Here is a 247,262-nt window from a genome sequence, read left to right as displayed (position 1 = left end):
CACAGCCGTGCTCCAGCATCCAGGAGACAGGAGAGGCAACTGGGCCTTTATGGCTGTAATACACCTTTCTGACAGTGAATTTTAAATGGCCTCGTAAACCCCCCTGTCGCCCACCCCCAGCAGAAGGCAGTGGTTTATTAGGGCTGTAATTCTTCTGGCATTTCATCAGTGTCCTTTTAATCTGCACTCAGAGTTTTTCTTTCTGCTTAATTCTGGCAGCTGTAAATGCTGTTAGGGATGGTCTTGTGCAGGGACCCTCCAGAGGAGGGCTGGGCACTGAGGTAGGGATGCGATGGAGCAGAGAGAGACTGGTCCCCACCAAGGGGTCACACTGGTGAAGAAAAGCCAAATTTTGCTGCTTCAAGCACATCCCTCTGCCGAGCAGGCCCAGGCAGGATGCAGTCATGGTTCAAGGAAAGCCTTCCCAAGGAACCTTGGGATTTCGGCAGCAGAGCCGGCCAGGAGCTAATCCTTTGTGCCAGGCTTTCCACTTTCATCTCATTAACTCCCGCTCTCTGTGCCGCTGCCCCCTCGGTTTTTCTGGCGGGGAGATAAGTCTCCATGCTCGGCGCAGCGAATCCTCCGTGCCTGCTCGCCCAATGCTCCCGGTCGCGCTGACGCTGGCAGGCAGCTTCCATCCAATTACAGCGGGGTGAAGCTCATTTTAATTGCATAGAGCAACTGGGATTACGCAGACTTTATCTCCTAATTCCCTCTTTATCTCTTAACTTCACACTCGCCGCTTGCATTGAAGGCAGGACAGCTTGTGCCAGCATCTGCAATTTCTGAAGTAGCCTTTCCCCATGCACCACCCCCTTGCCCAGATGAGGTTGGCCCCAAAATGCCCCAAAATACCCAAAATGCTGGCACTGGGGAACCCTCCATGTCCCATGGAGCTGGGACGAGCTACTGGCCTCAGCCCTGGGGACATCCCTACAGGACTGGGGGGTCAAGACCACCCACCGGGGGATGGCACCCTTTGCATCAGCTGCTTTGGGAGGGGGGCTCACCGTTGAGCTGCTGTCCCCAGTAAAGGCCACGTGTCACCGGGAGGCAGAGGCTCTCCACGAGTGGCTGGGATGGGCACAGTGCAGCGAAAGAGCTTTTCCCCTGAACACTTTACAACCCCCCAGGCAGCCCAGTGAGCATTCAGCACCACTGCTGGGCCTGCTGCAGGGCTTGCGGGGTCCCTTTGAGGGAGGGATGGGCTGTTTGCCTCCCAAAACACACTCTGGAGACAGCAAGTGTCTCAGCCATTTCCTTGGGGACTCTCAAGGACCCTTTATCTGCCCTGTGCACTTAACTGGGAGGGATGCTGCCACGGGGCTCTAGGGCTTGTTGATGGAGCCAAAAGGTGTTTTGTAGTCTCTTCAGGTATGAATAGCACCCATGGGTGCATGCCTCCCCCTTTGAACGGCTGCCCCATCATCCCTCCCCACAGCAGGAGCCGCACAGAGCCCAGCGCTCTGTCCTTCCCATCTTTATTTATTCACCCCCCTGAGACACCCCTCAATGCCCAGGGCAGGGTGGCTTGGGCATCCAGCAACACCCACTTCTGCGTGTGGACATGTCCACCCCGACCCAGAACAAGCTCTTGAGATAATGAGATAGCCAGAGGCTGCCCCAGCCAGGGGCACTTGGCAGGGCCAGACCTGATAACAAGTCAGCAGCTGGTCCCCTCTCCCTGCGATGATATTTCCTCCTTGGTTTGCTGTCCCTTGGCATCACAGAGAGCTTGGTGCCAGGCTCACCCATGCTGCAGGTGGGTAAACTGAGGCAGCAGGGCAGGGGACAGGTGCCCAACTTTGCAAGCTCTGCATCAGCATGGCTGGGTGCTAATTAGCTTCCATTAGCACATGCTAATTAATCTAATTCCAATGACCCACAATTCTGGAGCAGGAGAGCTGCTCCTCACCCTCTACCATAGCTGTGCACAGCTCTGCACATGCCATGGCTGGTGGCAGCAGGGAGGGGACAGACCAGGGAGCCACCGATGCCAGTGCCGGTGCCACACTGCAGGTGTGCCCTCCCTGGGCTCAGCCCTGCACGGTGGCACTCCTGGCACCCCCTTCCTGGGCACTGCCGACACACGCCAGGTGCAGCAGATCAGGCATTTTGGGTGCTGGGAAAGCCACACTGAACCTGTCAGCTTTTACTGTGGGAGTTCCCCAAGCAACTATCCCCTTCCCCTCCTGCCGGCTGCCGCCCCCCCCTCACCCCAAGCACCATGCTTGGGGGGCCGGGTGCTTTGGTGCGGGGGCTATGGCAGCGAAAGGGTGTCTCTTAATCCGGCGGCAGCTGCGGAGCCCAGGCTTGCTTGTTCAAGGGATATGGCAGCTCGGTCAACAATCCCCTGGCCCGTTTCGGTGGGATTAGCAGCCCCCCGGGGTGGGAAGGGGCCCACATGAATATTGGGCTGGTGGGAACACGGCCCTATGGAAACAAAGCTGGCTGGGGAGGTAGTGGGGAGCAGGCAGCCGCTGTCCCAGGGCGTCCCCGAGGCGGAGGACAGGGCCTTGGGGACCGTCCCTATCCCCATCCCACTCTCACACCCCACGGTGCCGACAGGAGGGAGCTCTGGTTATCATCCTGTGCCACCCCAGTGTGATAACCCCCACCAGCACCGGGGCAGACGGCAGCCTCTGGCCACCCCCTTGACCCCCGCATCTGTCCCTGTGTCCCACCACCCTGGGCCCTGGAGGGACATGGCATGGGAAGCACTCAAACACTGACACCTGGGTGCTCCCAGCAAACAAGGGCAAGTGTGTAATTAGTCCTCGTTTGCCATAGAGTGGCCAGCTGGGGTGAAATCCAGGCTGAAGGAGGTTGTGGGGTGTAAGGTCAGCCAGACCAGGAGGGGAGTGGGACTGCACGGGGACCCCCTGCAAGGGGCTGCAGGACTCCTGTGCAGGGGCAGCCTGGCCCCCTGAAACATCCGTCAGCTCAAACAGCAAGGCTCCGGCTTCTGTCCAGGCAGCAGGTAGGACCCAGTGGGAGAGGAGGTGGAGGAGGGTTTGCCTTGGCAACAGATCCCACATTTCCCACGTGCCCAGCATCCCTCCATTCCCTCTGTGTCCTGCTGTGCCCCATGCTGGGTCACTGTGTGGGGACTCCAGCCTGCCGTTGTGCGATATTTGGGGTTACCGGTATGCAAGCTCTCCGTGAGCAGCCCCGCAGCCCTTGCTGTTTGCAGGGTAGCTTAGAGCCAAGCCCCAGGGCCTTGTCTGTCCTGGGCTTATTTCCCCAGGAAGAAAAAACCTTTCCTGGGGCAGCTCCCTTGGGTGCTGAGGGGGTCCCCAGAGGTGGGTGCGGATCTCTTGGGGCATAAGGGATAAGAAACGAGGCTGTGCGCCCAGGAAAAGATCCCCAATGTTGGTGGTACTTGGAGAACAAGCGCCCACTTGGGCACACGTGTATTAAGTGCATGTGTGGGTGCATGCATGTGTGTAGTTGGGTGCTCCCATGGGCTCCCCCCAGGGCCTCCTCAGCCCGTTCATCCTGGGTGCTGAGCAGGGGCTGCTTTTCTGCTCCGTTAGCCACGGCTGTGCCGGCACATAATGACATGGTAATTGCGAGCTGAGGTCTGGCCACACGCACTGCCCGGCTTGTCGGCCAGCCCTTGCCGCACCCGGGTTAGCCACTGCCAGGGGGGTCCCACCACCCGCTCCCCTCACCTGCCCGGGGGACCCCCGCATCTGGCTCCATCGGGGGTCTGCTCCGGTGGCAACGTGGAGGGGAAGCCCCCTGGCAGGCTGCGGTCACCTCCTCGCCTGGGAGCTGGGAAACCTGTCCTTCCCTGTAGTGTTTACACGGGTAAGAGGGGTCCTCCGCCACTGCACATCGCATTTTCTGCTTGGTCACTTCCATCTGTGTCCCTGCATAATGATTTTTTCTGCTACATTAATTTAACACACTGCGGCGAAGCGAGGCGCTGGGACCCCGAGCTGCTTAATTGTGTCAAAGGAAAGGCTCCCGCTCCCGCTTTCATCAGCAGCCGGGGCGGCTGCAGGGTGGGTGTCCCTGCAGGGGGGTGGGAAAGGGTCTCGGGGTGGTCGTGGTGTCTGGAGGGAGGTGGTGGTGGAAGGGTGTGGGGTGACACGGGGGCTGGTGTGAGCCCCCGGTCCTGGGGCAGGCAGTGAGTCCCCAGCTCAGGGCATCCACTGGGGGCTGTGGGGTGAGGGTGGGAGGTCCTGGGGACCCTAAACCACCCCTTCCAGAGAGCCTGGTACCACGGGGCATCTCACCTTATCCCTGCAGATGGTGTGGCAGGATAGCAGTGGCACATCCCCATGCCTGGTGGCCGACATCGCCTGGGCCCCCACCCCGGGCCGGCAGAGCCGGAGGGTTAAGTGCTGCGTTTGTGTTGCCTGAATGCGGTGGGAGCTGAACAAGGCCCCCACAAATGGAGGCGAAGGGCTGCCCAGACGGGATGTGACAGCCCAATTTCAGGGCTGTCAGCCCCTGTGTGGTGGGCATTGAGCAGGGACATTCCTCCCCACCGCTCACCGCTCCCCTGGCTCCGGCACCAGGGCCGTCAACAAAGGCAATGGGCAGCCCCTGCCCACCTTCAGCCCCCCCAGCTGGGCTTCCATGGGGCATCTGTGGGGCACTGCCAGGCCCGGGGCTGGGCTCTGCGGCTGGCTCTGACCCCCAGCACAGCAGTGCTCAGGGAGCTCCCGGCTGGGGGCGGATGCTGGCAGCCCCCCTTGTCCTCCCTGCCGGCGGCCCCACCATAAGTGGCCTCCGGTATTTGCAAACATTGTGGTGAGGGGCTGGGAAGGTCTCGGCCCACCCCAGCAGGCTCCTTTGTGCCGCGTGGACCCCCGGGGGCTCATTTCCATTCTGCCCTGCGATGATGGCCCTGCTCCTTTCTCCTTGCTCCCCGCTCCGCGAGCCGGAGCCCAGCAGAAGCAGTGCCAAGCACACAGCTGGGCGCCAGCCTGGCATGTTCCCATCCCAGGCGCTCACACCTGCACCGCCAGCGTGCCCCGTTGCTCCATGCGCCGTCACCCCACGCAGTAGTTGCAGAGCTGATCTGTCCTGGTCCCTCCACAGCCCACCACAGGTCCCCGTGTCTGTGCACACTTGCATAGGTGTGTCTGCATGCTCCCGCACGGGCTACCATGCTCTGAGGTACACGCCTGGCTGCATGAACCTCCCACACGCCCAGCTGCGTGGATGCACCCACTCACGTACACCCACCCACCGCCAACTCCAGCCATGCATACCCCCTCTGCCCCTGCACACCCCACCTCTTTTTGCACCCCCATGCACACTCCCTGCCCTCAGGCCCCCCCAAATGCCCCCCACCCCAGGCTGAGCAGGGTGCCCCAGGCTGACACAGCCAGCCCCTCAGCACGGGGGTACGGTGGGCAACTCTGGGCTCCCCGCAGCTCCCAGCACCCTCCCTCTGCACCCAGCTGCGGGGCCACCCCAGCCCCTTTGACACATTTTGGGAGGCCACCACAGCCACATCCCCCATCAAACTGCAGGGACCCGGCACGGCACAGCCGGATCTCAGGCAGTGCCTGTCGGCTACTGCCGGTGTTTTATGGCCCGGCTCAATGCCCGCAGATCAATGCCGAGCCTCATTTTATTTGCTTTTGGAGTTATAAAGGTGAATTAACCCAGCTGCGCCTTTGCAACCGCTCTCACCTGCTGCCAGGTGCAGGGTGGAGGGGACTGGCAGGGGACAGCAGGACCCTGGGACACGGTGCCCATTCCTTGCCCTGCCGGGGAGTGCCCAAGGGAGCCGGGTTGCTCTTTTCTCGCATTTTTTGTGGCCCGTAAATCTCCTCGGGGGCCTCCAGCAGTGACCTCTTCCTGGGTGCAGCCGCTAAGCCCTTTGTAATGGGATTTTGTGGCAGAACCGGCAAATTAGGGGCGAAGTGAATGTGTTAAGCTGCTGGTTTCTTTCTGGCAGGTTCCCCCTCCCCGGCCCACGCCGGCCAGAGCCCGAACAAAGGCAAAGAGCTCCGCTTTTATCTCCAGCCCTTAGAAGTCAGAGCTGTGCAGGGCTGTATCCCCCCCTCCAAACGGGCAGGCTGGGACAGGGATGGGAACCCGGACTGGCAGAGCCCGGGGCTGCGGGAAAGGAGCGTGGGAGGAACCAGCTGCAAGCGAGTTGCATCAACACATTGGCCATGGGGGCAAATCTGGGGAAGGGGGGCAAGAGAGCCCATCTCCAAGCCAGGAAGATGTAGCACCGAGAGGACCCTTGGCATGGGACCCCACAGCATCCAAGCCAGGACATGGCATTGGGAGGGCAACTAGGATGGGGCAATGGCTGGGGCTGTCCTGGCATGGGGACAGTCCCCAGGTGATGCTGGGGGGACACAGTGGGAGGACCCACCTCTGCTTCCGTGCAATATTGTTCCGGTGCAAACACTTCATTAACACTGGCAAATACAAGCCATAAATACTCATTAATTCCCCACATCACTGATGGGCTTGGGAGCTGGTGTGCCCTCACCTCATGTCCCCCACCTACCTGGGGACCCTTTTGTCATCCCCATCCCTAGGGAGGGTGGGGGGTGCTGGCTGCCCCTTGGCAAAGAGCAGGCAGCCCCCAGCCTGGGGTATCTCCCCCTGGCATGGCCGTACCCCCTGGGAGGTGTCCTTTCAGGGGTGCCCCCCAGTCCCCCAGCTTGGGGTGAGGGCTAAGCCACTGGGACCAGCCCCTTGGCTCTCAGCATCCAAAGGCAGGAAACAAACATCCCGGGACTGGGCAAGGAGGGTGCTACTTTGGCACCCCAAAAAACCCCAAATGCAGGCAGGGAGCAGTCAGAGGACAGCATGCTGCCCCCAGGGCCCCCGTAAGGGCCTGATTTATTGCTGTCTCCTGAAGGATGCCATTAAGGGAGCGGCCCGAGTGGGGAGCGCAGCTGCTGGAGCAGATCAGTGCCTGATTAATGTTGGGCAACTTGTTATATTGTCAGATAATTATCCCCAAACTGTATGACTTTTCTGCTAAGTGGCAGCGCTTAATTGCGTTTTTAATTACACCGCCATCATTGCAGCCCCTCTGCACAGGAGGCAGGGATGCCACGAGCTGGGCAGAAGTGTGGTGGGGGGCCTGGGACCCTTTGCAGGAGGCATGGCATGGGCATCCCACCCCCACTGAGCCCCCTGGTGTGGGGCACCCAGCTGTGGCATCCCCAAGTTATGTGCACTGCAGGCAGCAAGGGTTTGGGGTGATTGTTGTCAGTGCTCCCTGAGGCGGCAAGCACGCAGGGTGCTCCCCCTTGCCTGCCGCAGGCTTTCAGGGCTCATCATCCCGTGCGTCGTCGTGTCCCCCCCCCCCGGCCCCATCCGGCTGGGGGCAGCCCAGGGTCTGGCTTCCCCTCGCAGGCAGGGCCGGGTCAGGGGTCAATGCATTTAAAATTCCTCCTCACTCTTAAACTCCAGAGAGCAGGCAGAGGGGGGGGGGGGGGGGGTGGGGGGTGCAGCAGCTGTGTGGGGAGCACCCGCTGGCACCCCAGGCAGGCAGCACACATGTGCAGGCAGGAGTGAGCGCCTGTGTCTGTCTGTATACATGTGTGTGTGTGTGAGAGCTTGTGTGCGTTCATGTGTGTGTGTGCACTTACAGGGCGGTCTGTATGTGCGCGGGGGATTGCACATCTGTGTGCATGTGCATGGACACGTATGTGCATGCCTGTGGATTTACATGAGTGCAGCTGCAGGGGGCTGTGTGTATGTGTGCAAGTGCATGAGTGCATATGTGTGCACACTTACATGTCTGCTGATGTGTACACCTGCGTGTGTTTTTGTACATGTATAGGTGTATGCATATGTGCATGTGTGCGCAAACGGAGGTACGTGCATGCATGTGAACTTGTCTGCGTGTGCCTGAGCACATGGAGGAGTGTGTATTTGTGTCTGTGAGTGTGTGTGGGATGTCAGTGCTGCATGCAGGGGTGCATATATAGGAGTGTCTGTGTGCACAAATGTATGTGCATGGCTGCATGCCCCTGTGGGGTGCAGGGATGCCCCTGTGCTCTGGCACCTGGGGTGACAGCGGCGAGCCTCAGCTCTGCTCTCACACCCCGGCCATGCTGGACCTCCCAGGGAGCCCCCTCAAGTGACACCGTGGGGGCCAGCCCTGTGTGGGGGGTGACAGAGGGGCCAGGAACCCCCAGGGCTTCAGGTGCAGGAGGCACCTGTGGGTCACTGCAGCCCCTCTCCCCTGTCCCTCCCCAGGACAGCGATGCTCCCAGCGCTGCGAGAGGCACACAGCCCAGGACCCCCAGCGCTGCTGGAACACAGGACCCCCGCAGGGCCCTGCTGTGCTCACCAGGGCCATGGGGCAGCCAGGGCTGTTCCTGCTTGGGGACAGGGTGCTGTGGATGGGCATCCCGCACACCGCAGCCCCCCCCCCCCGCCCCCCCCCCCCGCCCCCCCCCCCGCCAGCCGGACGTCGGGCAGCACTGGGAGGAAATCCAGGCGTTACTGGGTGGCTAGCTGCAGCCCCTGCCCTAGCCGTGGCCTCTGGCCTGAAATTTCCTGGCGTGGCCATCACGACAGCATTATCCTGGGCTTTGCCTTCTCCACCAAGGAGGGGGGCCAAGGCAGCAGGAGACACAGCTTCCCCCTGACCTGCGGGGGTGGGGGGATGGGGTGGATCAGGCTCCCCAGGTCCCCATCACACCAGTGGAGAGGAAGAAACATGCATTCTGATGGGGAATGAGCCAGTCCCAAGCCCCCCACCCACCAGGGTGCATGGACTGGGGTGAGTTAACAAAATGGTTAATCTGGGCTTGGGGTGGAATAACCCCCCTGAAACACATCCTGACCCCCAACAGCCCCCTCACCAGCCCCTCTTATCTTCATGGCAGCCGGATGGGGTCTCATTAGAAAGTGGCTGAAATTTCAAGGAAAAAATGTAAATAAAAGTCCATGTCCTGCCTGTCCCCGTTATCTCAGGAATCCGGAGCGCGCCGGCCCCTTCTCCCAGCCATATTTCATCCCAACCATTGCCACTGGCCGCAGACCAAAGTGGCAACAATGGGATGGAGGGAGGCTGTGTCTTGGAGCTTGCCAGGACCCCAGGACCAGGGGAGCCATGGAGTGCTGGGCTTGGGGCCACCTTCCCACCCCACAGTGCCAGGGATCATAGGATGGGCAGTGGGGCTTGGTGCTTTGGACCTCCCCACACGCCAGACAGCCACAGGGACACTGGGATGGGGATGCTTTCAGGTCCCTGTCTCCCACCTGGTGTCCCCGAGCAGCAGGATGGGGGTACAGCCACTTCCCCTCCCTGCTCCAAGATCAGCTGCTAATGATGTCTCCCAACCTGCTCAAAAAGACTGTAAATTATTCAGCTCCTCATCAGGGCAATTAAATTAACTCGTCATTGCAGGCCATGAATATTTCAGGGGGGCAAGGGCTGGGGACCTGTGGGAGTGGGGGTGGGGTGGGTGGCAGAGCTGGGGCTGAGCCCTGTCCCTTGGCCAGGAGGTACAGCGTGTCCGTTCTCAGCCGGAGGGTGCAGGGAGAAGGGGTTGGGGGGGTCTCCGGGCAGGTTCTGGCAGACAGGTGCCTGCAGTCTGGGTCTCGCCATCACCCTGCCTGCCCAGGTTACTTCCACCAGCTGCTGATGGAGGCCCAATGCCAGCAGCCCACACACAGCTCGCCCCTGCCCAGCCCCTGGAGCACCTCCCGCACCCTGCATTGCTCCCCTTTTCATGGGGGATGCCTGGGGGTTGGTGACACTGCACGGGGCTGCCTCCACCCCAGGGACCCCAAATCCCCCCCTGCCCTCCCCTTGTTCCGGGCTGCATCAGCCCCTGCCCACCTCCCTCCCCCAGGCTCGCGGGTTCTCCATCAGGATTTCTCTTTCCTTTCTTCCTTGTGCCAAACAATTAATAATTTATCCCATAATAAAAGAGGAAACGGTTAATGAGATGAAAACAAGCCAGAAACATCTGCTGGGGTTGCTTTCATCGCCTCCCCAGGCCGCCTGCGCAGGAAGCGGTGGTGGGAGGTGGCCGGGGGGGCCAGGGGGGCTGCAGCAGCAGAAGGCTGTCCCCCACACCCGGCATTCCTTGCCACAGCCCCCTCCTCCTCGAGGACCCCCAGGCTGCCCCAGCCTGGCACCCTCTCCCTGCTGCCCTATCAAAGCTGGCTGAGACCTGCCAGGCTTGGGTCACAAATGACTCTGGAGGTCCTGCCATGGGGGTGTCACCCTGAAATGGGCAGCGAAGCCCACCACCAGTCTAGCACTGCCTACTCTCCACAGAGATGTTGCCTGGCTGCTGGAGGGGGACAGGGCTGTCCCTCTGCCTGCTTTGTCCCCAGCCCCCATGCTCAGATGTTGTTCATTACCTGTGATCTCATCTCCAGTGTGCAGGGCTGCCCCAGGGACCTGATGCTATTGGGGTGGCAATGCAACCCCAAATCCTCCTGAGAAGCTGGGGGCATGTAGAGACGAGGCATGGCACCCTGCCAGCAAAGGGGGCTGCAGGACTGCCCCCCAACATGGTGCTTTGCTAAGATTTATGGGGGCCCAGAAGGCAGCTTATTTCGGGACTGCTTCTTTTGGCAGCGACTTCATGGCATGCAAGGAGAGGGGTGAGGGGATGCAGGTGGGGATGTGGGGTGCTGGGGAAGGGGCGGGTGGGATGCACGTTGAGGATGTGAGGTGCTGGGGAAGGGGAGGGCAGGGAGAGGGGGCACGGAGAGCGGGAAAGGGACGGGCAGGGAAAGGGAAGGGGAAGGCAGCAACGCCCGGAGGCTGCTGACATGCGGCCAAGACCCAGGCTGGAGGGAAGAGCCTGCCCCGACCAGCTCTGCCACTGGCTTGGCCACAGGAGGGGACTCTGAGGACCCCATGGAAGCAACCTGGGCTGGCAGGGTGGCGATGGGCTGGAGTGCTGCAGGGCTGGGGCTGGGCTGGCGGTTTGGGCAGGAGGGAGCAGGGTTTGGGCAGGATGCTGCCGCCCACCTCTGCTTCCAATTTAGCTGATCCTCGCCCCGATCCCTGCAGCTCCCTAATCTGTTTGTCTTCCAAAGCTGTTAAGTTAATTTGGAGTCCTAGCAAAATCCCCCATCTGTAATCCCAGCCTGCCCTCCCGCCCAGCCAGGTTCTGCTGGGTGCGTCTGGCAAGGACATGGCAGGCAGCCCCTTGCCACCGCGGAAGATCAGGGACCCACTCCTGCAGGCTCCGACCCTGGCTCCGGCAGCCCCCAGGTCCCTCCCGAGGCCGGGTGCTGCTAAGGGCCATCGCGGGGACAGGCGGGCGTGATGACAGCTGAGGGAGATGGCCTGTCCCTCCACCAGCCTGGCCAGGCACCCGGCCCCACTCCCAAGAGGTGTTGCGGAAAAACTGACATCAGCATCAGCCCGGAGGAATTTCTCTGCCCTGACCCATCCCAGCTGGGGACAGGGATGGGGACAGGAACAGGGGCCTCTGCCATGCACCCACCACAGCAGTCTTGAGCAGGGTGGTGGCGGGGGAGGCTATAAGCCCCCTTCTTTGCTGTACCCCTTCCTAGGGCCAGGAGCAGCCAGAGGGTCTGAGAGCATCCTGGGGTACAGCCAGTGTCTCTGCTCCCTGTAGGCACGTGCCCCCCCATGCCCTGGGTGCAGCAAACAGCCAGCTCGTGACACTAGTGACACCCCCTGTGCCAGTCAGGGACAGTGGCTGGGGTTGATCTCCCCAGAAGCTCATTTTTTCACCCAGGGCTTCACCAGGGGGAAGAAGGGGCTAATTCCTTCCCAGGTTCCCTAGGGCTCATGGTATAGCTGTGGCCCCACCACCCCTTGGTCCCCTCTGTCGCCCAGCCTGCAGGACGTGTCCGGCAGTCCCTGGGGGAGCCGGTGGCAGGTGGTGATGGGGAAGCTGTTGAGACAGGGTGCCACCCCCCAGCTGCCCCCATGCTGTGAACCCTGGCATCCTGCTCCCCTCCCCCAGCCACACCAGCCTCCATCATCTCCTCCTTCCCAGCCTGCATAATTGGTGCCTTGGTGACAGACGGGCTCATTAACAGCTTAATTTCAGCTTCACCTCTTCCTGCCCAGCCCCCGGCCCAGGTGGGGACCAACCCATCAGGGTGCAGGGAGGCCACTGCACCCCATTGCTGCACCCCACGGGGGCACCCACGGAGCTGGTGGGGAGCACATGTGTACAGCATGCACCGGCCCTGGGCAGCCCCCCAGACTCGGCTCCCCGACATCGGGGTGCATGGGGGGACCCCCATCCCTGGGCATGGGGACAGTGCCACTCTGCCCCTCGCCCCACAGCCCGCAACGGTGCCACGGGGATGGGTGCCCGCAGGTGCCGGCAGCTGCCCACCCTGCCAGCCTCGCCCTGCCCTTGTTTGCTCCGGTAACGGCGGTGGCGGTTCGGCTCCTTTGTGGCGGCGGATAACAAGGGCCGCCGCCGCCTCTGAAGCACCGGCCGGCCGGGCTCCGCTGCTGCCCTGCACCCCAAAACGGGCAGGGGCACCAGCCAGGGATACGAGCAAGGGGGGCAGGCAGGGGCTGCAGGCAGGGGCTACGGGTAGGAATGCAGGCAGGGTGGGTGGCAGTACAGGCAGAGCTGCATGCAGCAGGTATGGGCATGGGGTGCAGGCAGGGGTGCAGGCAGGCTCCCAGCCCCACTGCTCCTCTGCTTTTGCCCTCGGGTCCCTATTACAGCCCAGGAGCCTGTCGCCAGCACCCCCTCACCAGGGCAGCGCCTGAAACCATGTCGCTGACCTCCTCCCAGCCACAAATGGCTGATGTCGGGCCCCCAAAGGCCACCCCGCCGGATGGAGGTCTGGCTGCGTTTCAAAGGCGTGCTTGTGTTGTATAATTTATCGGCAGAAGATAACAGCCAAGCGGCTAACGAGGGGGGCTGCACCCCTGCTCCAGGGTGCCTGGCACCACTGGCACTGGGGCTGCCGGGATCCATCATGCTGAGGGCATGGGCACCTCCCCAGCCACGATGAGACAGGGGGACCCCCCAGCAGGTGCCATCTTGTGTCAGGATGCTTTAGGGGTGCCCTAAGGCAGGGGCAGAGAGAGTGCCATCCTGTGCCCTGCTTTGGAGGTACTGGCTGGGTACTCCCCCCGCCAGGTGTGACTGGCCTGGCTGCCCCGTTGTGCAGAGACCCTGGGGGCTACAGCATGACCAGAGCGAGAGGAGCCTGGGGTCAGCTTCTGGGGGGCTCTTCACCCCAGGGACTCACAGCGTGGGTGACCTCGCAGCCCAGCGTGGGGGGAGCAGCAGGCATGGGAGGCTGCGGGGTAGGGGAGAGCTGCTCCCACGGGCACTGGGGCAGTGCCTGGCGCCGGATCTGGGGAGGGTTTGTTTAATCCCAGATAAGGAGGCGACGCCAGGCACCTGGCTGGCAAACGGGTGCTTGCCGGCAACGGCGCTGAAGGCAGTGCCAGCCTCCCCGTGCCCACAAGCACACACGCCCCAGGACCATCTGCTCACCCCCCAGCAGCACAGGGCTGGCATTAGCTGGGGACATGGGTCCCTCTGGCCACCTCCACTCCTATGGCATGGCACAGCATGGCACGGCATGGCATGGGGTCAGCAAGGCAGCAAGCACACAGGCAGAGCCAGGGCAGATGGGGATGTAATGCAAGGAAAAGCGGGGTACCCTGGTCTCTGCCAATGCCGGCCAGATTTACGCCAGGGCCAGCCCCCCCGAGCTGATCCTGCCCCACAGGCTGCCTGGGCATGAGGCCGAGGAAAGGGCTTGGGGCTGAGGAGGGGGCTTGGCACCGTGGCCATGCCACACAGCCAGTGCCCGCGGGTTCAGGTCCATGCCAGGCTCCTGCTGCCACCCCGGCCCCATGGCATCTGGGGGGCACCTGGAAACCTGTGTCCCCTCTGCCCCACCAGCTGGTCCTGCGGGTGGCTGTGTGCCCGTGACCTCTGCGTGGGGCCATGCCCGCCTGTGCCCAGGGTCGGGGCTCAGGTGTGCCCCGGTCCCGCAAGGGCAGGGAGACAGACGGCACTGCCAGCTGGCAGGGTCCGCGGGCAGCAGTGCCCATGGGGGGCTGCCTCACCGGCTGGTGAGCACAGCCCCGGCTGCCTGCCGGCCTGCACCAAGTGTGCCAGGTCTCAGCAGGGGCAAGCAGGGACAGCTGGGCAGGATAAGCCCTTTGTGTCACCCTGCAGTGGCCCTGAGAGCATCCAAGCAGGGGGCACAACCCTGCCAGGCCCCCCCCTCCACAGCCTGAATCACAGTGGGCTCCCAGGGGGTACCCTTGAGCACAGTGGGGGCTGGCACATGGGCCCCTCCCCAAAAAACAACCCTGTGTCCCCCCCCCCCTCCCCCAGCCCAGTAGCCCCTCACCTGGTGGGTCAGATCTCTCCTCGGGGATGCTGGAGGGGGCAACTGGTCAGACTGTTGAGCCTAGCTGAGGCAGGGGTTCCCCCCGGCCAGGGTAGACGTCCCCCTGTCTGGCACACCCCGGGGGTGCTCTGCCATGCTCTGTGTGTTGCTGCCACCCCCTGGCAATGTGCACAGCCCCGGCTGCCCTCCGCAGCCCAGCCCTGCACCCCCACAGCAGGCAGGGGCACCCCGGCTGCAGGATGCCAGGGAGGGCGCAGGGGGCTTGAGGAGGGGGTCCACACCCCACCCTCGCATCAGGCAGGGTGCCTGGCCATGGCCACACACCCTGGCAGGGGGATCTGGAGGTCTGTGCCCCATGCGAGCCTGGGTGGGCAGAGTAGGGAGGGGGCACAAGGCTTGCGGGGGGGGGAGCATCACCCATCCGGATGATGATTAGAAAGAGCCGGGGTTATGTCCCAGCGCATTAAGGCTGTCCCCGTTGAATGCCACAGCCGCAGGGTGACCCCGCCATGAACCGCCTGCACGCCTCCCCTGACAGCCCACCAGCCCCCTCCCCGGCACACCAGAGCCCCCCACTGCGTGTCACCACGCTGCCCTGTCCCGCTGCCTGTGCCTCGCAGATGCGCTGGCACTGTGTCACGGCAGGGACATGCCATGGAGAGGTCACACAGGGGTGCACTGGGGTACCACAGACATCCAGGGATGGGGGGCACCGGCTACCGCCCCGGGCCACATCCTGGAGACGTCTGGTTCCCGGGGACAGCGTGGGCTATGTCCCCACACAGCCACCTCGCTGTAGGCACCAGGGCCACACACACGGACCGGTGTCCCATAGATGTCCCCACTCATGGCCTCGTGGTCGCCAGTGAGCTGTTGCCATGTGCCACGCACATGATGCCGTGCCATCCGCCCTCCTCGGTCCCCACCACACCGGGACACCTGCCCCACCACCTGCCCTTGTGCCAGCCCCCTCGCTGCCCTCTCCGGGCAGGGACCCTCTGCCCAAACGGGGGGGGGCAGGGTCCCCTCTGTCCCCATCTGGCCCAAGCCAGGGCAGCATCGATTCGAGGCCAGATGGGGGGGGCACTGGGGGGCTAGGGGGGGGCAGGGCTGAACTCTCGACCCCGCGCCGGCAGCTGCCCGAGGTGCGAGCACCCCGTGGTGCCCCAGCACTTGAAGCCGCCCCCAGTCGTCGTCCGTCCCCCCGCTCCCCTCACGGTTCATCGGCAGGCCACGAGTGGGGGCCACCCCCACCCCTCCCCCACGTGGCTGCCGTGGGAGGGGGGAGGTGCCGGCGGGGGCTGCAGCCCCCCTGGCTGCTGAGGCTGCGCAGCTCATCACACCAGTGCCCAGCGGCGACCGGGGGGGCGGGTGAAGCCCCTCTGCCCCACGGCTGGGGGGCGCTGTGAGCCCCCCGCGGGGTAGCCCGGACCCCCGCCCCCGCGGGGCCGGGCCGCTGGCTGGGGGCGGCCCTGGGCCGGGGCCCGCCCTTGGCCGTGGGGGACTCGGCGCCGTGCGCGGCTCCATCCGCGGCCTCGCAGCTCCCTCTGCCGGCACCCGGCCGGGCCGCCTCCCCGGGGGAGCCGAGCGCAGGAGCCCCGCCGGCGGCAGGCTCCGGGGGGCAGCCCACGGCACCGCGGCCGCGCCGGGGCCAGGCCGGCCCCCCACTGCAGTGCACCCCTGTCTGCAGCCCACCCCCCTGCAATGCACCCCCGCTGCTGTGCACCCCCATTGCAGTGCACCCATTGCAATCCCCCCATTGCAGTGCCCCCATGGCAGTGCGCCCCCATTGCGGTGCGCCCCCATTGCGGTGCGCCCCCATTGCGGTGCGCCCCCATTGCGGTGCGCCCTCACTGCAGCGCATCCCCATTGCAGTGTCCCTCATTGCAATGCAACCCCATCGCAATGCACCCCTACTGCAGCGCGCCCCCGCCGCACTGCAACGACCCCCATCTGGCCGCCCCCCTTTGCAGTGTCCCCCCGCAATCGCGGTGCCCCGGCGCCGGGGGTGCCAGCGCAGCCCGGTGACCCCGCCGGGAATCTGCAGCCCGGGGAGGGGAGGGGAGGCGCGCACTAGGGCCGCGCGGACTCCCGCCACCGCCCGATCGCCCCGCCCACCCTGAGGCTACTTCCGCCCCGCGGCGGAAGGGCGCTTTGCCGGCCGAGGGGCGGTGGAAGTGAGGGCGCGTCATCGGCCGGCGCCTGGCGGGAGCAGGTACGCGGAGGCGCCGCCATGGCCGGGATACTCTTCGAGGACATCTTCGACGTGAAGGACATCGACCCCGAGGGCAAGAAGTTCGACCGTGGTGAGTGGGGCCCCGCGCCGCCTCCCCGCCCTCCCGGCGCTCCCGCCGGGCCCCAGCCTGGGCCTGCGCCGCTTCAGGCCGAAGGTGCTTGGCGCTGCCCTCCCGCCGGGGTCCTGTGAGCTCCCTCAGCGCGTCCCCGTCCCGCACTGGTTTCCCCCCTGCCCATTCCGCCGGCGGTGTCCCCAGTGCCGCATTCCTTCACCATCATCTGGCACCGACCCCACCGTGTGTTGCTGCACACCGGTGCACCCTGCTTCCCCAGCCCGGCTTCTGTGCCCCTTCGCACCCCCACGGCTCCTGGTGTGCTCGGATCCCCGCACCACCGTGTTCCTCTCCCCATCTGTGCACACCTCAGTCAGCTCCCAGACTCTGGCATCCATCCCCATGCGCTGTACACCTCTTCCCTACAAATAGCTTAGGTGCCAGCCTGGGGTGGGGACCCTGCTGCCACATGGCCCCTGGGAGTCTTCTCTGTCCTTGCCCTTGACTCTGTTCCTCTCTCCAGTGTCCCGCCTGCACTGTGAGAGTGAGTCCTTCAAGATGGACCTCATCTTGGACGTGAACATCCAGATCTACCCTGTGGACCTCGGTAAGCCCTTAGGCTGCTAGTCCAGAGTGTGCCTGAGGCAGTGGCAGCACGGGCAGGCGAGGTTAGAGAGGTGTGTGTTGGTGCTTGGGGGAGGGGGACTGAATTTGCTGTGAACAAGGAATGAGCTGTCCTTGAGCCCCTGTGCTGTCTCCAGATCACAGGAGGCACTGGGCACTCTCGGTGTGCTGGGGCTGAGCCAGATTCTGATTGCCCTCACTGTTTGTGTTCAGGCATGTCTCTGGCCCATTCCACAGAGATGCTGTCTAGTGAAATTGCCTCAGCTGGTGGCAACTGAGCTTTAAAGGACACCTTTTGAAATGAGCTTCTGTGGCTAAATATATTGAATGATTGAAAGTCTTACCCTCTGTGAAGCACAGAAGTGCTGGAACTGACACTGCAGGGTCTTGTGTACCTGCCCAGGGTCCAGCCAGGCTCTCTGGGACTTCCACGAGAGTATCTTGCTGTGTCCTGTGAAAACATCAGCGGTGGTGTCCTGGTGGATCTGGTCTCTTCCATGGTGGTTACCAGTGCCTGTGGGGAATGGGGAGAAAGAGGATCCAGTGTGATCTTTCCCTTGTTTCCCACAATCCTGTTGGAGGGCTGAAGGCAGGGACAGGGTTTGTGCTAAACCTGCCACTCTTGCCATCACCCCAAGATCTGCTGTGGCTGCACCTTCTGCCTCCTCACCGCTCCTCTGCCCTCTCCTCCCAGGGGACAAATTCCGCCTGGTCATTGCCAGCACCTTGTATGAAGATGGCACCCTGGATGATGGCGAGTATAACCCCACAGACGACAGGCCGTCCAGGTATGGGCGTCCAGCTGGGACCTACGTGGGGTGGATGAGAGAAAAAGTGAAGTGCTGAGGGGCTGTGAGGTGCCTTCTCCCAAAGGATGCTTATCTGGGGGAATACCCAGGTTTGACTCTTCTTTGAACTCCCATTGCAGGGCAGACCAGTTCGAGTACGTGATGTATGGCAAGGTGTACAGGATTGAAGGGGATGAGACCTCCACGGAAGCAGCCACGCGCCTGTGAGTGCCTGTTGGCAGAAGTGGGGAGGCGTGGTGCCTTGAGGTGGTGTGGGGGAGGCACTAGGATCTCCCATGGGATTCCCTGCTCTCACTGCTCCTCTTTTTCCCACCCCAGCTCTGCCTATGTGTCTTATGGGGGGCTGCTTATGCGGCTGCAGGGAGACGCAAACAATCTGCATGGTTTTGAAGTGGATTCTCGAGTTTACCTGCTGATGAAGAAGCTGGCCTTCTAGGAAACCTGCCTCTGTGGGCTGCCCCAAAGACATTCTGCTGGCAAGCAAACAGGAGCCCTGTGACCCCAAATCCAGCAGGATGTCCCAGAGCTGGGGAGGAGGGAGAAGTCCCCTCTTCATCCCAGCTTCTTCTGACTCCTGCTGGGATCCGCAACCGCCTCTTACAAGGAGAGAGGTGCCTGATGGCCAAGTGGAGACTGCTGTGTGCTCCGCAGTCCTGCCTGCTGGGAGTCTCTTCACCTCTGCCATCCCGTGCTTCAACAGCAGGATCAGCCCTGGCTCTGGCCAGGGCAGCTGGACTGGGACAACTGCCTGTCTGCCTCGAGGCTGGGGACCGTTTCCTAAGGAGCCATCCTGAGGCAGGCCAGGCTTGTTCTTCATTAAACTAGGATGCATTTTCTAGATCTGGCTCTTCTGGCTGAGAGATGAGGCTGGCAGGGAGCGTGTACACGCCTATGGGGGGCAAAGGGGGCCCATACCACTTTCCCAAAGGACAGGTAGTCCAAACCTGCCCTGGGCTCTTCTTTGCCACCCCTCTGGGCACGGTGCATGCTGGGGGTAGGAAGAGGCAGGTGGGTGTAGCGGGCGAGGAGTGGTAGCGCACGTCCCCAAGTGGGTCTGGAACCCGACACAGCCTGCCAGCCCTGCAGAGCTGGTGGCTGCCGCGGGAGGCAGCTGGGTGCAGGGGAGAGGCCGGGAGCAGGTCCCCGAGGGGCTGCTTCTTCCTGAAGCCCCTGGGGGTGTGCAGGCCCCCTGCCAAGGCCACAGTAGTGAGGGAAAAGGAGGATATAAACAACTCTTTAGAAAAATAGCTCTTTAATTGTAAAGCATTCACAGTAGAGGTGCTTGCCAGAGTGGGAGCAGGGCTTCTGCCCACTGGTGCGTGGGTGTTGCTGCTGTCTGCCTCCATGGGCCATGCAGTTGCTGAAAGCTTGAGGAACAGGAGCCAACCCTTTCCCTGAAGACACCTTCCTGGGCACCCAGAGCACAGCTTAGTGTCCAGCGGGATTGCTCTGACCTGGGATCGATGGTGAACCCTGTGTGCAGCCTCACTGGGCCCTGCACCAAGGCTCTCTGTCACACCCTTAGCCTTGCTTGCACAAGTTCTTGGCCAGGTCGTTGAAGAAGAAGTGCAGCTTGCCCTGCACCAGTTGCCGGTAGGTGAGAAAGATGCCAGTGATTTGGGTCTGCTCCATGGAGCCTTGGGAGCAGCCTGGCTCCCAGGGTCCTGCCTGAAGGGTGAGAGTGGGACAAGAGGGGTGAGGAACGCTGTTGTACCCAGCCCAGTGCAGCCGGCACCAGTGCCAGGGTGGTCTGTCTGACCTGGGAAGGAAGGTCTCACCTCCCAGCTGAAGGTCTGCAGGAGCAGGAGGAAGGAGTTGGCATGTTGGTAAAGCTGGTTCAGCTGCCTGGACCCACACTCCTCAGTCACTTGGCTCTGGGCCCCTGCCACGGCACCCACCAGCAGTGCCAGGTCACACAGGATCTCCTGCCGCTTGGTCTCATTCTGGGGGAACAGGCAGTGAGCGGGCTGACCCGTGGGCCTGATTCATTCCTATGTCCACTCTAGTCTGGATGGGGTCTTCCACCTCCCCACGCCGCCAGGTACACCCACAGGCACCTTGTTTGACACTGCTGGTGCCTGTGCCATCCCAGGGGTTCCTTCTACAGCCCCGTGGGCACCCTAGTGGCAGCACCATCCTGCCAGCACCATCCTCCCAGCCCCTCTCACCGATTTGGATTTCCACTCTTGGTGGCTGAAGCCCACAAAGGGCAGTACCCGCAGGTGGGTTGAGTGCAGGCAGTGCCTGGCACTGGCCCTATGGGGAAGAGGAGATGGTGAGGTGAGATACCAGGAACTGTGCCCGTCCCTGGCCTTGGGTTTTGGTGGGGGACTGTATCCTCACCACTCTCTTCTCCATGTCCTTGGCCTCTCCGATGTACTTCTGGATGAGTCTGTTGTCACAGACCAACCGTGTTAGGCTGGCACGGCCCTCTTCCATATGCAGGAGGAAGGATGTGAGGAGGAGCAGTCCTGGGGGAGACAGGGTTACCATGGGCGCTGTGCCATGCCTCCCTGGGCAGCTGCAGCCCAGGGCCATGTCTGCGGTGGTAAGATCTCGCCGCAGCCCAGTGGTGGCCTTGGCAGCCCTGCGGTAGGGGTGCAGGGAGAGGTCTAGGGAGGCTGAGGAGGGCCTGCTGCCGCCCTTGGGTCAGTCAGTGCGGGTGCCCGGTGCTCGCTGGGGAGAGCCAGGGTTTCCGTGCTGGTGGTGTGTGCCAAGGGGGCTGCACAGTCACATCTGTGCCAGGTTTTTCGACTGCTGCAGGTGGGGAGCAGGGTTGCATTCCCTGCACAGACTGGGAGCAACTCTCCCGATCTGTGCCAGGAGCAGCTCTGGGTGTGACGTGCGCTTTGGGAAAAATCCCTGCTTGCAGCATCCTGCAGTGCTAGTCTGCTACTTGCTGCTGCTCCGGCCAAGGGCTCGCCTGCCAGCACTGCCTTCCCCAGTGCCACTGGCACGCTGCTGCCCTGCACACCTCTCAGCCAGGTGGCTGCTGTGCCCAGTGACTGCCCATCCTGGCAAGAGGCATTTCCTCTTCAAAGGCCCTCTGTGCATCCACCTGCCTCGCCGCCTGCCTTGGCACTGCATCTGTCCCCAAAAGCCCTCAGCGCAGCCTGCTTCCCTGGGATGGGCATGGAGAGATGCTTGACTGCCCTTGCGTCCAGGTGGAAGCCAGGTCCAACCAAGCCAGAGCCACCCTCTTGGGTCTGCTGCCCGTCTGTGGGGCTCATCCCTTGCGGCGCCCATGCAGGGAACGCTCTGGCTGTGTGGCCGTGATGTCCGCTGCCCACACAATGCCCCTTCCTGCTGGTTCCCGTTCCCCCCTTTTAGCCACGCACTCACTGTTCAGCTCCATGCTCAGCTGGGGGCTTCGGCCCTGTATCTTCCACCCTGCGGCCAGCGGCTGCTCCCCAGCTCCCGTCCCCCTTCCATGGAGGGCGGTGGTGGCGCGGGCTCCCCGCGAGCTGCCCAGCCGGGACGGAGGGCCGGGGGCCGGGGGCGCCCCTGGGGCGGCAGGGCGCAGCTCTCCGGCTCCGGCCGGGCCGCCTAGCCCAGGCAGCGCGATTTCCTGTTGTGTCGCCACTGACCTTCCAGCAAAATCGCGGCGGGGGCCCCGGGCCCGGGGATCGGCTTCCTGCCTCCGGCCGCTTCCTCCCTTGGCTCAGGGCACGGGAAGGGCGTCCCCGGGCGCCCTCCGGGGCTGCTCACCTGCCCCCCGGCCTGAGCGCTTGGCTGTGGGGATGTCAGCGGCCAGCGTCTCGGCTGTGCCTGGCCAGGGGCTGAAGGTGGCCTTGGTACCTGCAGAAGAGATGGTGTTGGTGATCCTGTGCTGGGCGGCCCTGGGACCATCAGTTCTGACAGGGTGGTGCTGTGGCAGCAAGGCCTGAAGGCCACCAAAAACCCTTTCCCAGAGGTAAACTTCGTCCCTGGTCAACTTCACCCAGAGGTGGAACCCAAGCACAGTTACCTTCTCCTAGAGGTGGACCCCAGCCCTGGTGACCCTTGCCTAGAGGTGGGCTCTGACCCCTGTATCCATCGCCCAGAGATGGACCCCAAGCCCAGTGACCCTTGCCCAGAGGTGGGCTCTGAGCCCTGTATCCATTACCTAGAGGTAACTGGGAGCTGGAGAACCCTGGTGTGGCTGTGGTGCAGGGGGACCCCTCCAAGCTGGGGAGAGTGATGGAGCTCAGGCAACTGGCTGGCACATGGCCCTGGGGCTGTTTCCCCAGGGGTGTTGGTTGGGGGTGGGTCAGGTGAAGCACCCACAAACAGCCCCTCACTGGGTAGGAGAAGCACAGGGGTCTGTCCAGCACCAGGCCCTTCCATGGCCATGTCACCCCCTGCCCCGCAGCAAACCCAGCCCCCGCAGAGCACCCTGGCTGCAGACGGGGGGGTGCACACACCCATTGTGTGTCCATATGGCGCACACATACACACCCCCGATGTGCACCCTCAAGCCCACGTGTGCACACATGCACTTCCTGCAGCACGTGTGGGGGTACACTCCTAGATAACCCTTGGGGCTGGGCTTCCCTTTGGGGGACCCCTGCCACCCCACATCCTCTTGCCCCTGGTCCCCCCCACAGCCTGTGCGCTTCCTTCTCCACACCCCTGCTCTCTCGCGCTCCCACCCTTCTCCCTGCGGCCGGCAGTTCCCGGCAGTGCCTGGCCGGGTGACAACAGTCAAAGTAAACACCTCAGCCCTGCTCCACCTGCCCCATGCCCTGCTCGGTGCCCGGCAGCCCACCTTGCGGGTCGCAGGGTGCCCAGATGGGGGGTCCAAGCAGGTGCCGTGACTGGCAGCCCAGCTCCCCTGGGGTATAGCTGGCAGCAGCCGGAGTGGAGAGCACTGGGGTCAAACACCGTCAGGGCTTCCCGCACACGGCCGTGCCCCGTCTCTGCGGACGTGACAAGCTGCAAACAAGCCAGCCAGCACCCTCAGCCCCCTCTGCCAGCGCTGGCCCTGCTCCCACTGCTGGCCCTGTGCCAGTCCCTGCCGTGCCTCTGCCATGCCTGCACCCCCGTCCCTTTCTGGGTGCAAAACCATTGACAATGCCAGGCTGGAGAGCTGCGGTGCCCTGCGCTCCCTGCTTGCCCTCATAATTAGGCAAACGAACCAATCAGGGTAAACCAGAGGGCAGCTGGAAACTGGATATTTGCTGAACCCCAGTGGGCACTGAGGCACCTCAAGATGCCTACAACAGCCCCTTCTCTCCAAAAGGTTCCTTTCCAGCTGTGCCAACAGCTGGTGGGCAGTGGGAGCCCCCGCCTGCAGTAGTCTTCTGCTGAAAAGGGCAATGCCAGCGGGGCAGGGAGGGATGTGGAGGGGAGCCCCTGCAGTTTGCCCACCATGTCTCCCCCAGCCCAAATCCACAGATACTGTGTACTGTGGAGGGAGGGGATGTGGGGGCAGTGGACCCCAAGAGGGGACATGGGGGCTCTGGCCAAGCCGGGCAGGACTCTGGCAGGGGGCAGGAAGCCGGGCGGGGGGCTGTGGGGCTGTGCAGCTGGCCGGATCTTGGTGCCAAGTTTCCCACCTTTCCTTACAGGGTGCAAAGTATCGGGAATCCCGCTGCAGGGGGGGCAGCCGTTCGCACCCACTTCAGCAAGGTGCTGAGGGCAGCCGGAGGTGCCAGGCAGCGGGGGGGGGGGGGGGGGGGGGGGGGGTGGGGTGGGGGGTGGGGGGGAGGAGAGCATGTATGGGTGTCACAGCTGCTGTTCCTGTAGGCCACCCAGATGTGCTCAGTGGGCATCCCCAGGATGTCAGTGCAAGGCAGGGGGTGGGGGGGCATGGGAAGCAACCCTGGGCTTCTAGGGGCAGGGAGGGGGGTCCCAGCCCCCTTTGAAGCCCCCATAAAAGGGTTCAGCATAAAGGGAAGAGAAAGTCAAAGGAACAAAGAGAGCAGCTAATCCCGGTGTGAGCAAACAGCCCAGTTTGCTCAGGACACAGATGGCCCCGGGGCCAGGGAAAGAAGCACAGCGGGGCTCTTGGGGGTGCCAGGCAGTGAGGGACCCTCTACCCAGGTTGGCCCCCTCCCTGTGTGCATGCAGCCCCCGGGAGCTGGGTACCCCCTGACCCCTCTGGGCCTTTTTTTACATTTGCAAATTGCCAATAAACATCCGTGGGCAAATCCTGCTCCTCACACCCTCCGCACCCTGCACCACTCCACACAGCCTGTCCCAGAGAAGTAGTACCGTGGTGCTGCTGGGCGAAGGGGCTTGCAAGAGGCATCTTGGCCAGGGAGCCACAGCTCAGTGGGGGTGAAGGCTGGCAGGGTTTTCCCCACTTTTCCCAATACCCAGCAGGACACATGCTGCCCAGCACCCAGGCACGAAGCCCTGGGTGCTGCCCAGAGGATGCCCATGGGCAAACCTTCCAGTCGCTGCCTTGTGCCAGGGCACCTTGTGCCAGTGGCCCTGCTGGCATCTGGGGCAATCCCACCGTGCCCCCTCCCCCCATCCTGCTCATCAGCCAAGCTCCTCATCCTGATGGGGGGCATGGGGCGTGCCAGGAGGGCACCTTTCCCCTCTCTCTCCATCCCACTGGGTGGCGAAGGGGTTAATGCCAGGCGGCCGAGCCGCAGGTGGGCGCAAGAATGAAATTCCTTCTCGCTGTCCTGCGAAGTCTGGGCACAAATATTTGCCTGCATGTCCGGTGGGGAGGGGGGAGACCACCATCGCTCTGGGAGCTTGCTAATCCCCATGCCAAACACGGCCCCCCCATGCCCTGCATGCCCCCTGCCTTCCTCCCACTGGGGTCACCCCGCAAGGACTTTGAGGAGGGGGCATTTGGGGATGGCAGGACCCCAGCACCTTTGGGTGCTCCTATAAGCAGGGAGCTCTGTGGAGTTGACAGGGCACTAGGAGCAGGGGCAGTGCCCCAGGGCACAGCCAGGATCTGCTTGGCGTTGCAGATGAAGCTACTTTGGGGTCTCCATCCTGCTCCCCAACCCGTGCCCACCACAGCGGGCTGAAACGAAGGTGAGAGCCCCAGCCATCCCCGCCATGCTGGCAACGCGCCCGCCTTAATAAACTCCATGTGTCCGCAGACAGAAAACAGCCACTTCCCCCCCTGCTCCGTGACCCCCCCAGGCTGCATCCCCGTCCCCATACCTGCTATCCCCAAAACCCCCTCCATGTACAGACCCCCTGGCCTTCGTCTGGGGCGGCCCAGCCCTGCAAGCCGCCTACCAGTTGTGCAAATATTGCCGGAACGGCTGTAATCCCCGTGTCCAACGTGAATTATGAGATATTTCCACCCATTACGACAGCCCCCCCCGCCCCGCCGCGTGTGTGCGAGGCTGGGGGGATTAGTCACGGGGCAAGCCGCGCTCAGCACAAAGCTTTGGGGAGGCCAATGGCTTGTCGGTCAAGGGGGGCTCTTTTTCAAGAGAGGGGGTGCCCCCTGCGCCTTCCTAGCTCCGGGCTCACACCTGGCACGGGTGCAGGGAGAAGGGTGTCGGGGTGCCCGGGAGGCGATGGGAGGCGTGGGAAGGGGGGGGTCGGGGCATGCGGTTTTGCCTTGACCCCATCCCCGGGGAGCAGAGGCTCCTTCCTGCCGCCCAGAGCCCGGCTCATGTTCAAAGCCGCGAGCAGGCAGCAGCTAATGAGGCCAGACAATAGCGATCTGCGTGGGGCAGGAACGCTGGCGAGGGCCCGCTGCGACACCCCCATGCCAGGCACGGCACAGCCCCGCCACCGTGGCCCACCAGGACCCGCCGCGGGACCTTCGCCGCCGGGCAGGACACGTGCCCTCAAAGCCCTGGCGGTGCTGCCGGCTCTTTGGGAGGGTGCCGTCGGGGTGTCCCACCTGCACTGTGATGGGACGGCACCCCACGGAGCCTGCACCCGCCCACCCAGGGAAGAGCCGGGTGCCCGCTCCGGGGGTGTGGGTGCCAGGCGGGGTGTCTGGGGCTGCCCACGGCCGGCCGGCTCCATCCCTGTGCAGCTCCAGCTGCCCGCAGCCGGCAGCCCCATTGGGGCTGTGCCGGCGCCAGGCCGGGCTCTGGAGCGCCTCAGAGCCGCCTTTGTGCCGGGTGCTGCCGGCACACATGTGCGGGCGCTGGGAAGCAGCTGGCGGGACCGGGACCCTTTCCCAGTGCCGCCCCGGCCGGCGCCACCCCCTCCCCACCAGCACAGGGACCCCCGAGGCTCTGGCAACCTGCCCTCTGCCCCTCTTCTGGGGGCACCCCTTGGCATTTCCAGGGGCGGCCGGAGCTGTGGATGAGGGATGCCCAGGCACAGCTGGAGCATCTGTTCCTCCCTGCCTGTGTGCCCCCACTGCAGTGGCAATGCCCCCTCCCCAGGCAGGGATGCCCAGTGCCCTCCTGCCCTGCCAGGCCCAGTGCCAGCGCACCACCCCAGTCCCAGCCTGGCAGTGCTGGGACACCCTTGCAGCACCCTTCTCCCTCAGGCTGCCACCCCGTGCCTCAGTTTCCCCCATGCTGAGGGCCGCGACCAGGCAGGTTCCCCATCTCTCCTTCCTTTCCATGGGAAAGGGGAGGGAGCTTCCCTTGCTGCTTCCCTGCATCCTACAGCTGAGCCAGGAGACTGTGACGAGCTCTGGGTGCACGGAGCCAGCGCCGGATTCCTGGCACCAGCAGGGCGGCTGGGAGCCATCGCCTGCCTCCTCCCTGCTCAGCCCCACTCGCGTCCTGCCGTCCCCCAGGGTCGCTGCCGTGCCGTAGCGGGCACTGCATGGCGACACTGGCATGGCCACGCAGACCCCAGCCCTCCCCTGCCTGCCGTGCTGCTAGATCCCAGGCCAGCCGGGACGCCGGGAGAGAGGAGAGGGGACAGGTCAGTGGCACCACCAGGGACAGTGGGGAGGGCACGGGCCCAGGGGGGTGCCACGCTGCTGGGCATGGTCCCTGCTTGCAGGAAATGCTTGCAAGCAGCAGGGTGTAGGGCATGGCCATGCCCAGGGGATGCCTAGGGCCCTGGCAGTGTCCCAGCCCTGGCGATGCCAGCAGGCTGTCCTGCCAGGGGAAGTCTGGCTGCTCCTCACTGCCTGATGCCAGCACCAGCTCCTGCCACGGGGCAGGTCCCCGGCATGGCCAAGCCCCCGTGCCCCACTGCCCTCCCTGGGAGGGATGTCCGCTGCACGGGGACACGTGCCAAAACAGGGCAGAAAATGTGATGGGGCAGCCATGGGTGAGCCAGGGATGGGTGATCCCAGGCGGGCAGGCACTGGGGGCACGGGGTGGTGGGCTGCAGCCCCCCCAGCCACTGTCTGGGCCATGGAGTGGCCCAGGAGGAGCCTTCTGGGGAGGCAGGAGCCTGTTGTGCTCCAGCTGTGCCGTGTTTCCCTAGCTACACCGCGCAGCTGGCCGGGTGTTTGTACCGCCCGGAGTTGATTTTGGCAGCCCCATGCTTCCCCCTCCTCCTCTCCCCACCCGCCTTCCCCTCTTCGGGCGCCCGCCCGCCACGCACATGCCACCCCTCCCTGCTACCCTCGGCAGGGGTGGCAAGGCAGGGAGGGACATGGATGGCACATGCTGGTCCCCCTCCCCACCAGCCGCCCCTCCCTGCGGCGTATGCCTCAGTTTCCCCAGCAGGATGATGCTCTCCCCAGGCTTTTCCATGGTGTCTGCTCACTGCCCACTGCCACCCTTGCCAGCCCAGGCACATGTGGGTGAAGAGCGGGACCAGTGCTGGGTGCTGCTCTCTCGGTCTCCTCCACATTTGCCCCCTCCCCTCCCTGGGCAAGGGAACCCAGGCATCCAGGCTCCTGTCCCCCTACAGCCGCTGTCACTGGTGGGCAGGAGCCCAGGGTCCCACTCTGGAGCCTTCCTCTGCCCGGGGTGGGCAGCAGCCAGAGGGATTTGGGGATGTCAAGGGCACAAGTTGTGGGGTGCATGTGACTTTGCAGAGTGTAATGTGGATTTGGAGGGGGGAGCGCATGCTTCGGGGGCCCATGCTCAGGGGTGCTGAGTGGATGGAGGAGCTGTATGTGCTGTTGAAGGGCTGGCCGTGGGGGAGAGGTCTGCAGGGGGTCCGTGCGCCACAAGGGACTGTGTGGATGGACAGTGCCTTGCAGTGCCCTACATCCTGGGATGCCAAGTGGTCTGGGAGGGGGCTGAGTGGATGGAGGAGTTCCCAGGATATCCCATGCCTGGGGGGGCAAAATAAGCCCCGGGAGGGCTCATGCCTGAAGGTGGGCTGTGTTGACGGGGAGCCCCCGGGGTGCCCTGTGCCCAGGAGATGCCCCGTGCTACAGGAGAGTATATGGATTGAGAAGGAGAGCATTTGAGTGGGAGTGCGCAGCAAATGCCATATTCCTGAGGGGGCTGATGTGGATAGGAGACTCCCGGGGGGGCTCATGTCCTGTGGGAGCATGTGGATGGGGGCATGCCCAGGATGTCCAGTGTACAGGAACAACCCAAGCTCTGTGGAAGGGGTGTGGATGGTGATGGTGGCGTCTTCACGGTGCCCTGTGGTCCCTAGGCTGTTGTGTGAGCTGGGGTAAGGGGTGTCCCCAAGACGCCCAGCCCCTGGGGGTGCCCCGTGCCCTGAGGGAGGGTATGTGGATGAAGGCATCCCTCAGGTACCCTGTGCCCTGGGGCTGGTATCTGAGTGGGGATGCTCCACACCCGGGGGTCCCCCGTGCCCGGGGGAAGGGGGGGGTGGGGGCAATGGGCACGGGGGTCCCCAGCACACCCCGAGTCCGGCGGTACCCCTGCACGGCGGGGCAGCTGCGCCCCCCGGGGTGCCGCAGGACGGCCCGCGCCCGGCGGGGGCGGCGGGGCCGGGGCCCAGGGGGGGGTCGGAGCGCGGCGGGGGCGCGTCCCCCCCCGGCCGGCCGCTGCCTGCGCCTCATTAGCGGGGCCTTTGTTTGCACAGGGCTCGCAGCTCCCGCTTGCCCATGCCGCCGCCTATAAAGCGGAGCCGGAGCCGGCGGTCGGGCAGAGGCGGCGGCAGCGACAGGCAGCGCCCGGCCCCCCCTCCCCGCCCCCGGCCGCCTGCCTGCCCAGGCCGGCCGGCACCATGCGCGCCGCCCCGCCGCTGCTGCTGCTGCTCGCCCTGCTCCTGCCCGGCCGCGCCGCCCGCCCCAAGCTCGCCCTGCCCATCCGGCCCGACACGGACCCGCTGCCTCCCGGGGGGGCGGCAGGTAGGACACCTCCCCCGCCTTCCTTCCCCCGCTCCGGGCACCCCCCGTCCTATGCAAGCCGCTGCCGCACCCCCCACCTTCGTGCATCCCGCTCCTCGCACCCCCTCCCTGCCACCCGCACCTCCGTCCTTGCCCCGCATGCCTGCATTCCCGCTCCCCTTCCTTGCATCCCGCTCCGGGCCCCCCCGCGGCTGGCCGGGACCGGCACCGGGCGCGGCACCGGGAGCGGCCGCCGTGCGCAGCGGGCGGCGGGGCGGTGCCGGCCGCTGTCCGGGGCTGCGGCAGGGGGGTGCCCGCGGCCCGGAGGTGACCGGGGGCGGCGGTGGTGGGTGGCGGGGGGGTCTCCGCAGGCTGCGCCTTCGGGCGGCACTTTTATGCCCTGGAGGAGACGTGGCACCCGGACCTGGGGGAGCCCTTCGGGATCATGCGCTGCGTTATCTGCCACTGCGAGCCGGTGAGCGCCGCCGGGACCCCCTTCCCCCGGGACATCCCCCGGGACATTCTCCGGGACCCGGCCCTGCTGGGGAGGGGGCTGGCGGGGGGGGGGGGAGCTCGACCCTTTCATTCAGCACCCCCTGCCTCAGGGAAGAAGGAAGCGGGGATCCCTCCAGCCAGCCGGACACCTGGATGTCCTCCCCCGCGGCAGTGGGGAGGAGGAGGGGGGTTTAAAGTATCAGGCTTCATTCCTCCTCCCCCTCCTCGGAGATGGCCCCCCGGCTCCCCCCCTCTCCCTCCGAGCAGCCCCCCGAGGCCGGGGCTGGCGGGGCCGCACACAGCTGGGCAGGGGGCTGGGGGCCGTGGGGAGGGGGCCCGGGCTTGGCTGCTGTACAGGCAGCTGGGGGCTGCGCAAGGTGTCCGGGCTGCCCGCGGGGTCTGCAGATGGGCCGGGATGGGGGGAGCCAGGCTGTGCCGGGGGGGCATGGCTTGGCACACCTTGGCACGGCTTGGCACACCTTGGCACTGCTCTCCTGGGCTCTTCCCCACCCCGCAGCAGAGGAACCGCCGAGGGAAACCAGTAGGGAAAGTGAACTGCAAGAACATGAAGCAGGACTGCCCTGTGCCCGCCTGTCCCCGGGCCACACTGCTGCCCGGGCACTGCTGCCATACCTGCCCCAAAGGTGAGGCCAGCAGGTGCCTCCCTGTGGGGAGCCCCTCCAGCACCCACAGGGTCCCCCGTGGGCATGGGAAAGGGGGCACTGCACACACACCCCAAAAAAGGGCTTCTGGCTTTGTTATGGAGGTTGTCAGTGCCCTCAGGGTGCCTTTGAGGTGCTGGGCAGGAGAGATCCCTGATGGGCACAGCCACCCCCGAGCTACCCTGGGAGGGGTGCAGAGAGAGATGCACAGGGCTAAACAGTACCCTGCCTGTCCATCTGCCCGCACCCAGCATGTCCCCCACACCCCAGCTCAGAGCCCCACAGCGATTCGCAGGGCACATCTCGGTCTGTCTCAGGAGGGGGGATTTATTATTGCCCCCCACTCCATGCCCTTGGGCACAAGCAGCCTGGTGCATTGGTCTCCCCCTGTGCCCACCCTATGCCAGCCTTGCCAGGCCCCCCAGAGAAGAGCCCCGCACCCCCCTTCGACACCTTTGAGTACTTCCAGGACAAGGAGGATGATCTGGACAAGCCCTACAACGACCGCTCCTACCTCAGCTCCGAGGGGCTGGCCCGTGATGATGCCCGCACAGGTGAGCCACCTGCCTGAGTGGGCAGCAGCGGTGCAGGGCACCCCCCTTGTTCCCCACCATCATCAGCATCCCCTTCCCAGAGTTTGTGGCCTTGCTGACAAGTGGCCCGGAGCCATGGCACCCCACATCCAGCGCAGTGGCCAAGGCTCACTTCACCCTGTTGCGCTCCTACCTGCTCTTCTCCATCAGCTATGAGCGGTGAGTCCTGCCCCCGGTCCTCCGTCTCAGGCTGGCACAGCAGACAACCTCCTGGGAAAAGGGGGGATGCAATGGTGTTTGTGCCTCAGTTTCCCTTCCCATATCCCCCTGTGGTGCCACAGCATTGCATTGGCAAGGCAAGAGATTTGGGGAGGGGGCAACGTGCTGGGGGTCCAGCCGGGCAAGCAGCCGGGATTTCGGCACACCCACAGCGCCGGTCCGGCCTCACCCATTCGCCTCCAGGTCTGGAGTGGGAACAAATGGGAACAGCTCCAGGGCTCCGCTGGCACAGCACGGCAGAGGCGCTGTGCCGCACCACGGGCTCTGCTGGCGGTGCCCGCCGGGGCTGTGCTGCCAGGGTCCCCCATCCTCGCCATGCCCTCCCTGGATGCCTGCCGGCGGCGGAGCCTCTCCTCTCCCTCCCTCCTTCCCACTCCAGTTTATTCAGCTCTTCCTCGCTTCCAGGCCCCTTTGCATAGTAAAGTGGTGACTAATTTCCAGCTCTGCCGGGGGGGAGCCAAACGGAGCCGAAAATGCTCCTAATTTACAGCCAGGCCTGAGCGCTCTGCTCCCGGCAGGTCCTGCCCTGCTGCCTTTTCTGGCGGGGACCCCCCTCCCGCTCAGCGCCAGTTTGGCACTGCTCTGGGGTAGGGGAGCCCAGGGGACCCGTGCTGAGCTGGCACCCAGTGGGACAGCAGTGCTGGGCCAGCCCAGGTGTGGGCGAGCAGAGCATGGTGCTTGGCACCCCAGGGGGGACGTTATCCTTATCTTGCCCACCCAAATCGGTGACCCCTGCGTGCCTTCCCTGACACACTGCTGTGCCCAGTGCTGAGCAAGGGTGGTGCTGGGGAGGGGGTTCCTTGCTTACCCCCTGGGTTTCCACAGGCTGGGGCGGCCAAGCCGGGTGCGTTTCAGTGACCCCGAGGGCAATGTGCTGTTTGAACACCCCGTGCAGAAGAGCGCTGCCCCCGAGGATGGCATGGTGAGAGGGGGCCGGGAGGGCAGGGGGGCATGGTGCCCTTTCCTTTCCCCCTGCCCGAGCATGAGGTGCACCCCAGCCCCTGCTGAGCCCTGCTGTCACCCACAGCTCTGCGGGATGTGGAGGACGGTGTCCAAGGCCAACATTCAGCTGCTGCGGGGGGAGCAGCTCCGTGTGTCCCTTGTCACCCGGGCACAGCCCTCCGGAGAGGTCCATGGGCACATCCTCAAGCACCGGGCACTCTTTGCAGGTAAGTCAGTCTCCTGCATGCCCACCCAGTGGGTGCCCGTGGGGATGCCCCTCACACTCCCTCTTCCTGCACAGAGACGTTTGGTGCCATCCTGACCTCATCAGACCCCCACGCACCTGGGTGCTGGGGGCATGGCCATGCTGACGCTGAGCGACAGTGAGAACAACCTGCACTTCATTCTCATGGCCCGGGGGCTGCTGGAACCTGGTGCTGGGGGTAAGGGCAGGCACAGGCACCCCGTGGGGCCTGGCACTGCCTAGAGGGGCTGCATAGGGCTGGAGGGGTGCACGGCATGTATGTGGCTCAGCGAGCATGGGTCAGCACCCATGGGCTCAGGGTGGATGCACGGGCTGGGTGTAGGGTTCAGGGTGGGCATGGTGTGGGGGGTTAGGCGTGCATAGGCGTTTCTGCATAATTTGAGGTATGCATAGGGGTGTGTATGGTGTGTACCTATGGGGGGGGTGGGGCCAGGGAGTGCTGAAGGTTGTACGGAATGAGGGGGTCAGTGTGGAGAAGGATGGGTTTGGCATGTGGATTGTGTGAAGACTTGGGGGGTGGAGGGAGGAATGGTGGGGCTCACAGTGTGTGTAGGGGTCCAGGTGTGTGGGACAGGACAGGCAGCCGGCAACAAAGTGGGGGATTGGGTACAGAGATCTGGGGGCAGTGGGCACAGAGGGGTGGGTTTGGGAGCAGAGGGACAGCAGTTGCAGACCCCCAGTCCAGGAGGTCCAACTCCTTCTGCCACGGACAGAATCGCCCTGGGTCCTGCTGCGGGTCCGCATCCTGCACCAGGGTCAGATGCTGCGGGAGGTTCACGCCAACATCACCATGGAGGTAAAGCCGCCCGTTCCCCTGCATGCTGCAGCAGCCACGGTGCCTGCTGCACCAGGGCTGAGCCATGGCACTGTGCCCCTTCCTGGCAGGACCCCGACTTTGCAGAGGTGCTGAGTGATCTGTCTGCCCGTGAGCTGCAGTGGCTGGTGCAGGGGCAGCTCCGCATTGTGGCCGAGACGGAGGGCCGGCATGCACGGCAGCTGGCGGGCACCATCACCATCCGCCGCAGCTGTGACAGTGAGCACGGGGCAGGCACCCTAGGGTGCGGGGTGGGTGGCCATGCCCCCCCTGTATCAACCTCACCCCACCCCATGCCTCTCTCCCTGGACTGAAGCCATCCAAAGTGTGCTGTGCGGAGCAGATGCCCTGCTGCCAACCAAGACGGGGGCGGTGGGCTCAGCCAAGCTGGCACTGCATGAGAATGGCACCCTGGAGTACCAGGTAAGTGGGGGGGCACCCATCTCCCTCCCAGGGGTCCCAGGGGTGTCTCCCCGAGCACTGCCCCTCATCACCCTGCCTGCAGGTGCAGGTGGTGGGCACTGCCAGTGAGGTGGTGGGCATCACGCTGGAGACCAAACCCCGGCGGAAAAGCAAGAGGAATGTCCTGTTTGACATGACGCCCAGCTACAAGGACGGGCTGGTGAGCACTGGGTGGCACTGGTGGGGGTGGCACAGGGGCTTTGGGTGAGTCCCCGTCCCAACCTGTGTGGTCTCCCACCGGTGGCAGGCCTGGGGTACCTGGCAGAGCCCCAGCGCCCGTGATGCCCACATGCTGCTGCAGAATGAGCTCTTCCTCAACGTGGCCACCAAGGACTGGGCAGAGGGCGAACTGCGGGGCCAAATCATCTCCCTGCCCTACAGTGGGCTGCTCGCCCGCTACACAGGTACCCAGGGGGCACCGGGGGTGGTAATGCGGGGCAGTGGAGCAACCCCACACCCCCACCACCTCCCACGGCCCCTGTCTGTGCACAGAGATGCCCGTGGCACTGGCAGGGCAGCTGGTGTCCCCCCCGGTGGGCAGTGGCGCCGGGGGACATGCCTGGCTCTCACTGGACGAGCACTGCCACCTGCATTACGAGATCTCTGTGGCGGGGCTGGGCCGTCCAGCCGATGGCACCGTCAGTGCCCACCTTCACGGCGTGGCCGAGCTGGGCGAGATGGGTGCCCGTCCCCACCAGCACAAGCGCCTGCTCAAGGGTTTCTATAGCACTGAGGTGAGGTGGGCACCTGGTTGGGGCACCCCATGGCGGGGGTCAGGCCAGCCCTCATGTGTCCCACTGGTGCCCCTTTCACCCCGGCAGGCTCAGGGGGTGGTGAAGGACCTGGATGCCGACCTGCTGCAGCACCTGGCCCAGGGCACTGCTTTTCTGCAAGTCAGCACCAAAGCCCACCCCAATGGGGAGATGCGGGGACGGGTAGGTCCTCATCTGGGCAGGGCACCCCCACCCATCCCCACCACTGCCCGGGGTCCACAGCTGGGTGGCACTGCCTGGAGCAGGGTGAGAAGGGCACAGGCTGGGGAGCACAGTGTGGCATGGTCCCAGCAATCCCACATGACATGTACTGTGGTCATGGGTGCTTCCTCTGCCAGCCCTGACCATGGAGGGCAGCTGGGCATTGGCATGGGGAGCAGGCTCCCCCGGTAGCGCCAAACCTCCTGTCCAATGCCCCCTCACCAGGTGCACATCCCCAACCGGTGCCACACAGGAGGGACCCGCCTGGCCCCGGGAGAGGCCCTGGGGGAGGCCGAGCTCTCTGAGGACACCAAGACCAGGGACCTGGAGCAGCTGAAGAAGGACCCCAACTCCTGCTTCTTTGAGGGGCAGCACCGGGCGCATGGCACGCGCTGGTCACCTGACTATGACAAGAAGTGCTCCATCTGCAGCTGCCAGGTATAGGCCGAGGGGACATGCTGGGGGGGAAACACCCATCAGCAGTGCCCCCCTGTAACGAGCCCCATACCTGCTGCCCCCAGAAGCGCACGGTGATCTGTGACCCCATCCTGTGCCAGCCCCTCAACTGTACCCACCAGGTGCACCCTGAGGAGCTGTGCTGCCCCATCTGTGAAGGTACCTGGGGTCTGGGGAGGGGTCCCAGGCAGGGGTCTGGGGGAGCTGTGGAAACAAGGTGGGGGTGTCCCCATTTGAGCCTCTGCTGCTGGTACCATGTGCACCCCTTCATGGCCCTCTTCATCCTTGCAGAGAAGAAGACCGGGCAGGAGGAGCTGAAGTTGGAGCGGGCACGGGACAGTAGTGAGGGTGAGTCCTAGGGGACGCAGCCTGAGGGGGCAGCTATGCCCCTCTGGCCTCGCCAGCACCCCCGCATGGGCTGTGCCCACCTCTTCCTCCTCTTCCTCTCCCAGGCTGCTACTTTGACGGGGACAAGACATGGCGAGGCTCTGGCACCCGCTGGCACCCTGTTGTGCCCCCCTTTGGCCTCATCAAATGTGCCATTTGCACCTGCAAAGTGAGTGTGGGTCCCAGACCCCCAATGCGGTTTGGGAGCAATGCTGCCCCAGCACCCATGGGTGCTCTTAGCTGCTGGGCACTGTAGCAGGGGCTCAAACCAGGGAGGGGCATACGTGCCTTGTACCATCTGCCCTGTTCCCTGCCATGAGCCCCATGCACTCCCCGCAGGGCACCACGGGCGAAGTGCACTGCGAGAAGGTGCAGTGCCCACGGCTCACCTGTGCCAACCCTGTGCGCGCCAGCCCCTCCGACTGCTGCAAGCAGTGCCCAGGTACATACACCTCCCCTTTCTGCCCTCCATTGTCCCAGCACGGTCCCTGCGTGCCACCACCGGTGATGCCATGGGGTGCCCCTGCCGTGGGTGGGCAGCCTCCCAGTGCCTTTTCCTGCAGCCCCAGAGGAGAGTGTCCCCGAACTGGCCGACACCATGCAGGCAGACGGGCCGCGGGCATGCCGCTTCGGGCGCCGCTGGTACCTCAACAATGAGAGCTGGCACCCCTCCGTGCCCCCCTTCGGAGAAATGAAGTGTATCCTGTGCTGGTGTGTGGTGAGTGTGCCAGGCCAGGAAAGGAGAAGGTGCCCTTGTGCCAGTCCCCCGTGCTTCAGGGTTGGGTAGGAGAGTAGCCCAGAGTGGCACCCTAAGGACCCACTGCACCCTGAGGAGCTGCCAGTCCCCCAGCCACCGTGCTCAGCCCCTCTTTCTGCCCCACAGTCAGGGGAGACACACTGCCAGCGCCAGGAGTGCCCACCGGCCGCCTGCACCAGCGCTGCCAGGAAGGACAATCCCTGCTGCGCCAAGTGCCGTGGTGAGTGCGAGTGCTCACATGTGGGCACTGATCCCCCAAGCAGCCTGTGGTGGTCCATACACCTCCCCAGCCCCCTTGGGCGCTGAGCCAGGGCTGGGACCAGTCCAAGTGCCCTTCTGGCACCTGCCATTCCTGTCTCTCAGCCCTGCTTTCCACCCCGCAGCCCCAGATGCCCCTCTGGATGCAAGAGAGAAGGTCCATGATGCCAGAGCAGAGATGTGGAGCCGCTGAGCAGTGATCGCTGCCCAGAGCCGTGCGAGTGCGCAGTGAGGCTGGGCGGCTGGGGGGGGTCCCTGCCGCCCATCACCCCCGCACAGGGCGGGGGGCACAGAGGAGCATGGTGGGGTGGACACAGCCAGGCACCCAGCCTGGGCACCCCGTCTCAGCACGGCTGCGATGCCGGGGCTGCCCTGCCTGCTCATGCCAGTGGGCAACAGCCGGGCTGGTGGAGGCCAGGGCACCTGCTGCCCTTCCCCTTCAAGGCCCCCCTGGCCGGCAGGCACAGTGAGCATCATGCCCGCCTTGTACATAGTGTAAAATCTCTCTGGCCCCTGTCTTGCTGCACCTATCCTGGCTTGGCTGGGCTTGTCACATAATTTATGGTGCCTGTGGATGGGGGTCCCAATGTATTTATTAAAACTGGAGCTATTGCCCACCCGGCTCCCTGCTTCTTCCTAGCAGCAGCAGGCACGGGGCTGTGCCCCTGCATCCCACACTTGGCACCAGTGGAATCTGTGGGCCCTGGCCTTGCTGGGTTTGTGGGTGCATATGTGGGGGGTGGGTATTTGGGGTGCACAGGGTCTGCAAGCCAGTGCCACTGGCTGGTGGGGTGGTGCTCGCAGAGTGGCACCGGACAGGACCAGAGCAGGGTCCAGTGCCCACAGCCAGGGCTGTGAAGCCAGCCCTGCCTGAGCTCATGGTGGGGGCTGCAGACACAGCGCCTGGCAGCGGTGCCCATTGGCACAGGGACAGCAGGGCTCTGTGCCCTGCACCTCCATGGGAGCACAAAGATCCACAAGGAGGTGCCTGCCTGCAGCACCCACAGCAATCCAGTGCCTGGGGCTGGGTGTGCCACACAGCTACCCATACTGGTGCCAGGGCAGACCATGGTGCATGTTCTGGGGCAATGCTCCCCCGGTCACCCCAGTACAGCTGCACTGGACTAAGGCCTGATGGAGCCCGTGGGAACCCAAGTGCTGCCACCTGCCCTTTTGTCCCCAGTGTGGAGGACCAGAGCACCTCTGAGGACATCACTGTGCTGGGATACACTGGGATGGCGGGGACAGCACCAGAGCTATACTGGAACACATGTAGGGAAAGTAACACTGGGCTTTACTGGGACAGCACTGAGGCATACTGGCACAATAACAATGCCATAGTGGGACTGTATTAGCCTATACTGGCATTGCACCAGAGCTGACACTGGGCTAGACCGGGATGGTAGTAGGGCAATAGGAGGACGGTGATGGGGAATACTGGACTGGCACAGAGCCCTGGATGCTGAGCCAGGTGTTCTGCCCTGTGCATGCCCATGGACATGCAGGTGCCTGTGCCAGCAGGATGGCAGAACCTGTGGTGGCCTTGCAGTGTGGTGGTGGCCTGCAGCCAAGCACACTGGTGGCAGCAGGCAGAGGGTGCGTCCTGGCATGGGACTGCACCTCCGGATGAGTGTCCCGGCTGCCACGGGACAGTGCCAGGAGCTGACGAGCGAGGAACGAGCTCTGTGCCCGGGCACACAATGAGCAGGCAGCCCATTTTATCACCTCCCTGCCGCAAACCAGTTCATGTCCGGTGATGAACCCTCCCAGGCTGGCGCAGGGCATATCCCAGCCCCCAGCCCGGCCACCATCACCAACCCTTGGGGTTGCCAACGTCAAACTGGAGGGTGGCACCTAGGCAGTGAGAACTAGCCCGTTCCCGGTCCCGCAGCACCAGCCCAGCAGTGCGACAGCTCCGTCTTTCCCTGCACCAGTTCTTGCCACGAAGGTGCCATGCAGTGCCGTGGAAAGGAGGGTGAGCTCAGCCCTGCCGGCTGCCCCTGAGCCCGTGGCAGTGGTGAGACGGAGGTCCCAGCAGCCAGCCTGCCATGCTGGAGCGCCTTGCTCGAGGATTGCCAGTGCCAAGCTCTGCCCGTGTGCCCATCCGGAGCGGGCCGAGCCACCGCGGCCCAGCAGGCTCAGCAGTGAAGACCGGAGCCCACCTTCCACCCCTGTGGCTGGCAGTGCTGGGACACTGAGCAGCACCACGGTAAGGATGCGCTCCCTGCCAACTTCAGGGTACCCCTGGTGACCCCAACAGCAGCGAGGTGCCTTGTCACCCGTAGGCAACCACGGGTCCCCCTGTGCCTTCAATGCCAAGACCTCAGGCACTCTGCCCCCCAGACCTGGCCATGGCCATGAGCCCGGGGGCTGGCTGTCCACAGTACCCCCTGCGCGGTCTTCCCTGCCCCAGCCCCGCTGCCCACATCCCACCGAGGGGAACCGGGCGGAACCGTGGTCCAGTGGCAGTGCCAGCCCCTCGTGCCCGGGGGAAGAGGGACCAACGTGTCCCGGGGCAGCCGTACCCGCCGTCACCCCACGCCAGCCTTTACCTCCCACCCGCCCCCGCCGGCTGCCCACGAGTGCCCTCCTCAGCCGGGAAACCTGTGGGCAAGGAGCACGGGTGGAGGGGCCGCCGCCGCAGGGCAGAGCCCCCGGCCGGACACCCCCCAGCCCCTGCCCGGCGCTCGGTGCTCGGCGCTGGCTGCCGGTGCCGGGCGCTGCCGGTGGAGGCGGAGCGCGGCCGGTCCCTCCCCCCGGGCAGTGCCCCGGCCCGCCTCGCACGGCCCGGGAGGAGCCGCCGCCGCGGGCACCGGCATCGGCACCGGCAGGGCCAGGAGCGGCGGCACCATGGCCTCCGAGAGCGAGGCGCAGCGGGCGCTGCAGTATGAGCAGACCCTGGTGAGTGCGGCCGGCACCGGGCGCCGGGGGGCTCCGGGGGGCTCCGGGGGGCTCTGGGGGGCTCCGGGGGGCACGGGGCGCGGCGGCAGCCTAGGGGAGGTGGGCGGTTTGGGAGTGCTGCCCTGTTTAGGGCGGCGGTACCCGGTTTGGGGTGCCGTCTCCCGGCTGTGGTTGGGTAGGACATGGGGACGGGGTGCCACCCCACAGCCCCCCCCGGCGGTGGAGGAGCCTGAGCCCCCACCCCAGGGCAGAACTTCTGCATGCACCTCATTCCCCCTCCCCCCATCACTGAGGGGGAGATGCGGGACTCCCAGGGGCACTGCCCGGGCACCCTTCACCCCCCTGTCTGCACGTCCTCAGCCCTCTGCCCCCAAGATAGTGTATCTCCCCCACCTTCAGCCTTAGCCCCATGTTTGCGACTCCTTCCCCTCCGAGGCCTCCCTGCTGGCACCCAGGTGCCTGGCTGTCCCGGGGGTGTCCTCCCTCCCCACTGTGCCTGCGGCCCCTCCAATGCCCGTGGTCCTTGGACACCCGGGCAAAGGTGCTTCTTCCTGGCCTCCCCTTGGGATGGTGACCGGGGTGGCTCAGCAAATGGGTACTTTGCCCTGGCAAAGGCATTCAGACAGGCAGGGCCGGGGAGGTGGGCAGGGAAGCGGTACCCGTGCTTCTGCCCGAGTCTGCCGGGAGCCTGAGTCAGTCGCTGTGAGTGGGGCCGGCCCTGCTGAGGCTTACCCACCTGGCGTGTGGGCACGGGGTAGTGTCGAGGCACTGCTGCGCCGGGCACCCTCTGCAATGTCTTCCCAAGCACCCAAAGTCCTTGTCTGGGGGCTATCCCTCAGTGCCCACCCCAAGCTGCCCCTTCCCAATCACTGTTGGGTGGCTGTGGGCCCCCACCGGCCATGGGAGCCCTGGCTGTGCCGCCAGCATCTCCACAATCTTACCCACCCCGCGGTGCCCCGCTAGCAGAGCTGAGCTGGGGAGCAGGGGGGGCACGAGCAGGGGTGCACAGCACTGTCCGATGTGCGCCGTGGGGCACCTTCCCCACCCACCCCAGCACCAGACTGCCTCCTGGGTGCTGTGTCCGCAGTGGGTGGGCACAGAGGTCAGCCCAGCCAGGCATGGCGGGACAGAGGAGCCTGCGGGCAGCGTGGGAGGCGAGAGGCACGCTGGGCAGCCTTGCACGGCGCCGGCAGGCAGACTTTGTCCTCCTTTGCCCCGGGCGGGGTAGCACCCCTGCCCTGGGTGCCCCAGGGTGCCCATCCCCAGGGTGCCTCCCCGTGAGAGGCTGGTGAAACTGCCTGGGGCTCGTGGGTGAGGCTGGGTGCAGGCTCCTGTCCCACAGCCTCACGCCAAGCTTTTGGGAGCTGCCTGGGTACATGCCGGGCAGCAGGGGTGCCCAGCCCTCCCCAGCGCATCTGAGCCAACATGAGTTCGTGCCAGCACCTGCCAGGAGGGTCAGAATCCAGCTGGAGCCTGGCACGGGCTGGTCCAAGCCAGACTGCCCTGGGGACAGCCCTGGGGACAGCTTTTGCTGCCCATGTCGACTGCCGGGGCTTCACAGCCAGACTGCAGGGCTGTGCCCAGCTGTGCCCAATGAGCCCCATCCCCACCCCACATCCTTACCCCTCCGCCACCCCAGATTTCACCAGCTGTGGCGTGCCATGACTGTGGTGCTAGTGGGGGCTGGCACAGCACCAGCCCTAAAGGTCTTCCTAGGCCACGGTGTTGCCTCCCTGGGGACCCTATGCTGGGTGGGTGCCCATAAGAACCCCCAGTTCTGCCAAGGGTGCTGGTGTGCATGGCAGCCCCGGTGCCCCCTGCATGCCAGGCTGCCATGGTGGGGACCAAAGGGCCCCCAGGGCAGGGGATTAAGCTTGACAAACTGCCCTTGTTCACTGTGGAGCGGCTCAGGGTGATTAGAGCCTGGCTAAGACAGGCAGCGTGACAAACACCCCCGGCCTACGCCTGCCCACTGCCAGCCCAGGGGACCCCACACCCCCCTGCCTTTAAATATCTGCCCCCCAGATCACAGTTCTGGGGGAAAAGTTGGCTGGCATCAGCCATGTGGAGGTGGGTACCGCTGCCAGGCAAGCTCGGTGCTATGGGACAGGGTGGCACGGGGACATGGCAGCATCAGATGCCAGCGCCTGCCCCAGGCACAGCATCGCCTGGGTGCAGCAGGCACCGCGGGCTGGCACTGCCCAGGGCTGTGGCATAGCCAGTGCCTGCAGCACAGGAGCCCAGGACTGACACAGCGGCCTTGGCCCCTGCCCATGTCCCTGGGTGCCCCCCGCCAGGCCCCCCCGTGCCCGCTCCCTGCCTGCCCGGCACTGTGATTGTTCAGCTGCTTCGTGGCGGAGGCCGGAGTCCCGGGGCTGTTTGTGTTTCAAAAGGCTTTTGTGGAAAAATAACCAGAGCGGGAGGAGGAGGAGGAGGAAGGAGAGAGCCCACCGCTGGCCTTCATCACAGCCCCACGGCCGTCCCAGGGTTGCGGGCACAGCAGCTGTGCCTGCCCAGCACAGGGCAGCCCCGGGGTTCCATGTCCTGCCTGCAGGGCTGTGGCACAGGGCAGAGGGGTGGCACAGAGTGGCGGGGTGGCACAGGGTGACAGGTGGCATGGGGTGGCACAGCCCCTTTGCTTGCATCCCTGTTGTTGCCGGTGGGGTTGGCTGCAAACAGGGGGCAGAGGGGGATCCCCCCCCGCCCCCGCCTAACCAGGCTGGAGACCCTGGGGCTGGGCATCCCCCTGGTGCCCCATCACCCGCAGTGCAGCATGGCAGCCCCTGGCACGGCTCCAGGGGTGGGCATGGAGCCAGTTCGAGGGACACTCAGCCTGGGGGTGCCCCAGTCCTGGCCGGGGCCAGCCATGGGGCAGCAGCGGGGCTGGGGGAGGCAGGCGCTTGGCAGGGTGACAGCACTCCTCAGGGTGCCGGCCTGTTTCGTGTTCCAGAGGAAACAAGCTTTGCCCGAAGGGAGCCTTTGAATGCAGGACCCCGTGCGGGGCTGGGGTCCTCCTGGCAGCCAATGCTGGATCCGGCCCCCCGAGGTGGCTGTGCCGGCATCCCCACCCGCCTCATGCCTTCCCCCCAGCACATTTCCATAGGGAGAGGAACTGCTGAGCCTGTGCTGAGCAGGAGTTTGGGGTGAAATCGCTGCCAGGAGGGGGTCAGCATGGAAATTAACGTGCCCTCTCCCTCCCTGCTTGCCTCCCTACTCTCCTTCCCGCTGCTGAGCACAACCCAGGTATTAGACAGCAGAGAATCCACCCGGCGCCGCTCTGGCTGCTTTCTGCTCCCTGCCAAAGGGACCTGGGCAGGAGTAATGCCCCGTGAGAAACGTACCTTCATGCTGTCCCCACGGAGAGCTGGCACATGCCAGCAGGCCAAGGGGTGTAAATGGGACCAATGGGTGTAAACGCCCACGTGCCAAGCACAGTGCCCACCCGTGTCGCTGCCCCCGCGCCGGGCGCCAGCCCCGGCCATGCTGCAGAGGCAGGCGCCCCGGCTGGGCAGCCACGCGCTGCACTGGCACAGCACGGCGGGTGGGCACACCATCGGCATGGGGCTCACGTCGCCCCGACGTGGGAGCCTGGCAGGGCCCCCGCAGCCCTGAAGTCTCCCTTTGTGCCGGGCCAACCTCTGGCACTTGGCATTCAGGTCGCGCTGGGGGGAGTGAGGTGGAAACCAAGCAACCGAGTCCTTGGCAGTGCCCTCCAGCGCGGGACCAATGCCCCCAGCTCGGCGGGGAGGACGGGCACAAAGAGCTCCTGGCTGGCACGGCGGGCACTGCCAGGGCCACCCCCCTGCCACAAGGGCCAGGCCACGTGCCATGCCACGGTGAGGCAGGAGGCAGCCGAGGAGGAGGGGGTGCCCCCTACGTGGGCACGGAGCCACTCACACCTCCTGCTCCCTAAAACCCCCTCCTCACAGCCCAGGGACCACTCTGTGCCCAGTGCTCTCCCATGGGACTGGGGGTACACCCTGCCCCCCACTGCCCTCCTGCCTCGCTGCTGTCAGCTGAGACTGGCCAGCTCGTGTCACGTGTGGCCTGCTGAGGCAGCCTCCCAGGGGGGCATCCCAGCCCTGCTTTTAGTGATGCTGAGGGGAGGCTCCCGCAGAGTGCCAGCACAACCTCAATACCAGCCCTCAGAGAGTCCTGGCCGGGCTGGCTGCGCTCCCATCACTGGAGGCCCTTCCCTACCCTCTGCCAGCCCAGCCCGGTGCCTGGGGCACCTGGGCAGGGCCAGAGACTGGTACCAGCAGTGCTGGCTGCCTGCTCTGGGGGTGTGGGCGAAACGATCGCCATGATCCCCACACACCTTATCTGCCCAGCCCCCTCCCATCCCCCGGCGGGCAGCCAGGGACCCCCAGAGGCACGGCAGCTCCTTCCCTTGGGGGTGCCATGGCTGCCTGTCCCCTCGCCTGGTGTGCCCTGGTGCTAGGAGGCCATGCCAGCCTGTTCACTGCTCCTCTGCCTCAGTTTCCCCACTTGGGCATAGGACCAGGGGTGTCAGCACCCCAGTGACACCCCTGCTCACTTCTCCTCCCACAGATGTATGGGCGCTACACGCAGGACCTGGGCACCTTCGCCAAGGATGAAGCAGCCCGGCTGCGGCTACAACAGGGGCATGGGGAGGGGGACACGCCCCGGCCCCGCCGCCCCTCAGAGCTGCTGGAGTACACCCAGGGCCGCTGTGCCCCTTGCCGTGGTAAGGGCCGCTGGGGACAGGGACATGGGGGGAGCGTCAGTGGGCACAGCCCCATGGCAGCACATGGTCGGGGCACAGCTGCCCACCGTGCCACGGTGGTGGCGGGTAGAGTTTCTCTGGCTGTCATGGGACACCGGCGCCGAGGACAATGCCACCTGCCCGACGGGCAGCAGGGACACAATGGCCCAAAATAGCCGGGCATGCTGCGGGGACCAGGGGCCCCCAGCCCCTCCGCCTGGGGCTGTGCCAGGGGGGCTGTGCTTGTGGGAGGCGCATGCCCAGCAGCACTGTGTGCAGCTATGCAGCCTGTCATTCCTGCCCGCTGGTGGTTGCGGCAGGGCTGTGACGGCTGGGCACGGTGGTGCTTCTGCACCGGAGGGTGCTGGTAGTGCTGGGTTGGTGCAGCTGGTTGTAAGCATTGTGTCCCTGTGTGCCCATCCCTGGGGCACCTGGCCCTGAGCCTGTCCTTGTGCCCACAGTCTGCGCCTTGCAGTGCCAGCGGTTCTTCATCTCCAAGGTGGGCGAGGACTGGGTCTTCCTCATCCTCTTGGGGCTAGTCATGGCACTGGTCAGCTGGGCCATGGACTTCGCCATCGCCACTTGCCTCCAAGGTGAGTGGGCATCTGTGGGCTTCTGGAATCATGGTGGGGCATGAGGTGGCTGTGCCACAGGACCATACCATGCCCCTTGCCACTCGTGACCCACCTGGCTGGCTGTGCCCACAGCCCAGAAGTGGATGTATGGGGGCCTGGACACCAACATGCTGCTGCAGTACCTGGCCTGGGTCACCTACCCCACCGTGCTCATCACCTTCTCTGCTGGCTTCACCCAGATCCTTGCCCCCCAGGCCGTGGGTAGGGCACCCAGAGGGTTGCCTGCACCCTAACAGGGTGTGCCCTCCCTGGGGCTGTGGGTTGGGAGCTGCCTGGGTGTTCTCCTGAGCTATGAGGGTTGGGGATCCTGGAGGTCTTCCAAGGGCTAAGAGCTGGTTTTCAGAGGGTCTCCTGGGGGCTATGGGGTGGATGTCCTCCTGAGATATGGGGCTGGGGGTGTTCCAAGGGCTATTGACTGGTCTGCAGAGGGTCTTCTGTGAGTTAAGGGGTGGATGTCCTCCTTGGCTATGGGGCTAGAGGTCTTGGGAGTCTTCCTAGGGCTAAGAGCTGGTCTTCAGAGGGTTTTCTGGGGGCTGTGGGATTGGGGTTCCCTCAGGGCTATGGGCTGAGCTGTCCCTGCACAGCCATGGGGCTGTTCCTGCCAACTGTACTGTGGGGAGAGGTATCTCTGGGGTCTCCCTATGGCAGCGGGGTGTGGCAGAGCATCAAGGATCCCCCCCAGAACTATGGAGCAGGGGCTCCCCAGTGTCCCCCCTCCATGGCTGTGGGTCAGGGCTGTCCCTGCGGTGCCAGGCTCAGGGATCCCCGAGATGAAGACCATCCTGCGGGGTGTTGTGCTGAAGGAGTACCTCACCCTCAAGACCTTTGTGGCCAAGGTGATCGGGCTGACGTGTGCCCTGGGCAGCGGCATGCCCCTGGGCAAGGAGGTGAGGGCAGTGCCTGGGGCGGGGTGGGCAGGGGGCCATGGTGGCGGGGCACTGTCCTCAGCCCTTGTGCTGTCCCTGCAGGGTCCCTTTGTCCACATTGCCAGCATGTGTGCAGCCCTGCTCAGCCGCTTCCTATCCCTCTTTGGAGGCATCTATGAGGTAAGCAGTGCAGGCTGGTCCGGGGGGGACTCCACCTGTGCCCCCCAGCAGGTTGGGCAGTGCCCACTCACCCCCGGCTTACCTGCAGAATGAGGCAAGGAACATCGAAATGCTGGCATCTGCCTGCGCCGTTGGTGTTGGCTGCTGCTTCGCCGCCCCCATCGGAGGTAGGGTCACCCCGGGCCCCCTGCACCCCCACACACCTCCCACCCTGGCACCGGGGTCTGCCCGGTGAGGCAAGCAGGACCCCCAGGACAGCTGGCAAGGGAGAGGGCAGTGCTGCTCAGCAGGGAGGAGGAAGGGAGGAGCAGGCACCATCCTCCCGGAGGTGTAACATCTGCTCTCGTCCTCTCCCCTGCCGCCCTGCGCTCCAGGGAGCTCCCCACTCCAGCCCTGCTGAGCTCTGCCCGTAGGTTGGTGATGTGTCTGACTCTCTCCTTGCCCTTTGCCTGTTGCACTGCCCCAGCTGTCTCTCTGTCCATCCGTGTGCGCCCCACCCCACCCCAGTGCCACCTGCCATGTCACTGCTTGTGTCCCTGCGCTACCCTCTCGCTCGCGCTGACTGCTGCTCCGCTGTGCCCACTGTGGCCAGCTGGGGATGGGCCACGTGCTTTGCCAGGGAAGCCCTTGAACTGCCCCATAGCATGCCCATGGGGCCGGCTGGGCCCCTGCGGGCTGTGCACGAGCGTAGGCTCGGGGGGGGGGGGGGGGGAAGCATGCCAGGCACCAGGGGTCCGCCTGGGTTTCGCCGCCTCCCTCGTGCACTTCTCCCCGGTGCCAGGGGTCCTCTTCAGCATCGAGGTCACCTCCACCTTCTTCGCTGTCCGCAACTACTGGCGTGGCTTCTTCGCCGCCACCTTCAGTGCCTTCATCTTCCGTGTCCTTGCTGTCTGGAACAAGGATGAAGGTACCTCCAGTGGGGTGGGGGGCACAGGGTCCACCCCACCCAGCCCCGCTGACTCCTGCCATCCCTCAGAGACAATCACGGCACTGTTCAAAACCCGCTTCCGCCTTGACTTCCCCTTTGACCTGCAGGAGCTGCCCGCCTTTGCTGTCATTGGGTGAGTGTGGCCTCCCCTGTGCCCATCCCATGGCCCCAGGGATGGCCGGGATGGTGGCACTGGTGATGGCCATGGCGGTGGTGGCAGTGGGACACGTGGATGCTCATCCCTTTTTTCTGCCCAGGATCGCCAGCGGCTTCGGGGGTGCGCTTTTTGTCTACCTCAACCGCAAGATCGTGCAGTTCATGCGCCGGCAGAAGACCATCAACCGCTTTCTCATGAAGAAGTAGGTGCCTGGTGGTCCCTGGCACCAGGGCGGTAGAGCTGGGGCTGCACCGACCTCACCCCCCACCCCATGCCACCCCGTCAGGCGCCTGCTCTTCCCTGCCCTGGTGACACTGCTCATCTCCACGCTGACCTTCCCGCCTGGCTTCGGACAGTTCATGGCTGGCCAGGTACCCACCATGGGGTGGCATACCAGTCCCCACCCCGGGATCATCACCAACCCCAGCTGACCCCTGCCCATCACCAGCTCACCCAGAAGGACACCCTGGTGACACTCTTCGACAACCAGACGTGGGCCAAGCAGGGGCTCAGTGATGAGTTCGAATACTTGGGCATCCTGGAGGCCTGGCGCCACCCCCGCTCCAATGTCTTCGTCACCCTTGTTGTCTTCATCCTCATGAAGGTGCGTGCCTCCTGCCCCTGCCATCCCCAGGATGCCACCAGGAGGCTCTGGGGAGGGGGTCCTGGATGCCCACCAGGGAGGTGCTAGACGCTTGCCAGCAGGGCGGCACTAGGAGACACTGGGTGGCTGTTCTCAGAGGCTACCAAGGTGTTGGCTGGGTGCTGCTGATATGCCATCAAAGAACTCCTGTCTGGAGCCGCCAAGGTGCCAGCAGGAGGTGCTGGCAGGGTGCCATCAGGTACCACCAAGGAGGTGCTGGCAGGGTGCCCTCAGGTGCCCCCAGGGAGGTATGGCCACGTGCCACCAGGGAGGTGCTGGCCAGGTGCCCCCAGATGCCACCAGGGAGGTGCTGGCAGGGTGCCCTCTGGGAGGAGCGGGATTGCCCCATGGCACGGTGCTGTGCCCATGTGCTCCTCCACACCAGCTGGCTGTGGGGCACGGCAGGGGCAGGAGGCAGGGCTGGGCTGGAGGTGGGGGTCAACTAACAGGTCTCTGCAACCTCCTTGCAGTTCTGGATGTCAGCCCTGGCCACCACCATCCCAGTGCCCTGTGGAGCCTTCATGCCTGTCTTCGTCATTGGTGAGAGCCTGTACCCTGCACAGGCATGGCGGAAGCAGGGAGCTGCCTGCCAGCCCATGCTGGGGCACCCATGGGTGTCCCCCGGTGTCCCCTTCCCCAGCAGCACCAGGGCAGAGAGAGGGCATGAGGCTGGGGTGGGTGCCGGGAGAGCCCCTACACCCTCTCCCAGCCCCTCTCTGTGGGCAGGGGCAGCCTTCGGGCGCTTGGTGGGGGAGAGCATGGCAGCCTGGTTCCCTGACGGCATCCACACCGACAGCAACACCTACCGCATCGTGCCGGGGGGCTACGCTGTGGTGGGTAAGCACCGGGCTGGCGCAGGGACACTGTGGTGGGCATCACTTGGAGATGCTCCAAAGGAGCCAGTGGGTTCCCCAGGGCTGAGGTGGTATCCCCAGGTACTGGGGGTGACACCATCACTGGGGATGTCCCTGGGAGGTCCCAAGGGCTCTGGGTGTGGTGGATGTCCTAGGGGTGGGGACCTAGGGTGGGGAGCCAGCCTGGCAGGCAGCACCTGACAGCCACCCCTGTGTCTCCCGGGGATGGGCACAGGGGCAGCTGCACTGTCAGGTGCCGTCACCCACACGGTGTCCACGGCCGTCATCGTCTTCGAGCTGACAGGGCAGATCTCGCACATCCTGCCTGTCATGATCGCCGTCATCCTGGCCAACGCTGTGGCCCAGAGCCTCCAGCCCTCCCTCTACGACAGCATCATCCGCATCAAGAAGCTGCCCTACCTCCCTGAGCTGGGCTGGGGCCACCACGAGTCAGTGTGTCCCCCTGCCCTGTCCCCAAGCCCCTCGCCAGGCACAAGGGGAGGGGGTGGCATCACTCTGAGGCCACTGTTCACCCTCCCTGGGCAGGAAATACAACGTGCGGGTGGAGGACATCATGGTGCGAGACATCCGCTACGTCACCCTCAACTGCAAATACCGCGACCTGCAGCACGTCTTGCACAGCACCAAGATGAAGAGCCTGCCGCTGGTGGAGTCAGCTGGTGAGATGTGGGCAGGGGGCTCTGCTGGCACCCACCCCAGCCATGCAGCGTGCCAGGATGGGGGGGTGAGGGTGGCAAAGGGGACATCGGGAGCCAACATGGCCCCTCACTGCCGCTGCCAGAGTCCATGATCCTTCTGGGCTCCATCGAGCGGGCGCAAGTGGGAGCCCTGCTCAGCCACCAGCTCAGCCCCCAGCGCCGGCTCCAGGCCCTGCGGCAGAAGATGCTGGCCGAGGATGGGCACCGGCTCTCTGATGCCAGCATCCGCTTCCAGGTGAGGGGGGTGGCCGCTGCGGGGGCTGTCGGGCCAAGGTGCCCCCTGCCACCATCCCTCCACCACCCCGTCCCCCCACAGATCAGCACGGAGGCCTCCTCAGGCGCCCCTGCCCACACTGCCCTCCGCAAGCCCCTGAAGCCAGCACTGAAGCGGGTGCCCAGTAGCCCGGCTGAGAGCCCCCCGGGTGAGTCTGCACCCGGCTCCCCCAGCCCCCCCTGCACCTCCCCGCTGACACCCGCTCCCTGCCCACAGCTGGCACCACCGAGCACACCGGCATCGCCCTCAAGAGCCTCTTCTGTGCCAACCCCACCACAGAGCCCACCGAGGTGAGCACCCAGCCCTGCCTGGTCCTGCCTGGCCCTTTCTACCTGTTGCCGTCCTTTCCCATCACTCCCATCCCTTTCCATCCCTTCACACCCCTTCCCGCTCCTGCGCGTCCCTGCCCCTTCCAGCCCATCCATCCCACCACTTTCCATCCCTTCTCATCCCTGCCCTATCCTGCCCACCCCTGCCCATTCTCGTCCCATCCCTTTCCATTCCTGCTCAACCCGTCCCGTCCCTGCCCATCCTTGCCCATCTGTGTCCCTGCCCATCCCTACCCATCCCCGCCGTCCCTGCCGTCCCTGCCCCTGCGGTGGCTGCCCCTGGCCATGCCCTAACGCCGCTGTCTCTCCCCGCGGTGCCAGGCCCAGGGCACAGCCTATCGCAAAGCCAAACGCGTCCGCGTTTCCATCATGGTAAGCTGCGGCCAATTGCAGGCTGGGCACAGCTCCTCTCAGCCAATCAGAGGCCAGTATGGATTATAGGAACCAATCAGGGTGCTGGCAAGATTCTGTTTGGCCAGTCACGTTTGGCCTGTGTCTATGTAGCCAATCTCGGACTGTCCTGATCCTGCTCAGCCAATCAGTGTGTGACTTGCCAATCCCAAACCTTCCTGGCGAATCATGGCCTTACCCGGAGCCTCTCGGCCAGTCATGGCCATGGGATTTGCCCCACTTTGCTCAGCCAATCATGGCACAGCCTGTGTTCTCTCCACCAATCACAAGCTTGGCTCGTCCCACCTTGGCCAATTGGGGTGTGACCTGCATCCTCTCAACCTGACCTGCGAGCTGCCTGCACGTGCTGCCTGCAGTGCCCTGCTCCCTGCTGCCTGCGCCCTGCCGGCTCCTTGCCTGTAACCAGCGTGCAGGCAGGCTGCCTGCTGCCCTGCCAGGCTGCTCATGCTTGCCTCTTCTGCAGGAGGAGATGGAGCTGGGTGACAGGATGACCCCGGCAGAGGTGAGGGGGTGCACCCAGGTGGGCAGGACTCTCCTGCCCACAAGCACCCAGCAGACCCCAATGGGGTGCCAAGGCCTGAGTGGGCAGGGGGTAGGGATGCGTACCCCCAATGTCCCTGTAACACTGGTTGCAGGGAGTCCTTTACACACCCCCGGGGGCTGTGCCCCTCACCCTGCCCCATGGCATTCCCCCCACAGATCCTGGAGTGGGAGGAGCAGCAGCTGGACCAGCCAGTGGACTTCAGCAGCGCCAAGATTGACCCCGCACCCTTCCAGCTGGTGGAGCACACCTCGCTGCACAAGGTGCACCCGCACCCCCCTTGACCCCCGCCCAGACCCCCCAGGCCCTCAACTCAGCCCCCTCTTCCTGCAGACCCACACCATCTTCTCGCTGCTGGGCCTGGACCATGCGTATGTCACCAGCATTGGGCGCCTGGTGGGCATGGTGTCCCTCAAGGAGGTGAGCGGGGTGCAGTGGGGCTGGAGGGGCCCAAGGGTGGGGGCACCCAGAGCCACCTGCCCATGGGTTTGGGGTGCCCACAGCTGCGCAAGGCCATTGAAGGCTCGCTGACAGCCAAGGGGGTGAAGGTACGCCCACCGCTCGCCAGCTTCCGTGACAGCACCGCCAGCGCCAGCGAGCCTGACACCACCGCCCTGCACCAGCTCTGGGACCGCCACCAGCACCACACCATGCCCCGTGAGGCCGGACCTGTGGGCGACGATGATGACACCCCCAAAGGCCAGTGAGACAGGGTCCCCCTGTGTGTCCCCAGGTGCCACAGGGACCCCCAGAACCTGCAGGGGTATGCCCACCCTGTGCCCACTTGTGCCAGGCTCGGCATGGGGTGGGCACCCTCAATCCATTGCTGCTGCCCCTCCCTGTGCCAGGGGCTAGCTAGGTGCCCCCCACCTCCCTGCCAGCTCTTGGGGCTTCCCACTTTGCTACCTCTGCCTCCGCCAGCCCCCAGTGCCCCCCAGCATAGCCAGCACCCCCATGGGCACCACAGTGTCCCTGCTCAGGGTGGCACAAGGGGCAGAGGGGCATCAGGTTGGGGTGCCCACGGGGACATGGGTGGGCACTACCTCCCTCCTCAGCATCTCATGGCTGGGAAGGGGGGTCCTTACCACCTCTCCGCTGTGCACCCCTCCCCACCCCATGTAAATACAGAGATTTTTATATTAATTTAATAAAAGGACTTTATAAACAGAGCCAGAGTACCAGGAGCCTGGAGGTGGGAAGGGGGCATAGCCAGCGGGCACCAGCCAAACCTCACCATGGTGCCAGGGTTGGCATCACTTGGGGCACGAATCCTTTCCTTACCCAGCGCCAGCTTACAGCGTGGCCTCGCTGCGGTACAGCAGCTGCGGGGGCTCACCGGGGCGGGTGCTGGTATGGCGCTGGGCAGTGATGACCAGCGTGCCAGCCTCGGTGAGGGTGCAGCTCACTGACAGCGGGTCCGTGTCCTCAGGCAGCTGGCACTTGTGGGTGAAGGTGTCGCAGACAGTGCCATCCTCAGCCACCTGTGGGGAGGCAGTGCCAGCATGCTGGGTCAGGGCACGGCAAGGCACAGCATGGTGGTGCACAGCACATTCCCAGTTACTCCAGTGCTAGTGATGGGGCAGCTCCCAGTCACCTCAGCTGCAGCAGGGAGCTCAACAGGGCAGTTCCCAGTTAACCAGTGACACCACTGCCAGCAAGGACTGTTCCCAACTGCCCCATCACCACCAGCAAAGAATGCAAGGGGGCAGGAGTTCCCAGTTGCCCCATTCTCAGGGAGGACAGTGCCCAGTTACCCCAGTGCAGGAGAGGCGCAGTGGAGCAGGAACTACCTGTTGTCCCATCACTGGAGGACAGCCCCCAGTTACCCCAGTGCCAACAGGGGCCATTCCCAGTTAGCTCTCACTGCAGGAGAGGGTGCCACAGGGCAGGACCCCCGCTGCTGCATGGCCAGAGCAGGGTCAGAATGGATATGCTGTCCCCCTGGGGCGTCTCACCTTCTCAGCCTGGATGGCAACGTGGCAGTTGGAGATGGTCACCACGATGTCAGGGGGCTTGAACTGGCTGACGTCGGCCACCACCTGGTAGGTGTCACCCTGGGCACGCACCCAGGTGCCCAGGCTGCAGGGACACATGGCTCCTGGGGACCCTGTGAGCATCAGGGGGCTACCAGGCACAGGGGCATGGGACCCAGGGGCTGAGGCAGTGTGGGAAAGCCTGGTGACACTGGGAGGGGTGGCTGGGGGGTAGCAAGTGGCACTGGAGGTTTGGGAACATTGGAGGTGCTAGAGGGTTGCAGGGGGAACTGGGTGCCCCAGGGGTATGGGGTGGTACTGGGTGGTCTGGAGTGGGAGTCTGGGGGTAGCAGGAGGCACCGGGGGATCTGGGGCACCCGAGGGCACTGGGGGGTGGTGTCTGGGGGGCACTGGACAACCTGGGGACAGCAGGGGAATGGAGCAGGAGGCTGGGGACACAGAATAGCCAGGGAAATCCGGGGGGAGTGGGTTGGGGGGTGCACTGTGGTTACTGGTGGGCTCTGGGTGTGTACAGGGAAGTGGGAGGCTAGCAGGGTACTCTGAGGGGTCTGTGGCTCAGTGGGGCTGAGGACATAAGGGCAGCCAGGAAGGTCTGGAGGGGTGGGAAAGGGGGATGGGGGTGGTTCTGAGGACACTGGGAGGCTCAGAAGGGTCTGGGGAGGGGGCAACTGGGGACCTGGGGGTATGCACAAAGGGACTGGACAGGGTGGGGGCTGGAGGACAGCCCAGAGACCCGTAGGACAGTTGGGGGGCAGTCGGGCTTCCCCTCTCAGCCCTCCTGGTCTATGTTGAGGGGTGTCCCACACCACGCCCAAGCACAGGGCAGTTGGATAGTCCTCGGAGGGGCCCTCCCTGGGGTAGCAGGGACCCCCACGCCCCCATCCCCATTACCTGGGTACCCGAAGACCTCGTGTGCCCGTGCCCCGAAGGGTCCGTGCCGCCGGTCCCCCTCGAAGTGGGGCTCACCATGCCCCTGGCCGTAGGCACGGTACATGGGTGCTGAGGCAAGCGAGGCCGTGGCTCCTGTTGCCCGCGCCCCCCGGGGCCCCGGCACTGGGGAGGGGGCCGGCTGCCTGCCACCACCAGATGCCCATAATTAGGCACCCCGGCCCCAGGAATGCGAGATAAGGGCCGAGGCCTCGCCATCACCCTGCGGGGCCGCGGGGAGGGATGTGTCGCCACCGGCAGCCTGCCACCCCCGGCCCCCCGGCGAGGAGTTGCCCCCCACCCACAAGAAGAGGTGCCTGCCACAGCACTCACACGATGGACTTTATTTGAGACCTGGCGGGATGGAGGGGGGGTGCCGGGGTGTGGACACCCCATGGGCACCCCCACGGGCACCGCCACAGCAGGACGGGGGGCTCAGGCAGCTCCCGCGGGTATGCACACACGTGCACATGCACATACACTCAAACGCACGCACGCACACGTGCACACACACACGCAGAGCATAGCCCCCCCCCCCCCCATCTGCAGGCACCCTGCGCCCCCCAGCCCATCCTGGTGCTGTGGGGAGCATCTGCTGTCCCCAGAAAGGGGATGGTGGCAGGTGACAGGGAGCCCATCAGCATGGCTGCCCCCTGCACCCCCTCACAGCTTGGCCATGCAGAGAGAGGGGGGCCAGCCCCGTGCCAGGCACCCCGCGGCAGGGAGGGAGAGTGGGTGCTGTGCCCGGTGGAGGCTGATGGGCAGTGCGGGGGGGTGCATGGGAGCAGAGGCATAGCTGGTGCTGGGGGCACCCCAGGGTGCGGGGCTGGGGGGGCTGTGGCCGGGCTGGGCGAGGAGCAGCATGCAGTGGGCAAGCGGCCCCACAAGAACACGTGCCATGCGGGAAGCGGGGCGCAAGCATTGGCAAAAAACTGGCATTCCTCCCCCAAACGGCGTGCCCGGACCCCTGGCACGGCCCTGGGGACCCCCGAGCCGGGTTGCCACCCCCAGCCAGGATGGGGGGGCTGTTTGCCCTTCATGTAGGCACTTGGTTCCCTGCTAGGGGTGAGTGACTCAGGGATGGGGACATCAGTCCCGCTGCCTCCCCCCTCTCTCCACCCCACATTGCCCCACAGCAGACCGGAGGGGCCCTGGCTGGGCTGAGCCCCCTGCTGCGGTGCTGGTTTGGGGGTGCTGTCGCTGGTGGCCCAAAGCCCCCAGCCTGGGGGCCTGTGCCCACCCGGCCCCCACCCAGCCCCACAGTCTCCCCATGCCAGCCCCCCACAAGTACAAAAGTATAGAAAGCCCCCGACACGGCGGCACATTCACAGCGCCTCGCCCCCCCGCTGGCCCTGTGCTCCAAGACAGAAGTTCACAGTTTAAAACTCGGTCCGATAAAAGCTGGCTGGGGAGAGAAAAGCCCCCTGCTCCCCAACCCCCCCCAGCCGCCCTGAGCCGAGGGTGCCAGGCACGGAGTGGGGGCACCACAGGGTGCTCGGAGAGGTTCAGCCATGCCAACGGGGCAGGGGGGGCTTGTGCCCGAAAGGGAAGCCCAGGTGGGGTTTGGGGGGGAACATGCGAAGAACCAGCCCCACTGATTCAGTCCTGCCAGTTCTGGGGGCACATCTGGGCATCAGGGCAGAGGTCGGACCCCCTCAAGCCCTTCCCTGCGCCCCTTCCCCACTCTCATGCAAAAATCCAGGAGGACAACGATGTGGCCAAGCAGGGCCAGGGCACGGCGGGGCACACTGGCTGGAAGGGGAGCTGCGGTGGTCTCCCGAACCCCCCCTGCACCCCGATAGCGAGGGGGAGCAGCGGTAGGGCCTGTCCCTCGCCCAGCACAGGGTCCGGCCAGAGGGTTGTGACAGGGGGGGCTGGACCCCCGCCCGGAGAGGCAGGGCACCCCAGGGGGCATCAGGGCTCTTCGGCCTCCTCCTCCTCCTCCAGCGATGCCACCCCAGAGGAGGCGACGTCGGAGACTTTCCGGCGGAGTGGGAAGTCCTTGCTCAGCACCACCTCATCCTCAGTGGGTGAGAGGCAGGCTTCGGCGTAGGACACGGAGTAGAGGGAGTCCTGGCACCGGAGCCGTGCCAGGCCCTGCAAGGCACTTTGGCTGGCCGGGGCAGGCAGCTTGGGCAGCAGCAGGTCCTCGCCCCCAAGGGAGCCCAGCAGTTTGGCAGTGAGTTCGGAGGGGGACACCATCTCCAGGCTGCAGAGGCTGGAGCAGAGAGTCTCGGGGGAGAGGGTGTGCGATGAGTCGCTCTCGGGCTCGCAGGAGCCGTGCCGCACGCCCAGCTGGCACAGGTGGCCCTGCAGTAGGTCTCGCAGCAGTGCACTGGCAGGCACCGTGCCGGGCAGCTCTGCAGGGAATCGGGATGTGCAGGGTCAGTCCAGGGCTGATGGCATGAGGGGCTGCCAGGTCCCCACTGCCCTGGGCCCCACAGGAGGGGAGCAGTGGGAGGGGAGCTGCCCCACAGCAGGCACCATGCCCCCTTTGCCCGCAAATTGCTGCGTGTGTGGCACTGGTGACAACCAAAGGAAAAGCAAAATATGCTCTGGCACTGGGGAGGGTGTCACATTGCAGGGCTTCCCCATCCCTGGCATGGGCACTGCTTTGCCATGGTGCCAGGCAGGGGCCCTGCCTCGTAAGGGGGTGGCCGGGCTGGGGAGCATGGCCAGGCATCAGGCACCCCATTCCTTCAACCCTTGGCACCAACAGTGGGACACCAACACCCACACTAAAACACGGCGGGTGCCTGCTCCCCGTGGCACTTACCACTGGGCTGGGAACTCTCTGTGGAGGGCATGAAGTCCTCATCGTAGGATTCGTCATTGGAGTCATCCCCGTCCACCGATGACCAGGCTCGCAGCTTGGCCTCAGCAATGGCAAACTGCTCCGCCACACCTGGCAGGGGACATCCACAGGTCACGCATGCACTGGGACGTGCCCCAACAACCCCCTGCCCCAGCATCCCTGTGCCCACAGTGCTGTGGCACCAGTGGATGGATGAGAACAAGCAGCCCCACCACCCCTGCCCCCAGCCGCAGCGGGAGATGTGCCCGCTGGCCGTGCCCTGCGCGGTGCCCACCGGCAGCGAAGCGTGCCTCCTGCTCGCCCTCGCTCAGGTGGCAGTAGGAGCTGAAGGCGCTCTCCAGGGCAGCTGGCGGCTCCACAGGCTTGCACCAGCCCTTCCACTCGATGAGGTGGGCAACACGGCCCTGCGCCATGGCCGTTGGCTTCGTCACGTGCTCCTTCACCACCTGCGAGATGCCTGCGAGATGTGCCCCTGCGTCAGCACCCCCTGGACACCCCGAGTCCCCTCCATGGAGCCCACGACCCTGGGACCCAGCACCCCCCGCCTCCAGCCCTTGAGACATGACACTTCTGTGCCCTCCTCTGGGGTACCGCCAGGGACCCCAGGGACACCTTAAGCCCTCCAAACCCCAGAGGAGTGACCCCAATGCCTGCCCCAAGAGGCTCAGCCCCCTCGGCCACAGGAGACCCCCCCCTTCCCTGGATGCTCCCACACACACTCCTGCGCCCTCGGGCAGGCGAGCAGTTACCGTGCAGTGAGGAGCGGGCCAGGGCAGCAATCTCCTGGATGGTCAGCGCGCGCCGTGACTTGGGCAGCATCTCGACAGTATCCTCAACATTGACCTGCAGGAGCGGGCAGGGGTGTCACAGCCCTGGGCCACACTGCCCGCCCCTTCCCTGCTGCCTGCCACTGCTCCCTCTCTGTCAACCCCATGGCCTGGGAGGAGGCTTAGCCCTGCTTGGTGCCCACCCCATGAGGTCGGTGGTGTCTGTGCACACACGTGTGTTACAGACACACATGTGTTACAGGCACACATGCACAGGCATGCAGAGGGATGGTTACAGCCACTACATGTAGGGCAGTGGGTATATCCACACCTGCACCTGTGTGCATACCTCCATAGGCTGTTAGTACACCCCTATGCTGCTGTTACATGTACATACATCTTGCACTCATAAGTGCATGCACATACATACACGCACAGACGTGCTCGGTGCACACACGTGCCTACTCACGTAACCACGTGTACACACACAGACACTCACAGACATGCAAGACCATAAACACACACGTGCACTTGCTACACACACATGCACACACACACATCCCCTCACTGCAGGGGCCCTTCTCACTATGCACATGTGAACTCACCACATGCACACGTGTGCTCACTGTGCACAATCCATGTGTGCATGTACCGCACACACACACTTGCTGTACACACCTGCACAGGTGCACACGCACACACACACGTGTGCATGCCCTGTGCTAGCTGGTGCCAGTGTCTGTCCTCTCCAGCTTGTGCATGTGCACACACACACACACACATGTGCGTGTGCAAGGCCACCATGGCCAGGCTCCCCAGTGCCCGCTCCGAACATCCCGCTGCATGTCCCCATTGCCTGTCCTGGCTGCACCAGGCCTCAAGCCCATGGCCACGGGGGAAGCGATGCAGGATTTGGAGGCGCGCAACAAATTGCATTGCCATGGCAACGAGGCACCGTGGACTGATTTCTCCCAGGATACAGCCCGGCTTGCAGCTGACGTCAGAGCAGCCCCAGAGCCGGCTGCTTGCTGGCAGGGCCGGGTGGGCAGCAGAGCAGCGGGCACCAGAGCCCCCCGCTCCCCCGGCCATGGCCAGGACAGGTGCCCCACCGTGGGGTACGGCACACGAGGACCCTGGCTGGGCACGGTGGGGCTTGGTGGTACCTGGAGGAAGTCCTGGCTGTCGAAGGAGGCCTGGCGCACCAGGCGGGGCAGTGGGCGAGCAGCACTCAGCGGTGACAGTGCTTTCACCTCCTTCCACTCCACGCACAGCGTCGTGTCCACAGCCACTGTGGGAAGAGCCAGGGCCAGTGTCAGCACCTCTGTCCCCACATCAGCCCCCTCAGCCTCAGGGCAGCAGTTTCTCGCCAAATCTGAGACCAGACACAACTCGTTGCAGGGCTGCCCCGGAGCAGCCAGGTGCTGCGGCACAAGTGACTCAAGCCCGGGCAACTCTTCCACCTGTGTCAGCGGTAACGCAGGGCCACAGCCTGGCACCGGGGACCGGGCGCCTGTCCCGGCTTGGCAGCTCTTTAGGGAGGGGTGGGGGCAGCTGGGCCAGGCTGAAGGGGACGGAGCGGGCCAGGCGCTAGGTGCGTGGAGAGAGGCGGCACTGGGCCATGCTGGGGAGGGGCTGGCATTCCTTCACCATCTCCAAAATCCCCCTTCCCAGTTCCACATCCCTGGGGCCAGAGGGAGAGGAGCAAAAAGGGATAGGGGGGGATAAAAGCACCCACACTCTACCTCCACCACAACAGCCCAATCCCCTGGCACCAGCACCCCACATGGATGGGTCCCCAACACCTCGGGCACTGACTCCCAAGCACAGAGTCCAGGCAGGGTCCCCTGTCACTGTGGCCCCTAGGCCAGGCCGGTTCCCAATGGCCAAGGCAGGACATTCCTGAGGAGCCTCATTCCCCCTTCACCAAGGTGGGCCGAGCTGATGTAAACTGGCTGTAAGGGGGGGATTTGGGGAGCTGAGCAGCGCTCCTGCCAACCCCTATCTGTGGGTAGCCCCTGGCTCCCGGGGAAGCTGCAGATGGCATCACCCCCACCCCCAGCTGTGGGCAGGGGCACCCCGTGGTGGTGCCCCAGCATCAACAACCCTACCACCCTAGCAACAACACCCCCAGCACCCTCCAGCATGCCTGCAACACCCCCAGCACCGTCCCAGCTCCCAGAACACCTTCGGATCATAGTCACAGCCCCCATCCCTCCTGCAGCACCCCCAGGACATCTGTGGCACCCCCACAGCACCCCTGCAGCACCCCACACCCTGCAGCCCACCCCTGCTAGCCCCCATATCTCCTCCAATAGCCCCCCAAACACCTCTGTCCCACTTATAACACCCCCATAAGCACCCCAGCCCCACAACCCCTTCCCAGCCCCCTGCACCCCACACACCACCCACCAGCTCCCCTAACACTGCACCCCAGCCCCTCCAACCCCCCCAACCCCTACACATCCTCGCTCTCCATCTCCCCATGCCCCCTGTACCACCAAGCTGCCCCAGATCAGCATCCCCAGCCCCCAGATCCCGACCCATTCATAGCTCCCATCCCCCTATACATACCCGAGTCCTCCAGAGCCCTCAAGCTCCCTGTATCCCCCCAAACCCTCTGTGCTCCCCTCCCCACCTTCATACCTCCCCACATCTCCCAGCCCCCATAGCTTCCCAAACCCCACAAAGCACCCCACACACCGCTCCCCCACCCCCTAGACCCTCTCAGCTCCCCACGTATCCCCAACACCCTCACTGCATCACCCCACGCCCCCTACAGCAGCCTCCCCACAGCCCCCGCGCCCCCAGCACCCCCCTCCCCCAAGTCCCCCTCCAGCCTTCATACCCCCAGATCCCGCACGGTCCCCAGACCCGCCCCCCGGTCCCAGCCTGGTGCCGCTCACCCACCGATGGTGGTTTTGGAGCCGATGCAGCCCATGCTCCCGGGGGGGCCCCGGTGCGGGCACTACCGCCAGCGCCGCGCCGCCCGCATCGCCCCCCGGCCGCATGGGCGGCCCCGGGCAGCGCCCGCGCCCCGCCGGAGGCTGCTGCCGGGCCGGGCCGGGCCGCGGTGGCGGAGCCCCGAGCGGTGCGGAGCCGGGCCGGGGAGCTGCACGTCGAGAGACGTCACTGCTGGGGGAGGAAGAGGAGGGAGAGGGGGAGGCGGGAGGGAGGGGAGGGAGATGGGGAGGAAGAGGAGGAGGATGGGGAGACGGAGGGAGGAGGGAGAGGAGGGGGAGGAAGGGCGGGAGGAAGAGTGGGATGAAGAATGAGGAAGAGGAAGGGAGGTTAGGAGGAAGGGGAGATGAGAGAGGGGAGAAGGGGGATGAAGGCAGCCGGGGAGGATGAAGAAACAGGGGGGCTGAAGGAAGAGGAAGAGGGGGATGGAGGAAGAGGAGGGGGGCGCGGGGAGGAGGAGGAGGATGGGCGAAGGAAGAGGAGGGGGCTGAGGAGGAGGAGGGGGAGAGGAAGGCCGGGCACCGCGGAGAGCGCCGTGCCAGCACCGCGGACAGCGCCGCCCCGCCCGGCCCCGGGGCACCACCGCCCCCAGGGACCCCCGGCTCCGCGCGAGCCCCCGGGGGGCACAAGGGGCAGGGCCAGGGACCCTCCAGCAACGCGGCACCCCTCAGCACCAGGCCTGCCCATGAAAGGCGGGGGGACTGTGCCCCCGCCTGCCCCCCCCCCCCCCCCCGCCCCGCGGGGCTGGCAGCGCCGTGCAGGAGAGGGCACACAGCCCACGCGTGCTGGGGTGCTGGGGGTCCCGCCTCGCGGAGCTGGGAGTGCACAGGTGGGCACAGGCCCTAGGCATCACCTCCGATGGCACCACATCGACCTCCCCTGCAGGAGATGCAGGCCAGCGCCGATGCCAGGCTGACAGGTTAACCTGCAGCCAAAGGAGTCTGTTCATTCTGAAACCTACTGACAGCAATTAACGCTGCGGTACCTTCTCCCTGGCACAGAGGGGCACGGGAGTGCACTAATGGGGTGCCACCCTCCCCCTTGGCAAGCAGGGCACTGGAGCAGCCCAAGGGGCTCCCTCTTTACTCACTCCTGAGCATGGGGAGCTCCTGGCCAGTAGCCACCCCCAGGCCCTGCTGGCCTTTCCCTGCCAGCTGCTTCCCAGCATCGGTGCTGCCAGGGCTGCAGCTCAGGCCGCTCAGCCTCCGATCTGGGGAACCAGCCTCCCGTTAATTGCTCTGTACCCTCTGGGCCACAGCCAGGGTGACTCAGCAAGAGGCAGCCCAACACGGCAAAGCCCAGAGCCACCCCAAGGGGGGCCAGCTCCTGTCCCTAGCAGGGAATCCTCCAGCCTTTCCCTACCCCACCTGCAAGACAAGACAGGAGGGTGCCAAGAGAAAAATGCCCCCCAAGAGGGAAGTTGTGAGGGAAGTCCAGCACATAACTCTCATCTCCCACCCCAAGGCAGAGACAGAGGAAATGGCACAGGTCCTGCCACTCTGTGCCCATAGGAAAAGGGATGCTTAGGGACAGCGAGGCTCTGCTCCGCCGCCAGGGCGCTGGCAGGGCTGCCTGCTCCACCACAGACACCCTGCGCCAGGCAGCGCTGGCAAGAGGGGTCCCAGGCGGCCTGGCTCCAGGCACGTCCAACCCCCTTGCCACCCTCCCAGCCCCAGGGTGGGGGGGTACCTACCCTCTGCCTTGGGGTGCCAGGGGAGGCTGGCCCCTGCTTGGGCTCTAGGCTGGCACCCCCACACCAGCCTGGGCACAAGGGACATGGGGCGGCAACAGCGGCACACGGGGCATTATTTAGCAATGTTCTTTTATTTCCAGTTTTAAGGTGAAAAGATGCCTTTAAATCTTCAATTAAATACTCCATAAAGAAAAGAAAAAAAAAAAAAAGGCAAAAAAAAAAATTATTTACAAATTCACGTGACCAGTAATTGAATCCTTGTTTTAATAATTACACATGCGGCTCGTCACATCCGGCGCTCTATAAATACAGGGGACGCGGATGGGGGGCCGCCCTGTCGCTTGCCCAATTGTGGCCTTAAACGTTTGGGAGGAGGATGGGGACTTTGAGGGGGAGGAGGGGACTCCACCTGGCCCAGAGAGAAGGGGTCAGCCCCCCCCCTCCTCCCCAGCATCCTCCCCAGGTGTCAGAGCAGGAGCTGGGGGGGGGGGAATGATTTATATTTAAAATAAAAAAACCACAGAGGGGGGGTGGGTCCAGGCAGTGATGGAGGAATAGAGAGAGGACAGGGGAGGGGGAGAAATCACGCTCCTGTCCCCAAACCAAATTTAATAAGTTTATATATATATAATCTCTCTATATTTCAGCAAGAAGTGGGGAGGAAGAAGAGGATGGGAGGAGAGGAGGGGAGAGATACTGTCCCCATCCCATCCCCCCCTCCCCATGACATGAGTCCAGGGGTGCTCTGCCCCGCTCCCAGAGACCTGGTATGCCTGGTGCTGGGAGGGAGGAGAGGAGAGTAGGGGCCCTGAGGGGACCCACGGCAACAGCCGCCTCCATCAGCATCCATTTATTATCATCATGACAAACTAGTACAGGCCTCGCAAACAGAACCGGGATGGTGGGAGGGAGAGGAGGAGAACTGAAAGAGAGAGGGGGGGCTGCAGGGGGCACAGCAGGTCCCTCAGCCCTGGCGTCAGCAAGTCCAGGGGGGCCGGGGGTGGGAGGGCATGGAGTCACACTCCCCGGGGTGCCCCACTCTCTCTCCCCCCTTCCTCCTTACGGCTGCTCAGTTGTTGTCAGACTCATCCTCGGCTTCCCGGAGCCAGGTGAAAAAGGCCGTCACTGATTTGAGAGCCACTCCTTTGCCCTGCTGCTCAGCCAGGTCCTTGCTGGACTCCCACTTGTAGAATGCCTCCTCCTTGATGACATCCTCATCGTAGAGGGCATCAAAGAACATTCGCAGCAAGTCTGGAGGGAGCACAAAGGGAGAGCCCCCTGCTATTCCCCAGCCACCAGCCACCCTGCTGGGGTGGGGATGTGCCTGCTACCCAGCCTCCCCCAGCCCACCCATCCCACGACACTCACTGGGAGGCTGGTCCAACTTCACCACCAAGGCTTGTAGGGCATATAGCGCCTGGAGCTCCTTCTGCTCATCCCGCAAGTATTTCTGCAGCAGCTTGGCTTGGTTGCGGATGACCATGGCATCCACACGGTAGGGGGTCTCAACTGTGGGAGACTGGGTATGAGATGGGGGTGGTGTGGGCAGGGGGACACACCCCCCACCTCACCCTGCTACTCACAGACAATGGCTGAGTGGCACACAGATGTCATCAGGGCCCTGATAAACATGTTAGACGAGACCTGCTGCTCACTCAGGTTGGCCTGAAGGAGGAAGAGTAAAGGAAAAAAGGTGAGGTGGGGAGGGAACTACGAGGAAGCCCCTAGACCCACAGACACTGTGCCCACACCCTCACCTCGATCCAGTCATGTATTCTTTGGTTGTTCGGGTTCTCCTTCAGCAGTTTATCCATCTGCTTGCACAACTCCTCTGAGGTCAGCTCCTTGTGGCTCGGCGTGTCTGAGCTGTCCCCCATTGTGTAGTCCAATTTCTGGGGGAGCGGGCAGAGACGAACTGTTAGGGGCAGCACAGGGGAAAACCATGCTCCTGGCAGCCCGACCCTCCAGGGTCCCGCCATGGCCCATTTCTGCCCCTTGCCACCACTAAGCTCCCACCTGCTCTGTGACAAATTTGTTGACATCCTGGTCCTCAGGCAGGAATTCCTTCCAGCTCAAGCCTCCATCCCGCCACAGCTTGCCTACAGTCTTCTGGCTCTGTAGGGCAGACAAGACAGTCAGCATCAGCACCCCATGCCCTCTCTCTCCAGGGAGGGAGATACTGTGGCTTGGCCATGCCACCTCCATGACCCAGACACAGCAAGGGATGCTCCCTGCCATCCCCTCTGCTGGCAGAGGTGTTCAATCCCCACATGCCAACCTGCCCCCACAAGCAGGCTGCCATCCCCGAGACAGCGGCTGGCAGCTACGCGAGCCCCATGCACTTACCATGCCCTTGCACAACAAGCCCAGCACCTCAACCAGCAGTGTGGTGGCCTTCCCAATGGGCACTAGGGGCTTCGTTATCTCCCTGCGGGGCACAAGAGACCTGGTTGAGCTACCTGTCCCCCAGGAGTTCCCCTGGGACCCCATGGCAGTCCCACACAGGGGCACAGCCCTCACCTGAACAGTTCCTCCATGGGGATGCCTTCCTCTTGCAGGATGGGGGTGATAAGCTCAGCCAAGTACAGCCAGATGTGTGGGATGTCAATCTCCATGTCTTCTGCAATCTCCAGGATCTCCCGCAGCCTGTGTGGCAGATGGGGGCCGTTGGGATTCAGTGGCCCCAGTGCCCTCAGCTTGCAGGGACCTTGGGAGGTCTCAGTGATGAGCCCTACCCAAGGCAGAGCCAAATTCAAAGCTGAGCCAATAACCAGCCTGGGACCAGGCTGGCCCAGCCCCTCACCCTTTGTAGTATTGCTCCTTGGAGAGCGTGCCCGCCTTCACCAGTTGGCACAGCAGGACCCCCATGTGCTCACGGGAGATGGTGCTCCTCTCCAGTGTTGACTCTATGCCGTTCTGCACAAAGATGTAGAGCGAGGAGGGGCTGCCCAGCTCCTGCACACACTGAAGGGCCTCCTGCAGGGAAAAGGTGGGGTCAGTACTGCCCCATGGCCAGCCCTGGCTGCCCCTTTCCTCATCCAGGCACTGCCGGCATCCTGCCCAACAGCACTACTGCCCAGGGAAGCAGACAGCGTTTTACAGGGGCCATATGGTGCTGTGCCTGCCCACCCACTCCTCTCACCTTCATGTCATTGATGTGCAGGTATTCCTCTATGATCGCCTTGGATTTCTTCTCCAGCTCCTCCTCTGACAGTGTGGGCTTGGGGGATGCTGCAGGAGGTGCTGGCTCTTGCTTAACTGCGAGGAGAGAGCAAGGATCAGGCACCACCTGGGACAGGTAGAGCCCCAGGCCGCAGCCAGACCCCCAGGACACCACTCCTCGCCAGCTCACTGGTCTCTCGGCTTCTGTCCCGTTCCTCCGTCATGCTAGCAGCCTTGCGCACAGCCTCAGGGCCGCCCTGCTTCTCCCGTTCTCGGCTCCTGTCCTCTGTCTCTTTGCTGAAGCTCCTCTTGGTGAGGGCAGACCTGTTCCTGTCTGCCCGCTCCCCCCGGTCAGGACGTTCAAGGCGGTCGCTGCCCTTCTCTGAACGCGACTCCCGGTCCCCTCTGTCCCCAGCCTTCTCTGACCTGTCGCGGCTGGAGCTGCTCCTGGGTGGGAGGAGGACAGACACAGCATGAAGAGCCCATTGCCACCCCTCCCTGACCCCAGACTGCAGAGCTCTGCAAGGCAAGGCTGTCGCACTACAACCCCAGCCCCTTCCAGGACCTTTTCTAGCACCTGACCACCCTCCAGGGAAAATACTTTTCCCTGTTTCTCCCGCTCTAACTCATGCCCTTTGCAGTTCGCTCTGACCCTTGGCATGGCTGAGCAGAGCTTGGCTCCATCCTGCCCACACCTTTGCCCAGCTGCAGGCTGTAGCAAGATCCTCCGTTTCCGTCTTCTGAACAAAACCCAAGCCCAATTCTCCTTGCAGATCTCATGCTCCAGCCTCCATGGGACTCCCTCCAGCCCATCAATGTCCATCTGGTCCCAGGACCCCCAGAGTGGACCCAGCACCCAGGTATGGTCCCCTAAGTGCTGGACAGTGAGGAGGAAGCCCAGGGTGGGGTCAGTCTTCTTTGCTGCAAGGACTCCCCACTGACTCCGAGCCCCCCAAAAAAGCCCCATCTTGTCACAGGGGATTATTCCAGCACAGATGGCATATGGTTGCCTATGTACTACTGATTGACCGATGCCTGATTTGGGGGGGCCTCCCTGGGCTGCAGACCAACGTGCCCACACACCCAAGGCAGGGTTGGCCCCTCACCTCTGCACCACACGGCGGGACTCCAGGCTCTCGGCAGGGGTCGACTGCTGAAGCGCTGAGAAGCGGTTCAAGGTGCTCGTGGCTGGTCGCCCTGAATCAGATGCTGGGTGTGAAAAGAGGGGAGTCTCAGAGTTCTGCACCTCCCCGGTACAGGAGCCGCTGGGGGGAAGGATCCCCCCTCCTGCCCCATCCAATGGCACCCAGCCAGTCCCACACAGCCTACCTGAATCTGCAGGCTTTGCGCCAGACCCTCCGCTGCTGCCCTTGCCCCAGCTCAGCCGCCCACCTGGTGCGAAGAGCTGGTTGTTGGAGTCGATTGATCCAGGCTGCAGGTGGAGAGACAGAGTTAGCTCTGAACGCCGCATCAAGGCAGGATCCATGCCAGGCAGCTGGCTCAACTGCCCACACTGTACCCTCAGCCTCACCTTGGTGATCTTCGTTAGCCGGCTGGTGTCAATGGGCCGGTTGCCCTTGCTGATGGGCACTGTGTTCCAGCCATCATCTGCAACCAGGCTCCCACGCCCACCTGAGCAGAAAGGGGCCAGACATAAGGCAAAGCCTAACCTCAAGCTGTGCCCAGCAGGAGCAACCCACCCTGGCAGCCCCAGATGTCCCCAAGCCTCGGCACTCACTGCTGGAGGATGGCCCAGGGGGTCCTCTCCTCTTGTCCTTTGACATGAGCTGCTGCACTTTGATGTGTTCCCGATGCTCCTCCATCTCTGCTTCCTTGTGGATCTGGTCAATGGTTTTGGGGCCCTGGTCTCCTCGCCGCGGCACCCAGCTATTCTGCAGAGGGCAGGGAAGAAGGAAAGAGGGCACTGAGCTGGTTGGAGGATGGAGGCTGAGACATTCCTACTTCCCAGTTATTCCACCCTCGAAGTCTCAGACTGATCTGCCTCAGCCATCACAACTCCCTGTGTGCTGTGGCAGCTTTTGGCACAAAAGGGCTCAGTTTCTGGAGCCCCCCTGCATTAAGCAGCCGCCAGTTACTGTGTGCCCACTACCACTACCATGCTAACCAAGGGCTGAGGGCTAGCATGGTGTCTCTGGGGCTGGCCACAGCTTACATACCCACCTCTCCCCTCCCAGGGACTGCTGGCACTCAGAGGACACAGGCCAGCATTTTCCTGGGACCAAGCAGGGAGCAAAGGGCAGTCCCCGGGCAATAACAGGCCACGTGCCTTACCCGTCTGAGGTCAATCACATCCTGCAGCATGAAACGGATTCGGGATGATGTCTTCTTCTCTTTGATGATCTTCTCCATCTGATTGAAGTACTGGTCCATCCTGGGCTATAGAGGGACAGAGTCATGGTCACATCCCTCCCAAAGGCAAGGGTAGGGCAAGGCAAAGCAGGGCAAGGGGTACCTTGGCCTTCTCAAAGTCCAGGTCCTTGCCAATGGTGGTAAGTAGACGGCAAAGGCACTCAAGAGACTCCTCATCGTGGTTTTTGAGCAGCTTCACCACACAGTCGTGCATGATGGCCTCCGTCAACATCTTCAGTTTGAAGAGCTCTCCGATGAACTTAATGTTCCCCAGAGATCGTCGGCGGGCCTTGTCCCGTGCCTCTTCCAACTCATCTTTCATGCGCGCTTTCTCCTCGGGCTGCGGGGAGGGCACAGCAGGGCAGCTCAGAGCCCAAAGCCACCCAGAAGATGCCCACACCAGCCCTTGGCCACAGCCTCCCACCCCAACTCACAGCACTGGCATCATCCATCTCCTTCTGTCGCTTCTCAAAGATCTCATCGTCATCCTTGTCCTTCTCAAACTCCTTCTGGCAGCGGTTGAGCAGCAGCTTGCGGAAGTTCACAGTCACCGTGGGCTTGTCTGTTGTGGGCACTTTGAGCTGCAGGGAGAGGTACAACCCAGGCAAGAAGCATGAGTCATGTTTCCCCAAAAGCTGACCAGCTAAGGCCCAGGCACTGCTCAAACCAGGGAAAACCCACCCTACACCCTCATGATGCCCTGCCAAGACTCTGGACTTGGTCCTCGTCCACACACTCTGTTTTCCCCACACCACATGGAAGGACCTGCACCCTGCTGAGCTCAGCCAAAGCCCCCACACAAAACCCCGGTCAGCCTGGCGGGAGACCACCCCCCCAGCTCCTGCTCACCCCCATAAGGCAACGGCACATGTTAGCATAGGCAACAGAGAAGTTTGGCTCTGAGATGGCCTTCTCAAAGACGAGGTCGATGACACCCTTGAGCCGCTCCTCCGTGTCGATGGACAACTCCATCACCTGCTTCATCAGCTGCTGGAACATCTGGGGCGTCAGCTTGTTGAGGATGCTGCGGACACGGCGGAGTAGTTCCTGCAAGGACAGCAGGATCAGTGAGAGTCAGGCACGCCCCCGCCCCCCCCCCCACACGCTTGCCCCAGCTCCCACCTGCGTCTTGATGTTCTCAGGATCCTCCTCCTCGGAGGCACGCTTGCTGCTGGGTTTCCAGGCCTTCTCAGCCTTGTTCAACTTGACATCTTCATTGAGAGACACAGTGGCAATGATTTTGCGGGGCTCCTTCCTCTGGCTCTGCTGGGAACGGCGGGGACCCAACCCTGAGGGCTGACACGGGAAGAAGAAACTCAGCTCCTTGCTCTGGGACAAGTTGGGCTGGCTCCCAGGGTGTCCCCATCTGCCTGCTCAGATCCTCAGTTCCATCACGGACATCAGTGGCCCAGACACAGTGGCTCAAAAGCTTGATCATCACAGAAAGGCAGACAGGAACAGCATGGGTGAAGCAAGGAGATACTCACCAGGCCCCGGTTGCCCATGACGGGCCGGCCAAGGTTGGCAAAGGAGGGGGTGAAGTCAGGGCTGCAGTTCATGCCACTAAGGCGGATGGGGTCCAGCGCCCGCAGGGGGGTCTTGTTGGCCTGCGAAGGTACACACGGCTGAGGATGCCCGGGGGCAGAGGAGTGGGATGGATCCATCCCCCAGCCTCAGCGCCGGGACAATGAACTGGAAAGAAGGCCCCAGAAGTGCCCCACCACCACCAACCCCAGGCTCAGGGTCCATTGCAGATGCTGCAGCAGGACCCCAAGCACAGCAGGTAAGTCCCTGCCCTGCCTTGACAAGGCACAAAGAGCAGCCAGACCCCTGCCCCCCCAATTTCCAGGGCCGCACCAACCTTGTCCAGCACCACATCTGTAATCTGGGGCAGTCCCTCAGGTTTTTGCATGCTGGCAAAGATGAACTGGAAGCCCAGCAGGAACTCCCGGTCATACCGCTTCTTCTCCTCAGGGTTCAGTGGCTTCCATTGCTCTGCAGTGGGGGGCAAGAGGGAAAGCCTGATGTGGCCTGTCCCATATCCTCCACCCCAAGCTGTGGCAGGTCCAGGCCCATCCAGGGACCAGTGAGGTGGGATGTAGACAACCATCGAGCTGCCTCAGGCTGGTACACCATGAGTACAACTCTGCTTGCTTCAACAGAAAGCCTGACACCACCAGCTCCCTGCCTCCTGCCAGGACCCTCCTGCTGGGGCCTCTGTTCCCCACCCCACGCCAGGCTTGGTGACAAGATAGGAGAAGAGTGTGGGGTAGAGTACAGCTGAACCATGGCACCCCCACCCTCCCGACCGCTGGGTCCAGAGGTGGTGGCTCCCAGAAAAGCCTGAGGCAAGGCACGGCTCACCTTCCTTGTAGCGGTACTTCTGGTCAGCAGACTTGCCCTTCTCAGGAGCCAGCTTGTCCTCCTTCTCCTCCCACGTCTCCTCTGACTCTTCTTGTGGACGGGCAGGAGCCACATCCTCTGCTTCACGGGCAGGGGCAGACGTGGGGGGCTTGTTCTCTGCTTCTGAGGCACTGTCACTGATCTGAGACTGCATTGTGGGGTAAAGGGAAAGCAGTCACCCTGTGAGCTTGGTCCTGTCCCCTCCACCCCACACCCAGGCATCCATCCCCCTCTCAGATCCTCATTACCATCACAGAACATCAGTGGCCCAGACACGATGGCACAAAGCAGAGTTCATCACAGGAGGACACAAGGTGACCCCCCCAAAACCCCTAGGACACTCACCTCTTTAAAGGCATCCAGCAAATCGCCTACTGCCTCCTTCTTGTTCAGCTCCTTCATCCTTCGCTTCTTCTTTGGCACCGACACGGCGACTGGGAGGAGAGGCAGGGAGGTGAAGGAGAGGAACCCTCCCAGCCCCCTGGACCCTGACACCAGGTCCAGGGTCACGAGCAGGGCCCCAGCAACATCAGATGAGCTTCCAGGTGGGGCCGTGGGGAGCCACAGGGACGTAGTCCCGAGCACAGCCCCCAGCCCCAAACACACCGTGTACCCACCTGGGCATCTGCAGCCCTGCAGATCCAACATACAGCCCACCAAGGTACCCCGGTCCCCAAGCGTGCACCCCAGAATAGCCTGTACAGATGCACCTCACACTTCTCCCCATCTCCCTGCTGCACCCTGATTTACCCCGGGCCTCTGTGAAGCACCCCATCCACACCTCTTCCCTAGCACGGGGGATCCCTGCAGACACTCATGCCCCTCTGCAGGGCAGCCCTTAGGGGGACACCCGCATACACCTCTGCCCCCACATACACTCCCCTCCCCGGCGCCCCCAGACACCACCCCATACAGAGGCACTCCCCAGAAGTACATATGCCACCAGGTCACCCTCCTATAGGCCCCCTATATCCCCACTCAGGGTGCTCCATATGAACACGTCCTGTGTACCCATCTCTCCCACCCTCCCCCAGTACCGCTATATAACCCCCACACTCTTGTGTAGGATGCCTAAAAAAATTTTAAAAATTAATAATTAAAAAAAAAGACAAAACGTATCTCTGCCCCAGCACATCCTCACAGCACTTCACTTTCCCCAGGCACCAGCATACCCATACACAGGGTGCCCCACACAGCTACAGCCGGCAGCTCTGCGTCTCCCCTGCCACCCCTCCACCCACTGCACCTCCCCGTGCCCTCGGACAGCTGGGGACAGCCCTCACACACAGCCCCAAAACACCTGCCCTACAACCTCACATAAGGCATTTAAAACACACTTTCCTCGTGGCACCCCACGACCTAGGGCACCCCTCTATACCCACCCACCCCATAGTTCTGCATACAGACACGTTCCCCAGACATCTGCCCCCGCATCTTGCCATCCACAGGCACCTCATCCCCACCCAGCATCCCATACCCACGTCCTGGGTCACCTAACCTTGTTGCCCTCTCTTAATACCCTCCCCACAACCCATGCGCAGGCGACACCCACCCCCCTGCCCCACGTCACCCAATACCCACCCTGGGGCACCCTGTGACCCTGCACACCCCAGCCCAATGTCCCCAACCTTGTGCGGTCGCCTCTGAGGTCTGCGAAGGGGCAGGGGCTGGGCTCGAGCTCCGCTCCTGGGCCTCGCCAGGGCCTTCGCTCTCTTCCTCCTCCTCCTCAGCTGGGGGAGAAGCAGGGGTGCTGGGCTGGGCTAGCTCCTCAGGCTCTGAGATAGGACTGATGTCTGACTCGGGCTGCTCCTTGCTCGGCTCTGCTTTGCCAGTGCCCTCCACCCCGTTGGGCAGGGGCAGCTCTTCGGGCTGGGCGATGGGGGAGTCCAGGGCAGGCGCGGGTGCAGGTGCAGGCACCGGCTGGCATACGGGTGCCTTGGGGACCGGCTCGGGCACCTCCTCCAAGACCCCGTTGGCCTCAGCAGGGGGCTCAGGGCAGGGCTCTTCCCGGGGTGGTGGGGGGCTGGGAGATGCAGGTTTGGCAGGTGCTTCAGGGGCCTGCATTACGACGGGCGGCGGTGATGGCGCGGCTGGCACCAGGGGCACGGCTGGCACTGTGGGGACAACGGGCACCAGCGGCACCTCAGGGGGCACAGGCGCCTGCGGGGCAGGCTCTGGGAGGGGAATGGCAACCTCCTCCTCCTCCTCCTCTTCCTCCTCCGTGGCCACCGTGTCCATGTCGGGTGCGGGCACGAGGGGCAGCTCCACAGCCCCTGGCACTGTAGTGATGGCGCTAAACGTCTTGTGTGGGTCGGGCGGCGCCTCGCCCAGCTCCACTTTAGTGTCCGCGTCCACGGGGGGCTCCATTGGCACCAGCGTCACAGCCGAGAGCACCACAGGCTCCACCTCGGGGATGAGGGGAGGGGGAGGCGATGGGGACGCCGACTTGCTGGGCTCCAGGGAGACAGGCTTGCTCACCACCAGCGCGGGCTTCGGGCGGTCATCTGCAAAGTAGATGGTATTAATGAGGGGCTCTCCAATCCCCCTCTCACCCTGCACTTCCCCCAGATCCCTCCATCTGCAGGATGGGTAGGGATAGATGTGCCAGCCCACACCACAAACAGGTGACAGGGACAAAAGGCATCCTCCAGCACTCAGGGGACAGCTGGGGCGAGCAGACAGCCCCCATAAATTCTGCTAGAGTCGGCATGGGGACACCAGTCCCCAGGTATGTAGGGAAGGCATGTGAACCCACAAACCCCAGGTGAACCAAGGAATGGCAAAGCTGGCATCTCACACCCTGCAGTGCCAACAGGGAACCAAGCAGCAGCTGATGCCAGGTGGCACACCCACCCTTGACACAGGCACTTACCTGGCCGGACAATAACTGCTACGTGGGGGGTCTCTCCATTGGCCTGGGGCTCCAAACTGCTTCCAGCCTGCGGGAGGGGGCAAAGACGGAGTTCAGCAGGGCCTTGTGCATATCCCGCTGCCCCAGTCAGGGGATCCCCTTACCTGTGGAGGGGTGGGGGTGGATGAGGTCCTTGCTCCGGACATTATTTCTTCAGTGATGTCTTTGCCACCTTGGTTGGGGTCTCGTATCCGGATCTGTCCGTGGATCAGGGCAGAGAGGGGGAAGCTGTCGGTGGGGTGGGGGACAGAGCACACTGGCCACCCCCTTCCCCTTGGCCCGACACCCCCAGGACACCTCCTTCTCCAAAGGGAGAGGCAAGACACTCATTGAGCACTGGCCTGTGTCTGCTCTGGCCACACACAGCTTGGAAACCAGTGGGCATCACCTCCCCTCCCCACAGGGCACAGCATCCCATACTGTCCTGTCCTGATGCCTTGCAAGCCATCGTGCCAGGCAGCCAGAGCCAGTGCCATGTCCCCAGGCCAGTGCCCATCTCCAGGGGTCAGGGGATCCCAAGGGATCACCATGCTGGCACAGGGGCTGTGGGGACTATCCCCTTACACCTCAAGAACAACACAGGGGACTGGCCTTGACACACAAAAGTTGTGATGAGCTCTGTGCCGCCCGAGGCACAGCCCATACGCCCGCAGCCTTACTGGCCCGTGCCCAACGTGGGTGCAGCAGGAACAGCAGGGCACCCTGCCAGGTGATGAGTATGGGGGGGACGCAGGCCTGAGACTCTGGCAGGGGACACAGCGCAGCCAGGGGTCTTGTTGTCCCCACCCCCAAACACAACCTGCTCCCAAGGCAACAAGACCAGAGCCTAAGGGGCACCAAGGCCCCCCTGCCGAGGAAATGCCAGCATCCCCGTCTCCAGCCCGGCAGCACCCCCTGCTCCCCAGCACAGGGCCATGCCGGCAGCCGCCTGGCTCCCGCTATAAATAGGCCCCGCACGAGGCCTCCGAGTGCCGGCATCTCCGGGAGCAGACAGCAGTTGGCAGCCGCGGCACCCCCACCCCCCCCCCGCCCACCCCACCCCCCCCCCCCTTGGGAGCCATGACTCAGCACAACGCTGCCCCGTCGGGACGGCCAAGGTCGCTGGCACCCACGACACCCCCCAGTCCCCTCACCAAGCCCCCCAGACCGGGGGCTGCCACAGCCCCACAGCACCACCCTCCTCCAGCACGCCGCACCATATCCCAGCACCATATCCCATCCTGCACAATGCGGGCACCCAGGGCCAGCACCATCCCCTCCCGCATGCGTGCCCCCCCCACGCCCGGAGGCAGATGGCTCCTTACCGTCTTGCGCTCTCGTTTTGGGGGGATTGGAGGCTGCTGGCTCACAATGACCTGGGCAGTTGGGACCCCCCGCTGGGAACTGCTGCACCCCCTGTGCCGGGTAGTAAGCACCCGCTGGAGGAGAGGAGAATGTGTCAGACTGGCCAACTCAGATCTTCCAAGCCCGTCCTGGGGACTCCCTGATCCCCCAAACACAGGGGTCTGTCAGGAGCCTGGGGAGCCCGTGCCGTTCTGCAGCAAATCCCCATCGCATCCGGCCCGGATCGTCCCAACCCGCCTGACAGGCCTGACCAAATTCCTTCCCCGTGAAGCAGAGCGTCCCCGCGCCACCCCCACGCCCAGCCAGGCCCCGCAGGCACCCGCCGTGCCCACCGGCTCCATGCCACCGATGGCCTTGCAGGGACACTCGGCCATGCTGGGTACAGGCGTCCGGGTTCCACAGCCAGCCACCTTCCTGCAGGCGCCCTTATCTCCCCGGGGCCGGCACCAGCCCGAGGGCGGCACCAGGCAGCCCTGTCCGCACCCTCCATTCACACCCAGGCCAAGGGGCTCCGGCTCCCTGCACAGCCGAGCCCTCGGCGAGCCCAGCCCAGAGGAAGGAGCTGTGCTGTGGGCCGGAGGCAGAGCTGGACCCCATCCAGGGCTGGCCCAGCCCCCAGGAGGCACTCCGCTCCTCCCAGGGCATCTGCCAGCATCATCGCCAGCACAGTGCCATGGGGATACAGGCGCGAGGCAGTGGGGAGAGAGGCACGGTCACAGCTGGGCCCCGGACCCCCCAGCTCATGCTTTCTTGGCTGCACTGAGCCCAGAACTCAACCAAGGTGCTCTGGCGACTGGCCGACTGCCCCATCCCTGAGCCAAGGACCTCCCTCTCTGCCCAAGAGGGACGAGGAGGGCCTCGCACCCCAGGGATGGGCCAGACACAGGGGGAGTGAAGGGGGGGAAGGCCCTGAGCTGCCCAGCCCTGGGGACAAGGAGGGCTGGCCCACCTTACCCTCGAGGGGCACACCATGCCAGGCCACCCACACAGTCTTGTGGGCAAGGGGCACACTGCTGCCACCTCCCCTTGGAACAGCCGCCACCCAAAAGCAAAGCCAGGGAGCAAACCCATCCCAGGACCCCACAGAGACACCCAAGGGATGCCCCAGTGCCAGGCACAAAGAAGCAGTTGTGCCCTGGCCTGAGTGTGGGAGCCGGCTGCTGCTGGGGGCCACCTCCCTCCTCCAAGGGGCCAACTGGGCCCTGGGACAAGAGAGAGAGGGAGGACAGACACGTACCTGGCTCAGGAGAAGCCCATCTCTGCCCCACTTATGCTTTGCTGCTGGGCCGGGGCCGGGCCGGAGGCCTCAGCTCACATTTCTGTGTCTGCCAGGCCTCCGGGGACCGACCAAGCCTAAATATAGTCACAGCCCGGGTGGCCACATGCGAGCGGGGAGAAGGAGGGGCTGCTCACACCGCTGCTCCCCAGTGCCAGGAGAGGGCAGGCATGGAGTGGCCCCGGCACCCCAGGCTCAGCTCCTTGGGGATCAGGGAGCTGAACAGGGGCGTCAGCAAGCACTAAACTGCTCACCACCTTGACAGTGAGCAAGGGGGAACAGGGAATAAAGTCTGTCCCAGCCCTCTGCCAGGAGAGTTAAACATTAAACTGCCACGATTTGGAAAAGGGCGGGGGTGGATGGACCGGTGGGACATGATGTGCAGCCCTCAGTGCTGCTGGGCAATGGGCAACACCCCCTGTCCCCCAAAACCGCCTGTAATGGAGTCACAGAGACTGTCCCAGCAAGTTGGCAAAGACACAGAGGTCTGCACTCAGCTCCTGAGTGCAGGGGGCTGCAGGGAAGCCAGAGGCAGAGGAGCGAAAAAAACTGCATAGTGTTTGGGGCTTGAAGAGCACCAGGGAGCAGAGCAACCCCCCCTCTGTACCGTAAGTCCCGAACTCTGTGGGGCTGGCTCCAGGGTAAAAACTAGGGGCACCGGGCTGGACCGGGTACTGTTGGGTCGGGACGACGTACGTGGAGCGACCCTGCAATGAGGGAGAAGAAAGCTCAGTTACCTCCCCTGCAGGGCATGGATGTGCCCCCAAACCACGGATGTATCCCCAAACCTGCCTGTAAACTGGCTGGGCACCAGGGCAGGGAGAAGGACACAGGCAAAGTGGGCACCAGGCGCCTGAGGGGGCTGCCAGGGAGGGGGACCAGCGTGGCCCGATGCCTCTCTACAGAGCCAAGCAGCACCCTGCTCAAATCAAACAGGTGTTCAGAGAGCCTGGGGGACCCCTTGCACCCTCCCAAAACAGACCTGGGCTCCAACCCCGGGCAACACCCCCCACCAGCACCCACCCCAGCCCCCTCCCAGAGCCTGGGGCACGGCCCTCACCTGTCCAGGAATGTAATAGGCTCCTTGGGAAGGTGTGTAGGATATCTGGGAGGGTATCATCATCACCTGGGAAGCAGCTGGATACACATGGGCAGGGGGGCCGGGCCGGGCCGTCGTGTTACTCTGTACGCGGGACGCGCTGGCGGGAGGCTGCGCCCTGTTCTGGTAGAAATGCTTGGGGAGAGACAGGGCACAGCGTCAGACGGAGCACCAGCACCCCCACCCGGCACAGCCACGCACACTGGGGAGACACACCCCGACCCCAGGATGCAGGCACCCCCCCCACCACACCCCGTGCTCCCTAGATCTGCCCCCCACCCTGGCACCATCCTGTCCCCACGCACCTGCGGGGCCGCCTGGGTCCACCTGACCCAGCTTATGCCCAGCATGGCTCCCGCCCAGCACGGCAGGGGCCAGCAGCTCCGGTGGCACCGGCCGTGGCCGCAGCCTGGCGGCAGCAGGTCCCAGCGTGCTCCACACTGGCTCCCGGCGCTCGCGCTGAATGCTGGGACCTGTAGTCCTGCCGCGCCGAGCCACACCGGAGCGGGACAACTGGGTGTGCGGAGCCGGCTACTGCCCCCCCGGCCCATGCCGTTCATCCCAGCCCAGCTTCTTCGCCAGGCAGGAGCACCCCCAGGAGCAGCAGCTCAAGCCCAGCAGCGAGTGGGCAAGGAAAGGTCCGCGCACACACCCCAGGGCAAGGAGAAAGCATTACCTGAAGAGACCTGAATCCTCCCTGTTAGCAAGCGCACGCATACAGAGGGAAAAGGGGAAAGAGAGAGACAGGAGTTACCCGCATTGGGACAGGGCTTGGGCTCAGGGTGGCTGGCAAAGGAGGGGACAGGAGGCTGGGGAGCCCTTTGTTCGGTGCCCACATTCCAAATCCACTGGGGCCCACTGTAGGGACCCCCCAGGAGGCAGGGATGGGTTTGAGGGGCTCCCAATCAACACAACCAAGGACATCACCAGATCTGTCCCCAGCAGCTCCTCCACACAAGAGGGCAAGGCCCTAAGCCTTGCACAGCATCACAAGGCCTCTTGACAGACCCCAACAAAGTGGGGAGGAAAAGGAAGATGAGGAAGGGTACAGGTAGAAGCAGCAGCCTGGACTGGGGTTAGCACAGGCACAGCCACATGCTGCAGGCTTCATGCAAAGAGGGAATTGGGGAGACACTGCAGGGAAACCCCCCCACAGTCGAGCAGGTGTTCCCCACTTTCCCCACACCAGCACATCCCCCAGCTCTAAGGTCCCCACCGTGCTCCCCTGCCACTTCATGCCCAGGGGGGTGTTTCTGTGCAGTGTCGGGGCAGGGTGCTCAGCATGCAGGGTGGGAGAAGCGGGTTAGTACCTGCTGGTGAATAGCCCGAGGCCCTGCTGGAAACTGAGAGAGGAGGAGAGGGAGGTTTGGGACAGGGGAGGAAGGAGAGAAGAGCAGTCACTTGGTGGGCACCCCTGGCCAGAAGCGTCTGTCCCCCCACCCCAGGGCCACGAGGTCCCCAGGCAGCAGTTGCGGTCCAGATCATGGGCATGCTCCCCCTCACAGGCGCACACCAGCCCCGAGGGGCACCACAGGACTCCTTGCACCCCAGCAGTAGGGGCTACTTGGCCAGGAGGCAGAAAGCTGCTGGATCCCCACTGTTGTCCCCTCCAGCTGGGCACAAAGCCCTTACCTGGCGCGGCTGAGAAGGCGTATTCATTTGTGAGGTCGGTGCCGGGTTAAAAACCACAGGTGCCGTCTGACCAGGTGGGAACGTCGGCTGGAGGGAGGCAGGGAGGGAAGGAGATGGCACCACTGCCCCCGACACAAACCAGACACACAAAGCTGGGTCCCCCCCACCCCAAAGGGGATGGTTACCTGCGGCAGTCCAGGAGAAGGGGCAGGGTGCGGGGCTGTCGGGGCTCCTCCTGTGGGCTGTGGAGCTTTGTTCATTTCATGGGGTTGTGCATAAGGATCCCCTCGCTATCTGCAGGGACAGGGACAGCGGGCGTAAGCTGGAAGCAGGCAGCACCGCAAACATCTGTCTCCTGTCCACATCAGCCCCCAAAATGGGGCATCTCCAGCCCCTCAGCCCCACCAAAGTCAAGGCAGGCACTGACCATGCCCCACAGACAGCATCCTGCCAAGGTGCAGACCCCCAGCCACCCCCTCCTGCCCCACTGAGGCAACAGGGAAGGGGTGGGCACTGCTAGGCCACCCAGTCCGGGCAGATCCCCCCGCCCTACGGAACAGAGCCCCCCATCGCACCCCAAACCCAGCCATGCCCACTGGCAGGACTGACCCCCCACCCCAAGGTGACCCCGCTGAGCCTGGCTGAGCGCCCCACACAAGCAGGCACTGGTACCCGTGACCTGCCACCAGCACCCAGGCCACCACCATCTCCGGGGGGCTGGGTGGGCCAGCGGCACCCCGGCGTCAGCCGTGCCCTGCTCCACCCCAGCTGACCTACTAAGCGCTTCCCCCGGCCGGCCAAACCTGTTCCGGCTGGTGGCGCTGGGTCCCCGGCACACACCGCAAACGCCTACCAGGGAGGGCAGGGAGCAGCTCCCACCACGTCCCCCCCCACGCCACTCCTGCCCACTGCCCTACCCAAGGGAGCCCGCAGCCCCCCACAACCCAGACAGCCCGGGCACCCTCCCGGCTGTCCCGGGAGGGACTTGGCAGCTGGTGCCACTCTCCCCGCCCCAGTGCAAAGGCCGCTGGGGCAGGAAGGAGAGGCGGTGCTCCCACTCTGCACCCCATCGGGGGTCCCCTGCACCCCATGGCACCTGGCAAGCCTGCTGCCAGCCCGGGGCACCCGAGGGAGCAGCCGTGGTGCCTCCTGTAACCTGATGCCCGGCCGCGTCAGCACTGCCGGCCCTGCCGGCCCCCAGCCCCGTTGCTGCAGCCACTGCCAAGCACGTCCCCGCCGGCACCAGGCCACTGGGTGCCCCCAACACCCCCCGGGGCTGTAGCCTGGTATCGGGGGGTGCCATCCCATCACAAGGGTCCCCTAGCCACAACCCCAGTGGAGATAGGTCCTGATGGGGTTCCAGGAGGTGGCAGGGGCTGGGCTGCACTCCCGGGTGCTCCCCCCGGCCCTGGCTCACTGGGGAGCCGAGAGCCTGGCAGGGGCAGCCCGGCACGCCTGGACGGCCCAGCCCCGGGACGCAGCGGCCTGGACCATCTTAGGTCGGCCTTAGGACCAGTCACCCCAAACAAAAGCTGGTGTCATAGAGGGAATGGGGACACCTGGGGACAGCCCCAGCCTCCCTGCGCCCCCCCCCCCCCAGCACAACCGGGAGCGAGCAGGATACTCACCCCCCCGCGGGAAAAACCTGGGCCGGCTGAGCGGGCCTGCAGAGACCGTTCATCCGACTGACTTGGAGAGAGGAGGGAGGAGGAGAGAGAGATCAGCCTGGGCCCTGCTCTGCCCCCCCCGGCCGGCTCCGGGCCGCGGCAGGTCCCGTCCCGGGCCTGGGGAAGGGGAACCGCCGGCAGGGTTTGCAACGGGAGAGGCCGCCGTGGCCGTTGCCTCCCCCGCGCCGGGAGAGGCCAGGTCCGCGGCCTGTGCAGGGCCCGCGGCCGGGGCGGGGGGTCCTTACCCGAGGCGGGGCCCTAGGGGAGGCGGGGGACCGGGGCAGCCGGGCCCCGTCCGAGCGGGGGCACCGGAAGGCTGGGCTCCGCGGCGGCAGGGGCCGAGGCGCCGGGCGCCCGGGGGAGAGCAAGGCGAGGAGCCGGGGGGTGGGGGGAGTGTCCCCGGCGGCAAGACCAGGCCAGGCCGCAGCGCCGGCCCGGGAGCAGCCGGCCCCGCCAGGCCTCGCCCCCGGGCCGAGGCGGCGGCCCTGCCTGCTGCCGCTGCCGGCCCCATCCCGAGGCGGCGGCCAGGCCCGAGGCGCCGGCACCATCTTGGCCGCGGGAGGGGGCCGCGGGGAGGGCCGGGGCAGGCCGCGGGGAGGGCCGGGGCGGCGGGGCGCGGCGCGGGGCCCGGTGCGGCATCCGGCGGCCCCGCTCCCCCCCCGCGGCGGCCTCTGCCAAGGACACGTGTCACTGCCGGCCGCGGCCATGGCCCGCGGCCCCGCCAGCACCGGCGGCGGCACGGGCGGGCGCGGCGGGACGGGGGCGGCGGGCCACGCACCACGTGCGGCAGCGGGCCTAGGCGGGCGCGGCGGCGGGAGCACGTGCGCGGCGGCGGCGGGGCGCACCGGCCGGCACGTGGGGCGGCGAGCGGCGCCGCAAAGGACCACCGGGGCGGCAAAGCCGGGCCGGGCCAGGCCCAGCGGGGAGCGGAGCGGGACGGGGCAGGGCGAGGGAGGGGACCGGCGGCGGCGGGGCGGCGCCCACGTGGTGGTGGCGGCGGCGGCGGTAGCGGCGCGGCCCGGCGGCGCGAAGCCCGGGGCGGCGGCGCGCGCGGCCCGGTACCGGCGCCCCCCTCCCCCCCCCCCCGCGGCGCGCGCCCGCCCCGCCCCCGCCCGTTACCTTCAGTCTCCTTCAGCGCGCGCGGCCCGACGCAGCCGCAGCGCAGCGCAGCACGACCATTTCCGGAGCCGCGCCGCGCGCAGGGGCGGGGCCGGGCGCCGCCGCGGGGGAGGGGCGCGGGGGGGCGGAGCTCCGGTGCCGCGCCTGAAGCCGCTGCGGGCACCGCCCGCGGCACGTGACGCCGGCGCCTCTGTCACGAGGCGGGGCGGGGCGGGAGGAGGCTCCTCGCGGCCAGGCGGAGGGGGTGGGGCTGGGGGACGGTCCCGCACGCGCCGCGCCTTCCGGCGGGCCCCGCCCACCGCTCCGGCCCGCCCCCGCGCGGCCCGTGCGCCGGCACGTGGCGAGCCACCGCCCTCGGCGCCCCCCGGCGCCCGCACCTCCCCCCACTGGCGCCCACCCGGGACGGACACCCACCGGTGACCCGGCCTCACGGCGAGGTGGGCGCCACCCGGCACCCAACAACCACCCAGGCCAGACACCCCCACCCGGGATCGGCACCACCCCGACCCCCCACCCACCCCGGGCCCGTCCGCTGCCAGTCGCACCCATCCAGCGCTCACAGCCCTCCAGCGCCCCGGGGCTGCACCTACCCGCGACGCCCCCGCGGAAGACACAGGCCCTACCCCGCACCCATCCCAGCCCCGCCCAGCACCCCCCGCCCCCCAGCGGCTAGGGCGCGGGGGGGGCAGCTGCACCCCGGGGGCTGCTACCCGAGACCCCCCAGGAGCACAGTGACAGGGACAGGCAGCGCCAGGCTCGGGTGGGCACTGGCGCAGAGGCACAGCCTGCCGTGCCTGGGCCACACACCTGGGGGGGCACAGCCGGGCGAGGTGTGGGGAGACCCCCAGGAGTGCAGGAGCACCCATGGCACCCTACAACCTGTGCCCAGCCCCTGCTACTCGGGGTCTGCGCTGTGCCTGTCCTTGCCAGGCAGCAGGTACCCCCGCGGGGATCAGAACCCAGCCCATGCCCCCAGCACAAGGGTACTGCAGCGCTAGAGTCTCCGCACAGTTTATTTCCTGGACTCTCAGTAACAAAACCAAACAAAGTAGGATTTTTTCCCTCCCCTCCCAAACCACCTACCCACCCCACACCCTCCACCCACCCCACCCCCCACTCAAACATCATAGTTGGGGTTCTTGCGTAGAATAACAAATCCCTCCAGGATGGGCGTCACAGGTACGTGCTCCTCTGTGGCCAGCTCTGCCCGCTCCCCATGTGCCAGCAGCACCGGTGTCGTGTGAGTCTGGAAGCCGGTGATGGTTTTAGGCTTGCCCGCCTGGCCCACCACATCCACAGCCTGCGAGAGAGGAGCGAGGTAAATGCCAGGGACACGCAGGGATGCTGGAGCACCCCATCCCTGGCTCTGGCTGCCCCTTACCTGTCCTACCCGAACTGACACGGGCAGAGGTCGCAGCTCCTCGTCAAAGGTAACCAGCATGCGGGGCTGCATGGCAGCAACGAGGCCGTAGAGAACATAATGGGACTTGCCCAGGATAACTGGAGGGGAGACAGGAGTAAAGGGGCTGAGTGACGAGCACCTCATGGGGCAGAGGGGGGCTGAGCCCACCGTACTCACTGTTGCGCACATCCAGGAAGGACACAAGGACGGTCAGCAGCCCGGCCACGGCCACCTGGCTCATGAGCTGGCGATCGCTGTGGTACGGGCACAGGGTGAGTGTCCCCTTGCCCAGGTGGGTCAGGCCCTGGTGTGGCAGAGAAACCAGGTGAGAGAGCAGTGGGGCAACGCCTGGAACCCCCACAGCCCTGCCTAGCAGGAAGGTGACACCCCCAGGACATCCCTCCCCTCCCACACCCAGGGAAGGGACCCCAACCCACCCCTTCCCCACCAGGAGTGGCAAGCGCAGGATCATCACCTGGGCTAACCGCACCATGAAGAGGTTGTTGGGGTCCTTGGCATGGTACTGAGCAAGCTGCCGCAGCATCGCTGCCAGGCGGGCGTTGTTGGTACCTGGGGAAAACACGGTGCAGGCAGAGTAGAGCACACAGCTCAAGTCTCCCACCTTCCCCCCCATACAAACCCCGAACTGTGCTGTCCCCCTAGGCTTACCGCTGCCCACCATGCCCATGGCAAAAATGGAGTTGTAGGAGACCTCAGGGTCAGCATCGTGGGAGAACTTGCTGAGAGTGTCGAGGATGTTGAGCCGGGGGTTGGAGACAGAGATGAGCGCCAGAGCCAGGGGCACAGCACGTCGGAGGGTGGGCTCCCCATACCGCAGCTGTGCAGAGGGGAAGTGGGTGTTACACTCCACTTACCAAGGACAGCGAGGTCTAAAGAGATGCATAGCAACACCCAGATCCTTTCCCGGCTCTGTGCTGTCCCCCCAGCATCACTCACCAGGTGGCCAAACGTGCGCAGGGCCATCTCAGCGCCAATCTCCTCACCCATGGCAATGAGTGCAATCCCCAGCACTGCTACGCCCTGTGGGGACATGGGCACTGAGCACCAGGCAGGGAGCACCCAGCCCAACACTCAAGTTCTTACAGCCCCTGCATCCACCCTGAGCCCAAGGGGACAGAGAGCAGGGAATGCTGCTGGCGACTGTTTTCCTCCAGCTCTGATCCCACAAGGGCCTTAGGGAACCCCCCAAAGCCAGCTCCTGCCCCACGGACACAGGTCCCAGTCCATGTTTCCCCACCTGGTGAGCCCCCATGTCAGCTGAGCTCTCCTTCTTCTCCTTCTCTTTCTTGTCTTTTTTGTCCTTGTCCTCCTCTTTCTCCTTGGAGTCAAAGTGTTCACTGCAGATGTGCAGGAGCTGTTGCACCTTCAGGACATTCCCCGAGCCTTGGGGGAGAGCAGGCGGCCAAGATTAGCACGTGGAGGGCCTGGGACCCGCTCCTGCCTCCCCCACCTCGATCAGCCCAACCCACCCGCGTAGGCGCAGATGTCCACCAGTGTGTTGGCGAAGCTGCGGAATGGCTCCGACACCACCTCCAGCGCTGCCAAGATGGCCTCGATCGCCTCTCCCTTCCCTGCAGAGAAAGGCACAGTGGTTAGAGGACAGCAGAGGAGGGATGCTCCCAGCCTGTCCCCCAACCCGTGAGCCACTGGCACTGCCTAGCCTTACCCAAGTGGTTCAAGCCCAGGCCGAGTGGCAGCCACCGAGCATACGTGTCCTTCAGCTCTGTCTCAGATTTCTCCATGATGGTCTGGAGGATGGTTGAGGTGACGTCCCCATTGCAGGAGCCCACCGATATCATTCCACAAGCCAGGGCAGTCACACCAGCCACCTGGTGAAGGAAGGAAGAAGACATGTCGTACATGGGGACAGCGCAGAGGGAGCTGGCTCAGAGCTTGGAGCCAGGTCTGAACAGTCTGACAGCTGCCCAGCCCGAAAGAGCACTGGGTACCCTTGGTCCTCACTTTGTGCAAAAAATTTGGGCTTACTGGGAGATCTGATGGCCTCCTAGCCTCCCATGTCTGCTGCAATCCCATCATGGGAGCAGCTCAGATGGGGAAAATAGGGTCCTGCTCTTCTGGCACAGCACAGCACCAAGCAGGGACACATAGCCTTGCTCTTGGAGCCCAAACACACTGCAGGCCAGCCCCTGCATTCCCAGGAGCTGCTGGAGACCAGGCATGGAAGCAGGAACCCCAGGCAAATTCTGCCTTGTTCCCTACCTCCATGCTGGACTTGGAGTCTCCCATCACAGGTAGCAGCAAAGTCAGGACGTCCTCACGGTTGGAGCCTGCGTAGGCCAGCCCCAGCCTGCGGAGAGTCCAGAGGAGCGTGAGGGGGTGGCTGTGCCACCCTGTGCAGCACAGGAAGGCTGGGGCTTACCAAAAAAGCCCTTACCCAAAAATGGCTCCGATCCTCATGGTGTTGCTGTTGTGGAGGACGTAGTCAGACAGGAGGGCCAGGGCAGGGTCACACTCGTTCCTCACCCCTGAGTTGACAATGCCACAGGCCAAGAGGGCTCCGGACTGCAAGGCAGAAGCACCCATCATGCGCTGGCCAGCAACACACAAAGCTCCCTGCCAGCCAGTGACTAATGCCATACCACCATTACGTCCACTCCCTGGGATGGGCAAGTTGGTACTAAGCGAGCAATGTCACTCTGGATCCAGCTGAGCAGTCCAAAGTTCATAGCTCTGTGACCAGGGGACCCCAAAGGTGCCTCAGGCAGTCCCCAAGAGCCCCCCACCCTGCTGTGAGCTGCTCAAAAACCTGGGACACAGGGCATCAGACCTCTCTCCGGACAGGAGCTGAGCCACACAGCAGACCAAGGCAAAGTCAACTGTCACCCCCCGCCAGCCAGTGCCCCACACAGCCACAGAGCCCGCACTGGGATCAGTGCCACCGACCTTGATGTAATCCTCTGAGGAGTACAGGTACTTGTCAATCTGCGTGAGCCCCCCATCCACGTCCCACAGCAGTATTGTGCCCAGCGAGGCTGCGGCACTCAGCATCCCTGCAGTTCCAGGGGAGAAGAGTCCACATCAGCCCTGAATCAATGTGTCCTGCCTGGGGCTTGTGGCAGCCAGGGACACAGAGCAGCCCAGCGGCAGCCACGCTGTGCAGCCCCCCTTTCAGCAGGTCCCCAAAAGGGAGAAGGTAGCAACCCCAAGCCTCAGGGCACCTCCAGCCCTGCCCACCCAGCTCCCTCACCGTGGTCCTTGTTCTTGTACAACCATTTATTGCCATCATCTGTCAGCAGCTTGTCCTGTCCGAATGCAGCATTCACGAAGCCGTTCACAAAGGAGGAGGCCAAATTCATCCGGGCTGAATCCACTTGGGAACCGCTCCCCCCAAACCCTGGGGAATGATGTCAGGGTGAGCCAGTGACAAGAGAAACCCTGCCAGCCCTCCACCGCACAGCCATCCCACGCCATGGGGGGACAAGGACCTGTCCCACCCACCAGCAGGAAGGAGAAGCTCAAATCCACGGCAGGCAGCTGGGTCTGCTCCACAGCAGGTCAGGGACTGTGGGCAGGCCACCTGCCCACCTCGGGGTACACAGCTGACTGCACCGGCCCGCAGGTTGCGTTGCAGCCCCAGTAACTCCCCACAGGCAGGGACAATAGAGGCCACAGCAGAAGCCCTTACGGTTATTTTCCAGGTGGGTTTTGTAAATATCGTCTGGCACTTTGGGCTCCATGATGTCCAGCTGCAGAGATGAGGGAAAAGGGGGTTACCTCCCAGCCAGCACACCCCAGGGCAGCTGCCTGGGGCAATGGCACCTCTCCAGGAGGTGCCTGGCCAAGCTCATAGGGGTGAAAGATCTCTTCCCAGACCTTGTGCAGAGCCTGGCAGCCCAGGGCTCTTTTCCCAGCTGGGACACTCACCTCTCTGGCCAAAGCCAGGAAGTTGCTGTTGAGCTGGACGTTGGACATGATCTCAGTCAGGTCCTCGTACTCCTCCACATCCTCATTCAGCTCCAGGAAGACCCCGTGGCGGCCCAGCATAAAGGCCATCTGCTTCTGGACAACTCTGCACATAGGGGAGAGGTTTCACGAGTGCCCAGACCCCAGCAAGCCCCAGCACATATACATCTTCACCAAACGGTGAGCCAACTTGCCCTGTTCTAGAGGCACACAAGAGCAGTCCAGACACAACCTGCTCTGGCCCATCTTGATTTCAAGGACAAAAGCCTCAGTCCAAAGCCCCAGACAACTCCAGTGGTGGCAGGATCCAACCCAACTCTGCCCAGACAGGGAGCCATGCCCCACCACGATGTGCAAAGACCCCAGAGGGTGGGCAACAAGTCTCTGCTTACACATCTTTGCAGGAAGTGAAGATGTCCTCCACCAGCTCCACGTCATTGAGCATTAGAGCCAGGCGCAAGGCTTCAGGGTAGCGGCTAAACTTGCGGAAGATGCCCAGGGCACAGCGCAGGAGAGCAGAGTTCTCAGGCTCTGGGACATAGCTTACACAGCTTCGAGGAGGAGACAGACACAAGGGTGATGACAATGCCAGGCAACCTCGGTCCAGCAGGGACCATGCCCCCCTCCAGCGCCTCAGCCTGCCAAGCCCCCTCACCTGGTCAGGTAGAGGCACACTTTGGAGTAGGCATTGTCATCAATGTACTTCTCCAGCATGTCCATCTGCTCAATCTCCATGAGCAGGTCACAGGCCTCGTGCTCTGCGTTGTGGGCCATGTTGTAGGGAACGATCTCCTTAACCAGGGTGAGGAGCGTGTCCCTCTGAGCCTTGTCAGCCTCATCAATCTCCTGCCACTCCTTGGCCACCTCCCCTGCCAAGTGCCTGTGGGGACAAAGGGACATGACTGCCACAGAAGCCAGGTGCACCCAGCCCAAAGGATAGGGAGAAGCTGCTGCCAGTTGGCTGGGGCTGCGTGTTGTTTACAGAGGGTGCACATTCCTGCAAGAGCTTATGGGGGACAAGCTCAGAGGAGGAACAGGGTTAACAGCAGAGATTACAGAGGCCATAGCAGCAAGATCTCTGTAGCTAGCAAATCACTGTGGATAGAGGATGAGGTGACACACGTGCAGGCATGAGAGGGACAGCTGAACACAATCCCAGCAAGTCAGGACACCTCCCAAACAGGCCAGTGTGAAAGTGCCCAAGGAAATCCCCCTGAGCCCTTGTCCTTCCCCAAGCCCTGCTCCCCACTCAGGCTTACCTGACATATTCATGCCCCCAAGATGCCAGCTCCTCCTGGGAGCCCACCAGCCGGTACTTCAGACACTCACGCTCCCCGCTCATGGTCATGGCCAGAACAGAAATGATGTCTGCAGCAAAGCGCTGGGGAAAAAATGCAGAGATCCAGACACATGGAAACAGGGGTAGCCAAGGACACAACACCCTCCCTGCATCCACAAGCCATCATCACAGGCAGCAAAGGCACAACCCTGGCAAGTTTTAACCCACCAAAGAAAATCACAGAGGCTGATGTTAGACCGCAGGGTCCAGAGGACTCAGCGGTCACCTGCCCCAGCACTGTCCCTCCAGCCACATGGGATGGTGGGGCCAAGAGCCTTTACCTTGTTCTCTCCTGGAGCCATGTTCTCATAGATCTCCTTCAATTTGCCATAATGGGGCCGTAGGAACTTGAGCGGTTTGGGAACAGAGGTCATGGAGGTGGTAGAAGAGCGGATCTGCCTCCGCAGCTCCTCCAGGGCTGGGCGGTAGAGGGATGTATCTTTCTCCTGCAGAGGCAAGCTGCCTGTCAGAGAGCAGAGGGCTGGTTCTTGCACCACCACCCTGCCAGCCCTCCCCAAACACAGCCATGGCTCTGAGCAGAGCAGCCCCTCCCCTCAGGGCTGCCTTCTTCAGCCCAGGCACTGGAGAGGGAGGGCACAGTGGGGCAGAAAGCCACCCACACAAGGGGGAGGAAGAGGTCCCTTGGGCACGGGTCAGACAGGCAGCAATGCTGGGGGACAGAGCACAGCAGACAAGTGGTGGCCCTGCTCAAGATGAAACTCCCCCACCACCACTGCACAAGGAACAACCATAAGCAAGGGACAGACAGACTCAAGTCCTGGCCAGGGCTCCTGGCTCCACAGCTCCTTGCTGAAAGCATGCCACAGACTTACCCCCAGGCGCTCCACCAGCATCTCCAGCTCATCCTGCAGCTGTTTGTCCTCCTCAGACTGCCAAAATGCACAGGAGAAAGCAGAGTTAAGGGTGCCAAGCACAGACGCTCCTAATGAGATGGGGGAAGATGGTGGGGGGTGTCACACCAAGCAACACAAGGATCTGGACACAGCAAGACCCTCCCCGCCCAGGGCACCATCCTGCCCCAATGCTGCCGGGGGGGTCAACGCTCCTGTTACAGGGGATATACCCCCCCAGAGACCGCCCTTCCCTGGTGGCGAGAAGTGCCTCCATTACCCCGGGCTGTATGGAAACAGCTCCATGGAGAGGGGCACAGGAGGGGGTGTGTGTGTGTGTGTGTGTGTGTGCAACCTCAATGACAGCAGCCCCCCTACCCAGCAGCAGCTCCCCACATCCCGAGGGGACCCCCAGTGCCAAGGCCAACCCTGTGCCGGGTAAAGGGGGGACCCCTGCACAGTCCCCGCCGTCACACATGTGCCCCAATTACATCATGGGTCCCCTCACTCCACTCCAGCAGCAGCCGCCGGAGCCCCCTGCCCCACGGCACACACACAGCTCTCCCCCCCAGGGCGGGGAGCCTTCAGCTGCGTCACGCGGGCACCCCCAAGACGTCACTGCCCCCTCGGGAGGGAGCCCCTCGCCTCAGTGACGTCACTGCCCCCTCCGGAGAGAGCCCCTCGCGCCCGGTGACGTCACACGGCCTCGCCGGAGGGAGCCCGGTGACGCTGCAGGCGCCCCCGGAGGGGTGCCGGCCGCCCCGTGACGTGGGATGACGTCCCGCCCCGCCGCTGACGCGATCCCGGCCGGGCCGTGACTCAGCTGCGGCCCGCGGCGCGGCGGCGCTCACCAGCTCCTGCTCCTTCTCGGGCCCCGCGGGCGGCTCCCGGCGGTCCCGGCCCCAGGGCGGCGTGGGCTTCTCGTCGCCGCCGGACCCGGGACCGCCCTGCACCCGACTCTGCCCGCCGCCGCCGCCCGCGTCCATGGCCGCTCCGCCGCGAACTCGCCGCTGTGCGCCTGCGCGCCGCACCCGCCCACCGCCAATCGCCGCCCGGCGCCGCCGTGACGACCCCGCCGCGCGCCGGAGGCGGGGGCGGGGCCGGGGGCGGGGCCGGGGGCGGGGCTGGGGGCGGGGGCGGGGGCGGGGTAGGGGGCGGGGCGGCCCCACGTGCCGCGGCGCTGCGCAGCGCTGGGCGGTGGCACCGGCACCGGCACCGGCAGCGGCCCGGCCCGGCCCGGCACTGCCGGGGAGCGCAACCAGCCGGGGACGGGGGCGTGGACCCGGGGCTCCACCACCCTGGCACCAGGCGCCGGTGCCACCCCAGCCGGGCAAGTTAAGTGGCATTGCCCGGGACTGGCAGGGGCCACGACGCGCCACGGGCACCCGTGGGCACATGCACGCACCCACACACACACACCCCCCCACACACACCCCTCCTGCACACACGTGGCGCCCTGTGCCCCAGGCAGCGGCTTGGGCAGGTGGCACTGCCTCGGCCAGCCCCACCGGGCAACTTCCCCTCCCCTCGGGCAGCACCCAGACTGCCCTCCCTGGGGAGTCCCGGGCAGAGGTGGAGGTGCCAGCCGTCCCCCCACGGAGGGTTTTCGAGGCACCGCTGCTGCGCACACCCGGGCACCCACACGGCCACCCTGTGCCCTGCGCCCCCAGGGTACCTGCACCCAGACATCCTCACAGGCCACTGCTCCCCTGGCAGCACCCCAGGCCCCGAGTGGGTGACCTGCGGTGACACCCTGTCCTGGGCAGGTGGTGTGGCAGGGCTGGGAGGTGCTGAGGCAGGGTGTGAGGCTGTGCCGCAGCCTGCCCCTCGTTCACCCCATGGCGGTGACCATGGCTGTGCACACCTGGGCACATGCAGCAGTGTCACACTGTGTGTGGTAGCACGGGCCTGCGGGTGACCTCGAGGTGCCTTGGGGTACCACAGTGGTGTGTCACGGAGTGGGTGTGGGTGTGCACCCACCCGGGTGTGCACTGCTGCACTGGGGGATGTGCCCGGGTGCCAGAGCAGAGCGTGTTGCTGTGGCTCTGCACTGTCACCACCCGGTTGCCGGTCCTGTGTGGTGCTGGTGGCCCCCTGGGTGTTGAAGCCCAGTGTCGGCACGTGTGTCATTATGCCGCTGCCCGCTGCAGGAACCTGGGTGTGAGCCCAGGTGCTGCTCCCCGTGCCAGCCGGTGCCAGTGCACCTCCCTCACTGGTGAGGGTGCCAGTGCTGTTGTGGCTCCCGTATGGGTACCAGTGGGGTTTCGGTGCTGGTGCCAGTGCCAGTGCAGGTGAGGCTCCCGTGCAGGTGCCGGTGCAGCTGGCGGTGCCGGTGAGGCTCCTGTACGGGTGCCGGTGAGGCTGGTGGTGCCGGTGAGGCTCCGGTGCGGGTACCGGTGCAGGGCTCCTCCCGTGCGCACGGCGGTCACCTTGGCGGCGGGGCCGGGCCGGGTGGAGCGGAGCGGAGCCGTGCGATCGGGCTGGGCACCAGTGCCCCCACTCCAGCCCCTCCCGGGGCGCCGGTCCCAGCCGCCCGGTGTCCGCGGGCCGCGCCCCGCCGGTCCCAGCCCCCGCGGGTCCGTCCCTCCGGCGCGGCCCCGGCCCTGCCCGGTCCTGGTCCCGGTCGTGGCGGCGGCGCGGCGGCCGGTGCGGGCCATGGCGGCGGCGGAGGCAGGCGGCGCTGCGGCGGCGGCGGGGGCCCGGCGCGGCCCGGGCGGGGAGCGGAGCTAGGCGGGAGGCGGCCCGGGATGGCCAGGATGAACGTGGCCCTCCAGGAGCTCGGACACGCCGTGAGTGCCCGGGGCAGCGGCGCGGGCCGGGCCGGGGGTGGCGGCGGGGCAGGGCGGGGGCGACGGGCGGGTAGTGGGGCAGGAGCTGGGGGGACGAAGGGCACCGGGTCGGGGGGCAGAGGGGGCGGCTCGGCGGGGCAGGAGGGGGCCGGGGCGGAGGAGACCCTGGGGATTGGAGGACTCAAGGGGCTGGAACGGCTGGGGGAGCTGCGGGAGGAAGGGCTGGAACGGCTGGGGGGGTCCGGGGAGCGAGAGCCTGGGGGATGCAGGGGCTGCGTGGGGCTGGGGGAACTGAGTGGCTGGAGGGTCCCTGTTCCCCACGGTGCAGTGAAGAAGGAGGAGGAAGAACCCCCAGAATCCCTGCCTGGGTCTGGGGAGAGGGAGCTGGCGTGGCTCAGAGACGGCCCCACACACCCTGCTATGCTGAGGCATGAAGCCCACCCGGGGTACATTGATGCTGCTTGTACGGTGCCCCCCCCCAGGCAGCACCCCTGGAGGGAGCAGGGGGCCCTGTCCCCTTGGGTCTCAGCCCCATGGAGGGGGCAGGAGACCCAGGACCAGGTCCTTCTCCTGCTTCAAGGGTGACAGGAGGTGCTGTGTAGGGGGTACTGCTGGCTGATGCCCAGGAGGAGGAGGACCACCTGGGAGGGAAGAGGAGCATGTCGGGGTGCCAGGGCAGTGGGGGTGCCTGGCTCCCACAGGGTGATGAGCCATCCTTCTTAATGCCAGTGGTGCCTGGGAAGCCTCCCTGGTGTGGGGCTCCTACAAGCTGTCGATCCCAGCCTCACCCCTCCCAGTGTGGCAGCCCTTGGCAAAGCCCCCTCCCTGCTCTGTTGGAGTGCCACCGGGCAGAGCTGGGCACGGGCACCTGCTCTGCTTCATTCCCTGCCCATCATCCATCCTTCCCACCCCAGCTTCTTCCTGGCCCCCAGCACCAGCCCTGCAGGCAGCCCTGGGGCATCCACCTCACTGGAGAGTGAGCTGCAACACACCCAAAGCGTTAACTCTGAAGCCTAAGGATGGCTCACAAGCAGCAGCATTGCTCATTGTCGTCCACCAAAGCCTCTAGCTTTTTCTTCTTGCTCATCCCCCCCTCCAAAGCTGCTGGCTCAGCTCCACCACCTCCCTCTTGGCTGAGTCCTTGGCAGCCCTCACGGCTGGGTCGGTGCAAGCAGCCCCTGCCGGGCTGCCTTGCAAGGCCAGGAGTAAAGGAGACCCGGCCCTGCTGGTTGGCACCCCTATAGTGCCCCCTCTTCCCCCCCCCCCCACAGGCTCAGCCCTGCACCCCATCACCCCCGGGGCCAGGATGGGGTGGGAGGTGCTTCCAGATGTTTCAGACCGGTGCACATCTGCATAGAAAGTTCCAGGCGGGGGAGGAGGGGCAAGGCAGCAGCACTAGGCAACGGCTGCCTGGCAACGGGGACCACATCTCCGTGGCGATGTGGCACCTGTCGGCAGGGCTGATGCCACAGCTGCCATGGCGACACGGAGGGATGCTCCAGCGCGAGCCCCCGAGCCACCCCCCCACCCCCCCCAGCAGCTCTCCCTGTGCTCCCTGGTGCCACCCGGGGCTGAGGACAACCTCTGGGGAGGGGCCCAGGCACACCTAGGGGGGTCAGGGGCTGCCCCCCCTGTACCTGCTGAGCTGGCACCGGCCCTTGCCGTAAGAGCCAGAGGGGGTGGCAGGTCAAGGGGCAGCCCCCCTCATGCCCCTGTCCCAGCCCACTCCCTCCCTCAGCAGATGCCCAACTACAAGCGTGCCACACTGCAGGACGATGAGGGGGCAGAGCCGGCAGGGGATGGCAGCACCTCTCCCGACAGCGTGGAGGTGAGGTCTGCCTGGCCCCTCCATCTTTCCCCTCTCCATCCTCCCTGGGACCCCTCCTCACCCTCAGCCAGAGCCTGCCTGCAGCCGGGTGGGCAGCAGGAGCAGGGCGAGGAGCCAAGCCAGCCTTGGCTGTCCCCAGGGACGTGCTGGGAGGCAGCCAAAATGCGGCAGAGTGTGCCTGGACCATTGTCCTTCCTTGCAGCTGGGGGGGCTGCCAGCACCCACCACCGGCTTGCTGGGGCTGGTGCCCTGGGTCCCACAGATGGATGCCCTGGTCCCCACCTCATCACGCAGCCGAGTCAGGCACTGGGGAGTGATAGGGGAGGGAAGGGGGAGCGGCGCAGTTTGATCCCCCCGTGGTGCGATGGCAGGTCCTGCTCCTGCCCAGGTGGGGTTTCGGAAGGGGCCGGGGCCACTGCTGAGCCGCCTGGCCTCGCGCAGCCAGCTGGAGCTGGTGCTCTGTGCCGTCACCGTCTCCCTGGCCCTGCTGCTCAGCGTTGCTGTCATCGCCCTGGCCATCCAGTACCACAGAGGTAGGGAGGAGCCCTGCGGCCCTGCTGGGGCAGCTGTGGTGTCCCCACACCCGGGGGGCACATGGCAGGATGGAGGGGGACGGGTCAGCCTGGGGCTCCTGCTCCAGGTGCTCTGCCCACCCCAGAGTGCAGGCAAGGCTCAGCCCCGCTCCGTGCCTCAGTTTCCCCTGGCACACGCAACAGCCCCGGGCATGCCTTCCCTGCCAGATCCCTCTCACAGCACGTGCCTGACGGACGCCTGTGTCCGGGTTGCCAGCAAGATCCTGGAGGCCCTGGATGCAGAGACAGACCCCTGCCAAGACTTCTACCAGTACTCGTGTGGGGGCTGGATCAAGCGGAACCCACTGCCCAATGGGCGCTCCAAGTGGAGCACCTTCAACAGCATCTGGGACCAGAACCAGGCCATCATGAAGCATCTCCTAGGTGGGCGCTGGGGGGGGCGGTCACAGCCACCAGCTGGGGTGACCTCTAGGCACGGTCGGGCAGAGCTCTGGTGCCCCTGGGGCTGACCCGCAGCCTCCTGCAGAGAACGCCACCTTCAACTCCAGCAGCGAGGCGGAGCGGAAGACGCAGAGGTACTACCTGTCCTGCCTCAAGGAGCAGAGGATAGAGGAGCTGGGCTCCCAGCCCCTCATGGAGCTCATCGACAAGGTGGGCGGCCATTCCCATGTGAGCTGAGCTGGCGGGGTTCAGCCTGGCACGTCCCCCATGTAACTGGGGAGGGAGCAGCCCTTGGGGGTGGACCCCATCCCTCCATGAGGTGCCAGGTCCATCTGCCGGCAGATTGGGGGGTGGAACATCACTGGCTCCTGGAACCAGACCAGCTTCATGGAGGTGCTCAAGATGGTGTCAGGCACATACCGGGCGACTCCCTTCTTCACAGTGTACGTGGGTGCGGACTCCAAGAGCTCCAACAGCAACATCATCCAGGTGTGCACCTTGGCACTGAGGGGCAACGGGCACTGGGGGGGGCACTGGGCTGCCCATGCTGCCCCTCTCTCCCTCCAGGTGGACCAGTCGGGGCTTTTCCTCCCATCCCGGGATTACTACCTGAACAAGACCGCCAACGAGAGGGTGAGGCTGGGCACCAGGCATGCTGCTGGCAATGATCAGAGGAACGCCACAGCAATGGCGTGCGAGCAGTGCTGGGGCAAACCTGTCACCTGCACCCTGCCCATTGGGTGGCACAGGGGCCAGGCAGCAGCTGGAACCCCCTAGGGATGAGCTGCGGCCAGCGCTGAGGCAGAGCTTGGTGTCCCACCAGGTCCTGGCAGCATACCTGGACTACATGGTAGAGCTGGGCACACTGCTGGGGGGAGCCCCGGAGCCCACCCGCCTACAGATGCAGCAAGTGCTGGACTTCGAAACCCAGTTGGCCAACATCACCGTGCCCCAGGCTGAGCGGCGGGACGACGAGAAGATCTACCACAAGATGAGCATCACCGAGCTGCAGGTAGGCACAGCCTGGGGAAAACCCCTCTGCAAGGGGAGGTTGTGCAGAGGGACACCGAGGGGTGGGTGCCCACTGCTGTCATCATCCATTCCCCCCAGACACCCCAAGCAGTCCTGTCCATTCTGGGATATGCACTGGGTGCTGGAGTGAGGTGCTCATCCCCTGGGTCATTAGGATTTGGGGGGAGCTGCCACCCTGCATGGAGGTGTGTCTTGGGATCCCCTCCTTGTCCGGCAGCATTGAGGGCAGTGGGGAGCCACAGGAGGGGTGTTTGGGGGCAGAGAAAGGATCTGGGGTGGTGATGGACTTTGGGACCTTCTGGGGGAGCACAACCCCTGCCCTGAGGGATCCCCCCGTGCTGAGTAGGACAGGACAGAGCCGTGCAAGCACCCGAGTGCTGCATCCCCATGTTCCCTCCAGGCCCTCGCCCCCGCCATCGACTGGCTGGATTACCTGTCCTATGCCCTGGCCCCACTGGAGCTGGCGGACACTGAGCCTGTGGTGGTGTACGGGGACACCTATCTCCAGCAGGTCTCCGACCTCATCAATGGCACCGACAGGAGGTGAGGCTCCTGTGAGCCCCCAGTCATGCCCTGTTTGGGGCTGCCCTCATGACGGGGACACACCAGTGGCTTGGGAGCTGGGGCATCCCCATGGATCGTGGTGAGCCGTGGTGTCTCTCTGCCCCTGCAGCATCCTGAACAACTACCTGATCTGGAACCTGGTGCAGAAGACAGCCTCCAGCCTGGACCAGCGCTTCGAGACGGCCCAGGAGAGACTGCTGGAGACACTCTACGGCACCAGAAAGGTAATGTGGGGGCCCTGGGACCAGCCCCCTCTTCCCCCAGCCTGGAAGCAGCCAGGACCACCTTTGCCCTTGGGATGCCCTTGGGATGCTGAGCCCTGGATGCTGCAGAGGGAACCCAGGGATCATCTTTTGGGATGAGGGTTTAGCTTTTGAGCATCTCCCCCCTGGGGAGGGGGCAGAGCCAGGCTGAGTGAAGGAGGGGGATCAGGGGAGGGAGCTGGGGGTCTCACAGACCCCCCCATCTCATTCCCACAGTCCTGCACGCCCCGCTGGCAAACCTGCATCTCCAACACAGATGACACACTGGGCTTTGCCCTGGGCTCCCTCTTCGTCAAAGCCACCTTCGACCGGGACAGCAAGGCCATTGTGAGGATACTTCTGTCCCCGTGCCCTCCCCATCACTGTCTGTGGGAACCCCCCTTCCCACCCCCAACCCCCAGGGCTGGAAGGCGGGGAGCCAGGAAGTGGGACCCCCAGCTCCGGGGAGGTCACATCCTGCCCACCTGGTCCATGCCTGAGGGGCTGTGGCGGGGGGGTGGGCTTTATTCCCTCCCCAGGCTGAGGAGATGATCAGCGAGATCCGGGCAGCCTTTGAGGTGTCCCTGGACCAACTGGACTGGATGGATGAGAAGACCAGGCAGGCTGCAAAGGAGAAGGTGACCCCAGAGAGGGCAGTGGGTGGGAGACCTCCCCCTGTCCCAGTAAGACTCTCCAACCCCATCTCACTGCTGGGGCCTCTCCCCATGCAGGCGGATGCCATCTATGACATGATCGGCTTCCCTGATTTCATTCTGGACAACAAGGAGCTGGACGATGTCTATGATGGGGTAGGGGGGCACCCGGCTCATGAGAAGGGGGTCTGGTCCCTGCTCATGCCAAGCCCTGGGGGCCCTCATGGTGGGGTGATGTCCCTCTTTGAGGGACCCATTTGGGATGGGGCATTAAGAGGAGCCACCCCAGCACTGAGCACATCCTAACCAGGGTTGGGGGAACCACCCCTGTGGACCCCTCCTCATCCCTCCTCTTCCTCACCAGTATGAGGTCTCGGAGGACTCCTTCTTCCAGAACATGCTCAACTTCTACAACTTCTCTGCCAAAGTGATGGCCGACCAGCTCCGGAAACCTCCCAACCGTGACCAGTAAGGGGGAGGGTGTGGGAGGGCAGGGGATGTGACACTGGCATGCTGTCACAGCACCATCCCCAGCATGGCCTGGGTGGCTCTGGTTCACTGGAAGGTCCTCCTCATGGGGTGGCACAGCACTGTAGGTCACCCATGGTGGCTCTGGCTTGTACCCCGGACAGGGTCCCTTGGTCATGGGGAGGAGGCAAAAGTGCCAGTCCCAGGCAGGGCAGCACAGGGGACCATGGTGGGAGACAGCACAGGAGGGTGCTGGGGTTGGGGGGAGAGGGGACACATCCCTGCCTGTCCCCTGTCCCACCTCCCTGCCCCAGGTGGAGCATGACCCCGCAGACTGTCAATGCCTACTACCTCCCCACCAAGAATGGGATCGTCTTCCCTGCTGGCATCCTGCAGGCTCCCTTCTACGCCCGCAACCACCCCAAGTGAGCCTGGCATGGGGATAGGGGGCAATCTTCTAGGGGTGGGGGGGCACGGGCTGGATCAGGGCCAGCACCCCACAGAGCCCTCTACAATCGTGAAGCAAAGCCCTGCGGGGCTTCGTGGTCCCTCAAGGCTTTACAACCTGCAGCCAAGACAGCCTGCAAAGTCCCTGTGGGGCCACCAGTGTTCCTGGCAGGACTCACTGCCAGCTGGGTGCCAACTGGAGCAGTCTTGCCAGGTGCCCAGACACAGATGGGGTGCCTGGGCCATGGGCAGGCTGCAACGCTACCACCCTGCTGCACTTACCTGTTTCTCTCCCGTGGCCCCACAGAGCCCTTAATTTCGGTGGGATCGGCGTGGTGATGGGGCATGAGCTGACCCATGCGTTTGATGACCAAGGTGAGAGCCCATAGGCAGCGCTGGCCCCGATCCCCACCACCTTCCTGTCCCCTTCCAGCCCCCTGCCCTCAGCGTGGGGAGGGGGTGCCACGGGCACACAGGGGTCCCGCTTTGCCATTCATTGCATCATGCGTGCTCGTGCTCCCCTGGCCACCCCCACCTTCTATCGTCCTGTCTCCCCAGGTGGCACCTGCCGATACCTCCCCTCGGCTTCTCTGTGCAGCTTTCGCTCCATCTGCTTGGTGAGAACACGGTGTCTGCAGCCCCGGCCCCCTCCTCATCCTCCTCCCTGTGGGGTGCAGAGCGGGTCCCTCTTGCATCCACTCTGCTTTGCGCCTTCACTGCAGTCCTGGAGCTGAGATGGGGTCAATGGGGGAATATGGCATGACAAATCCATCTTGGGACAGTGGGGATGCAGCAGGGGATGGCTGGGGACCCAAGCGCATAGCTGAGTCCCAGCCAGAGCCTGCCCAGAGCAGGGGCTAGGGGGCATCATCTTCCCTGGGCATGGACCCAAGGTGCCAGGTTCCCGGTGTCCCCTGGGGTTGTCCACACTGCACCCCACCCTGCTTTGGGACCCCCTGCAGCGGGGGCTCTGTAGAGGACCGGTGTCCCCCGGTCCCATCGCACGGCTCGGTCCCACAGGGCGGGAGTATGACAAGGAAGGCAACCTGCGGCCATGGTGGCAGAACTCCTCCCTGGAGGCCTTCAAGAACCGGACGGCATGCATGATGGAGCAGTACGGCCGCTACACTGTCCACCATGAGAAGGTCAATGGCCGGCAGACGCTGGGCGAGAACATCGCTGACAATGGCGGGCTGAAGGCAGCCTACAATGTGAGTGCCACTGTCTTGAGGGGACATGGACCCCTGTGCCTGTCTGTCCCTCTCTGGGACTTCAGAGTGCCTCTCCCGCAGGCATACAAATCCTGGCTGCAGAAAAACGGGGAGGAGAAGCGCCTGCCAGCCCTGGGGCTCACCAACCACCAGCTCTTCTTCGTGGGCTTTGCGCAGGTATGGTGGGTTCACCATCCCTCCCCTGGCCCCTCGGAGACACCCCACATCCCCCTATCCTGCCTGGGGGGGAAGCTCTGCCTCTGTCCCTGAGGCTGCTCCCGCTCCATCAGGTGTGGTGCTCTGTCCGGACGCCTGAGAGCTCCCATGAAGGGCTGGTGACCGACCCCCACAGCCCCGACAAGTATCGTGTCATCGGCACCCTCAGCAACTCCCAGGACTTTGTCGAACATTTTGGCTGCCCCCTGGGCTCCCCCATGAACCCCGGCAAGCACTGTGAGGTCTGGTAGGGACGGGGAGGGTGCTGGGGACAACGGGGATGATGCTCTGCTGTGCCCCGCCCCCCAGCCCTCACCGGCTGCCGGAGCTGGCCCACGGGCAGAGCGGGGCCACCCTCTGGGTCCCCCTCCGTCGTGGTCCCCCCCTGTGCACACACTGCACACTTCCTCGCCCCACCACTGCCCCTCTCCCCAGCACAATTGGCCCCACAGCGGGCACCCACCGCAGCCCCCATCCACAGCCTGGGGCCGGGCACGGCTGGCAGAGAAGCCGTAGCACCCCCAAAACGCAGCTCTGCCCCCCAGCCCTGATGTCCTAGAGACGGGCACAGCCCAGTCCCCGGAGCGCTGTGTCCACCCCTGGGGCGGGCAGGTCCGAGTGGTCCCAGGGAGAGCACTAGAGCCGAGCCCTCCGGCCCCCCAGAGATGGAGGCTGGGGGCTACCGGGCTCTTCTCCGCCCTTGCCCCCCCACCGATCCGGCTTGGCTTCCCCATCCACCTCTGCTGGGAGCAGCGGGCGGCAGCGGGGGCTCTGGTGCCTTCAGCTGTGGGTGGCTGTCGCTAAATTTATTTAACAAATAAAAGCAGTTTCCACTTACTCCGGGAGCTGCGGGTCCTTCACGCTGTCGGGGTGGGGGAGATGGGATCTGGAGCAGAGGCCGAGTCAGAACCCGGGGGACATGGGGGACACGGGGCACCCCAAGGGGGGGGGGGGGGGGCAGCCACCGGGGGAGGCCGTGCTGCCGGCTGCGGGGTGCGGGGGGGCACCGGGGGCGGCTGCGGGCAGGCAGGAGCCGGGCCGGGGCAGGCCCAGGGCCACGGCCCAGCCCCAGCGCGGCGGGGTGCCCCCGGTGCAAAGGCCAGCCGAGGGGTCCCACCGCCCCCCCCCAGGCAGGGATGACAGCGCGGGTGACCCCATCCTGCCCCGGGGCCAGGCCGCGGGCGAGCCCCCGCTGCGGAGCGCCTGGGACCTGCCCGGTCCCGCAGCCCTGCACCCCGCCGTTGAACCGGGACCCGCCAGCCCGGGGGGGCTCGGCCACGGGGGGGGGGAAGGGGCGGAGGTGTGGGCGCAAAGGCCGCCGGGAGTCGTAGTCCTGCCGGGGCGAGCGCAAGGCCCGACGGGAGCTGTAGTTCGGCGCGAGGGACGCTGGGGGTTGTAGTTCCGGACACCGCCGCGCCGCCGCCGCTCAGCGGGTTCCGCACTCCATTTCCCAGCAGGCAGCGCGGCGGGCCAGGGTCCGGGCCTGGGCGCCTCCGGCCTCGGGGGGCACGGGGGGCAGCGGGGCCGGCCAGCGTGAGAGGTAGCGGCGGGGCCGGGCCGGCCCTGAAGGGGCCGCGGCCGAGCCGGGAGCTGGGGCCGGGCCAGGCCGGGGGGGCCGGGCCCGGACTGGGGGGGCCGGGCAGGGTGGGACCCTGTGGGCAGGGCCCAGACTGTGTCGCGGGGCTGGGTCGCGGGGCGATCCTGGGTGCAGAGCAAGGCGGGCACCTCTGGGCCCAGACTGGGCCAGGGGTGCTCGGTCGGGCCAGGGCTGCCGGGCACCTGTGGGTGCTGGAGCTGAACTGCTCCAGGCTGGGGCCACTGGCAGGCTTGGCCCTGACAGGAGCAGTGGGAAGTCGGTCCCCTGGGGACAGGGGGCACTGGGACATCCCTGCCTCTGGGCCAACACAGCCCCATCCCCCAGCCAACAGGCTCACCTTGCAGGCATACTGCCCGAGCCTGGCACCATGGATTCACCACCCATCACGCCTGGGGAGCTGCTATGTCTGGGCTCCAGCCTCGCCTTCTCCGGCCTCTGCTACTACCTGTACAGGAAGAAAGCCAGAGTTGTGGCACGCATACAGGTAGCCCTGTCCCTCAGGTGCTCCTTTTTGCCCGCTGTCCCTTCCCCGCTGCCCTACACTGCCTGGACCATAGCCTTTGATTTGGGTGCACCTCGCTGATGGCTGCAGCCTGCTGCATCCTCTGCTGATGTCACGATGCCCAGGGCCAGGCAGATCATATCCTGCCAGAGATCCCCACACACCCATGCATGACCCAGACCATCTCCCGCAGCCTGTGTTCACGCTTAGCCCATGCTCTTCCAGGAGGCCCCAAAACTCCAGGTTGATGACGATTTACCAGCACTGGTGTCTGCGGCTGATGGGAGGTGCCTGCCTTACGTTGCCCTGGAAGGTAAGGAGACCCTGTAGCCCCACACCAGGGGAAGGGGCCGGGCTCTTCTCTTTTGCCTGTGATGCATCCCCCTTGGTCCTCAGGCATAGTGCTGCCAGCCAAGGCTGCGCTGACCAGCCATTACCATGAGGGGCTGCAGGGCGTGATTCAGAAACTGCTTCTAAAAGAGCATCGGCTGATCTGGAACAGTTTGGCCCGTAGCTGGTGAGCAATTGGAGGTGACAGCAGGGGTGGGCTTGCACCAGTGGGTCCAGACCCCCATCCCCTGGGGCCACTTGGGTGGCAGAAAGCAGCTCAGTTAAAAGCTGTAGTCCCTACCCTTGGCTCAGCCCCAGGAGCTCAGGGTTCCTCTGTGTTGTCTGCATCCCAGCACTGCACTCTCTGCTTGCAGGAGTGAAAGCGAGCGGGTGCTCTCAGAGCAGGTCTACACTGTCCCCTTCTTGCTGGCCTCACCGTACACTGAGGCGGTGACACAGGTGAGTGTGGAGAGCCCACTCCGAGCTGTCTGCCTGCCGCTGGAGACAGTGTATGAGCGGTTCCAGCAGCCGGCCCACGGCTTCCGCGACCTACTGGGCCAGTACTTGAGCGGAGAGAAGCCCAAGGGCATCTTGGAGACAGAGGACATGCTGCGGGTGGGGGCCGGGCTGACGGGCATTGGGGAGCTGGCCCTACACCCCGACGGCTCCCTGCACCTCCAGCCACCGGCCCAGGGGGGCGAGTATTTCCTGTGCTTGGGGGACTGGCAGACGGTACTGGCAGAGATGGAGTCGGCCAGTGGGCTCTGGAAGGGGGTGGCCATGCTGTGTGCCGCAGCGGGCCTGGCTGTCCTCCTGCACGCCCTGTGCCGTGCCTACCGCCGTGCCCGCCTCAAGCAGCAGCCTGAGGACAAGGAGCTGGATGAGGAGGAGGCTGGGGACTGGGGACCTGAGGACTCCTGTGTGATCTGCCTGACACGGCCCCGTGACTGTGTCCTTCTGGGCTGTGGCCACATCTGTTGCTGCTTCCGCTGCTTCCAGGCCTTGCCCGCCCGCCTCTGCCCCATCTGCCGGGGGCCCACTGACCGCGTGGTGCCTCTCTACCAGGCCTGAGAGCACCTCGGGGGTGCCCAGGGAGGGGCAGTGCAAACCACACCAGCCTGGAACCTGCAGAAATCTCAGCTGCCCGCTCATGTGCAGCTGTGTGATTCCTGTTGGGAGGGAGGGGTCCTGGTGTGCCCCCCAATCAGTTCGGAGTTATCAGCCTCCTTATCCTCCCTTTATCTGCCAGAGGAACCTCTCCATGAACATGAAGGCTTGGGGGAAACGTACTCAGTGCCTGAGTCGAGGAGCAGAGTCCCCTGCTCCACGCTGGGGCATTTCCTTTGGCTACCAGCTGTTTGATCCATGCCCCTTTCTCAGCCCTCACCCTCCTAAAGCCACACAGGACATTTCCCTTGTTTTGCTTTTCCAGTGTGCAGCTTTATGTGGAGATTGGCAGGGGCAAGACCGGGGCAGTGGGGTAACAGAGATCCAACCCCTCTGAGCCACTGCAGTGGCACGCCTTGGTGCCACTGTTGTCCTCCCCCACAGTCCGTGTGCCCCTGCCCAGACTTGGGGGGGGCACCCAGGCACTGATGGCAATGAAGTATGCCCCTTCACCAGCTGCTCTGCCGCCTGAGGAGGAGGACAGTGTCCCTCCATCTCCCTCCATAAGGTCCTGGCTCTCCTGGCATGGGAGAACAGCTCTGAGGTGCCCTGGAGCCTACCTGCACATCTGGTCCTGCTGCAGCCAGCTTTCTTGCCTGCCTCCCAGCCAGGACTGGGTGCAGGAGCAGTTTGTGGTGTTGTGTGGAGTGATAAAGCCAAGGAGTGGAGCTCAGCCTCGCCTCTTCCTTTGCACCATTAAGTCGGGACTGGGGGGACGTGCTGGGAGCCGAGGCTGTCCCACAGGGCGGTGGGGCACCACCACTTCCCTCCCCACCCGGGGAGCTGGCCCAGGTGCACACTCACCGTTGGTGGACAGGGGACCCCCGGTTGGGGTGCACCTCCTCAGGATACAGCCCCGCAGGGGGAGGACACACACACAGGACTGTTGCCAAGGCAATTGCGCTCCTCTGGTCTCCATGGCAACTGCTCCCCTGGACCGCTCCCCATCAATGCCTGGCTGCAGTTGCCCAGGCAACCTACGGGCTCTCCTGGCTCCTGCGGCTTTGGGGCACCCAGGATTTGGGGGTGGGGAACAGACAGACATGACTGTGCTTGGCAGGCCACTGGAAGCCAGAAGGCAGCATTGGGGTTGGGGGAGAATGATGTGCCCCCTCCCTGGGGGAGTGGCCCCCTTTGGTGCCAGTTCGGGGCTGGAAGCTTGCTTGGGGCAAAGGTGCCCCTGTGGTGTTGCCCTCAGGGCTCGCAGCCAGCTGTGATGCCCTGGAGCACCCAGTGAAGCCTTCTGGAACTCCCATGGATTTTTGGGCTGAGGTGTGTGGGGGCGGGGGGGTCCCTTCCTTCACCACCACCACCATCCTCCCCCAGTCTCTCAGCTCAGCCTCTTCGCTATGGCAGCACGGTGACTGATGCTGCAGAGTGAGCAGTGGGGCCGGGTCCCCCCCGGAACCAGGCATCCCCCCCGCAGCAGGAGGGATTTCGGGAAGGAGATAAATACCAGATGGGAGAGGGCTGGGCTGCCAGGAACACACTGCCCGCGTGCCAAGAGCTGCTGGCGCGAGTGGGCGCATGGGCCGGGGAGGGTGGGGGGTGCCTGTGCTGCTGGAGACTGCTCGCCTTGTTCCCTGGGGCCCAGCAGCCAGCCAGGGATGGGGACAGCTAGAAAGAGACCTGCAGCCACCTGCTCCCCTCTGTCCCCACGGGTGCTAAGGGTCCCTGGGGCAGGGAATGCATCCCCTGTGCTGGAGGCTCACAGGGAGGCTGCCACCACGTGCATCCCTCCTGCCACGCTGTACTGGGGCACAGCCCTACCCTATACCATGCCTCGGGTCTCTGCCACCCCTGGGAGGCCACCAGCCCCGCAGTGGCCTGGACACACAGACCTCGCTGAGCAGCCCTGCCTGGCACTGCTCTGGGCAGCAGCGTGACTCAACCGCTGAGACCGCCAGCCAAAGTCTTGCTGTGCCAAACCACTCGGCACAGGGGCTGCCCAGCCGTGCCGCAGCGCCTGCGCCCCAGGACGAACCTGCTGTCCTGTCCTGTGTCCATCCCCCCTCCGATTTTCAGTCGGGAGCAGGACAGTGGGGAGCTCACAACGCCTGTGTTGAGCCCTGCCCAGCCTCCCTCCCCACCACCCAAGGCCCAGGAGGGATCCAGCTGTCCTGCCAACTGCCCTCCCTCCACATGGTCCCCATGGGTGCCAGCCCATGCCCATGGCCCCCACCCATGCCCCCCAGGGCTGCCAGCCTGCTCCTGCCTGCCTCCTTGTCTGTTGTCATGGTGACCAGAGATGTGGTGACAGATGAGGATGGAGCCTCACACCTCAGCAGGGCTGTTCTTCCGTTCAGCGGGGTCGGCATCCCCCATCCTCCTGCTCTCCCCTCACCCCAGCCCTGTCCAGGGACCCCCCGTGAAGCCCCAGCCCCAGGCAGCATGCTGGGGGTGCCCCATCTGCTCAGATGCAGTCCTGGCATCACTGGGGCCACAGCTGTGCCCTGGGCAGCTCGTGGAGGGATGGGGACAATGCCATCCCCCTTCCACCTGCCCTGACTTACAATCGGAGCACCCCTCTCCTGAAGCCAGACTGTGCACAGGGACAGGCAAGCCCATCTCACTAGTACCTTCCTCCCTGGGAAAGGTGCTGTCCCTCCAGGGAGAGATTTTTTTGGCCTCATCTTTCCACATCAGCAGCAGCAGGGACAGCACAGGGCAAGGAACACACTGCTCTTGCATGGTTGCCCTGGGCTTACCCACAGCACAGCTACTGAGCAGGGTGCCTGTCCCCCAACATCTCCTCACTACAGTGACAAGGGCCACCACAGCCATCAGCAGGCATGGCCATCCCACTGCCAACACCCAGCCTGTGGCGTTTCCGCTCCCCCAAAACACCCATGAAAGGAGGTGCCTGACTACAGCACAGGTAGCATGTACAGCAGCATCCCCACCTTGGCTTTGGCTACCGAGAGCGACAATAGCCAAGGCTGGACACATTTTAACCTCGTCAATGACCTTCACCAGTCCCCTGTGCTGCCCTGGGGATGGGGGCTTCAAGACGGCAGCAGTGCCAGCAGCTCAGTGAGGCTCCCCAGGCCACGGTTACCACTGTTGCAGAGCCATTTCATATTTCTTGCAGGGATGGAAGCAGCACAGCTGAAGCCACCCATGCTGGCCTCCAGGCACACCCCTGCAGCCCCCAGCCCTGTGGCACCAGCCCCAGCACCCCCAGCCCCAGGTGGTGGCTCCCAGACCTGTAGCAGAGAAAGCCCTGAGTCTGGTGGCTGATGCCTCCTGCCTCCTCCAGGCTCCCTGTCATCCAGCTGCTGCCTGTCAGACCACCAACTCCACCTCTGCCAGGCCTCAGGGACCAGCCGGGGTCCCATCCAGCCCAACTCCAGCTGCCCCAGGCGTCCCTGCAGAGCCTGGGCAGGATGTGCTCTACCACGAGGCGCTTGTGCACACATAGGGCATTCCTCCACTGTAAAACCGCTTGAAGCACCAGTAGCTGCACAGAAACACCTCACCTCCATCCCAGCACCCGGAGCCAGCACCCAAATCCCCACCAAGGGTTCAGGACCTGCGTCCAGCAGCATCCAGCTGTGGGGCTGGGTCACAGCAGGCACCAGCGGACTCCTGGAGCATCACCCAAGACCAGGCAGTGCAGTGCAATCTCCATCGCCAGCCCTGCTCTGGCTGGGAACCTGGCTGCGTGCCCCCTGCCCTATGCCCACCCCAGGGGGATCACAGCTCGCCCCCAGCCCCTTGCATCACCTGCAAGGTGCCCCACCTCAAGGCCTGCAGCCCTGGTTGAAGGAGCCAGGGCAGAAAGAACCACCTGCTTCCCACTGCCACAGCCCCTTCTACCCGCTGGAGCCGGCTTTGTGTTGGACAAAAGGCTGCAAAGGAAGCGAGAAAGGAGATTAGGTGGCTGCTAAAAGGCGGATAATGAAGGTGGGATGAGAGCCAGGGGAAGGAGGGTGTGTGGTCTGGCTCACCACGGGGGATGCAGCCTGCACTGGCAGGGGTGAGGGTGGGGTCCCTCCTGCACGCCCCTGCCCACCCAGCCACATTCACATCCCTAGTACCCACTTGACCCCCATCCCCAGGGATGCACCATCCTTGGGGAGCCAGAGACTAGGGACAACCCAAGCAGGTGCAGTGCCCAGGGCCACAGTGCTGCCCTGTCCCACCTACAGCCCAGCTGTGCTGGCATGAAATCCACCCCTCCTCCTGCCTTGGCTGGGCAGAGGGTCCCCCGCCACCCCCAAACCCCAGCCAGCCCCACAGAACCCCCACCCCACAGCCAAGCCAGGCAGCTCCCCTGGGTGCAAGGCACCGTACAGATAGATACAGGTGCAGGTGTGGGATAAGGAGGGCCATTCCCAGGGTGACCCCTCACAAGCCTCTCCCCAGGAGCCTGCCAGGCTGGAAACCCTCCCAGAGTGCAGCACCAACCCCGCTCACATCCCACACAGCCCATCTGCTCCTCTTCTCACTCACTCCCGGCCCCGCGTGTGCCATGGCCTGCCGGTCCCTGCCCACGGGCAGTGGCACGTGGGCTTGGCGATGGGAAAAGCAGGCCACATCTCAGCGTGGGCCTCTTGCCTATTTTCCCAGGTGCTTTTTGCAGGAGCAGAAGCTGTCACATGAAAAAGTTCAAGCTGGTTCCCCAGCAAAAGCAGGAATAAAGGCACTGCCTTGCCAGGAAAGCAGGCACCACTGCCCCATCCCTGCTCTGGGAGGGAACAGCAGGGACCAGTGCTCTGCAGGGCAGGGCACAAAGCAAAAGGCATGGCTGGGTCTTCCTGAAATAGAAGTACCTGCCCTCTTGCTTGGACCAGCCCAGCTGATGCTCTTCTACAGCACCTTTCAACCAGATCCCAGGCCGTGGAGATGCTGGCATGGAGAGATGGATCACAAGGCTGCCTGTAAAACCCTATTCTTGCCCCCCTGAGGCACCCAGAGAGAGAGTCTCATGGGGTTAGTATGGGGCTGGCAAGTGATCTTCTCACACAGGGCTCTGGTTTTGCTGCAGCTCAGCACACCCACACAAGCAGCGGTGCCTGGATGTGAGGGAGCAGCAGGAACAGGGCTGCCCCATGACAAGGTGGTCCTCCCCAACCAGCCACAACCACCAGCATCATCCCCAGGTCCAGGGGCCAGCCAGGTCCAGGGGCCAGGCCTGTACCCACAGCTCAGGCAAGAAGCAGCGGTCCCAACCTGAGCTTAAATAGTCCCCCCAGCCCCAGGTGACCAGGATGGGGGGTGTGTCCCAGGTGAGGTCATTCAGGGCTACCGATGCCAATTAGTGCAATCCCTGCCCTGGCAGTGGAAAATACAGGATGAAAGGGCCAGGGTGGGTCTGGGGCAGGGGTGTGCAGAGGGGACACAAACAGGGCTTTCTGGGGGCACTGGGGCCACGCTCATAGGTCTCTCCTTGCTGACCCATGGCAGGTCCCTGTGGGGGATAGCCCTCCCCTTTGTCCACAGAGAGCCCCAAACCGTGGGGTGAGGGGTGTCCCCGGGCACAGTCCCCACATGGGCCACACTGATGGGTACCTGCAGAATCACATGCCTGTGGCCCCCACAGTCCTGCAAATAGTGATGGGCACACATGTACAAACACATGCACACATGTGTGCAGGGACTCACATATGGGGGGCCAAGGGGACTGGCAGGGGCTGGTGGCTCCAAGGGGGGACGCCAAGGCTGGGGAAAGGGCTGTGGGGGGTGCTGCCTCGATGGGTGCTGGGCAAGAGGCACCAGTGGGGGGCTGGGGACAATTGGGATGGGGAGACCCGGGCTGGGAGCTGGCCCGGGGTTTCTGGGGGGCTTGAGCCTGCTGGGCTGCAGGAGGCTGGGAGCTGGGTGAGGGATTTTGAGCGGGTTGCTGGGGGGTCTGTTTGACATCACCTGGGTGCGCCGGGAGGAGGTCCCGGCTGTGCCTGGTGGTCCTCGGCTGTGTGACCCGGAGGTGTCCGGCCGTGCCGAGGGCTCCCCGCTCCCCTGGGGCACCCCGTGCTCAGGGGCACCCCCGAGCTGGGGCGACGGCCCCGGCGAGGCTGCGCGGGGGGGGACCATCCTGCGCTGGGGACGGGGCAGGGGCTGGCGGGAGGGTCCCCATCTCAAGCGGGCTGGCGCCGGGCACCGGCCGCGGGGCTCCCTGTCCCTGTCCCGGCCGGGCCGGGCCGGGCCGCGGCGCTCCGGAGCCGCCCCCCGCCGGGGGGGTCCCCGCTCCCCCCGGATGCATGACTTCATCCTTCCGCCCGGGTTTCCTCCCCGCCGCCGCCGCCGCCGCCGCAGACCGGCTCCCGGCTCGGCGCGGCGCGGCTCGGCCCGCTCGGCCCCGCCATGTCGCAGGTGCTGCCCTACGGCGAGGACAAGGTGGGCCGCTACGGCGCCGAGCCCGAGGCGGGGGAGCTGCCTTTCAGCTGCCGCCTGCAGGACACCAACGCCTTCTTCGGGGGCAACCAGGGCAAGCGGCCCCCCAAGCTGGGACAGATCGGCCGCGCCAAGAGAGGTACCGCCCGACCCCCCGCCTCTGCCCACCCCGACCCCCGCCTCAGCCCCACGCCATCCCCGGCGCTACCCCACGGCGTCCCCGGGACCCCCGCGTCTGCCCTGCAGCATCCCTGGCATCTCTGACCCTGGCTCTGGCATCCCCGGTGCTGCCCCACGGCATCCCCGGGACCCCCGCATCTGTCCTTGTATCCCCGGCTCTGCTCTGGGACACCCGCATCTGCCCTGCAGCACCCCTAGCATCTCTGACCCTGGCTCTGGCATCCCCGGCGCTACCCCATGGCATCCCCGGGACCCTTGCATCTGTCCCTGCATCCCTGGCTCTGCCCTGGGACCCCCGGTTCTGCCCTGCAGCATCCTCGGTACTGGCCCTTGCATCCCCAGCGCCGCCCCACAGCATCACTGGGATCCCCGATTTTGCCCTACTATCCCCGGCTCAGCCCCACGACATCACCGGGATCTGCCCTGCAGCATCCTCGGCACAGCCCCACAGCATCCCCGGGACACCCGGCTCTGCCATTGCACCGACGGCACTGCCCCACAGCATCCCAGCCGGCACTGGCTCTTACATCCCCAGCATCACCCCACAGCATCCCCACTAGCACTGGCTCTTACATCCCCAGCGCTGCCCCACAGCATCCCCAGTACTGCTGGCACTGGCTCCTTACACCCCCAGCGCTGCCCCACAGCATCCCTGGGACTCCTAGCTCTGCCTTGCATCCCCAGCACTGTCCCCTGGTACTGCCCCCAAAATCTCCAGCTCTGCCCCACATCATCCCCAGCACTGCCCCGCACCATCCCTAGGAATCCCAGCTCTGCGCCTGGCACCCAGCACTGCCCCAGAACCGCAGGCCCCCCTCCCCCTCAGCTCCAGACACCAGCGCTGTCCCCCCAGTGCTGCCCCACAGCCCCTGCAGCCCGGGGCTCCCCCGGGGACTACCCTGCAGCATCCCTGGGACTGCCCCTGGGACTATCCCCAAGCATCCCTGGAGCTGCCCCCCAGCACCTCTGCAAGTGCCCCTGGTACCCCCCAGAACTGCTCCTCAGTACCCCTGGGATTGTCCCCACATCCCCTCGGGCTGCCCCCCATCATTCCCTATAAACAAGCCCCCCCCCCCCCCCGTCATCTCCAGGAACTGCCCCCATAGCCCCATAAACCTCTCTCCCTCCATGTTCCTGCCTGCTGCAGAGACCCCCATCAGCAGCTGCTGGCAATGCTGATCAACAAACACCCACACACACGCTCCCACCCCCTCTGATTTACTGTCCCCCCAGGACTCCATGAACCTGTCTGTGTCCTGGCCCCCCAGCTTTACTACCTGACACAGAGACACACACCCCCCCCCCCCAAAATCAGCAGCTCCTCTGCTTCCATCAAGACCCAAACAGATACTCCCCCTTCCCCTGCGCCCCGATCTGTCACCGCTGATCCTCCCTGATGCCTTGGGGACCCCTGAGAATGGCCCCTGCCTTCCCCCTGCAGCCTCCACCTGTTTGGGGGACCTCCACAAGCAAACACCCCTCATTGAGCTTCAGGGGCAAAAGCGGGGAACAGAGTCCCCCCCCAGCGCAAATACACCCCAGGCTGCTCCACCTGCCCCCCCTCTGCGGTGGTGGTAGCTGGGTTCAGCAGAACCCGCTGGGGGTGATGGGTGGGGGGATTCTCCCACCGTAGTGGTGGTGGCTGCTCTCCCAGTGATACTGGTGATAGTGGGGGGGGGGGGTATCTGGCCAATCCACCCCCAGGGTGGTGATTGGGGGGGTTGCTGACCACTCGGTAGTGATGTCGGGAGGGGGGGGTGTCTGTCCTCTGCCCCTGGGGATGACAGCGATGGGGGGCTCTGCCCAGCCAGTGATGTTGTTGAGGGGGACGGGGGTCTGTATAGCCCCTCGATGGTGGTGCTGATGGGAGTCTGTCCAGCCTCCCACTGGTGATACTGATGGGGGGGGCTGTTCAGCAGGTGATGCTGAGGGGGGGCTCTCTGGAGGGGGATGTTGAAGGGGCCTGTCCAGCCCCAGTGGTGGTGCTGATGGTGGGGGTCTGTGCAGCCCGCCGTGATGACGGGGGGCTGTCCAGCTCCCCTGACGGTGATGCCAACGGTGTGTGTGGGGGTGTCCTGCGCAGCGGGTGATGCTGACAGGGGTCTGGCTGCCACCCCCGCCGAGCTGGCGGTGCCCCCCCCCGCTGGGTCATTACCCATTCCAGTCCTGTTGCTCTCATCAGCGCCTGCCGCAGAGAGGAGGGGGGGGTCCTTCCTGGTCTGTTCCTGCCCCCCCTTCCCCAACCACCCATCCAGAAGGAGCCTGCTGGCTGCAGGGGGGATGCTGCCCCTACCCAAGCCGGGCTGGGGGGGCGATTCCCCCCCCTCCCCGCCATCGCACCCGCCCGAACCCCTTTGTCCCGCTCCTCAGCATTGGGGGGCACAGCTGGAGCCCTGGGGGGGGAGGGGCCGGGGCGGGGGCAGCGGCTGGGTGCAAGTCCCCTCGCCCACGGCCCCCCGCCTGTCCCCGCAGTGGTGATCGAGGATGACCGGATAGACGAGGTGCTCAAGGGCATGACGGAGAAGTCGCCGCCGGGGGTGTAAACCGGGACCCGCCGCCAGGACCCGCCGGCCGTGCCCGCTCCCAGCCCGCCCGGCCCCGCATGCTGGCTGGGCTGCCGAGCCGACGAGGAGGGGGAGGCCATGCCCGTGCCCCCCCTCCCCGGCCCGGAGGGGGTTTCTGCGGCCACCACCACCACCACCCACCCCCCCCCACCCCCCCCCCGAGCCATGCACTTTACCCCTCCGCCTCCCCTGGGGCTGGGACAACCCGCCCAGCCCCCCCACCCTGGGCAAAGACCCCCCCTCCTCCCCGGGGGGGGGTAGTGACCTCCCCCCCCCATCCTCCTTGGCGGGGGGTCCCCAAATCCCGGGGCAGACCCGGCCCCACGAGCAGGGGGGGAGCGCTGCTGTCCAGAGACATTTTTTGCTCCATCGTTTTTTGCATGAGCTTGGTGGCCCGGGAGCCCGGTCCTGGGGCCGAGGGTCAGCCCCACCACTCCGGCACGCTTCTTTTTAAACAGAAACTCCTCATATTTGTATTTTTATATCCGAATCTTTGTTAAAAACGATCTGCTGACGTTGAGATGTCGAAATAACCGCATCGGGAAAACAAACAAACAAACAAGAAAAAAAAAAAGGTTCATATTTTTTTCCATAAGAAAAAAAAAGACAAAAAAAGAAAAAACCGAGGGGGAAAAATAAAGGGGGGGGGGGCGAGAGTGATGGAGGGAGTGCAAGGAAAGCCAAAGGAGGGGGAAGGGGAGCGGGGACCCCCAGCCTGACCCCCCCCTCCGCTGGCAGCAGGACCGGCCAGAGGGTTTGGCAGCACCATCGGCAACCACAGCGTGTCCCCCCCAGCAGCACTGGGGCAGAGCCCACCGGGGCTGCGGGTGCCAGGGGGTCCCGGTGCTGCCCCTTGCTCGAGGGTGTGGGGCCGGGGCAGGGGGGGGGGGGGGGGAAGTGGGGAGGGCAGGGACCGGCCTGAGTCGTTGTTTTTAATTTTGTACTTTAATTTAATTTTATTTTTTAAGAAGCTTCTCGGGGGGGTCTGATGTGCATGAGAAACTCGTCATCTTTTTCAATAACCTACGAGTGGCATTTATGGAGACAACGACGCAAAAAAACACAACAAAAAAAACCCCAAACAAAAAACAAAACAAAGGAAAAAAAAACAAAAAAAAAAGGAAAAAAAAAAAAGATACTTGTGTCATGATGTTCTACGAATGATCCATTGTAAATTTAAATGCCATTTTTCACTGTACTGGTGAACAAAATGCAATGAATAAAATACATTCATGTACCGAGGCGAGGCCGCAGCTGCCTGCTCCTTTCTATCCCTCGCAGGCGCCAGCTGGTTTTTGGGGTGCCTGCGGATGGGGTGGCATGGCGGGGGTGGGGGGACTGACCCCAGAGTCCTTCGCCAGCTCCCAGCGTGGGGGGAGCCACCGGCTGACCCACTTACGCCTTTCACCAGAAATAGCAGCCCAGCAGCTCACACCTCTCTGGTATGTTCCCGCTGTCCCTCTGAGGAGGGGTCCCCTCTGTTGCCCACGCTGGGGGCGGGGGTTTGGTGCACAAAGAGCCCCTAGGGACACCCTGGTGGCACATGTGCACCCACCACACTGGCACCCACATGCAGCCAGCCCTGCCAGCAATGGCATGCCCATCACCAGCCCCGGCACACGTGTGTCACCAGCCCTGGCACACACATGTCACTGGGCTGCTGGCCCCAGGCATGGGCAGACACAGGCCAGGCATGTTTGGCACATCGGGGTTGTCACCGCAGCCAGGAGCACGGGGACAGGGGCAGACATGCCACCCTGCCTGCACACGTGCCCCATAGTGCCCCCAGCCCCACACTGGCACATCGCAGCCTGGACCCCTCGCTGCCCGGCTGGTGCTGGAGGGTGACAAGGACACAGTGCCCTTGCACACCCACATGGCCAAGGTGGGTGGTCCAGGGGTCCTGGTGCAGGAAGAGGCAGGGGGGCAGCAGGCACCCCCCCCTCATCACCCTGCCCCCTGCCCCCCCCATCCTGCCCCCAGCCCAGCTGGCTGGCCGGGGGGGGGGAGGCAGGGAACCACTCCCCGCAAGATGGATGGGTGGAATTAAACCCGATTTGGTTTCATTACCAGCCGCAAAGCCCCGAGCTCTGGCTGCTCTCCAGCCCGGCGAGGGAAGGGCCAGGAGGGGGCACAGCATCACCCGCTCCCCGGAGCATCCTGCTGTCCCCTGGGAGAAGGCCAACCCCCTCCCCCCCTTCGCCCATTACTCACATCACTGGGCAGCTTGCGGGGGGGGGGGGGGGGGGCACACACTGGCTCCCTGTTCCCATCCATGAGGGTGGAGCAGCTTAAGGCTTTATTGGGTGGGGGGACACTGGGGAAGCCCCCCCGGGTCACAGCTGGATGGCAAGGAGATAGTCCTCGTCGTCATCTGGGGGAGCAGAGGGTGGGGGGGGGGCAGGGGGTGGGGGGGGCTGGTGCAGCCGGCGCCCCAGGGCCAGGTCGTGGGGGTCCAGGGGCTGCCCCTTGCGCATGATGTAGAGAAAGTAGTGGAAGGTGCCGGTGTCCCCGTCCCCGCAGGCGGTGTGGCGCAGGGACCAGCCGAAGGCCTCCTGGGCGTAGTGGGGCTTGCGGAAGTGGGGCTGGGCAAAGGTGATGGAGATGAAGCAGCCCCCCGGGCGCAGCACCCGGCTCACCTGCGGCAGGAGAACCACCGGGACGGTGTGGGGGGACACAGTGAGGTTCACCCCCTCTGGCAGAGATAGCCCCATCCCCAGTGATCCCCCCTCCAGCCCATGGCCCCCCCAAATCTCCTGCCCTAACCTTGCAGTTTCTCCCTCTCCCCCACCCCAAGACACCCTCCACAGCTCTGACATGTCCCCAGACTACCCACAGCCCAGCAGCAATGAGGAACAGGGGTACCCACACCCCACCTCTCCCTACACCCCAAAACCCTTCACCCCCATCCCCAGCAGACAGCACAGAGACCCAGCCTTGGGGCTGGGAAAGGCTTCACCCTCCTGGGCACAGCCCCCCCCCGCCCCCCCGCCAAGCAGTGCAGAACCCCCATTCCATCACCACCCCCCTCCCCAGGGCACCCAGTGCTACATCCCTACCAACCCCCAGCATCTGGGGGGGGGGGGGTGTTGGGTTGTGTGTGTTTGGATGTGAAAGGACTCGACCCTTTTAATCACCATTTTCTCCCCGCTGGAACTAAGCCCCCGCTAACAGGATGGAAAAGAACATCAATTTTCTTGCTTGGCTTTATCCAATGTCAAAAGGCTTTTATGGCCAGCGCTCGCGTGCTCGGCATGCAAAGGCAGCGCCCGGGGCGGGCGGGTGGCCAGCCCCCCAGCTGCCCCCCCCGCAGCACCCTGCTGCCGGCAGGGACACCCCCAGAGCCCTCCCAGGCCAGGGCAGGGAGCCACTGCGGCAGGGAGAGGGCTGGGGCCAAGGGGGGGTTCCCGAGCTCTGGTTTAATCCTGCTGGGAAGCTCCATGGCTCAGCGCTGGCTGGGGCCAGGGACACAGAGGGGACAGGCAGCCTGTGTGTGTCCCCCGAATGCGGTGGTGGCTTTTGAACAAGATCTTTAGTGGTTTTGGCCAGGAAAAGGGGATGGCAATTCCCTGTATCCCCGCCCGGCACCCAGCTCAGCATCCCTCCTGCAACGCGCCAGATGCATCCGTCCTGGAAAGATTCCACAGCCTCCCAACCGACAGGCACAAGGGGTGTCCCCGGGGGCTGGGGGCAGGCAGGGATCTCCTGCTGGAGCCCAGCGAGGCATCCCACATCCCCACATCCCATCCCTCCTTAATAGAGCACTAACGGCCGTTGCTTAGAGACCGGCACAGGAAACCTTCCCATCCGCCAGCCGGTGCAGGGGGGGGCGAGGGGGCTGCTTCTCCCTCCGGCACTGTCCTCCCCGCCCCATTGCCCCCGATCACTGGGACAGGGGTGTCCCTGGGGCATCCCTGCGGGCAGGGCAGATTTTTGGGTCTTTACATCCCCCCACAGGGAGAGCAAGACAGAGGCTGTGAAAACCCTGTGTCTCCCCCCATCCTGGCGAAGGGGGATGGGGGTAAGGAGGAAGGTGCTGGCCACGGCCAGACCCCTGTGAAGGGACCAAGTGGGTGGGAAGACCTAGCGAATCCCTCTGGGAATGATGAGAGTGGGGACCGGCTGCGGACGGAGGCCAGCACCCAGCAATGCAGGGGGAGGGCAGGGATTGAGCGGGGGATTAAAACGGGGGAAAAAAAAAAAGGAAAAAAAATAACTAAATCCTCATCATTTGGCCAAATGACAAGGACAGGCAGCAGTGCTGGCCAGGCAGCACCTGGATGGCAAGGACAGCCCCACGGGCTGCAGCACCTGGGGTCCTGCTCCCTCCCAGGCTCGGTGGGGGAAAGAGCAGAGGCGGGGTGGGGGCAATAGCCACAAGCATCCCTCCCAGCAGGCGCAGCAATTAATTATCCTTGCAGTTATTCCCGCAGGGCAAGGGAGACTGCCAGGACCCACACCTCCATGCCAGGGCAGGTTCAATCAGGCCCCTGCCTCCTCCACCACCAATTAATCGTGCCCAGAGGCATCGCCCATCCCCATGACAACGCCAGAGCCCTGTCGATGCTGACGGGGGTTGCCATGACAACCCTGGATCGGACAATGGGGACTCCGGCAAACGAGATCCTGCAGTCATCACCTTGCCCTGGGCAGGCAAGGCCACCTCAGTGTGTGTCCCTGGGTCCCCTCCGAGCACCCTTGGGTGCTCCTACAGCCACCCATGCCGGGATGGGGCCCATTTTTACTGCCCCATCCCACCATACTTAGAGTGCAAATAAAGGAGGTGGTCACTTAGCATCCCAACACGGACCCATAGCCGCCAGGGATGCACCCTGCTCCATCTGCCGCCCTGGGGAGAGGGTGATGGGGTGGGTCCCCCACCCCCAGGGGTGCGGGGAGCCCCTCAGGTGCCCCTTTGCAGGATTAGCAGCAGAGGTAGCACCAACTGCGCGGGGCACAGGCACTGGCTGGGGGATCCCCAGGGAAGTAGGATGGTGAGGAGGTGCTCTACACCCCACAGCCCCTCAAAAAGGGGATGGAGCCCACCTTGTGACCTCCTGCCCCGCTGCCCACATCCCGTACCTCTGCCAGCACCCGGTGCATCGCGGCGGCTGCCTGGGGTGAGACGTCCCACGGGTCGGTCTCCTCCACCATCAGCACGTCGAGGGTGCCCTTCTCCAGCACCACGTCGAAGGTGGCGTCAGGAAAGGCCAGGGCACGGATGTCCATGACGGCCCAGCGCAGGCCAGGGCAGCGGGCGTAGCGGGCACGCATGGTGTCGATGCAGGCCGGGGAGAAGTCGATGCTGGTGACGTCGGTGTAGCCCAGCTCGTGCAGGTCGTGGCTCAGGGCGCTGTTGCCGCAGCCTGCGTGGGGCACGGCTCAGCCGGGGCTCGGGGTGCCCATGGCAGGGCTGTTGGCACCCAACCCCCTGCCCTCAGACCCAGGGAAGGGTGAGGATGGGCTGGGCAGCTAAATGGGGAGCAGGCCATGGCCTTGCCGCTAATTAGTGTATGCTGGGCTAGTTCTTAATTACCCCCTTCCGGCAAAAGGAGTGCTTTGGGGTCCTGGCCCTGCAGGACCACAGGGTGACAGTGGCCCCTGCGCAGGGGATCCCCCCCAACCCCCGGTCTGGGGCAGGATGTGCCGGTGGCCCTGCAGGCACTGAATGCAGGGGAGGGGTGCGGGGGATCCCCAGCTCTCCCCCCGGTGTGCGGTGCTGCAGTAGCTGGCCGTGCCCCCAACAGGGCCAGCGCGCAGCATCTGGGGGAGCTTAACCGGGGTGGGGGGACAGAGGAGCGCCCCCCCTGGGGGTGCAGCACCCTGCCCAGCCGGTGCCGGGCCGGCCCCAGCGGGACGCGGCGCCCCCGGTGCGGCGGGCACAGGGAGCGGCCCCGCGGGGGGGATCCCGGGGGGGATCCGGCGGGGGGAGGGCGGGCGGATTTGGGGGCTATTAAGCGCAGCTGGCGGCGGCTGATCCGCTAACAGGATCGGTGATTACACCCGCCTAATCCCGGCCGCCCGGCGGGAGTGAGCCCGCCCGCCCGGGGCACGGTGGGGCGGCAATACCGGTCCCCGCGCGCCGCCCCGGGAGCGTAGCCGCCCTGCCGGGCCGGGCGCCCGGTGACCGGTCCGGTGCCACACCGCCCCCTCGCGGCCGGTGCCAGCGCACCCACCGGCGGCACCCCCCCAGCGCCGCCCGCCCTCCACCGGGCACGTACCGAGGACGAGGATGCGGTCACCGAGGCGCAGCTCGGCCTCCAGCTGCGGGAGGAAGCGGGACAGCCCCCCCAGCCACTCCCGGGGCTCGGCGCCCTCCTGCCGGTACAGCGCGTCCCAGAAGCGGCGCTGCCGGTAGCGGCGGTTAGCGGCGGGCGCGCGCCGCCGGTCCATACCGGGCGGGGCGGCGGGGGGGTAAGCACCGGGTGCCACGTGCCGCCCGCGCCCCCACGTGCGACTTCCGGCCCCGGCGGTTGCACCGTCCTGAGCGCTCCGGCCGGAAACACGGCGCGGGGCGGCCATGGCGGCGGGGCGGGGGGGCGGCGGCGCTGCGGCGGGCCTGGCGGGAGCGGCGGGCGGCGCTGCTGGAGCCCAGCTACACCCCGCTGGTGGCCGCCTGCCTCTGCCTGGCCGAGGGCGGCGTCAACCTCTGGGTCATCCGCAGGGTCCCCTGTGAGTGCCGGGGCCCGGCCTGGCCCGGCGGCGGGGCGGGGGGGCCTTGTCCGCGGGTGGCGGAGCCGGCCCGGGCCCGGCAGCGTGGGCCGGTGCGCCTAGCAGTGGCAGCTCGGCCCCGGGCTGGGCTGCTGCGCCCCTGGGGTGACGGGGCTGGGGGGTCCCGCTAGCGGGGTGACAGGGCTGCCCCCGGCCCGGGTGGGTGACAGCATCCCCGGGCTGGGGGGCCTGGAGCCTCGGCTGACAGGCAGGCGGGGGGCGTAGGGGTGGGTGGGGGGGGTGGGGGTGGGAGTTCCCCCGCGGTGTCCCCAGCCCCGCTTACCCCTGGCCATCCCCACAGACACCGAGATCGACTGGAAGGCCTACATGGAGGAGGTGGAGGGGTTTGCCAACGGGACCTTCGACTACACCCAGCTGAGGGGCAACACTGGGCCGCTGGTGTGAGTGACGGATGGCCCAGCTCCCCGCCACCGGGGGGGCCCGGCGGGCACAGGGGGGTGGCAGGGCCTGGCCCCTCACTCCTGTCTCTCCGCAGCTACCCTGCCGGTTTCGTCTACATCTTCCTTGGCCTGTACTATGCCACGGGCCGTGGCAGGGATATCAGCCTGGCGCAGTACCTCTTCGCTGGCCTCTACCTCCTCAACCTCCTCCTGGTCTTCCGCATCTACTGCCGAACCAACAAGGTAGCCCAGGGCCAGGGGCCTCGCTGGCTGCCTCAGGGCCTCCTGCTCTGCTGAGCCCTCGCTTGGGCAAGGCGGGCTGGGTGGGCCCTCAGGGCTGGGGTCTGAGCCTTGGAGAGGTTCAGTGGCTGCCGGGGCTCCAGGACATGCTGCTGATTGCCTTCCTGTCCCTCTGTCCCCGGCAAGGTTCCCCCGTATGTTTTCTTCTTCATGTGCTGCGCCTCCTACCGCATCCACTCCATCTTTGTCCTGCGTCTCTTTAACGACCCTGTTGCCATGGCCATCCTCTTCCTGGCCATCAACCTCTTCCTGGAGGAGCACTGGTCCTGGGGCTGCTTCTTCTTCAGGTGAGGGTCTGGGGGCGGGGTGGGGGCTGCCTTCCATGGCAGGCTGTGAGTGTGAGCCAGCTCGACCCAGGGAGGAGGCCGCACGCTGCCCAGGGGCTGCCTGGGCAGCCATACAGGTGCCTCCAGCGGTAATGCAGCCTCCCGCTCAGCCTGGCTGTGTCTGTGAAGATGAACATCCTGCTCTTCGCGCCCGGACTTCTCTTCCTCCTCCTTCAACGGTTCGGTCTCCTCGGCTGTATCCCCAAGCTCTGCATTTGTGCTGCGCTCCAGGTGGGTCCCTGCTCACATCGGCTACAGGGGCAGGCTGGCATCCCCATCGGCAGGGGGTAGCAGGTAGCCCTGCCTGCATCGAAGCATCCTGCCCGGCTGTCCCAGGGTCTGGAGACCTCTGGGTGTATGTCTCATGTGGTGCTGGGATTCCTGGGAGGTGGCGAGGGTGACAGAGACCTAGCTTACAGCTGCTGTAAGGGTGCTGACGTGTCTCTGGCAGGTGGTTCTAGGGCTGCCCTTCCTGCTGGTGAACCCTGTGGGGTATCTGACTCGCTCCTTTGACCTGGGCCGCCAGTTCCAGTTCAAATGGACAGTGAACTGGCGCTTCCTCCCAGAAGAGGTTTTCCACAATCGGGCTTTCCACGCCATGCTGCTCCTGGCTCACCTGGCTGGCCTGGGGCTCTTTGCAGTCCATCGGTGGCACAGGTGAGACCTGGGGTTCCCCATGGGTGCTGGTCCCCATCGGCCCCCATGGTGTAGGGTACAGGTCTGCAACTCCCCTGCCCCCACGATGCTGCAGTTCTGGGGTTGCGGGTGGGAGCTGGGGGGAGTTACTGTTCTGTTTCAGGGAGCGCACTGCGCAGGCGTCGTGGCTCACAGGAAGGTTGGGGTGGGAAAGACTCAGCAGCTGAGATCAATGTTTGTGCTTCCCCCTGAGGTCCAAAGAGAGCATCCTGGCTCTGCTGAAGGATCCTGCTGAAAGGAAACATGCATCCCCTCCCTTGACCGTCAACAATATCCTTTGGCAGGGTGGGAGGTGGGTGGAGAAGGCAGGGCAGGGCAGGGTGGACCTTGGGCTCAGCATTTGCAAACTCCCAGTGCTGCAGTGCCGTCAGGACCAGCGTGTCCTGGGGGAACAACCTGTGCTGTACAGCTGGGGAGCTTTTGCAGGATCACACTTCCAGCCTCCTGTGTTTGTCCCCTTAACGCCAGCGCACAGATCGTCTTTGTCCTCTTCTCTTCCAACTTCCTGGGTGTCTGCTGCAGCCGCTCCCTGCACTATCAGTTTTATGTCTGGTATTTCCACACGCTGCCCTACTTACTCTGGTGCAGCCCTACCTCCAAGCTTGCCCACATGCCCAAGTATGTGCTGCTGGGGAGGGGGACCTCCCATCTGCTGCGGGGTATGGGAGCGAGGGGGGCTGGTGTGTCCCCCTCCCTGCTGACCCCCAATTTTCACCCCTGCAGGGTGCTGCTGCTGGGCATGATCGAGCTCTGCTGGAACACCTACCCCTCCACAGTCTGCAGCTCTCTCTCCCTCCATATCTGCCATGGACTTGTCCTGCTCCAACTCTGGTACGGCACGGCCCCCCCACCAGTGCTACAGACGCCGGCACCGAGCAGGAGGCCCACAGCCATCTCCAAGAAAGCCCAGTGAGAGTGTGGCTGGCCAGGTGATGGGAACTGGCCTCTGGGACTGCCCCTTCTGCTCACTCTTTCCCCACCCAGCTCCCAGGCTGCCCCCAGCCATCCCAGGAGGGTCGTGAGCCCTGGAACTCTGCAAAGGGGGCAGCGTGGGGACCCCCAACAGGCAGGACTTCACCAATAAAGGGGGCTTTGTGTGCCCTTCCCTGGCCGCAGCGTCTTCGTGCCGTGACAGTGTCGGGATGGCCGTGCCTCAGCCTGCTCCACCCGTGGGGAAGGCAGAGCAGCCACCAGGGCTACGGGAGCTCCCTTCCCAGCCCTGGGAGAGCACTGCCCAGGGCAGGAGCACAGCTTCCAGGGTGAGGTTAAGACGGAGGATCTGCAAAACTCCTTTGCCTCAAGGTTTGAATCGCCTTGATGCAGCACAGAGATCCCTCCAAGATGGCTTTTCCTAGTCTCCTGTGTGCTCCCTCCCACCAGAGATGGCCGGGAAGGGGGTCACCCCCCACCCCAGGGCTCTGGTGAGCCCTAGCGTGCCCTGAACAGGGCCAGTGGCTCCCTGCCCATAACAGAGACACCTGTGCAGGCGGTGTGGAGCCAGGCGTCTTTATTGGCCCCTCTGGCAGCCATCAGACATTGTTGGGGTTGTAGCACAGCATGTTCAGCTTGATGTTCTCATCCCAGTGACGCAGCAGCAAGAACAAGTGCCTGGCTGCCCCTTTGAGACAGCCCACGTCCACCCCCTCGGGCAGCCGCTGTGCCTGCAGCCACGCATCTGCCTTGGCCGCCACCAGCTCCCACTCCTCAAAGAAGCCAGCACAGCGATGCTCCAGCCACGCCAAAGCCACTGCTGTGGCCCAGCTGGCACTCTCCAGGTCCTCTGGCCCCACGTCCTGCCAGATCATGCCAGCCTCAGAGGGAGCGGCTGAGTGGGGGCCGGTGTCGGACTCAGAGCCATGCCCACTATCCGCCTGCGCCCACACGGCTGCACTGGGCACCTCGGAGCAAGTGCTCCGGGACGGGGGCGAGCCAGGCTGTGAGGCTGCAGTGAGCTCCTCGCCCTCCTCGCCACCGGGCCCTGCCTCAGGGCTGCTTCTGGCCCCGGGGGACACGGGGCTGAGGCTGGCTCGGTGGGAGGCGTAGGGAGAGGCCCGGCACAGGCGGTCCAGGGGGATCTGCACTACTTCGGAGAAGCTCTCGGTGAGCTGGAATGGCCCCCGGGCTTGCTGCAGCTGCACCTGCATTGGGGGGCGCAGGTGACTGGGAGGGGACAGGCAGGGGTGCAGCCCCCAGCACTCATTGGTGGGGGCCACAGGAGTGTCCCTGGGGCACAGGGACTGCACAACTTGCCCTGTCCCCCCCATCCCCAAAGCCAGCAAAGGCCCCCAGGGCTGAACAGCACCGTCTGGGTTTGCACCCTCAGCTGGGTGCCACTGCTGGCGCTGCTGGGTGCTGCCTGGGCAGCTGAGCTGCAGCCCAGCAGGGAAGGTGCCTGCTCAGCACACCCCGGGATGGGATGGGGACATGGGGACGGGGCCCTTACCAGCGGGAGGTAGTCGTGGCTGGCGTGGTTGCTGGGACGCTCGCTTTCTGGGCTGAGGCACTGCGGCCGCAGTGCCAGACTGGGCCCCCTGCGCCTGCTCAGGCTAAACCTGCGGGGCAAAGAGGAGAGTTAAAGGGGCAGAGGGGTGCAGTTTCTGAAAGGCAGCTGGACCCCCAGCCTGCTGCAGGGATGGGGCTGGAGCACCAAACCCCTCCCCTTACGCTGCAGGAGCTGGCAGGGAGCATTGTACCTGCAGCACCCAAGAAGTGGCATTGTCCCCCTCTCTGTGCAATGTGCCATTTTTTGGGCCCTGGCATCCCTCCACCCTGCAGCCTCACCTGGAGCCAGTGATGCTCTCCGTGGATTTCTGGGAGCCCATGGAGGTGGTGGAGGGGCTGGTTGGAGGCCCTGCAAGGGGGGAGGGCTGAAGATGGGGGGCCATGATGCACCCAGAGGTGCATCCCGCTCCCTAGCACCTGTGAGGGTGATTCTGTGCCCGTGCCCTCGGCAATGAGGGCAGGCGTGGGCACAGCAGATGCTCCAGCTCTCAGCTGCCAGCAACAGGGTGTTGGGGGCACCCCCAGTCCCCCACCATCCAGCCCTTGGCCCCCTCCACCCTGGACGCACCATTCGAGCAGTTCTGCTTTTCCGAGCCATAAGTAGGGGAGGAGACACTGGCTGGAGACCCTGGGGTCTCATCTCGCTCTGCAAAAGAACAAAGCCCTGAGGGCCCCTGGGCTCCCGGCACCCTCACATCCACAGGGGCTGCTGTGCTGCCACCCCCATGTCCCCCCGTCCCAGTGTGGGGCAGGTGCCTCTTTCCAGGCATCCACAGTGCTCCAGCCAGGACCAGACCCATGCAGCCGTGAGCTGAGGGTCCCCAGTGACCCTGGTGCTCGGGAAGGTCACTGGGGAGCATAAGCTGATGTAAGGGCCCAGACTGGTACCTGCAGCGACAGGGGCCTCATCCTGCTCCTCCGCATCTCTCCGCTGGTCCACACCTGCTGAGGAGCTCCTGTGGTGCCAGTTCCCCGCCGTGGTGGCTTGGGGCCGGCTGGCTGAGCCAGCTGCAAGGAACGGTGCCACCTCAGCCCTCTGTCCCCTCACTGCCCCGTCCCCAGCGCCCTGAGCCCCCTGGCTGTACCTGTGCCCCACACCTCGGGGGCTGTGGGCAGGGCTGCGTGTGTGGCAGTGTCCACAGGCACCAGGCGGGTGTAGAGAGAAGGCACGTTGCAGGCTTTGCTGGTTTGCATGGCTTTCAGGCGAAACCGGCGGGCAAAACCTGCCCGGAGCGAGGCAGTTAGATGTGGGGGGATGCCAGGGCTGCGCTGGGGCAGGGGGACACACGCACTAGCACCCACCCTGCTCCAGCTCGGCTTCCCGCTGTGCCGCGTTCTCGTTGTCCCGGATGACAGAGCGAGCTGCCAAGCAGTGCAGTGGCTTGTCCCAGGCTTTGGCCGCCCGCCGTGGGGGGTCCTCCCTGCCCAGCCCCTCCCGGGGCTGCAGCAGCGATTCCAGTGAGGCCGTCACTTCCCACGACACTGGCTTGCCAGCTTGCAGCGCGTGGATCACCACCTGGCAGCGCAGGGGCAGGCTGCCATCAGCCACGCTGGCATCGGCCAGGCTGGGCTCCCCCGGCTTGGGTGCTGGCGAGGCGCTGAAGAGGTAGGAGGGCTCCACCAGCATGTCCCAGTCCAGGTGGGTGGGCGAGAGGAGGTTATCTGGGCAATGGCAAGAAGTGGGCTCAGCAAGGCAGGGGCATCCAGCTCCATCCCCGCCGCCCTCATCCCCTGGAGCCAGCACACACTTGACTCCACTGTGCTGGGCTGCCGCTGCCGTGCCTGGGGTCCCAGCTCATCCAGCCGCCCCTCCAGGGACTGGTTCCTCTTCTGTGACACCTTCTCCAGGGCCCGACAGAGACGGCGGGCATCCAATTCCCCATGTGGCGAGGAAAAGCTGCGGCCGGCCAGGGCAGTGCGTGCCAATGCCTTCTTCTGCCGCGCCAGCTCCTCTGTGCTCAGGGCCACTGTCACCTGCAGCAGGGGGGAGGCTGCCAGCGAGCCTGGCAAAGGCACTGGCACAGAGCGCAGGCTGCGCCAAGCCGTGATGGGGCACCTGCGGCCCCGGCCGGCTGTTGGCTGGAGCCGCTGGCTGACGCCCAGCCCTGCCGCTCTGCAGGCTGGCACCCGGCAGCCTCCCAGGGCGGTGGGTGATGCTCGCCAGGCTCCCCATACACATGGGAAGGACCGACAGCACGGAGACAGGAGTTTGCAAACATCCCTGGGGGTTGACTCAGGCTGCCGCTGAGGCAGGAGCCGTTGGCAGGGATTTCCATGTCTGCGGAGTGGGGGGCTTAGCTCAGTTGCTCAGACTGGATGATGCAGTCCCCAGTGCAGAGTGATGTCCCTGCACCAGGGTGCTTCACCTAAAAGATACCACAGGGCAGCAGTGCCTGCGCTGCCTCTCGTGCTGGCAGTGTGGAGCCAGGGGAGGATCGTTTGCACTGCAGGGAAATCACTTACGCTTGACATTTCAGCAGCAAAGGCCGCCAGCTGTGCTGCCGTGTGGGGGGAGCAGGTTACCTAACCTGTGCCACCAGCCAGGAGCACGTCCTGGAGCTGGGTGACAGCTCGCCTCACCTGGCCTTGGAGCCATCAGCACCGGGGGAGCTGCCTCTCCCTGTCCCCCAGCGACCTGGCTGGGTTTTAAACCCAGGTACGAAGCAGCAGAGACTTGGCTCATCGCTAACCAAGTGTTGGGTGGCATTGGCCAAGGGCTGAAGGAGCCAGGCAGAGGCTTAGACAGCCCACCCCCTCCTCTCCAGCTTGGCAAGTTCATTACCTGATGCCGGCCCAGCTATTTTCATTTAATTTCTGTGGCCTGAACAAGGAACTGGCTAGGGGGTTTGTTAGCCACCCAGCTGACTGCTGGCCGGGGAAGCTGGGGGACCAGCTGCTTGGTCCCCAGCTGTCCTATTCCAGTAGGGCAAAACTACCCAAGGAGTCACCTCGCAGCACCACAGCTGATCCTCGTTTAAAATCCAGGCTACATCACTGGTTTCCAGCCCACGTGTCTGGGCACAATGGGGCAGCGAGACCCTTGGTAAGCCAGGAGCAGCTCCACCCCACCGTGCATGAGCCACTGCAGCCCGTTGGCATCCTTACCTTGGTACGAGCTGGGGCAGAGGGCAGCGGGGCGGATTTGGTGGAGGACTCGCAGAGGGACAGGCTCTTCTGGCCCTGCTGGGAGGTGACATCAGTGCCAGGGGCTGATGAGCCACCCTCAGGGGCCACATCGCGGGAGCCGGTGGACTCGCTGCTGGTGGAGCTGCGGGAGAGCAGCCCCCGGCTGCGGTCGGTGCTGACAGAGCAGTGCGTCAGGATGTACTGCTCCTGGATGTAGGAGGGCTGGTAAATCCGCTTCCAGATGTCTCCCCCTGAGATGGGATCCACACCTGCCCAGCAAGCGCAGACCCTGTCAGCCCACGGCTCCCAGACCTGCCCCCCACCCCAGCCCCGGCCCCACTGACTCTGTTCGGATGCCTCCGTGCCCCCAGTGAAGAGCTCCAGGGAGGCGTCCCCAGATCCTGGGGTGTTCCAGGGTGGCTGTCGGTTCTCTCCTGGACTGGGCACCTCCTCCTGGGAAGGGAATGCTGAGCCCCGGGAGCCCCGATGAGCCCCTTCCTGGCCCTGGCAGAGAGAAGGCACTGCCGTCAGCACCCCAGCACGGGGTGAAGGTGGTGGCACCAGGAGTGTGCCATCCCCCCCATGCCAGGGCGGCTGTACCAGCGGGCGCCTGTCGCGGAAGCGGGCGATGCTGTAGAGGACGCAGTAGCTGATGAGGCGGTCGCCGGGGTAGAGGGCTGGGAGCTCGGTCGGTGAGAGCAGAGCCTCCATGCTGTCAGGGACATACCAGTCGATGGTGATGTCGCTGACAGCTGGCTCAATCGCTTTCTTCAGGGACTTGATCAGCTGGGGCAGGGAGAAGAGCCAGTGTCACATATCGCTGTGACCTCTGTGTCCCCCCATCCCTGCCTGGGCTTTACCTTGGGCTGCAGCCTCTCGTCCGGGCTCAGGAACTCAGCGCAGCCCCGGCTCACCTTGGCCAAGCCCTTCAGCAGCCGCCGGCATGCCCGCCGGCCCATGCCAAAGCTGAAGCACCTGCAGGAGAGAGCCAGGCGATGAAAAGCCCTGGCCAGGCCAGTGCTGGGCGCTGGGCAGCCCGGTGGTGAGCCCTGCCATGGGGGGATGGGCAGGGGGATTTGATAGCCAGAGATGCTGCCCCGGCTGCATGAGTGGGAGCACCCCGGGGAAAGCTGAGTGGATGGGCTTGGGGCACGTGATGGGTGAAGAACATGCTTGGGGCTGATGGAGGGGAGATGTGGGGCTGCAGAAGGTGAAACCATGGGAACAGTCCAGGGGACAGAGACCACCGTGATCCCACCGCAGTGCTGGTGCATACCTGACGGTGCTGGCCTGCCTGCGCACCAGCCGGAGGATCCTGCCTGCGTTGCCCACCGCCGCATCGGTGAAGAGGAAGAGCTGGCGGGGGTAGCCATGGTGGAGGGGCTGCGCCAGCGCCCAGCCCAGGGCTGCCAGCAGGTTGGTGCCACCTGCGTCTACCCGCAGCCCACCGAGGTGCTCGCAGGCACGCCACAGCGTCTCCTGCCCGCGTGGAGAGCTGGCCTCGCAGCGGTCCCCTGGCTCGCCAGCCCCGACCCCATGCCAGGGAGCCGGGAGGGGGGATGGAGAGGGGCTGGTGGGGGGATTTGCCCAGCAGCACTCACATTGCTGCAGAGGCGGCTGGATGGGAAGAGCGGCTTGACGTTTGTGCCGAAGCCAGCGATGTTGAGTAGCGTCCCCGACGGGAGGCTCTTCAGGGCCACCAGCAAAGCCTCCTAGGGTGACAGCAGGGAGGGCTGCTAAGGACCAGCCACCCAGGGAGCATCCTTGGCCCCGTGGCCATTGCCTCACCTTGATCTTGTCAAGGTCAGGGCCATTCATGTTGCTGCTGTGGTCGACGAGGAAGAGGACCTCGCGGGTGATGCTCTGCAGGTCCCCAGGGACACCCCCCGCCACCGGGCAGAAGTTCAGCATCAGCACGGGGTTGGGGAAGATGTCTTTGTGGAAACGTCTCTGCACAAAAGCCACCTGCAAGCCAGGTGGGCCAGGGGCTTTCTCGCACCCCCTGGCCCATGCTGAGGTCTTCCTCACCCACATCCCACCACCTCCCACCTTCCTCCTTCTCCTTGCCGGGCCACCAGTGGCTGTGTACTGTCACCTGTCTTTCACCGCTGCTGTCCTTCCTGGCAATCCGCACATAATCCCGGCGGCTCCGGATGTGGGCTTCATACTCAGGGTATGTCACGGTGCCATCCTCCATCACAAGGTGGGGGTGGTGGGGCTCTGTGGGGCACAGGGGGTGTTCAGAGTCACCCTGTGCCACACGGGGCTGAGGATGCCCCAGATGCTTTTAAGGCAATACCCCTCTCCCCCAAACCCGCCAAAGGCATGGTCCCTCCTCACCGCAGGGGTAGAGGATGATCTCCAGGTCCCTGTCATAGCGGTGGGGCTCAGCCAGGGTGACACAGGTAGTGGCAGCAGAGCTGGCCCAGGGATCAGCATCAGCTCGCAGGGCGTGGGATGGGCTTTCCAGCCCTGCGGGGAGAAGGCAGCAGCAGGGCAGACCCTTGCACCCCTGACACCCCCCCCCGCCCCCGGACTCCATACCTGTGCCAGACCTGGTGCTGCAGCAGGGGCTGCTCCCTTCCAGCTCTAATGGGATTAACTGGGCTGGCAGCAGGAGCATGCCCCTACCAACCCGCATCCCTTCCTTGCCTGTACTGCCCCCCATCCACCACACCTCCTCAGGGAAGGGGGCTGCTGACCCAGAGCCATCCAAAGCCACACACAGGGCGACTTTGGGGGGTCCCTTTGGGAAAGGGCTTCTTTGTGCATAGGGAGTGCAAGAGGACACCAGAGCAAGGGGGCTCAGCTCTTCCTAGAAGCGTGGAGGGACCAGGGGGACATCACCTACGTTTTGGGGAGGTTTTGCCCAACAACCAACACCACCTGAGCCGCCCTCCCTACCTGCCAGCAAGCAGGGGCCCTTCACCAGCAGCTCGAAGGCAAACTCGTAAGGAAAAGGGTTGCAGGGCTGTCCCCGAAAGACATCCATGGTCTCCACAGGCACTGTGGGGGATGGCTGGCTCCGGGCACCTGGCCCCCCGAAACAGCTGGTGGGGCTGTGAGGGGAGAGGCTGTGATGGCTCCCACCCCCACGCCCCACTCACCCAGCATCAGCATCCCCCCCTCCCCCGGATGGCGGAGACTGAGGAAGCCATGAAAATCACCATAGAGCCAACCTGTCGTCACACAAGCTTGCCGGCTCGCACTCGGGGGCGGCGGGGACGTGGGGCATGAGGACAGGGGGGAGAAGGAGGCGCAGGGCCCCATCCGGCAGCGTGGCCAGCTCCTGCGCTGTGCTCAGGGTGATGGCCAGGCTCTCTGCTGGGCACAGCGTGCCTGTGACGATGACAAAGGTGGAGCGCTCCACATCTTCATCCAGGACGAGGTGGCCTGGGCAGGGGAGAGATGGGAGGGGGGGGGGTGTCAGTGGGGTGTGTGAAGTTGCGGGGGGCATTAATTGAACTAATTACTTTCAAAGAGGACAACAGAGAGCAGGTGTAACAAGGGGCATGCAAAGGGACAGGTAAAACCCCAGGAGAGGTGGAGGAAGGGGAAAGAGGAGTCTGAGATCTCCAGTCCCAGAGACCCTCCAAAGCACCAGGGTAGCCTGGCAGGAGCTCTCAGCCCCCCCATATCGCCCCATGCTTCATCCCCCCTTGTTCTGAGCCTCCCAGCCCGGAGGACCCAACAGGATCACCCGTGCCACGCACTCACCGCTGGCACAGCGGCGTGGCCGGCCGGGGCTGGGGCTGCACTGGAGGCAGCAGTCCTGTACCCGGTGCCGGTTCTGGACCTGGAATGTCACCCGCCGGCTGCCCACTGCCGCCTCGAAGCCAGCCACCACCTCCGACTCCTCCAGCGGGTAGATGAAGATGCCTGTGGGTGGAAGAGAGCCCTGAGGCAGATCCCAGCACGGACACCACCACGGCACAGCGTGGCCCATGGCAGCACCACTCAGAGTCTGACTGACTCACCGGGTGACTTAGTTGCCCGAGAGCGGGACAACACACAGGAAGGACCCAGAGCCTCAGTAGCCCAGAAAAGGGAGGGAGGATGAAACCCCCCTCATCCTCAGTGATGGCAATGGGTTTGCTCAGCCTCACTCTTCTCCTGCCCACAGGGTGATGCTGCGTGTCTGCCGTGCTCTGCCCTCCCCGGTGGCCTCTGCCTTTGCTCCCCAAACTGAGCAAGGTTTGGGGGCCAGGACACAAGTGGGCTGGAGACGGGATGCTCTCCAGCATGGGTGCTTTTCTGGGGCTGCACAGGCAGCCCAGATTCCTGCCAACCCCAGAAGCTCCCCCTTACCTTCCACAAGCTCCTCATGGGGGTTGGTGTACACAAGGTGAGCGGTGATGCTCAGGGAGTACCCGTTGGCACAAGCCTTCACCCTGGAGCTTTTCAGGGGCAGAGCCTCCCAGGAGGAGAGGGCGTACAGGCCAGGCATGGTCCCTCAGCGGGCAGCTGCGGGCAGAGGGGAGGCAGGTGCTGGGTGCTCGGCGATGGGGTCTGCCAGGAAGGGGCTTACGTGCACAAGCTGCATCCATCTGCCCAGCCTGCAAGGGGGAAGCAGGTCCCCATCCCTCCCCATCCTGGGGACAGTGCTTTGCAGCATCGATGAAACACATGGACCTGGACCCAGATCTCTGCTCAGACCCCAGCCCACCTGCAACCTGGGTCTGGAGCCACAGGAGCCTGCAGAGAGCAATTCTGCCCCACAGGTAAATAAGCCTTGCTGCTGAGCAGCAAAATTACTTCTCCCATGGGCAGCAGCAGTTACATACAAGCCCCAAGTTCTGCCAGACAAGCAGAGACTCCTGGACAGGACAGATAACAGCCAGCAGCACACAGCCCATCTCTCAGCCAACCCACAGCAGCTGGGTGGTTTCAGAGCCTCCCCAGACCATCTCCCATACTGGCCAGGAGAGGAGCACCTGCTGCTCCCATCTCCATCCACCCACAGAGCTCACCAGTGTAATTCGCTTTTTTTTTTTTTTTTTTTTAAAAAGGGTGAGTAGCCCACAGTGTAACTAGGACAAAACAACGAGCAGTGTTTGCTGGGGGTTTAATAATTAACAACAAGGTCAGTGCTGCACTGAAGAGCAGCACAGAGGGGAAGGCCCTGCAGTGGGGGAGCCTGGCTCAGGGGATGATGATCTCTGCCTCTGGGTGAGAAACGCTCAGCACAGAGATGGATGCGTCCAGCATCCCACCCTTCAGCAGCAGCTGTGGGAAGAGAGGCGGCTGGGCACCAACCCACCAACCACCCCTCTTCCCCTTGGAAAAACCACCTGGGAGAAGCATCCCAAATGACTGCCTGGAGCCAAGGCATCTCTCTAACATAATGCACCCTGTGCTATCAAATACTTGTGTGAAATATTCAGGTCAGCCTTAGCCCTACCTCTCTGTGAACAGTGCGTGTGGATCCCACTCCAGGCATGGGTCTACACCTCCACACTGTATCCCCTGCCCACCCCAAGTGCCTGCAACCCAACAGCAGCGAGGTCCCCATGTCACACTGTGTGCCAGTGCTCCAGCATGCAACGTGCCCAGGGCAAGGGCAAAGCCAGGTACAAGCGAAACATCTGGTCCCCCCACTCCAGTGGCCTTCGTCTCAGGAACATCTTGTACAAGTGTCAGTAACAAGAGGCTCAGGGTGCCCCCGGTATGTGGTCACAGGGTGCCTCTCCCAGAGCATCCTTGAAGGCAGAGCAGGGCTACATCCTTGCAGACAGCACCAGGATGGAGTCCACGGCTGGGCAAGGCAGGGAGCCCCCAAGAAGCACAGAAGTGCATTAGCAAGGTAGCTGCATCTCAGGAAAATAAGTCCATTATGCAGGAGGGCAGCTGTTAATCTGCTCAACTGGCATCACAGGGTTATGCTGGCAGGCTCTGGCCATCCAAGCACCCACCACCATCACCAGTCCTCCACCCTGTATGCAGAATGCTGCACACACTGCTGAGCGTCCGTCCCCCCCCAACCCCCTCCCAGCAGCAGCACAGGGTCCCTGCACAGCCTGGTTTTCCTCCACACTGGCTGTGCCACTGCTGGGAACATCACCAGCCAGGTCCTGCCCTGACCACAGCACCCAGGTGGGGTCTGGGACTCTCCCAGCCCAGCCACAGTGAGCTATTGAAGGCTGATTTCCCCTCAAAACCCTTCCATTTGTTCCCAAGGCACCCAGCTCGATGCTCAGCAACGTGCCTGCTATTTGCCATGCTGCCCGCTGGCCCGGGCACTACCAGCTTGTTTACCAGGGACTTACTGGAGAATCCATCCCAGCTGCTTTTTATCACTTCTCTTTACATTTACCCTCTCAGAGTAAACAGGCCCCATCTGGCCCTGCTGCACTTTACGCTGGCTGCTCTAAGCCCTGTGGTAATGAATAAAACCAGACCCAATGGTCCTCGCCCCAGCATCTTAGTCCTCGTCCCCTGGGGCAGCAAACTGTCCCCAGGTGCCAGCATGGCATCACCAACAGGTCCTTGGGCCCGTCCCCAACATGGTCACCAGTGCCTTTACGGCCCCTTCCTTTTCCTCCCTTCCCACCTGCTGCTCACAGGAGCTGGTTTAACTGACAGCATCCCACATACGGAGGGGGTCGCAGCAAGAGCAGGGCTGGGTGCAGCTCACCAGCTTGGTGGCAAAAAACCCTTGGTGAAGGCGAGACTGAGCTAACTCTTCTCTAGGTCAGAATAACTTAAAGTTTCTCTTCTCACCCGTGGATAGGTTGAGTTTTCTAGCGTGGCTGCTGCAGCAAGCCAGGTGCCTGAGCCCAGCAGACCCTCCTTAGCTGTCTGCAGAGTTGTCAGAGTCTCACCTGCTGCAGAAACAGCCGCCCACCCCAGGGTGCAGCATGATCCCGGGGAAGGATGAGACCAGCCCTGGCACAGGCAAACCCAGTGAAAATTTCCAATGGTGACAGAGGCACAGACCGGTGCAAGAGGAGGATGGAAGGAGAGGAGCCCAAGCCTCTGTGGCAGCACCTGGAGTGAGGAAGCATCACTGCCCCTCCTGCTCACCTGCGTTACCTACCCCCTGCTTCCCTTGCTTCCCTTCCCTGCAGGATATTCCTGCATGGCTCCGCTGGGACAAGACACAAGGGCAGGAGAGTGAGATCTGTCCCAACTCCTGAGGCAGGGAGGAGGCCACGGAGGCAGGAGGTGATGGCGCTGCTGCCCAGCACCCATGGGGCATGGCGCTTTGCAGGGAGCCCAAAGAGGAGGAACGGAGGGGAAAGGGATTTCCCTGGCAGCTGCAGGTGAAGGGGACAGGGTGAAGAGCTGTCCCCAGCCTAAGCCTCCAGCCTGTGGTGCTGTGCCCTGGCTGGCACTGCTTCTTCATTTGCTGGGAAGTCAGAACAGAGTCTGCTGCACACACACATGTACACACACTCTGGCACACGCACCACATGCAGGACCACCACGTCCAGGACCTATGCTGCTGCTCTCACCCCTCCAGAGCCACTAAAACCCCTGGAAAACCCGAGTCCCGTGCCACGGAGCAGGAGTTACTTGCCCTCAATGCACCCTGACACAGGCACCCCCTAAATAAAAGGTCCCAGCCCCACGGATTTCCCCCAGCACAGGCACACGCAGGTGGAGCAGCCCTGCAGAAGGGTCCCACTGCTCCTCTGGCCACAGGACATTTCTGGCTCAGGCCAGGGACCGGTGGCTGATACCCTGGGGCGTGTTCCCAGCAGTTAGTAGAGCCAGCCCTGTTGGGTCCATGCCGGATGGTGATTTCAGCACTTTTGGGGCCCTGCTGCCTCATCTCCCGCCTCTCACCCCTCCTGCAATCCAGGACTGCCCCGAGAGCCCGCGTGTGACCCTGGGGCACCCAGGAATTGCAGGATACTCACAGGGTCCCGGGCCACTGGGGTTCCAGACTCTCCCCCGCCCCTGCCCTTACCTGGAGGAAGAGGAGGATGACACAGGGACTGCAGGCTCCGCTCCGCACCCGCTGGGTCCCTGCCCTCTGCAGAGCCCTCTGCCCTAGGGGTGGGTTTCCCGGCCCCTCTGGCCTGGGGGCTGCAGTACCCCGGGGGGATGAGCGGTCCTTCCCGGCCTCTCCCTGCTGCAGGCTCCCTCTCTGGCACTGGCTCCTTCACCGCCCTCGCTCCATCCCTCGCTCCCTGTGCCAGCAGCAGAGCTGCTCCAAGCCCAGCCTCATTAAAGAGACACACTCCCTGGTACCGTTGCCTCGGGGAGGGCTGGGGGATACGCTGGTGGGTGGTGCTGGGGGTCTCAGGGGATGACCAACACTCCCAGGGGGTGACAGGCACTGGCCAACAGCAGAGCCCACTGCTGTGGGCTGCTCTGCACCCAGAGTGGGGCAATGTCCAGGCAAACTTGGGTGCTGGTGAGACACCAGGGTGATGCTGTTGCACCCACAGACATGGGGTGTGGCTGCCAAGGACATGTAGCTGCCCCCTGTGTCCCCTCACAAACAAAGCACAGGGCAAAAAGCAAACCCCCATCAGCCAGCTGAACTCTCCATGGGTCACAGGCATCACAACCAGCTTTGTTAGGAAAGGTCTCAGCTGCCCTAAGACTGCCACAAGAGGACCACGCACAGGTGGATGCTGAACCATCTCCAAACCCAGATGCCCTGGGGTACCACTGGGGACATCTTCACTAGCCTCCATGTGCTGCAGAGAAATCCCAGCCCCAAAAAGCAGGGAAGAGGGGGGATTTGGGGAGAGCCCAGCCTTTGGGTGACAAGTGTGACAGCAAGCCCCCTTGGGGAGGGTGCAGACAGTCAGGAAATCCCAGCAAAGCCAGGACATGTCTGCTGGCAGGGACATTTCATAACCCAGGGAGTGCTGGGAATCCCTCCACTGCCACTCCCAGCTCAGCATTCCCAAGCGGGACCAGAGAAAACTGTCAGATTTGGGGCTAATCTGTGCCCTGCTTCTCCCAGGCAGCTCCCTCGCTGTGCTATAGATAGGGCTGTGCTGCTGCGGCTCTTTTTATAGAGCAGGCAGAGGGGAGCCACCCCCCTCCCATGCACTACAAAGCCCACCATCACAGCCACGCCAAACCCGGAGCCAGCCCAGCCACGCAGGCACAAACCAGGGCAGAAAGAGCAGGCAGCGCTGGCGAAGGGAGCAGTCCCCAGTCCTGGGTACGTGGGTTTGGTGTGGCACCAGAGCAAGGAGGCCTGGAAAAGCAGCATTTCCCCATTGTATCTCACCTTAAGCCGACCCACGCACCACTATGGCTTCGGCTCCTCAGCACGGGTTTCACAGGTGACAGCAGGACCAAAGGAGGAAAATCTCAGCAGAAGATGCCCTTTGCCGCACACAGTAGCCCAGGGCACACTCCCTCCTCCCAGTCGCTTACCCTGCACTTCAGCCAACACAATTATCTGGCAGAGAGGCACTCTGTGCATCCCTGGGGTGCTTGCAAGAGCATGCTGAGCCATTCCCTCTCTCTGTGCAAGATGCCCCACGGCACACTGCTTCCCCTCCTTGTGCTGCACAGGGAGAGAGGAGAGCTTAAGTGTGCAGCTGCTCTCCTTCCCTGTCATTTATGACCGCAGGAGAAGGATGCTAGCCCATATATTACCCCCCCATGACAGACGCCAGCTCTGCGTGCTGCTGGAGGCACAGCGCACACCACAGCACATCCATGCAGCCTGCATGGGGCTCCCGCTCCCATCGTCACAGCAAGCGCCGCAGCTGCTCCAGCCCCAGATAAAAAAAATAATGCAAGCTTTGATTTTTCTCTGAGATATTGTTTCTAGGCCAAGTTGAGGCAAAGAAAAGCATCCAAATGCAAGTGCTGGGTTGGTGCCACCAGCCAGGGTGACAGGGCTTGGCCAGCCCACATCATCAGACACTGTCTGTGGCACCGGCATTACAGCAGGTGAATAACCACAGCGTGGGCGACACAGCCGAGCCTCCCCCAGGCCACCAGCTACCTGCAGCAGCCCTGAGGGGATGCAGACAGGCTCCATCCTGCTCCGTACAGCGCTCACAACAGCATCAGACAACAGGCATGCATGTCCTCACTCTGCACCATCACAGCTTCCCTACAGCAGCTCATCACAGCCACAAATAGACCCCCAGGGAGCTCAGCATTGCTTTTCAGCAGAGCGCTGAGCTCAGGCTTGCATTAGATCCTGCAAGCGCAGACCCAGCTCAGCCCAATGGCTCCATTCAACGCCCTCACACCCCAGCAACCCCATGCAGCCCTCACCAGCAGCTCCCACACTGCCCATGGGACTGGTCATGGTCTAGGTATTTACACCCAAATCACCTGTGCCTTGTCCTGGGCTTGTTGAGCTGAATTATCACCCAGAGGCATGGCTGGCTGGAGGGAGCATGGACCACAAAGCTCTGACAGATGCTCTCAGGTCCTGAGGCATTGATAAGCCATACAAATTTAGTGCTATGGGAGGAAACAACCTGAAGCATAAGGAGATACCAGCCAGTGTTGGGCTGGGAGCAGCTGTGGCTCCTCAGACCTAGCTGAGGGGCTGCACAGGCAGAGGCTCTGCCTGCGGGATGAGGGGCAGAGGTGTCCTGTTCAGCTATCTGCTGCTTGTTCATCAGCTCAAACTGAAGAGATCCTGAGGATACGTAGCCGTGGAGCATGCTGGTGTTCTAGGTCAAAATGAGGTGCACCTTAGGTTACCCTGCGCAGTATCGGCCTGCCCAGTTGCCGGGGGTTACCGCGGGGCTAGAGGGAGAAGGCAGCAGGTAAAGGAAACATCGGCTGGGACAGAGATGGCTCCCCTGGGGAGAGAGGCTGGGAAAGCGTTCCTCCTGCCTAGGTGGAACCGAAACTCTCCCAAGATGCTGGTGCAGGGAGATGGGGCTGGAAGCCCGGCTCTGCCAGAGCCAGGACACGCCGCGGTGCCGGCTGGCTCCTCTGCCTGCGGCCGAAAGCAGCGGGGGCTGGCAGCCGTGGGGCAGCCGCGGGGTCCCGGGCCAGCCCCCCCGCCGGGGCAGCCGGCTCCTGCTGGAAGCGAAACTCCGTGGGTGTCGGGAACCGAAACCGGCGGCGCTGCTGGCGGCGGCCCCCGCCCCCTGCGCGGCGGCCCAGCCCTCGACCGGGTGAGCGCTACCGCGCCCGCCGCTCGCCGCTGCCCTCCTCCCGCGGGGCTTGGCAGCGCGGCCGGGTCCGGCCAGGTCAGCCCGTCCCTTCGTGCTGGGGGCCGGGCGCGGCCACTGCCCGCAGGCGGGGACGGAGCGCCGGGCGCCGGGGCCTCCGCCCGGGGGCGGCGGCTGAGGGGTCAGGCGGGAGAGACGGGGCCGGGAGAGGGAGCGGAGGACGGGAACCGGCAGGGGAACCGACCCGCAAGACCCCCGGGGCGCGGGGGGCTGCAGGGGCCCGTCCCCAGCCCAGAGCAGGACGCTGCTCGGGGGCCGGGCGGTGTGGGAAGGCAGCGGGGGAGCGAGGCGGCGGCGGCCCGGCCCCGACGGGCGGGATGGCCGAGCGGCTGCTTCCCTCTAGCGGGGAGCGGCGGCAGCTCGGCCGGCCCGGGTGCACCCCCGCCCCGGGCCGCCGCGGGCACGTGGTGCGGGCGGGGCGCGCTTCCGGCGCGGCGGCGGATCGGTGAGAGCGGGCGGCACCGGGCGGCGGCGGCGGGGAGCGGCCGCCGGTGGCCGGGGGAGCTGCGGGTCCCCCGCCGCGGCCCCGGAGCACGCGTGGGGTGCCCCGGGGAGGCGCTGGGCGGCCTCCCCACGCGTGCCCGGTGCCCCGCGGGGAGCCCGCCCAGTTCCCGCGCAGCCGCGGCACCCACGGGCACCGGGGAGAGCCCCCTGTCCTCCGCGCCGCCCCGGGGCAGGGGCGCAGGCAGCCCCCGCCCCACGCAGGGCTGGTGTCACGGGTGGCACAGGCACTGCTGAACCAGCCGGCGTGCTGCTGTGGTGTGTGGGGACAGCCGCGCGGGCAGGGGACGCTGGTACCCCGGCGGTGTGTGGGAGGAAGGGGACCGGGGCTTTGGGGACATGCCTTCAGCTGTGTTCTGTACCCACAGCAGGAGACCCTCTGACCCGTAGCGATGGGGAGACCCAGGAAGGAGCCTGCTGGCGCGTCCTCCCCTCGGCCGGCCACGGCCGCCCCCAAAACCGCCCCTGCCGAGCCGCCACCTTCCACCTCGGCCGCCCGGGCCAAGGCTGTGGCTGTGGGAGGCCAACGCAGGAGTGCTCCCGCTGCTGGGGCTGCTGGCCGGGGATGGGGGACAAAGCCAGGCTCCTCTCAGCCGCGACCTGCAGCATCCCGCGGAGCCCATGGAGGTGCTGGGGACCAGCGTGGAGCACCTGCCGGGAGTTGCTCTGCAACCCAGAAGAAGACACCTGATGCCAAAGGAGCTGCTAGCCCAGCTGGACCTGACCCACGTCCACAGAAGAAGCAGCCTGGGGCTGACCCGAGCGTGGCCTGGGACCAGTTCCTGCCCCCGCTGGAGAGCCAGGACATCCCGTGGGTGGAGAAGGAGACCCGGGGCCAGCGGAGCAACCCCAAGTGGTACGAGTGGCGGGAGAACCGCATCACCGCCTCCATGGCCCCCAGGATCGCCAACAGCAAGTTTGCCAATGGCAAGACGGCTGAGGTGCCCCAGTCCTACCTGAAAGCAGTGGTGAGCTCCAGCCCCAGCGTGCAGACGCCAGCCATGTCCTGGGGGGTCCGCAACGAGAAGGTGGCCGTGCAGGCCTACGAGCAGCTGAAGTCGCAGGCGGAGGGCAAGCCGGTGCGGGTGGAGGACTGCGGCCTCTTCATTCACCGGGAGAAGAAGTGGATCGCCGCCAGCCCCGATGGCATCATCAAGGAGGCAGCCACGGGGAAGGCTCTGGGGCTGCTGGAGGTGAAGTGTCCCTACAAGCACAGGAACAGGACGGTGCGCGAGGCCTGCAAGGACAAGGACTTCTGCCTGGAGGTGGACGGGGACTCCTATGCCCTGAAGAAGGATCATGCCTACTTCACCCAGGTCCAGTGCCAGCTGGCAGCCACTGGCTTCCAGCAGGCCGACTTTGTGGTGCACACCACCAAGGAGACAGCCGTGGTCCCCGTGGAGTTTGACGCGAAGTTCTGGGGGCAAACAGTGCCCAAGCTGGAGAAGTTTTATACCGAGGCAGTGATTCCCCACCTGGAGGAGAAGGCAGCTGGTTCCGTCTGGGCCAAGGAGGAGTAAACCCCGCTGTCTCGCTGCACAAACCCAGCTTTGGCCCCTCATGTAGAAATTACACCTAGTTTTGCTGATGCTCTTGGACGGTTCAGTGCCTCTGCCCCAATGCAACTGTCTCAGGACCGAAACGTACCAGCAGGACCCTGCTTTGGTAAGGGTCCCTACAGTCAGTGACTCCTCCTGCCCTGGCCAGGCCAGCGCTCTGCTCCCTATGCCACCTTGTCCTGTCTCCCCCACCGTATCCCCTGCTTGACCCCTGATATTGCCTGGCAGAGGCTGGCACACCTCCAGATCTGCACAGGAAGCCAGTGATACCTCTATGTTGGAATAACACTTACTTTGTGGAGAAAACTGGATCCTTTGACACCTCAAGTGCTGCCAAGATTAAATCGTAACCCTATGCCGGAGCAGAGATAGAGCCAGGGAAGGTTTGTCAGAGCTCAAAGCAAAACACAGCTATTCAGCTAAATTGTGATGTGCCTTAAGAGCTGCAGCAAGGGCGCGTGGATGCCCCCTGCCCCCCCCCATGCGATTGGACCTGCTGCTGCTTTGGAGTAATGGATGATGCTCGGAGTTCTCTGCAGCCTCGGGAAGATGGTGCCCATGGAAGAGGTTGGCCCCCAGCCCATGCACCTCTAAAGGACCTTCCTGTGGAGCATCCCCATGTGCCACAGCAGGGCAAGGAGGTGCTCGTTGCGCTATTAAATAGGAAGTGTACTGGCCTCTTTGTTCCCTGTTGTTTGTGCAGTTTGGTGTTTACTCTGGGGTGGGGGTGTAGCGTGGCTGAGTGAGATCCCTGTACCAGTTCCTCTCAGCCACAGCGGAAGGGGAGCACTCAGGTCCCAGGGGTACATGACACCCGAGGCCCCCCAAGCTGTGCCAAAGCCACCACCATTATGGCAAAAGTACTTTATTATATACATAAGACTCCAGCCACACTCCACAGGGCAAGGACCAGAATTCGCTATTTTACATATCAATACAAAGTAACTATAAAAACATAAAGCACTTTTGGGGCCCAGGCTTTCCACAGGAGGAGAGGCACAGGGACAAGCCTGGGGGCTGCTGAGTGACAGGGGGCTGCCCCACACCCTCCCCCAGCTGTGGTCCCACAGTAACCAGATGTGCAAGTAGGAAAGAACCCAGTTAAGAAATAGTCATGGGGACTGCTAAGTGGGTGCTGTCCCACTCCCCACTGCGGGCAGTGGTGTGACAGGGGCCAAGCCACGTGTCACCAGGACAGGAGCAGGGCCTGTGTCCCCCAGGGAAAGTGCAGAAGGCACGTGGGCCAGGCTCTTTGGAGGGGCCGTGAGGAGGAGGTGGGATCCAACGGTTAGTGCACACGGGGGCCCCAGGTCACTCACGCGCGCGCGCACACACACACACACACAGGGGACATGGAGGGGAAAAAGCCTTCTGCTGCCAAACTTAACCAGGGGCCTGGAGAGGGCACATCCCATGTCTCTGGAGCAGCAGTTGCATAGCAGAAGGGGCTCAGGGCCCACTCTTGACAAGTCCTTAGGTTTTACTCTACACGTCCAGGAAAAAAAAAAAGCCAACTTCTCTGATGGAGGGAGTGCTGGGAAGCAAGGGCCTCCCAGCTCCTGGCTCCATCCAAGCTCAAGTCTCAGCATCCAGCTGGTGTTGAAGCAGATGCTCCACCAGACAACCCTGCAGGCAGGAGATGGCCACAGGGTACAAGCTCCAGTTGTTTTAAACTGGAAGTGAAAAACATGGAAAGCTAACCAGAGCACTCTCCTGCTCCCCTTCCAAATGGCTCCCAGTCCTGCCACGGCCAGCTCTGAAGGTAACTTCAATCTCCTACCAGGAATCCCACCCTGCTTCACACAGAAGACCTCAGTGCAACTGGAGAACATGAAGCAAGGAGGGCTGCTCAGCAAGAACAGCCTTTGTAATCATCTACTAGAGGATGCTTTTGCTGCTTCTGACCTAGCAGGACCACCCTGAGAGGCCATGGGCACAGCAAACAAAACCAGCAGCACCATGGGCCAGGGGAAGGGCCTCCCCTGTGCAGCCTACAAGGCTGATGAGCCAGAGATGGCTCCACCAACACCCTCAAAATGCAGAGCCCCAGTCTGCTTCAGGTGTCAGCAGGACCAAGGTCCCTTTCCCTCCGGCCCTGGAGAGTGGCACACTCCATGGAAGGAGCTCGCCTGGGCTGCACCTACTTGCTGGAGGAGAAGTTAAGTCTCTAGGGCTCTGCTGTCACATCCCACCCAAAGGTCCAAGGCAAGGAAAGGAAAAATAGTGAGGAAAAAGGAGGAAGGGGAGTCACATCTTGGGATAAGTGTAAGCTTCCACCACACCACAGAAAAACTACTTGGACTAGGCTTTCCTCAGCTGCCCTGGGGGAAAGGCACTGAGCCAGCTTCGTGCGAGGACAGAGATGTTTCTGAGCGACCTAGCGCGCGGCTGGACCACCCTCAGCCCCCCCCCCCCCCCCAACCTCTGGGGTAACAAGAGCTCCGTGGCCAACACGGCCCATCCCCAGGCAGGATGTGCGTGGCAGCTTCCAGGAGTCAGAAGTGCAAGGGGGACAGCCCAGCCCTGCGGCCCAGCCCCTCCCCTGCCATTACTGTGCATTGATTGTCTAGCCAAACCGGGCTACAGTCTTCAGTTTAAAAAGGGGACCCCCCCGCCTCCCCGCTCTGGAGGAGCTTCAGTCACAGAAGCGCTTGCGGGGCACCGTCCGAGCTCGGTTTGAGCGGCGAATCTCCTGCTTGGCATCGCGGCATCGCTGGCAAATAAAAACCTCAGGCACGTTGGATTTGCGGATCTTGGCACAAGAGAGGTGGATCCAGGTAGCGCATTCATTACATTCGATCATGGGCCTCCCTGCGAAGGGCTTCAGGCAGAAGCAGGTGATCAGATCCCAGGCATCGTCATCTGGTCAGGGAGAGAGACACCAGTCAGAAACCACCTTACCAGCTACGGGTCCGGCTGTGGCCAGACTAGCCAGTTCTGCTGGTGTTAAATGGGACAGCCCCCCACTCACCTTCTGCTTTGGTGTTGGGAGCTGCTGCAAATTCAACTGCTAATGTTGCAAAACGGGGTAAAAGAAGAGAAAAAAAAAAAGATTAGTAAGGCAGCCCTACACCTCACTTCAGACATGTTTCAGGTCTGTACTGCTTGCCCTGTAGAACAGAGCTGCCAAAGGGCAGGCCAGCTCCCTGCCCCCTGCTCTTCAGCCCCTCCAGGTCCTGAAGGTAGTCCCCTTGCTGGGAAAGGCTCGGGCCATCAACAAGCCCTCCCTGCAGCCAGCACGGGTGGCTCCAGCTGAGGGAGGGATGATACTCAGCGTTGGCTGCAGCACAACAGGGCCCTCTGCACCCCCTCTGACACTCACCACTAAGCTGGGAGCTCCCTCTGCTCGCATCTTCCCCTTCGCTTTGGTCCAAGGTACTAAAAGAACTGGGGCTTTTCCTCCCGCCAGAGCAGGGGTCATGCTCCTTTAGCTGAGGATCATCTCCTGCTGGCTTCTTGGTCCCCTGCGCTCCGTGCATCCAGTCCTTCTCCTCCATCAGCTCCTCCAGGAGGGAGTTGGGCTGGGGGTCCCCAGCCAGGTTGAGGGAAGGCTCCAAGAGCTGCTCTTTCATGGGAGGCACCTGTCCCTCCAGCGCAGCCAGCTCCTTCACCCCATCCTGCTCTGCCCCAAAGCCCTTCCCGGCACTCAGCGGCACCCTCTTCTCCACCTCCTGCTCCAAAATGAGTTTCTTTGCTGGTGGTTTCTTCCGCCTGGTTTGCTGGGGCCGGACATCGTAGAAGCTGGCGGGGAAGGCAGGGCAGCTCACCAGCAGGCTGCTGTCCACAGCCCCCCTTGCTGCAGTGTTCCTGCTCCTGCCGTCGTCCGTCAGGACGTGGCAGTCAGAGGAGTGGGACGAGGCCCAGCTATCGCTGTCCTGAGTGCTCCCCGTGCTGTTCTGGGGACTCATGCTGCCTCCGTGGGGCCAGGGCTCATTCTGCAAGAGGGGAAGATGCAGGACTAGCATAGGAGACCACAGCGCAGGCATTCAGGGTAAGGAGAAAGGGGCAGGGGATGGAGAACGACTATCCAGAAGGATCAGGAGCTGGCTCCACACAGGGCAGGGAGCCCAGAGGAGCCAGTCTTTTTGCAGCGGGACACCCTGCAAGCCCGCTTACCTCTTCAGGGTAGGGGATGTAGCCTGCGTAGGCCAAAACGAAGGTGCAGAACTGGTTGAAATCCTCCACCGTTCTCTGTCGTTTCTGCAACGGCTACAACAAACACCGCGTGTCGATTAACCCCCCTGGATACACCTACCTGAGCCGAGCAGAGCATCACAATCGACCCCGGCAGGCAGCCCTGGACCGCCAGGCAATTATACAAGCACATAATATTTAGGTCACCTGAACACCCATCCATCCATCCTTCCCATAACCTGCCTGCATCGGGAGATGCAGCCCGTCCCTTTGAAACCCGGGTTGCAGGGACGGGACACGGGACACCCGGAGAGCAGCAGTGCCCGGCAGGGCTGAGTCAGAGCCTCGGGAGCTCCGGGCCGGCCGCCCACAGCCACTGACTCAAGGCCAGCGGGAGAGGGCGGGGGGACGGGGGGACACCCCGCGATCTGGGCTTACCCGGCCGCTCCCGGGGCAGCCGGCACAGCCCGGCACGAGGTCCCGCGGCCGGAGCGCCGGGGACCCACGGCCCCGCGTGTGGCACCGCCGGGAGCCCGCGGCCCCGCCAGCCCCGCGCCGGCGTCCCCCGGGCTGGGGCCGCGGAAGCGGGACCCCCCCCGCCCCGCCAGTCCCGGGGGCGGAGGAGAAGCCCCGGCGCCGGGCCGCATCGGTCCCCCGCGGCCGGGCGGGAGGGGAGGGCAGGGCAGGGGGCAGCCCCCCCCGGCCGCCGCCCGTCCCCGCGCCGGGCACCTGATGGCTCCCAAGATGGCGCCGCGCTCCCGGTCCTGCCCCAACCGGCCGCCGGGGGGGCGACCCCACCCCCGCACACGGACACCCCCCGCACGAGAACCACCCGCCCCGGCTCGGGACCCCCCCCCCCCCCCCCCGCTCACACACACACGCGCACTCCGGCCCCCCGGGCCCGCCTCGGCACGCAGCCCCCCGGGGCAGCACGGCGCGGTACAGCCCGGCCCCGCCGCCGCCCGCGGGGGCTCCGCGTACAGCCCCCCCCGCCGTGCCCACAGCCCCCCCGGGAGCTCCTCATACAGCCCCCCCCTGCCCGCAGCCCCCCCCGAGGGCTCCGCGCGCAGCCCCACCCGCGGGCACACCGACGGAGCGCCCCGCGCCCCCCCCCCCGCACACGCAGAGCCCCTCCAGCCCTCCCTCAGGCACGGCCCCCCCCGGCATACACTCACACCCCCCCCTCCCCGCTCAGCACACACTCACGGCCCCCCCCCTCAGCACACACTCACGGCTCCTTCCCACCCACACTCACGCTCCCCCCCCCCTTCAGCACACACTCACGGCTTCCCCACCCCCCCCCCGGCACACACTCACGCCCCATTCCCCCCCCAGCACATACTCACGGCTCCCGCTCCCCCCCCCCCCCCCCCAGCACACACGGCCCCCCCAGCACACACTCACAGCTCCCCCCCCCCAGCACACACTCACGCCCCCCCCCCCAGCACACATTCACGGCCCCCCCCCCAGCACACACTCACAGCTCCCCCAGCACACACTCACAGCTCCCCCAGCACACACTCACAGCTCCCCCCCCCAGCACACACTCACAGCTCCCCCCCCCAGCACACACTCACAGCCCCCCCCAGCACACACTCACAGCCCCCCCCCAGCACACACTCACAGCTCCCCCAGCACACACTCACAGCTCCCCCCCCCAGCACACACTCACAGCTCCCCCCCCCAGCACACACTCACAGCCCCCCCCAGCACACACTCACAGCCCCCCCCCAGCACACACTCACAGCTCCCCCCCCCAGCACACATTCACGGCCCCCCCCCCAGCACACACTCACAGCCCCCCCCAGCACACACTCACAGCCCCCCCCCAGCACACACTCACAGCCCCCCCCCAGCACACACTCACAGCCCCCCCCCCAGCACACACTCACAGCTCCCCCCCCCCAGCACACACTCACAGCTCCCCCCCCCCAGCACACACTCACAGCCCCCCCCAGCACACACTCACAGCCCCCCCCAGCACACACTCACAGCCCCCCCCAGCACACACTCACAGCCCCCCCCAGCACACACTCACAGCCCCCCCCCAGCACACACTCACAGCCCCCCCCCAGCACACACTCACAGCCCCCCCCCCAGCACACACTCACAGCTCCCCCCCCCCCAGCACACACTCACAGCTCCCCCCCCCCAGCACACACTCACAGCTCCCCCCCCCCCAGCACACACTCACAGCCCCCCCCCAGCACACATTCACGGCCCCCCCCCCCCCAGCACACACTCACGGCCCCCCCCCCAGCACACACTCACGGCCCCCCCCCCCCAGCACACACACAGCCACACGCAGCTCCCCCGCCGCAGGCACACAGCCGCTCACCGAGCAGCCCCCCCGCGGGGACCCCCACCCGCCCCGCTCACCTCCTCGGGCCCGGGGGAGCCGGGGCTGGGCACGGGGCTGCTCCCCGCCGAGCGCGGCCCGCCGCGGGGGACGGCTCCTCCGGGGGCCTCGCGCCCCTCACCTGCCGCCTCCCCGCCGGTGCTCATGCCGCCGGCCCTGCCCGGTGCGGTGCGGTGGGCGCCCGCCGCCGGTCGGAGCGAGGCTGGAGCGCCGCCCCGGCCGCAGGGGCGGGACCACCTGGTGGCGGGGAAGGCGGGGGCGGGGCCTCGCGCTGGCCGCCCCGGGGTGGGATGGGGGGAGATGGGATGGGGGGAGATGGGGGGGGGGGGGGGGGGGCGGGGGTGCCCGCCTCCTACCGGCGCGGGTCTGGGGCCGCCGGCAGCACCGACTGCCACCGGCAACCGGGACTGGCCATGCCGGCACCTCCGGCCGCTGGCCCCGCACCGCTGCCCAGGTCCCCCCGCTCCCCCCCCCCCCCCTCCGCTCTGCCCCCCCCCCTCCCGCAGCCCCCAAACCACAGCGGGATCCTGCGCCCGCCAGAGCCGACACCCGGCCCCGCTCCGTGCCACCCCCCCGGCGGCCCGTGCCCCCCCCGGGACACAGGCTTAGCCCCCCTCACCCCACCCTGGCCCCCGCGGAGCCATTTAATTTGGCAAGAGCTCCCAGCCAGGCACTGCCCCGCGCTCCGAGCACCCTTGTGCTCAGGGCAGCAGATGCCCCCTCCCCCCCCAAGGAAAGGAGCGCTGCGCACCCACTGCGTCCTGGGTTTATTTACACGGCGACCCCCGCGCAGGGCCGGCGGGGGGGGGGGATGCAGGCGGGAGGCACCGGCAGCAGCGGAGCAGGGCCGAGCCCAGGACTCCCTCGGCACTACGGCCACCAGCCCCCGGTGAGCACCGGCCACGGGAGCCCCAGCTTCCAGGGGCTGGTTGGGGGGGGGGGGGGGGGAAGAGGCAGGGGGTCACTTTTAGCAGCAAAGGCCTCGTTTCCCTCCAGGGCGGCAGGGAGGACGGGGGCATGTGATGGAGCCAGACTAGTGTTCAGCCAGTTAAAACACAAAAAATAAAAAAAAAAAAGAAAGAAAAAGGCAGAGTGGGAAGCAAAACATGGAGAACAGCTCCTCTCCTGCCCTCCAGAGCACGGAGTTAACCCGGGGGGTCAGGACACACCACCTCCTTCCCTCGGGGCAGAGCAGCAGCTCCAGGCACTGCCGTCCCCTAAGCACAGCGCCAGGTGCAGCCCCCGGCCCAGCAGAACCCCCGGCCCGCGCAGCACCGGCTCCTGCCCGCCCCCCGCTGTCCCTCGGCCGGCCCCGGCAGGGGGGAGCAGTTCAGGTGGCATCGGATGGCATGGCTGACTGTCCATGCGGGCAGCGGCGTCCTCGGCGCTCTGCCAGGCACAGTTGGGATGGATGCTGAGGCGGCCGAGCTTTGCGCTCCAGCCCCCGGCACAGTCCGGCTCCCGCCTCCCTTATAGGAATCCCTCCTTCCGGAACTGCTCCTTCAGGATGTCTCTGTACTGGTCAAAGCCACCCTCGATGCGGGTCACGGTGGCATTCTCACACACCCACAGCTCCTGGCACACCAGGCGGATGAAGCGCTCATCGTGGGACACCAGGATCACACCGCCCTGCCAACACACCGGGGGGCAGAAAAAGGGAACTTAGTGCAGCACAACCCAGGGCCTGGCACTGGTGGCACAGAGATCCTGCGCCCCCATCCAGCCCGTGCCCAGGGCTTCAGGTTTCCATCTGCTCCAGGGAAAACCGGATGCTATTTCACTGGCAGGGACCTAATCGCAGCCTTTCCTTGCTCCGGGGGGTCAGACACATCATGTACCAAGGAGGCACGTGCACCAGTAAGGTATGTATCCTCCCCTCTTGGAAGACAAGTGTAGGGTTCGTTCCTGGCTCTCCAGATCTCTGACAACTCTAAGGATGGAGATTCCAGGTGGAGTGTAGAACAGTCAAAAGGTAGCCGGGCAAGGTCCCAAGCAACCTGAGTCAAGGTTTTTTTTTTCCCCCCACAGGAAAACTTCCCCAACGTGAGCAACTATAAAACAGCAAGAACTAGGTTGATGGCAGCAGTATCTGGAGGCCGAGTCTTTGGAGATCAGCCATAAAACGCTCCCTGAGGAAGATCTGAGCGACCCCAAGGCAGGGCTGAGTGCTCCATGCAGCACGTGAGAAGTCACAGGGCATAGGTGAGTGGTCAAGAATGTGGGACAAGGTGCTCCCTGGTCTGCTGTTGTGTCTCAGCCACCCCTAGACAAAGCCAGCAAGTGAAACAAACTACCAGGACGGACAGCTAAGGGAGAAATGTGACCGACTTCCCAAATTCTGTCCTGGACTCGAAGCCACCACTGGTATTTGACCACCCACCTCTGGCTGAGATGCCAAGTAACTTGAGCTGGAGGATGCAGGAAGAGTTAGAAAAACTAGAGATCTTGTCAAGGGAGCCTTACCCGGAACTTATTCAGGGCCTTTGCCAGTGCCTCGATGGTCTCCATGTCCAGGTGATTGGTTGGTTCATCCAGGATGTAGAAATTTGGACTGGAAGAGAAGACGGCTCTGAGTGTGCACTCACAGCAGTCCTGGGCTGGGTCCGCAGCCTGTCGTGCTGCAGCGACCTCCACCCAGCTGCAACAGCCGCCACTCAGTGCCACAGCCATCGGCATACGCCTGGCCCCAAGGTCAGCACTGCCCAGCCCCAGGGATACCTCTTACCCCCGTGAGCCCAAAGCAGTAGGAGAAAGCCACCTGCCCCCTTCCACAGAGTCCCCCCAGGGTGACAACCTCCCTCCCCATCTAAGTCCCGAAGTACGAGGCTTCCATAGGGCAGCAGGCCATCCCTGGATGCCTGCCTTCCTCCCGGTGAAGCAGACACCAGGCATGAAGCCATGCAGAAATTAACAGCATCTAGGAGAAAATTACCAGGACATAGTCATCTGGGCAAAGGCCACGCGACTCTTCTGGCCTCCAGACAGGCTGGCCACGGGACGCACGGCCAGCTCTCCCGAGACGCCGTAGCTCCCCAGCTGATGCCGGTACTCCTCCTCCGTCTTCCCTGCAGGAGCGTGTAACACAGCTATGGCACACCCGGTGTGACACGGGGCCCTCAGCACCCTGAGCTCGGCGGGCACCGCGGCTGGGCAGCCTGTGCCAGGCCAGCATGGCGGGGGAGGAATTCAGCAGCCACTTCCAGGCAATTCCCTCCCAAGCAGGGGGTTTGTGGGGAAAACCTGACACAATCAGGACAGGAGCTGTAAGGCTGGTGACTGGCTCCAAGTGATGCTGCCCCCAATTCCCAGTCACCACGTGACGTCAAACAGCGGAGAAGGGAGCCAGAGGTTTTGGCAGCTGGGAAAGGGGGAGCTAGTGCTCGTTCGGTGCCCAGCAGGAAAGCCGGTCACCTGCCCCAAAACCTGGCCACGGTGGAGCACCAGCCTGAGGTCTGCAGGCTGCCAGCTACCCCTGCTTCTCAGGGCTGGTGTCCTGACCTTGGCTGGGCGTGGGGAGTTACCCAGAGCAGGCAGGGTCCCTTAAACACTGATGTGACAGAACCTTCTACCCAGGGCCATGGACAAATCCACGCTGCTCCACGCATGGCAAAGCAGCCAAGCCATCCTCAATGGACCAGACCCCCTGGGATCTCCAGAACCCACCTGGGAACTTTCTTGCCAATAACTCTACAGCACTGATATTCAAGTCCAGTTGATCCACATGGTGCTGGCTGAAATAACCGATCTTTAGGTTTCTGCGGAATGAGAAGAGTGACTGGGAGCTGGTACCAAACCCTGCAACCACAGCACTCACAGCTGCAGCTACAAGAAGGGGGGCACGTGCGTGGGTGTGCAGGACCCATCCCATCACTCCAAAGCACAGCCCAGAAGCCTTCCAGCTGCATCACTCCTCCCAGCCCCCCAGCCCTTCCTACCAGGTACCTGTGAGCATGCCTGATCCCTCTGACTGGTGCCAGCTCCCCCATTAAGATCTTTAGCATGGTCGACTTGCCAGCTCCGTTCTCCCCAACCTAGAGAAGCAACAGCAGCATTGGAGAACATGAAACCTGGGGATGAAACCCGGGGGGGGGAGGGGGGCAGGCAGGGGGCAGTGATCAGGGAATTTCAGCTCTCTTGGATGATCACGCAACGGAGTGGGGCGGGATGAGAGTCCAACCAGTGACTCCGGCTATCTGGAAGCTGCGTTTCTTTCACTGACAAGAAGCACAGGCAGCACTGCCAGAAGATGTTGCCTTCCCAGCCCTCAAGCCTAAGGATTACCTGCTCCCAGCCTCATTTACAAGCACATAGCATCTCTCTGCTGCCCCATCCAAGCACGGCAGGAGCCCCTGCTACATGCCACTGTCGTCTGCAAACAGGGAGTTACAGAGAAGATGGACCCAGTCTCTTCTCAAAGGCGCTTGGTGAAAGGATGAAGGGCAACAGACACAAGTCACAAATTCTAACTGGTATTGGGAAAAACGTTCCTCAAAATGAAGACGATCAAAGGCTGCAATGGGACCCAGAGGAATGGGAGAAACAGTCCTCCCTGGAGATCTCCAGAATTAACTGAGCAACCTGACCTACACATCAAAGCTGCCCCTGCTTTGAGCAGTGACCCCCCAAGATCCCACATAGCCACCCTTACTCTGCAATCCCACATACCACACAGATGCGGGACTCCAGGTCAGCAGAGACGGAGAGGGAACGAAAGATGTAGCGACTTGGGTCATAATAGAAGTCTACTTCGTCTAGCTGCAGGATTGGGGGGGAGAACTTCTCAAAGCCATCAGGGAACCTGGGAAGGCAGGAAGAGGTGAGAGATGGCCAGGAACTTCAGAGATACTGCTCCCAGCCCCCCGGGACAACCCCTGCAACCCTCCAGGTGACAAGGCGGGGGGGCTCCCTACCAAGCAGGGCCTCTGGGAGGGATAGTCACAAGAAGGGGACATGGATCTGCAGCCTTGGCCCCAGAATGGAACCCAGCCTGAACATGGGGGCCTGGCTGGGCTCCCTGTCAGAGTAAGGCTGGCCTGCAGGAAGGGTGGCTGTCCCAACCAGGACAGGACCCAAGAGGAGCTCATGTCAGAAACAGAGCCAGGTGCCCTCCAAGCAAGGGCTCAGGGGACACTTACTTCATGATCACCTCAGACTCCTTGTCCACAGGTTTCAGCTCTGGCCTGCAAAAAGAGGAGACACATAACCAGGTGCCTTGCACTGGGGGTCTGTTCCCACGCCACAAGCCGAGATAGCGCCTTCAGCTCTGTGACACCTCACTGTAGCCAAAGCCTTTGGACCAGAGACAGAGCACCCAAAGCCCAAGCCACTCCTGTATCTTCCAGGCACCCTGGGAACCTCCGTTTCTTCCCATGAGCACTGCCCCTTCCCCACCTCCAGACAGAGGCAGGACAGGCACTCACAGCTTCTCCAATAGCTTGAGCTTGCTCTGCACTTGGGACGCCCGGTTGGCATTGTAGCGAAAGCGGTCAATGAAAACCTACAAGAGAGAAAAGCCTTAGAGAGCCCTAGGTCCCCTGCAGCCTCAGCCACCCAGCTCTGCTGCCAAGGCTCCTGCAACAATACAGCCATATCCACAGGTCTAGAAGCACAGAGAAAGGGAGACAAGGCTGGGAGATGAGTGCCCCAGCCCGCACTACTGGCTTCTCCCAGTACCTGGATGTGCTCACGGTACTGCTGCTGGGCTTCATACTCTCGCTGCTGGTTCTTCAGCCGCTCCTCCTTGATCTTCATGAAGTTCTCAAAGTCCCCGCGGTACGTGTCCAGCCGCTGCGAGTGCAGGTGGATGATGTCCGTGGCCACCGCGTTCAGGAAGTTCCTGTCGTGGGACACCACGAGGATGGTCGACTGCCAGGTCTGGAGAAGACAGTGAGAGGGAGGCCTGAGCACCATCAAGCCAGAGTGCAGGGCCTGGTCCCACCACCCAGCAAGGCAAAGATGCCAGCCTGGAGGACTCCATCCCTCGCTCGCCCAGCCTCAGGGCCTCCACCACCGCCTACCTGCAAGTAGGTCTCCAGCCACAAAATAGCCCTCACGTCCAGCATGTTCGTTGGCTCTGAGGGAAGGGGAAGAGGCACCAAGGTCAGGAGGGACGAGGATGGCTGGGTTACACTTTTTTACGCAGCAAAATCTAGCAATCAGCAGTGTGGAGGAAGAGACCCTGTGTGGGCACCTTGCCCCCCCAGCTCAGGGGACTCATGTGGGCAGGCTGTGACGGATGTGGGCACGGGGGATGAGGCTCACGCAGGGACGCTCCCCCCACCCCATACCAGTACCCAGACCCCAACGCCCAGCAGCAGAGTCTCGCCCAGACCCCCCACCAGAGACAGGGACCTCCTCGCCCCACAGTCACCCCCTGCGGTGACCCAGTGTGAGCTGGCAGCCAGGGCACATAACAGCGTCAGGCGAGGGAAAGGGGACTGCTTGGGGCAGGATGACATGCAGGTCACCAGGCTGGGGCACAGAGCAGAGCTCTGCTGAGCGCAGCTAAAGCAGCTGCCCACACCGACGTCCCCGCACCACCGCCAGCTCTGCCCGCTGTGCCAGGGAGCACCGACAGCCCTGCCAGCCCAGCCCTGTCACACAGGGCTATTTTGAGCAGGCAGCTAAAGGCCGTGGCGCATTCCCAACCCCACCAAGGGCACAGGCAGGCCCAGCAGCGGTGTCGGAGGGGACTCACAGTATCGACTTACCATCCAGCAGAAGGAGATCTGGCCTAGGAAAGGCAAGACGTGGGTATCAGAAAAAAGAGCACCGTGGCAGAGCAGAGCGCATTTCACCACACACACGCGCAGAGCTGTGATGGCTCCAACGCTCCCACCCCGAGAGCCCGAGTCAAGAGGACTCCCAGGCAGCACCCCTGCCCCTCACAGCACAGACAGCAAGGAGAGTTCACCCCACAGCATGAAGGGCTGGACACCAACCTGGCAAACAGGGCTCTGGCTAAGGCCAATCTCATTCTCCAGCCTCCAGAAAACTCTCTGAGGAGAGAAGAGGTTGCAGAGAGGGGTTACCGTTTAACACAGAACAACTCTGTGTTTGCCTGCCTGCCAGGCTCCCTGCTCCCCTGCAGCTCTTTTGGCTCTGCTGTCACCCAGAGACAGCTTGTCCCTGCAGACATCCCAGGTACAGCACAAGATCCGAGGTCCACCAGGCAGGTGGCTTGGCACCCTCATGGCAGGAGACCACACAAGATGTGCAGGAATAGACCCTTCTCTCCCACAGGGCCCCCCTCCCTAACAGTCACAACAGTGTCTGGGGGTCTCACTAGGAACATCTCCCCAGACCCATTTCTTCTGTCTTGTTGCCCGGAGCTGGAGACTTACTTGGTTGTCTGTTGTTGCATCTTTGCATTAAAGCCCAGCCCAGCGAGAATGACGGATGCCCTGGGGAAAAGGGGAGAGAACTGGGATCCATTTACAGCATCCAACTGCAGAGCACAGTCCGACGTCTCGGACCCAGAGCCATCAAGGGGACTCTGCTGCATGGCTTAAAGTCCTTCTGGTGCAGGAAAACGTCCCTGCACACCCAAAAGCAGCATTTGGCTGGGAAATGCAGCCCAGCAGGGCACAGCAACCACATGAAGTCCCAAGAGATTTGCAAGAGGTTTTCAGCTCTTTGGCCATGAAAAGAGTCATTACCACCAACATCCCAGAAATGTTCCCGAGACACCAGGAACCTGGGGAGGTTTGAGAGGAGCAGCAGCAACAAAGCATGCCATTTGGGGCAAAAAAGCTTCAGTGGGAAGCTCAGTAGTCCTAACCCAGCAGAGACGTGACAGAAGAGACAAGAAGAGCAGTTGGGAGATCCCCCTGGCTCCACATGCTGGATCCCTGGGCCACAGCATCACCCTTCCGCGCCCCAGGCCCCAAACCACTGCCCAGCCCTGGCCACGCCAACAGCCAGTGGAGCCCACAGGGCTGTCTCACCTCGCTGGGGCCTTGTCTGCCTCAATCTCCTCCAGCTTCGCGTAGATCTCCGACAGCCTGGCACCTGCTGTCCCTTCTCCCCTGGGGCAGGACAAAGAGGAGTGTGTGGGATTGACCAGGGTCAGTGTTTGAGTGCTGGGGGAGGCTGATCTCCCCAGGCAGGACTAAGGTGGGCAAGATGCAGCCCAGCCCTGCTGGAACCCTTCGTTTGCAGGAGAGACCTCAAAACGAGACCTTGTGGTCAACAGGCCACAGAAGGGCTGGAGACCCAGTGGCAAGATCTCACCTGCCGGCATTAATCTTAGCCGTCAGGTCCCTCTCCTCCTGCAGCAGGCTCTCACGAGTGGTGTCACACTCCAGCACACTCTGCAGCGCCGGCGTCTCATCCCCTGCCACCTCCTGCTCCACATGGAGGATGCTGATGTGTGAGGGGATGCGCAGGCTCCGGCTGGCGATCATCTTCAGCAGCGTGGTCTTCCCCAGCCCGTTCCTGCCCACCAGCCCGTAGCGCCGTCCAAACGCCAGGTTCAGGTCTGCTCCCGCCAGTAGGACACTAAAGCAAGAGAAGAGGCAGGTACCTGGTCAGACTGCCCCACGGAGAGCCAGGTAACCATCACAAACTGCTCCTGCCCAAAGCCAACAGGGTGAGGTGCCCATCCTGCTTTCTGATCTTTCCCATACCCCCTGTGATTTCTCAACCACTCTCCAAAATCCAGTCTCAGTCTCCCATGGTCTGAAACCCCCGCCAGGATCTGTCCCACCTCCCCACCTGCACACTCACCGCTCACCGAAGGACACATCGAAGTTCTCGATGCGCACATCATATGACTTGTTCTTGCCTGATGACTCCATGCGAGTCTCCTTCTTGCTGGCAGCTTGGCTGGCAGATGCCTCCTCAAGGACCCTACGGGCAGGCAGAAGACCAAGGAAGGGGCTCAACAGGAAGGCTCCAGTGCAGCCAGATCCCAGACATGCTCAGATGAAGGGGATGGGGATGTTCAAGGCACTCTCCATACTCACAGAGGGCCAGATGACTTCAGGGAATCTCGCTCCATCCTCTTATCTTGCTTGGCTTTCAGCCTGGCTTCCGCCTTCTCCAGTTTCTTGGCATTCACCATCTGGGGCACAAAACAGAGAGGTTGAAGAAGAGAGAGAGCATCTTCAGCAAAAGCCCCAAAGCCCAACTACAGAGAGAAAAGAGATTAACCAATTCTTCACGCCTGGAAGGGAGGGAAGGAGGTAGGACAGGGGAACTGGGACAGATTCAAGTGCACTTTGCAGAAGCTAATGAGGCCGGGAAGTCACTTCAGGAATGAAGTCCTAAATCAACTGCTCATACACAACACTCCTGCCTCAGCGAGGCAAACGGTTTGGCTGACCCCAACGTATGGCCAGTTTCTGTAGTTCCAGAGACCTGGGTCAACCAAGTCACTTCAACAGCCGCAACCTGCTGTCCCAGTGCCTCCTCCGCTACACCCTGCAACCACCCTCACCTGGACCATGAGGTGTTTCCCTTCCCGACACGTTAAACTTTAGCCAGTTTGGAACAAACTCAGCTTACGCAGTGGATCAATCACGACAGAGGCAAAAGGCATTTAATTAAACCCAAAGGCAAGAAGGAGCCAAGTGTTTTAACCTGGCCTCTGCTCCTGGCCAGGCTCTCAGCCCGCTCCGGCGTATGCCTACGTCAAGTCAAATATTTGTGGCTGACCAAGAACACTCCTAGATATTTCTAGGCAACTCTGCAGCCACTGGAGCATGTTACAGACCTGCCCGCTAGACTGAAGAGCGTTTTGTTACTGGAGTTGTGATCCCGTACCTACAGACAGACCGAGTCACTCTGTGAACTATACAGAGCCCCCTGAATCTCACAGTAAGATGTGTCCTGCAAAACTTGAGAGGCCTCCCAAGGCCTTCTCTGAATCGTCTCCAATTTTTCTCAAGACCTTTTTTTGAGTTGTGGACACAAGAGCCAGAGAGTGAACCCAGCAGCAACAACTCCAGTGCCAAAACCAGCAACAGCTGCCAGCTTTCACTTAAGACTCCCATTCAGACACGCGGGGATCACATTAGGTCTCAGCCTCCAAGCAACGGGTTCTTGTCCTCAACACGTCACCCCAGGAAGGAAGAGCTCTATGCGAGACCAGCCTGGCAGAGACACTGCCCACCCTGTACAGCTACTGCCGTCCTTGCTTTACAAACGCACAACCACTCCTCACCCACACACAAAACTTTGGCACGTCCGATGCAGCGGGCAAGCCAGGTCGCTCCTGAGTGGCTACGCGTTTCATCGGTAAAGATGTTCTGATTTCCTCCAGGTCATGGAGCGTAACTGATTCCAAATTTCTCTGCTCCTGCTCTTCCGTCTCAAACCGTGACAACCCACAGCCATTTCTAAAGCTGGGCTTACAACCTCCCCGCTGCAGCTCTCTGGAAAAGAGCTGCTCCCTGCTAACTCCTCACCTGTAACACCCCGACACCCAACCACTAGCCAGGATTTTATCTCTCACTGAATACGGCAAGATGCCATCCTGGTACATCCTGTTTTCTCAATTTAAGGCCTTGCTGTAGGAGCCAAAGGTCCTCATGAAAGTCAGAGAACTCTAAGTGCCACCGCTGCATCGACCACGCTTTGAAGCTCATTAAGGAACTAGAGTAAAATAGATCTTGTCAAATTAATAAGCCATTAACTCCTGTTTAGGCTCTTTATCAGACCAAGGTCAAGACTTTCCCAAACCTGACAAGGAGGAGCAGTACCCCCTGCAGCTGTGTCCCCAACCAGGACAGCTGCCTGCCCCGGCCGCTCTCTGAGGGCCGGGTGACAGGAGCAAGGCAGGGTGCCTGCGGGTGCCCTGAAGTGTTAGTGGCTCCCAGCGGGTCCCCGGGCCCCACTTACCGAGGTCTGGCCTCTCTTCAGCAGCAGCCCTGGCAGCAGGTCCACGCTGGCATCTGCTGCAACAAGACGGTGGGGCTGGTGAGCACATGCTCCGGGGGGGGCCCACCAAGCGCTGCCTTAGGGGCTGCCCGTGACCGGGCTTGACGTCCCCTCTCCCAGCAGGACGAGGGGACCAACGGGTGGCTCCTCTCCCTCCACCCCAGCCCATGCTTCAGGCAGCCGGGCACCGCTGGACGCTGCGGGAGGAGAAAGCGGGGTGCACCTGCGCGAGGGAGCCCGAGGCGAGGGGACAGGGGAGCCGCTCCCCAGGGTGGGGCAGCCATGTCCCGAGCCAGGGGGCAGCTGGCGCGGGGGTCCCCGGCGGGCAGCACTCACCGTATCCGTCCGTGATCTGGGAGAGCTGGATGGGGGCGTCGAGCAGCACCTGGCTGCAGCGCTGGGCCCGGCCCTCGTCCCTGCGAGAGAGGAGGCGGCGGGTGAGGGGGCGCGGGGGCGGCCGCGGGGGCGGGCGGGGTGGCCCTTACAGCTGCAGCGTGTTGAAGAGGCGCTGGCAGATCTCCCGGATGGCCCCGTCGTCCTTGGCGTCCTGCGACACCTCCCGCAGCAGCTCCCCCACCGCCTCCACCAGCTCGTCCACCGACTCGAAGTCCGCCCCGCCGCCGTGCAGGATCCCTGCGGGCACACGGCGCTGCACACCCCTCCCGCGCGCGCGCTGTCGCGACGGACGGCCGCGTGTCGCGACGCGGCCGACAGGTGGCACCCGCCCGCTCGCCCTCCCCCGCCCCTCCCCGGCCGCCTGTCGCGACTCGGGCGCGGCCGCCTGTCGCGACAGGGGGGAGGTGTCGCGACACGCGGCGGGGCGGGAGGCCGAGCGGCGGGGCGGGCGGGCACCGCTCACCCGTCACGTAGGCAAAGACCTCGCCGTCCAGGTCGGGGAACTCGCTGCGGAGGATGTCGGCGCAGGACGCCATGGCGCAGCCGGAGCGGGGCCCGGCCGCGGCGCGGCCCGGTGCCGCCGCACGGAGCCCCGGCACCGCGGCAGAGGCGGAAGGGACGGCGCGCGGGCGGGGGCTGCCGGGAAGGAGGCGGGCGGCCGCCATGCGCGCGGAGGCCGCTGGGAAGTGGAGTCTGGGGCGGGGCGGGGCGCGCGTGCGCCGCGGGCCGCCACGTGCAGCCGCCGCCCGGGGCGGGGCCGCCGCGCCCCGCCGGGACCGGGCTGGGGGCGCTGGGCGGCAGCGGCCCGGGCAGGGCCTCGGCGCTCCCCGGTTGTAGCTTCCGAGGGCGGGGGGCTGCAGGGCCCGCGGAGCAGCCGGCGGGGGCAGGGGGCTGCGGCCCGGCCCGGCGCCGCGGCCAAGCGCCGTCACCGCCGGGCGCTGCCCCCTCCTCGCCCCCGGCCTCCACAAGCCCAGGCACAAGGAAAAACCTTTTTGTTTTGCCTCCTCCGCCGCTCACATGGGCGAAGCCACCCACGTTCCCCCGGGCCAGGCCGGCGGGGCTGGGCCTGCCCCCCGGCGGCAGCGGTGAGGGGCGGCCCGGCCCTGGGGGGAGCCCTGAGCATCTTCGGCAGCACCTGGGAGCCATCACCGGCCCCCCTGGGAATAAAGTCACGGCTGGTTCTTTCCACCTGCTAACGCCATGGCAGCCCAGGGCCGGGGAACCACAGGAGCAAGCCACACAGCGCTCCGCTCGGGCCCTGCAGCACAGCCCCAGCGCCGGCACCACAAGCCCCACACAGCAGCGCAGGCAGCCATCTCTGTTCTACATACTTTATTAGATTCAGAGCTGGACAAATCACAAAGTGTACAAAATGGAGACCACACTACCAGAAGCGGGATTGTGGGTAGCAGCAGCATTCCTATGGCCCAGAAGCGTTTGGTAGAAGTGTGGAGAGGGCAGGCTGGGGCAGGGGGCTCTTAGTGCCAACTGCATTTTGGATTCCCCGAGGACAGACCCTGTTCACATCCTGACTGAGCTCAGCTGACCCACACTCCCTGGGGCAGAGGGGCCACGTTTCCAATTTGTTTGGAAAGGACACACTGGCTCAAGCCAGCAGCGGGTGGGGGTAAGTGCTCTAAGGACCTGAAATGCTGTGCCACCCACATACACACCAGCAGGAGCCTAAACTCTCATCCTTTTTGGTCACAAACCTTCCCACGGCAGGACTCTATACCGACGACTTTGCAAGAAATATAAGGTGGCGATGAGATCTGGCGAGCCCACCACCTCCTCTGGTGGAGGCCCGACAAACTCACCCCCCAGGCATCTCGGACTGGCCAGCAACATCTACCACAACAGCAATAGCTAGTACAGAAGCCAGGGTAACTTCAACTCAGATTTGTCCAGTCTATGTTTAGGTCTATTCTACGAGTACATATGCACAAGAACTTCAAAAATACTAGGATATGATGCAAGTAGTGAGACACCAACAGAAGAGGAGTTTAATGGTGGACGTTCCCTAGAAAGATCACGAGAGGATGGGAGTTAGACTAGCCCTTCCCCACCCTGGGACGGGGAGCAGGAGGCTGACTGCACCCCTGCGCATGGTTGGGTTCTGAACTTCATCTGCAGCATGGGTGGTAACTGAGCACAGGCAGGCAAGTCCGCTCCCAAGGTGAGCCACAGGGTCTTTCAATCTGCGTAGAAGGGGCCAGGCAGATGTTTTCTCTGAATGTAGTTGAAGACTGAGGAGAGGTGGAGGATGGCTTGGAGAAGAGGGAGCCTACCAGCCTGCTGGGGCTAGCATCTGGTCTCATAGATCCCGCTCCTGCCAATGTACCTCACCCATTTTATCACATCATGGTCACTGTAGTTCAGCTTTGGCTCAAAGACTTTCAGGTAGCGCACCTTCAGCCCAGAGGGTGCAAATGGGACCTATTGAGAAAAGGAAAAGCAACAGAGAGCATTGGAACAGAGGGGCAAGACGTTCTCCATACACAAATGCCATAGGACCCTGGTCTCTGCACCTAGGAACGGACACCAAGAACCACTGTTCCCTTCCCTACTCCCTGCACACATCACATGGTGACAGACCCTAATGGCTTTAAGGGCAACTTTCTTCCATTAGTTCTGCTGGCTGGCTGGCCTGGTGTTAGGAAGAGTCACACGTCAGCTTGGGACAGGGAGCACTCAAACCTGTGCAATCCCCGTGAGGGCAGAAGGGAGCAGACCGAAAAAGCTCTAAGGTTAGCTGCGCCCTGGAAGGCGGACAGGGACTCACCTCAAAGTTCATAGAGATCGGGGGCCGAGCCCACTTCTTCTTGTCATTGGTGGGCAGCAGTTCAATTTCCGCGCTGATCTGGGATTCCTTCATTCCGGCCATACGCTTTATCCTATCAGAGAAAGCCCAGAAGTGAGAGGGTGCCTGAAGAAGAGTTATATTCTCCCCTTCGCTACATGTGCTCAGGACAGGCAGGAACGCTAAACAGACTCTGCCTCCCCAAGCCAGCCCTGCCCTTGCAGCACCCCAGACTCAACACGCTCACTTACTTCCAGACAATGGCATTCTCACTGGCCTTGTACTTTGCCTTCCCTTTCATACAGATGACTTGCACTCCACTGGTATTGAGGGGTGTTGGGATCCGGACCTGGAAGGCAAGATCTGGTGAACAGAGGCAAGGAGACTGCAGCCTGAGCACTCTTCTGCAGTCTCAGGGGAAGACTGCCTCTCCTGGACCCCCCCTTAGCCTTCCTGCTCCCATCTCAGGGCCGAAAGAACATCAGCTACCACAAAGCATCCTAGGCTAGCTCTCCAGTTTCTCGTTTTCAAGCAAAAGATTCAAACATGTTTTCAGAATCCACAACAGTCAGCAAGGAACAGGGCAGAGCTCCCCAGTTCAAGCTGCAGGAAGCCTGGCCAGTGTCAGACAGAGGAGCTCAGGAAGGATGCTGGGCTGGCCAGGGACGTCTGGTTGCACCAGGCTCTGGACAGCCCAGCTTTGCAGCAGTAAGCCTTTCCCAGGAGGGGACAAAGTTGCAAAGCCACCCTTAGCCTGTCTTACACAGCTCGTAGCCTGCTGCCTGTCTGACATACCATCAGATCACGTAGGCAGAACATGCACTTCTCACAGCAGCCAAGACATTAAGTGAACAGTTGCTGCAGGGAATGAGGCCTCTGCTGAGGCTGTGCAACTGGAAACAACTTCCCGCTCCCTACTTGCAGTGGTTCCCTTCCATAGCACAGCATCACGCATCTGTGGGGCATCCAGTTCACTTGTAGGCCTGTACAAGCTTGAGGACTCATCTGTGAGGACGCGCAGCAGGGGACAAAGCAGCACAATTCCCAGGCACAAGAGACCATAGGTTGTTGGGGTTTTTTTTTTTTGGTCCCCCTCTTACCTCTATCTTCTGGGCCAGCAAGGAAGGTTTGAAATTTGATTTGATGACCACCTTGACTTCCAGCTTGGTCCGACCCACCTCCCGCACCAGTGGGATCACACGGAAGGGAAGGATAATGTCCTTAGTGGTTCGGTATCTGCAGGGATGGAAGTAACAGTGAAGTCTGAGGAGGAGTTAACTCCCTTATGGTCTTAAATTGTACCACCTTCCTAAAGCGACCCTCTCTGCACACAGGGATCAGCTCAGAAACATCAGCCAGAACGGGAGCCATCCTAGAAGGAAGCAGCAGTAAGATCTGTGCTGCCATACGGCAGTGATTGAGTCCCAAGTTTTATATCTGGTTCCTGCCAATGGCCCTGTTCAAGGATACAAATTTTACAACACTGAAAACACAGATACAGCAAGCTAAAGGGTAAGGAAACCCACATCCAACACTACAGTTGTGGCAAAGAAAATCACGCAGCTGGGCTTCTACCACATTTGTTAAAGGAGAATTTGTGGGACACCCTACAGATTCCACTCAAAACAAGAAGGCAAGTGCATATTTGTTAGGTGCTCAAGGGCTGCAAGTCTGCTCGAGAGCAGCAACCCTACTGTAGCAGCAAGCAGATGCCAATGCCAGCCCGCTCATCCCCCACCACAGTACCTCATGAGCTCAAACTCTCCATCTGGTGGAATGAAGCTGATGCTCCTCTCAGAATCAAACTTGCTGAGCCTCACGCATTGGTGGAAAGTGCAGTCATCGATGGCGATTGACTGTTTGCCGCTAAAAACACGAGACACAGTTAAACAAGTGCAAGCTGCAGCCCAGATATGTTGGTGCAGTCAAAGTCTGCCCAGGCAGAAACTACTCTACAGAGCATGTTGCCATCACAGGTGTCCAGGAAATGGGGAGGCAGGGAGAGATTTAAGGGACAGCAGCCTCTTGGCTCAGACTTTCCTTGTTTCACCACCACAAAAATCTTATTTCAGGAAGCTCATTCAAAGGAATTCTCTCCCTCCTCTCCCCAAAGAGGAGAGAGATTAGAGCAGCACCCTTCTGTCATAGCCAGCAACATAATGCTTGGGTCTGCCTGCCAGCAGCACCTTAGTACTGCAAAGGCAACTCCGCTAAGCCCAAGTCTTCTCACAGCACAGTTCAAAAGGAGAGAAAACACTTTCCTGTCCAAAGCTATCCCACTGCCACACAGCCACGAGATGCCAGGTTTGTGGTCCTCCTGTTCAGAAATCTCTTCACAGCTATTGATTTCCACACTGCTAGCAGGTGGTTCGATTCTGATCCGATTTGGTGAAGACCACAATATTATGCCATAAAGTTTTAATCTCTCACTTCTTAAAAAAATCTGCACAGCTACAGTCTGTCCATGTAGATGCACTAGCCTAACCTGCCAGTACTGAGTTCTAGTCTGAGAATACTTTCCTTGCTACATATCCAGAGGTCACACACAAGACCTCTTCGCTACTGAGAGGGACCAGAAAATGAGAAGGTGGTAGAAACAGAAGAGGCAGCAGTGTAGAGAAGGTGCAGCAGTGTAGTATTGCAATATCTAGGCTGCCTCAGGTGCTGGGTTAACAGGACAACCATGTAAATGTGCTGATAGTACAAGCACTACAGGCAGGTTCAGCTGTCCTCGGAATCACCATTACCTGCACAAGTGGGAAGCAGACTGACCCCAGGCTGACTGGCTGTTTAGTTACACAAACCAGTGGGGCACTTGGTGCTTTGTAAGTGGGAGTTAAGTCTTTCCTAACCAGTTGGCCAGGTAACAGCCAATGTTAGCCAACTAGTTCCTGTTTCTTTGGAAATCTGCTGGGAAAGCCCTGCTGCCTAACACTGCTCCGGGTCTCAGGCAGCATTACTCAGGGCTTGGCATTGCTACACGCTAGATGCCAAAAAGCAACTGGCAGAAGCTGTCCCTTTTGGTCACCTCATAACTAAATGCTTCTGGAGAGTAACACCTCCAAGCTCATGCCCACTGAAGAGACAGTTAGGGATAACCACCTAGCAAGAGTCCCTGTCTATCTTACTTCCAGAACTCAAGAAAATGGCACACTTACAGGCAAAGGCACTCATGGCACAGAAGCTTTGGGACAGCATTACTGACTCTGCAGACGCCTACACAGATGACATTTTCACTAGACTACATCCCTACTGGGCAGCCACATGAGGCTCATCCATTTTACTAGCTAGATTCAAGTACAGGAAAGATGGCTTAAAGGTGACAGTGAAGCGATAGCTCTTGGCTTGGTTCTGAGAGAAAAGGCAAATAGCAGCTCAGCTCCATTTACAGGAACCATCATGGAAAGTGTCTGAGATCCAAGTTACATGCACAAGTCACACGAAGCAAGAGACAGGGGGAGAGCAGAGTGCACACATAGCTGAAGCAGATTATCTACCTTCCCAATTCACTGGGGTCAGCAAAAAAAACAAAAACAAACAACCAAGAGAAACACAGTTGAGTTACAAATGGTTAGTGAGAGAAAAGTGGTAGTCCCTTTGCTTTTATCTCTTCACCCCAAGCAGGAAGGCTGGAGAAGGCATAAGACCCGTTTTCAGCTTCAGTGTGGGTACTGATGAGGGTGCAGCTGGGAAGGAAGGTAGCTGGGCTCCTGGAAGAGATGAGCCTCTAATCCACACAGCCACTGACCACATGTATGTCAGGAGGGGCTTATCCAGGGCTAGTCTGTCAGCTGTTCCAGTTCGTGGGAACAGTCAAGCAGGCTGTGGTCAGAGGGGTTCCTTCACTGTTCCCTCAGAGCACTACTACTGCATCCTATGAATAAGAGTCTCTGCACTGACTAGGACTGCTAGAGACAAACCCTGCGAAAATCCATCTCGCAGTGTTTCCAGCTGCAAGAACTCCACACTTAATGTTTTTTGAATCTTGTGGGCTTTTTTTTGAACACTGCATTTGAATCTTAATACCTGAAGAGCTGTAGAGAAGCCCTCTGTATTAAGGCACTCAGGCTGGTAGCTTGCATGACAACTGACCTACCCAGAGAAGAGTTAGCAGTAATGTCTGAAGGGACAAAAAGATCAGCTTTGTCTGTCAAATCAGAAGAACTACTAAGTGCTGCCCTTTCATAAGAGCCCCTAGTGGCAAGTGGCTTTTACTCCAATGTCTCTTACCTTTTCCCCGTTTCATCTGCAGTCCCTTTGCCCTGTTTTTCAATTACAATCTTGTCATTCATGCCAAACTTGCACTCTGGCATTCCACTCAGATAACTCTTCATCACCACTCTGCCAGAGACATGGGCACTCAAAACCTGACCTGGTGTAGAGAAGAGCGCGGTTCAGAACACTTATGCAAGTCTCCACTCTCAAACCTTGAAGGGGAAAAGGATGCCAGCTCAATGCCTCCTACTTACCCTGCGGGGACATCAAAAGATTCACACTCTCCAGCACGTCAAGAAAGAGTTCATTGCGACGATATTTGATCCCTTCACGTCTCCATCCGATCTGTCCAGTCACCTGGCTAGTGATCTGGGACTGCTCTTCCTTAGTCTGAAGGGAAGAGATGACATCTTAGACATCTAGATTAATTCAAAGACTAAGAAACCTTGCTTTAAATCTAAAGGCGACCACTTGCCATTTATTACACACAACTGCTTTTGATGCTTAGGTACGGGTGCCGTCACAGCCCCCATGATTTGGTTCTTGTCTCCTCAGTGCAGCAAATCCTATGCCTAACCAAAAACTGGTCATAACAGCAGGAAAGGTTTTCCCATTTTGTTAGCTAGTCCATTAAGCTACATCTAGGTGCAGGGAGGCATGGGCTCCACCAATGACATTCAAATCATGACTCAGACTGTCACATCAATCCACATTAAGCAGAGAAGCAGCTGACAGGCCAGTTCACACCCTTATCCAACTCAACACCCCAGGGCCACAAGACAGCTAGTCCCCAAGGACTGCTTCTTAATGACTGCAGTCATTAGCTACGTACCAACACTAACCTAACCTGCATCTAACAGCTTCCAGGCTCTGAGCACTACAGACTGTGTTGAGAGGCACAAGGAGGTTTCCTACCTGATGCTATAGGCGGGATCCAGTCACACGAAGAAAGTCAAGAAGTAGATGTATAGCAGCAAGTGTGGTACACACAGGGTTAACAGGCAAGCAGGTCAATAGCAAGAAAAGGGAGGAAGGGAGAAAGAGGCAGGTTAAGCTTAAGGCTACCTCAGGACAGGAACAAAGCAGGCCAGCTCATTAATTAGGCAGCCAATTAGTACAAACAAGATGAGGGGCTTTGACCTTTAGCTCCCCTTGGGGAACCCAGCACTCCTAGCAGTGAAATGGCTTTTCAGGCTTGGCCCATTATGTACCACCCAGATACAAGGTAAAGCGGAGGGAGTGACAGACAGGCCAAACACCACTCCCAGTAATGTTGCCACTCCTAAAGCAAGCCCTGGATGTTTACCATGGCACAGACACCCAGACTATGGGAAGCACCAGGCACCCAGGATGGCAGACTTAAGTCTGGGTCCTGTATAAAGTTATATTCTTATTAATTCTGCTTCTTCCACCACAACTGCACAACACAGAAGTGGGTCCTGCCACACCAGCCTTGCACTGGGCCCACAGGGTGGCAGTACATGATCTCAGCTTTAAAGCAGCAGCACTTTGTTTCACCCACGTTCTTGCCACAGACAGAATCGCTTCCTGAGCAAGCAGAGTCATTATCATAACTTCTAAGCGACAGTTTTATACTCCCCCGGGAACTGCCTAGGTAAATGCTCAATGCAGTACAACAGTACTTCCCTTGTCTGTCCCACAAAAAAAGCCTCCTTATCTGCCTTGTTCAATGCTTCGTTCAGGCTTAAGAGGAACAAGAGGCACATGTAGATATAACTTCCAGTTCTCTGGCTTCCAAAGGGGAACATCAGCACATGATCAGTGTCCATCTCCTGCAACAGTGTAAGTGCGAAGAACCTCAACTGGTTGCTACAAAAAGTGACTGGACGGATGTAGAAGCAGGTGCCTGGGGAGTGCTGAAGCAGAGATCACCCAGTAGCATGAGTGTTCCCCAAGGGAGGGACTGGAGACACCCAGCTCTGAAATTTCTCACAACTGGTCCAGCTCAGGGAAGTTCCAAGTCAGTCAGCTAAAACAGGACAATAATATCCAACAACTTGTACTCAGTTACCAGGATGTTGACTAGATTAAAGGCAGACAGCTACCAGGTTTCCTGGGCTCCTGCAGCTGGGGGCAGCCCTCTCCTCTCTTTCAAGAAGTAACACTAGCATTTTAGCACTACATTATGTCTTAAAGTTTGGGGAAACACTGTAACTATGAGTTGACCAACTCACTCCCAGAAAGCACCTGGAGAGAAAGAAAGTTAGAGCATTCATCTAGTTAATGAAATCTGGGCAGATGCTGACACCATCTGAAGAGTGAGAGCTGAGTACACGCAGCACAGCACCACCTTGAGCTGTAAAAGCAGGTTTAGCCTCTGCTGGAAAAAGATATCCGAGCCAATACCTGCACCAGTCCTGACAGAAGACTTCAATCAGCACAGCCTGTAGTCCTGCCATTTCAGTAGTGGGCTACTTCATGGGGAGGAACTAGAAGTGAAACCATGTTGCACACTAGCACCTTTTAAAACCTGTGTGCCACATCACCCTATTCCCAGAGCAGAAGGGTGCCTCCTATGGCAAGGAACACAGCAATACTGGACCCACCTCCAAAAAAGATAAGGCAGTCTTGTTTTCCAAGATCACCAGCCCTGAAAAGACCACTGTGGCCACATAGGGTGGGCATTCTCAGAGTGCAGCAGCCCAGCATGCCTCAAATCTTTCATTGGGAACAAAGTTAAAAAGTTGAATTTGGCAAGTCTGCCGTAACTGTGGATTTTTCTCCTTAAATTCATCAGGAACTAAGCAGGGATAAGGGAACATTGACAACAGGCCACCCAGTCCCAGATTTTGGTCCAAGGTACCTGCCAGAAGTTGGCTGTAAAGTGAAGGAGGAGCTGGAGGCTAAATGTACCAGGGTAGAGAGCAGACAAGGGAACATGGCAAGTACTGTTTGAATTGATGCCCTGCCATACCGTGCCTGGGAAGGATTACTTCCGCTTTTTGCAGTGGGCTGCAGAAAATTCCAAACCAGAGCAGAATAACTGCTTACTTACATAAAGCTGAAGCCCAAACTCTTCTTTGTAAGGGAAGGGCCAAATCTGCTGTTGAATGGAGTAAGATGCTGTGACAGTGGTTTGCACACAAACAGCATAAAAGTTTGTTAAAGCAGACAAAAGCAAAAAGAGCGAGGGAAGGAAGTGAGGGTGGTGGTTAGTTTTGAGTTTTCCTAGGAACAGGAGCTAACTCAGCTATCTGAATGCTGACTGCCTAAAATGTCAGACTGCAGAAGGCTAGAGTGATTTACACTAGGGCTTGGGACGGGGGACAGACCGGATGCGCTCACATCTGGCCACTGATATATCCATGCCCTCTTGCAAAACATTGTTTGCTGTTCTAGCAGGAAATCTGTTGCTCAGAGGCGGCTTCGCTCTCACCTCCTTCTTGAGCGATGCAGCCAGTCTTGCTAGTAGATTGAAAGTTTAAAAAAGGAGTTCTTAGGAAGTCAGTGCTGATGAACAGAGTTGAAACAGAGCCTCCAGAGACTATGACCTCCACTTACCCTAGACAAGAACAGTTGCAAGGCAGGCTCTTGTTTAGCACTTTGCTTCTGTTTGTATCTTGGGGCTGAAGCTTCACTCAGATCTGTAACGTTTCAGTACTAACTGACTCCCAGCTTTTTTTCCTGACTCACCTGCTACACAGGGAAGACTAGTGAGTTTTAGGCTAAGTCCTCATTATGAGTTGCGTAGCTGTGTTAGATGGACAAGGTGAGCAATACTCCTTGGGGACATGAGAAACACTGACTATAACAATCCTTTGTTTTCAGAAGTTGAACATGAGCTGTCCAAGATGGGATGTCTAGCTTTGAGGGGTGTAGCCTGGAGTAGGATTAGAGCTAGTCTAAAACATGTTCCCAAGAACAGTCCAATTTAAGCATCTTTTTCCTTAGGTACCCTTTATCCTCTACCTCCATGTAAACTTTGTTGCAAGGGTTAATACTGTGCCAAACTCACAGTAGAGACTCTCATCTCTAACATGAGAAAGCTCAGACTGTACTGATGCTCATCTGCAAAGATGCACAGGCAGCAACAGAATAACATCAGCTCCCTGACTGACAGCAAGATTCACAAGACTGAAGAACAGTTCATTACAAGGCAAGCCTGAAAGCCTGACAACTCAAAGCACTGAAGACTGGTGGAGAACAGACCTGCTCAGCGAGATTCACACACAGAAGAGCTATTTCTGGTTCATCAGGTAGATTTGTTTATCCTCTGTCAGAAGCTGACAGAGAGCAGAGTCTAAAGCCAGCAATCATTTATATGCATTATCCTAGCTCAGGGCCCTTCCTCCTACATCTTATCATGTGCCAGGAAACATGAGGTCACACAAGCACAGAGATACTTACAACAAGATGCCCCTGAACTATATCCCTGCCAGGGTGTCCTCTATCTACTCTGGCACCTCCACTCAGCACAGATCAAATGGTTAGTTGGTAGTTAAGACTGTACTTTCCTGAACAGGCTTACAGAAAATTAACCAGCAGAGAGAGCAGTGCTGTACCCTATATTCCTGTGGTTACCTGACTCTTGATGCCTTGCTGAGTGATGAAGGTCTTCAGGGCCCCTGTTTCAGAGTTCTGAGGATAGCCAAAGTCCAGGATTTCTACAGAAGGATAAGAGGAGGTTAGTTCAGAACTGCAAGGTACAAACGTGCCAGCTGGTCCTATGAGGAGAGAGCCAATTAGTGCACAGACACTGCTTACACATTACATTTCTGGGTAAGTTGCTAGAGTACTCCTTACTAAGAAAAAAGAAACAGCCTTGCTAAATTGACTTCCCAGTGCAATATTTTGGAGAGAAGGTGTGATGGAAAGCTGTCCAGCTGACGAATCTGCTGCTTTTTAAGAGCAACTGCACTTTAGGCCTAAATATCAATTAGTCTAGCCACGTGCACAGGGCACACAGAGGAGTCAATAAAAATTCTTTTTCTGCTGTTGGATAAACCCTTATCTATCTTCACAACATTTTATTTAGGTTTTTATTTTCTTATGAAGATGTAATCAAAAAAATCAAAACCTAAAAAAACAACAGCAGAATAGTGGCACTGCAGGGTGATCAGTGTGGGAGAGAAACAGATGTTAACCACAGACAGTGCACTTAACACCCACTCCCCTCAAAAAGGAAAGGAACAACCCACAAGAGATCTAGAGGGGAGAAGACAACCACCAACATGAACACCGAGTAACACCACGCTGACAGGTTTTGATCTCTCTGTGCCTACCAGAAGACAGCAGTGACTGACCAAAGCAGAGAAACAGCAGTCTCTCAATCTGCCCACAGAGGAAACAGAGAAACCATCAGTCACTGTGACCCTTGGCTACGAAACCCAGGACACACGTGTGGTGCCTTGTCCAGAAAACAAACTGAAGCTTAACTAATACAAACAAAGTGCTCATATTATGCAAAACAGGGACAGCTTAAGGGCAATCTCTACAGGCAGGCTGATATCGCGAGCAGCTGAAGGGACACTGTATTCTTATTCTGTGGTAAAATCTGGAGCCGTTATCACTGGGGGAGGTAGGGCTGGTACAGAGCAGGTTGGGTTTTATTGATTTCCTTCCGTCTCAGAACTGCCCAAGAGGCAACTAGCTGCAGCCTGGGGTGACTGCTACCATACAGTGCTAGAGCCACCTGGGCACTAGCTGGGACAGATGGCCTTAGAGATGCTAATGACAGCCCTCAGGATAAAGATAGCCCTACATCTACACAGGATCCACCTAGAAGCTGGGGTGCAGTACCAGCTGCCTCATTTATACAAGCACACAGGTGCCAACATTTCAGCAGAGAGCCATGATCAACACAAGGGTATGAGGCTTAAGATGTTATCCACACTTACAGTACAGGTGGCATCTGAAAGCAGAACAAGTAATTTTGAACTCAGTCACACGTTAAAAATACTTCAAGGATTATTACTACACCAAACTAAGGGTTTTAGAATGACCAAATGCAGTATCAGACAGCAGATAACGGAAACATCTCACCATCCAGTAGCTCATAGATCAGCACAAAGTTGTTCTTTATGTTCTCCTCACTGATTTTTCCAAAGTAGGCAGTCATCACGTCACACATCTTGTAAAGAAACTCGAATACCATGGCAGCGTTGACATTCTGCTTGGTGACGGCAGCCAGCCAGATGTTGGAGCGCTTGACATGGAAGAAACTTGTGCGGGCGATGTTGGTGACAGGTGAGCGTACCTGCTGCCGTGCGTGGATGACATTGACGCGGAAAGCGTCAACAGCATTCCGCCTACAAGATCACCACCAAAGATAAGTTAGCACAGCACACATGAAAACAAGCTGGCTACACAGTTCTGCTTATGCGATTACAGTCAGACACTGAACTACATACACCAAACTCACTTAGGAAGGGTGCCCGGGGATGTCTCTAAGAGGGACAAGTAAAGGCTCTGAGCAACGTTAGACATTAAATTCTGCACAAACTAAAGGAAAGACAGTGCTACTGGTCTCTTAAAGAGCTTTGCACTACAGTGTAACTGTAGTCAGAAGGAGAACTTAACCTCCATCTGGAGTCAGATGGCAAAGGAGCCTTCCCTTCAATTACTTTTGCTAGCACTCCCAATTGATTTGCCATAGCTGGGAATAAATATAGTAGTGTTTTACAGCTCAAAGAAAAGCCCGCTTCTGATTAAACACCTAGTTACTGTCTACTCTGCATGCCCAGGCCTTCATACTCTTGCTCCAAAGCAAGCTGTAGTCTCCCAAGATATATGTCAACGGCATTGCCTCCCAGACATACCACCGAGGAAAACACCAGCAAAACCTACCCGGGTCACCTGACGGACATCAGTGTCCAGGTATACCACAAAAGGGAGATTTAGTTCTCAGATCTGCCTCACCTCCATGCCCCACGCACCACAGAGGGCAGGCTCAAAGCAGCAAGCAGGATTAGGAACACTTTTGGCTTTCCAGTTACACGTCCTCTCAAGCCTGCTAGGCTTCAGAACAGGTCTCTTGCATGTGGACTTAAGGTCCCTATAGTGCTGCATGCTAGTGGCACTGCATTACATGCACTGGACAGTCCAGCACCATTTACAGTAAAGAGGTTCTGCACAGTGCTGAAAGTGTGCTGTGCAAGCTTCCCCTAGCTGCTGCCATCTTTAATCCAAGCTGTCTATACACTAGTGACACTAAACAAATCCCTCCTGGGTGAACAGGGCATTCCGGATGTAATTCTTCCACACTAGAGTTTCCTTATCCTGTAGCTACAAGTCAGGCTAAACTCCCCAAATAAAAGTTTAAGTCCACCAATCCTAAGAACACAGGAAGGAAGCCTGAGTGCTTTGTATGACAAGACCAAGACTTAAAGCAGTAATCTATACACCAAGCCAAGACTCATCTAATTGTGCTTTACTACTCATACTCTCAGGCACTGTGTGGAACAGTAGGTCTTCTGACTGCAGCATCGAGGCCATGGTACTGATTATGCAGCACCATGTTTCAGAGCAGACAGTAACAGCATCCTTACAAGCAAAGATACAGGCATACAAATGCTTGTAAGCATTGAGGGTTGTCAACAATCCAGCAGACAGTTCCAAGTTTGAAAACAAAGCATATTCAAGGGAACATATGCTACCACAGCAGGTGTTTGTTCCTTGAAGGTCTGAGTATATATGTAGAAGCTCCATCAGTAAACATGCTCCCCCGTAAGTAAAGTTCTGGCTTTCAAATAATTCTCAGGTTTTACTGCTCCAGAATGTTTGGAAGTTTGAGTTAAATTAATGTTTCATTTCTATCTTAATTTTTCCATAAGAAAGCAATTTGATCTACTATGAAATAACAATATCTAAAAGCCCCGTTCCTCCCCTCCAGTAAGCCTTGCAAGGAAAGTTCAGCTTGTTCTGGAGCATTAGCCCTCCCAGCCTCAAGTTCTAACCCACTACAACTAGTACCAGAACCAGAAACCAGACTGGTGCACGCTAGAGGAGAAGCCTCAGGTTGGCGATGCTTTTCTAGCCCACCAGTTGCCCACTGTGCAGTGCCAGTCATGGCCTACCACGCGTGTCTTACCTATTGCTACAGCAGCCAATGAGATGGGATGGACAGAAATGGCGCCAGCGGAGAAAGGAGGAGTGACAGCAACAAGAGAAAGGGTTAGAAACACACACACACAAGGCACAATGAATCCAAAGAGATAAGAAGAGACCAAACAACACCCCCTCCCCCTGCTCCTGGGCACAAAAGGCCAAGGTGGTATTGGATGGACACTAACAAGCTGTGGCAGCAACGAAGCCCTCGCAAGCCACAATGCTGACATGCCATGGTCAGGCTGCCAGCGTGGACAGACCTGTGTTTAGCTGAATTTTAAGGCTAACTGGACATTTAGTCCAGATGAGCTGCATCTGTACCACATCAGTGACACCCAGTCTACTCTGCTAATACATGTAACAGACCTTGGAGGGGAAAAACCCCAAGGCCTCAATCTGATGCATTGCCTGGGGACCACAGAATATCAAGCATCTTCTTCCCAGCCTGCCTCAGAACAGGGCTGCAAGTCCAAGCGGGCATTTCTATGACAGTACTTCTCATTTTAAGTTGTTTGGGTTGATGCTTTCTGACTTGGTCCAGCCAACAGGAAATACAGCAAGTTTGATAGAGCTGGAGCACATCTGGAAAGATACAGCACATCCTGCAGATTCAGATACTGCTCTATCCAGCTTGCACTTTTTCCTTAGGGATCGAGAGCCATGAAGCTGTAGTGATGTATAAGAAGCTCAGAAACCAAATGCCTATTACATTTATAAAGTGCATGCAGTTTGTCATGTAAGCTGCTCAGTTTCAAATAGCTTATTTTTATTAAATAGCTACATTCTTAAATGCAGGTAGGTTCTCCCAATGACTACGTCACTGAAGAACAAGGCACTTGAAGATCACAGTAGAGGCCTCCATAGTATCTTGAATTAAATGTACGGTGCTTTGGTTTTTTTTTTTTTTTTTTGAGAAGCTGCTTATACATGCAGCTAGCTGCTGTATGGACAGATGCACTACATGCACTAAAGCCATTCTAAGTTGCAAGCAAAGGAAGTTCAAGTTTTGTGGTACTTCTGCCTTTAACAAAGTCAAGGGAAGGGTTTCTTCATTGACCATCACTTTGCTCATTAACATTTGAGCTAGTATGTGCTTATTTAGACAAACTGTGCAAGAGGAGGGGTTCTCATAACCACTGATAAACTTTAATCTCTCCCAACACAGAAGCTGAGCCTTCAGAATGCCAAAGGCAAATGCAAGACCAAGGAATCTTAAGGGTCACTCACACACAGACAAGCAGCAGCTATGCTCATTTGCCATTCAACGTAACTCCCAGCAAGCTGGGTGGGCTCAGCCCTCAGCACTCCAGATCTATCATTTAGGAATTAACAACTGTACAGTATTCTAGAAGTCTATTACCTGGTTGGTTGGTTAGAGACAGAATTCCTTCAGTGTTGAGTACAAGCTATAGTATCACGGCTATTCCTTTCCCTACCTCCCCCTCTGAAGGTTAGGATACAAAAAGCTTTTAAGTAGACCTGGTATTGATGCTAACATCCAGGCTAGGAAATGGCAAGATTCTCAGTTATTTTGTTACACCACAAGATGAGACGCAGCCATTTTAAGATAACTTGTTATGTAAGGTTACATATCTAAAAAAATTCCAAACCAGGTCTGAAGGCCTGTTTCAGAAGGAATCCAACACCTTGGGGAGCAAGCTTGGGTAACAGCCAGCACCAGCTCCACCTATGTCACAAGACTGACACTTCCACAGGAACCGAATGGAGGGTTTCACTCAAGGGAACACTTGACTGCTGAAGTCCTAGAGAAAACACTTGAATCTTTTTGGCACCTTCTGCCAAATGAAAAAGTCAAGACAGATCAGACAGGAAAACACATTTTTTAGTTTTGCCTGGCCAGCCAGCAGGAAGTACTTTATCACGTAGTGAACACAAGTCACTCGCTCTGTAAGAGGAAGGAGTCAAAATTAAAAGCAATAGAAGATCACTACATTAAAAGTAACTTCTTCACTCCCCAGCTCACATCTGCACAGCCCGAATGCCCTTTAAATTAAAAGGTCTTCTTGAATAAACATTGCTTTGAGTACGATTCTATCGTTAGGTGCTTTAAGTTCACAAGCCACTAAAAAGGTAAGGTTTTGGCAGAAACTGCAGTAACAGTGTCCCTAGCCCCCTCTCCCCCACCACCCAATGTATTCTCACAATTTATCTATAATCCAGACTGGCTTGGCTCCATCACTGTGATATCTATTCATTAGGAGAACTTTACAAAATCAGATGTGGCATAAGCTGAAGCTCTTCAGAGCAAATCAAACAAGTATGCAATGCCAAAATGAGTTAGTACACCAGAGGTAAAAAACTTTGCAGCCAGTATTTTTCTGCTTCAGAAGTACAATGCTTCCTTGGCTCTGCTCTGTGTGGAAGTCCTGGAACAACTTACTCAACCTTAGAACAGCTACTTTACTCTGCCTTTGTTGATTCAGAACAAGCCAAGAGATTTAAAGCTCATTAGGTGAAGCCTTATTATTACAGACACTGTGTTGACTGCTATTCCATCAATGAAACACCGCAAGACTTGACTAGCTACTAGTTCTACCTCAACTTTTAACCTCTACTAGACAATCCATAACCAGAAGGAACACACGCTTCAGACCAGAGCAGTCTGAAGGCAGACTGGCTTGACAGTTTTTTGTAATTCGTGGCAACAAGTTGTTTCACAGCACATCCTATTACTATTCATTATGGAGACCTGGTACAAACTATTTTTTCTTGAACTGGCCAGGTGCTCTCGTTGGACTTTGAATTAACATCTACCACAGTCATCATTCCATTAGCTATGTTTTAACTCCGAAAACTTCAGTTACTAACTTCCACCTAATGCCTAACACTAGTGAAAACCCACTAGGAAAAGTAATGTACAAGAAAGTCACTTAAGGTTTTCAGTTCAATCATCATCATCGCTTGGTACTGGGTTCCTTATATCTCTATCCACTGCCTATAAGACACCAAATTTTTAGTAGGGTTTCTTCTGGGAGCTAGCTGCCTAAGGACTGTACAGATCCAGTCTAAGTGAGCATCGTAACAGTTGTGTGAAGTACAATGACACACCTACAATCTACCAAAGGCTTTCAGCGCTTCCCACAACTTTATTTACCTAATGAATATAAGCTTTTCATATACAAGGCTGCCATACAAAGTTGGGGGACAGAATGCCAGCTTTAAGTGTACAGCTATGGTTATTATGAGACTGCTTGGCATAACTTTCCAAGACCAGAATCTTCTGTATGCCTATACTTGATGTTAGACATCTGTTTGAAACTCAGAGCCCTGGTTATAATGCATGGCAGACAGTTCCCACATTACCGCTCCCATAAAGTTATACCAGTGAGGCTGGTAGACTCCTACAGTGGCAGTTCACATTGCTGAAGCGTTTGGAGCAACAGCCAGATCTCTACCATCCAACATAAAGTCCCAGGTTTGGCTGCAGGCCATTCTTTACTACCATCTGGAGGTGACCAGGGCTTAACAAGCTTTTTTTTTTTCCCTGAACTAAGCCTAGAGCAGCAAGTTAAGTTGCAGTCTTACATGCATGCACAGCTAAAGCAGAACAAAGCAGCTCTGAGTTGTTGACTGCACCAAAATGAGACAGAAATGCAAGGACCAGGGATGCAACACAAACACTTACCCAATGTCATCCCGGTAGACTCGAGAGATTAAAACCTCTCCTTTGTGATTATAGATGAATAAGCCTCCGATCATGATGGAACTTTAGTCTTCTCTTCCCATGTTGCTTAAGACCTGAAGCAAGAGAGGGCATACATCAGTGGGCTGCATGGCAGCAAGCAGTAAAGCAGGCACAGACTTTGACACCTGCTGGCTATTCACCAGGGCACAGACACCTTTTGTCACACCCATTCTCAAGCAGAAGACAATTCTTACAATACCTGTGGTAGTGAGGACCTTACAGCATACATCTTGATGCCACAGAATACCAACTCCAGCAGACTGCTGGGAGGGACAAGAGATATTCCTGGAAGTCTGATGGTGTGGGCTACTTCAGCTAATTTATCTTGTTACATCTGGCCAGGCTAGCACATGGCTGAGCCTCAGCAGGACAGCTAGAAACTTGGGAGCAGCTCTAGTGCTGGAAGCAACTGCCTGCCTCATGCTTACACGCTGGAGGGAACAGTCCTTTATAAGTAAGGAGCTCTATTAGAAACAGTGTTTTACTTTGGAGAGGAGGGAAGTAGCCTTATTGCTGCAGTTACAGATTATATTTTTTTATCTGCTAGGATTTTCTATGGAAAAGTACATGTTCCCAATGCACAGTACAGACTAAGTACTTAAGCCCCAACTACATCCCAGTCTCTCCTGATCAGCGTTCCCTCATGTTTGCTGCAGAACTGCCCCTTGGGGGCACACCGTAACAAGGACCCAATGAGAAAGCCCATTGGGAACAAACTGCCTTGTTCCAGACCTAAAGAGCCACCACAGGGATCCTGACAGAGGCCCAGCTGAGTGACTTCCTGAGATCATCCGAAGCAACTCAAGAGCTGAGGTCAAGGTGTATACATCAGCTACCATGCATCCCATAACACATGAGGCTCTGAATGTGACTGCCATTTGTAGCCAGGACTGAAGCTTAAAATTAGCACTGGAATAGATACACACTTCTCATTCCATTCGGCAGCACAGATAGATCAAGCCTCAAGTGTTAGTAGTACCTGACCTATCCCCTGAACACAAGAAAAAAAACTACAGGCCTGGAACTACAAGCAAATCATAGACCCTTTATTTCTACTACAAAGGCTCTATTTCCCCAATGACTGAGATAAAAACCTGACGAGATTCTTAGTTTGTCTTCTTGCATGCAGTTCACACAAATGTTTGAGATGTTACCAAGCCTATTACTGTATGGCAGGGGGTTCTCAGCAGCAAGTACACTTTGGTTTATTACAGCTTTTATATGGTTTTGCTACAGCAATGTTACAGCCTTTGCTGATCCCCAGCAGCAGCATACCGAGTAACGCTTCAGAGACCAAACCAAGACCAGTTTGGCCACAAGGTGCCATTGGAATGGGAGATCTCTTTATGACCCACTTTAATTTGGGCTAGTGCCTCGGAAGTTACCCTCTTAAACTGGGAATCCTCTCCTTTTTCACCAGAAGATTGGTTTGGAGAGCTACAAAGCTGGTAGACATTATTGACGCAGAAGACTTTTTTTTTTTTTTTTAAAGTACACAGCTACTTCACCAGATCCCATTCCTGTAGCCATATGCACCCCTATTCACTTAAGTCCAAGCCATAATACCCACTCCAGCAACTGCTTGGTTGGCTTACAGAGAAGAGCACTACAAATGTGACAGGGCAAGCCTCGTGACAATCACATCGGCATTTCTCAGCTTTGGCACTGCAGAGCCTTAGATAACCAACGATCTCCACACTGTTGTTGGGGTGGGTTAGCCTACACCCACTTGTCTGGGCTGGACGGAAAGGATAGGGAGAGGCTGGCCTAGAGACAGATGCTAACAGTCAACAGATACTTGCTCAGGAACACAGCAAAAGTGAAGTTAAAGTGACCTAGCCTCAGATCATCTCAAAGGCCAGGAAAAAAAAGAGAATACAAAAGCAATACACGCATCAGAGGGACAAAAGGACTTCCAGGGTAGAAGCCTGGAGTACTAAGTGTAACATAACCTCTAGATGTTACATTCAAGAAACTAAAGTAGCTGTCTATTTGAAGGGACCGCTGCAGATGCAAGTTCTGTGCTAAAACTAATTTATAGTACAGCCACTAGTTTTAATTTCAGAGACACAAACCTCAAATTTCATAAACCTTTACACCAACATTTTTAGCTATATCTAGTGAGTCCTCAGAGACTAACTTACACATACTTCTCTGCTATAGCTCTTCAGCTACCAGATGGCCGATTCTGCTCATTAAAAGGAAAAGGCAAAAAAGTATCAGTCAGTTGTTAAGTCAAAATAGAGAGAAAGAGACAGACTAGCAGTTTTCCGAAAGCTCAGTAGTGAGCTTCCTGGCTTTTACTCCCACATTCTGCTGGTTAAGTGTCTCTGGCTATTAACAGGCTGCCTCCTGCCACTTGTCAATGGCTTCATATAGCACCGTCATGACTCCATCTAGCACAGAAGAGATTTTCAAATATGTTTTTTTCTTCCATTCCCATTAATGACACTTCATAACTTCAGGATACAAGTATTTTGTTTACTTCCAGTACAAGTCTCTGTAACCAAGCCTATTAAGACAGGCAGCACAGAGTCTGAATTTCCCATGTAGTTACAGAGTGGGAAAAGCCCTCTGTAGCTGCTTACTGTCCCATGTAGGAGAACCAGGGCTACATGGTGTAGCTGGCAGCAAGGCCAGCATCCCTATGCCAGAAGACAGAGACAATCCTGTTGGTGAACAGAACAAACCCAGGTTCTCAAATTTAAGGAAGTGGCTGTACCACAGACTCCTAGCTACTTAAATGAAACACACACACAGCCCTGACAAGCATGAGGGAGGCCACTGAAAGGTGGCCTGCAGGGCTAGACCTCAAATCATGAAGACTATCTGTTTGAATACAGTTGCCCAACAAGTCTGGCAGATGCTGAAGCTGTAATCCAGCAAACATTTGAAAGGTCATTCACACAGGCCAAACGGTTAAAAAAAGAACCATTATGAGAATGACAGTAACTTGCTGCCTGCTCTAGGAAATTCTTTCCTAATTAGTATTTTCTCATTCCAGCTAAGAGACAAGGATGTCTTTTCAGACCGCTACAGTGCTGGCTTCCACATTCAGATATGGACTACTGCTACCAAAGGTAAAGAAGAGATCCTGCATCCTCTTTAAGACTTATACTGCATAGAATAGCTTCCTGGAAGCTTATGCAACTGGTCAAAGCTGGATCACATGAATCCTACAAACCCTTTCCAGAAGATTCCTAGAAAGCACATCCTAGTCTTAAAAAAAAAAATAATCACCCTCTTGGGTTTTAACGCTGCTTAAGTTATTTGTTTCACTATTTTTAGCATAAAGGAAAAGTCTGCTTTGATGAGCAACAGCATCAGACACACAGTATACACAAGACAAAACCTCTTGCTAGCATGACAAGCTAATCATTTTCTGAAAAAGTCTTGACTTGAATATTTACTACATGACTACAAAACGCATAGAAGACTGCTGATCAAGCTTCATGTTGGAAATTAAAAGTCTTCTCTTAGGAAGATCCACAAACTGTGAACGTTGACTGAGGTAACAAGGCTATGTTTTCTCATATGTTAGGTTAGAACATATTCTGTAATAGCTTTACTTAAGTTACCAGTAAACATCAGAATTTTTAATTGCATCACAGCACTAAGCAGCAGAGTCAACTGCTTACTTATACATTAGTAAAAACCTGTCAGATTGAATCGTTCTGTATCTACTCTCAAACACATTCAGTCCTTAAAAAAATTATATATTTGTCAATGCAAAGAAGTGCTAGGCTTCTTCCTTATACAAACACATTGGGAGCAGAGTTCAGGCTTCAAACTTCCCATGCACGGTTAGCTCCTAACCTAAACAGCTTCGTTTGCACATTTAAGAATCACATGCTTCATACTGCAGATCTGTTAGCCTCCGATGTCAACAATGACGGGACAGTCAGATAACAGTAAGGACAGGTCAAGAAAACACTCCCCAGGAGATACCTCTGCAATGACTTATTTTAAAACTCTCAATAGATCTCTCTTTAAGGTATTTGCTCAGTTTCTTCTTGAATCTCAGCATCAGCAGCATTCCCACAGCAAAAAAAAAATGTCTAGTTTTATAACCACTGTATAAAATACTCTCCCTTTTTGTTTTAAGCCTGCTTTTTCTTCCTTCCCCCACCTTTGTTTAATGGCCTCCAGTTCAATTGCAGGAAGAAGCAATTAAAAACTAAACCCCACACATCTCCACCTTCTCCACTGCCTTCATTGCTCCTTTCCCAGGATGAGATGTTCCCACCTTACTCAACTGCTCTTCACAAGGAAATTGCTTTATGCTTTGGTCTTTCTCAGTGCCTTCTCTAAATGTTTTCCTCCTGAAAGTGAGCACAAAACTGCACAAGTTATTCAAGATGTAAGCAAACTATGATACAGACAATATGACAATCATACATATGCTTTGATCTTTTCCTAGTGGTTCTTGATATCCAACTTCACCACCACTCAGCAAGAAGCTAATGATCCAAGATCAGACTGAATTCAGTCTTCAAGGTGATTAACCACATTACAGGTGAAGCTACAATTGCCTTTGCTCCCTAATCAACCTACTTGCTATATGCACCATTGTACACTTATGCAAATTTAGCATGCCATTTTATGGTGCCATCCACAGTACCTCTATGGTGTTTTTGACCTACTTTGCCCCTACTACTCTAAATACCCTCATACCTACACACCACCCCCTGCCATGACTACTGACCAGAGTTGTTCTTATTGCAAATCATCATTTACTACAAAATAGTAACATGCAGGGAGATTTGCCACCAACCAGCTGGTGCATACCAGCCATGCTACACTGGCAATGCAACTCAGTATCAAACAACTTGCTTGGAGTCAGAGAGGCTCTGCGCCATGTGAACCCCTGGTTAATACCTGAGGTGGTAGTTCCACTTACTACAGATACAGCCACAGGATCAGGACCATTCTGCCAGTTTGTTTTATAACAGCAACCTACCAGCATAAATATATCCGAGAGATATGCACTAGCGTTATTTCACTTGTAGTAGCAGCTTGCCTCCATACTGGTTACAATTCTCCTCAAGCTTGAAAAAACCTCACAATTCTACAGCTCTACAGATTAAACCTGAATTCACATTTAAGTGCAATTTACCTAACTTAACTTGTCAGACAGCTGGTAAAGTGTCTCCAGGTACCATGCAAAGTCACATGGACTAAGGACAGTGAATACAAGGAAACAGTTTTAGATGACTAACCTGACTATACCAGCTGTCAGGCCTCTGCGGTAGTTGAAGGACACATGCAGTACAAACCTCTTGCTGCACTCCCATCTAAAGACAGTAGGGACCAAGGAGATCTCAAGTGCACAAGGTATTTAACACAATTATAAGCAGATTTTCCTTGCTCTGTTTGACTTCTGTAGTCCAGCATTTTGAAGAATTCCAAGTGTCACAAGCACAGACAGACAGCACAGCAGCATCAACACAGCTTACAGCAAGTTTGGCTTGCTGCAGTGCCGTTCTCTGCCAGCCTTCACCAAGCCTGCCTGTGACAAAAGTTCAGGGAACACTGACAACACTACAGTGCTCTGCTCAAGCCTTACATTACACCCTTCCCAGGCACAAGACCAGAGTACCACACTCCCTCCCCACTACAGTTACTTCCATCAGTTAATGGGAGCATGTCCACACAGCTGGAAACTCAAGAGGTAGAATGACTAGTCGAGAGATATATGAACAGATGAGAGTAAAGCTATACAAAGGGCAGCACGCAAAAGAAAGTTGCTTAAAGCTCAGCAAGAAGAATGGCTCTCTAAAATGACAATGGCTCTCCTTGAAGTGGCTGCAGTAAAAATAAGCCTGCTTTGTTTTGATCCTCATTTGTGTTTCAGCACAAGTTTCACAGATACTGGTTTCAATTATTTCAAGGTTACACTGCAATTAGAATGAGGTTTATAGTAGTACAGTTCAGATTTGGTATGATCTTCCACATGTTTTTAAATAATGAGTGGCTTTCTTTTCAGACTGGCTTTGAAAATGAAAGATCCTAGTGCTTGCAATGGTTAAGAACTGCAGGGAACAGAGCTTAAATTAGTTTGAGACTGACATTCAGTGACTCACGGCTGCTGGAATCAGAAGGGCCCAGAATAAGAAATCCACCACAGGAGATGGGTTCATCTGCTCGCTGTGCATTAAGCGACATGACTCAGAAAGCTTCCCAGCATTGCTCAATCAGATTTCAGTGACTCATTCTGCTCTTGTCTCCAGCCAGCCTTTTCTAGGGAGTTTACCCTACACTGTTTTTGAGCTTCCTCAGGCTAATAGCAAGACACAGCTTAAGAGCAAAGCCCATCACTTCAACGGTTCATCACTAAGTGTCTGAAAACCAAGATGACTCTAGCTGAAGCCTTCGAGTTACAGGTCCATCAACTGCATTTTCAGCGCTTTGCAGCTCCACTCCTTCTGTTTCACTAGCTTGAACATATGGCAACCTGCTCCACACTGCTAGCTACAGTCCTGTTTTCTAGTTAAAGCATGGATGGATTTATTCTAGTTAAGGTACAGAGACAATCCACATGTATGTTGAATTCACACCAGTTGGTGACTAATCACCTTAATTTAGGAACAACAGTCCTCTCCCAATACACTCTGCATTCTTCAAGCAGCTAGCTACTGGGGTATGAGTGAAATCTAACATCTGAATGTTGCTCCTACAAAATACCTACGGCTAGTACACTACCTACTCTCTGCCAAGTACCTGCATTCCCATATACTTCTATTTCAACCCCCAAATAGAAAGGAAAAGGGTCAGGAAGAACATCACAGACAGAACACATTTACACATGTTTACAAACACACTAGGAGTTAAGGCTATGTGGAAATGCCCTTTCACTCAAGTGAAAATGAGAGCATTAAGATACACCTTCATAGCAACTGTGGCAAAGTTACAATATTAGGACAGCCAGCTAAAAAAAAAAGTGTAAAAAAAATGCTGGGATATAGATTTGAATGTATTTCAGTAGTTACATAACTGAAAAGCAGCAGGATTAGCTGGACCTACAGTGACTGACGTAGTAATGTGCACCTTCTTAAAAGAATCAAGCATACTCATCTCAAATCATGTCATCATGTCACTGCTCATACTGTGCAGGAGATGTGCATTAGGAAGTATCCCTCTCAAACATCATGACATATTTGACGAAGCACCAGAAGCCAGCCTGAAGCAGGTTAGCTACAGACCATAACCAAGGGAGTCCAGAGAAAGATAAAGATGCAATAAAGCATAGTATCTCAAAACCCGGGTTTGCCTACCAATTCTATCACAGATGAAAATGCTCTATTTATTAAGTCTGACCTAAAGACAGGTAGTTCTCCAAAAGCCATCAGACTGTGCCCTTTCAGACACACATTGTGCCACACGCTTGGAATGTACGGGTGCAGTCAGGAGCATAGGCTCAGGCAGCGGGATCCTGTTGCTGGACTGTCAGTAGCTTTACATATTCTAGGATGCAACAAGTGGCTGAGCTGGGAGCTACCTAGTGAGAAGATGCACTGAACTTGCACTTAGCGAGTGGAAACTCAGCAGCTCCTTCCTGCAAGTAGGTAAGAAGCCAGCTTGTGACTTCCATTCCCTCTTTGTGGATTCTGACCTAGAATAGCTGTAGAAAAACAAACAACATACAGCACAGAGCTTTCTTAGACTAAACAAGGCAAACTAACAAGCATAATTTGTTCTCTCTGTGGCAGTTTGTATCTGCAGTAACTCTTCCAGAAACACCACAGCAAACAGTACCAATTCTCCAGTCTTTGTCCAGCGCATTAGTTTCCCCTGGTCTCTCTACTTGAGAAGCCATTAGCATCACACTAGTAAAAAGACACCACTGTAGTACCACAGTCATCTGCTCATTAGGGTATCAAAGACAAAGCTGAATTCTAGCCTAAATCCCAGACATTCAAACAAACAATTTTCTCCAATACATTTGTCCCATAACCTGAAGTCTTTCAGGTGACACCACATCCTTCCTTGCACCATCAGGAACAGTGCTAGCTTCAACCTATACCACAAACTTTGGAACACAGTTGTCTGCCTCTTGTAACTGTATTTGCACAAATGAAAACAAAACAAAAAGCTATCTGCTCAAATTCATTGTTTTGGAAAAACGGTGAGTTGTTAGTCAGTTTTCTGCAGCGCCACAAGACAACATGGCTGCAGTAACCACAGCTTCACATCCAGGCAAGAGATGCTTGTTCTAGCTCTATAAATATGAGGTACTGTAGGAAAAAATGTCATTCGCAATGTGCCTACAGCCTAACGGTACCGGAGCCATCATAGGCTTTAGGCATATATTAGTATTTTTGCCTCAGGAAAGAGCAAATGCAGTTGTCTGTATCCTCTCATGCCAGTCTCTCTAAGTTCAGGGCAGGCAGAAGCTGTGGAACTCTTGAGCCAAATGTGGCTGCTATCATGGCGGGTCAAATTCTCTGCTGTTTCTTCAGAGGTGCAGTGGTACCATGGCAGCTCAAAAATAAATGCTCAGAGGCAGCCTGTCAGCAGGGATAGGAACTTACTTACCGTGCCCCCGACAACGTAACTACAGTTTCACATTACCACGCAAGGACCAACAGCCTCAGGATTTAGCAGGCACTGATAGCACCGAGTGCATTTGTCCATTGGGATCAGCTGTATTTTACTAAGCCAGCTGCGCAGGTGCCACTCTCACTACAGAGATACCTCTCCAGAGAGGAGTCTAGCACTTTAGGTGGTGAAAATAAGTGTACGACACGGTCTGTCAGCTACCTTCAAATCAGCCACTGAGGCTTGATCAGCAGAGCTGAGGCCATTTTGTCTCACAGTGGGGCTGTGGCCAAGCTGCTAGCTTCATTGAGTTTCCTGTGCCATCAAGTACAGCGTATGAACAAATACAAAATGACCAGTAGTGAGCCCAAGACCCAGCTACTTAGGCTGTGTCACTCCCCTTAAGGGGCTAGAAGTTTCCCATAGCAGACATCGCTTACGAATGAAAACTACACAGCACATCTAGGGAACAGCAATCACAAGTCAATTAATAAGCTGGTGTAAAGCAACCAACCCATTTAGTAGTCTATTAAAAGAAAGTTTGGGTTCTGACTTAACGGTAAGTACGACTTCTGTGCATTAATGAGCTTATCTAACTAAGCAGTTCAAGGTACATTAGCTGCTAGAGTTCTCATCCAGGAAGCAAGGGAGGTACTTCAGTTCTCACCCAGAGAGCTGGGGGTAAATCACCAACTGTAACAATTTCTGCATTCCAGAAATCAGTATGATCTTGGATAAGTGACAACAGTTGAAGCAGGCAGGGGATTAGTCAGGCTGCTTTGGCAAACTGGAGTTACTCAGAAAAGCAGCTCTTTCAGACTAGCACTAGCCTTTATCAAACCAAAAGGCTTAAGGCTTACAACGATGTCATCACCCCACCAGCTAATCCAAGCATCTAACCTTTGCTTAGCAGGCTGCATTAGCTGCTTTCCAGGAGGCCACAGACTACACTTGGTTTTAAACAACAGTAGCTGCAATCACCTCATCCTGGGGAAGACGTGCTGCATAATTTAATTAAGAGGCATATCGTGAGCTAAAGAGCTACTGAGATAAGCCCATCAGTTTCAGAGAAACCATTCCTATTTTAAACCCAATCCCATAAATCCCCATAACCAGGGGTAGGAAAGAGAAGCACGTTCAATTCTTACCAGGCTCCCCTAGAGTCTACTTCTGCATGCCACTGCACACAACCAGTCTGAAGAGTAACAAGAGATAAATACTGACACAGGGAAACATGAGAAAACACCCTTACTCTGGTAAAACGTCACAGGAACAGTGTTTAACACACCTCTCCACCTTATTTTTGAGTCCAACCTTACCTGAACAGCCCCAATGCCTTCTTCCATCACAACCAGTTCTTCCAAGGCAGTTTTAAAGTCAGTCTGAAACAACTTCTACTTGCTTTTCACTCTTGAGCTAGAAACCTTAACAGTGACTTGCATTCTATTCATCTTCTAACAGAAGAGGTTAGAGACATGGACTGTAGTCTGAATAAGAGCTTATATTCTGCAGACCAGTAATCATCTAGGTGCCCTGACTTGCCAGCGTTTCTCTCTCTACCATTAGTGTACAGCTGATAACTGGATTTCACATTCTGCACCTCAGCCTGCAAGCTTTCAGCTCAGCTGCCAACCTCCTGCCAAGATCAAAAAAATGTATGGCTCACTAGTAACTTTTGACTCTAAGTCATTCACTAAAGGAGAAAAGCTGACTCTGCCATACAGACCAATTACGTTTCAGCACCCCTCGCTGTACTTCTGTCCATCCTCCAGTTAACCCTTAGAACAGCCTTTAAATACTCCAACGGTCTTTAACAAGCTTAGAAAACCAGTGCAAGACGGGCTGCAAAAGACAGTCCTGGCTTCATCATTTCTTGATGCAGGGATGAGACAAGAAAAGTTTAGCTAGGGTCAGAGGAAGTTTATTTACAAAGCCCATTTTGTTTAGCGATTGTTCCCATTCAATCAAAAAAACCCCAATGAGATACTATCAAACCAAAGTGCATTTCCAGTCATCTGTGCTTCAAAGAACTCAAGGCATAACCCTTTGCAGCCTCAAGACTCAACTCTTCAAAGGCCAGAATTGTGCTTTCTCAGGAGGAGGAGGAAGCCAGCCATAATACGTTTCAAAGATATCTCAAATGCTCTCCCTGGAACATGGCCAGTTTGCAGCCCAAAGAACACCAGGTATCTTTGTCACTAGATGTCAGTAACATGGCACTTCCTACAGAGAAGAAGAGATGCCTCCCTTCTGACAGGGAAAATATGGAGGTAGGCAGTTCAGCAGCATCTCTTCAGATTATAGACTGTCCCCCCAAGCAGAGCTCACAGGGACAAGTACAGCTTTTACTACAGGAAAAAATAATAGGTACAGCTCTGATAGCATTCAGCAAATGTTGCCCAACAAGACAACACATGAGTCCATATGCAGTTAGAAACCTGTAATACCTAGACTTCCAAGCCGCAGAAGCCATCCAGACTCACCTATCTGGGAAAGTTCCAGGCTCGGATTTTGGCAGCCTGAGGCTAAAACTTGATAGCAGCTTTGTCATACTAAAGCAAGCAGAAAACAGATCATGGAATCGCAGAGCTTACAAGGAGAAAACTAGACCAAAAGCAAGTAATTTCCCAGTGAGGAGGGAAGTCAACTACACTGGGTGATAAATACAGGCTGTATTTCCTGAAGCTTTACTGAATCCAAAAACCTAGCCCAGGGAAGAATAGAAGTGGAAACACATCTAGAAGAGCCCTTGGATAACAGCCTGCTTTCAGCCTCAGAACAGGCACCGTTTAGCATCAACAGCGCTACGTTCCGCCTCTGCAGGTTCTCCAGGGAGGAAGCTAAAGGGTGCAAGCCATGACCTAGCTAAATCACATTTGTACCAGTAGTACAGGCAAATAATTTTAAGGGAAGTTCCTCCCCAACCTGACATCAAGACCTTTGCTCAGGCTGACCTAGCACATGGGTGCAGGCCTTCCCCAGCCGTCCTGTGCCACACAGAGCTTAACTCTGTCCCCACCCTCACCTGCTTCAGCACCACCGGGCTGCCACCCCAGGTATTCCAGGCAGACTGTTAATTAACAGAAACAATTAATAAACCCCTTCAACCCCAAGCAACGTGCCAGCGGATGAACCAGCCTCGGCGGGGCGGGGGTCGCCCAGCATCCCCTCACAGGGGGCTGAGGAAAAGCCCTCCCGAGGGGGCCCCGCTTCCATCCCACACGGCCCCGCAAGGGGCAGCCAGCCCCAGGGGCTCTCCGCGCCCCCCTCAAGGGCAACCGGCGAGGACCAAGCCCCGCAGGAGGCCGCCCCAAGCCTGTCAGGGCCGCGCCGCGCCCCGCGGGGTAGGCCCGCGGACCCCCACCTCCAGTGAGCGCCCAGGGAGCCGCCACCCGCGGCAGCTCGGCCACCGCCCGGGCGCAGCCGCAGAGGCAGCCCCGCCGCAAGAAGCCACCCAGAGAAGGGAAGCAGGGCCACAGCCCACAGCAGGGAGCGGGAGAACGGCCCGGGACACCTCACCTGCCGCTGCCCGCCGCCGCTCACTGCCCAGCGCCCAAGATGGCGGCCGCCGCCCCCCCCTTCCCTCCGCGCCCCCCCTATCACTGCAGAGCCGCCGCCGCGCATGTCCCGCCCGCGCCCCGCCGCCGCCGCGCATGCGCCACGCGGGGAGGCGGGGCCGGGGCGGGAAGGCGGCCCCGCGCAGGGCCTGCCGGGAGCTGTAGTCCTGCGGCGCGGTGCGCGCTGGGAGCTGTAGTCCGGGAGGGTGCCCACGCGAGGGGCGGGAGGCAGCGCCGGAGCTGCGGGCGCGGGCCCACCCCGGTCCCCGCCGGGAGCGGCTGCGGGGCACAGGGGCGCGCCCGGCCGGGGAGGCGCCTCTCCCCCCGTCGCGGCCCTAAGTCGCCGTGTGCCTTGCACGGGGACTGCGGGCTCCCCACGGCACTGGCACCACCCGGGGCGCCGCCCGCGCACGGACACCCCGCGGGCCACCCCGGGGTGGGGTGGGGGCAGCAGGAGCCCGGGCTCGGCGCACCCTTACCCCGCTGGGACCTGGCTGCAGAGCGAAAGGCTGGGCAGAAGAGGCTGGGAGGGGGGAAAAAACCACCAACACAAGGCAGAAGTCCAATAAAACTATGTTTATAAATAAAAACAAGGAGATCGGTTTCGTCTTTATAAAACCCAGCGGGCAGGGCAGGACGAGGGCGTGCGGGTGGCCAGCGAGGCTGCTGGTGGCAGCGGGAGGTGGGGGCAGGCGGCAGCTGGCTGGTGCCGGGACCGGGACGGGAGGGTGGCAGGGCACGGGCACCGGGCACGCTGGCTCCGGCAGGCAGAGGGCAAGGGGAGGCTTTAGGGAGTCGCGGGGAGATGAATGGCGGCACGCGAGAGCTAGCAGAGGGGTTGCAGGGGCAACGCAGACCCCCCCGAAGAGCAAAAATACATTTCATCTCCAGCGTATAAAACCCACAGAGACAAGAAAGATGGAGGAGGCAACGCTGGCAGAGGAAGCCACCACAGCAGTGCAGGAGGAGGGCGCCGGGGTGCCAGCACCAAGAGGCACATGGCCAAGCACGCCTGTACCATACCGTGCTCGGCCCCCGGGGCAGGGGGCTCCCCCAGCCTCAGGCACGTCCCCAAGTACCGAGGAGAGGAAGGAAAAAGGGCAGGGAGCACCAAAGCAAATGGACTCAATTGTCCTGGCATATCTGCAAGCACTGAGGCCACAGCCCACAGTTCAGGCTGCAGCCTCCCTCCCTGGAAAGCTTGTGCTGCTACCGGACACCATTCACAGCCTGGAGGAAGCATCCCAGCTCCATCCCAGAGCCCCTTCCCTCCAGGCAGCCAGGCCAGCAGCACTCCTAGCACTGGGCGAAGCAGGAGGCAGACTGGTTCTTCATAGGACAAACACTGGGGACCTTCATGTTTCCCCAATGCGTGAAAACAAACCAATTGTGCCCCTCCCTCGCCTTCAAAATCCATCCAGGCGCTTGAAGATGTCACATTGCTGAGCAGCAGCACAACAGCAGGAGGCCACAGCTGCTGCCACCACCACCCCCAGGCATGGGACAGCCCCTACATACAGCACTGGCAGCAGCATGTCACAGGCAGGAGGGCAAAGAGCAGGACAGAGGGAGAAGAACTCTGCCCTTAAATCCCCCTCGAGTACCCAAGGGGTGGTGCAGGGCCCCGAGTTGTACAGGCACCTACTGCCACTCCGGGCTGAATGCAGCGGTACAGCCCCAGTCTGAGACTCCAGCCTGGGCAAGGTTAAGGAGGGTCCTGCCATGGGCTCAGACCTGGCCCAGTATGTGGGCAAGAGGAGGGAAGCAAGAGGGAAGAGGCAGCATATCGCTCCACTCCCCGGAGGCACTGAAGCCCTGGAACATTCATGCATTAGCCAAAAGGCAACTACAATGGAATTTGAAACGCATATGTAAGGCTGGTCCCTGCTCCCCTCTCAGGGCTGCGGGAAGGGCAGGGCGTCTTCCGCAAGGGGGAGGAAAGAAGCCATCTTCAGCGCCATGCGTGCCCAGCGCCCCTGGAGCTCCGTGTCCTCCTGTCGGGCCACACCATGCTCCAGCTCTCCCCCCCATGGGCGGCAGGCTCAGAGAAAGTCAAACACCCCGTAATTCTTTGCTGCTTGATAGAAGAAACACAAAAGGGTGAAAAGAAAGAAGAGATGTTTAGGGTGGAAGGACCGAGGCAGCAGCGACACACGGGCAAGCAGCACAGGGTGCTGGGACGGATGCGGATTAATGGGGTTAGAGAGGATGGAAGGAGGGAATTACCATTGGCAATACACAAGTCTGCTGGCGGGATGGGCTGGCAGCACCCAGCAGGCCTGCCAGGCCCGTCCACCCCGCTCGAGGAGGGATTAGAATCAAGGTTTAGTTCCATTTATTATTTTTTTCCCTTTTTTTTCTTTTCGTTATCAAGACCAAAAAAAAAAAAAACAAACAAAACAAACCAAAAAAACAAAACCCAAAAAACAAGGGGTGAAGCCAGGGCTGGTCCTAGGAGACAAACGACGGGGATGGAGTGGGGAAGGAGGGGCAGCAGACAGACAGGGGATGGGCGCTTCACATTACATCCACAAAGAACTCACTGGGGTTGCCCATGGCCATTCGGAAGGACTGTCTACTGGCTGTCAGTTCGGGGGGCACAGAGGCCAGGTCACGGCCCGGCGGTGCCCCTGGGGGCCCCATGGCTGAAGGTGGTGGAGGCATCAGCAACATGGGGGGGCTGAAGAGAGGGGGGAGGCCGGGAGGCCCATATGACTGCTGGCTGTGGTGGCTGCGGATGCTGTGAGCCAGAGAGTGCTGGCTACGCTGGCTGTGCTGGCTGGCTGGCACCGAGCGCTCGCTGGCTGCGCGCTCACGCCGCATGCTGCTCCTTGTGGTGTGGTCCGACTCGCTTCCGCTGCCGCCTGACTTGGACTCCCCAGTCTTCTCTCTCTCCTTCCTCCTCTCACTGCCGCTGCGATTGGAACCGCTGCTCCGGCTCCCTGCGAAGCGCATGAGGCAAGGTTAGGTGACAGCTCTGACAAGCCAGGCAGAAAGGATGCTCCTCTGGCCGAGAGAGGACTACAGCATGCTGCAGCACAGCCATCTGCCAGCACAGTCCGGGCTGTCCGTCTCCTTTCAACTCCAAGTCTCACAACCCTTCTGAGACTGCTTTTGCCCTGGCTCCCCACACACAGGGCCCTGCCTAAACAGCCTTTTCCTGCTGCCTCCCTGTATTGAACAGGACATCTGCCCACTTGCAGGCATATTTTAGTCGTTTTCACCCACCTTCACTGTGCTGGCTGCCTGCGCTGCCCCCTCCATAGCTGTAGCCTGGGTCAGGGAAGCCGGGGTGGGGGTTGTACGGATGAGGCGGTGGATACTGATACGGGAAAGCCATGGGCCAGGGTGCAGCTCCTGGGTGGGGGAGCGGAGCCAAAGTGTCCTGATCGGAGGCACCGCTGGAGCCATCATGATCATGAAGAGATAGATTAGCCATGTCTACAAGAAAGTAGAGAAGAGGGGTTAATCCAAGTGGAAAGACAGCCAGCTGTGATGAAGAAGCTCCCTGTCCACCCCTGCTGATGAACAAGGATCGGGTACGCAAGGAGACACAAGAAGCTGGCACCCTCCCTGCTAGTCAACGCAACCATTTGTGCTTCCTGGCTGGACAGCAAGCCAGGCTGTGTGAGTCTGAGCTGCCACTCTAATACAGAGACCAGTTTGGTGGGAAAGGACCACATCAGAGCTACATCTCACCCTGCCAATTACTTCCCCCGTGCCTCATTATTTGAACAGAACCCAGTTGTCTGAGCACCACCCCCCTTGCCAGCATTGGATGTTTAGAGCCTGAAGACAGTAAAGACTAAGACTCTGCTATAGCTGCCTAGGAGAAAGATCATATAGTAGGTGGCACTGTCAACACTGCTTCCAAATTTACTACCCCAGCAGCACGACAAGGGAGCTGCGATATTCTTCATCGCTCTCTAACAGAATCTGTAAAACAAGGGGCTCAGCCTGATGGGCAATGGCTGTAGCTATGTCCCCATGGTGTTGGCAGGGCTCTGCAAGTCCTCTACCCCTTCATCTTCTCCCTCCCACCCATGCCAAGCGCCATACTTCCACAGAGGTCCCCGAAGATATAATAGCACTGCTCCGAGAAGGTGATCTTGTTCACGGTATGTCGGATGTAGCCAGCCTTCAGCAGATTGCTGGCATATTTGCGGGATTCACGACGGTCTGTAAAGCCTTCCACATGGTGATAGAGCCAATCCACCACATCCGAACCTGCCACCAAACATCACAGTTAAATACAGCAAGACAGAGGAAGACAGTGGCACTTGAGGCAGTGGGCCACACTGGAGCCAAGATAAAGTGGGCGAAAAGATGAAAACAGACTGCACAGCCACAGGTTAAATTTGTGATTCTGGCCTGGTCAACAGTTAGTTTATGGTGACAGCGATGCTGCCTTGGGCATCTGCTTGGAAAACAGGCCACCCATTCCCCAGCCCCTGCCTCTGCTGCAAGCAGCACAGTCTCTTACCAATGAAGGCATTGGGGATGGTGATCTTCAGCCACATGCGGTCACGCACCTCCAGGCCTGACTCTGGTGAGGCCATGGCTTTAACAATGGTGGCCATGTCGCTGTGGATGGACAGGTGAAAATCATCCAGGCCTGTGGTGTAAATGAAGGAAGGGAGGCAGAGATGAGAGAGGCCAGAAAAGACAACAGAGCCACATGGAAGCATCACACACAGGAAGAATGGGCCAGGGAACAATACATTGCAGACAGCCCTGGGGCGCATGCTGTGTAACCCCCCTTCCAGCCTTCCGATGGTACCCTTCACGTGTCAGCCATTTCCTCTTGTGCCAAACCCAGGCTAGAGTCTTCCTCCTTCCAGCCAGTCCCAAGCAGCTGAGATCCAAAAGCTGCCAACTGAGCCCATGCAGCCCAGCAAGAGAACTCTCTGCTCCTCACAAACCTGTAACAAACTCCTGGCTTTTTGCCCCGTTTGAGCTCTCCAGACCCTTGGCTTCAGGGTTCTGTAACCTAGAATCGCCCAAAACCTTCAGAAAGCAGCCAAGAGCCTTGTGCTCAGTAGGACTCTGCCCCACTGCAAGGCACTGTGCTCCCAGCTGCCTCCTCCACCCTGCCCTATCTGCTGTCTGGGAGGGCAATTGCTCTAGGGACAAGCTGACCCCCTCCAGCCCCGCAGTCTCAGCCGATAACCCCTGACTGCTCTGAGCCTTCCCTCTGCACCTGCCACAGCTCCTGGATCATACCCAGGCTCTTCTACTCCCCTTACACAGAAGGCTGAAAAATGGAGTATTAATTCATGCAGGCAGAACTCCCACTGATCCGGATGCCTGCCTGGTGAGAGCTCCCTCCCTCCTAGTCCCTTGGCAGGGCACATCTTGCCCATCCCAGCTGTCCCCAAGCAGATGTATTGCTCCCTTTACAGCACAGTGAAGGTGAGGAAGCCGTGCAGCGGGTGGAGCACGGAGGCACAAGGACTTACGTTCGGTCTCTGGGATGGAGCTGGTGATGGAGGAGCTGGTGGAAGTGATTGTGCTCATGGATGGACTCATACCGTACGCTGGGTAGGTGCCAGTCATCGCTGCTGTGTGAGACACCCAGGCTGCCGGGTCGATGGGCCGGATGGGCTCACCTGCATTGAAGAAAGAGTCAGTTAGTAGCTATAAGAAATTATCCCCTCATCCAATCAACCTCTGGGGAAGGACAGGGACTCAGCACAGCCCATTCCATCCCCAGCATCTGCCGGGACTCACCCGGATCGGAGCATGGAGAGTCTGGCCCAGCCCAGATCCGCTGGGGAGCAACTGGGAGAGAAAGAAGAGAGGAAGGGTCAGCAGGAGAGGTGCAGAGGGAGAGATCCCCCTATGGCTCAAGGAGGGGTTTCTCTTTCCTCTGGCGCCCCGAGCAAGTGACCCCCCTGCCCCAGTGAAACGCGTCCCCAGCGTGATGTGGGAAGGAGGGCTGGGCTTATGGGCTTTTTGGCCTGAGAATAGGACATAGTAGCCTCCTAGCAGGAGAGCTGAAACCCCATCCAACCCCAATTCAGTGCCACATGGGATCTCACACACACAGGGGAGGAACAAGACAACAACCAAGTAAGTGCTTAAGGCAGGGCTCTCACATGAGCTGGGCACCAGCGTTAAGGGTGGGTCAGCTATCCACTTACTCCTGGGTAACGAGAAGCAGCCCCGGGGGCTGGGGTCCCAGCACTTGGCCACCGTCAGGGTGATTGGCCTGCAACAAAGAGGCAAGAGTTAGAACAAGAGCCCAGCGGCACAAACCTCTGCATGATAGGCCAACACGGTATTCGAGCTCTTTTGTGCAAGACAGGGAGAAGCTGCCAGTAAAGTGCCATTGTTCCCCTCCAGCTATGGATTTTCTTAGTGGCATGGACAAAATGATGTGACCCTGCTGAGGGTTGCTGATGACCCTAATAACATGACATCCCCACAAAAAAGGGGCACAGACCCCAATTCACCACCATTCTGTTGGCTTCAATTTTTGCTTCAAGCATGAAAACCCAGGAATCAAAGTAACACCAAAACCACCAAAAGTTCCAAGAATCTGCAGTGCCACTGGCAGAGGTGGCTGGAAGACACAACACACACCCCCAACCCCAAGCACACACTGTACAGCTGCCCACAGAGGTAAGGAACAACCCGACTACTCACCCCGGCTTGTGTACAATCTCCCTCAGCACCCGCACAGCGTCATCGTTGCTCATGTTCTCAAAGTTGATGTCATTTACCTGCAAACAGCACAAAAAGGTGAGTCTCAGAGATGTGACCAGAAGCCGAGCTCCCCACTCAGCTCAGCAGTGACTCAGCTTCCCTCTTTCAAGTGCAGCTTCCTGGGTTTAGCCTGCCAAAGTGCACAGGGAGGCTTCTGGGTCTTTTCTTACTGCTTTCCCAGGCCCAAAGATGGAGGTATGTGGGCGTGAAGTACCTGCAAGAGCATGTCTCCTGGCTCAATCCTGCCATCAGCTGCCACAGCACCGCCCTTCATGATAGAGCCAATGTAAATGCCTCCATCCCCACGCTCATTGCTCTGTCCCACAATAGAAATGCCCAGGAAGTTGTATTTCTCTGCAGCGATGGAAGGAGAAAGAAGTAAGACATCATAAAGCAGCTGCCACAAGCAGCCCTAACCTCAGACAAACCACGTTCTAATGTTGGTCGCTTGCACTCCTGTCCCAGAGAGATGTCAGGGACACAGAGAAACTCTTGAAAGACTAGTGCTTCAAGACAAGCCTACAGAATCCATCTCCTCACTCCTCCCCACATGTGTTCTCTTTGCCCACTTCCCAGTTCCCTCTCCGCCACCCCATCTCACTCTGGAAGGACTACAGGCTCCATGCAGACCACCCACTCACCCATGTTCAGCGTGACTGTGATGATGTTCAGGGACATGGTGGAGTCTGTGATGCTGCTGAAGGACGATGACTGGAACACAAGTGAAACATGAGATATCCTCCTCTGCCTCAGTAACATTCCCAGCCCCAGCTCCCTCGACTTGTGCTCCCTGTCACTCCCTGTGGCACACCACAGCTACCACCCACAACTCCAGCCTTATGCCGGGAGCTTTGCAGAGCCAGAGGGCATCAGCCATGGTTCTTATGACCTCTCCACAGCCAGGACAAGGTCTACAGTCCCAGCTCTTGAGGCTACATTGGCATGGGAGAGGTTTACAGCATTTTATGAAGTCTCAGCACTTGGACATCACCTGTCCCCAGCTATACCCACAGCAAACAGCTGATCAGCCCTGCAGCATTGAGTGGAGATATCCACCAGGCAGCCCACCTTGCCCTGCATTGCCCTCCCCAGGATACCCAGCCCCTGGGTACCCGCTCAATGCGTGGAGCCTTCTGTTTCCGCCGGCGTCGCTTGTGCCTCCTCATTAGACGGGAAGCACTGCTTTGCTCTGTCGAACTGCTAAACCTAGAGGCAAAAGCAAGAGTCAGCTCTTCTGCTGCCAGGGTGGTGGCTCTGGCAGCAAGATAGCCACAGAAATGGCACAGGGAATAGAAGACTGCAGGGGAAGAGGGGAAGAACATGTATGCGGGGGACAGAAAACAGCAGAGGGGTCTGCTGGGCCAGACTTGAGACAGAGGCAGGTCTGAGCACAACCCTGGAGTACAGGATTACAGTGCCCTGCAAAGGCATCTCTGTGCTGGGAGGCAGTGGGAAGCTAGTGTTCCTCCAGGACCTAAGCTTTCCCCTACCTGCTGGTGGAGTCATCTTCATCTGAATCGAAGAAGCTGGTGGTCTCCAGCTCACTGCTCATGAGCGTGGAGGAGCTCTCGTACCCGCCCAGGTCTCGACGTCGCTCTCCCTTCACTGTCCCATTCACCCTGGGTGCTATGAAGAGTCAAGACTCAGTGTGCTTGAGACAGGTCACAGGTAAACAATCCCCTCCCCTATGCAGGGCTCATGGCAACCTTCTCAGCATGAATCTGGTCATCAGACAATCCCATCGAGTGCCAGCCAGCTCTAAGTACACCCTGGGATCAGATCTATCTTCTGTGGGATACCTCTTCTATCACCACAGGATGGGAAGCAGGCTGATGGGCCACTAGAAACAATGCTGCTAAACTCATGGAAGCCTTGCAGCTGGTTCTGTGGCAGAGCAAGGAGCAGCACGAAGGGACAAGGCTAGAGCACTCTGCTTTTCAACCAAGGAGTGAGGCGCTGCTGTCTCCTGCTCTTGAGGCTTCTACAGGAGACATCTCCTTTGCCCCCAAAGGTTTCAACACCAAGCTCTGATGCAACACAGCTCCTGCCTCCAACGTGAGGCTACGGCCTCAGATCACTGAACAGCCCTTCTAAGGTGGGAAGGTTCTGCAGAGCAGAGCTGTTCCATTTATGGAGCTGGTGCCCCCTTTGTGCCCCAGCCATGCCCTGCAGAGCTCTTGCCATGTTACCAACACTCACCATGCTCAGGCCCATCTGTCCGACGAGGTCGTTCCCTTTGCGATGATACCACCGAGTCTGTCTCTGTCTCATTGTCCAAGTTTTCCCGACTCCCCCCAGTGTTAGGGCTGTGATAAGATAAAAGCAACAAATATGTCCAACAGGGAGCAACCTAAAGCAGGCTCTCCCTACCTCTATGCTGGCCAGCGTAAGCCTCCAGCCACCAGCTGTCTCTTTGAAGGACAAGAGCAGAGGTGGTGGGGAACAACCACAGCACATCTATGAGTGCAGGGCAAGGGGCTGGGGGAAACTGTGCCAGCTCTTTGCCATCTTCCTTGCACGATTTTCAGCATGCCCTTGCTTGTTGAATAATGCAGCTCCACTTCGAATCTGCTCCCAGTCCCATCCTCCTCCCCCCTTAGCTGGCTGTGATCTCTACCAATTTGGGTCAGAGTGTCCCAGTCCCTGGTCTGGATTTACAGCAAAGTCAGTGTGGGTCCCTCAGAAATAAGGACAAGTGTCCAGATAACTTACTGGAAAGAGGGGGGCCTAGAGTCTCCAATTCCTCCCGTGCGCTCCATGGAGGGTGGCAGCTCCGTTTGGTTATCGGCACAGACCGAGCCAGCATCTGAATGGGAACCCTCTGCAGACACCAGCTGGAGGGACGACAGACAGAGAATGAAATGGCTGAGGCACTGGGAAAATGCTTACAAGAGTGGCCAAATGAGCTGGCCAAATGCCTGCCTGGCCCAGGACCTCATCTCTGACAGTGGACAACAGCAGATGCCCAGGAGCAGGTATGGAACAGGCCAAGCATGCAGCAACACTCCCCCTTAACGCCTTCCCAGACACTGGCTATTTGTGGCTCAGGAATTCCTGACCCAGCAGTGAAGTCCGGGTGGCTGACAGCCCTGCTTGGAGATTTTGACATCATCTGTACACCCACACTGCACAATTTGTACACTCAGGTAACATTTAGCACACGTCCTGTAGCAAAGAGTGGATTCCCCTAGTTCTTCTTACATCAGAAGAGGCAGCTGTCAGTCATTCCTTTTCTCAGCGTTACCAGCCCCTACACCTCCCCCTGCAAGCTGTGGGTCCCAGCAGGACTTTCACCTTCCCAGCCCACAGGAGCTGGGGGTAACAGAGTTCAGGGCTGAGGCTGGCACTGAAATAGACTTCAACATGCTCTTTTTCTGGCTTCCACATGCACTTTGCAATCTTTCAGGTTGTGCCCAAAGAACTGGCTTGGGCACAATCTCCAGCCAACCTCTGGAAGGCTCAACAGTTTCCTCAGTGCAGAAATTCAGGAAAGGGTCAAACCCCAGGAACTCTTTATACCAGCCATGGTCTGGGGCAGCCCAGACACACCTACATCTGTGCCTCTGGCTCTAAGATAAACCACCAACTTCAGGGCTCAAGGAATGAGGTGGAGCCTCTCCTGAGAGGAATGTGCTCACCAGTGGGATGAAAGAGAAGATGGCTCAAATAAGCTCAGTGGAAAGTGGTTTCCCCAAAATCACTCCCTATGCAGGTTTGCACTCTCCCCACTTTCAAGCTGGGCTGAGCAGGGCTAATCCCAACAGGGCTGGGCAGGAAAGCAACAAAAAGCCTTTTCCTTGCAAGAGACATTTGGGGACCCTCAGAGTGGAGGTAACAAGGTCCAGAAAGGAGTCCCACCTCGACCAGGGAGCAAATCCCCAGGGACAAGCTAGAGCTCATGTGTAAGGGAAGATCAAGTTCCATCTTTAAGGACCTTCCAATGTGCTTTTCACATCTGCCCCACACCTGTCTGCTGTATGGCATGGGCAAGCAGGGAGGGTGGCTCTCTCCCAGTGTCAGGGAGGGACTGCAGGGCCCAGCACCATGATCTGCCCCAGACTAAACAGGCTGTGGGTCACCTGGAGCCAGTCCAGCACAGTGAGGAGACCAGGACAGGGGTCAAGCCTCAGCCTGTGTACTTGAAACAACTGCCAAGCCATCAGCCATCACAGAAGAGGTCTGATCCAACAGAGATGAGGGATGCCTGACTGTGGGTCTGGACAGAAGGATCATGAACCACAGCCTGGAAAGGAGCCAAGAGCTGCTGCCCAAGCCATAATGCCCAGCGTAAATGCAGAGGCAGCTCTGCTGCTTGCTGGCGAGGGGATCACATCCACATGGAGGCAGAAGCAGATGCCAACCCAGGTGCTGGAGGCACAGCCCATTTTCACAGGTCTTGAGTGCTTCCCAGAATCACTGATGAAACACAGAGCTGTGCCCTGCCCATCTTTCGGAACTGCGGAAACCTTAATGAAGGGGGGACGGATTCCACAGATCATCATTAGGGCACAGAGAGAAAAGTCTGCTGCCAGAGAGGCATGGGGAACAGAAACGGGTGCAGCTGGGCAAGGAAGACAGAGCAGCCCTGAAAAAGCCACAGCCAAGGCAGCAGACAGGGCAGAAAGCACCCTGGGGTGTCAAAAGCTGCAGAGCCTGTCTCACAAGCCCCAGGACAAGCCCAACGGCTCCTGCTCTCGCAACTGTCTAACCAGCTCACACTCAGTGTCTCACACTCAGCTCAGCTTCCCTCCCTCCAGAAAGCCCCAGGCACATGCCCGGCTCTGCTCCTGGCACCTTCCTAGTGACTTGTCTTCCCAGGACACATCCCACTCCCTGAGGGCCACATCCCTGCTCTGGCAGCCATTGCCTGGGAGCACAGGGGAGAAGAGATGCTGAAAGTGGCCAGCATTGCCTAAGGAAAAGTCATACAACACTCTATGCTTGGAGATCTCAAGGCAAGACCAGGCAAATAGATCTGGACAGAGGGAAATAGCCACAGGCAGCTGTCAAACAGCAGCGAGGAGGAGAGGAGCGGGGGTGTTCCCAAGCTTGGGGACTGATGCTGCCTTCCACCAACACTCCTGGGGCTGGGATTTCCTCCAGGGAAGGTTTTGATAACCACCCTGCACTTTTCCTGCCTCTTGCACTGTCAGGAAATATTCACTTGGATCCATGCCCCCATCTTTCCCTCTAGCTAAAATTACTACCAAGTTCCTAAAATAGCTGCATCCCCAGCCTGTCTGGCAGAAGCAGCGAAACAAGTGCTGCCCCCTCAGCCCCCAAACCACCCATGGACAAGGATACTCTCAGCAGAGAGAGAAAAAGGGATCATCAGCTGTGCATAAAGGACTCAGACTGCCGTCACCCCTTGTGCACAAGAGCCAGTAGCAGTGCTAACTCCAGGCACAAGTTCCCTGCGAGGAGCCAGCACACCAGGGCAGCAGCACAGTGCCCTGGTCACAGCAGAGCTGCATCGGACCCATGCTGCTCACACTGAGCAACCAGAGAGCCCCAATAAAGAAAGCTAGCAGCTGCATGGATGCGTGGATGACAAGGAAAAGCACGTCAGGTAGAAAAAGAGCAATGGAAAAGGTTCAGAGACTGGGATTCCCCATATAGCACGTGAAAACAAAAGGCAGCTGGAAAGGGACAGGTGGGGAGGTGTCTCAGGGCAGATGCAGCAGCAGCAGGGATGGTGGCCAAGCGCTGGACGGGCTGTTTTCCGACCGGCCTGGCTAGCTGCTAGAGGCAGGACCGCAGGCGCCTGGCTGCCGGCTCTTGGTGTGGGAGCCCTGTGCACCCTCTCCTCCTGGTGCAGGGCAGGACCCTACTGGCCATGCTGCTCCCCTGGCCAGTGTCCCATGGGCAACCAGTATGGCAGCAGAGCGCCTGCTCACCCGGTCCTGTCACCCACACCCTCCCTCCCAAAACACAGTGTTTTCACGGCTCCTGGCCCAGATCTAGCTGTTTGGTGAAGGGACAAATGCAGCACTGCATCCCACCTAGCCTGATTTACTGAGGATTTTTGCTGTTTAGGGGCTATTTGGTGGCCTCTGGAAAAAGGCACTTGGGTCTTGGTTCTGCTCCTGGTGTAGATCCACGCACCCTCATCAGCACAAACTGCAGCTCAGCAGAGGGGAAAAAGGGATGACGGGCTATGGAGGCTGAACACCACCTCCCCACACGAACAGAGGGTCCCCTTGGGGGCAAAGGGAGGCATGCGGGCAGGGGACAGAGCGTGTGCATGGCACGGCACAGAGGGAGAAGCTTGTCCTGCAGCTGCCCAGGCAGTACCTTCAGTCTTCAGGGCAGTCAAATCCAGTCCGCTTCACCAGCACTAAAGTCACTTAAGCCCTTTGCACCAGTCACAGGAGCGGGACTTTCCTTGGAAAGCTGACCCTGCCATAGGGGCACACGAGTTACGCTGCTGACAGGCCAGGACCACCACCTCTGCCAGGCATCAGTTACTGCAAGTTCTCCACAGAGGCATCTCACATCTTTCCCGGCATGGGGGACCCAGCACCACGCAGCACCCTCTCCATCTGAGGGACTGGAGTGTGGTAATCCAGCTCATCAGCTTCGATCGCAGTCAGCACGCCGACAGTATGGAGCCGTCCCTGTGCCTTACTTGGCACTATGCAACCTAACGGTGGTTTTCAGAAAGGGCAGAAACACAGGCAGCGAGATACCGAAGCAAGGGGCTTGCTTACCCAGGACACCACCCGGCCGTTGAAGCAGGGAAGCTTGGCATTGTCATCAGAGATCTCTTCTTTCACCACCCTGCAGAAGGGAGAGAAGGCAGTCAGAGCTGGGTCCAGGACTTCAGAGGAAAAGGAGACTTTCCCAAGGCAGGTGTTTGCACCCAACAGGAGGTAGAGCTCAGGCTTGGCAACGGGGTGGGGAGAGGGCCAGCAGCTCCCTCCTGCTGCCAGGCTACAACTGCCTATGCCCACAGCCACGACTGGCAGGCTGGAGGTGAGAAGACAAGGGCAGAACAGGCTCTCCCATGCGCACTCAGCTATTTCATCCCCCAATTCACATTTTAATCAGTAAAAAAAAATATTCAGATACATATCATAGAATCATAAAATAATTTGGATAGAAAAGACCTTTAAGATCACCGAGTCCAACTGCTAACTTAGCACTGCCAAGTCCACCACTAAACCATGTCCCTCAGTGCCACATCTATTTGTCTTTTACATACCTCCAGGGATGGTGATTCTACCACCTCCCTGGGCAGCCTGCTCCAATGCTTGACAACTCTTTTGGTGAAGAAATTTTTCCAAATATCCAATCTAAACCTCCCCAGCACAACTTGAGGCTGTCTCCTCTTGTCCTATCGCTTGTTACTTGGGAGAAGAGATCAACAACCACCTCACTACAACCTCCCTTCAGGTAGTTGTAGAGAGCGATAAGGTCTCCCCTGAGCCTCCTTTTCCCCAGGCTAAACCACCCCAGTTCCTCAGCTGCTCCTTGTAACACTTGTGCTCTAGACCTCCACCAGCTCCGTTGCCCTTTGGACACGCTCCAGCACCTCAGTGTCCTTCTTGTCATGAGGGGCCCAAAACTGAACACAGGGTTCAAGGTGCAGCCCCACCAGTGCCCAGTACAGGGGGACGGTCACTGCCCTGGTCCTGCTGGCCACACTGTTTCTGATACAAGCCGGGACGCTGTTGGCCTCCTTGGCCACCTGGGCACACTGCTGGCTCACGTTCAGCCGGCTGTTGACCAGCACCCCCAGGTCCTTTCCCACCAGGCAGCTTCCCAGCCACTCTGCCCCCAGCCCGCAGCGCTGCGTGGGGTTGGTGTGACCCAAGCACAGGACCTGACACCTCACACAGGTGGCCTTGGCCCATCGATCCAGCCTGTCCAGACCCCTCTGCAGAGCCTTCCTGCCCTGCAGCAGATCAACACTCCCACCCAGCCTGGTGTCGTCTGCAACCTTACTGAGGGTGCACTCGATCCCCTCACCCAGATCGCCGATAAAGATATTAAACAGAACTGGCCCCAGTACTGAGCCCTGGAGAACTCCACCTGTGACCAGCCACCAACTGGATGTAACACCATTCACCATCACTCTCTGGGCTCGGCCATCCAGCCAGTTTTTTACCCAGCAGAAAGTACACCCGTCCGAGCCACGAGCAGCCAGTTCCTCCAGGAGAATGCTGTGGGAAATGGTGTCAAAGGCTCTACTGAAGTCCAGGAAGACAACATCCACAGCCCTCCCCTCATCCACTAAGCAGGTCACCTTGCCGCAGAAGGAGATCAGGTTAGTCAAGCAGGACCTGCCCTTCATAAACCTGTGGTGACTGGGTCTGACCACCTGGCTGTCCTGTACATGCCACATGACAGCACTCACGATGATCTGCTCCATAACCTTCCCCAGCACCGAGGTCAGACTGACAGGCCTGTAGCTCTCCAGATCCTCCTTCCAGCCCTTCTTGCAGACGGACACCACATTTGCCAATTTCTAGTCAACTGGGACCTCCCCAGTGAGCCAGCACTGCTGATAAATGATGGAGACTGGCTCAGTGGGCACTTCCACCAGCACCCTTAGGTGGATCCCACCCAGCCCCATAGACTGGCGTGCATCTAAGTGGTGTAGCAGGTCAGTGGCCACTTCCCCTTGCATTATGGGGGCTTCATTCTGCTCCCTGTACTCGTCTCCCAGCTCAGGGGCCTGGGTACCTGGGGAACAACTGGTCTTACTGTTAAAGACTGAGGCAAAGGTGGCATTAACTCAGCCTTTGACACTGTTTCCCCCCAGCATCCACTAAAGGATGGAGATTCTCCTTAGCTCTCCTTTTGTTGCTAGTGTAATTATAGAAATATTTTTTATTGTTTTTATGGCAGTAGCCAGATTAAGTTCTAGTTGGGCTTTGGCCTCTTCTGATTTTCTCCCTGCACAACCTCACGACACCTTCTAGTCCTCCTGAGTTGCCTGCCCTTCTTCCAGAGGTCATAAACTCTCCTATTTTCCCCTGAGTTCCAGCCAAAGCTCTCTGTTCAGCCAGGACCATCTTCTCCCCTGCTGGCTCGTCTTTCGGCACACGGGCACGGCCTGCTCCTGTGCCTTTAAGATTTCCTTCTTGAAGAACGTCCAGCCTTCCAGGACTCCTCTGCCCTCCAGGACTGTCTCCCAAGGGGCTCTGTCAAACAGCCTCCTAAACTGGCCAAAGTCTGCATTCCAGACGTCCAAGGTAGCAGTTGTGCTGATCCCACTCCTTCCTTCTCCAGGAACTGGGAACTGTACGATTTTGTGACCACTACACCCAAGACGGCCTCCAACCACCACATCACCCCCAAGTCCTTCTCTGTTCACAAACAACAGAGCCAGTGGGCACCTTCCCTAGCCGGCTCCCTCACCGGCTGGGTCAGGAAGTTCTTCCACACACTCCAGGAACCTCCTGGACTGTTTCCTCCCTGCTGTGTTGTGTTTCCAGCAGACATTTCCACCAGTTCACTTATTTCTAAAGAAATACATAACTTGAACTTCTTTATAATGGTCTGAAAGAATCACAACCTATGCCAGAGATTTCTAACAGATGAAAGTGAAATACATCAAACATGTTGCCTCCCAAATGTTACTGTTGCTTTTTAATTAGGTACATAATATTTCAACATCACTTCAAGCTTTATAGTTCTGCCACAATGTCATGTTCCCGCATTACACAAACAGCCACGTTATTATCAGTTTTCACAGTGGAGGGAGCCACTGATAATTTTTTTCCCCCAACAGTAAAAAAAAATCAGTTTTCTTTGGAGGGAAAATTTATTCTTTCTACTTTAAATGTCACTGGGCATTGAGTCTGCAATCAAAACAACTTGTAAATTCACCAGATTCAATTAATAACATCTTTTGATAAATCAAATTTAATGGCAAAATGGGCTTTAACAAGCTCATTTTCTTTTCTATCCAATGACAATGTTTTAACCACTCTCATTTAACACAAAGACATCTTACAAGTAGTTCATGCTATTAATTTCCCCTTCCAGGCTATATCTAAGATAGTTTGACACATATTGTGCTTTAAAAAAAAAAAAAAAAAAGTAGTAACAAAACAGTGAATAATTTATGTTTGAAGAGAAAAAGAATCCAACAGAAAAAGAATAAAAGAACAAATATGAGAACAAGGAAAACTATGCATTAAAAAAGTAGCAGCTTATAAGTAACTAACAGAGTACACAGAGGTGGGATCCCGCCAACAGCTCTGAAGGGTCCCCAAGCCAGTCCCCAACTCACGGAGAATTGAAGAGGATGCAAGCGTGGGATGTGGAGCTGTGACCCATTACTCCAGACTGCCAAGCAGCCCAGGCACTGCCATCCAGCTGCAGCACGCTGGGGTTTGGAGAAATAGGTACTCTGTGCTCCCAGCTGTGCTCCTTGGTGTGCCAACAGCTGCCCAAACTCACTGAAAACAGCACAGCAAGGCTCACCAACACTTGCCAGGCATCAGCAAAAGGCAAATGAACAGTGCTGGAAGACCAAAACCCGGAGAGCAGGCTCACTCCACCCTGCTGGCTGTGCTGGTTGCTCCAGTGACGCGCAGCCTCAGCAAAGGGCTGTCCCACAGGGTGAAAGGCAGCACATTGCCGCGTCTTTGCTGGCAGCTGGCACTCACAATCCCTGCCCAAACTGGAGAGCCAGCAAAGGGACTGGACAAACGCTTCCCATCTCCAGAAGGCACAGATGAGGAGGTCATGGTTTGAGCAGTCTAATCCACTCCCAAGATGTGCGTTAATTCCTCTTGCACAGATGGAGAAGCAGAAAAAAAGCAGGAAAGGAGCAGTGAGGATGGATTAAAACCCTGCTGGCTTAATGCTTCTTCAGCATGCCCTGTGCCAGCCTCTGCCCAAAGTCCCTGCTAACCAAGGTGAGTGTCAAACACAGACAGTCCCCCTAGGACCTGTCCCCTTTGGTGCCCATGTCAACCCTTTCCAATGCAGGCAAGTTGTCTCCTCGCTTCCAAGCACACGCACACACACACACGCACCCTGGCCTGGCTGCACTAGCATCCATTCATACTGTCGCCAGCAGCCTGGACTTCATCCAATTCCTAGAGAGAACTTCAGGCAGAGCCAATTTTCAGTGCTGCATGCTGCCTGCTCAGGGACACAGAGCCCTGCCTGTGGGTGAAAGGACAGGGTGATATATTTGCAGGGTCACGGTGACCAACCGCCAAGCCCAAATGAACTATTCCACTTTCAGTGGGGACAGAGAAAACCAACCCACAAGACCCCCTTGCCCACCCTCAACTGCAATGCTCGATGGAGAACAAGCCCCGTCTGTCCTGAGAGCTGGTCCCTCGTCACCCCATTACCCCACTGCTGCCCCAGACATCCCAGGGGTCAGCTCCACCCTGGAGCAGTTTTCTCCCTCCTTCCCCAGCCACTGCATGATTTATCACTATTTATCACCCAGCTGTCAGAGCACAATGGATTATATATTTAGACTCTACAGAGCAAAACCTGATAGCGCTGGAGTTGGACACAAGCCGAGCAGGAATCTCTCTGTGGTCCTGCTCGTGTCTGTCACTCCCTGCGCCGTCCCAGCCCTCTGTGCCCTGCATTCCTCGCCAGCCTCAGCCCTGGGCTGCAGCCTTCCTCCCCCCACCTCTCACCACTCTCTTCAAGCCACACTTCTCACAGGAACAGGCCCGCAGGTTGAGGCAGAAGCCACCAAGCGAGCAGCCTCTGGGGGAGCTGTGAGCAGTGCCACGTCTCCCCTCCACGGCTGCACGGGAGGCGGCCATGAGATGGAACTGCCCGGTGGCTGTGCTGGGAGGGAAAAGCATCCCGTGAACGTGCTGGGAAGAGCCCCGAGCTGACGGGGCCTGAGCCCAGGAATCCCGAAAGAGCAGGCCAGGAGCTCAGGATCTCTCAAAGCCTTTCCTTTTGGCTGGAGCCAGCGCAGCCCAGGGAAAACATCTGCCCGAGGCTGATTTCAAAGGGACTGCTTTTAGTTTAGCGTCCATCAGGGCAGCTCGGTTTCAGGTTTTCCCATATTTCAAGTCCTGCTGGGGGCTGGGCACAACACAGCTGAGAACGGTGGCCAGGAAAAACCCCTTCCATGGAGCGGCAGGCTGAGCTCGCCCGGGCAAGCGTGGGTCCGGGCCCTCGGTGCCACCGCTCCGCACGGAGCATCACCCAGCACACCGGCCGCTCGCCGGCCCCGGGGCCAGCAGACGTGCCGAGGCCGAGCTCCCCGGCACTCATCTGCCTTGAATTTTCCAACAAAGAGACCTGCGGGAGGGAGGAAGGAGGGAGGGTTACAGGGGAGGCAAGCCGAGTGGGCGGATGATTCAACCGCCATCCCCAGCGACACGGGGGAGGGGACAAGGCTCTGGCTGCCGCAGGAGCCCGGCTGGAGTGTGCAGAGGGGGCTGCCAGGGCTGACACAAGCAGCACATCTGCTCCCATGCAGCTGGGGGAGGGGACGGGGCAGCCCCGACAGCGGGGAGGGAAGCGGAGAAAACCCAGCGCCAACCCTGGCTCCATCCCTACCCTCCCACCAGCTTCTCTGGAAAAGCCAGCAGACCCTCTCCCCATGGCCTGGGAAGATGCCACGCTCCCAGCTTCCCTCCCGTCCGCTCCCCACCAGCGGGAGCGGCTGGCAGCCTGGAACAGGGATGCAAGAGGCAGGCGAGGGGCAGGCGGGCAGACGCTGCCTTCTCCAGGGAGCCCCAGCCTGGCTCAGGAAATTAAGAGGGTATTTTGTATCACAGAGTCATGTCCCAGGAATGAAGGGAAGGTGGGGAACAAGAGAGGGTGCACAGGAGAGAAAGGAGGCCATAAAACCCCAGCCTCGAAGCCGGCTGCGCCGTGTCGGAGACCCCCGGCTGCGCAGGCGTTACCAGCGCAGCTGCTGTGCTCCCAGCCTCCCCCTCTCCCCTCGGTGGCCTCCAGCCCGGCCAAGGCTGCGGATACAAGGGAGTTTCTAGCTTCGGCCAGCTCTGGTCTCTCCCGAGCAGGACCTGCTCACCACAGCGAGGCCCCAGCGAAGAACTTGGATGGAATAACGCAATCCCAGCGAAAGAAGAAATCCAAGAGGCATCGACAGAAGCGCCAGCAGGAGGATTTGAACCTCAGATTTGGATGCAGGCTGGAGCTCAGCAGCGATCGCTGCTTGTCTCTGGTGGTCCCGTCCCTCAACTTGTCCATCCAAGGGCTCACAACGGGGAGGATACTTGGAGAGGATCGACCACGGGACATGGCAGTGATCTGAAAAGCTGAATCTGGTGTTTGGGGTGGGGGGGAAGTACCAAGGGAGGTGAGGGAAGGGGACCCCCTCAAGCATGTTAGACAGCTCAGTGGCCAGAATGAAAAGGAGTTTGTTACTAGGGAGGTGCCAAGATTGGGAAGAACACTGAACAGTGACAATTTCACGCTAAAAAGATGTAAAGCTAATGAAAACCAGTAAGATCTTTTCCTTTGTTTAGTCTGATTATTAAGAAGAACGAACTTTACACAACAGAGACGTTTTTTCCAACATTGCAAAGCCCAGAAAATCAACATTAAACTTAATCTTCTACTACAATCTCCCAAAAGTGCAGATTAGGTAGGTCACTCCTCTGAGCTTAACAGCCCCCATAAGAAGAAAAAAAGAAAACAAAAAAACCATCAGGAGACGTTTCTACCCAATAGCACAAGCTTCAGGGATTTACACACCAGAAATGTGATCTCATTTTCACCATCTATAGTACACACCCCTTAGGGCAGAGATGTCTTGTCTCCAAATTAATAATTGCTGCATAGCAAAAGGAAGCACCTCCATGTGTTACTATCCAAATGTGAGCATCTCCCAGCTCTAGAGCAATATCCTCCCCTCTTCTGCAAGATCAAATGCTGGGGCTGCAGGGATGAGCTCTGCAGTCATTTCACCAGAAGACAAAACCGGACACAGCAATTGTCCAACAAAGCTGAGATTTCAGATGGGAAACAGTCGCCTGTTACGACTAAGCCCAGACATGACACGTGTGCTTCCCATGGGGATATAATCCCCTCAAGGGCTACAAGGCCCAACCAAAGAATACACACGCCAACACCACACGTGTATTGGCGAGACCTTGGGCTTTGGAGGCAAAAAGCACGCATCAAACAGGATGAGAGGATTTGAGTTGTCTGTGTCCGTAAGCCAGGGCATTCTTTGCGTCTTCTTCACTTTATTTTTACCCCCTGCGCGAGGAGGAGCAGTACACAGGATACAAATTGCATGGTGCACCGGGGTGAAAAGGGCTCTCGGAGCGTAAACAGAGACCATCACTCTCGCATTTAATGTCCCTCCCAAGCCCCCACACAGGGCTCCACTGCTCCTCTAATGCTGTAGCACAGGGTAAGAAGAGACACACAGACTTGTAGGTGGCTTTGTTCAGACCCTCCTGCCCAGAAGAGCTGCTGTGCTCCTGTCTGTCCCCACATGCTGTGTGAACATGAGCTCCCTTGCAGCACTGTCTTTACCTGGGGTGCTTTAAGAATCAAGAAGTACAAACCAGCTGTCCTGCTAACAAAATGATAACACAGCTCTGCATTTGAGCATGAAAGGCCACCTCCGTTCTCCTAACAAATCAAGGGAGCTTTACTAGGGTTCCTCGGGGAGCAGGTCACGCCATTTCAAGCTACTACCCACTCTCCTCAGAAGCAGGGACACTGCGCCCATGAGTGAAACCACAGCAAGAGTCTCCTTTATTTTTAGGCTGTAATCTCTACAGCCTCGCTCAACCATGCTCACCACTACTGCCCCACAGCCTCCGCACGTTCCCCCCACTGTCACTCAGGCAGGGGCCAAACAGACATCTAAGATGGCACCTGTTTTCCACAGCAACCCCTCATCAACACACTTGAAATCACTCCACTGGACACACACCAGGACAACCACAACACCCCTGTCCAGGAGATGCTTGGCTCCAGCTGGACCTGCACTCAGTCCTACCGGCATCACTGGGTGGCAGATGACACAGGACAGACCTCCTGTTCATCTAGCCCAAAGACTGGAAAAGGAATGGCATTTAGGAACGAGCTACCCGACCTCACAGGCCTGCCCGGGAGCAGCACTTATCAAAGCAAAGCTACAGACTTTGATTTCGAAGTGAGCCCAAGAGCCCAGGCGGCCCCTCCTGCCTTGATCTCCGAGTGACCATCTGGCTGCAGCACTGCTCTGCAAACAAGCCCAACAGGCCTGGCCTCCGACCCGCCCTGCCCAAGCGATGCTTCCAACCCCCAGAAGGACATTTAGAGACATCATCAAAGCAAGCATTCTCCAGGCCCCCAAAGGTTCAGTGACACTTTCAGGCTCTTTGAATTGGAAATCAGGACAAACGGGAACTCCCAGCAGAAGCCCAGCCAGGCTCTTCACCCTGGTAGATCAGTTTCAGCTCCTCAACAACCCTAAGAGCTTGCACAGCCCAATGCAAGGATACAAGACAAGTGCAAGGGCTCATTGTGAGAAACAAAGATTTGAGGTTACATGTCTGCAGAAAAGACCTTCAGAGGAACAGAGGTAAATCCACAGACAGAACAGTGACCAAAAGCTGGGCTTGAATTCAAGGTGGGTTAGGAAACAGGCCCAAGGAAGTCCCTGCCAAACAGAGAAATGTGTATGAGACAAGGTAAAATCCCTGATGCTGTTGCTATGGTTCACATGAATGTTCAGAGACAGCAAGCAAACCAGAGGAGGCTTGTTCTGTTGTGACACTTGGCTCCATCTGGACATGGCCGGCAGGAAAAGCCCACAATGCAGAGCTGCAACACAGCAGCACCCGCTGACACAGAGAAGGGAACTGTACAGAAAGGTGGAAAAAGGGCTTACCCAGCTACTGCTAGCAGCAAAACACAAAGGGCACACCACCACCTTACCAAGAAGCTTATGGATAGGTGCCAGGGAACTCCTTGCAGCTCCACAGAAGTCATTCAGCCCTTTCTAGGCTGGCTAGAAAAGCAACAGCCCCTCTTGCAATGCCTAGGGACTTCACACTGATTAAGACAACAGCAAGGAGCTGTAAAGGGCTCCAAAGGGTGTTGAGGGTATGGTGTGGTGTTAGCACATATACAACAGCCAAGAGAGAGGGCCGTGATGTCCGTGAAGGCTCTGCATGCACCGCGAGGAAGGCAGGACCAGGCCTTCCTTTTCTGGCCCTCAGCTGAGGGACGCCAAGTCAGTTCTGCTTTTTAACAGCAAACGAGGCTCCTGCCAAGAAAGCGCTGCTGCTGTGGAATGTGCTGGGCCAGCAGTACAGCTCATTCCTGGAAAAGCATCAACTCAGCAGGAGAGCAAGGAGAGAAGAGGGGGAAAACGGGAAGAGGGGGAGGGTGGGAAACAAAAGTCTGAAAGCTTGGACTTCCACACCTGGACAAGCAGGGAGCTGCCACAGAGCAGTCTGCTCGCCAGCACCCCCTTATCCCAGGCTCCCAGCACAGCAGCCCTGCCCAGCACCAGCTCCCTGCTCTCAGCACCTTTCTGCTGCCCAGCCACCACCAGAGCAGGTCTGGGAAGGCACAGACTGAGGCACATGTCTGTGGGGAGGAGAAGTGAGGCTCGCTTCCCCCGCCTTGTTAACAATTAATTTGTATTTAATGACAGATCTTCACCAGGAGATGACAAAGCAGCTTCCACACGTCCTGCCCTCAAGACACTGACCAGCTCACATTACTCTCTCCTAGCACAAACAACTTTGCAAAAGTCCCCCAACTAAACCAGCCCAACCTCCTACATGGTGGGAAGGGGCCTTGAAGCGTAACAAGCTGTAGATGACTGCACCTACTTTTCACATCCAGCTGGGCTACCATCAACACCACCTCTCCTAACTGTGTCTATAAGACATAGAGAGAACTTCTATAAAACCAACAGGGAGTTAATAAAGCTCAAAACTAAGTTCCACCACAAAACATTTGCCAAAGACAATGAGAAGGACTCATGCAAAGAGCAGCCTTTCAGAGTCACAACAGCTGCATGGTGGCAAAGAAAGAACTTTGTCCCCGATCCCAGGCTATTGCAGCACTCTGAAAAAGGACAAACGACGACGCTACGTCCCTCTGGTTCTAAACTGCAGGAGGTAGGAGACAGCATGAGGAATCCAAATGCTCAAAAGAACCATTTCCGACCATTGCTAGGACAGGGATACATGCTCTTTTTCTTCCTCACCTTTGGGCCCTGGCTAATTTTTGGAACAACCTGAAATATTCACTTCACTCTCAGGAAATTGTCAGCAAGCCAGGAAGACCTTAGAGAAAACCAATGGTTTAAACAATCAGCTCCTAGATACATCTACTAGTAGACAAAACCAAAGGTAGAGGAAGGCTAGCTGTTTCACCTGGTCTCCTGCTTTTGATGGCGTCAGTGCAGGGGACGGTACAAGAAATTCCCTGTACAGAGAGACAGCAAACAGCATGTTTTAGTAGCCTTTTATATACTTCATTAATTTCAGCTAATAGCAGTCATCTTCACCAAACTTCTTTCAAGACGCAGGGCCAAGCCCTCGAACAATACAATGAGCAATCTCCTACAAAGCATCCTTTACTAGGCCAGCCAAGCTTCCTCTTCAGCCAGCACCCAGCAAACAAGCTAATACTGTTCAACTGCTGAAAGAAAGAGACAAGAAAGATGCTCCAGTCCTAACCAAACCAAGCATGTGCTGGCACACAAGTCACGCAACTAGAGGTCCAGAAAGCAGATGAGAGCCATAAAGCAGGAGCCAATCAATTACTGTAAAAGGAATGTGATTAGCCAAGAAGCAGGGGAAATGTGAGCTGTTCCCATCCTGCTGCTGGTTTACTCTCAGCAATGAAAATACTAGTTTTCCCTTCCTTTATGAAAGCCATGGTCCATGGGACCCCTTCCTGACACTGGATGGATGTTCCACCGGACAAAGCAATATCTAGGCAGTCAGGAGACCATCACCTGCCTAGGACTCCTCCAAAGGAGTGTCAGAGATTTACTGAAATGGGGCACAAGCCATGGTCTTGATCTGGAAGGAAGCTGTCTTCCACAAGCAGCCAGGTTTTTCTGTTTCAGCAGCCTGGCTGTAAGTGATGACTGGCATTAGTCCATAGTCTGTGTGAAGTGCCATGTACAGAACTTGCTGGGACTCACCTTTACACCAGGAATCAGCAGCCTTTTCAACAAGAGGGTAAGCCTCCCCACAGTTTAGAAGAGGACAGTGGCTTTGGATCACTGCAGCACTATACCCGACCTCTGCAGGACCAAGTCCAACTCAGAGCTGCTGCTTCTCTTTGACACTCTGAACTCCTGGGCCTGACCCTGTTCATACCATTCAAAACCTTCCCACCTGCCATTTCTGACAACTGCACCAAAGGCTGGATAACAGTCAGTGACCTCCAGAAGTCACCATCACACGGGATATGAAACGTTCCTCTTGCGGAGGGTCTCAAAGCCACAGCTACCAACTCCCAGGTCTTTCAACTATGGAGAGGTGCAGTGGAAGACAGCACAACCTATCTGCAGCCTATAAATATCCCATGAGCTTGGCAACTGTGTGGAACTACTCACTCTACACATTAACTATTCTGAATGGGAGCCCAGAAAGGCTCATCACAAGTTACTACTGCAACAGGGCCACTTCCTGCGTCTGTGGATCTGCTGATATGTTACAAGACCCTGATTTTGAGCTTCCTAATTATCTGTGATACTGACATCAAATTCCTGCAAAGCATCTTTTCTTTAGTTACACGTAAAGTCACCACAGGCACTTAGTGACAGCACCACATGTTGACTGACCAGGAGCTCACCTGGTCCCTACGGATAACATGGACAGACAGTCCCCACCTCAAGTATACACACCTCTACATGGGAAAGCATGTATACCATGTAGCTTCCTATCAGAGCACAGGTCCCAAATTCTCCAAAAGTAACATCATACGAAGGCACCAAAAGATTTTTCCAGTGGTGTCCCACATTGTAGTATCAGCACAGAAAAAAAAAAAAAGAAAAAAAAAAAGAAAAAAAAAAAGAGACTGATGCAGTGGGCTCCCATGCTTCTGCACTGGGGATCCAGAAGCATGGACACGTGCTGCACGAGGCTGACCCAACTCAGATGCATTAGACTCAACATGCACACGCTGTATAGATGTCACATACCTCTGCATTCATTAAGTCAGAGCTGCCCCAAGGAAACCCAGGCAGAGCACACTCTACTAAGCTGAAGCAGATGCTGCCACCCTGCAAGTCCTCTGCCACTTCCAGGATGCCTGGGCAGGGAATAGAAGTTTTCCCCAACTAACCCACTTTCTGGTCCCAGCTGACACAAAACATTTTCACTCTGGAAGAAAAATCCATCCCACAGGAACCCCTTCAGGACCTAAAGGTGCATTTACTAGCTCTGGATCGAAGGCAACTGGGAGGTCTGCCATAAGGGACTCAGCTGTGCTGCTAGACCCATGAAGAAAATCCACTCTCCTGAGAGCTACAAAAGCCAGTGAGAAAAAATTCAGATGAACACAGTGCAATGGCAAGACTCTCTACATTAAGGCCCTGTATGGGCTCCCAGTATAGCACAGCTTCAGCTGGGCCCACAGGCAAGTCTCCCTGTGAAAGGCACTAAAATACTGGTTGAGCTAGGCAGGGCTGAATGAACTGGGACAGCTTGTTAGCTGTATGCAAACACAAGTACAGAGTTTGCATATCCATCACAGCTTCTGGAAAAAAGCTTCAATTTGAGAAGCTGCTGCGCCCTGGGGCCAACCAGCTAACAGCCACCAGCACAGCAGCAGCCTTCTCCGAGCCCCTGCCCTGCTGATCACAAAGCCACGTTTGTCACCGTGCTCCTGACACTGGTCTGGTTGTCAACAACGGCGGCATTGCACATTGCAGTGTACAGGGGACAACCTATTTGCTCACAGATGGTGAGACACAAAAGGACCATGAATCTCAAGCTGGTCAGTGCAATGGGGAGGGAAAAAGCTGAAGCCCAGCGAGTGGGCAGGCTAACGTGCTAGCACCAGATTCCCTGCTATGCTACTCCATGCAGAGCCAGAGCTCCCAAAACACAGAACCCTCTGGCAGACCCTCAGTGTCCTCAGAACCAGCCTGTACATGGCAGGAGCTGCCAGCCATCAGAAAACAAGGACAACCCCACAGCCTCTGTTACCCAGACCCTGAATTCCCAGAGACAGCTGCCAGTGATCAGAGCGGCCACGTAGCAAATAAATTCCTCTCCAAACCCTAGGGGCAGGTCAAAAACCAGCAGAGAAAAGACCTTCCCACACAGCAGCCAGTGCCAGCTCTCCCAGAAACAGATCTCTGCTCCAAGTCATGTGAAGAAGCCTTCCCCGCTTCAACTCGCATCTTCAGCCAGGACCAGAACGGACTCCCACTGCAGTGCTTCAGTTACTGCTCACTGTACCTTCTTTACCTCCAGTTCTTGCAAGATAGAAAATTTTAGCCAACAAGACACACTGACAGATGCCCCGGTGAGGGGATAACCAACACAGATGACTTAGTGGAGCAGGTTACTCAAATGCTGCCTCTGCTGCCTTCAATAGCTAGCTGTGACTGGAAAAACAATGCCTCTGCCACATGTCCTTTAATAAATAACTGATACAACAACCACAACAGTCCCAACCCTCCACTGTGATACAGGATTACACGGCACAGGAAGGTCATCACCAGGCATCTCTGCCTGCCAAAGCCTCCAGAGAATCCCAGCCCATTCCTGCATGGGCTCAATATCACTGCTACAGCAGTAACAACACAGCGATAGAAACAAGTGAAACCAAGAGCTTCAGAGGAGGGGCTCACGGAGATACTAATACTTCAGCTCTGCAAGCTAGTGCAGTCCTTGGAGACAGTGTTACTCACAGCCCAAGAGCTCACATACTCTCCTAAGGCCACCACTGCATTACATAGATAAGCACATAGACAAAGCAAAGTCACAGAGATTAGACTAATTCCCAGATTTGTACCTTACTTCAACGCCTTCCAAAAAGCCTTCACAAAAGGATTTGGTCCAAAAATTTCCAACAGCAGCCACCAGCAGGATTAAGTTTTATTTAACTTGCCAGCTGCTGCCTAACAAACCAGCACCACCGAGACAAACAGTAACACAGCCACGTGGTGCCACATCCCCCTTCTGGAAAACCACCATCCATCCAGCACAGGTCAGAAGGGCAGGCTCCGAATAACAAACAAGGGATGGAGAGGGCAGGAAATCAATAGGAAGCACCAAAAACACACAGCCCTGACTGCTGCCTCATCAGATGTGCAGCACGATGCAAAGCTGGTGTGACAACATGAAGGCAATTTCCTGCAGGCACAGTCTCTGCTGTGTTCTGCAAGCCCAGGTCTCCTTCATGGGCTTTTACAGAGATCAAATATCCTAAACAACAACATTGTTGTATCTATTTGGATGTAGTGAAGGGTGGAGGAGTAGCACTCCAATTCCAGCAGATACCCTCAGCTCAGAACAGTTCAGCAACTGCTGTGCAGACATGGAAGAGACTTCCCACCACTTTAAGTACCATGAACTCAAACAGGACTTGAGGAATTTTAACTATGCTCCCTACACCTCTACATATACAGCCTTCAAATCTAGATGGAGGGCCTGATGCACACCCTGAGAGAGGACCAAAGCCAAACACATCTGTGCAGCAGAAAAACTGGAGGGGAAACCAGATTTTCTTTGCTTATTCTCAGAGCGCCCTTCCCTGAGCGTACCGAAAGGCATGGTGGTGGCTAACTACCTCTACCTTCAAGAGTCCAGGCCACAGGGCCGCAGACCCAGATGTGTCTGCCAGCTGGGAGACCTGGTAGAGGAGACCAGGAGCATGCTGGAGAAGAGGGACTTACTAAAGGCTCAGCACTCCAAGCACACGGGCCTTGGGCTCATGGGCCATCTACCTCTGTCCCTGCCAGCCAGCCCCTTCTTTCTCAGAGTCCATTATAAAACACTGCCTTCCCAGCTGCCCATCCTGCTCTCACCGTAGCCACGCAGGAAGGAGCATCACTCCTTGCGCCGCCACCCAGAAGATCCCACTCTGGGGGTGAGACTAGGTCCGAGGTTCAGAAATGGCCAAGTTCTAGATGAAACGCGCTGAAATACAACTTCAGCAGAAGACCGAGCAGTGGGGCCACCACCACCATCCCGTAACAACAAACAATCCTCAGGTCACAACTCAGATTATGGTGGTTTATGAGCCACTTTTAACAGTGTTGGGCCTTGACCTCAGAGACTGAACCACGCTGGAGCACAGCTGCATCACAGACAGTCAGGGCGCACAGATTTACTTCACGGCCATTTCTGACACATAGAGGTAGGTTTTTGCTCTGTGCAGGAATTTGGAGGACTGGAGTCCTCCAGATGGTTTCAAAACACAGAACTGTATCAGAACAGCTGCATTCTCATGTAAGGGGAAAGGTTTTTCTTGACCTTTCTTTCTCTTTTTTTCAAAGATGACAAAAGAGGCTTAAAATTAAGAAACATTCCCATCAAAAACGTAATTGAAAACAATACCTCTCCAAGAAAAATGCTGGCTTCAACATAACACCATATTTTGGGAGAAAATACATTTAGTAAAAAAAAAAAAAAATTCTGACCAGCTCTAGCTGCAAACAACTTCAATAGCTGTTTTAAAGCTTCATTGTTTGCATAGTACAGACAAGGCCTTAGGGAAATTGGTCTGCAGCCCGATTTGGCTAACTTGGCTTTCTGAACACCACCCCTGGGCAAAGAAACCAGGCTATGACTGCCATCCAATGTGGCCTTTGGAGCACAGCTCCAACCACAACAGAGAAAGCCGGACACCTACGGAGTCAGTAATAGCTGGGTCTAAACAGCAGGACACACACTGCCTGGCGCAGACAATACAAACCAGGGAAGGAGCAAATACCACCAACCTCTCCATCTGCACCCCAGCCCTGGCACCGCTGTGCCCCCCGCACCACCACCACCGCCACAACGGTTGAAAACAGCCTCCAGCAGCCGCTACAGCCAGGACCAGCTCCAGTGCGGATGGGCCACCCCCCAGCATGGGCAGCATTACAGGAACTTCCCACCACAAGTGCAGACAGTGGTTAGCAGCTCTCTGCCAAATCCTCAGCAGCTCAGGAGACAGAGGCATGGGCTGCAGTAACCTACTTGCAAAATATTCAAAAAATAACCTCCAGTGGACCCTAGCTAATCAGAGCAGCACATCTCATGCGAGCAGACAGGGAACCACACATCCTCTAGAGCAGGGAGCACAACACATGGGGTGCTGAGGCCTCTCACATGTCACAGAAAGGACAGGGACTGGCCAGGAAATGGAGAAAAGCGATGGCTACCTCACAGCAGGGTCAATGCTGTCACTTGGACAGGAGCACCACAAAGGATGTGAGCACACAAGGGAATTTTGTAGGCCCTTTTGCTCACAGACCTCTTGCCAACCTCTCCCTGCACAAAATCCATGCTGACATGGAAGTAATCTCCACGTCAGGGGCACGGGACAGGCAAAGGCACAAGGCAGACAGCAAAGTTTCCAACTAATATTTTTTTTAAAAAGTTCCAAAAATCAAAATAAAACAACTCCCCCAACTCGTGCTACAAAGAGCTGGCATGAAAAGCAGAGGCACCATGCCAGCGGCTCACCACTGCTCAGGGACTGACACTGCTTATTAAGTTTAGAATCCCTTCCCCGGCTCCAAACACTTTCAGCCAGAAGGACAGTCACTGCTGGCATCACTTTCAAAAAGACCCTGCAATAAAAATAAATCACTCAGCCTTTCAGTGAGCGTCAACGCATTTCCCCATGCACATGTGCAGGAGATGAGGTCGCCAAATACCAACGGCATCTGACCCCTGCACTGGGAATTCCAGCAGCACCCGTTTTGTTCTGCCTCCAGAGTGTTGCCCTAATCACTGCCTCATACCCGGCTTTGGAGAGCAGGTGATAATTAAGCAGGTTTGGATTAGATACTGGGCTAGTGATTAATAATACCGATTTTCATTTGACAGCTGAGACCTAGGAATCACTCACCACAGCTCTGAAGTTAAAACCGGCATTGAGACCTGCGAGAGGGAGAAACCAGCAGCAGCGGGAGGAGCAGCACCCCACCACGAATTGCTGGTGTCCTCCCAGCAATGCAGAACAAGTAGGTGAGATGGAGAGGGAGGGATGGTCCCCTTGCAGGAGAAGCAGGCCTTTCTGCTCTCCAGCCTGGAAAAGGAGAGGTGGCCAGGTGAAGTGGAGATATGCAAAATGATCACCCAAGTGCTTTCTCCACATGCAGATGAAATTCAAACGTTCAGGGATTCCAGAAGGCATGGAAAGATGAGATAGAACTTCAAGCCAGGTGCTGAGGACTTACCTGGATGCACAAACTGCACTCCTTTAACAGAAACTGCTTTGAAAAGTTTAATCTAAACTTTAGCACACCCCTATGGGAACACCTTTCGATTGACAGAAAATGAGCAGCATCAATTACAAGCAAGAAACGAGCCAAAAGAAACTACATTTCAATTGATGTAAGAATATCTTCAGAGTTGTACCAGTCACCTGGCCAGATGAAAAGTCAAACCTGTAGTGCAGCTGGGGCGAACACGCACACAACCAGCTGGCGAGAAGATCCCTGCTGCCCAGAGACAGGTATGCTTCTCACGATGGACTTGGGCAGGAGGCAACACTTTACACATCACTGAAGCCCGCATCCCAGCATACTACAGACTACCACAGACCATCAGCACAGTTGTTCCCTTCCCAACAACACAGGTACCCAGGAGAATTTACAATACTGTTCTTGCAGCACTTTTACAGAACCGAGAGCTCTCCCACAGTAAGATCCACACAAATCTTTGCCCAAGAAACTCACAGTGTCAAGTGGACAAAACAAGGCACAGGAGCACTGGTAGAATTTCTATTTTACAGGAACAAAAAAGACAGAAATGGAAAAGTCTGTTCAAAACCCCATGAAAAACCTGTGGGTGGCTTGATGGAGAACATGGGTCTCGCAAGCAGTCATAGCACTGCACCGATCTATGGTGCTCTCCTGCTGACCAGCACACAGATCTCACCTGTAAAATGCTGAATAAAAAGCCTCAAGCTGTAGAAAAAGAACGCCCTCCTTCTCTGATGAGGGCAAGGTTAGCAGGCTAAGGGTAGTTCCACACTTCACAGTGAGGCACATCCACACAAAGTATCTCAGGTCCAAGAAGAGTGTACCGTATCTATACATTGCCGTATTTCCACCATCAGCCTGCTTTAGCTGCTCCACAGATCTCCAGGCCCTGGGATCAGCAATACACAAAGCTAACAAGGGCACAAATGTCTGCACCCTGCGCCGTGCTCCACACTGCTGGGCTCAGGCTGGATTCTCCATTTGCAGCTGTAGCCCACTACACATCGGGTACACCAGGTGACGAAACCCTGCAGCCTTCCTGCTGCTCACAGCTCCTCTCCCCAGGATCAGGTGCATGAAATCTCATTTCTCCTCCTTCCCACCTAGAGGTGACACCATTCTGGGGTCATCTTAATTTGGGGCTGAGCGCTTTGACTAGGATTAGTTCCCGGCATAACCCGACAACTCCACAGCCACCCAGGGGAGCCTCAGTTCACATTTCCAAGGAGATGTAAACACTGAAGCTGCTCCATCACCACCCTGATTCTCAGAGCAAACAAATATTAACAAGATAAACAAAAGAATGAAAAATCCCACACACCAAGACTGCGGCTGTAATACTGCCTTGGGGATGGGGTGAGCTGAAGGGAATGCCAGGCTGGAGATCCACAGCCTGGAAAGAGAAGGAAAAGGGAGAAACAGATTCAGTCTGGGCAACAGAGGTGAGAGGAAACGCTGGACCATGTCTTGCTGCAGCTGACCCTGGAAGGTGAGATGCCTCTACTCCTGACGAGAGGAAAACTTAGTCTTATGCCACAGGGATCCTGCAAAAGGTCCAGTCACTGACAAAAAGCATGAGCCATCGGGATCTGCAGGTCTCCTCCTCGATCAGCTGGCATAAAAGCCATCCACTGTTAATGGCTCATCTCTTTCATGAAGGGGCTTTACCCTGGGTACTACCTCTGGATACTGCACAAGTGACAAAAACCAGCCCAGCTCTGAAACTGCCAGCACAAAGCAGGCCACCCTCCACGCTGGGCAGAGGGCATCTTGGGGGAAGGGGCCGAGAGGGATACACGTGTGAGAGCGCAATGCCCTTCCTTGGCACACAGCTTCTGAATACAGCCATTGTTAAACTCCTCCTGGTTTTCACTAACTGCCCGAGCATTTACAGTCAAGCAGCTGAGATGGCTCCTGTCCGTCTGTCCCCGTCTCTCCCTGCAGACCAATGGTTTGCTTTCTCCTGGACACCAGCTACCAGGGATCATGAAATATTTTGGTTGGACTCAATGATCTTAAAGGTCTTTTCCGATCTAAACGATTCTGTGATTCTATTTTGAATGGTGCCTGGGGCTGCAGGGCTTCTCGGCGACAAGGCTGCAGCTGGACTGCTCTGGCTGTTCCCCACCATGCTCCAGCTAACCACCAGCACATTCTTCAGCTCTCCGGAAAGGAGCAAAACCAGCTTTCCTGATGGGACATCCATGGTGGCACCGTGAGAGGCTTTCTCTCCTCTGTTCCACACAAGGCCTTGCCACACGCTGGCTCCAACTGCACAACTCATTACACAGGACTTTGCCAAGGAACAGGCTGCCTACACGCAGCCTCCGACCCCCCTCAGCTACACCTTCCCTTCCAGAGAAGTTCACTCTTCCCAGAAGAATCAGCTGAATCAGTCCCAACAAAAATCTCATCCCCGTGCATTTCTGACGCAACTAAACTCGCTGTGTCTTCCTGAGTGATTTTCCCCTCTCCCTGCTAGCATCCACAACAACTCCCTACACTGCTTTATTGCCGAGTTTCATTAATCTACCATCTGCCTCCTCTTGTGGAGCCTTAAAGAAACAGAGGAGGATGAAAAGGCACAGCACAGAACTTTGCTGCCACCAGACCCCTCTTCCCAATGCGAGACGCTGCTATTTATTACTAAACTTTGTTTATAGTTACGCAGACACTCTCCCACCCACATGGCAATGTTTCATTCAAGACAAGTTTGAATTCACTTCAAGAACAACATTTCAAAGGATCCCGAAGCATTTGTTTACAAACAGCATGCACGGAGAATTCGCTTCTCCCACCAATGAACACGGTCCCCTCCGAGACACGGAGAGGCAGCTGTTCCATAGCACCCAACGCTACTCAACAGCTGAGGGACAGGAAATGATCCACAGACAACTGATACTGCCTTGGAAATTTATGGAAAATGAGGGCTGGAGACTTCTTTGCCTGGAGAGAGCGGAGAAGCTTCTGAGGACCAAAGCTCTCCACTTGGTCAGGAGGAATTTAGGGAGGCAAAGCGTCCCAGACTGTGGTCAAAGGAGTGACTCCAAATTTCAAGCCTCATCTGAAAGCTGGCACCTCCCAAGCTAACGGGAACCTGGGCACTGGGATAATTTGGCTGCAGAGGGCAGAGCACCCCCTGCTGAGGCAGCCACACCGATCTCCATCCAAGCCCTGAACAGGCCCAGCCCTGTTCAACGTAGGGTATGAGCCAAGATCACAGCCTAGGGAGGTATTTGGCGCAATAAGATGACACTAGGAAGACTACAAAACTGAAAGCTTTTTACAGTCCCAGCCTCCATACTGTAAACACTTAAATCTTCAAAGGGACAAACAAATCTAGAGGAAGGAGGATCACGCAAATCTTTCAAATACCAAAGTGCCCAGAATGGTAAAGGGTCACACATTACGGAAGCCAAAGAAGCTACTTTCCCAGGATGGAAACAGAGATCCTCAAAAAGGCTAGAGGAAATACAGATGTAGGAAGATGCTGGACAAAAACTGAGGACAAAGGGTCCTACAGAGAGCCGGCTTCACAGGGTACTTGCTCCGCAGAGTGGTCACTGACTTTACAAAGGTAGGAGACAGCAAGGGCTCTCCAGAAGACTAGTGCGTACAACTGTCCAAACAAGGGACAGAGTATACCTCCTCACCTCCAAACAGCCACACATGATGGAAGAAACCAAAGGGCATCATCACAAAATAAGTGATGAAAATACCAATGTTGAAAGAGAGCTGCCCTGAAGATGGGATGTGAGGCAGGGCAGCGCCCCTTTTCTATAGAGACCCATCTCAGAGATCGAGCGTGGGACATCTTACATTGAAGATGGAACGTGTACCTCGCACAGCGGGTCTTGCACACACCACTTGCCCAGAGATGGGCAGCATGTGGAGAGCTCTCCCTCCTTCTCCACGGAGGCACAGGAGGAGAAAGCTGGTCCCCTTTACCCATTCTTCCCAAAGATGAGATACGGAGAACAAAGCTGCCAAAATGGATGGTCCTCCCCAAAATGGATGGCGGAAGAACAAAACTGTCCCCAAATCCACTCTCTGGGAACGGCTGATGGAGGAGGCACTACCCCTGCACCCTCTTGGCTGAGGGAACAAGGGGCAGCCCTCCCCGGGCAGGCACAGTGGGAGATGCCTAGGCCCTTTAGATGGAGAATAACAATCCCAAGTAGGATACGTGGGGGGACACCACCCCTATACACCCCCAGGGTGGGCTGCACTGGCAAAGCGCTACCCAAACATCATGAGCACGGGGAGGGGGTGATCCTCAGACGGGGTGATGGTGTCCTCCAGGGTGCCTCTGGCAGACATAAGGGTGCAGCCCTGGAGAAGGTGCCCAGAGAATACCACCAGCTCCCCCACAGAGGAGCGAGCTGGGGGGGGAGGAGGGAGGGGGGGCGGGGCAGCTGCCCCCAGAACTAACGGGAGAAGGGGGGGGTGGGGGAAGGGAGGATGGGGGACTGTCCCCAGAGGCAGCACACAGGGACCACCGGCCCCAGAGAAGGTGCACGGGTGGGTATCGCTCCCAGCCCGCCCCCCCAGGTGAAGTAGCTGGGGATGCTCGCGCCCCTGGATGGGGTGCACGCGAGGGTGCCCTCCCCCCGACAGGGGGCAAGGACAGGGGGACAGGATGGGGGGGGCGATGACCATCCCTGCCCCCTTCCAAGGCAAGGCAGTAGGGGTGGCGGGCGGACACGGGTCCCCCTCCCCAGACCGGCACGAGGGGCCGCCGTCCCGAAGGGCACCGCCCGGCCCCGGGGGTCCCAGCCCCCCCGGGCGTGGGGGGGGGGGGAGGGGGGCAGCCGGCCCCAGCAGCGTGCGGGGCGGGTGTCCCCAGGAGGCCCGAGCAGCCCCCCCCCCCCCCCCCCCGCGAGCCCGCCCTCCGCGCGTGGGCACGGGGGGCTCCCCCCCGGCGGCGGCGGGCCGGGCCCGGGTCCGCGCTCACCCGAAGTCGTCGTCCATGGACTTGAAGTAGAACTTGTAGTTGGGGCGGTTGAGGAGGCCCTTGAAGTCGCCGAGGGTGACGCGCTCGGCCGGGATCGGCAGCTTCACCAGGTACGGCGTCTCCTGCTCGTCCAGGTGGTAAATGATCTTGGTCTCGGCCGCCGCCATGGCGCCCCTGCCCGGCCGCCAGGCCTCCGCCGCCTCCCCTCCTCCGCCCGCGGCGCGGCCCGCGACCCCCGGCCGCCGCCTCGGCCCCGGTCCCCGCCCGGCCCGGCCCGGCCCCCGCCCCGCCTCGGCCCCGGCCCGGCTGCGGCCCCGCGCGCCCGGTCCCCCCGCGCCCCTTGTTCTCCGGGTCCCAGCGCCGCCCGGCCGCAGAGCGCAGGCTCGGGCTCCGGCGGCTCCGCCCCCGCCCGCCGCCCCGGCTCCGCCGGAACCGGAACCGGCGCCCCGCGGGGGGCCGCGCCGCGCACCCAGCCCGCAGCCGGGAGCCGGCAGCCCGGGACGGGGGCTCAGGGCTCGGCCCAGCCCCGAGCCAGACCCCGCCAGCTCCCGCGCCGGTAGGCGCCCCCCGCAGCTGGAGCCACCCCCGGCGCCATCCGCCCCTCTCCCCCGGCCCACGCGCCCGCCGCCGCCCCCCACCTGGGCGTGCGCCCCCCGGGCCGGCAAAGCCCCGCTGCCCGTGCGCGGGTTCGGATTTTTGCTTTACATCCGCGCCCCCTTATATACAGCCTCGTGCCCGCCGCGCGCCCACAGCCCCCGTCCTCACCGGCACGCACCCCTCCTGGGCTCCCACCCCATTCAGCCTTCATCCCCTCTTGCACCCACTGATGCTGCTTCACACTTTTCATTCCTGTGCCACACGTGCTCCTGGGTCCCACCGCTTCCACTGCTTCTCATGCACGCCCCCCAGGCCTCCCACCTCTGCAGCCCTGGTCCTCTCTCACACACCTTCCAGCCCTCCCCACGCTCCTCGTACTACATGTCCCTTGAGTACAGCTTACAGAACATGAAGCGTATCCTGTTCCACCCTGTCCTCCCGTGTCCAGACTCCTTTGAACTCCCCGTGCTCTGTCTCTGATGACCAGCCCATACAGGGACTCTGCTGCACAAGAGGAGCACATTACCTCCCACCCCAATTCCCCTCCAGCTGTGACTTCCCTCCAAACCCCTTGTCACCATGCAACAACCACCCCCTACACCTGGGCGCTGGGTGCCTTCAAGTTCCCCAGCCTCATTTCCTCACCAAGCAGGCTCCCTCCTCTGCTCTGCATGAGCATCCTCCTTTCCACATACGTGCACAGTTGAAGAGGCCACGGTATCAACTCCAACAGCCCCTTGGCTCTGTGGTTCCTTCCCCATCCTCTCTCTCCCTGGACTCTATCCCTCTCTCGCCTACAGTCACCAGCACTGTGATCCCAGCCCCTAGGACTTGCCTCGGTGCTGCAGCGATCCTGGGCTGACTGGCTTCCCCTCTGGAAACCTTGCCAGCACCCAAGGGGCGCCAAGGAACCATCTCCATCAGCAGTTTCCTGGAGCTGTGGCCGAGAGCAAAGCTGGGGTGGATGGAGCCTGGGCAACACCCACCACCAGGGAGGGCCAGAACCGCCTTGCACTGTCCTGGATTAGAAGGAACAAGTGCAGGGAAGAACCACACCGTGGGCCTGCATGGGGCATGAGAGTAGATCACCAGCCCTCAGCACCAGACTCACCTGCCGTAGGAAGAGGAGCCAGAGAGATCTTCTAGAGAACAGAGCCAAGCTCCTCAGGCACACAGGCATGAGCTAAATAGCCTCCTCATGCATGAAAGAGTCCTGTAGGCGTTGCTAGCAATTATCTGGGCAGCACTGCTAGACTAGGTAAAGAATCTGATATTAAAAAAAAAAAAAAATTTCAAGGGAGGACCTCAGGTTAGCAGAAGTTGTAAGAGGCATGAGGCTCTCCCATGTTTCCACACCAGCTCTTGGAAGACTGTCACTTGCTCATGCTTGGAGCTCTGTGGTAAAAGCCAGCATACCTGGAAAGAAGAATCCAGGTCAGGAATGGAAATATTTAGTTTAAGCTTTTTCTTACCGTGCCAATCCTGACAGAGCTAATCTCGAAGTCTTTTTGCAACACCTCCCTGCCCCAAAAGCTGGGCTCCTGTGAAAGAATGAGAAGTCTTCCCCCGAGAGGGCCACTCTCTCGCCCACCTCCCAGCACAGCTGTGGATGCACCTTGGAGCCTGCATTCTATGTACTAGACACCTTTGGGAGCTCAGCACTTCAAAAAATTGCCCTTTTGGTGACAAAGGAGCACATGCAGCCCAGAGGAAGAGTGTCACACACACTCACACCCATGGCGGTAGCAGATGAAGTCTCATTGTTACAGCAGCCTTTTCTTTTAAAGCAGGCCAAGTGATTGAACAGACTCAAATCAATAGATTGATTTAACTTTTCACAGAGGTCTTGGGAAGTACAACTCACTCCTAATGGAGGAACACAGAGCCAAATAAATTAGCAGTAGGGGATTCTGAACAGCCTGTTGGCTTATGTCTACATTTAAAAACTGCAGCATCGATAGCATTGCTTCTCCTTACAGAGTACACAGGCTCCAGGCATTTTAGTGCATCTTGAAACAGCCCGAAGCAGAAGTGGATGTACTTGAGTTCCATCGCTTACACCTTTAAGTAGCACAAAACTACTATCTTTTTCTAAAAGGCACGCTATTGTTAACTGAAGTTCTGGGTTTGATGGAGGAACACCAGGTGCCATTCATCCACCCACCCATCCATGTCAGATGGAAAGTCACACAAGTTGACTACTATGGCCTTAGAAGAAAATAAAAATACTTCTTACATTGCTCAAAAAGATGGATGCAGTTTGTGCAGTCAAGGTTGGTCTCAAAGGCATTTCTAGTCTTCCAACCAAATACAAATCTTGATTGAAGACAACAGAAAACATCAAGCCCACCCTATACTTAAGCAATGCAATTAACGCTCCTTTAAAAAGTATATACTTACCTGCCCGTAAGGATGCTGTGCCATGCCACAACTTCACCTTGGAGAATATAAAATGTCCTACTTTGTCTCCTTTTTTCTACTCTGTTCTCGGCACCTGTAAAACCACCACCCCACACACACCACCAAGGCCTGAAGGATAAGGGTATTTGGCCACACAGCAACTTTGTCCCCTTGGATCTTAATCCCTGGGTAAAGCAAGCAGCTCACACCATGAACAAGCTTGCTACTATGAAGCAAAGGAGGAAAGAACGGAAAAAACTTGGTACAAAGGATCAAGAGCCTCTGGCAAAATTGAGTCATTTACAGAACAGTATGTTAAACCTACTTTTTAAGCCATCTTTACATTGTAAAAGGAAAAAAATACTTAAGATGTCCAAAGAAATTTTAAAAATACCAAGTCTTGCAGCTGGTTTGTAAATGGTTTTACTAAGAGCTCTGCAGCTGTCCTTCCCCCTCTCTGCCAGTTCTTACTCCCCCACATCAGGAGGACACAATGCAGTACCTAACAGCCAGCGTTCCCACTAATTCTCATCATGGCAAAGGATAACAGGTTTCACAGGGTTTAAGGTTCATCTTTGCAACATAATCCTGTACAAAACCAAACCTCACCCATTTCAGGATTTTAAGTTCAGAAGTTTTAATTAACTGTTCTCTACTTGTAAACAGTGAGGTCATGAGTTATCACTGAACATTTATACTGATTCAATGGCCTGCAGATTGCCTACCTACCTACCTATTATGCGCTTAAAATCTCTTGAGGAAAAAGTAGCAATGAGTTATTTAGCTTACCAGTTAAGCCCTGCTCAGGCATGTGGCACAACTGGAGACATACAATTCAAAGTCAAACAAAGCAAAGAAGCCGGTAACACCAGGATAGTTTTTATTTGCTCCCTGAATTAAATATTTGCAGATACAGAAAATTCAGGTACCAACTATTTCCCCAACATTTACAAGACTGAGTTTGCAATGTCAGAAAACAAGCACATTTATGCACAATCCTGGCAACTGATAGTGTGAGTGCACAAGATCACCCTGCCTGAACGTCAGTTTTTAGGAGGCAGTATCCCTGGTCTCCAGCACCTAACGCTGTCCCCTCACTGACAACTGTGACACCACAGAACAGCCAAGTAAATATCCTGAGTGGGCAGCTCCAGTGCACTCCCCCCCCCCCCCCCCCCAAAGGATTTATTCCGTGCTCCTCCTGAAGGGGCAGAGGCAAGGTCAGCACATCCAACAAATAACCTATGAACACAAGCTGATTCTTTGCTATGCCTTTTGTGCTCTGTTCTTTGACAGCAGGAAAGAACACAGCACAGTGACACTTCCAAGAAAGCTGTTCTTAAACGCCTTATTACTGCCACACATTGTCTGTGCTGGCAACGCAGTGCCAGAGGCACACTCATTCCCTGCTGCATGCCGAGTTGCTCTGCGGCTGCTGAACTTTACAGCACTTTCCCTGCTGAGGGAAGGGAAGTTTTCAAATAAATAAAAGGACATGTAGTAAGCAAGCTTGTGTAACTAAAGTCATGTGGAAACACAAAGCACGTGCTGTTGAAGGAAATACCATTTGCTCCTTTTCACACTGGAGCAGAACTTAGGAACTTGCATCCTCCTTAAAGCAGCTGGCGTGGTCAGTGCCCTCAGAGCAAAGCACAAGTGAGGTTGGTGCAGCAGAAGCAGCCAGGCACCTCCACTACCTTTTTATAAAAAAAAAATAAAGGAACAGACACTTTTCTAAAGCATTTGCCAAGCTGGGGACACACAGAAGACAGATCACATCTAAGATGTAGTGATCCATGCAGCATTTCACTGGTCAGTGCACATCCACTGTTAGCCAGCCCCCGCAGGGGGAACGGAGCACGCATTATCCCCTACTCTACGGAAGGGGGAAACACAATGTTTTACCAACTCTACTGTGCAACCTTGTGTTAGATCCTAGCACAGCAGATGGCAAAAGATTTTCCCTTTTGGAAAGATCACAGAAGTGCCTTCTAGGCTTCAAAATGCCTTGGGCATCCTCAGACAACTGCATCTTCTTCAGGCACAGGAACTCCCGAATCTGAGTCCTGCACTCCAGATCCTAATCCATGTGCTCCCAACTCACCAACCTTGCCAGTGTCTCTTCAGTAGGAGTTCTCTTAGCTACAGAAGCAACAATGACTCCAAATAACTTAGCTATATGACCAGTCTTCCACAACCCTGGCAGTTAAATTTATAAGAGCGTTGTACACATTTGCATCTATTTTCTCCCTTTGTATTAGTAACAAAGACCTTCCAAAAGATAGCTTATAGTATATCATATCCAGCCTCCAGAGGGATCCTAGGTATCACCACCTCCTGCTTTTCCCTTATGGTTTTGACATTGGGTTCCAACCATCCAACATAAGGTGGCACTAGGCAAGTGAGGGAGGGAGGGAAGTGGCAAAGTTGGGAACACACAACTATGATGGGATTGTCAGTCACTTCGATGTCAGGCCCCACATCTACACACCATGCACTGGCATTGATCTTGCCCTGCCCACTCAGCCCAGAAAGGCAGAGGGAGTGCCTCTTCTCATACCGAACCACCCTGTCAGTCTTGGTCGCCATCAGACGACTCTTCCTCTGCCTCTTCCAGCCACTGGATAAACTTCTGGAGCTGCAGAGAGAATACAATGTAATTGGGTAACAAGTGACACCAAACAGAACGCTCAACAACCACACTGTGTCAGTGAGTACCACTATTATGCATGAGAAAGAGTGTTTCTAGGAGATATGGAAACGGAGGCAGATTGAAGGAGAGACCAAAGTTTAGATGTAAAACAACTGGGATGCCATGGACAAATACAGACTGTTTAGATTCCTGAGGGAGATTCCTCCAGTCAGACAATTCCCCCACAACACTCGGCAAAAAGACAAAAGTTCTGTTTTTTCAGAGCTTGAGGGAGAAAAGATGACAGCTGCACTTTAGCTAAGACATGTTATGAAAACTGCTGGGAAAATCCTACTCCCTGAGAAATTGCTGTAAAGAAAAGGCAGCTCATTTTACCTTTTAACTGGGCTCGAAAAGCAGCTGAAAGCACTGCTGACTTATACCAAGAGCTGACTTTGCAAAGGTTTTAAACAAAGTTGGAGTTCTTCAGAGATTGCTTTTTTCCCCTGCTCCTCTTCCAGATCCAGGGAAAGGGACTGGAACAGGGCTCAGCCAAACTGCAGCACAAAGTTCTGCCTGACGGAGGGGGGGAAGTTTATGTGCTCCTTTGCAACAAGCCAAATGAAACCACTCAGTACAGCAAACGCTCAGAAATACATGTGAAGGGACTGGCGAGCCAGGAATGAAAGCTTCAAAGGAACTGCATGGGGCCAGCACACAGGGCATTGGCCTAAAGCCCATTTCAAATGGGTGCTGGCTTAGAGAAGCCGCGCTACTACTCCAGAGAGTGCTGGCCTCGTGCTACAGAGCCCCTGCTAAAACCAGTCTCCCTCTCCTACTACCTCTATTCCCCATCCAAACAGGATTGTGGCAGAATGCACAGAAATGTCTGCTCTGGAGAAAAAAGTTGTGTTGCTTAGTGTTCAATGCACTGGTGCATTACTGGCCTACCATGTAATGGCAGCTGCTCCACAGAAGGCAACAGTGGCACCCACTCATAGTTTCTTTCAGCAGCTGTTGTCCCTCTCCTCCCCCTCCCCCCACCTCTTTAAACACCTTTGGGACTTACCCGCTGGTTTTTACGAAGCTGCCTTCCCTTGTCAGATGTGTCCCGCAAAGAGAACCAATTGAGAATTACATCTTCTTCCAGAATTTCCAGCTGGTAAAAGGTCATCAACACCTGCATTGATTAGAAAAGAGCAACAGGGCTCTCTATAAAGTCTTTTGAGCCTAGTACGTATCCAAGTACAAAGTTTGCACGTACTCTGTGATTCCCGGCTCCATCTTCAACAGAAGGCACTCAGTCTGCTTAGTTTTGCTTTTATTGTTAAAAATAACTGTGCTTCTCCTACCAAGCCTTATGTTCCTGACAGTTACGTGCTATGACACATAATGAGTCTGAGTTCAAGCCCCATCAGCTTCAGCTCTGAGAATGCTGGGTATGATTGAGAGCTGTGGGCAACGAAGGGCCGCAGAGGATGTCAGTTCAAGACGTTACTTAAGTTCTTTTATAAAGCATCCCAAAACCCATCCCCAAAGCAGATCTAACAAACAACTTACGCTGGCCCACATACACACAACGGTGACATGTGCCCAGAAGAGTATTAATCTATCCAGCTCTGCCTCAGACTCCCTTCTCCTGCCAGTTCTCTCTTAAAACTGCCTTATGGCAGGTGTCAAAGCAATTGGTCATTTATCAGCTCAAACTCTGGCACAGTGCAGCGAGGGTAAGATGCAATCATGCTTTCTCAGGGTGCCTTTGTGCTCAGGCAGAGCAAGCACTTTGCAGTCGGTCTCCTTGCGGCAAAGCAGTGACAAAGCTGGCTGCCAACTCCAAATATCAAGTGTCACTTCAATTCCCAGCCTCCAGGGAAACTCAGGCCCCCAGAACAATGGACACATGCCAAACCATTGCTGTACTTCAAGGACATTTTGGCTCACCAAACTGAAGGCTTTTGGCTACAGTCCTAAGTGCTTTGCCATTTAGCCAGAAGCACTGGTAGCAGAAGTTAGGACTACTCTTTCTTAAGGAACCAAGAGTTAAGCAGGCTCTAGGAGAGCTTTTCCAAAAGAGACAGGGTTTTCCTGAGACACTGCTAAAGGAAAGACTTCCGATCCAAGTCAAATGCTCTCAGTGTGACAGGGCAGAAGGAATGCAGGGACAAAATATTTGTGAAGGAGGGTGAGGAGGAATATACTGAAAACTCTCAGAAGTGGGGAGATAGGTCAGCTCCCCTTTATTCCCAGTTTCATAACTAGCTCAGCCTGAATAAGAAATCCCACCCTTATTCCCAGCTTTGCTTGTTTTGTACTCTAAAGCAGGATAAACCATTTGGCAGTTGGATCCCAGGGACCATAGAGAGACAAATGAAGAAAAGCTCTTCCTTAAGCAAGCCTCTGGCCTCACCTCTTCCAGCATCACACAACAAGGGCATCCAGGTTAGAAGCTGCAAAATAATAGCTCCCTTCAGGCTGCATGCTGGTAATTAATACTCACCCTCAGCTGTGGTCCCTCAGAGGCACAAACAGACACAGACTTCTTTTTTTTAAAAAAAGCAATTGTTATAGATGGATTTTCTATACACACTCTCCACTGAGACCCAAAAATTCTCTCCTCTAAAGCTGACAAGCCAATGATGCAAACAGGATGCATTTCACAATGAATCTAGCAAAAACAGGTCCTCACGAGTTGGGAGCAGATACTCACTTTAGCTATTGATGTGCAGAGACTTTCATGTTCCAAGAAGAATTCCTCAATGGCAAATAAGGCATTCAAGTGATCTGACGCCCGTTTTATGTAGTTCTTAAACAACGGGGTCCAGTTCTTCAACAGCTGCAGGGAAAACACACAGAAGAGTTCCTGAGCTACGAGATGGATGTGTGCACTCAGCCCTGCTTTTCCTCAGCTGTGCTGCGCTAAGAAACTGACCCAGGGAAGCATTTTAAGAAACCATTCAGCTGACCACTTAATATATTTGCCCCACTCTGTCCATGAAACAGATGCTGTTAAGTCTCACATATGCAGATAGGACCTAGTTTTACTAAGCAGCTCTGAGGATATCTGTTAGTTTTCTTGCTTTTGCCTCTCTGGGTGGAATACTGGATTATCACAATAAATGTGTTTAATGGAGTCTTACAGAAAATCATTTCACAGCAGATGGATCAGAAGAGGTACACACATTTGCTACTCAAACCTTTCCCCTACAAAGCAGCTGACATTTCAGTGGAACCTTCCTTCAAAGCAGAAAAGCAAATAAGAAAAATGAGAAAAAGACAATGCCAGGATAATTACCAGCTGAGTAGAAATGGACAGTGCAAAATAGCCACCCCTAAACCAGGAATGCAGTGGAGCAGCCCCTAAGTACACGTTACATGTTTGTGTGTTTGACAGGCTTATTCTGTCAATCCTGGAGTCTGCTGCAGGGAATGGGTAGCAGGGATGAAGGGCAAGAAGTTGTTGCACTATTAGCTGATCTCAGTTCTCTCCTCCGAGGCTTAGTTTTATGAAATCTTTAGTTTAATGATTTTGGTGCTGCCTCTTCAAACAGTATTTCTGTCCAAGTCCCCCACAGCTCTTCCACTTGTTGTACATATCTGGAAAGTAAGCAGCAAGGAAAGCTCTGCAAAGCAATGCAGACTGACCTGAATCTGGAATAGTAGGTAATGTAATAAAGATACTTAGACCCCTGTCCGTAACTATTTTAAAAGGTATCAGAACTAGGATACGATACAAAAAATTCCTCACTGGCCAGGTCATGACCAGACCATCCTACAAAAACAGTTAGGAAATTAAATCAGAGTTCCACATCTTTTAAAATGGATTAATTAAACAGCAGGCATTACTGCAACTACATCCCTGGCATGCCCTTACAGTTATACTGTTTTGCTGTGCCTTCAAAAGTGTCTCCTTACAGAATACATCTGGTTCGTTTTGAAGGGAAACAGGTAATTCACAGAGGCTTAGGGTGTAATGAAGCAGCTTTGAGTCACCTACATTCAGGGTTAACCAGAATTATTCTGTCCCGGTAGTAGCCCTGCCAGAAAAAGAGCTCCAGGACATATAGCAGAGCTAGAACCCCAAGCTAGTGTGGACTACCAAAGGTGCCTGTACTAGGAAACACTGCTCAGCTGCTCCCTAGTACTACATACACTCCATCACCTCTTCAGACACATTTGCTACGCAACCATGCTGGAATTTGCATGCCTTAAGCAGAAACAAAGAAGGGGATTAGTACTAACTGATCTGTATAGTAGTACATCCACTGGTTCAAAGAATAACAGTAACAGTACAGAATGATCCTAATCATCACCGTATCACAACAAAAAACTGAGGGTTGTGTGGCATACTTCCAGAAAGTATTTTAGTCTTTAATAAAATGCTTAATTCTAAACACTCTTCCCTCCTCTACAACCATCTCCTGCATTTTTATTATCCTTTGGAATTCTTTACTTCAAATATAATAAAGCTACTAGCAAGTTCTTTTCAGGCTAAGAAATATTTCGTAATACCTTTCTGTTAATGCCTTTAAATCGTAAGCTGGCCCAATTCTAACCAGAATCCGTGAGTTTCTGAAAGGAAGTTGTTTATAAAGAAAGCAGTGCTATAAACACTCACAACCCCAGGACTCAATCCAGTATGCCTACTGCTGGGAAAGGGAAGGAAGAAAAAATATACCATCTCAGGCCAAGAACATGCACTGTATGTAACTGGTGCTAACGGGGAAAGCAGGGCACAGCCCCACAGAGCCCCTAGCAAAAACAGCCCTAATAAGCCTGTACGAGCAGAGAAGCTGTTTTTGGAGTTTCATGAAAATCTGAACTGGGGAACTAGAAGCTTGCAATTACTTTAGATTGAATAAAAGACTGAAAAATGTGGAAAGATACCTGACAGAGCCCTACGGACAATGTAACTTTCCAGGCTTTGACTCTACCTGAGTAACTCCTCAAAACAATCTACAGTCTAGCAAATTTCTCTGACAGGTTGCTTCATTTTTTCATCAGATCTGGCAGCAGGCCTATTTTACCCCTACCTCCAGCGCAGAACACCATCATGAAGCATGTGCAAAGCACAAGGGACGAAGTTGTAATTCCAGCCTGTCACACCGTAACAGCATCTGTGCCAATCACCATAAACTGCTTCAGTGAAAGCAGAGATCCATTTGGTCCCTGAATAAGCGATCCCAGGTTGTGTTCACTTGCATGACATTGCAAAAGAGTAAGGCTCCCTAACAGAAACCTGACAAGGTGCACCACACATGCTAGCTGCTGGGCAGCAATGCAGACACTAGCCAGCTCAGCAAACTGAACTGCTATATTGCCTCCCCAGCTCTCTTCAGACATCCTCACCTATGTAACCTTGTTTGCTGCTGCTTCAGTGACAACAGAAGCGAAACTTTCAGTTTATCAGCAGCTTCAGCCACATTTGCTCAAATCAAGTCTACAGTTTTAGGAAAGGTTTGGTTTTCTATACCATCTCTGCTTTCCAACTTGTACAAGAGCTGAACAAGATGCCTGACATACATCGAACTGGGTAACTATTTCTCAAGCCTCCATGTTTCATCTGAAATATACCCAGAGGCATATCCTTTACCAGATGCTTGTTTCCTAGAATTGCTGCAACACTTAAGAGCTTCATGCTCAGGGGCCAGCATTTCAGAGCACATACTGTGGTTTCAAGTAAAACCATACATCATAACTATGGCATTTCCACAATTTCCCCTCCTGAGGTGTCTGGGACTGTTCTACCATCACTCTTACACAAGCATCACATCTTTGTCCAGCATCTCTTAGTCAGACTTGAGGTACAAAGAGTTAGAAACATAAAACAGTTCTGTAAAGTTCAGTGGTCTTCTGATATTCACCACTCTTGGAAGGCAAGTATCCCCATCTCACACAAAATAACACTTTGCCATATGTAAACCATCATAAGCAGATCTCAGCCTAATACTGCTCTTGACTGAGGCAGTTTTAGCTGCATAGCTACGCACTTCAGCAACATGCTTTCACTATGTACTAACCTATACCAAACTAGCACTTGGGATTCTCAGGGTGTAAGTCAGTATTAGTAAATTAATGGAGGGTACTTTCTACTAACTAGAGAACCACAAGTTGCAGAAAAGCCACTGTTTCAGATGCTGTACAAACATGCATGTTCTGTTCTGCCAGAAGAACTGGTCTCTTTTCTTCAGAGCACTGTTGGTAAATATACAAAGCAGCGCTGCCCAGGAAGACCATCGATGTCTGTTTAATAAGCCTTTGAAGGCTGATTCACTGCCTCCATCAGAGGTACATCTCAGCTCAAACATATCGGGTTATCGTAATGGTGACTAATATCATGTGTGCAATTCAACATTACCAGTACACCTTACCAGGATACTGCCTTCCTGCTGATTTCGGTACAGAAAGCCAGCACAACAATTCCGCATGCAGTAGAGACACCAAGGCACAAAACCATCCTGGAGAAGGACTCTCTAAGAAACTTCCTCGTTGTTCTTTACAAGGGCCATCTGGAGAAACTGGCTACCATGACAGTTAATTGGCTTGGCACTTAGCTCTCTTTGATAAATCTATGGATAATATCAGTTTCATAAATACACGTGCCATACAATTCCCTGCCTAGAGAAATTCCACTTCTCCATGACACAGGGCACGGTCACCCTGAATATTGCATTTAGATTATTATCACTTGTCAGTAAGTTGATTTCCTGTCTCTGCTGTTAACCATGAGCATCAGCTTTTCTGCCATGAAATATACACAAAGTTACCCAGAGTTAAGGCCTTCATGTACTTCCGTTGTCTTCAGCTTCTAAAGGGATTTGGGCAATTACACAAAACTATGCATTTAAGTAGCATCCCTTATCCCAGACTAGAATGTCTTCTGACACAAAGTTTCTCCTGTCCTACTCATGCTAGATTAGGAGCCCAATCTGGGAAACAGAAAGAGATGCCATAGCCTAGCTGGGAAAAAAAAAACCCAAACGTCCTACACAGCTACCAACTCCACACAACCTCCTGTCTAGATATAATGCTTTCCACTTAAGTCTAACACCTGTTCTAACACTCTCTTCAGTTCTCCTTCTTTAATTCTCCTTTTCCAGGACAGGACGTGTTATTCAATCAACAAAGTCTGGGAAAATGAACAAAAGCAAGCAGAATTTAAACAGAGTGAACAGCAACGTCTCACTAAACCATCTGATGAACAGATCAGTTCACATGGATGTTTCCTACAGAAGGCATCTCCACATGTCCAGGAAATTACTTAAGTGCCATGCTTACACCTACGTAAAGAAGAACTAGTTTTCCACACTTCCCCATCAACTGAAAGTACATACTTCCTCACAGAAAGGATTATGAGGATGTCTAGTGTTCCTCTTTAGCTCCATCTCCTAAACAAATTAAACTAGTCCTTCCCAAACCCATTCATCCCAAAAGAGCACCTTTGTAACCTGCAGAGTTTGAAAAACTCAATTACATAAGCGAACTATAGCAAAGAGACAAAAATACAACTTCAGCTTGGATGAAGAAAACCATTAAGATAAGACTGCCTGCTTTTTAAAGCAAATCCTACCCTATTTTGTCTCCCTTAAGTCAGGAAATAGAAATTGCTCTCACCCTATTATACAACCCGTCTCTTTAGAGACGCAACAGAACCCTCTATCTTCGCTCAAGGCAACAATATCATGGCTTTGCATTTGGCTGGAAAAAAATTGGCACTAATTAAAAGTATGCAGACAAGTAAGACCTTGGAATAGATCCCACTGGGAGAGGAGCACTCTCTGATGCCCCAGAGACAAGGTTTATGATGAACTGGAATTGGATTTCTGGAATACAAGGCTGTAAAACATCTCTAACAGTCCCTCTCTTTTCTCTTCTACAAGTGATGCACTTATTCTATCACTCACTGGGAACAGAAACAACCATCGGTACTGAAGTAAGGCTCCCCACCCCTATAGTCTCAGCTGATTCTGTCAAGCAGGTAGCATAATTACAGTTCACTTTTATTTCTACAGAAGACAAAGAGGTTCATGAACTCGAGGAGTTCAGGTGGTTTTAGCTTCACCAAAAAGTCTTCTCAGCAAGGAACTACTTGGGGCATCCAGGCAGAGTCCTACACACTAGGAGAAAAGCCCAAAGAAGAGTCAAATGAAGCAGGACTCACCGGAACTAATGCTGAGAAATAGTTCTGGGAGTCCAGGTTTGCATCCAGCTGCTGCAGTGGGAACTCCAGGATCACTTTGCTGAGCACCTGCATCATCTCCTTCAGGCCAATGTTATACGCATACCTGCAATGAAAAAGGCAAACCCCCACAACATTTCACACTATCTTCACAGACATAGAGCAGAAAATTTGATTTTCGTCTTTCAGGCTTGTTTTTTTATTTGTTTGGTTTTCCAAGTATTCAGACAACAAAACCACCGTGCATTGCATCAGGCCCTGCATAAGGCCACAAGTCCTGAAAATGTGCTATCACTGTGGAACGAGCTGCTGCAGGGACAGCACCCTCACATTTACTAGAGTGCTGTAGGAATACTGTTGCACAAGAGAAGGGAAATGGGTTTGTATCTGAGAAATACTAGGTAAAAGACACTCTATGTGCTTTAGACTTGCTACTGTAAAAAAGAGTGGACAAGCTCCGCCCCAGCACAGCCCCAGCTGTAAGCAGCTGGCCAAATGTTGCAATGCACAGAGCAGCAGCCCCTGCATGAACTTATAGGCAGCCTGTGCCAAGAAGTGGCTCGCTGTCTTCAGTCCACAGTTACTTAATAGCAATTCAATCTCTCGTTACAGAATCGGGGCAGGAAAAGCCTAACCACTGAGGATCCTATAGATGCAGCTGGAGTTCTCCATCAGTTTCTGTTGTCATTCAGTTATGACCTCTAACCCGCATTTCTCATGCTCTGTACTGATAACATTAGTGTTTAACAACCAAACACGGGTATTCACATAGTTTCTCCACTTCTTTCTATATCTGCTCTCAAACCCAACTGTTCAGCATTAGGGAACACTCACTTGAGGGAGTTGATTTCCAGGACCAGGTTGTCACAGGCAATGTTTTCTTCTTCACCCCTCTGTAATGTACCCAGAACCTCATTCTGGAAAACTAATGTAAAAAAGGACAGGTAGTTAGACATGACAAGGAAAAGCACAGGTTCTTCAAATTGTTCATTACTGAAGAAACTCTATGCTCTTAACAAAGCAAGCACTCTGACACAGATGTCTATTTGTTCTCTGTAAGCTGGTACAAAACCACATCAACTATACTTTTAAATAGTGGAATATAATTAAATAAAGGAGATTACCTACTAGGTATCATTGATCTAGCCACACAAACCAGCACAAAGCTATTTATCTGTGCAACCTTTTAGAGCAGAATTTCTATTACACTTTCACAATCTAGCCTTTCTCATTCAGACAAACCTCATCTTCCCCTAACTAAAGATGTGAATTCAAACTTAAAATTTACTAGTTTAATTTTCTTTGGGAAGGTATTTTAACATGAAAAAGGCTTTTTTTTCCCCCCCCCCCCAGTTTGGCTTGAACTCTTTTCAAATCCAGGTAAGTTTAACACAGCGGAACAGAAAACCAAAGCCTATCTGCCAAAAGAGGCAGCTCCTACAAAAACATTTAATTTGCCAGCATGGTCACAGCAGTAAGCTGTCTGGACAGGGAAACTCTGCTGGACCATCACATAATCTCTGAGTTTAAATAAATGGCAGCGTCATTGCCTAAACCGACAACTCAGGGAGGTCACTTTCATGAAGGCCCAGGATCAGGAGTGAAAAAGATGGAGAATCTTTGACTGGTTCCTCATCCTTGGCTGCCTCAGGTTAACACAACAACAATACTGGGCATATTAAAGAACTCTGTAGAAAATGCAGGAAGTGAGGTCAGGAAACAAATATATTACAGACATCCACAAATTTTCCAATACACCTAGAGAAAGCAGCACAAATCTCACACTGACTGCATTATCTTGCAGACCCACCATACTTCTTAACAGACCATCTCTCACCTTTGATGTCATCTAGCTGAGGGGATGCTGCCCGACTGTCTGGCTCCTCAGAGCCCATGCTCAGGTCACTGTCTGACTCGCTCTCTTCCTCTGAATGCATAGTTGGGCCTGATGAAGAAAAGATGCAGCACTGAACACTCGAAAGCTGCAGCTGTCATATGCATAAGGAACCAGGTGTCCCAGAGACTTCCCAACTAAGTCAGCAACTATCTGTCCTTGCAAGGAAGCTTCTGCTTGCGGGTCCAGATGATTAGATTTGCTGCAGAGGGAATGCTACAGCTGGCACTGGGATAATGGGACTTTTTTTAAGAGTCTGCATGCAGACAACAAAGGACAGGGACAGAAGCAGACATATTTTATGCAGACTGCTGACTCACGATGGAGCAATGTCAGCAGACACTGTCACTAGCAGGAAGAAAGCCAGCAGTACCCAGAATAGCCAAAGCATATTCCCTCTAAGGGAGGGCCTGGTATCCCATAGTGCACCCTTCACACCACAGGCAGCTCTGTGTGTTAGCTTCTGTCAAATACACAACAAACATCTTCCACAGAGCACAGGAAGAGAGAATCTGGTCCACCACCTGCTTTCACCTCTCACCTTGCCTCCATACACATTATCTGGAGCCAGCCTGCTTCACAAAGCCCAGGTCTTACTCTAGACAAAATTACCAGTGTCCCACTCAGCCAGTTTCCCTGACACAGGTCCATCTGTCCACCTCCAGGTGACTACACTAAACTTTTCCTCACCCCATAGGCTTTGTCTCTGCTCTTCTTCATCCTCTTCATTCTTGTCATTTGCTTTCCAGAGATAGCCTCTGCCCTCTGAGCCTACATCCTTTTTATTGTAACCTGAAAAAGAAACAGTGATTAGGAGGCAGATGTACTGGATCTGCTTACAGGCAAACCTGAAATAGACTGGTATAACTTGCACATTACTGCCCCTGAATATCCTTCATCAAGAGGGAGCTGGGATTCCTGCAGATGCATACATATTTCAGCTTTTATCTTCTCACTTGCCTTGACAAGTGACAAACTTACTCCTCCCTACAGCAGCAACATTCAGCTGACCGTGTTTAGATCCCTTGTCAAACCCAGACTGGTAGAAACAGCACTTCACGAGGACAAAGTCCTTGGACACAGTCCAGGTATGAGGACATAGATCTTGCAACTTGCCTTGAACTGTGAACACCTCTTCCAGCTTCACCTTATTGTCTCGTACAAGGCCCCTACTCTAAGAAAAATGGAAAAACAGCTGAGTCTCCAAAGATTTTAATACTGGGATACTGAGGTACATCTCACTGTCCAACTTGAGCTGAATATCCTTGCTTGCCCTGCTGAAAACAAACATGTTCCAAGCTGAATGTTGCACTAAGCTTCAACCTGGCACTGCAGAGTCTACAACGGGGGAGGGAAAGACCCCAAAAGATCATGCAAGGCAAAGCCCTCTGCATAGCCTGAGTGCATGGAACCAAAGACCCTCATACCTTTTAGTTTCACTTTGCTTTCCTGCTTGTTCACGCCAGAATCATCACTGAACTGGTCATCATCATCTTCCTCCTCATCTGGTGGGTGCAGAGAGATCACTGTGCCCTCAGAAAGAGTGATGCCAGGACCTACTACTACCTGCAAGTATGTGCAACATATCTTAATGAAGAAATACCCTGATTGCCCCCATGTATCTCCACCAGCACAGACAACGGCTGCTCCAGGCAAGCTGTATACTAACAAGTATAATTGAAAAGATCAGCACTGCTCGATCACATATCACACTACCCTAGCCAAAAAAAAATAAGATAAAGGTGGGAGCAGTAGAATATCCCCCACCTCTGCACAAAGGCTTGGAGTAGCCTTGGCATGCTGGTATTCTGGTATGGTCTAGTGTAAGCCTAGTAACCTGCCAAGACAGACAAAAAGCAGAACAGACATAAATACAGCTCACCTGAGAAGAGAGGACACAGCGGGGCTTTAGCTTTACTTTCTCCTTCACTTCAGCTTCATCACAGATAACAGAATGGCAGATCTCCACGTTATCTGCTATGTGTACTCTGTCCCAGAGAGAAGCTCCATCCAAAATGACTTTATCACCTGTTATGCATCACCAAGCACAAATACGTTGAGCAAGGGAGTGTGTTGCTCTCCCACACTGCTGAGTCCACTAGAAAGCATCTTGCTGAATCCCAGTGCCCTTGATGCATGACGGATGTTAGATGAAAGGTAAAAATTGGCCTTAGAGGCCTACAGCTACTTCTTACCCAAAGCTAAAAGACAGGTTTGATCTCTACAAAGATTTAACAAGCTGACAGTAACAACTGACTTCTTGGTTTTGCATAAATACAGCCAAATCACAAAAAAATTCCAGCCAAGACTAGCAAGGAGTACCAGGCAGTTCACAAAAACAGAGACAGATGTCCCTTATTTGCAGGATGTTGGTAGGTAATAACGCTAGATCAGTAAAAGTCATGCATTCTCTACTATCAAAACAACTTACTTGCATGAAGTACCTTCCACCTCTCATCATCATTATGGTACCCTGAAAACTATTTCCTCTGCTGGAAAAGCAAACTTTTCTCCTTTCTTCCCATTAGAAGTCAATCAATACCCACTTACCATCCTCTCTCAGAGCCAAATGCACATTAAAAACTAAATCCCAACAACTTGCACCCTTGCCTGGCAAGGCCTACATGCCCCCCCATTCTTTTACTCACCTATCCTACAGTTCTGCCCAATAATGCTGTTTGTTATAGAGCAGTTGCTGCCAATGACCGTTCCCTGCCCAATGAGTACGTTCTCTTGCAGCACACTGCCATGGCCAAGGCTAACATCCACCCCTCGGTAAATGTTGTGTTTAGAATGGGTGTAACTCTGATTCTTGTCATCAGTGAAGTTCATCTCTGGAGTCAAAGGATAAACCCAGCGCCGGATGATGTCAGAGCACACAGCTTCGTACATTAGCAGATTGCATATATGAGCACCGTACTCTTCTGTCGTTACGTGCATATGGATCTGATTCCCCAGGACCTGAGAGAGAGGGAGGAGCATGTCAGAAGATTCTCTAATGCAAGGCAACAGGATCTCCCTTCTAACAACCCTCTCCTTACCTCCTCATTGACCAACAGACCACGCACAAAGTCATCTCGCGTCTGGTAGTCAAAATTGTCTGTGAACAGCTCAGCCACCTGCCAGGAACAGAACATAAGGAAATAATACAGTTAGCAGAAAATATTGCCAGAGAGGCCAGACAATTAATGGCTGTTCAGTGGTTCTCAGAGAGCAGTGTTATATAGCACAGGAAAGTGATGTTCTTGCCTTGAATAAAGCTTTGAATCCTTCTGCTAGGAGTGTTGACCTTCCCATCTCCTACTCCTAGCGGAGACTATGAACAGATTCTGATTTTCAGAAGGGGACAAACATTGCTTTAACATTTCCAAGCAATCTGCCCAGCCTCACTTTGTAGTTTCACGCTCAAAGGAAGGCTGTAGACCAGCTTTTTCAGACGTGGAAGAGGTATTAGCAAGCCTAGGCTGGAATAACCCTGAATGTTACCCTAACATGGTACCAGCTTGCATTCTGACATTTTTCCATAGCACAGCCTTCACCTCTGCTCCACAGATGTAAATATACTCAAAGTGAAAGCACTTATTTTCCAGAATAGTTTCATCCTGCGCCAAATCAGCCAGTCTACTGATGCATCCACTGTCTAGTTCTGCCTGGGCTCGAGCAAGGGATGCCAGATACAGACTGAGCACCCATACAGCCCACGGAGGAGTGCCACATGATCACTCAGGCTCTCAGCTCAATCACTGAGAAAAGCTGAGAGTTCTGGTTCCCAAACTTACTACACTCAGGCCACCTGCATCCCCTGCACAAGCAGGACAAAGGAAGCAATGCAGATTGACTTTTGGACCCTCAGAAGGGTAGAGCTCACCTGCGGAGAGCAGATACTGATATGACAATCCAGCAAGTCATGGCGCACCTCAACATTCTCAATAGAGTTCTGGAACAGACTCTGAAAGAGAAAAAAATTCCAGTGATTTGAGTGCCTCATACAGTACCAAACCCCAAATGCCTTCTATAAGCCAGGGCAGTATTGGTTGAATAATTAAACTAGCTTAAGTTCTGAAGATCAGAGAAATCTACAATCTACAGAGATACAAGCTTAGCAGGCACAGCCTGGTCACATACAGAGTCAGTCAGCAAAGATTGCCCTCATCCTTACACAGTGCAGCTCTCCAAGATACAGCTTGTACTTTGAACAATCACTTTTCCTCCAGGAGGCTCCTTACCTTAGTCACTGGGTGCTACAAGTGTGCAAAGAACATTGATATATCAAAACGCAATAGTCGCAGCTTCCATATGCCCTGTAGGTTTTTACAGCTGTGGGTTGTTGTTGTTGTTTGGTTTGTTTTTTCCTTTTTGGCTTCCTACAGTGATCTGTGTTTTCATTTGAAGGTAAAAAATAATCTACTGATTACTGATTTGGGGCTGAAAATGCCATATAATCACAGTCTTAGTTTTGAGCTGAAAAAAGAAAAACATCCATCTATCTCACTGGAGAAAGTGCCTCCACAGACATTTACAGAGCATTTTCTACATTATTAGGTGTTTACAGGCAGAGGTAATAGGAGGTACTACCCCTTCCACCTGCTGTTATTCCACCCTCCGTGACAGGCTCAGTGCCACTTCAAAATGGTTTGTGTACAATAGTGGTATATGCATCCCAATTTGGGAACCACTGTGATAGCACAAATCATTCAACTCCCGTTTCACATGGAGAAAAGGAATCAAACAAATGCAAAACCTGAATTGTGAGAAATATGTCTGCCCCATCTTCAAATTGTGAAACAAGTCCCGAATGTGTGCATCCCAACACAATTTCACCAAGCCTCAAATAAAAGTTAAAGGTAAAAGGCCAGTTTACGAAGAGTTAACTTCCTACCACCTGCTCCCCCAAAAGCAGCAGCAAGCACAGCTCCCTGGCCTTCACTCAAGGAGGACCTCCTCCTTGGGATGGGCTGCTTCACTACCACAGCCCTTTTCCACCTGTCAAGTTCCAGACGCACCATAGGAAAGCGGAATCGTTTCAGCCCCTGGGTTCTCTGGTAGTGAAGGACACGGCTTGTGGCACTGTCCATGGCAATTACAATGTCATCCTCTTTGCACCTGGCATGGTGACCAGGTGAAGACTCCTTGAATATCATCGTCATCACAGAAACATTCTTTTCCATCTTACGACGCAACCTGAAAAAGAAGGGCAGAAGTTTAAAAATGACTCTTCAGAGAGTTAAGAGCCCAGAGTCTCAGCACACCAGGCAAGCATACACTCTTTCAACACCTACTTGTGCTCTTCCAGGGCTTTGGATATATTGAAATTGGACACCACATCTCCAGTGACAAGAATGAAGTCTGAACGAACAAGGGACTTGGCATCAACGTCTCGTAGCACATCACCAAGGGAGCGGTACAGGTCAGAAGTCACAAAGCGCACCGTGTTGGGAGAGGTGTGGCGGCACCACTTGGATTTTCTGGGAGGAGAAAAACACATCAGGAAGGCATAAAGAGGCTATTCTATAGAGAACACACTAGGACACAGTGCCCCAGTGCATGCCACATCTGTAAATCCATGCAAGGAGAATCCTGTTACAGTGAGCCCACTATTGATAGGCTTAGGCATGCTCATTTGCACACAGCGGATAAACTGAAGAGGTTTAGACTTTGTGACCGTAGCTTACGGAAACCTAGGGAAACCCAATTCTACTGTGAGCCAAGTTTTGACAAAGGAAAAGGAAAAGTTACACAGAACCCAAACTTTTTTTTTTCCTTGGAAAGCAGTGCCTCAGTATCCTGGTTTTGGCTGGGACTGAGTTAATTTTCGCAGCAAGCAGCTGTGTGGTGCTTGGTTGCCAGCCACGGTTAAACCACAACACTCAGGCAGGGAAAAGACTGCACATTTCTCTTTAGCTTGCAAACCTGCAGCATGCAGAGGCAAAGGTGCAGAGAGAGCTGTTTCCATACGCTCCTGCATTGCACACCAAGACATGGCATAATGCAAAGGGCAAGTACTCTAATTTACATGGCTACCCACAGGAAACCCCTGCTTTTAGACAAGAAAAGTTAAATGCCAATATAAACGAAGTCCCAAATCACTCAACCCTTTTAATACACTCAACAACCACACTCCTTCACAGGAGGAATAGTCTTTTTTGACATATACTGAGACAATTGTTGAAAGGGAATCTCTTGCACAGAGTTTTCATAAGGATCACTGAGACCTTTGAGGCTTGTTGGAGGACAGTAGAATCCTTTCCATGATAAAGCTAAAGAGAAGAAGAGATTCTTACTGTAAATGCTCTTTTATCTCAGCTGACTTCCAACAGCAGAAAACAAAGGTTTCTTCCACTCCAGTTGCTGTTAGGAACTCCAAGGTATAGTCAATCATGGCCACATTTGCCATAGGTAAAAGAGCCTAAAAAAACAACCAAAAAAAAACCAACCCAAAACCATACAGATAGCTGAATAAACACTCTGTACCTCAACATCAGCAACAGCCTCTTCCAACTTAAGGACAAAGTATCAGTAATATAAAAAAAAATAACACAAGTAACTGCTCCACCACTTTTTATCAAAAATTTTTAGAGTTTACCTAAACAGTAAGAGCTAATTTATGATCTCCTATAGGGGCAGATGCCAGTTCAGATAGGAAGGCATAAAAAAAATGCGAAGCTATGACATACAAAACTTCAAGAAGACTCAGACAAATGAAAGACTGAGGCAGGGGCTGAAATCCCAGAGTGCCAATTCCCTGACTCAGGCTTTAACTGCTTCAAGAAAAACCTGTCAGACATGAATGATGAAGCCACAGGAGTATGAGTGTCCAGAATTAAACAAGGGGAAAAAACCCCACCAAACCAACCTAAAGTGAAGCGAGTATTTACTTGACCTGAGACTCAAGCCACACTTTTAAACCGAGTTACTGATTCACAATTGAGTGATCTCATACTGTTCTCTAATTAATTTTTGCTGCTGTTTCGGTTCAGGCCCGAGCTCGCGTGTATAATCATGACCTCCACAAACATTTAATCAGCAAACGAGGTAAGACTCGTTCAGATCTAAATTCTCCAGAAGCGCTCTTTCCTTTAACATAAAGCCTTCTGATCTGGGTAATTAAAGCGCTTTCCCCATGCATTTTTCTGGCCATATTCTTTAATCCATTACTGCCGGCAAGCACAAAGATTTTGTTTCTTTCCTCTATCAGAACCGAGCTTGCCAAACCCACTGCTGCTGCTGCATCAGTGACAGACGAAAAGCAAGCAGCACAGCTCGCCTCGCCATATGGAAAAGCAAACAGCACCAAGGCAGCAATTGGATCCCCACTGCCTCTACAGAGGGGAACAGAGACTGCTACAAGCGAGGACAACCCCTCGTCAGAGGCTCCCACAGCGCGGGGGGGCTGCCCGAGCCCCGGGCGGACGCTGAGGCCCAGCAGCCCCCCAGGACCCGCCGGCAGCGGCTGGGGGGCCTCGCCTCGCCCGACCCAGCCCGGGGCTCTGGCGGTGGGGCACAGCGCGACCGCTGCCGGCGAGCACTCCGCCTCTCGGCAGAGGCCTGCCCGCTCCGGTCCGCCAGGGACGGCGGAGACCGGGACAGGCGGCCCCGGAGGGACCGGCCCGGGGGAGACGGCAGCAGCCGGGGGGGGAGGGGGGTGTTTCTTACCCGCGGCCGGTCTTTGGAGATAGGGAAGAAGCGGCGGTTGAAGCTGTCGGCGACCAGCACGGCCTGGAGCGGGGGCGGCGGCTCCTCCTGCGGGTCGGTGCCGCGGGCCGCCCCCGCGCCAGCCCCTCGCCTCGCCGTGCCGCGCGCCGCCATCTCCTCACGCTGCCGCAGCCGCCCCTTCCGGTTCCGGGTCGGCGCCGGAAGCAGCGACGGGAGCTCGGCGGGGACAGCGCGGCTGGCGGCGGCCGCGGGCCCCACCCTCGCGGCCCCGGGGAGCCGGGCGGGCCCTGGCGGGTCCCCGCTGCCCTGCGTGCGCCAGCCCCGCAGAGCGCAGGCGGGCAGGGCGGCTCCCGGCGGGGTGCGGGGGCTCCTCGCCGCCTCCCCAGCCCGGCGCCCCCTCCGCCAGCCGCGGGCCCGCCGGTGCCGAACGGGCGTTCTTCAGGCGGGGCTGTGGGAGCCGGCCCCTCGCAGGGGCCGCAGCAGCGCTGCTGGCCCGCAGGGCCCGCGGGAGCAGGGCAGAGGCCAGGGGAAGGTCTGAATCTCCCGCACAGACATCCCCCGGGTCACCTCGGGGCGCGTAGTGCTCGGGTGTGACCCCCGGGATTTCCAGGTTTGGGAACAGTTACGTGTTCTCGATACTCTTCCCAGCTGTGATGCGTTTGTGCTGCTTTTCCAGATGTCCAGCTGCTGTTTTTGCAAGGGATAGCCTT

General features: G+C 58.9%; 21 protein-coding genes and 2 non-coding genes across 43 annotated transcripts; 8 read left to right on the top strand and 15 right to left on the bottom strand.

The window, feature by feature from the left end:
- Positions 1-16,439: 16,439 nt before the first annotated feature.
- On the top strand, positions 16,440-18,851 carry POLR2H (RNA polymerase II, I and III subunit H). Of its 2 annotated transcripts, XM_005438468.4 has the most exons (5): positions 16,440-16,598; positions 17,104-17,187; positions 17,899-17,992; positions 18,133-18,216; positions 18,332-18,851. In XM_005438468.4, the coding sequence occupies exons 1-5, from the start codon at positions 16,526-16,528 to the stop codon at positions 18,447-18,449; spliced, it is 453 nt and encodes a 150-aa protein (XP_005438525.1). In that variant the 5' UTR covers positions 16,440-16,525; the 3' UTR covers positions 18,450-18,851. The 2 variants fall into 2 exon arrangements, with proteins under 2 accessions (XP_005438525.1, XP_005438528.1); XM_005438471.4 differs by lacking the exons at positions 17,899-17,992; positions 18,133-18,216 and having other exon boundaries at positions 18,332-18,429.
- A 379-nt stretch (positions 18,852-19,230) lies between these two features.
- On the bottom strand, positions 19,231-23,004 carry LOC102051023 (erythropoietin). Its single transcript, XM_055724120.1, is given in 7 exon segments — positions 19,231-19,681; positions 19,792-19,956; positions 20,182-20,229; positions 20,231-20,269; positions 20,357-20,484; positions 21,356-21,811; positions 22,761-23,004. Coding segments are annotated over 6 exon segments (540 nt in total). The 5' UTR covers positions 21,369-21,811; positions 22,761-23,004; the 3' UTR covers positions 19,231-19,534.
- A 5,870-nt stretch (positions 23,005-28,874) lies between these two features.
- CHRD (chordin) lies at positions 28,875-36,998 on the top strand. The gene is given in 24 exon segments (XM_055723676.1): positions 28,875-29,123; positions 29,474-29,577; positions 30,115-30,241; positions 30,667-30,813; positions 30,894-31,011; positions 31,897-31,993; positions 32,099-32,240; positions 32,315-32,346; positions 32,348-32,456; positions 32,992-33,074; positions 33,164-33,311; positions 33,409-33,515; positions 33,598-33,714; positions 33,802-33,958; positions 34,047-34,288; positions 34,376-34,489; positions 34,754-34,966; positions 35,050-35,143; positions 35,276-35,332; positions 35,437-35,540; positions 35,711-35,813; positions 35,935-36,089; positions 36,255-36,348; positions 36,512-36,998. Coding segments are annotated over 24 exon segments (2,856 nt in total). The 5' UTR covers positions 28,875-28,999; the 3' UTR covers positions 36,580-36,998.
- Positions 36,999-39,173: 2,175 nt separating this feature from the next.
- CLCN2 (chloride voltage-gated channel 2) lies at positions 39,174-51,712 on the top strand. Of its 4 annotated transcripts, XM_055724084.1 has the most exons (24): positions 39,174-39,287; positions 43,839-43,995; positions 44,475-44,606; positions 44,721-44,849; positions 45,402-45,535; positions 45,617-45,694; positions 45,783-45,861; positions 46,476-46,601; positions 46,671-46,755; positions 46,880-46,981; positions 47,066-47,150; positions 47,228-47,383; positions 47,893-47,962; positions 48,149-48,259; positions 48,512-48,725; positions 48,823-48,956; positions 49,079-49,230; positions 49,312-49,417; positions 49,486-49,559; positions 49,920-49,970; positions 50,473-50,511; positions 50,709-50,813; positions 50,884-50,970; positions 51,054-51,712. In XM_055724084.1, the coding sequence occupies exons 1-24, from the start codon at positions 39,237-39,239 to the stop codon at positions 51,255-51,257; spliced, it is 2,661 nt and encodes an 886-aa protein (XP_055580059.1). In that variant the 5' UTR covers positions 39,174-39,236; the 3' UTR covers positions 51,258-51,712. The 4 variants fall into 4 exon arrangements, with proteins under 4 accessions (XP_055580059.1, XP_055580056.1, XP_055580058.1 ...); XM_055724081.1 differs by lacking the exon at positions 49,920-49,970; XM_055724083.1 differs by lacking the exons at positions 49,920-49,970; positions 50,884-50,970; positions 51,054-51,712 and having other exon boundaries at positions 49,312-49,421.
- A 130-nt stretch (positions 51,713-51,842) lies between these two features.
- Positions 51,843-53,693, bottom strand: LOC102050509 (heat shock protein beta-7-like). The gene is made up of 3 exons (XM_014279386.3): positions 53,436-53,693; positions 52,506-52,657; positions 51,843-52,031 (listed from the first exon to the last, which is right to left on the bottom strand). The coding sequence occupies exons 1-3, from the start codon at positions 53,536-53,538 to the stop codon at positions 51,843-51,845; spliced, it is 444 nt and encodes a 147-aa protein (XP_014134861.3). The 5' UTR covers positions 53,539-53,693.
- A 106-nt stretch (positions 53,694-53,799) lies between these two features.
- On the bottom strand, positions 53,800-60,405 carry FAM131A (family with sequence similarity 131 member A). Its single transcript, XM_055724121.1, is given in 7 exon segments — positions 53,800-55,831; positions 56,248-56,376; positions 56,561-56,743; positions 57,036-57,129; positions 58,217-58,341; positions 59,961-60,004; positions 60,006-60,405. Coding segments are annotated over 7 exon segments (1,077 nt in total). The 5' UTR covers positions 60,062-60,405; the 3' UTR covers positions 53,800-55,385.
- Positions 60,406-61,946: 1,541 nt separating this feature from the next.
- Positions 61,947-80,765, bottom strand: EIF4G1 (eukaryotic translation initiation factor 4 gamma 1). Its single transcript, XM_055723197.1, is given in 34 exon segments — positions 61,947-62,955; positions 63,073-63,213; positions 63,288-63,369; positions 63,462-63,596; positions 63,721-63,819; positions 64,051-64,132; positions 64,225-64,350; positions 64,508-64,680; positions 64,847-64,962; positions 65,057-65,313; positions 65,973-66,075; positions 66,196-66,298; positions 66,398-66,498; positions 66,605-66,758; positions 67,159-67,263; positions 67,340-67,576; positions 67,671-67,817; positions 68,086-68,283; positions 68,359-68,532; positions 68,724-68,843; positions 69,098-69,231; positions 69,601-69,787; positions 69,985-70,073; positions 71,268-72,143; positions 72,512-72,578; positions 72,655-72,747; positions 73,855-73,923; positions 73,925-73,968; positions 75,778-75,877; positions 76,231-76,404; positions 77,902-77,988; positions 78,087-78,195; positions 79,530-79,590; positions 80,688-80,765. Coding segments are annotated over 32 exon segments (4,830 nt in total). The 5' UTR covers positions 78,162-78,195; positions 79,530-79,590; positions 80,688-80,765; the 3' UTR covers positions 61,947-62,773.
- On the bottom strand, positions 68,607-68,682 carry LOC114015668 (small nucleolar RNA SNORD66). Its single transcript, XR_003559710.1, has one exon. It is a non-coding gene; the product is annotated as a small nucleolar RNA SNORD66 (small nucleolar RNA).
- LOC114015667 (small nucleolar RNA SNORD66) lies at positions 69,867-69,945 on the bottom strand. Its single transcript, XR_003559709.1, has one exon. It is a non-coding gene; the product is annotated as a small nucleolar RNA SNORD66 (small nucleolar RNA).
- Positions 78,418-80,635, bottom strand: LOC129737068 (basic proline-rich protein-like). The gene is made up of 3 exons (XM_055723860.1): positions 79,814-80,635; positions 79,530-79,586; positions 78,418-78,450 (listed from the first exon to the last, which is right to left on the bottom strand). Exons 1-3 carry the CDS (start codon positions 80,273-80,275, stop codon positions 78,418-78,420), a joined length of 552 nt encoding a protein of 183 aa, XP_055579835.1. The 5' UTR covers positions 80,276-80,635.
- Positions 80,766-81,686: 921 nt separating the features above from the next.
- PSMD2 (proteasome 26S subunit ubiquitin receptor, non-ATPase 2) lies at positions 81,687-89,268 on the bottom strand. The gene is made up of 21 exons (XM_055723199.1): positions 89,076-89,268; positions 88,207-88,263; positions 87,655-87,819; positions 87,294-87,415; positions 86,690-86,914; positions 86,427-86,585; positions 85,996-86,140; positions 85,757-85,817; positions 85,319-85,465; positions 85,015-85,121; positions 84,506-84,633; positions 84,331-84,418; positions 83,777-83,939; positions 83,580-83,681; positions 83,348-83,493; positions 83,047-83,130; positions 82,759-82,927; positions 82,565-82,659; positions 82,267-82,393; positions 82,069-82,187; positions 81,687-81,987 (listed from the first exon to the last, which is right to left on the bottom strand). Exons 1-21 carry the CDS (start codon positions 89,208-89,210, stop codon positions 81,805-81,807), a joined length of 2,727 nt encoding a protein of 908 aa, XP_055579174.1. The 5' UTR covers positions 89,211-89,268; the 3' UTR covers positions 81,687-81,804.
- A 1,292-nt stretch (positions 89,269-90,560) lies between these two features.
- On the top strand, positions 90,561-99,943 carry ECE2 (endothelin converting enzyme 2). Of its 3 annotated transcripts, none has more exons than XM_055723201.1 (19): positions 90,561-91,013; positions 92,755-92,841; positions 93,230-93,374; positions 93,582-93,797; positions 93,901-94,025; positions 94,158-94,304; positions 94,383-94,448; positions 94,639-94,827; positions 95,248-95,390; positions 95,521-95,635; positions 95,891-96,001; positions 96,193-96,291; positions 96,385-96,462; positions 96,671-96,774; positions 97,089-97,199; positions 97,529-97,596; positions 98,242-98,432; positions 98,514-98,609; positions 98,723-99,943. In XM_055723201.1, exons 1-19 carry the CDS (start codon positions 90,972-90,974, stop codon positions 98,897-98,899), a joined length of 2,310 nt encoding a protein of 769 aa, XP_055579176.1. In that variant the 5' UTR covers positions 90,561-90,971; the 3' UTR covers positions 98,900-99,943. The 3 variants fall into 3 exon arrangements, with proteins under 3 accessions (XP_055579176.1, XP_055579175.1, XP_055579178.1); XM_055723200.1 differs by having other exon boundaries at positions 92,752-92,841; XM_055723203.1 differs by lacking the exons at positions 98,514-98,609; positions 98,723-99,943 and adding an exon at positions 97,780-97,838 and having other exon boundaries at positions 92,752-92,841; positions 98,242-98,427.
- Positions 99,944-100,037: 94 nt separating this feature from the next.
- LOC102059350 (mitochondrial ubiquitin ligase activator of nfkb 1-A-like) lies at positions 100,038-102,917 on the top strand. The gene is made up of 5 exons (XM_055723204.1): positions 100,038-100,188; positions 100,570-100,729; positions 100,973-101,060; positions 101,144-101,264; positions 101,452-102,917. Exons 2-5 carry the CDS (start codon positions 100,613-100,615, stop codon positions 102,146-102,148), a joined length of 1,023 nt encoding a protein of 340 aa, XP_055579179.1. The 5' UTR covers positions 100,038-100,188; positions 100,570-100,612; the 3' UTR covers positions 102,149-102,917.
- Positions 102,918-108,463: 5,546 nt separating this feature from the next.
- Positions 108,464-112,566, top strand: CAMK2N2 (calcium/calmodulin dependent protein kinase II inhibitor 2). The gene is made up of 2 exons (XM_055723205.1): positions 108,464-108,719; positions 111,233-112,566. The coding sequence occupies exons 1-2, from the start codon at positions 108,551-108,553 to the stop codon at positions 111,301-111,303; spliced, it is 240 nt and encodes a 79-aa protein (XP_055579180.1). The 5' UTR covers positions 108,464-108,550; the 3' UTR covers positions 111,304-112,566.
- A 1,094-nt stretch (positions 112,567-113,660) lies between these two features.
- Positions 113,661-116,598, bottom strand: EEF1AKMT4 (EEF1A lysine methyltransferase 4). Its single transcript, XM_027804289.2, has 2 exons — positions 116,407-116,598; positions 113,661-113,963 (listed from the first exon to the last, which is right to left on the bottom strand). The coding sequence occupies exons 1-2, from the start codon at positions 116,596-116,598 to the stop codon at positions 113,661-113,663; spliced, it is 495 nt and encodes a 164-aa protein (XP_027660090.2).
- ALG3 (ALG3 alpha-1,3- mannosyltransferase) lies at positions 116,597-120,869 on the top strand. The gene is made up of 10 exons (XM_055723859.1): positions 116,597-116,632; positions 117,693-117,996; positions 118,337-118,436; positions 118,532-118,679; positions 118,863-119,023; positions 119,173-119,293; positions 119,514-119,719; positions 119,952-120,029; positions 120,233-120,376; positions 120,482-120,869. The coding sequence occupies exons 1-10, from the start codon at positions 116,597-116,599 to the stop codon at positions 120,669-120,671; spliced, it is 1,488 nt and encodes a 495-aa protein (XP_055579834.1). The 3' UTR covers positions 120,672-120,869.
- A 136-nt stretch (positions 120,870-121,005) lies between these two features.
- Positions 121,006-133,486, bottom strand: VWA5B2 (von Willebrand factor A domain containing 5B2). Its single transcript, XM_055723198.1, has 22 exons — positions 133,299-133,486; positions 129,695-129,850; positions 129,104-129,265; positions 128,566-128,779; positions 128,291-128,445; positions 127,727-127,858; positions 127,482-127,606; positions 127,175-127,351; positions 126,988-127,098; positions 126,663-126,865; positions 126,247-126,361; positions 125,987-126,172; positions 125,731-125,890; positions 125,366-125,655; positions 124,009-124,234; positions 123,563-123,922; positions 123,346-123,483; positions 123,149-123,268; positions 122,829-122,906; positions 122,540-122,609; positions 122,202-122,310; positions 121,006-121,896 (listed from the first exon to the last, which is right to left on the bottom strand). Exons 2-22 carry the CDS (start codon positions 129,831-129,833, stop codon positions 121,288-121,290), a joined length of 3,879 nt encoding a protein of 1,292 aa, XP_055579173.1. The 5' UTR covers positions 129,834-129,850; positions 133,299-133,486; the 3' UTR covers positions 121,006-121,287.
- A 3,355-nt stretch (positions 133,487-136,841) lies between these two features.
- On the top strand, positions 136,842-139,243 carry LOC114015662 (FH2 domain-containing protein 1-like). Of its 2 annotated transcripts, none has more exons than XM_055723821.1 (2): positions 136,842-136,951; positions 137,376-139,243. In XM_055723821.1, the coding sequence occupies exon 2, from the start codon at positions 137,400-137,402 to the stop codon at positions 138,525-138,527; it is 1,128 nt and encodes a 375-aa protein (XP_055579796.1). In that variant the 5' UTR covers positions 136,842-136,951; positions 137,376-137,399; the 3' UTR covers positions 138,528-139,243. The 2 variants fall into 2 exon arrangements, with proteins under 2 accessions (XP_055579796.1, XP_055579797.1); XM_055723822.1 differs by having other exon boundaries at positions 136,927-136,951; positions 137,379-139,243.
- A 172-nt stretch (positions 139,244-139,415) lies between these two features.
- LOC114015661 (PHD finger protein 13-like) lies at positions 139,416-145,279 on the bottom strand. 3 transcript variants are annotated; one of them, XM_055723823.1, is made up of 5 exons: positions 145,080-145,279; positions 142,683-142,775; positions 141,889-142,501; positions 141,538-141,576; positions 139,416-141,428 (listed from the first exon to the last, which is right to left on the bottom strand). In XM_055723823.1, exons 1-5 carry the CDS (start codon positions 145,203-145,205, stop codon positions 141,202-141,204), a joined length of 1,098 nt encoding a protein of 365 aa, XP_055579798.1. In that variant the 5' UTR covers positions 145,206-145,279; the 3' UTR covers positions 139,416-141,201. The 3 variants fall into 3 exon arrangements, with proteins under 3 accessions (XP_055579798.1, XP_055579800.1, XP_055579801.1); XM_055723825.1 differs by having other exon boundaries at positions 141,538-141,573; XM_055723826.1 differs by lacking the exon at positions 145,080-145,279 and adding an exon at positions 143,139-143,431.
- A 534-nt stretch (positions 145,280-145,813) lies between these two features.
- ABCF3 (ATP binding cassette subfamily F member 3) lies at positions 145,814-156,968 on the bottom strand. 2 transcript variants are annotated; one of them, XM_055723872.1, is made up of 21 exons: positions 156,800-156,968; positions 156,426-156,573; positions 156,277-156,356; positions 155,902-155,957; positions 154,026-154,123; positions 153,787-153,909; positions 153,292-153,558; positions 153,006-153,086; positions 152,403-152,462; positions 152,001-152,057; positions 151,770-151,792; positions 151,077-151,132; positions 150,733-150,933; positions 150,480-150,556; positions 150,195-150,239; positions 149,725-149,857; positions 149,002-149,090; positions 148,723-148,814; positions 147,992-148,124; positions 147,523-147,610; positions 145,814-146,688 (listed from the first exon to the last, which is right to left on the bottom strand). In XM_055723872.1, exons 1-21 carry the CDS (start codon positions 156,870-156,872, stop codon positions 146,530-146,532), a joined length of 2,139 nt encoding a protein of 712 aa, XP_055579847.1. In that variant the 5' UTR covers positions 156,873-156,968; the 3' UTR covers positions 145,814-146,529. The 2 variants fall into 2 exon arrangements, with proteins under 2 accessions (XP_055579847.1, XP_055579848.1); XM_055723873.1 differs by having other exon boundaries at positions 155,902-155,954.
- Positions 156,969-157,653: 685 nt separating this feature from the next.
- AP2M1 (adaptor related protein complex 2 subunit mu 1) lies at positions 157,654-187,328 on the bottom strand. 6 transcript variants are annotated; one of them, XM_055723315.1, is made up of 12 exons: positions 187,182-187,243; positions 186,146-186,214; positions 175,065-175,177; positions 169,355-169,620; positions 167,894-167,976; positions 163,606-163,741; positions 163,367-163,508; positions 160,883-161,002; positions 160,237-160,372; positions 159,388-159,485; positions 159,119-159,230; positions 157,654-158,772 (listed from the first exon to the last, which is right to left on the bottom strand). In XM_055723315.1, the coding sequence occupies exons 3-12, from the start codon at positions 175,136-175,138 to the stop codon at positions 158,638-158,640; spliced, it is 1,302 nt and encodes a 433-aa protein (XP_055579290.1). In that variant the 5' UTR covers positions 175,139-175,177; positions 186,146-186,214; positions 187,182-187,243; the 3' UTR covers positions 157,654-158,637. The 6 variants fall into 6 exon arrangements, with proteins under 6 accessions (XP_055579290.1, XP_055579289.1, XP_055579292.1 ...); XM_055723314.1 differs by lacking the exon at positions 186,146-186,214 and having other exon boundaries at positions 187,182-187,328; XM_055723317.1 differs by lacking the exons at positions 186,146-186,214; positions 187,182-187,243 and adding an exon at positions 186,688-186,710.
- Positions 187,329-187,780: 452 nt separating this feature from the next.
- DVL3 (dishevelled segment polarity protein 3) lies at positions 187,781-223,464 on the bottom strand. 6 transcript variants are annotated; one of them, XM_055723307.1, is made up of 17 exons: positions 223,201-223,464; positions 200,638-200,707; positions 196,640-196,761; positions 196,127-196,233; positions 195,418-195,553; positions 195,040-195,133; positions 194,569-194,638; positions 194,142-194,281; positions 193,868-193,944; positions 193,318-193,430; positions 192,950-193,000; positions 192,679-192,828; positions 191,703-191,834; positions 191,279-191,446; positions 190,448-190,660; positions 189,763-190,161; positions 187,781-189,293 (listed from the first exon to the last, which is right to left on the bottom strand). In XM_055723307.1, the coding sequence occupies exons 1-17, from the start codon at positions 223,365-223,367 to the stop codon at positions 189,262-189,264; spliced, it is 2,241 nt and encodes a 746-aa protein (XP_055579282.1). In that variant the 5' UTR covers positions 223,368-223,464; the 3' UTR covers positions 187,781-189,261. The 6 variants fall into 6 exon arrangements, with proteins under 6 accessions (XP_055579282.1, XP_055579283.1, XP_055579285.1 ...); XM_055723308.1 differs by having other exon boundaries at positions 193,363-193,430; positions 223,201-223,463; XM_055723310.1 differs by lacking the exon at positions 192,950-193,000.
- Positions 223,465-227,055: 3,591 nt separating this feature from the next.
- Positions 227,056-246,735, bottom strand: EIF2B5 (eukaryotic translation initiation factor 2B subunit epsilon). Its single transcript, XM_055723740.1, has 16 exons — positions 246,553-246,735; positions 245,181-245,305; positions 244,179-244,364; positions 243,903-244,080; positions 242,768-242,848; positions 241,941-242,018; positions 241,548-241,860; positions 240,782-240,927; positions 240,327-240,465; positions 239,590-239,691; positions 238,843-238,950; positions 237,840-237,930; positions 236,988-237,111; positions 231,537-231,662; positions 229,899-230,009; positions 227,056-228,835 (listed from the first exon to the last, which is right to left on the bottom strand). Exons 1-16 carry the CDS (start codon positions 246,703-246,705, stop codon positions 228,770-228,772), a joined length of 2,127 nt encoding a protein of 708 aa, XP_055579715.1. The 5' UTR covers positions 246,706-246,735; the 3' UTR covers positions 227,056-228,769.
- Between the last annotated feature and the right edge of the window lie 527 nt (positions 246,736-247,262).

Source organism: Falco cherrug, chromosome 11 (assembly GCF_023634085.1).
Source record: "Falco cherrug isolate bFalChe1 chromosome 11, bFalChe1.pri, whole genome shotgun sequence".
NCBI lineage: Eukaryota > Metazoa > Chordata > Aves > Falconiformes > Falconidae > Falco > Falco cherrug.
The sequence above is the reverse complement of the archived record's forward strand: the minus strand, read 5'-3'. Positions and strand labels throughout refer to the sequence as shown.

What these genes read in the sequence shown, in the direction of transcription:
- LOC114015661 (XM_055723823.1), bottom strand. Translation starts at nt 145,205, where the DNA reads ATGAGCACCGGCGGGGAGGCGGCAGGTGAGGGGCGCGAGGCCCCCGGA. An exon ending in ACATCCCCTACCCTGAAGAG is followed by an intron (nt 142,502 to 142,682) that starts GTAAGCGGGCTT and finishes CCCCTCTTGCAG; the next exon opens with AATGAGCCCTGGCCCCACGG. An exon ending in TCCCAACACCAAAGCAGAAG is followed by an intron (nt 141,429 to 141,537) that starts GTGAGTGGGGGG and finishes CTCCCTGACCAG; the next exon opens with ATGACGATGCCTGGGATCTG.
- AP2M1 (XM_055723314.1), bottom strand. Translation starts at nt 175,138, where the DNA reads ATGATCGGAGGCTTATTCATCTATAATCACAAAGGAGAGGTTTTAATC. An exon ending in GTCTACCGGGATGACATTGG is followed by an intron (nt 169,621 to 175,064) that starts GTAAGTGTTTGT and finishes GTGATCTTGTAG; the next exon opens with GCGGAATGCTGTTGACGCTT. An exon ending in GAGAATGCCATTGTCTGGAA is followed by an intron (nt 159,231 to 159,387) that starts GTAAGTGAGCGT and finishes TTTCTCTGATAG; the next exon opens with GATAAAGCGTATGGCCGGAA.
- ECE2 (XM_055723200.1), top strand. Translation starts at nt 90,972, where the DNA reads ATGGCCAGGATGAACGTGGCCCTCCAGGAGCTCGGACACGCC. An exon ending in CCTCTCCCGACAGCGTGGAG is followed by an intron (nt 92,842 to 93,229) that starts GTGAGGTCTGCC and finishes GCTCCTGCCCAG; the next exon opens with GTGGGGTTTCGGAAGGGGCC. An exon ending in CATCATGAAGCATCTCCTAG is followed by an intron (nt 93,798 to 93,900) that starts GTGGGCGCTGGG and finishes AGCCTCCTGCAG; the next exon opens with AGAACGCCACCTTCAACTCC.
- CLCN2 (XM_055724084.1), top strand. Translation starts at nt 39,237, where the DNA reads ATGGCCTCCGAGAGCGAGGCGCAGCGGGCGCTGCAGTATGAGCAGACC. An exon ending in CTTCGCCGCCCCCATCGGAG is followed by an intron (nt 45,862 to 46,475) that starts GTAGGGTCACCC and finishes CCCCGGTGCCAG; the next exon opens with GGGTCCTCTTCAGCATCGAG. An exon ending in GCGTCCGCGTTTCCATCATG is followed by an intron (nt 49,971 to 50,472) that starts GTAAGCTGCGGC and finishes CCTCTTCTGCAG; the next exon opens with GAGGAGATGGAGCTGGGTGA.
- VWA5B2 (XM_055723198.1), bottom strand. Translation starts at nt 129,833, where the DNA reads ATGCCTGGCCTGTACGCCCTCTCCTCCTGGGAGGCTCTGCCCCTGAAA. An exon ending in GCCACGCCGCTGTGCCAGCG is followed by an intron (nt 128,780 to 129,103) that starts GTGAGTGCGTGG and finishes TCCCCTGCCCAG; the next exon opens with GCCACCTCGTCCTGGATGAA. An exon ending in GCCACGACTACCTCCCGCTG is followed by an intron (nt 121,897 to 122,201) that starts GTAAGGGCCCCG and finishes CCCCCAATGCAG; the next exon opens with GTGCAGCTGCAGCAAGCCCG.
- EEF1AKMT4 (XM_027804289.2), bottom strand. Translation starts at nt 116,598, where the DNA reads ATGCGTGCCCGCTACGCCCGCTGCCCTGGCCTGCGCTGGGCCGTCATG. An exon ending in TGCACCGGGTGCTGGCAGAG is followed by an intron (nt 113,964 to 116,406) that starts GTACGGGATGTG and finishes CTCCTGCCGCAG; the next exon opens with GTGAGCCGGGTGCTGCGCCC.
- LOC129737068 (XM_055723860.1), bottom strand. Translation starts at nt 80,275, where the DNA reads ATGGCCGCGGCCGGCAGTGACACGTGTCCTTGGCAGAGGCCGCCGCGG. An exon ending in CCCCTAGGGCCCCGCCTCGG is followed by an intron (nt 79,587 to 79,813) that starts GTAAGGACCCCC and finishes TCTCCAAGTCAG; the next exon opens with TCGGATGAACGGTCTCTGCA. An exon ending in CAGGTTTTTCCCGCGGGGGG is followed by an intron (nt 78,451 to 79,529) that starts GTGAGTATCCTG and finishes TCTGTTCCGTAG; the next exon opens with GGCGGGGGGATCTGCCCGGA.
- POLR2H (XM_005438468.4), top strand. Translation starts at nt 16,526, where the DNA reads ATGGCCGGGATACTCTTCGAGGACATCTTCGACGTGAAGGACATCGAC. An exon ending in GATCTACCCTGTGGACCTCG is followed by an intron (nt 17,188 to 17,898) that starts GTAAGCCCTTAG and finishes CTCTCCTCCCAG; the next exon opens with GGGACAAATTCCGCCTGGTC. An exon ending in ACGGAAGCAGCCACGCGCCT is followed by an intron (nt 18,217 to 18,331) that starts GTGAGTGCCTGT and finishes TTCCCACCCCAG; the next exon opens with CTCTGCCTATGTGTCTTATG.
- DVL3 (XM_055723307.1), bottom strand. Translation starts at nt 223,367, where the DNA reads ATGGCGGCGGCCGAGACCAAGATCATTTACCACCTGGACGAGCAGGAG. An exon ending in GACAGATGGGCCTGAGCATG is followed by an intron (nt 195,554 to 196,126) that starts GTGAGTGTTGGT and finishes GACTCTTCATAG; the next exon opens with CACCCAGGGTGAATGGGACA. An exon ending in CTCTCCATGCTCCGATCCGG is followed by an intron (nt 192,829 to 192,949) that starts GTGAGTCCCGGC and finishes TCTTCAATGCAG; the next exon opens with GTGAGCCCATCCGGCCCATC.
- ABCF3 (XM_055723872.1), bottom strand. Translation starts at nt 156,872, where the DNA reads ATGGCGTCCTGCGCCGACATCCTCCGCAGCGAGTTCCCCGACCTGGAC. An exon ending in ATGCAACAACAGACAACCAA is followed by an intron (nt 152,058 to 152,402) that starts GTAAGTCTCCAG and finishes TTCTCTCCTCAG; the next exon opens with AGAGTTTTCTGGAGGCTGGA. An exon ending in AGGCCCTGAATAAGTTCCGG is followed by an intron (nt 146,689 to 147,522) that starts GTAAGGCTCCCT and finishes GTGTGTTGGCAG; the next exon opens with GGCGGTGTGATCCTGGTGTC.
- LOC102050509 (XM_014279386.3), bottom strand. Translation starts at nt 53,538, where the DNA reads ATGTACCGTGCCTACGGCCAGGGGCATGGTGAGCCCCACTTCGAGGGG. An exon ending in CGAGGTCTTCGGGTACCCAG is followed by an intron (nt 52,658 to 53,435) that starts GTAATGGGGATG and finishes TGATGCTCACAG; the next exon opens with GGTCCCCAGGAGCCATGTGT. An exon ending in TTGCCATCCAGGCTGAGAAG is followed by an intron (nt 52,032 to 52,505) that starts GTGAGACGCCCC and finishes GCCTCCCCACAG; the next exon opens with GTGGCTGAGGATGGCACTGT.
- LOC102059350 (XM_055723204.1), top strand. Translation starts at nt 100,613, where the DNA reads ATGGATTCACCACCCATCACGCCTGGGGAGCTGCTATGTCTGGGCTCC. An exon ending in GAGTTGTGGCACGCATACAG is followed by an intron (nt 100,730 to 100,972) that starts GTAGCCCTGTCC and finishes ATGCTCTTCCAG; the next exon opens with GAGGCCCCAAAACTCCAGGT. An exon ending in AACAGTTTGGCCCGTAGCTG is followed by an intron (nt 101,265 to 101,451) that starts GTGAGCAATTGG and finishes CTCTGCTTGCAG; the next exon opens with GAGTGAAAGCGAGCGGGTGC.
- LOC114015662 (XM_055723821.1), top strand. Translation starts at nt 137,400, where the DNA reads ATGGGGAGACCCAGGAAGGAGCCTGCTGGCGCGTCCTCCCCTCGGCCG.
- EIF2B5 (XM_055723740.1), bottom strand. Translation starts at nt 246,705, where the DNA reads ATGGCGGCGCGCGGCACGGCGAGGCGAGGGGCTGGCGCGGGGGCGGCC. An exon ending in GAGATAAAAGAGCATTTACA is followed by an intron (nt 244,365 to 245,180) that starts GTAAGAATCTCT and finishes TTCTCCTCCCAG; the next exon opens with AAAATCCAAGTGGTGCCGCC. An exon ending in AACGATTCCGCTTTCCTATG is followed by an intron (nt 242,849 to 243,902) that starts GTGCGTCTGGAA and finishes TTTCTCTTTCAG; the next exon opens with AGTCTGTTCCAGAACTCTAT.
- ALG3 (XM_055723859.1), top strand. Translation starts at nt 116,597, where the DNA reads ATGGTGTCGATGCAGGCCGGGGAGAAGTCGATGCTG. An exon ending in CCTCCCTTGACCGTCAACAA is followed by an intron (nt 120,030 to 120,232) that starts TATCCTTTGGCA and finishes CGCCAGCGCACA; the next exon opens with GATCGTCTTTGTCCTCTTCT. An exon ending in AAGCTTGCCCACATGCCCAA is followed by an intron (nt 120,377 to 120,481) that starts GTATGTGCTGCT and finishes TCACCCCTGCAG; the next exon opens with GGTGCTGCTGCTGGGCATGA.
- CAMK2N2 (XM_055723205.1), top strand. Translation starts at nt 108,551, where the DNA reads ATGTCGCAGGTGCTGCCCTACGGCGAGGACAAGGTGGGCCGCTACGGC. An exon ending in GATCGGCCGCGCCAAGAGAG is followed by an intron (nt 108,720 to 111,232) that starts GTACCGCCCGAC and finishes CTGTCCCCGCAG; the next exon opens with TGGTGATCGAGGATGACCGG.
- PSMD2 (XM_055723199.1), bottom strand. Translation starts at nt 89,210, where the DNA reads ATGGACGCGGGCGGCGGCGGCGGGCAGAGTCGGGTGCAGGGCGGTCCC. An exon ending in TGGGGGCATGAATATGTCAG is followed by an intron (nt 86,915 to 87,293) that starts GTAAGCCTGAGT and finishes TTGTCCCCACAG; the next exon opens with GCACTTGGCAGGGGAGGTGG. An exon ending in GGACATCTGCGCCTACGCGG is followed by an intron (nt 83,494 to 83,579) that starts GTGGGTTGGGCT and finishes CTCTCCCCCAAG; the next exon opens with GCTCGGGGAATGTCCTGAAG.